This window comes from Dasypus novemcinctus, chromosome 20, assembly GCF_030445035.2.
Source record: "Dasypus novemcinctus isolate mDasNov1 chromosome 20, mDasNov1.1.hap2, whole genome shotgun sequence".
Taxonomy (NCBI): Eukaryota; Metazoa; Chordata; class Mammalia; order Cingulata; family Dasypodidae; genus Dasypus; species Dasypus novemcinctus.
In genome coordinates this window covers 48,949,018-49,183,502 of record NC_080692.1, presented here as the reverse complement: position 1 = coordinate 49,183,502, position 234,485 = coordinate 48,949,018, and the positions used below count along the sequence as shown (strand labels likewise).

Sequence of the window (234,485 nt, the reverse complement as noted above, 5' to 3'; positions counted from 1 at the left end):
AAGCAGATACTCTCTCTTCCTCAGCATCCTTGTGCTCTCAGAGGTGCAGCAACTCACCCAGAATAAAAATCCTTTCTCCTGTGCTCACGGTCAAGGGTCCGATGCCCGGCAACGTGGGCACGTGTCTGCACTTCCGAGTGCCTGGTGCGCGGCCGGACGCTGTGCTGTTGCTGCCCCCTTGAAACGCTCAACAGTTTTTGAACAAGGGGCCCCACGTTTTCATATTTCACTGGGCCGCACAAATTACATATAGAATGATTTCAAATATGAGTGGTTTTTGCAATGAGTTTTTGCTTTATATAAAACCTGGATTAACGGAAATGATCTTCTGTCAGCTACTTGTCATCAAGACCTAACTGCTTTATAAAAAGTGGATAGCGTGTGTCTATTCACAGGTATGGTGAGAGGACGCTAGGTCAGTATCCAGACACAAGGACGGCCCTTGCAGCCCAAACGTCCATCAAAACAGTCCGGATTATCAATTTTTTAAAGCGTGGGTTAAATATATTCTCGTCCCCACATACTTAATAGGTTTGAGGGTGTCAGTTTGGCTTGAACGTTGGAATCGTCTCAGAAACGAAAACAGCAACCAAAAAAAAAATATATATATATATATATATATGTTGTACAGGTGCCTCCCTCTGAGATGTGTCTGGGGCATTGGTTGTTGATTTATTGTTTGCTCTGTTTGAAGATCCCCAAGTGAATCTAATACGCAGGCAGGCTTGAGTACCATTGATATCAGCTTTAAAAAGAATGAGGTGAATACAAAACTATTAGCATGGAAAGAAATCCATAATATACAGTTGTGTTTTATGTAGGTTGCAGAGCATTTATGGATCATATGGCCTCATTTGTGTAAACTGTTTTAAAACACGGTGTGTGTTCTGTAAGGGTAGACTGGGTGAGGGAGTGCAGCAGCGGTGAACACTTTGGAGCTTGAAATTTTACACCAGTATGCAGGGCTTTTTGTGTGTGTTTTTTAAAAATAAGAATGCAGAATTTTTTAAATCAGCAAAAGCTTCATGTTTTAATTTTCATTAGGAAAAACGATGGTGACTTTTATTTTATTGTGATAATGTAGAGAGACATAAATTTTGCCCCTTTAATTAACCACATTTGCAATGCTGCATTATCACCACCACCATGGTAGCAAAACTTCATCACCCAGAACAGAAACTGTACCCATTAAGCAATAATCCCCTATTCTCCCCCACCACCACCATTCCCTGCAACCTCTCATCTCCTTTCTCTATGAATTTGTTTATTCTAGATATTTCTTGAGTGGATTTATATAATATTTCATCCTTTTGTGCCTGAGTTATTTCACTTAGCATAATGTCCTCAAGATTCATCTATGTTATCAAATGTATCAGCACGTCATTCCTTCTTGCGGCTGAATTAACACTGCACTGTAGGTGTTTTCTGCATTTTGTTTATGCATTCATCGGTTGATGGACACTTGAGTTGTCTCCATCTTTCAGCTATGGTGTATAATGCTGCCATGAACTCCGGTGAGCAAGTATCTGTTTGAGTCCATTTTCAGTCCTTTCGGGTATTGTAACTAGGAGCAGGATTGCCAGGTCTTAAAGCAATTTTACTTTTACTATTTTGAAGAACCACCAGACTGTTTTCCACAGTGGTTGCACCATTTCTCATTCCCACCAACAATGTGCAAAGGTCCTCATTTCTCCACATCCTCACCCACACGTGTTATTTTCCCCTTATTTTTTTATTTAATACCCATGCTAGTGGGTGTGATATAGTATTTTATTGTGGTTTTGATTTGCATTTCCCTAAGAGATAATGATATTGAGCCTCTTTTCATGTGCTTTTTGGCTATTTATCTTCTTTGGAGAAATGTCTATTCAAGTCCTTTAACATTTTTTAAATTGGATTCCTTTTATTGTTGAGTTCTAGATGTCCTTTATATATTCTGGGTATTAAATCCTTATCAGATAAATTATTTCCAAATATTTTATCCTTTTCTGTAGGTTGTCTTTTTGGTTTCTTGATAATGTCTTTCAATGCACAGTAAGTTTTTAATTTTGATAAAATTCAATATATTTTTTTCTTTCATTGCTCATGTGTTTAGTATCATTTCTAATGATCTATTGCCAAATCAAGATCATGTAGATTTTCCCTTATGTTATCATCTGAGAGTTTTATGGTTTTAGCTCCTATATTTAGATCTTTGATCGATCTTGAGGTAATTTTTTATATGATGTTGGGTAGGAGTGCAATTTCATTGTTTTACATGTGGATATCCAGTTTTTGCAGCACCATTTGTTGAGGAAACTATTCTTACCCCCTTCATGGGATGGCACCGTTATTGAAAATCACTTGGCCATAGATGTCTGAGTTTATTTTGGGACTCTCCACTCTATTCCACTAGTGTAGATGTTTAGCCCTAGACCACACTGCTTCGATTACTGTAGCTTTGTAGTAAGTTTGGAAATCAGGAAGTGTGAGTCCTCTCTAACTTTGTTTTTCTTTTTTAAGACAGTTTTGGCTATCCAGGGTTCCTTGCACTTCCATATAAATTTGATTAGGTTTTCCAGTTCTGCAAAAAAGGCTGCTGGGGGAAAAATTTTTCTTTTCAGGGAAAAAGGCCATACATGCTTATCTGCATTTGGTTTAAGGAAACGAATCACAAGCATACAAAATTGAGACAAATTAGAAAACTTGAAAACTCAAAGCACTGTATTTATTCCCCACTGCCCGGAACAAATGATCATATTAAAAATCACTTGCGCCAACTCCCCACCCCCATGTGAGGAGGATGGGGGGCTCCACTTGCAGCTGCCCCAAATGTGTTCTCCATCAACTCAGCACTTGGTGCCCCTGGCTGAGAACCACGTGTGGGCGTTTATAAGCGTTGCCTTGCCCAAAGCTCAGCTTTCAAAAACCCAAAGGCAGGAAGATGCTGTGGCTCAATCAGTTGGGCTCCCGTCTACCGTATGGGAGGCCCTGGGTTCGCGTCCCGGGGCCTCCTTGTGGAGGCAGGCTCACCCGCAGATGCCGCAGAGAGCCGCCTGGCCCGCAAGTGCCGCAGACAGCTGCCTCAAGGTGACACAACAACAACAAAAAAGGGAGACAAGCAAAAACACAGAAGAGCTCACAGTGAATGGACAGACAGCACACAAAAAGCCACAAGGGGGAGGGGAATATAAAAAAAAAAAATCTGGACAAGGCGTAAGGCCTGCCATCAGACTGCACGGAGAACGGGGACTGGCGAGGGAGGCCCACTCAGAGCCCACGGAAGCCGGCAGGCCAAGGCCAGCGTGTGAGGTGCTGGAACTTCGCTAGGGATCACCCTCTTCACAGGACGTCCTCCAGCCCATGAGCCACAGTGAGCCACAGTCCAGGTCTTCTCTCAGCCATCCTTTGTAGTTTTCAGCATACAAGTCACCTCCTTGGTTAAATTTCCTCCTAGATATGATTATTTTAATGCTATCACAAGAGGAGGTCTCTTAATTTCCTTTCCACCCTGTTCGCTGGTGGTCTATGGAAACACACCTGTTTTAGGTGTTGAGCCTGCCCCTTGCCATTTTGCTGAATTCTTTCTTAGCTCTACTTTTTTATGGATTCTTTGGGGTTTTCTGACTATAGGATGGTGTCTTTTCTGAGCGTGTAGGAAAGGGTTAAGTTTTCGGCTCTGTCCTTCCAACAGGGAGGGAAAGGGGTTCTAGGGGCTTTGGGGCGCCAGGAATTTGAAAAGTGGCGCCAAAACAAGGGCGGCCAATGGTGCGTGCTGGGGGCGGGGCCAAAGCGAGAAGGACCAATGGTGCGTGCTGGGGGCGGGGCCAAAGCGAGAAGGACCAATGGTGCGTGCTGGGGGCGGGGCCAAGAGTGAAAGCGGCGTGAAACTTGAAAAGCGCCGGGAGTGAAAGCCGCGCTGAGCCTGCCCGGGCCACCAGCGTGCAGAGGGCGCGGAGCTGCGCCTGAGGCCTGAGCCTCCGGACTCGGAGGATTGGGATAGGCTGTAGCCCCTGAAGCACCCAATCGATGGGGAGCAGGGGAGGGACCTGCACGCTAGGGTTAGGGTATAAACGTCAGGGTTTCTTGCCGTTTGGCATGCTGGCCATTTTATCCAGGTCGTGCGCCCATTCTTGTAAGATCCTTAATAAAATTCTTTGCTCCTCCACAGTCGGGTAAACTTTTATTCTCTTATAGGTGCAGCTTTCTTTTTAACAGATTGTTTGACTTCTTCCTTTCCAATCTGGGTGCCTTTACTTTCTCTTTAATTGCTCGGGTTAGAACTTTTGAGTTGAACGCTGAGCAGCAGTGGGGACAGCGGGCACCCTTGTGTGGGTCCTGCCTTAGGGGAAAGCGGCCACGTTTCGCCGTGAACTCTTACGTTAGCTGTGGGTTTCCACAAATGCGTGTGGTGAGCTTTGAGTTCTAGCTTCCAGTTTGTAACAGGAATTGTAGTAACTTGTACTAGAGTCTCAGAAATGTTGGTAAATTGCTTTAAAAACTTACATTTTATTATATAAAATGTTTACAAGCGTTGTCTCCTTCGAATTATTACATTTACGGATAAGAAAACAAAGTCAAATCACTTGACCCTGCTTCTATGAGCAGAATTGTGATTCAAATGCATATCTGATTCCAAGGTAGATTTTCCTTTTACTAGATTTTTTTTTGGTAGCTTACTGTACGAGTAGCTGACAGAGGTCACTTAATACCATTCGTTGATGAAAAAATCGGGAGGTATCAAGGTCCCACAAGAAACAAGAAGTCACACTCAGAAGGTTTATCTGAAGAAAAGGGACGTCTACTGGGTTAGGATGGCGAAGTACCCGGGAATGGGACAGAAAGGAAAGAGGGCCCTGGAGCCCAGAGGAGGGCCTTCCACACAGGGGTCCCCACTCGTGTGCCCCACGGGGCTCCCCGTGGAAGCAGAGGCAGAGGAGCTGGGGTCCAGCAGGGCCCAGCTGAGAGCAGGGCCAGGGCAGAAGAGAGAAGAGCCAGCACAAGTTTGCCCAGGTAAACAGGGATTTCAACGAGCTTCGACTTCAAAGTTCTCACTCCTTCCACGGTAAGGAAGTTTTTATAACTGTGGATGTGACCCGTTTATTGTCATGGTATCAATTCAGTGGTAGCATATTTTTAAAAAGAAGGTAGAAAATATCAGAGTGTACTGCAACATGTTTCAGTTAGATGTATCACAAGAAATGTATTTACTTTGGATAGCAGCCAAATAAATCTGAAACACACTGCATGGTCCCACAGTGCCCTCAGAGGTCTTAATTCACCCTCCGAGGAAACTGCCCAAAGTTCCAAAGTCCAGCAAGGGTGACGACCACGGGGCGGCTGTCAGGATAGAGTGTGCGAGTCGGCTTATGCTGGCAGGAAGGCAGTGTCACCAGGTCCTTCTCCGATGGGAGCGAATCAAGACCGGCAAGTGGAGAAAACGAGCAACGCCCTCGCTACCCCTGCCCTGCAGAGCCTGCCAACCACCCGCCTCCTCGCAGTGCAGGGGCTCTGGTCTCGGCAGTTATGCTTGCTCGAGAGTCAGAGAAATAATTTCCTCTCCGTGACCATGAGCGCATTCGGACTTTGTAACTGGACAGACCTTAGCTTTCGGTTGCTAGCTTTATGAAATGGAATAAACGCCTACCTTTCAGCGGCGTGGTGTGGATTAGTGTGAAGTGTCACAGCCAGCGTGGCGCTATGAGCTCAGTAGTCAGTGCCGGTCCCTCTTGGTAGTGTCGTATTGCCACCAGGCTTTGGGTAGTGGGTCAACCCAGGTGTCACGGTTATATGTGGCTATGTCCTCACTGTAAATGCTGAACAAATGTTCATTACACTTACACGGAATCGCTAGGCGGGCAGCTGCGTCTAGAATGACAGGTATGGCGAACTCTCCTGCAAATGCCAAGGCGAATGCCATCAAGGTCCTTTTGGTTCCGGGAAGCAGCTGGGGATGCGTGGGGAGCGAGGGCAGGCAGAGAGGAAAAGCGCGGCACCCTGTTGCATCGGGGCTGAGTTGAAGCCGTTATTGGTATTGTGAACAGGACTAACCCCGTTTTTCGTGGCCACCGCCACCTGGCCCTACCCGCTTCCCACCAGGAGGAGTCAGATCACAGTTCACTTTTGAGCGCTAGACTTACTACTTCAAACGAAAGGCACCTTTTTGTTCCCCCAAATCAAACTTTCAGGATGAATTTATGACTGTCCCCCTTTTATTACTGAATAAACGAGATTAAACTAAATTGTTTTTCCTTAAATATGGCAAGGGCTTTTTTTTCCCTCCATAACAGTGGCACTGATATTCTTTAATGCAGGTACCAAAGGGAAAAAGGAAAGGAAGAAAAGCAAAATTCCGTCCTGGCGCGCTGCTTGCTAGGATACGATCTCATTGTTTCTTGCCACTGTGCAGGCCGGCTACCGTAGACCCTGCCCACCCCTCAGCCCGGGTCTCTTCCTCAGTCCCCCCCGTAGCTCCCTGAGGGACACATGGCCTTCAGTTTCCAGGACAAAGCGCGCCATGGCCACTCCTCCAGGCCGGCGGCTCCTCGCTGATGCCCTGCTGCCCAGGACCCCTGCCCTGGAGTCTCTGGGCTTCCCCGGCACACGGAAGATGACAAACAGGCCCAGGCAATCCTCTCCAATGAGCTTCGCAACTCTTCCAACTTACCAGATCGATCTTTCGTGGAGGAGTCCTCTTCTCTTGATTCCAGACAGGAGATGCCACAAGGCTTAGATTCCACCCGAGGAAGAAAAGATGTGCAGGGCCTGTGCCGTCAGCTGAAGCCTTACCTGTTGGCTGGAGCCCCAAAAGGCGCAAACCCAGTCTGCCCTCACAGGAAGGCTTGGTGCTCTGCCCTCTGGGTGGTGGTGAGCACTCTTCAGCCCCTTCTCTCGGCAGAGCGATGGAGCGGATGAAGATCTCGTTCAGGGTGCCTGGAGCCGGGCACTTTGCTCCAAGAAGGCCCTGCGGTGTCTGAGCTGCATGGGCCACAGCTGCGGTGGACACCTCCCCGACACTGCCCTTCAGTCAGCTGGCGGGAAGTTTTCTGCCCCATCTTCTCTGCGCCCAGTCACTATTGCTCCCACATGTCACCCATGTGGAACTTGTTCAGAATCCTTTCTCTTCAGGGTTACAGTTTTGCAATGAAGCCTCACCTGTCGATATGTCAGCTTTCCAACCCCCAGGCTCACCTGGTACAGTGAAGCAGACAGGCACAGGGCTGGGCAAACACGCGAGTCCGCCGGCTGTCAGCTGGCTGTGTGCGCTCGCCTGGGCCCCTGAAGCCAGGGTCCTGCTGGCTTCAGTTAGGCTATTCCCTTTCACACAGAACATCTGCTCTTCCTTTTGTTATTTTCCCTCTCCTGTTGATACCTGGTAGTCTCTTATAAGGTAGGTTTCCTGTTTGCAAATTTTAGTTAAATTAAAAATAGTATATGATTCTTTAAAGATGCCGTTCTACAATGAACTTTTCCAAATCTGCAGGTACGTCATTTCCATTTCCTTTCCCGTATACCCTCTCTGCCCCGATCCCTCAGCCCACAGCCTGCCTATGTCTCCTCTTCTCACACACAAGTTTCCACGGCTGGCGCGCATGAGTAAAGCCCCCAAGTGTGACTGTTGATACGTGTTATATATTCCATTCCAACAAATTTAGGGGAGTTTGTGAATTGTAAAGAGTTGACGTTATTGTTTTCCGTATCAGAAAGGAAGCCTAGCAGTTATTTCGAACAAAGGAAAAGGAAGTCAATGAAAATGAAGGCAGTGAAAATGAGGCTGTTTTTCAATGGACTTTATTTTCTTTTGTATGGTGATACCAGCAGTGCATAGTATTCTGTAAATAAAATATACAATCGAAAAATTTCTAACCTTCTCACAAATCATGAGTAAGTTACATTGACCTGAATAAAGAATATTTGGCATCTATAACAGTCTCCTGATGTTTTAATCAGGTTCTAATAACAAACTGAGTTTTTCAAATGACTTGTATTCACATTAAAATAAAACACAAATATAGTAAGTTTCAGAAACAGTTATGAAATAATGAATAGTAGGGTGCAAAGAAAATTATTACTAGCATCAAATCATGTTAGTTATGAATAAATAGTAATCTAGTGTTAGGAGCTTTTTGAAGAAGCACTTGGTAACTTAAAATATCATAGCACTGATGTTCAAATACAGTTTATAACAATCAGGTCCAATGGCATTTATTGAACTGCCCATCCCACCTCAAATTGTGAAAACCTGTCTTTTCCGCAGTTGGCTCTCATGAGTAATGATGTAGTGCTGAATAAAAAATAGAATATTTTTCTAATACCCCTAAAAAATAATAAACACAGTAACATTTTTTGCTGCAGCTTTCTATTTTCTTTATAAAGAATACTTGGGCTACAGAAAAATATGAACCTCATTTTATCATCACAAAATAGCCATTACTGTATAAAACTAGTTTTGTAGTCTCAGCGTTACTAGAGACAAAATGTTCAGACAAATGTGCAGTTTTAAATGCCCCATTCATTGGCAGCCTGAGACGTTTGTAAGTAAAAGTGTGCTTAGGCAGACTGTTAGTATTTTGATGTAATGATGTATTTAACCAACAGGAAGATAAGCTTAAAATTGAAGATCTCTATTTGGTTTGGCTTCCATCAGAAATTACTTCTACAGATTGTTTTGGGGCTTCTGGGCCTGTTCTTGTTAACAGAATTTAAATAATCCCTCTTGTTCTTCCTTAGAAGGTAAAGGGATCCAAGTGAAAGGCTGATGTACTTAAAGCACCGTTTGTCCCTTGGCGAAATGTCATCAAAGACACTGAACACTGTTAGTGTAAAGTGTATAGTGACACTATACACTATACACTCATTTAGCCTGAATGCTCAGCGTGGCTAAATCCAGTTGTGGACAAAGAGGGATCCTCCTGACCTCTCCAGGAGCCAGCTGGTATATGAAAAATGTCATCACTCTATTTTTTTAAAATGTCATCTTTTCACCATCTTCCTTAGGTGACAAAATAAAATTTCTATTTTCTATGTACTGTATATATACATCCACTTAGAAAAATATATAAAAATAAGACAATAAGCGGCATGTGGAGGTGTGGCTGGCATGTTTAAAGAAATGCCAGGTGTTGACTTTGACAGCCTGTGACATTGTGCTCAGGCAGTGCCAGAGAACACTGATGTGACATTACTCCCATGCTGGCTACTGCCCTAGAAATCTGCCATGGTGCCAAGGCGATGGTAAAACACTCATGTTGAATGCAAGGCTTTAATTTATCACAGATTTTTACATTAAATAGAGGAAAATCGATTACTCTTTCATTCACCAGTGTCTCATTTTCATGGCAACTTTAGAATAGGCATGGTCGCCCTGCTTTCCATTTCTGCTCTAACAGAGCAGGAGTTGGAACGATAGATGACAGGCAAGCTGTTGCTTATTGTTTGTATGTGAGTATTGCAGGAAAAAAATGCAGAAAAAAAGGACTAGGGGCTCCGAAGCACGCGCAGGGCCTGCAGTCACACGTTGGAGTCTTCATCTGTAACGCTGGCGCTGGGGGAGCAGGCAGCAAAATCTCGAAACATGTCGTCCTCCTTGAGCATGTGCTGGAAAACAAGGGGCCGGGAGTCAGGCACACGTGAGCCGGACGCCCTCCACTCACTGAGATGACTGTGAAAGGTACTTTTAGAATCACGTTGTAACGTCTTTTCACGACTCACCGTTAGGTTGTTGATGCCTTCCGAGAACACGCCGATCTGTCGCACTGTCCCTTCTGAATCTTCCATCTGCAAAGAGCACACCATCATGTGAGATGCTCGTTCACGCAATTTCAGGGAAATGCAGCAAGATTAATAAAGGTCTAAGAAGAAACAATGCAAGGTGTACTGAAGGGGAGGGAGCAACACGACACTTCTGATGACAATCTCCTCTCACTCCTGCAACCGGAATTAAAAATGAGAAGGAACGCTTTACTGGCGCATCTAGCCTAAGGCTGTGACTTTGACGGTGGCATCAAAGGATGCTGGCTAGAGGACAGGGTGTGGACCTGTGACGTCAAGCTCAAAAGGCTGGGCACTATGGCCTGTCCACTCCTCACTGCTTTCCTTAAGCAGAGATGGTGACAGACACAGGCTCCAGAGCCAACCCGGCAGGCTGGATCGCCAGCTCTCCCACAGGCTCCATGACCTTGGAGAAGTTACTTGGCCTGCCCGCACTGTTTCTTCATCTCTAAAATGAGGGCTATTGCTAACAGTAATATATGTCATACCTGGGCATGGCAGACGACCTGTAAGTACTTACTATTATTTTGTTATGACCTTTATTTTTAGGTTTCAAAGACCCCTTTCTCGATTAGCAGGCAGCAGTGGACAGGGCCCCATGTCGCGTCTGAACGCTGAAAGAACTTTAAAGTAGCAGCGCGGCGGTGTGTGTACCTGCTCTAAGCGGTCCAAGTCATCCTCGTCGTACAGGCGCACGTCCAGCCCAGGCCTCAGCCCTTTCTTGGCCGCACTGCCGGAGGCTTGCCCCAGCTCCATCGGACAGACGTATTCCTCCCCATCTTCCTGCCTCTTCTTTCTCAGATTCCCAAAATTGCTGAAGGCAAGTTTCTTTGGCTTTAAAAGAAAAGCAAACAAAAATATCCAGGGGTTTGGTAAAATTCATATCACAAAGGACTGATAAAGTATAATTATTCACACGCTTATATAGACAAAAGCAATTGGATAATTACATTTGTATAAAAAAACAAAGGCATCGTGGAGATACAACTGATGCGTCCAAATATGAAATACGGTTACGTGCCTCAGAGGATGAGGCTTGTTCTCCTTATTTACATCGACAAGCTGAGTGGTCAAGGGAGAAGCAGCACATGCCACAAGTCTCAGTTTTTGTGACACAGGACTCAGTGCAGTGGGATTCTCAGGGCTGAATCCCATTTTGAGGGTCTCCCAATCTCTCTAATCAGCAGAAGAAAACGGTGCTTGTTCTGTTTCCCTTCTGGTGAGGCTGCGATGCACTCGGGTGCCTGTTATGCTTCCGCATCGCTCGGTGACTGCTATAAGGAGGTGGGTTCTTTTGGAAAGAATGCTCCAGCGCTGCGTAGAGGAAACGCTGTCTCGTCGCTGGGTGCTCCCAAGCCCATCCGTTGAGGGAACGGGGATCGGGGTCACGACTCAGAATTTAAACAGAACAGGATCTCGCAGAAGTTTTAAATTGGACACTCTTTTAAGGAGGGGGCCAAAAATAGGGGGTGAAGAAAGGTGCTTTGTGCGTATTTCTCTCCACATTAGGTTGGTAAGGAGAACTTAATGCAGAAGAGTTGGCATAGGGATGATTTAAAGGGAGAAAAGGAGTCTGAATTCGGTATGACCCCAGCAGCCAGGCAGAGGAGGAGAAAGCCCCTTTCACGAGGTCTGCCTGGCTTCATTGCTTAAGTGTCTTTTCCAAGCCTGTAAGGCTGGGCAAACACAAGCGAGGAGAGGGAGGCATGCTGGATCTGCGCGAGGAGAGATCCTCCTCCTCCTGCGCTTGGTTTGTCCACTGGGAAAACAGAACAACCGCAGTCAATGCCTGGCCCAAGCCATCGATGACAGACGCCAATATCTTGCTCTTCCTCACTGTCAACTCTAAGAACATAAATGACTTGAGCAAAGATTCCTCCAGATACAAACCCCCAAAATGAATATTCTTAACTATTGCTTTTTTTTTTTAATTGTAAATTTTTTTCTTTTGAGGTACCAGGGCCAGGGATTGAACCTGGGACCTCATATGTGGGAAGCTGGTGCTCAATCACGGCTCCTCTGAGTTGGTTTCCTTGATGGTTTTTTTTTTAGGAGGCAGTGGGAACTGAACCCGGGACCTCCCACGCAGGAAGCAGGCGCTCAACCGCTCGAGCCACATCCACTCCCATGAACTGTTCTTAAAGGTACATTATAGCTCTTCACCCCAGCCATAGAACTCCCAAGTCCCAGAAAGAGGAGCGGCAGGCGAGAGTCGGAGCAGAGACCTTGCTCCAGCAGGTGCCGAGCGGCCTGAGCGGAACCGACCTTGACTTTGGCCGTGGCTGTGAGCAGCACGTAGTCCGGCAGCTCCATGGCGTCCCGCTTCTGGTGCTGGGCCTCGGCGCCCACCAGGAGGTTGAAGTGGGTGGCCAGGTGTCTCCGCAGCAAGGTCTTACTGGGCGGGATGTTCAACAGCTGAGCCATGGTTTCCACGTTAAAACGGGGTTCTAGAACCTGTGAGAACAGTGACGACGGTCGCACGGCGCCGTGTGTCGCCCACGTTTGTCCTGGGCTTGGTCTGCACAGCCCAGGGGGGCGGCGGGGGCGCTGAGCTGGGCCTCAGGCGTCCTCTCTGTCTCACCCACGCTGACGGCGGCAGGGCTGCCCCTAACCCCAGGCCTCCACACTCAGCGCCGGGCCCTGCCCGCCGGCCTGCTGCCTCTGTGCCACCGTGCAGAAGTGCAATCTGCAGGGGTTTTAAAACGTGTTCACGTAAGACACGGTGGCCAGGTGCAACCCAACGTAATAAAAGGGAAAGGTGCTTAACTCATATCTATGGTCGTATAAGGTGAATTAAAAATAAGGTAAACTATTTTGAAGGTAGAGAGTCACTAGACTCACCAGATGCAATGGATGTGTCATGATGATGGGGGAGAGTGTTACTGTGGGGGGAGTGGTGGGGTGGGGGCGGTGGGGGTGAATGGGGACCTCATATTTTTTGAATGTAATATTTTTTTAAAAATGAATAAATTGAGTAGAATTTGGAAACAAAAAGAAAGATTAGAAATAGAATACATACTAATTTAGAAAAACTAAAAGTAAAAATAAATCGGGGTATTAAAATGAAAAAAAAAATAAAAGAGAAAAGAGAGTCACTAGGAATACTACAGGAGGGTTGGGTTCGGTGACTTCGGGAAGATGGCAGGCGAACTGGTAACATCCTCCTCATTGGACGGAAGGAAACCAAACAACGAAGACAAAGCTTTACCATAAGCCCGCCGTGGACCCCACTGCCTCTGAGGTTGGGGGCGTATTCCGCCAGGTCCACAGAGCGCAGCCACTCCATCACGCGGTGATTGGTCCACTGCTGCACCTCGGACGGGCTGATGCTGCTCTACGGGAACAGACAAGGCCAGCAGCTCAGCTGTCGACCACGGTCCACCCACACGACCCACCACGGAGCACAGCTACTGGACAGCCACTACACGTCCAGCGCACAGCTTAACAGGGCACAAAGCGTGCCTGGTAGCTTGAATTCGCTCTTAACGAGTTAGTATCACAGCGTTGCAAGCTTTTTTTACACAAAGATACAACATTCTTTACTAAAAGGCCAAGCCAGTTGGGGAAGTCTTTATTGTGATACTTAACTCCGTGGCTTAAGGAGGCAGGAAAAAATACACCCAAGCCAAGGAAGAAGCATAACTGAGAAGCAACCCTTGGCCGCAGTTACCAAGAAAAGAAGGGATACAGGAAAACGGGATGCGAGCAGGGAATGAGGCTGAGCTGGAGAACCTGAGGAAGCCGGCAGCTTCTCCTGGAGGAGCCAAGGGGAGGGGGTCTGAATCTGCTCCCAGCTCGGTCGTGTGCATGCTTCTAATCCCCAGCCTACAAGGCTACCTCGTCAGACGGCCGCCTCCGCAGACAGTTTGGCTCAAAGTTATTTATCCTCAGGACTTGGATGGCCCTTTTGATACTCAGGTGGTGCAGCACACTCACAACCTTCAAAGACAGCAAGTCATCCTGCAAACAAAGACGAAAGGAAGCGCTCTCGGTGTGGGGCCGTCGCAGGAGGGTCTTCCCAGGGAAACCTCAGAAACTTGGAAGCACAGTGAAGAGCCCCTCCATCAATGTCCCCAAGGGTGTGCCGGGTTCCCAAGGCTTTCGCTCAGGGACAGGACCCTTCTTTCTGCTCTGGACAAACCCTCCTAGCACCCAACAGCGAGAACTAAAATTAAAGGGGCTCCCACTGCCCCTCTGTCTTCCGGACACCCCAGGAACAGCGCTGCCTGCATCAGGACAAAAGGCCATCTGCTCTGGCTTGACCTGAAAAGCAGGTAGTTAAGCATAAGAAAGGGCCCAAGCCAAATGACCCTTTTTTCCATTCCTTTCAGCTGCCATCTGAGAGAGCGATGCTCACGGTGGCCAATCCTTGCTCTCCTGAGCTAAGGCCCATTGTCGTTGCAGGGAAAATCAGAAGAGCTGTCTACACTCTGCCCACTGCCGCCCCACGCCTCTGCTCTCCACAGTCCCCAGTTGTAAGTTATTCTGCCTTATCTATGAGACACTATGGCCAATTTCAGTAAAACGATGTCAAATGGTGCAAATGCTTTGGTGAGAGTTGAGAGAAGAAAAATGAAGGAGTCAGAAGTATCAACATATATAACCAACCAACCCCTCCACGGAAAAGCTTTCACCAGTCTGTGGCTACTGGGAACATTTTCAAACATCCCAAACCCACTAAAACAAGTTATTTTAGAAGAAGGTAATTTGGGGTGTGTGTCAAGATAAGCACCAAATACACCCAGCAACTAAATAAGGAAAATACCCATTTTAGGCACACCTTAGTGAGAAGGCATTTCTTATGGGGAAAAAAAAAAAGAAAGAAGAAAACATTAATCTACCATAAAACTATTTTTAAAGTAAAAATATTAGCCCATCAGTTTAAGTCCTTAAGGGTACTAGCCCAGCAAAAATTATTCTCTGCAATTTTTCTGAATTAATTTCTTGAAGGCAATATTTTGTCAGAAGTTAGAAAAAGGCATTTAACATAGTTTAATCTAAGTTTGAGCCACCCATTCAAGACATTTCAATGTAGGCTATTTTCACCTAACTAAAGTCTATCAACAATTTTTAAAAATACCTACAAGAGGGCAGCGGACTTGGCCCAGTGGTTAGGGCGTCCGCCTACCACATGGGAGGTTCGTGGTTTAAACCCCGGGCCTCCTGACCCATGTGGAGCTGGCCCATGCGCAGTGCTGATGCGCGCAAGGAGTGCCATGCCACGCAGGGGTGTCCCCCGCATAGGGGATCCCCATGTGCAAGGAGTGCGCCCCGTAAGGAGAGCCACCCAGCACAAAAGAAAGTGCAGCCTGCCCAGGAATGGCGCCACACACACGGAGACCTGACACAGCAAGATGACTCAACAAAAAGAAACAGATTCCTGTGCCGCTGACAACAACAGAAATGGACAAAGAACACGCTGCAAATAGACACAGAGAACAGACAACTGGGGTGGGGGTGTGGGAGAAATAAATAAATAAATAAATAAATCAAAAAAAAAAATAATACTGGTTTCTTTGAAAAAAAATATCTACAAGAATAATTTTTACAGTCGAATTAAAATGGTAACTATTTTTGAAAATCTTGATAATTTAAGGAATTTTACAAGAGGGGCTATGTTCTTTCCAATAAAAGCAGAGTTTTTGTGATTTCTTTTGGATTTTAAAAACTTTATTTTTAAGTAACTTTAGATTTACAGAAGAGTTGTGAGGATAGAACAGTGTTCGCTTCACCCAGCTTCCCCTAAAGTTAACATCTTATATAACCACGATACATTAACTCAAACTAAGAAATTAACGCAGGTAACAATACAATGAATTAAACTAGGCACTTTATTCAGATTTCACCAGGTTTTCCATTTAAGGTCCTTTCTCTCTTCGAGAATCCAATCCAGGACACCACACGGAGACAGACTTTTGCGACTTAGGACTTCCGGGGTCCAACTCTCCAAGGTATTATCATTTACTCCTCTACAGCCGCGGAAGTCACACACCTGGTTCTTGTGATTGTTAAGCCTGAACTTGCTCATATTCCTACCTGGATGGGCAACTGAAGAGTTAGTAGGACTGGCTCCCGGTGGACACAGGCAGCCTGGCTTCAAAGGCTCTACCACTGTCTACTGCTTCCTAACTATGGAAACTTGCTTAAGTTATCCAAGATCTCAATTCCCTAATTTCCTCATCTAAAAAATGGGGCTGGGGGGAACACATGTGGCTCAAGCAGTTGAGTTCCTGCCTACCACATGGGAGGTCTCAGGCTGAGTTCCCAGTGCCTCCTAAAGAAGACGAGCAAGACTGCAAGCTGATGTGATGAGCAAGTGTGGAAAGCTGACACAAGATGACACAACAAGAGACACAAAGTGGAAAACATAATGAGAGACTCAATGGAACAGGGAGCGGAGGTGGTTCAAACAATTAGGCGCCTCCCACCCACATTGAAGATCCTGGATTCGGGTCCCGGCGCCTCCTAGAAAACCAAGGAAGACGAACAGATATAGAAAGTGCAAACAACGAGGGGGTGCAGAGAGATAAATAAAACAAATTTTTTAAAAAATGCGGTTAATAATAGGACTAACTCAACGGGTTGCCGAGGATTGAGTTGAGTGCTTAGAAGAGTGCATGGCACAAAGTAAGTGAGCCACGAGGTACACGTAGCAGCTCTTGTTCTACGCAGGTTTACATGAAGTGTCTGCCCAGGAAGACTTTGACACAAAGACAGAGAGAAGAAAAAAATCTCATGAGCTAAATTTCAAATTTCTTTGATACTGAAAAATCCCTATTGAAGCTGGCTCTGAGGTTTCCATTTATTAAAGACGTGTGTGGTGGCTGGAACCGTAGCTGAGGCACCGAAGGCCGTCGGAACAAAGAGTGTCTTGAGCAGAACACTCACCAGTACCGTGGGTTTAGAACAAAGTTCCCCGGAACGCCCCCGTCCCACTCTGGTGAAAGGGAAGAGCCCCTCGCCCACTGGCTGGAGGCTGGGAGTGCCCAGGGATGAGGGGGCTGCCCGCTCCCAGCTGACCCCTGCCCTAGCAGGGCTGGGTCGAAGGGGGAGGCCGAGGGGCCTTCAGGGAACAGCGGACCACAGCAGAAGGGAAGGAGAGTAGAGGGGAGCAAATGTCCCTATGGGGGTCTGGTCACAAGGCAGCCTTTTCTGGGTGGTCTTACATAGACAAATACATAATTTAGAAACTGCCGGAACTTCTCAACTCTATATTCTTTTTTTAAAAAAACAAAACAAACGCCGTTATGAGATATTATTCACATACCATAAAATTCACCCATTTTAAGTGTATATATATTTTTTTGAGGTACCAGGGCTGGGGATTGAACCCCAGACCTCACATGTGGGAAGCTGTGCTTCACCACTGAGCCACACTGGCTTCCCACAAAGTGAATACTTCAATGTCTAAAGTCCCAAGTTTCTATACAGTCAGCCTCCTGGGGAGCTCTGTTTAATGAGGCTGTACTGAGCTTAACTGGGTTTTCCAGGTTCTCCACGGCTGCTGCCATCACCGAGCCCTGCAAGCCTCCGTCCAGCTCCACAGGCAATGCCTCGCCTCTCCTCAAGTCCTCAGACTCGGGAGGATCCCTGTGAAAACACTAGACTCTGCTTACTCTGCTCTTCCCGTGTTTTTCGGAAAGAAGGCCGCGGGGCGAGGCACTCACCACGGTCAGGTAATGCAGCATGCGGCCGTCCACCCGCCCTTCGTCAAACTGCGTCTTGTACTGCGGCAGGCCGATGTCGTCCAGCCACCCTGCAGCAGAGAGGCGAGTGTCGTCAGCACGCCCAGGAAACCCGAGCTTGCCGTTAAAAAAAGCAAAGAGGCACTGTTAGGACTGGCTTTTCAGGAATAAAAGCCTCTTACTCGTGACCCAGTTGAAATCCAGTTTTCCGTGATTGGTTTCTTCTTCGGATCCCAGGGCTTGCAGTGCCAGCTGGAGTTTCTTCCGATGAAGTGAATGCTTGATTCCAAGTTCCTGAGAGAAGAAACAGAAACACTGACTCTATAATTCTGTCAAGGAAGCTGGCATTAAAGACCAAAGAATTCCATGAAATCAGCATGCTAGCCCAGGCTGGTAAAAAGGTGCAGCATGAAGGGCCCCTAGAACGCTGCGACCCTGAGACCAGGCTGTCGGCAAGCTCGACATGCCCTGGCAGGCTGACTTCTTCTGCCAGCGTCACGGGGATTCTACTTTTCTTTTCTACAAAATGTTAAGCCATCAGAAGAAAATACTTTTCTTTTGTAAAGTGAAGCTGAGTTGCATTTTTACATTGAAAGGATGGACCAATGATCATGCCACAAAATGATTTTGAGAAGTATGAGCTAAAGGCTCACTGTTATGGCAAAACAAGTATTTTTCATTAAAAACGCCTAGTGGCTTCAGGGTTCCCTGAGGCATCTCCAAGACCAGGCCCTTCCTCTTAAGCCCGTGTGATAAGACGAACCCAGAGCAGGAGACCCAGACTTCTTCACCAAGACAGACTGGCTCCACCCCTGCCCCTTTCTGGATTATAAAACAGGCCTCGGTTCATGGGTTCTTTCCCTCTCTTGGTATCCATTTTGTGAAATGAACAAACAAACAAAGAGAGGAACAGTCACCTTCTCCAGATCTTGCTGAGATGCCTGCAGAAGTGTTTGGCCAGATACAATCCAGTGCCTGCCAGGGTTCAGGTAGGACCCCAGGCCCTGCTCTGCGAGCCAAGTGCAAACCTGCTCCTTGGTCCACTTGGCAAAGGGCATGTCCAGGTCACTACAGAGAATGAAAAACTGAATGAAAAGCAATTCAAAGTCAAGTCCATGCCCTCTCATCAGGACTTACAACTAACCACACAGTCAGCAGACACAGATATCCCCTGGTGATAGTCATTTGACCATGAAAAGCTTAATTTTCAGTATGTCCTTGGAGGAAGTGGTACTGGCCTAGAAAGTTACCTTTTAAGGCCAGAGCCTTCATTTCACACGAACCCACAAAAGAGTCAATGTGACTTAGCAAGGGTATGTTCTATAGAAGACGGGCTCAAGACAACACAAGTCATTATACTAGTTTCAACCAGTGCTGTTTGAAGATTGGATTCCCAAACAGGAAACATTCAGTCAGACTGAAAGAAGCTCTGGTCTAACTTGAATTAACTTTAGCAGAGTTATGGCTTTTCTCCAGATGGCAATCAATAAGAAGAGGGCACCATGCCATCACAGCGCAGGAAAGAGTAATCAAAGCAAATTTCTGTGTTCTTTCGCGTGGATACATAAATAGTGTTCCTGTTTGGGGGGAAAAAAAGAGAAATGTGGAGATGAACGGAGACTTTTAGGAAAATAGGAAAAGGAGGTCCTCTACTGTGCACAAAGAGGGCACAGGGCAAACGAGACAGTGGGGTATTTGAAGAAGGATGGGAGCCTCCTCTGGAAACCACGCCCGGGCCCACAGGCGGGAGGGCCGGAGGGCCGGGCTCCCGCCCGTGCTCACTGTAGAGATTCAGCCGTGCTCGTGCCACGCGTTTGCCAACCCTGCCCTTTGACCCTCAGGAGGGGGGGCCAGGCTGCTCCAAACCAGCCCTGCCCTCGGTAAGAGTGTACGAAGAGTTCTTAGAGGCGTAAAAGATGAAACAGTTCATGACTGGCACATTTTAGAATTCTGATAAAATTGATGTCTTTAAATGCTTTCACAGACTCCATTAATAGCTCATGTTTACTGAACACTTAGTTTTGGCAGACACTTGACACCTATTCGCTCATTTGATCTTTTCTTTTTTTTAGGGCCAAGCCATTTTACTGAGGGACTCTAGGGGGTCGAGGAAGGGGCGGGGATGAGGGCTGACGCCGGCAAACTGGCAGGGACCTCTGGACCTTGCAGCTGCGGAAACTCATTTAATCTTCATGATCCCCTTTTGGTGTAGCTACTAATTAGTGGAAAAAACCTAGTTACAGAGCATGGAAGTAACTGCTTAAGGCCACCCAGCTTGGAGAAAGCGGGAGGCCAGGGATCAAATCCCAGCAGCCCGACTTTCAGCCTACGGCCTAACTACCCCACCCTTCCTGGACTAAGCTTTAGGGTACATGTAATATTTTCCATGTAAGATTCAAGCACAAAGACCGTTCTACTGCAGATGCCCCTGGCCTCTGGCTGTGGCTCCTCAGCTAACTCACACAGCCCTCCTCATTCACCTCTGCCACCCCGCCCGGTTCTAAACATGAGCGACCCTCCACTGCTACCTAGTGGCTTTGTTTACCCCGGGACGGTGCTAACTGCCGAGGGAGAGTGAAGAAGCCTGACACCGGGCTGTTCTTACCTGTGAGACTGTCCCAGATCTCGAGACCAGCCCAGCCGGGGCCCTGCAGTCGCCCTTGTCCCTCCTCTCTTGAATTCAGGCTCAGCCATGTCATCGGGGTTGAACGTGGTGGACTGACTTCTCCTAAGTCTAAAGAGAAGACACAGAGCACACTGCCATGTGCGACCCTTCAAAGCTCATCAGCACGTTACCAACTGATGATCCTTCGAGCTACCACTGTCTGGGTGCGTTAACAGAGACATGTGGGTTTAAATTTTAACTGAGACCCGAGGGGTCAGTCTTCCTCCATAAGAGGAACACAAAAGCATTAAAATTTCATGCCCACTTCAACCAATGTACGATTTATCCCCACATTTGAGCAAGACATTAGACACCGGCAAGATCAGGAAGAATGACAGTACCTCATGTGCTATTCTACTTACCGTCCGAAGAGTTTCATGATGCCTCTGGACTTCTTTTTGGCATTTGGAGATGGTGGAGCTATCTGGAAAGGACTGCTGCCCTGTGGATCTTTTGGAGACATACCAGCCAGATCTAGGGGCTCTGCCACCTCCTTTTCCGTTTCAGCTATTCCAAGAATGAAATAAAGACTGGGTGAATTTTAAAATATGGAACGAATACCACTAGATGTTAATCTTCTTGGTTTAGCAACTTTTAAGAATTCTTCAGCTATAGGTCTATATAAATCAGTGATTTTCAGAGAGCACCCTGCAAATATTAAAGACGGAACAGAAACATACTTTTTGTTCTAGTCTATTCTACTGTGTGCAAAGCGAAATGACTTTCAAATTAAAACCGCTCTGGGATTATGACTCAGAGGTGTGATGGAACCGATATATTCTTTCCTTGAGTAACATGTATTTCCAACTTTGCTGTAGCACGTGGTACTAGTAGTCACTTCCCACCTCCTTCACAACTACCACGTCCCTTCGCTCCTCTCATCTGATAGCTTCTCCTTGGCTGTAGCCCCCTACTCTCTTCCTCCACTTGAAGTTCCTCCCAAGTGTCTCCCAAATTCCCTCTGCAGGATCTCCTAACACAGACTAGAAGCCCAGCGACTCCACGCTCAGCACTCAATGCGGCTTCACACATCTCTTAAGTGGTGGCAGCCGAGTCTCTGGGCCTCGCCCCTCTCCGCAGCCCCAGGCTCTGACGCCTGAGTAAATTCCCAGTCACTACGCCAGGGCACCTCGGAGTCAACAAACCCATCCAGCTACCTGGGAGTCTTCTCCTCGCAAAGTCTCTTATTTAATATTCCATTAGCTGTGACTCCACTCATTCCTTTTTCTCCCTTGGCATTGATATCAAATCAGTTACCAAGTTCTGGTAATTCTTTATTCAAGATATTTATTCCAACCTGTTATCTCCCAGGCACTAAGAGAAGAATGAACTGGATTGCAAACATTTTCCTTTTGCTATAAAATTAGTGCCTGACGAGTTTGCCTTAAAAGAACATCATCTACCTTTGCACTCCCAGATCTCCAAGCACTAGCTACTTTAGTTCTGTCAGCTGTCCATCAGTAGATGATTCCAACCTAGCAAACACAAGAGCTACTGCTTCCTCAGTGTGGCCATTCACAGTTTATAAAGGAAAATAAAAATTGTACAAATGGAATGAAAGAAACGGTGTTTCAGCCAAGATTTTAAAAATTGCAGAGGCTGCTTTTCTGTGAAGCAAAGCTGTGATTACAGGTACTAGTAAGCAGTGTTTGCCTCTCAGCATTGATGATGCAGTTCTTCAAAGAAAGAGGAAAAACAGTTGAGAAGTGTCAGAATTGATTAATTTAATTCGTCCAGTGTCCACTCTAGACATTTAAGACTATGAAGAGAGACAAGCCAGCTCTGCTGATCTGTTTGCATAAGATATGTGGGTAAGCTATGTGGCAGAACCTACGGAGAAAACCCAAAGGAGCCTTTCCTTTCAAACGGGTGAGATGCCACTGAGAAGTTTGCCAAAGCCACCCTCCTTTTCAAAGCAGCAAATCTTGGTTTTCTTTTGGCTGGGAAGGAGTTTTCCCCTCCAATACCCTCCTCTTTAAAGGGGGAACTGAACTTTCTCTCTCCTCCAACCCCTCTGGGGTTTCCCAGGGCCGTTCCTGCCTCGTTTGTCTCTTGAGAGAGCATGGACAGCTGTCTCTGACGTCAGCAAACGTCACCTCCGTCCTCAGGAGCAAACGCCCTCCAAGAGGTCACCTAGAGCTAGGTGGTCAGGGCCTCCCCGGACAACTGCCTTTCTTTTGGGGGCTGGGGAAAACGCACCCGTGGAGGAGGACTGCCAAGGGTCTGGGGTTAGTGCTTCGAGGGTGAAAGAGCTAGCATTCACAACGCCAGGGTGCTCCCGCCCTCTACCCCCGAGGCAAAGGTGCCTTTCTGCGCAGGTCCTCTCGTCCTGCTCACTGCGTCTCATCAGCATTGGTTACAGCAGGGTTTAGGCTTGGAAGCAGCAGCTCGACAAAGGGCAAGGAACGCTGTGGAGCTGCCAGCTCACTCTCGAGAGTGCACAGTCGCCAAGAGCAGGGGTTAGCTGGGCCTGGCGCACAGCGCTGGTGAGGCTGGCATGCGAGGGGCACGGTACCTAAGGTAGGTGCACTGGCACTTCGCTTGCGGTCTTCAGAAATCCCCCAACGCGCACAATCCCACGCAGCCCAACGGAGAGAACACAGGGGAACGACAAAGTGAAACTCTAGTCCAACTCCTGCTAGCACAACCCACACAGTGGAGGTGGGGCCTGCGCCGCTGGGGGTTCTCATGTCACCCGCAGGTTTTGTTGATTCCACCCCACCCCCCGCCTGAGTCATTTGTCTCCTCTCTGACAAAGAACTTTATGAGTAGATGAAAAAGGGACGGGTACAGATTGAGCGTTTCCTTACCCTCAGGAGAATTAGGGCAAGGGCGTTTTGGCTGTACATACCCAAGTTTGGAGCACTCGCTGTCCTCTTGTTACTTTTTATTTTAAAAAAGCCCCGGCCAAAGGAAGACCTGGCTTTCCGAGTGCCAAAGGGACTGTCGTCCACGGAAGCTTCGTGTCCTGGGGCTTTGGGAGGGAGGCTTTCTGCTGGCGCTTTATTCTAAGAGGGAGACAATAATGATGAGTGAGAGCGCTAGAGCTCCTAATCTCTAACTCGTGCCAGGCTCAACGCTGACCGTTACACAGGTGATTTCATGTAAAAGAATAACTAACACACTAGTGACCAACAGCAAATGCAGCAGAAGTTTCAAAAAGTAATTCTGAAAGCCACTGGAGAAACATCAAACAAAACCACGTCTATTGCTAATCTATGATCAACGTGTTGAGGGCTTTAAACATTTAGGATATGGACCAAATCATTCCTCGAAACAAAGAGACAAGATATGACACAACCATAGCAGAGACTTCTTACTTTTCTAAGAATTGTGGCACTGATCTGGCTATAAGACACTTGCGATTCCAACAATATTGCTACATCAGTAGAAGACCAGCAGAATATTCTACACAGCAGGTGTTAGTCCTGAGCTTCTATACTGGCAAGGTAAGGAGATTCAACTCCAGTTTTTGTGATTTTTTTTTAAAATTTATTTCTCTCCCCTCCCCCTGCCCCCCCAGTTGTCTGCTCTCTGTGTCTATTTGCTGTGTGTTCTTCTGTGACCGCTTCTATCCTTATCAGCGGCACGGGAATCTGTGTTTCTTTTTGTGGCGTCATCTTGCTGCGTCAGCTCTCCGTGTGTGCGGCGCCACTCCTGGGCAGGCTGCGCTTTCTTTCGCGCTGGGTGGCTCTCCTTACAGGGTGCACTCCTTGCACGTGGGGCTCCCCTACGCGGGGGACACCCTTGCGTGGCATGGCACTCCTTGCGCTTGGGGCTCCCCTACACGGGGGACACCCCTGTGTGGCATGGCACTCAGGCCAGCTCCACACGGGTCAAGGAGGCCCGGAGTTTGAACCGTGGACCTCCCATGTGGTAGGCGGACGCCCTATCCATTGGGCCAAGTCCGCTTCCCAGACTCCAAAGAACTTCTCAAAGAACTAATAATAAAACTAAGGTACAATCAGAAACTATTTAAAATTGTTTGTTTTTAAAACTTAGATTCTGGGATAGAGTCCTAGCTTGCCCACAAGGTAGCAAACATGGATTACCAATTATCAAGGACTGTGATAATTCAAATACTCTTAAGATGAAAGCAATTAAATCTTTCTTTTTAGATTCAGAAGCTCCTTTAGATCTCTGCAGCCTTCCGAGGCCTCTATCAAGAACTCATCTACGATTAAGTCACCTTTTCAACGCCTCCTACTTTGTTCTGTTTTTTGAGCTGGCAACCACAGGAACACGCCTGTGATATACTGCTCTGGCGCTTACAAAGATGCTCCTGTGTGCACATCCTCATTGCTCTAATACACCTTGCTCGTTTGTCTTCGGGAGGTGGAGAGAGGGGCCAGGAGGTACAGGCTTTTAAGGTGCTCGTTTCACTCAGTGAGCCGACTGCTCACAGGAACTAAAGCCTTACAAACCCCACAGCTCGGGGCACCAGCTGGCTACGTCTCAACCCTGATGTCAAAATCGCTTCAACAGTCATTGAATTGGCAGGACAGAAAAAAAGAGGATGCCTGCAGTCCCAGCTCTGCCATCTCCTTGCACACCTTGTTGGCACCCCAGCTTTGCTCCGGGCGCTGCACCCCCTCTGGAGGCGGCAGCAAGACTTGTGAGCACTTCAGGGGCCACCAAGCCGGCCACTTGTCGACGACGACTTTAAAAACACCCAGACCTTGCTCTGGATGCACAGGTTATAGAAAATAAACTGCTGGTCATCGAAGGGCCAGAACACACATTTTAAGAGGGTTTTTAAAGAACAGGAAAAAAAGAGCTTAAATAGCACAATTAGGGTTTTGGTTTTACTGCAGATACATACTAGAAATCTAAAACATCTTACATTGCAATCTGGACACAGAAATTACCTCTGGAGGCTTCTGAATCGACTCCTTGTCCTGTTCAAAACAACAACAACCACCATTAGGATTGCCATCAGAGTCCTAAATATATTTAGGATTTGCTATACACAGGTCTACAAATTTAAAAAACAATGACATCTATTTCTAAGCTACAAAATCCAGTTCCGTTTATTTCCTACTGTGTTTTACAGAAGTCTCTGTTTTTTGGTGTTAGATACTGCTTTCAGTTATCCACATTCCTACATCTTAATATGATTGTGAACTGTGGTATTTAATAACTCTCCCTTAGAGAAGTCACATGCTCTCCTTAAGGGTTTTATTTGCAAAATGGGAAAAGACAATGATCCCCAAATGTTTTCTTCTTCGAGTAACAGGCACAGAAAAAGCAAAGAACCAACCCCTTCTGCCGTCTCTGTCTTCAGGCTGTCCAGGCTGCTGGACTTGTGCAGGCTTGAGGATCTAAGAAGAACCACAGTAATCACCAGGATTAGTAACAGGCGGCTCTGGCACCACTTTTCCTAAATTGTGTGTGGGGTGAATACTGATAATAGAAGAAAATCTGGACTCAAGCAATCACTTTTGTGCTTAACTAGAAATTCTAACACTGAGTTCTTTTAAAAGCAGGGGTGGTTAACTGTCCTGCCAACAGCTCTAAACGCCCTGCACATGCTAGAATGGCTGGAAAAACACTGAGGATTGTGACTGTGATGTTGATATTTGAAAACAGACCAGTGTTTTCCCTGGACCAGTGGGGCACACTTAGCATAATTAATTTATACCAGGAACTTTTTAATTACTCAGGTACCATTTACAGCTCATCCTCTTTAATGAAAATAAAGAGCAAAAGTTTTACTTTTCAATTCACTGAGGAATCAATTGTATGGTTCTGGCAAAGCAATTAATTTTATAATTCTGATCAAAGCATACCATAAAAATTTATTTGCTGTCCTATGGAAGTCTAAGTGACATAGGACACATCGAGAGATTTTTCTCTTTCACATGGTTAGCATTCAATTATATGGAGCTGGTGTTACTCAGACACTGAAGGCAGCAATATGAGATGGATTTTAAAAGAGAGGGAAGAAAAAAGTAAGCTCTTTGCTCTAAGAAATAGGGTTAAAATACAAATATATGAACAAACTTTTTAAAGGCATTTTCACGTACTTTGCTCATATACGTTGCTAGATGTAGTGGGCTACCAAATAAAAGGAAAAAATAGTGGTGAGAAAAGAAAAGATCTTATCTTTGAGTATTGCTCTGAAAATTGATTTTCCTAATTTAATCCAGATTTTAACTTGGATAAACATAGATATTAGGTAAGTTTATTAAACTGAAAATGCAAAAAAATACTTCAGACTTTCCAGTCATCACATCATTCTCTGTAATTTCTTTTCTACTAGATTCAAAATGTAAGTCAGTACAAAAATGAAAAGCACTGGACCTACATACAGAATGATGAAGGAAAGCTAAAGCTCTGCAGACACCTGAGATGCAACTGCAGGAAAAGAGCCGGCGGGTCTCCATGAGCCACCCCGCCTGCAGGCGTCCCTGTCGTGTCAGCGCACTCAGCCCGCGGCGCAATCCACCTGTCAACCCGGGCAGCGCTGGCTGGTAGTGGGGACACAGCACCCTCCTCCCTCCCAACCCCCATCACATTTTTTCACATTCAACAAAATATAACTTACAAGAGACTATCACACAGTTGGGTTTCAACAGCTGCAAAGATTATTTTCCCATCACTAAAATATAAAAAAGGAATACAGGAATAAGTAATAGACCATATATATTCTTGGTGAACTGAATTGTCAAAAACAAAACACTGTTCAAGGCAAGTTTTTTTTTTTTTAATATTATTGTAAGATTAGGCCATTCGTTTGGGAATATACTGGCAAAAAAATCCTATTTGCCTAGGGAGGAAATACTCTACCTGTGTCCTGTCTCCTCCATAACCATCTTCTAAATGGCCTCATTTAGAGAATGTTATTCTCTTGCTTACAACCCTTCCAAGGCCACCTGTGACCTAGGGATAAAATCCAAGTTCCTTACAACCCCTCTCTGATATTCTAACACGAACATACTACTCCACCTCCACAGTCTCATCTCCAATTATTTTCCACTTCACACTTTTTTTCCTGCTTCACAGGAACTGAAGTATATGCTTTCCTTTCTTGCTTCTCTGCATAAAACTGAATCTTTGTATGTAAATGCAGATGTGCCCTTGTTTTGAGTTGATCTACTATTTTGAACATTTATATCCCAATGTTAGCTTGTAAGTGACATACTTCTCTTCAAATGAAGTCTCTAGTTTAGAAGGCAATGCTGCTTTCTCAGAAATTTCCAAGCCTGTAGATGCTGGCAATAATGAAGGGATTGAAACTTGCAAGATGCTGGAGTGGAACTGTAATATAATTATAAAAAGTCAAAGTTCAACGAGTAAACAAAGCCACAGAGTGACAAAAAATAAGACAGTCTAGCAACAAAACTTCCAATAGCTGTGTTTAGAACGCTATTCTTATATTTATAAAACGATTTCAGAATATAAGCATCTACAAACCAAGTATTAGGGAAAACATTTTGCAAGAAGGTAAGAGGTATTGGGGATCAAACCTGGGACCTTGTACATGGGAAGCAGGTGCTCAACCTAAGCTACATCTGCTTTCAAGAAGGCAATTTTTGAACTTAGTTCTGAATAAGACACTGAATATTTTGGATAAGACACGATAAAGGCCATTAAGTAATAGTTACCCTAACACACGCTGAGCCCTGGGATATCGGCACATACTAGGTGACCCTAGGAAGGTCACTTAACTAGAAATTAGTTTCTGTTAAATGAGAATGGCAATGCCTACCTGGCCGATATGCAACTACTGAAGGTAAGATTTGGGCCAAGTGCTTTGTAAACAAAAGCATTATATTCCTTTACTTTCTACCACGAGTCTAGTGTGGGGCCTTGGTCAAGCTGTAACTATTATTCCAACTAAGTTGGAACTAGTTGCCAACTTCTATTAACACAATTAATGAAATGGATAAATAAAACAAATTACAACCTACTTTGTGGTGACTACTCAAGACACTTTGTTTAATACCAACAACATTACACCTACAAACAAAATGTACATTTTCTTAAACGAATGCTTGGTGTATCCTAAGGGTGTCATCTGTGAAAGAATTTTTAGACTCTTGTTTTTAGCAATTTCAGCCACTGCAGAACAGTTAGGTTGTGGGCCACATTATGATCTAATAAATGGAACACTTTAAAATAGATGCATTTTTTAAGAAAGTGAATAAAACTCGCTTCCATGAACTCACTCCTGCAAGTCGCTCGGCCCGCGAGAGCTCCTCACGTGCAAGCCCAGCCCGTCAGGAAGGGGCTCTCCCCTGAACACCAGCCGATCCACAGCGGTCACCCCGCAGGAGCCCCACAGTCACAGCTGCTGAGACTCACCCCAGCCCCGGAGAGTCCCCCGAGCCCTGGGCTCCCGAGGTCCTAAAAGTCCGTGTGTGATCAGAGCACGCGCCTGACGGCACGCTGCTCCCTTAAGTGAGCAATCAACTCCGCTTTGTGGTTTGTCTCAGTCACTGAGTGGTGGCCTCATTCCTTGACACTGTAAGAGGTTATAAACTGTGAAGTCATGTTGTTATAAAATAGGTGATCATATCACTACAATGTTTGCAGTCTGAGTCTTTATGATTATTCCCAGGCAACTTACTGAGCCGTCATCCCTGCTTCCTGAAACTCATACATCTCAGGTTCCTAATTGTGGGAAAAAATAACTATCCATTTATTTATCTCTTTTCGAACTTCAAGGCTTTAACTCTAACCTCACATCTTACTCCTGCCTCTTCTACAGAAATGTGGTTGGGCTCCCTCAATCCTTACCAAACCATTCTTATTTCAAACTAAAAACCTATCGATAAACTACAATTCACAACATAAACACACTTTTTATTTTAAGGATCTGGGATGATCTGGTGTAGCCTCCATGGGCCAGCAGCCCTTCTCTACCAACATAGCCCACTCACGAGATGTCAGGTGTCAGTTTTCCGTCAGTGTGAATACAGATTTAACAGTTAGGGGGGGTTTCCCCTCTAAAATATTTCTTACTATTTGATAAATTCCATGTTTTAGCCTAACCCCCACCCCCAGATTTAAGGGAGAAATGTTGTTTTCTCCTTGAATTCATTTTCTCATTATATAATTACCAACAATATATACGAAAAGTAAAAGCTGACACTTGGTTTCTTCTGGCCACCAGGGTCAGATATGAAAGAAGAGATGACCAAAGAAAGGAACTTTTAGATATAAAGGAGCCTAGACAGGTTAGTTAAGAAACGACTTCTGGGGAAAGAAACCCAGGTGCTCAGGAAACATGGTCTTGGGAGTAAGCCAAGGGTAGGACTGCAAACCCTCTGTTACTACCTCGGGGGCATTGAGGTGGTTCTGTCTCTTGGAGCCTTTCAAAGACCCTAAAAATCTTAAGGGGGTGCTACTTAGCAGCCTTATAGGGAAACTAAGGTACGAAGAGACTTACTTGGAAGTTATTCATGGATATGCTTTTATCTAACAGAGTGGGTTTTAATTTGATAAAATATCCAAAGTGTCTTTAACAGAACTACACCAAATTAGACCATAAAGGCATAGAGATAGTATAAAATGAAGAGTCTTTGAACTCTCAGACTTTCATGAGCACAAAACAGGCTGAGAAAAGTCCTTGGCTGCAATAACAGGCTACTTTTTTTTCCGAAGAGGTACCGGAGAATGACCTCAGGACTTCGTACATAGGAAGCAGGTCCTCAACCACTGAGCTACATCTGCTTCCCCAACAGGCTACTTTTCAGGGAACAGGGAGGATGACTTGGAAGTCTGGGCCCTGACACAGGAACTGGCTGGATTTCAGAACTGCTGTGGACTGCTGTGGACTCGACAGGGGTGCGCCTTCCATTTTCCCTCTTTTTGAATGCAAGTATCTTCAAGTAGTGATCCTATGCCTATTCTACCGTTTCTAAGTTGTTTAGTAAAGAGAAGGAAAAAACACACATTTCAAATAAGGACCTGTAGGATACAGAAACTGCCAGAACAAGTCAGTAACTGAACTGAGGAAAGGGCTTCTGTCCTTGTTATCCGTCAGGTTGGCACGTCAGTCTCATCAGCATGAAGCGAACACTGAGCGTGTGTGAATACCTCTTCTGGAGCACTGGTGTCGAGGGGGGCGTGGCCGGGCGAACCTGCGCTCGGAGCAGGTGATGGACTTTTCTCCGGGTCGCCGACGCCCTGAACATCCAGTACGGTGGAGACGGCGCTGGAGCTGGGCAGGCCTTCACATTCACCATCCCCGCCTGGCAAAAGGCAAAGCCAGAGAGGACGTGAGCGGCTTTTCACTCACGGTTCATTTTCAGAAGGAGAGAAGATTCCCAACTGGACTGAGTGCAAAACTCTTTCTGATCCTCAAAAATCACAGTCACTTTTCCTGGCATCACTTGAAAAGTGTACAACACGGGACCTAGGAAGTAGCACCTTGAACTGGGAGCACCTGAGGCCCAGGGTTCCTTGGGCCACACCGAGGGCACGAGAGGGATTTTAACAGAGGAGGTCGTATCTGATAGAGCCATCGACTTGCATGATTGAAAGAACATGAACAGTTAACGTACAACAACGGCCCTCTTGTTATTTTGTTTCAAAATTTGAGGCTTTATAAATTTTAGTTTAAAACTAACCTAGCTGAAGAATACCTGTACTACCACAAACTAATTCTGCATCACAATAGTCACAATTTTTTAAATAACTCAATTTTCATCACTGCTGTGTTCTTTAAAAGACAGAGAAGATAGGGAGTGGATGTAGCTCAGTGGCTGAACGCCTCCTTCCCACATATGAGGCCCCAGGCTCAATCTCTGATACTTCCCAAAAAAAGAGGGAAGAAAAATGACACAGAAGAGAAAAACAGGGGAAAAAAGGGTAGACTATTTTTTGATCCCTCAAGGGGATCCCTTTATGCCATTTTAAAACAGAAACAAAGGAAAGAAGCCAAAAATCCAGAAGAGGGGCAACTTTGAGAATTCTTTCATATTCCTAGAAACTAAAAGGGTTATGTGTTAAACAAAGAGCTTTTTCCTTCAATTTTTAAAATTAGACAGCATTATGCTTGAAATGATCATCTCTGCATGAAACTAAATGATAAATCATGTAACTATTTATGGATCATAACTAGCAAAGCTTTTTAATTTAGCTTTTATTAGAACTTTATTAGAACTTGAGTTTTATTAGAATTTTACAAGGATAACTAAATATAAATCCAAGTGAGAAATCAGTGTTTAAATAACTTCATTGGAATAGTTAATGAAAATTTATGCAAATGTAAACAGTTAACAACTGCCTTTTAAAATTCTTATTTATTTCTCTCTGCCACCCCCCGCCTCCGTTGTCTGTTCTCTCTCTGTGTCCATTTGCTACGTCTTCTTCTTTGTCTGCTTCTGTTGTTGTCAGTGGCACAGGAATCTGTGTCTCTTTTTGTTGCATCATCTTGTTGTGTCAGCTCTTCATGTGGGTGGCATCATTCTTAGGCAGACTGCACTTTCTTTCGCGCTGGGCAGCTCTCCTTATGGGGCACACTCCTTGCGTGTAGGGCTCCGCTATGCGGGGGACACCCCTGTGTGGCAGGGCACTCCTTGTGCGTATCAGCACTGCGCATGGGCCAGCTCCACATGGGTCAAGGAGGCCCGGGGTTTGAACCGCGGACCTCCTATGTGGTAGACGGATGCCCTAACCACTGCACCAAGTCCACTTCCCATGTGTCTCTTTTTTATTGCATCATCTTGCTATGTCAGCTCTCCATGTGTATGGCGCCACTCATGGGTGGGCTGTGCTTCTTTCATGTAAGGCGGCTCCCCTTGCAGGGCACAATCCTTGTGCATGGGGGACCTCTATGAGGGGGCGCCCCTGCATGGCACGGCACTCCTTGTGCTCAGCAGCACTGCACATGGGCCAGCTTACCACATGGGTCAGGAGGCCCTGGGGATCAAACCCTGGACCCTCCAAATGGTAGGCAGACACTTATCAGTTGAGCCACGTCTGCTTCCCTCACTTTGCTTTCTTAACAGTAGCCATTCTAGTGGTATAAAATGTTATCTCGTGGTTTGGATCTGCATTTCCCTAATAGCTAGTGAAGTTGAACATCTTTTCACGTGCTTTTAAGACATTTGTATTCTCTTTGGAGAAACGTCTATTCAATCTTCTGCCCATCTTTTAATTGGGTTGCTTGTCATTTTATTGTTGAGTTGTAGGATTTCTTTTTATATTCTAGATATTAAACCCTTATCGGATATGTTGTTTTCAAATATTTTATCCAATTGAGTAGGTTTGCATTTTTACTTTTGCGACAAAGCACTTTGAGGCAAAGTTTTTAATTTTGAGGAAATCTCATCTATTTTTTCTTTCATTGGTTGTGTTTTAGACATAAAGTTTGATTGGGTTTTAGAAAATAAACCATTACCTAACACAAGATCCTGAAGATGCTTCCCTACATTTTCTTCTACGAGTTTTATAGTCCTGACTCCTATCTCTAGGTCTTTGATCCATTTTGACTTAATTTTTGTGGATGGTGTGAGAAGGGAGTCCTCTTTCATTCTTTTGCATATATGGATATCCAGTTCTTCCATCACGATTTGTTGAAGAGATGATTCTTTCCCAACTGAGTGGACTCAGCAGCCTTGTCAAAATTGGCCATACACGTGGAGCTCTATTTCTTAATTGTCAATTAGATTTCATTGGTCAATATATCTATCCTTGTGCCAGTACTATGCTGTTTTGACAACTGTAGCTTTGTAATATGCTTTATTTTTTAAAAAAGATTTTATTTTATTAACTTATCCCTCCCCACCCTCGATGTTTGTAGTCGCTGTCTGCTCTCTGTGTCTAGTCATCTTCTCTTAAGGAGGCACCAGGAACTGAATCCAGGACCTCCCATGTGGAAGAGAGGTGCTCAATCACCTGAGCCACCTCAGCTCCCTGGTTTTTTGTGTCTCTTGTTGCATCAGCTCATCGCACCTGCCTGTGCACCAGCTCACCTTCTCCAGGAGGCACTGGGAACCAAACCCAGGACCTCCCATGTGGAAGGTGGATGCCCAATTGCTTGAGCCATATCCGCTTCCCTGTAATATGCTTTAAAGTCAGAAAGTACGAGTCCTCCAACTTCATTCTTCTTTTTAAAGATGTTTTAGACTATTTGAGGTCCCTTAAACTTCCAAATAAGTTTGATGATTAGCTTTTCCATTTCTGCAAAGTAGAATGTTGGAATTTTGATTCGGCTTCCATTCAATTCTATAAATCATTTGGATACAATTGACATATTAGTGATATTTAGTCTTCCAATCCATGAACAGAGAGCATCTTTCCATCCCATCCATTCTTTGATTTCTTTTAGCAATGTTTTGTAGTTTTCTGTTTCTAAGTCTTATACACCCTTAAATTTATTCCTATATATTTGATTCTTTTAGTTGCTATTGTAAATGGAATTTTTTCCTTGATTTCCTCCTCAGCCTACTCATTACTAGTGTATAGAAACGCTACTGATTTCTGCATGTTGATCTTGTACCCCACCAATTTGCTGAATTTATTAGCAGCACTAGCTTTGTTAGAGATATTTCGGGACTTTTATATATAGGAACATGTCATCTGAAAATAGTGAAAATTTTACTTTTTCCTTTCCAATTTGGATGCCTTTTATTTCTTTTTCTTGCCTCACTACTCTGGCCAGAAATTCCAGTAAAATGTTGAACAGCAGTGACAGTGCATCCTTACCTTGTTCCAGATCTTAAGAGGAAAAGCTTTCAGGTCTTTCAACATTGAGTATATTGTTAGCTGTGGGGTTTTCAAATATGGTCCTTATCACATTGAGGAAGTTTCCTTCTATTCCTATTTTTCTAAGTGTCTTTTGTCAAGAAAGGGTGCTGAATTTTGTCAAATGCCTTTTCTGTGGCAATTGAGATGACCATGTGTTTTTTTCCCCTTCATTTTGTTGATGTGATGTTATTACATAAACTGATTTTCTTGTATTGAACCAACTGTGCATACCTGGGATAAATACCACTTGATTAGGATGTATAATTCTTGTGATGTACTGTTGGACTTGATTTGTAAGTATATTGCTGAGAAATTTTGCATCCTATTCCATAAAAGAAATTGGTTTGTAATTTTCTTTTCTTGTATGTTTATCTGGCTTTAGTATTCGGGTAATTTTGGCTACATAGAATGAGTTAGGTGGTGTTCCCTCTTCTTCAATTTTTTGGAAGAGTTTGAGCAGAATTGGCATTAATTCTTGCAATGATGGTAGAATTCACCTATGTAGTCATCTGGTCCTGGGTTTTTTTGGGGAGGAGGGTTTTGATGACTGATTCGAGCTCTTTGTAATTCATCTGTTGAGGTCTTCTATTTCTTAGAGTCAGTATAGGTTGTATGTTTCTAGGAATTTGCCTATTTCATCTAGGCTATCTAATTTTGGGGCATACATTTGTTCATATTCTTTTATGATCCTTTTTATTTCTGTGGGGCCGGTAGTACTGTTCCTTCTCTCATTTCCGATTTATTTATTTGCATCTTCTTTCTTTTATTCTTTGTCAATCTGGCTAAGGGAATGTCATTTTATTGATCTTTCCAAAGAACCAGCTTTTGGTTTGGTTAATTCCCTCTGTTATTTTATATTCTCAAATTCATTTATTTCTGCTCTAGTCTTTATTATTTCTTCTGCTTGTTTTGGGTTTTCAGTTCTTTCTCTATTTCCTCCAGGTATGTAGTTAGAGCTCTGATTTTTAGCCCTTTCTTCTTTTTCTTCTGACAGCATTTAGAGCTATAAATTTCCCTCTCAGCACTGCCTTCACTGCATCCTGTAAGTTTTGGTATGTTGTGTTCTCTCTTTTTTTCAAATTCTACTCAATTTATTCATTTTTTAAAAAGATATTACATTAAAAAAAATATGAGGTCCCTATTCACCCCCACTGCCCCCACCCCACCACTCCCCCCCAGTAACACTCTCCCCCATCATCATGTCACATCCATTGCGTCTGGTGAGTACATCTCAGGGCATCACTGCACCCCATGTCCCGTGTTCCACACCATAGCCCACACTTTCCCATGTTCCATCCAGTGGGCCATGGGAGGACATACAACATCCGGCAATTGTACCTGGGGCACCACCCCGGACAACTCCAAGTCCCGAGAATGCCTCCACATCTCTTCTCTTCCTCCCCTTCCCCGCACCCAGCAGCCACCATGGCCACTTTTTCCACATCAATGCCACATTTTCTCGATTATTAACCACAATAGTTCATGAATAGAATATCATTAAGTCCACTCTGATCCTTACTGTATTCCTCCTTCCTGTGGACCTTGGCTTGGTTGTGTTCATTTCACATCTATGTCAAGAGGGGGTTTAGATTCCACATGGACATTGGATGCAATCCTCCTGCTTTCAGTTGTAGGCACTCTAGGCTCCATGGTGTGGTGGTTGGCATTCTTCAACTCCATGTTAGCTGAGTGGAGTAAGTCCAATAAATCAGAGTGTAGGAGCTGAAGTCTGTTGAGGTCAGGGCCTGGCTATCATATTGTCAGTCCAGAGATTCAAATCCCCTAGATATATCTTAAGCCCCAGCACCAACTACAATTCCAGTAAAGTAGCATGAAAGGCTTGTGAAAAGAGATCCCATCTGAGTTCAGCTCCATCACGCAGAAACACCAGCTCCAAAGAAGGGCCAACTGACATGGCAGTGAACCCCATCTGCCATGACCATAGAACCTGTGGGTCTCTTTAGCCCTCAAAAGGACCAATACCTGGGGTTGTATCTACTTTATCTGTCTCTGAGACTCTGCTCAGGTGTGCATAAGGGCAATCCTTCTGACATCCTCCAGACTCTTTTTTAGAGACTCATAGCCATATAAACTCATTTGTCCTTTCCATTTCCCCCTTAATTTAGGTCAAACAGCATTTTTAACTCCTGTTATTATATGTAGACAGGGATATTCTGCTGGTCCGCGTTGAACCTTTAATTCAAAGTCATTTTCTAGTTGCATCATCAGCTGGTACTTGGCAGTGAACCCTCGGTGCCAGGGAGGCTCATCCCTGGGTGTCATGTCCCACACTGGAGGGAAGGCATTGCATTTACATGCTGAGTTTGACTTCGAGACTGGCCACATTTGAGTAACACGGAGGCTGTCTGGAGGGAACTCCTAGGCACAGTGCTGCTCTAGGCCTTGTTCTTATTTCAGGCGTATAGACTCACAAGCATAGTCATTAGTATCAGGGGTCACTGTTGGACCCTCATTCCTTCCTGATCCTTTACCGTTGCACCTGGGGAACTGCCACTGCTCCCCTAGGGACCATGACAGAGCCCCCCGGGCCAGTAACCCAGTACTCCCCCAGCTGTTGTCTTTAATTGTTTCCACTATGAGTATATCCAAACATTTCCATGCACCCTGGACTTATGCCCTGTATAACTCCCTGTCAACCATATATCGCCTGTCCATAACATCCCATACCAGTATTCCTCCACTGTCATTGTTGAACCACTCTGTGATCCAAAACTTCCTGAAAAGTGAAGCCCAGTATAATGTCAGGTTCCCTTACCAGTAAAATGGAATATAGGGATGAGTTTAAAGGTTAGATATAGAATACATATTGATTTGGAAAAATTCTACATCCTATCTTTTTCTTTTCCTAATTATTGAGCTTCTCTTCACAGGAGCCCTAGATCACAGTAATTCATATATACAATATACAGTACTCCCACACATCCACCATAAAACCTTTTCCCTTCCACAGTGATAATCTTTTAACTTATTCATATCATATTTACTGAAACTGATGTACAGACTCCGAGACAATAGCTTTCAAACAAGGACATCTGTGCTTACATTGTGGTCCATACTTTAGGCTATACAGTTTTCTAAATTTTTTAGTTATCCTATGTTTTACATTATGGTTTACATTATTAGTCTGTCGTCCCCTATATGTTTTTGGTGTAATATTACATGTTTTATATTCATCCTTGTGTACTCTCGTGAAACTCCTCTCTTGCCCCCACATTTACCTTGGTTCCATCCATTCAACATCCACTTTCCCCTCCCCTTGGGGCCCATCTCCATTTCCCGAGGAGCCACGTCCAGAGATACTTGCAACAGTGTTCCGGGCCTGACTTGCTCAACTGCCCTAATGCCCTGGGAGCCACCCTTTCTCTCGAGAGATACAGTTCCCTCTATTTGATGGCATTAGTCCTCCCCAGGATGTGGGTCCACCCCCACTCTCACTACTTGGGTCTCTACCCAATGGTACAACCCACCCTGGTAAAATGAGCATTCAGACATTCCCCAGGAGTCCGTCCCGTGTCAGACCATCCCCTCCGAGCATCCTAAACAGGTAACCCTCCTAATTATATTTTGATACGGTTTTCTCAGCATTTTACTCTCAACCAACACCTGACACTCTCACATGTTCGTATGTTGCCCCTCCCTCCCCCCAATTTTTTGGGCAATATTACCCATCCGCCCATCTCCAGCCGCCCTCAAACCCGCAAAGCCCCACCCAAAGGCAACCCCTTGCCCCCATTTTATCTCTTCTTTGTGCTCATATTTACCACTAGCTCATCACAGATTCCACCCCTGCAGACGTCAGCTCACATCCTTCCTCCACCCCCTGATTTCCTGTAAGCCTATCTTCCAGTCTATAGCTCTCTGAGGCAGCTTGCTTATTTCATATCATTAAGGTCATGTAGTATTTGTCCTTCAATGCCTGGGTTGCTTCACTTAATATAAGGTTCTCAAGATTCATCCATGTTATCACATGTGTTTGTAGTGTATTTGTTCTTAAAGCCGAGTAGTATTCCATTGTATGTATATGCCACATTTTATTGATCCACTCATCTGTTGATGGGCATTTGGGTTGATTCCAACTTTTGGCAATAGTGCACAATGCTGCTATGAACACTGGTGTACATATATCAGTTTGTGTCCTTGTTTTCAGATCTGCTGGGTATATACCCAGCAGAGGTATTGCTGGGTCATATGGTAAATCTATGGTTAGTTTTTTGAGAAACTGCCAAACTGTCCTCCAGAATGGTTGGATCCTTCTGCATTCCCACCAGCAGTGGATGAGTGTTCCCATTTCTTCACATCCTCTCCAGCATTTGTATTCTGTTTTTTCATAGCCGCCAATCTTATGGGAGTAAGATGGTATCTCATTGTAGTTTTGATTTGCATTTCCCTGATAGCTAGAGATTTGGAGAATTTTTCATGTGCTTTTTAGCCATTTGTATTTCTTCTTTGGAGAAGTGTCTGTTTAAATCTTTTTCCCATTTTTTAAATGGGCTGTTTATCTTTTTATTTTCAAGATATATGAGTTCTTTATATATGCAAGTTATAAGTCTCTTATCAGATACATGGTTGCCAAATATTTTCTCCCATTGTATGGGCTCCCTTTTTACTTTCTTGACAAACTCCTTTGAGGTGCAGAAGGCTTTAATTTTGAGGAAGTCCCATTTATCTATTTGTTCTTTTGCTGCTCGTGGTTTTGGTGTGATGTTCATGAAGCCATTTCCTATTACAAGGTCTTGTAGATGTTTCCCTACATTGCTTTCCAAGGTCTTTATGGTCTTGGCTCTTATATTTAGGTCTTCTGCTTGTTTTGGGTTTTCAGTTCTTTCTCTATTTCCTCCAGGTGTGCAGTTAGAGCTTTGATTTTTAGCCCTTTCTTCTTTTTCTTCTGACAGCATTTAGAGCTATACATTTCCCTCTCAGCACTGCCTTCACTGCGTCCTGTAAGTTTCGGTATGTTGTGTTCTTATTTTTGTTTTAAATTAATTACTGATTTCTCTTGCAAGTCCTTCTTTCATCCACTAATTTTTAAAGAAGTATTACTAGACTTCCATATATGTATGGATTTTCCAGTTCTCCACCTACTATTGATTTCCAGCTTCAATGCATTATGGTTAGAGAAGACCCTGTGTATGATTTCAGTCATTCTCAGTTTATTGTTACTTGTTTGTGACCCAACATGTGGTCTATTTTGGAGAATGATCCATGTGCACTTCAGAACAATATATATCCTGCTGATTTGGGGTGTAATGTTCTGTATGTATCTGTTAGATCCAGTTCATTTATTATATCATTCAAGTTCTGTTTCTTATTGATCTTTCACCTAGATATTCTATCTACTGATAAGAGTGGTGTATTGAAGTCTACAACTATTATTGTAAAGACAACTATTTCTCCCTTCAATTTGGCAGTATTTTGTCATACATTTCAGGGTACCATGGTTAGGTGCATAAATATTTATTGTTATTTCTTCTAAGTGGATAATGCCTTTTATTAATATAGAATGTCCTTCTTTGTCTCTTATAACGATTTTGACTTAAAGTCTATTTTAGTCTGGTATTAGTATAGCTACCCCAGCTATTTTTTTGTTACCATTTAGGTGGAATATATTTTCTCATCCTTTAACTTTCAATCTACTTGTGTATTTAGGTCTAAGGTAGGTCTCTTAGAAACAACATATATTTGTTTTCATCCATTCTGTCACCTGTGTCTTTTGACTGAGGAGTTTAATCCACTAACATTCAGTGCTATTACTGTAAAGGTAGTACTTATTGCAGCCATGTTGTCCTTTGGATTTTATGTCGTATCTTTGTCTCTCTTTTCCTTCACTGTAACTTTCTTTTCTGTATAAGTGATCATTTGTGATGTATCTGAATGATCCCTATATCATTTCTCTTTCTACATATTTTTTCAATATTTTCTTTGTGGTTATCCTGGAGTTCATATTATATAACCTACAACTATACCCTACTAATTTGAAAAGATACCAATTTAGCTTCAAGAGCACACACATTCTCTGCTCCCATATCCCCATTTCCCTTCTTTATGTTGTTTTCATTCCACTTTAATATTTTATATTTTGCACATCCATTATCAGGATATATGCCTTTTTCTTGTTCAATTGTATTCTCATTCTTATATGAATTAAAGTGTAGGGTTGTATATTGAGGATACAATACTATTTAGTTTTCAGTTACCCTTACAGATGATCTTCATTGCTTCATGCTACTCTAAGTCACTCTATCCTGTCTTTTCCTTTCAATCAGAAGAACTCCCTTTAGTATTTCTGTTAGGGCAGGTCTCTTGTTGATGAACTCTCTTGGTTTCTGTTTATCTGTGAATATTTTATCTGTGAATATCGTTTTTGAAGAATATTTTGCCTGATAAAGAACTTTTGGCTGGCAGTTTTTTATCTTTCAATACCTTAATTATATCACATTACTGCTTTCATGCCTCTATGTTTTTTGATGAGTAATCAGCACTTAGTCTTGTTCAGGATCTTTTGTATGTGATAAATCGCTTCTCTCTTGCTCCATTTAGAATTCTCTCTTTATCCTTTACATCTGACATTCTGATTAGTATGTGTCTTGGAGTAAGTAGGTCTATTAGGATTTATTCTGTTTGGAATACGTTGACCTTTTTGGACCTGTATATTTACGTCTTTCATAAGAGTTGGGCGGCTTTTGGCCACTATTTTCTCAAATATTCTGCCTCTTTTCCTTTCTCTGCTCCTTCTGGGATATTCACGATATGCATGTTTGTGCGCTTCATTTTGTCACTTAAATCCCTGAGACACTGCTTAATTTTTCTATTCTTTTCTCCATCCCTTCTTCTGACAGTATGATTTTGAGGTTCCTGTTTTCTGGTTCACTGATTCTTTCTTCTGCCTCCTGTTGTATGCCTCTAGTGTACATTTAACCTCTAACTATTATGCCTTCCATAATAGTTAGAGGTTTCTTAGTTAAGTTTCTTTTTATACTTCCAAATTCTTCTTATGCTCACACACCATTTTTTTTTTTGGTCTTAATTTTTTATTTTATAAAAGAAAACGAAGTGTAATTTTTTACTAAATGTGGACATGTTTGCCTTCTACATACTACGGATTAATTGGCGCCTAATCTGTGTTCAGTGAGACATCTTCCACTTTTTCATTTTTTTATTATCTTTTTTTAAAGGTACATAAATCACACAGAATGTTACATTAACACACTGTCTTCTTAATACTTTTTATCTCTTTATGCATATTTTCCTTTATCGCCTTGAATTCATTTAGATTTGCTTGGACTTATTTGATTAGTTGTTCTACCTTCTGAGTCTCCTCTGAAGTTTTAATTTGTTCCCTTGATTGAGCCATATCTTCCTGTTTCTCAGCATGGTTTTTTTTAAGTTTTTGCTGATGTCTAGGCATCTGCCTATCTTGATGTGTTAACTCTGATGATCCATTTTCCCCTCTTTTCTAGGGTTTTATTACTGATTGGCTTTGTGTTAAGGTTCTTCTTTTTCTCTTGGTCTAGTTTATTCTAGACCTTTAGAATAGCCTGTGTTTAACTGTTCAGATTTGCTCACCTCTTCTTCATCTGTTTCTTGCCCTGGATACGTGGTATAATTTTTAAGATTGCACTTTTTATGCAATTGTTTTACCTCCAGGAGAGAACTAGCTTCCTCTGTTCCTTGTCTGGGAATCTTGACTTGTTCTGTTTGTTTTTGTGCAGACTCTAGTCTCCAGCTCCTATGATTTGTTTAAATTCTCTCCTTCACTCAATGCCCTGCTTTCCTTATACTATTCAGTTCTGGGACCAGTCCAAAGCTGAACTCAATCTCCCTTAAGCACCCCAATGTTCATTCTCCAGTCTCTTTCTCATATTGGAAAACAGAACCATCATCAGCCCAGCTGCTTTAGCCAGAAATGTTTATCTTTCTTGATTCTTTCCTCTTCTTCACTTCTCCTCATTTAACTCATCACACCATCAAGTTCTATCACCAAAATATATTTCCAGAGAGTACCACCATATTTTTTCACTTGGAATACTGCAAAGAGTCTCCAGACTGCTTTCTGCTGCTTCCAATATTGCTTCCTCTCTTCTATGGTCCATTTGCTATACAGATCATGCTGCTGACCTGCTAGAACCCTTCAGGGGATCCCTCTACACTTAGAACAAGAGCCAAACTCCTCACCCTTAGATAAACCAGCTGCTGCTAACCTCTACTATCTCATCTCATTTTACTCTCCACCCTGCTCACCACCTTCTTGCCACACTGGTCTTCTTTTACTTTCTAAACATGCCAAGTCCTCCCCAAGCCTTTGCATGCGCTGTTTTTATCTGTCACTGAAATGCTATATACGCAACTTCTTAAAGACCAATCGAATTATAGTATACTATAATCATTGTGTACACTGTGTGGCAGATAACAACAGCACAATAAATAGCATATAGAGTCTGTAAGTAATATAATTAGAATACTATACTATTTATAATATATAAATACTACATAATAAATACTGTTGAGTTAGTGAACTATCTAATCTGAAACAATGGATACAGTCCGTGAAAGAAATTGAGGCTGAATGTACAAGTTCATAACCAGTTAAAATCAAGTAGAACTACGCTATACCTTTTTTACCTTGAGCCAGTATGACTGTGTCTTGCATTTTCTTATATCTGTTCAGGCACTGTCGGAGATCTTCTATTTTCCGATCCTATTAATAGAATAAATTGCCATTTTTAATAGTATGATTTTAAATGGTAAAAGTAATTGTGACATAGAGAATAAGCAGATGTAAATTATTTACATTTTTTAAAGAGTACATTCTAAACTTTAGTAAATATGGTAATATCTAGAATATTTTTCCTACATACATCAGAGAGATGGAAAAAGTACCTCTAAAATTAGAGCTCCTATCCTTCAGCTGCCATCTTTAAAAAACAAAAACAAAACAAAGTAATAAGATACAAAATGAAAACCAGTAACTTAAATTACTCACTTCTCTCACTTCACTTAGAAGACTCTTGAAAGAGTGATCCATTACCTATAGTCCTTACTTTGAACCCTGCCATTAATCAATATCTGGCTTCTCCATCTCAAAGCACGCCACTGAAGCTGCTTTGATTAGTCACTAGTGATCTCACGCTCGCTAAAAGCAATGAACTCTTTTCATTCATTTCCTCATTTGCTATCTAGATGGCACTAGACTGACCCCATTCTTCCTTCTTTCACTTCTCTTTCTATTCTGATGTCTTAATCCTTTGACCAGATATTCTACTTCCATAATCTCACTATCTTCCGACATAGGTTATTAAATGCTAGCGCTTCAAGGTTTTGTCCATGGTCCTCTTCTTTTCTCATGTCCTCAACTGCGACAGGTTATAAAAATGGCCTCCCTTGCTTCTCCCCCAGTTTCTGGGCTTGCCCAAGTGACTTGCTTTGGCCAATAAGATATCAATAAACATGATCCAAACAAAGATTTGAGAAGCATTTGCTTGTCCTTTCTTGCTGCTGTAGGGAACACTGACTCTGCGATGTGAGGAAGCATGTGGAGAAGAGATGAATCACCCCAGATGAGATCAACCTAGACCAGTCTGTCATCCCCGGATTTGTGGATGAGGCCGTCCTAGACCATCCAGCCCCAGGTGAGCTGCCAGCTGCCTGAGAAATCAGCCAACCAGCCGAGAGCAGAACCACCCAGTCAACCCACAGAAATATGAGAAAAAATAAATGTGGAGTACCACGAAAGACAAACTGATTCTTCAAATATAGCTTAGTCCCACCAATCCTTACTTCTGTATTTCTCCTAAAATTATTGAACTTTACTCCCCACCAATTTATAATTTTACATTAGCCCTGTAATTTAGATTCCATTTCCAACTTCCTATGATAAATCTTCTTTCAGATGTCCCTTCAGCACATGACAATAAATCTAAAACTAGGCTCATTATTTCACCCAGTACTCGAACGTCTGCTTGACACTCAACCCTTAACAGGCACCATCATTCAGCCAGTTGTCCAAACCAGAAAATTACTCTCATTCCAAAAATCAAAAGGATCATTAAATCTTTTCAACCCCTAAATTTCTCTAAAGCCTCTTTCCTCCTTGCTCCTTCACTGCCACTGCCTTACTTCAAACCTCTTCATTCCCCGCCCCCTCCCCACTATCTTAACAGCCTCTTAATTGTTCCACCTGTCCTCACTCATCCCTCTTCATTCTGCCAGCAGTGTCAGCTTAAATTAAAATGGCAATTTGACCAGGCCACTGCCCAAGGCCTAACACTCCAAGCTAACACCCCCGTTCATTTAGCCAGCTTACAAGACTTCCTGCCATCAGACTGCTGTTCTTTTGCCAGGCTCAAAGCCTCAGAAGCACTGGGCTGTTTTAAGTCGTGGTTATAAGACAGGTTTTGACTCATGCATTTTGCTTAGAAGCTTTGATTTTCCTAATAGACAACTCCTGCTCTTACTCAGAATTTGCTCCAATATCCCCTTTGAAGCCTTTTGCAAGCCCCGAGGAAGTCATGTCAGTTTCGGTACTTATTGAGGGAGTAAAATTCAAATAAAATGAATTTCAGTGATTTCTTTTTAATAAAAACTATGGTGGGCAGCTTCCAAATTGCTTTCCTTTCTATTCAAGGGCAGGAAAGACTGGCAAAAAGAAACCTATATACATATGGGGGTGGGTGAAGTGGGCAGGTGACAATGAGTTTATTTCCAAGGAGTAAAGAACAAAGACAGTGAAAGGGAAAAATAAATAAAAATAAAGATAGAAGAAAAACAAGGCAAGAATTGGAGAAACTTATGACAGGAAAAGATTAAGGCAAAGTTCTGTGGCATTTTGTTGTTTTATAGTTCCATTTGTTAAGGGAAACCAGGTGCAAGCAATTCTGACAATGGTCACTGAACCCTATTTTGCTGCCTACCACGTATACAGCTGGTCAGGTAAGCCGTGAGGAAGCACAGTTCCTCAGCAGGGATGGCGACTTGGAGTTACGTGTCCAGAAAAACAGGCTCTTTATCTAAATCTAGTCCTCTGGGTGTGACACCACTGTAAACAGGACCTTTTGGTGAGGTACTGCTATTAAGGTGCTGCCCCGCTGAAATCGGGATGGATCTTAATCCTCCTACTGGAGTCCCTTATAAATAGAGGGAAAGTCAGACGTAGAGAGAAGCCAAGAGCAGCCAGGAGCCGGAAGTCAGTGGAACCCAGAAGAGAAAGACGACGACACTGCCACGTGACAGAACAGCCGAGGAGCCCCACAGGCTGCTGGCCAGCCAGAAGACATGGACTCCAGGGGGAGGCAGGCCTCATGGCCTCTGAAACCCTGAGCCAATAAATTCCTGTTGTTAAGCCAACCCACTGATGGTATTTGTTTCAGTGGCTCAGAAACTAAGGGAGCAGGATAATGGCGTCCTTACTCTTAAGGATGTGGCTGAGGCAAACTAACCACCCCCAACCACTTCCCCGTCCAGGGGAAAAAGACCCCTGGAGACTCTGGAACTAGACCTGTGCAGCTAAACAGAGCCTGGGGCCATCTTGACTCCATGGTGCCCGTGCCTCTGCTTTCTGGCATCTCACCTCTTGGGAGAGCAGAGATAATCTGAGAAAGAAATAATAAGTGCATGGGAAAGAAAATCAACACGACCATGAAGCTAAAGTTGTCATGGGCTACCTCCTACGGAGTTCATACCTGAACCCAGAATTTCCAGAAACCACAGAAAGGAGGTGCTTGGAATATATCCTTTCTCTCTGTTGTCTCCTGAATATCCAGAACTGATCTGCTGGCTTGGCCATGTGCCAGATTCAGAGAGGAATCTGGTCCCCATCTCTGTTTGTAGCCACAATGGCAAATGCCACCACTGAGCACATGTGCACGTGGGCAGGGACAGAGAATGCTGCCCCTTCTCAAAAATAGTGGTTAGGGTGGATATCTCAAGAAAATAGCATGAATGACCAAAACAGTGTTCTAAAACATCCAAATAAACACTCAGATTTCATTTGGATACCTTCTCTTCATTGGCTGCCATCAAAGACTCCACTGCTTTTTTCATTTTTTGCACTTCAATATCTGGAAATAACAACATTAAGTTAGAATTCAGCTTAGTTATTAACACACGTGACAATGACGAGAAACTATTTAACTCTGCAGACTGAAATATTTTAAGGTAGAAATGTTAAGGATTTGTTTTGTTCATTTTTTTTAAAAGGTACATTTAACACATGCATTCTCTTCTAGGGAAAATCTGAAAAATGAACACCTTCCATCTCATGTAAACAGTCCTAATTCCAGAATGAAAAAGTATGTGAGTGTTAACTACCCTCCCTCAAAGCCACAACAACATCCTCATGAGAAAACCCTAAGGGTAAAATTTGAGAGCTGTAACAATATAAACATGGAATTTTAAAAAAAGAAACCTATCAAGCAGTGGCTGACAGCAGTGAACGGTGTATTTAATGACAAAAGCACAGGAGATGATATTTAGTTATAGCCAAGATGGAGGCACAAATGATAAAAGCCTGATGGAATGTGGTATTTGCATGAGCAGTCATGCTAAGAAGTTGGGTATAGCTTCCGTATAGAAGGATAAGTATTTTGCTTCATCTATAAACTTCATTTCCAGTAATGCTTTAAAACAGATTTTAAGACATGAAAGAGAACAAAAGCTGAATGTGATTTTCCTTAAAACTTGAAATTAAAATACAAAAACAAATATTTTAAGGATGAAAAGTCATCCCAAATGAAACCACAAATTTAAAAACTGAAAGAGAGAGAAAATTTCAGTCATGGCTGCTTGTGTCTGAGAAAAATTACTCCTTCAGTTGATGTTTTAAACAATGATGAATCTTTCAGCAAATAACATTTTCAATTAAAGTAAATTCTATAGTACCTACCCCTCCCCCCCTTTTGTGAAGGCAAATTGCCCTTGATTTGAGGATTCAATGTTTAGGGGAAGATCTCATATCAAGGATATATCTTTATGTTGCATTACAGTAACTCTTCCAGGTTCCATTAATTGGCTTGGCTACCATTTCTTTGGTAAGACCAAGTGAGTATGTTTAAGGTAGCAAGTTTCTCTCGTAGACACAGTAGAACAGTGAAATTCAAACCATTAAAAAGCAAAAGCAAAGCTCAAACTTATCTTGTAGGGTTGATACACCTTAAAAAGAGTGGGTTTTCACAGGAGTACAAACATTATTTTCTTTTCTGGCCCTGTACCGCCTGGGCCACAGGGAAAAAGATTTCTCGCCTCTACCACTCAGGGTGCTCTACTGTATCCTGTGGAGCAAAAGGACTGAAATCGGACAAAATCAGCAAAGCAACCTTTTTCCCCTTGTTTTTACTGTTTGCTTCTTTCTCCTCTGACTTATGTACTCTGAAGAAATGGAAAGCTTATTGATGAAGCAACTTTACATCTTTGGTGAGAGAAATGTCTTAAAACATGCAAAGAACAGTCCAAGTAGTGCTTTTGATGAATGTAAAGGCTGATGGAAATATACCAAAAACCTTACTTTTTTCTTTGAGCTTCTTTTTAAAATTTTCATCTGTGTGGGAAAACCCATCAAACTGGAAGTTAGCATACATCACAACAACTAGTACTTTAAGAGCACTATTATTCAGCCTCCATTTACATATAACACAGAGACTCTAACCTCATAAAAACCTAATATTATGCACTATTTTGTCACATTAGGACTGGTACTACAATAAATAGTGCTCTGTGTGAGAAGAGAAAGAGACTCACACGTAATTCATTAGAAGACCTAAAGCTCACTTGATTTCCTCATATTAAAATTAGGCCTGTGGAGTACACGTGGTTAAAAACAAAAAACAAAATGAAAAAACCTAATTGTAATGCTTTGGTGGTTTACTTTCACATTTCCATCACATTGTATTTGGTAAAACTCCAGGCATTGTTTGGGGTTTTTCACATTCCTGCCACACAACGTTCAGTAGAAATCCAGTTGCTGATTGTTTTTGCTCCATTTTGTGTACATTCCCGTCACAGTCTGGCACACATCCCCCTGAGCGTGCCTGGCACGGGAAGCATGCCCCGCGCACCGCACCACCCAGCAGCACCGAGCTAGACAGTCCGCCGCCTGCGCACGCAGCCAGCTGCTGTGGCGCCAGAGGACTGCCACGACTCCAAAGGCTTGCTAACTCCCCTGTTGACCTGGCCGTGCTTGGGCGGCCAACCGTTCAGACTCGTCCCCGTCCTCAACCAGACCTGGGCAGCACGTGCTCATGTCGCCTCTAGCACGCAAGTCCTGGGACGCCACTTTATCCTTAAAGCCCTAAGAACATGACCTGTTCCTACATGTCCTTTAAGATTTCTACATACACCCAAACATAGGCGGGGGGAAATCCATTTTCCTCAATGAACTGAGCCTTCTGATCAGTAGGGAGCTGTGACCCCTTTGGGCACACGATCGTATTCTAGAGCCAACGTTTTAGAGAAGATCTAACGCGAGTCCCTCAATGTGCAGACAGTAAGATTGCTCATTCTGACATGACAGATGAAAATTTATCAACATGACACTAAATGGGATTTGCCCATTCTGGATGAATCAGAAGTTGCTTTGGTAATTTATAGTGCTACAGTTATCATTTATAATCATAAAGAAAGGTAAAATTCTATGTAGTATTGTCAGATGGCATGTACTACATTTCTAATTTATAAAATACATTTCATTCAAGTTATTTTCTACTAACTTAAGCCTATGTTATTAAAATAATATCCACATAATATTCATAATCTAAGTCAGTTAGATTTAATTATATGGACATTAAAATAAAGTCCATATAATATTCAGAACAAACCTCCCAGAATAAGGAAAAAGTTTGGGATACATTTGTACATTTTTCCCAAGTCAAAATTAGCCTCTTTTTGTTTTCTTGGTTGAGAGCCAGCGCCACAGTAAGAAACTTTGATTGGTTTTCCTTACTTTTCTCAATAGAGCAAGATAGGTTTCTCTTATCTCTTATTTTGTGTTGTCTCAAGATCAGTTCAGAGGGAAGCAATCCCGGACACGGTAATGATTTCTTCTAGTTCTTTTTGATGCTTCCTTTACTGCAACTTGGAAGGTATGCCAAACAAGAAAAGTACAGTGTACTAATCTATAATGAACACACGCACAAAATTACACAACTGCTCTCCTCTTGCTGCTGACAACAGAATGATTCCCAAGCAGAACGCCAGTCTCAGGAGCCCCTGGCCCAGGCGGTTTCCCTTTCTATGTGTTAAAAATTTCATGTAGACTAACACTGGATTATTTGACAGACCACAGAGGATTCTGACAAAATAAGATAAACATTAAATATATAGTTTTACCTCTATCAAGAATCTCGATCTCTTCTCCTTTCATCTTGCACATTAATTTTTCTTGTAGCCTTTTTACTTCAGATTCCTTCTCTTCCAGTTTTTCTTTTAAAGAGGCCAGTTCATCCTATAAATTATATATTAGTTTGAGAATAGCAGATTTTGAATGCAAGGGAATATTATTTAAATCAATAATTAGTTTTGTGAATGAAACAATCTGCAAGACTTTATATGCACACATCAGAAGTCAAACAATGGCAATGATAAGCAGGAAGCAGGACAATAAAAGTCCAATTTATTCTAATTATGATATAATCCTTTCAAGGTTCCTTCTGACCAAATAAAAAATAAATTTTATTTTTATTTTTTTTTGGCAGTACTGGAGATTGAAACTAGGGTCTCGTATGTGGGAAGCAGGTGCTCAGTCACTGGGCTACATCTGCTCCCCAATGAAAGTTGGTTTGTTTGTTTTTTAGGAGGCACTGGGGACTGAACCTAAGACCTCATATATTGGAAGCAGGCACCTAACCATTTGCGCTACATCCACTCCTTAAAGAGAAATATTTTAAAGTGTAATTAGGGCTAAGTAGTAGCCCTAAGAATTGAATCTTACATCAAATTAAAAATTCTGATTAAATTAATAAAGAAAGATAATCAAATAAGAAGGTTGCCATCATAAAAAGCAAAACAAAATACAAATTCGAGAATAGATGTTAACATTTGTTTTATATTTATTCATCATTTCAAGATGGTACACATGCTCCTTAGACAAGCATAAAGTTTAATTAGTGGGTTAAATTAGCAGTTCAAGAATGACTTAAAAACCAAATTATGGGACTAAATAATCCACCGTTATAAATAAAAACAGTACTTCCTACAATGGAAGAGAATATATTTTAAAAAAACATTGTTTTACAACATCTAAGTGGCTTAAAGATCCTGAGTCCAATTATCTATTTATTTTTCAGCTTCATTTTGTTAAGAATTTCTAGGTAGCTTTAGCAAGTTTAAGTTTTACTGGCTCTATTTAAGACAGAAAACAGTTACTCAATGCTAACAAACAAAACTTTATATTTGACACCACATTTATTTTGAGCCGCTAAAGATATTTATTACTTTTAGTACTATGAGAAGCAGCAGCTCTCCAAATCCTAAGAAGCTGGCCTCATAGTTTTCTTTCTCTTTCTTCCTTTGATGTTTTAATGGTTGGAAAACACACCAAGTGCAAGAACTTTTCATTAGCACTGGCCAGAGGGGCAGCCCCATTCTCAGTGCGCCGCTCCTAAGCAGTGGCTTCTATTCCTTCTGTGAGGTGGGTAACTGCTGTAGAGCAATAAGTCCCCCTCTCCTGCTGGGAGGAAGCTGGGTTCTTTCACAGGTGAACCACTGCACTTACTGTAACATGCTCAGGTTTCAGACAGTCTAAGCCAGGTAGATTCCAGTCACAAACTAGTATTTTTATTTTGTCTGTTTATTATATTATTTTTCACTAATTATTTCATATGTTTCATACACTGAAAAGAGTATTAGGGATCAGAGTGTCCCTTTCATCAGCTTTAAATGCATTTTTATTAATAATAAATAATAATAAATGCACGCACAAAATGAATGCACACACCACAAGAAACACCATCACAGCAAAACGACACGAGCCAGAGCGCGACAGGCTGGGCGACCGCACCTTGAGGGACTCCCACTTTTGCTCCAGGCGCTGCTTTTCATACTGCATCTGACCCACCTTGATTTTCATGCTAGAGAGTTTGGCCATTAAAGACTGGTAGAGAGACAGAGGAGTGAAAGAAAAGTCCAGGTAGGAGAAGGCAAGGTAAACAACCAAGAATACAGCATCAGTTCACGAGAGAGGTTAGATAATTCAGAGGAATGACACATTTGGTTCCATCAGATTGGCTAAGCCCTGGTTTTGATCTGGAAACACAGCGTTTAAGTTCGAGGGTTCCTAGCTTGGGGAAATGCTTCATTCACTTGAAAAATATATTCCTTACCCTGTGCTAAGTAGAAAATATATTGTATTTATATTACCGATCATAGATAAATAGTAAAGTCATTTGTTTCAACATTTTTTCCAATGAGAAAACTTACTTTGGTTGATTTTAGCTTTTTCTCATACTGAAGTCTTTCACTGTCCATTTCACTGACTCTCAGTCTCAAATCTCTGATCTCTTGCATTAGCCCCTGTCCAAAAGGAAAACAAGGAAATAACTAGGAAAGCAGTAATACAGTTATTTATACCAAAATAGCAGCTTAAAAATCTTGAGAACTCAAAGCTTCTAGAATTAAAGTTGTATTAATTACATTACACAAATCTTATCTCCTTAAAAACAAAAGCATCTCTCCATTTAAAAATACTCCTTTAAATTCTTAATGCCTGTGCCCTAAAGTAATGGGATCATAAAAACACAAGGTGACTAATTTTGATTAAGAAAGTTAACTAAGCACTTGCTCTTATTTGCCATAAAAATGACTAAATGAACTGCCTTTTAAAAATAAACCACAGAAATATTCTTCAGTAAAGTCACTTCCTCTTAATGCTTTTTCAGAGACATACAGATATTTTAAAATATATATATTTTTATAATTTCTTCATTGTCTACAAAAACACAGATTGTTCAACCCAATTTGGATAAATAAAATGAAATTTAAATCCTTTAAACTAGGGATTCTCATCTTAAAAGCGGATGAGGGCTCTGTTATAAATAAATATTCAGGGAAGCAGATATGGCTCAACTGATAGAGCATCTGCCTACCACATGGGAAGTCCAGGGTTCAAACCCAGGGCCTCCTGGCCCATGTGGTGAGCTGGCCCACGCACAGTGATGCATGTAAGGAGTGCCGTGACATGCAGGGGTGGCCCCCGCGGAGGGGAGCCCCACATGCAAGGAGTGCACCCTGCAAGCAGAGCCACCCCACGCGAAAAAAGTGCAGACTGCCCAGGAGTGGCGCTGCACACACAGAGAGCTGACACAGTAACAACAAAAAAGAGACAGAGATTTCCGGTTCCCACAGACAAGCATGCAAGCGGACACAGAAGAACACACAGCGAATGGACAGAGAGCAGACAATGGGAGGTGGGGGGAAAGGGCAGAGAAATTAAAACAAAAATCTTAATAAAATAAATATTCAGTATCATATACAATTCTTCATGTAGAAAATGAGAACAATTTTCATAATTCAATACAATTGGGTAACTTTTCTACCAGCACTTTTAAAAATTAATTTGCTATTTAAATTTCAATAAGTATTTTAAGAACAAGTGGAATATTTTTGTCTAGAGCCCCAAGAGAAGAAAAAGAAAATTAGAATGCTAAACAGTACCAGCTCCTTCAAAAGAGAAGCTCAAGCACCCCGTGAAGGAGAGGATTTCTCTACTCCAAGCTGGGAAGGCCCCTCCGATGGTTAATATGTTCATGCTCTTCTCTTTTTCAACAAGACAACGTTGTGGACTACAAAAGAGAATTATACTGCAATGCCATAAAAAACAAAAAATTATGTTAAAAGAAAAATAGTTCCGTCTACTAGAGGGTATTCCAAATTTTGAAATTTTTGTGATGATTCTCGCTCACAAAGTCTAGGAAGAGGGCAATGTTTCAATTAGAGGACCTATTTTCTCCCATTTACAGATGAGGTAGAGGACAGTGGGACATAATTCAATAACATGTTTGTTGTGATTCCTTATCTTCAAACTCAGACTTCAAATTCAAGGGAAAAAATCAGTTTCTCCCATTTGTTGAAAATAATCTTTTTGCCTACTATGAGTCTTTCGTGATCTTCTCACCAACACTGTCTTTTTATGTATCTCTTCCCGCCTTCTCATTGTTAAGAAACAGCTTTGAGTTCCTATTTATTGTTGTATTTTACTTCCTTTAGAAACGGTGGCATTTCATAAAGAACAACTGAAGAAAATGGAAGTATAAAATGAGATAATTTTTCTATTTAAAACCAAACCAAACCAAACCACCCAATTGTCTTTTGTGGCAACATTTTCAATAGGAACCCAAATCTCCAACTTGAAGGAAGTCCTATCTTCCCACCGTAACTCAAGCTGGAAAATCTGGAAATAGATTCTTACTGTGAAACTTTTAAAAATGGGATGCAGGGTACTTCAGTTACTTTTTTATCAGAAGATCAGTCCTCTTTAAAAAGAAAATCCCTGTGATCCTTTCAGAACGCCGGTGTCCTCCCACGGCGACTCAAGCTGACATGTGTGCTCTTGGCCAGAAGGGGGCACTGTCGGACGCTGCTAACCACTTCCCGGCAGCAATTCCTGGAGCCAGGAAGTCCTGAATCTGCCAAGGATTGAAGACTTTTCACCCCAATCTTTTGGAAATGCCTATACTTCTTTCCCACTCCAATATATTCTAAAACAGTTAAAAGATTTTGGGTTCACGAAACAGCCAAGGACCCATTTTACTTTACGTAAGGCAGCAATAATTGGAAAATAAGCATATACACGAGGCTTTTATTTTGAAGGCTATTTTAATTATTTTCATATTTTACTAATAATCCTATAATCTCTGGGTATGCACATCCTACCTTTTATCAGTAATGGTGAATATTTATTAGAGAACCCTCAGGGGCTGAGTTTATGGGCGGTTTGATTACAAAATCATATGCATATGATTGAGAATCCAAGAGTGAAGGAAGGAAGCTCTGGCAAAAAAAAAAAAAAAATTTAAACAAAATAGAAACTAAGTCAAAAGATGTAATTATTGCTCTTAAATAAACAAAACATTTAGTGCAAGTTAGTCCTAATGTTTAGGTAGCATCTTGTATCCAAATTAAACTAGAATCATCTTGCTGCATCAGCTCGTCAAGATGATGCAATAAAAAGAAACGCAGATTCCCGTGCTGCTGACAGCAGCAGAAGCGGACAAAGACGACGACGAAGCAAATAGACACAGAGAACAGACAACTGGGATGGGGGGGTGAGGGGGGAAGGGGAGATAAATAAATAAATAAATCTTAAAAGAAAAAAAAATTAAACTAGCAGTACTCCTAAAAGGTTAAGGCTTCCCCTAAACTTAGTGTACAAATGCAGATCTTCTCCATCAGCAGTTAGCTCCTTCAACTTGTTCTCCATTCATTAACTGAGTTTTGCTATCATCCTTTGCATTGACTGTGGGGCCATAGAATGACACAAGGAAGAAAAAGAGGGAAAAATAAGAACTTTTTTTTTAAATGTTTTAAACCAATTTGACAACTTTCTAAGTACTGTTTTGGATGGTCAAATGGCTTCTAAAACCCTGGTCCTTGGCAAATGATCCAGACAGGTAACTGGCAAAGAGCTGGAAGACTAAAACACGAACCAAGTTAGGGATTTCCTCTCACTACTGAGGAAACAAGATATATACCAAGATTTGCACTGTAATTGGATCTTCCACAAAATTTAATTTTGAAAATAGGAATACAGTATACTTCATTATCTTCATCTATACTGGACTTTCAAACAATGGATAACATATGTAAAGTACCTGATATCATGACAGCATGCAGTTAGCACACAATAAATGTTTGAAATGAAAATAGAGGTGAAAAATAAGTAAATGATTTCTCCTGCTCTCTCCTCCTTGGTACCCATTTTCTGATACACTGTGATACCTCTCCATACAGCCCAACCAAGGAAAGAGAACAAAGAAAAAGAGGGAGATATTCCTTCAGAGAGAAAGAATTTCCGTAGCTCTTGACATTTCATTTCAAATGAATAGCTCTCCAGTGGACATGTTCTCTCCCTCTCCTAACAAAACAACAAACAAACAAAAACAAGACCTGGATTAACAATAAAATAGGGAGACGAAACAATAAAGCTCATTTAGCCACTAAAATGGGCACTTAAGTTGTAGAATCTGCCCTGAACTTCACAACAGTATAGTGAACCTTATTTATGTGGCATTATTTATTTGTGGAATAGTCCAGAAGTAGAAGGTCAAATTAAAAGACCTCTAAAAAGCTTTGTGGTTTAACGCTTTGATAATATAAGTGTATTCTCTACACATATTAAAAAAATCTGTCTATTATATAGTAAATGATCAGTGTACCCAAATAGTAACAGGAAAATAATTCACATAAACCCATTATTTACCAAATTAGGAAAACCAATGTGCAAGACTGGATAGAAAGACAGATGATAGGTGGATGGATAAGATAGATGGTAGAAGTTCCAAATAGCCTCAAATCTAAAGTATTTCTAAAATCATGGACTTGCTGAAGGAAGAGCAGAATGAAATGAAATCTAATATTAATGCTAAAAAAAGTATTTCTAATGGTTGAGAAAAGAATATTTCATATCAAGAGACTCAACATAAAAATTGCTATTAACATTTAGTGATCAAAAGGTAAATTTTGTTCTGGGAAGCGTGGGTGCAGGCATGCAGTAATTAACTGGTCCCCGCCACAGCACTGAGGATCCCCAGCTCTTCCCTAGCAGTGTGTGCACACGTGAGAGGGCGCCGCTCACCTCTGCGTCTCTGAACCTGTCTTCGTAACCCAGCCTGTCCTTCTCCACAGCAGTCAGTTTCAACTTCAGGTTAGAGATCTCGGCCATGAGGTCCAGTTTTTGAGTTTCTAAGGATGTTCTACTCAGAAGCTCCTATTGAGAATTTAAAAGATACAGTCAGAAGATGTTTAACTATCCACGGTCACATTTGTTTTTTCATTTATGACTGCAAAGCTGCGACGGCAAAGAAGAGGACTCAGTGGAGTAAAATTACTCACTATACATGCTTTTAAAAACAGTATCTGCTTAAGTTACTCTCCTTTGATCTAAACATGTTTGTTTACTGGAGCAGACATGTATTGTACAGACACACAGACACACATAGACACACACATACCCTCTAATCTCAAGTCTGGTGATAACCACAATGACACCCACACACACCCACACACACTCACACCCCACCTCCAATCTCAAGTCTGATGATAACCCTAATGATGGGGCCAGGCACGCTGACATTTATTAAGGGCTGAGTCCTCCCAACCACGTAAGGGCTAGAAATCCTCATTATCTTTGTTTAACAAACGAGGAAGCTGAGGAAGAGAGGCTCAAGAATGGAGTGAAAGGCAGGTCCGGAATTCACACAGGCGGTCTTGCTCCAGTCTGAACTCTATCCACGACAGGACAGGGCCTCTACACGAGCACCGTGTGTGTGTGTTGTGTGTGTGTGTGTGTGTGTGTGCGCGCGCGCACGCATGTGTTATGAGCAGCTTTTCCAATAACTAAGGTCGCATATGGGTTTATCTTTTTCCTTAATCACTAAATATATGCTCATGGTCTAAAGTTAGGAAACCACATGAAAGCACAAAGAAAATTCAAATGGCCTACAATCCTATTAATCTCTCATTCCAGGCTCTCATTAATAAACACTTTTATTGCATGTACATATTTTGCGACCCAACTACTCTAGATTTTTGCTTAAAATATGCTAGTCTAACTGCACCACAAAATTTCCTGTGGTATCAGAGCTAACGTACAAATGCAGTATCTCAAAAGTTCAACGGGGAAGTCCCCCACGGGGCCGGCTTCTGTGCACACCTGCTGCAGCATCTCTTCCGTGGCGTTCAGTTTCTCTCTGTGCTCTTCAAGACAAAACTCCAGGTCGCGAATCTTTTCTCCCTGCGCCTCCACCTGGTCTGTTAACACACTTACCTGTATTGAGACAAAAATGCTGCAGTGAGTTACAAAGAATTTTGGGTCTTGTTACATTATTTCTTGAAATAGAACAAAAACTGGAATAATCTTGCCACTGATTTCGTTAGAAAGAAAAAAATCGAGAATTTCTGAGAAGACAGCAGTTGTCCACGTTCCTATTTGTAGGTTGCTATTGTTTTAAGCTGAAGAATCCCTGTTCAATTCTGAGTGTCACTGCTGATTAGGGACGTGCAAACTTTATAGGTGAAAACTATTCCAACTCTTCGTGGGGCGGAAGGTGTACACAAATTACCATTGTTTGAGGGAGGAGAGCAGTATTGGAGGTTAAGACGTGTAGCAGTTTGATTAATTGTGAATTCCAAAAAGAGATAGTGGATTATGTTTGTAATCTGGTCTGTACTGGGCATGACTGAGTTATGATTAGGGATTTGACTGGGCCACATCATTAGGGCATTGAGTTCCCACCCCTTGGTGGGTGGGGACTCACAGATAAAAGGCATGGCAAAGGACAGAGTTGGAGCTTTTGATGCAAGGGTTTTTGATTTTGGAGTTTGATGCTGAAGCCTTAAGCTGGAGCCTGGAAAGTAAGTTCACAGGGAAAAGAGAAGCCAGCCCCAGGGAGAGAGGAACCCAGGAAGCCTGAACCCTCGCAGACGTCAGCAGCAATCTTGCTCCAACACATGAAAATAGACTTGGTGAGGGAAGTAACTTATGCTTTATGGCCTGGTATCTGTAAGCTCCTACCCTAAATAAATACTCTTTATAAAAACCAATTTCTAGTATTTTGCAGTAGCACCCCTTTGGCTGACTAATACAAGGGGAAATAAAGCTAGTGTGTGAAACAGAAATTATCAAGGACTGTTCAAACTTGATACTTCAAGAAGAATAAAGAAAGGAACTCAGGGTATTCAAATCCCATGAGCTGTTTACAAGCATCTGTCCAAACCCAAGCTGTAACTTATCACATTCTCAGTCCACGAGGAGCCCAGGCTTAGTTCCTGACCCTTGGCACTTACTGCAAATCACGGTTTTTCTCCAAAGATCACCAGTCTGCCAACTATAATTTAGTTCATTTAGCTCAAAACACTGACGTAAAATACTTGTCAAGCATTTGAAACTGACCTGAAAATTTAACACCTAGAGGCAGGACTCAACTCAGAGTTGTGTTTTGTGTGGTCCATCATTTTTAAAACTGAAAAATTAAATTAAGTGCATAAAATCTGAATTTCTGATAAATTCCATGAAGTCGGGTCAGGTGACATAAGAGCTTTATTTCAGATGGGCCCTTAGGGAGCTGAGGCAGGTCAGGGCTGCTCCTCCTAGATGGGTGTGAGACCTTGAGCTCTGTCCCTGTCCCCACCCCTCCCTACTGCATACAGACGGTTTGAGGCATTTATTTCTTAGCAGCCTGGCTCTGTAAGCATCTGAATTGGACATCCCCATTTAAAATAAGTCTTTAAATATGTCTGAGGAAAGATCAACATTGAAAAGTCACTCGCCTGAAGAACGAGGGATTCCTTATCATTTTCTAAACGTGCAAGCCTCTCCTGATACACATCGCCATTCCCAGGCAGGTGTCCATTTGTCTGGAAGAAAAAAAAGACATATAATGAAAAAGGCTGACCCCTTTTAAAACTGGTGAATTGTGGATAAATGATAACTGCAAATGACTTTCAACCGAGGAACCTGAATTGATTTCAGCACAGCTGTCCTTGCCATTAACAGAAAATAGGAGAATGCAATTTGATTCATTTGCCTCAAAACACGCATGTTAGGAATGTTTTCACCAAACTAAACAACATCTTATAAAACAGAAAATAGGGATGCCAAAGCAAGAGCGGCTTACCGTTACTCTTCATTAAAGACAGCAGGTATATGCTGGGGGTATGATCTCCCTCTTTTCCCCAATCACTTTGGGGTGCAGACCACCTCACCAGAGTCCCTCCCTAGGACTGCCAATGCCCACCTTCAAAAGGCTTCTTCCTGCCCACTCAGGCCTCAGACCGTGGGGAAAGCCTCTCCTTCCTCTCTGAAGCTCACCCAAAGCTTCGACCCCCAGCCCACAGCCCCGCCCCGGCTCTGCTCTACCACTGCCGCCTCGAGCTCTCCAGCTTCCTGCAGGCACTGTGCGGCGCTTGTGCGCAGAGCCTGGGCCCTGGTGTGGTTCTGCAGCCCCTACAGGAGCTGGTCAGGCTCTGCGCCCACTGGTGCCCGCTCCTTCCCCTCCTTTCATCAGATTTGGGTCTATTTATGCGTGACATCAATGCCAAAGGAAGCACAGACTGGGCAAGGGCGGAGACTTTCTTTTTTCTTAGCTGTCCTGGTATCCAAGTCCTTAAGGAGACATGTGAAAAGGCAAATCAAGGCGTCATTCTGAAACACAGTAGGAATGTGTGGTGCCTCGCTACCTCAATTAAATAGCTCACAACCAAGCGGCAGGCAATCTCAACAGAATTTCCCCGCCAGGAGAATCTCCTAATTCCTCATTCAAATGAAATAAAAGCCAGTTGGAATCCAAAATGGTTAGATGGAGCCTTTCAGAGTTCAAGTGAAAAAGGCAACACCTTTGGATTTAGCACCAGAGAACATATAAAATGAACGGGCTTACTCTCTAGCGCACATCTCACGTACCAGCTATCGTTTTTCCATAATTACCTGGAATTCTTTTTCTAGCTTTCTTTTTTTTTTTTTTTTTTTTAAGATTTATTTTCATTTATTTAATTCCCCTCCCCTCCCCCGGTTGTCTGTTTTCTGTGTCTTTTTGCTGCGTCTTGTTTCTTTGTCCGCTTCTGTTGTCGTCAGCGGCACGGGAAGTATGGGCGGCGCCATTCCTCGGCAGGCTGCTCCCTCCTTCGCGCTGGGCGGCTCTCCTTATGGGTGCACTCTTTGCGCGTGGGGCTCCCCTACGCGAGGGACACCCCTGCGTAGCACGGCACTCCTTGCGCGCATCAGCACTGCGCATGGGCCAGCTCCACACGGGTCAAGGAGGCCCGGGGTTTGAACCGCGGACCTCCCATGTGGTAGACCGACGCCCTAACCACTGGGCCAAAGTCGGTTTCCCTCTAGCTTTCTAGTAAGTGTGGTTTCTAGCACCAATTCTGTGAATGACCGACCATGTGCTGGAAGAACAAAAAGTATAAAAGGGGGGAGAGAGGATTAATGAAAAACTCAGGATGTTTCTCAGCTACAGATCCATTTTCCAAGAGGCCACAGGAGAATCAGAAGCTATTTAGAAGTGTGTGTTGTGTACTTAGGATGGGTACCATTCTTAACACAGGCTGCTTGAAACGCCTGCCCCATAAGCACGGCACAGCTCAGGCCTTTAGCTCAAGCGCCCGAGATCACTCACAAGCCTCGAGAGGAGTCTGGCAGAGCAGGCTGATGGTGAGCCTCTCTGGGGATGACCGAAAATGAAGTTTAAATGCCTTCCTGCTCGGCAAGAAGGCATCTGAGTCAGCTAACAAGGAGGTGAAGAAGGTCAACCACCACATCAGGGAATCAAGGGTGCCTACAACTGCAAGCAGAAGAATTGCATTCATCATCCATATGGAATCTAAGCCCCCTCTTGATCTAGAGGTGGAGGGGACATCACCATCCCTGGGTCCAAAGGATGGAGTGGACTTACTGATACTCTACTGTAAGACTACTGTGACCAGTAATAGAAGAAATGTAAGCACTAAGGTAGAGAAAGTTGCCACAGTAGTTGCTGAGGGCAGGCAGAGGGTAGAAGAGATGTGATATGGGGGCATTTTTGGGATTTTGTGTTGTTCTAAATGATATTGCAGGGTCAGATGCTGGGCTTTATATATCCTGCCATAACCCACTAAATGTACTGGGGGAGAGTATAAACTACAGGGTAAACTATTATCTATGTAGTGTAGCAGTGCTCCAAAACATGTTCACTGAGTGTGATGAGTGTGCCACAATGATGGGGGAGGTTGCTGGTGTGGAAGGAATGGGGTGGGGGGTGGGGGATATATGGGAACCTCATATTTTTTAATGTAACATTTTTTATGTGATGTATATATCTTAAAAAAAATACAATTTACAAAAATGATGTGGTGAGGGGTGGGGAGTGGGTTACATGGAAAAAATAAATAACTAAAGGGGAAAAAAAGAAAGAAAAAGAATGAAAACCTTATTCATGTCACATTATGGCATTTTGTGAAATAAGCCAGGCAAAAAAGAAAAATATATTAAGATTTCACTAATAGCAACTAATTATTAAAAGCTAACTCATAGGGTTATTATCTATAATATAGGTTACCCAGACATGGAAGGAATGTAAAAATGGGAACGTGATTATTAATTTGTGCAGAACTTTTCATTATGTTGATTAAAAATGTTTGGAAATGTGAAAAAAAAAATTTAAACACCTTCTGGAGGACAGCTCTTTGGAGAAGAGCCAGGGTGCCTAACACACGTTCTCCATCTCAGGCAGCGCTGAGTAACAACCACTGGCTTGCAAAACCCCACGAGCAGTGCTTCATACACAGATACGTTTCATTAGCTAGATCAAAGCTTTCTGTCCAGTGAGGGCAAGAGCTGAGCCTGCCTTCTTCTATCTGGCGAAAATGAGAGCGAGGTCAGCAGTGGTTCTCAAAGGAGATGTTCCAAAGCCAGTTCTCCAAAATTATTCTCAAATCAGCATCCTCACATATGAGTCTCATAAAGCTCAAGGTAAGTTTAAGATTATTTTTAAACACAAAAAGTCACTATCGGACCATAAAGTAAAAGTCAAGAGCCACAAATGGAATCGCTATACATTGGGAAAGCAGGGCGTTGCTTACACAAGCAGATGGAGGTATGTTCTATTCAAACAGGCTTGTTTTTATTTCTGCCACTTTGGCGATTGTCTCCTTAAAAACGTTAGAGGGAGACAGATTCCACTAGGCAAATGCCCTTCCACTCCTTTCCTTTCTTTATCTTCCGTGCTCCCCCCCATATCAGATCACTTAAAACTTCCTGGCATGCTCTCTCACACGCTGACTTTATCCCTGCTACGTGGACTGCCCCTCACCCCACCCATTCTTAAAGTCCAGCTCCATGTGGCTTGCACTGTGCCCCGTGCTTTGGATTAACTGTTTGCTCATGGACCAGCAACAGGATCCAGAGGCACCTGCATTCAGCAGGTATCGCACTGAGTGGACTAAGGCTGGCACTCGGCCACATACCTGTGCACACCGGGAAACAGAGCCTCTGCACTCGCCACACAGTGCTTCATGAAGGAAGGTGGTTCAATGAATATCGGGTGAATAAAAGATGAATGAATGAATGATTCTAACCTGGCCTTCTTGCTCACGAGACACATTGATTTTTCCTCCACTCCCTAGTACAATTCTGCAGTCAGCCTTTAGACTTGCTCCTCTTCCTTAAGCCCGTACTTGCTCTGGCCACCACGTTCAGGTGAGCCAAGGCTCTTAAAGGACAGTAGTTGAAGCTATGTTGCGTGAACTCCCGTTCCACTTCCTTCCTCGAGGCCCTGTCTTACATACTGCCTCTCACATCTTCCCTCTTCCCTCCCTCCCTCCTTGCGGGACTGGGTCTTCACACTTCCCTAAGAGCTCACCATTCCACCTCTGCTTTGGAAACTATCACCTTCTGTTTCCCTGAGAACACAATATCACCTCTGTCCTTACCATTTTCAATTTCCTCTTCTGCAAGAATGCTTCCACTCTCCTTTCCGGCACATCCTGCGGGCTCTGTGCCCACCCCTGTCCTCACCTCCCACTCCCCTCCACCCTTCCACATTTGTGGCACCATTCCTGGGCAGGCTGCACTTTTTTTGCGCAGGGGCAGCTCTCCTTACAGGGGGTGCACTCCTTGTGCATGGGGCTCCCATATGCAGGGGACACCCCTGCGTGGCACGGCACTCCTTGCCCACATCAGCACTGCGCGTGGGTCAGCTCACCACACAAGCCAGGAGGCCCTGGGTTTGAACTCTGGACCTCCCATATGGTAGGCAGACGCTCTATCAGTTGAGCCATGTCGGCTTCCCTAGTAACCTCTTTTGATCCATGGACCCCTTTGCTGGTCGGGTGGAAACCACAGACCCCTTCTCAGAATGCAGCGGCAGATTTATGATGCTCAACATCAGAGATCAGAGAAAAGAAAGATAATAACTTGTTTTTTTCTCAATTCAAGCTCACAGACCCCTGAAATCTTTCCGCTGGCCCCCTTGGGGGTCTGTGGACCCCTGGTCAAGAACCCCTGCTCTACATGGCCTCCTCCTAATCCTGAAGGCATGGGGTGGACGCAGCAGGGAGGCTCAGGGCAGGAGACCCTGCTCGACACCTGGATAGTTCAGGAACTTGCGGTGCCCCTAGATTTCCCCAGCATGATTGGAAAAAACCTTCTACAAAGCTTTATTCTTCATGGAAATATCGACTCTGAGGGCTACCCCACACCATCTCAGTGGGGTCTCTTCCTTTCACGGCCCTTCCCTTTCCATTACCAAGTGTCAAGAAAGCCTGGTACGCACCCATGCACCCACACCCGGGTGCCATCAGCATTAACGTGCTGCGCTCTGTGCTGCCAACTGCATTTTTGTTACAGAGTACTTCAAACAACCTTAAAGCAGACACCAGTAGGAAGCCCTGTGTGCCCATGACCCCGTTTCCATAGTCATTAGCCCGGGTAGGCGGGGCCTTTGACGTCCCTTTTTCTTCAAGCACACACTGTGTTTCTTTTGATGTTCCTGGGTCTAGTGGTCAGCATTAGTCTCCTGCCATCTTCCCTCTTCCCCACCTTCCGTTCTGCTTTGTTCTTCTTTATGGGGGTCTGCTGTCCTGTCCATATCCAAAACAGGCACACAGCAACGATTCGCCGCAACTATGTTTTAGAAACTCAGAAATGCATTTGGAATCAAACATTGCCAAATGAGAATGGTGAAGAGCTAAATTAAAATGGGGCAAGTACACAGAAACGTCCTCCCTGCAGAGGCATTCCACACAGCTGCTATATTTGACTTATTTCTAAAAGTAGTTTTAAACCCTGTGATGCAGTCTTGAGTTTATGATTCTTTTTTAAAATTCAGTGTCAAAAAAGGAAAAGGAAGGTGCAGGCCACTACAGCTGCTTTAATCACTATCATCCAGCGACCAAAAGAAACCGCTACTGCGAGGGTCTCCGACACCCTACTCAGCTCGGTGCCCAACACTGCCTACACACAGTCCCTGCCGCCTGCTCACCACTACACGCTGTACCAGGAGAAACCGAGGCAAGTCTTGGACCCTGCAGCCACGAACGCCGTGGTCAAGTTCCATCTGGGTCAAACAGCAGATAGGCGTCTCACGCAGCTCCTGTCCAGCACGAGAATCAAGGACAGCGTCGAGGACCCTGGAGGTCCGCCTCCAGGCAGAGGCACGCGCACTGCCCTGGGGATGGACACCCTCCCCAGGCTGGGGACGGACGTCTGAGGCACGCCAGCCAGCACCTGACCAGCCCCTCTGACCGGCCAGTGCTGTTGGCGTGCGGAAAACCACCGCTGAGTCCCCTTATTTTTCAGCCTAAATTTTCTATTGCTGCTTAAATGACACCAAGGACGGCCTCCTGAGCAAGCCCTCTATTTATTCCAAAATTCCATCATTATCTGCTCAAAAAGATAAACAAAAGGGAAGAACAATCTCACACGCACTTCATCAGGCCCAAGCAGCCCAGCTAAGACCCTCTTCCAGAAAAGACACAGGAGAGCCGGTGGGGAGAGGGTAGAATGGGAAGCGCCCGAATCAGTCCCTCCACAGAGCAACAACCGAAGGGGCAGGAGCTGCTGGAACCAACCGGCTGCAATTCCCGGGTCTAGTGGGACACTGCAGCCTCCAGGGAGGAGCTGAGAGGCGGGGGAATTGCGAGGACAGTGGAGAGCGGCACGGTCCTGCAGCAGCTACTACTCCGGTCCTCCAGGCCGCAGCAGGCAGCGGTGGGCACTGCAGCAAAGGGCACCGCAGCGCCAGCGCCTGTGCAGCCTGCTGGGCCAATGGGGTGCATGGTCTCATCGCGGATCTACGCCTCTGACCGGCTACTTCAGGCGGCGGGGGCCAGGTCCGAGGGCGGCCACTGTCCCAGCCACCTTGTGACAAACGCAGCCAAGGAATCCGAAAGGCAGCAGCCTTCCTCAAAACAGTTAAAGGGCCGCCTCACCTGGGCAGTGCTCCATCAAGGAAACACGGCCCTCCTGCCAGCCGCTCCTCACCTCCCCAGCAGGTGGCACCACTCTCATGCCCACTCCAGGGGAGCAGGGCTGCGCAGGCGAGCGCCCATAGCCTCAGAGACCAGTCCTCCTAGAGCGTGTCCTGAGGGCAGAGAAGCTGCTGGCAGGCTCCAGACCCTGTGAGGAACGGCCTGGGGCAAAGGGCCACCTGCCTCAAATCACTGGAGAGCACCCAGGAGGGGAGGCCTGTTTCAAAGCAGTAGCAGGGCTTTTACTGCAACTCTTGTAAACTTTAAATGGGGAAAGCCTGACGCTCCCAGCAAGCCCAAGCCCAGGAGGAGAAGCAGGCTCCAGGGCTCTGGCCCTACGCAGGCTCGGGTAGGTCAGAGAGGAGCCCGCCCCTCCCATGTGCCTCCAACTGCACATCCCGATGGGAGGGCTAAGCTCTGAAAGAGACCACCAGCCAAAGCAGGCCCATTTGCAAAGACAGTGAAAGATGCTTTTTGCTTTGGTTTGTTTTGATTAACTCCTGGCATCCAAGAAAGCATCCAACTAATTAGAAACAAAGTTAAGGAACAGACAGCTCAGGGACTAAATCCGAGAGCAGTTTGATGTGGTTATGAATTCCAAAAATAGATACTGGATTATGTTTGTAATCTGGTCTGTATCTGGGTGTGATTAAGTTATGATTAGGGCTTTGATTGGGCCACGTCATTAGGGCATTGATTCCCCGCCCCTTGGTGGGTGGGGACTCGCAGATAAAAGGAGGCAAAGGACAGAGTTGAGGGTTTCTGATGTTAGAGTTTTGATGTTGGAGTTTGATGCTGAAGCCTTAAGCTGGAGCCCTAGGGAGTAAGCTCATAGAGGAAAGAGAAGCCAGCCCCAGGAAGAAGCAAGCCCTGAAAAAAAGGAACCCTGAACCCACAGAGAAGCAAGACCCTGGAAGGGAGGAACCCCGGAAGCCTGAACCCTCGCAGACGTCGGCAGCCATCTTGCTCCAACGTGTCAAAATAGACTTTGATGAGGGAAGTAACTTATGCTTTACGGCCTGGTATCTGTAAGCTCCTACCCCAAATAAATATGCTTTATAAAAATCAACCAATTTCTGGTTTTTGCATCAGCACCCCTTTGGCTGACTAACACACAGAGTAACACTTTAAAATATTAAAATACACAGTGTCCAAGAAAAGATTGAAAGACAAAGAAAGGGGATAAAACTCCAGAAACCATCAAAAAGAGGACCAGACTGAGTTTGCGAAAGACTTGACAAATAATTTAAAAAAAGATCCTCAATATGCTTGAGGACATAAAGGAAAACACAGAGAAAGAACTAAAGGATATATGGAAATAAATGAATGAGTAATATGGGAATCACTCCAAAGAAATTCTGGAATTGAAGAACACAATAACTGAAATGAAATTTTCTCTGGATGGTTTCAACAGCATATTGGAGAAGGCAGAAGAATTAATAATCTAGCAAAAAAGGTAACTGAAATTATTTAGGCTGAGGGTGGACACAAAAAAAGGAATGAGGGAAACGGACTTTGGCCCAGTGGTTAGGGCGTCCATCTACCACATGGGAGGCCCGCGGTTCAAGTCCCGGGCCCCCTTGACCCGTGTGGAGCTGGCCCATGCGCAGCGCTGATGCGCGCAAGGAGTGCCGCGCCACGTAGGGTGTCCCCCGCGTAGGGGAGCCCCACGCGCAAGGAGTGCACCCATAAGGAGAGCCGCCCAGCGCGAAGGAGGGAGCAGCCTGCCCAGGAATGGCACCGCCCACACTTCCCGTGCCGCTGACGACAACAGAAGCGGACAAAGAAACAAGAAACAAGACGCAGCGAAGGGACACAGAAAACAGACAACCAGGGGAGGGGAGGGGAATTAAATAAATAAAAATAAATCTTAAAAAAAAAAAAAAAACAAAAAAAGGAATGAAATATCAACAACCTATAAGACCCATGGGACACCACCAAGAGTAGAAATATTCACATTCTGACAGTCCCAGAACAAGAAGAAAGGAACAGAAAGAATATTCAAAGAAACAATGGCAGAAAACATCCCAAATTTAATGAAAGATGTTAATATGTCCATTGAAGAATCCCAAAACAAACCAAAATAGGAGAAACTCAAAAGAAATCCATGCCCAGACACAGAGTGGTGAAATAGTCCAATACCAAGGAAAAGAGAATTATAAAAGCTGCAAGAGAAAAGCCACATAATTATGTCCAAGGGAATCCCAATAAGACTGAGTGCTGATTTCTCATCAGAAACCATGGAGGCAAGGAGGCAGTGGTATAAAATATCTAAAGGGCTGACAGAAAACAATTGCCAACAAAAATATGCCAGCAAGACATTCTTTCAAAATGAGGGCAAGATTAAGACAGTGCCAGGTAAACAAAAGCTGAGGGAGTTCATCACCACTAGACTTGCCCCACAAGCAAAGCAAAAGGGAGTTCTTCAGACTAAAAGGAAAGGACACTAGACAGTGGATCAAAGCAGCACAACAGAATAAAGACCTCCAGTACAGGTACCATATGGATAACTACAAACGCCAGTCCTAGTGTATTGTATTATTTGGTATGTGACTTCACTTATTACTTCTTAAAGGTGGTAAAATGCAAAAGTATATAAGTAATAATAAATCGATGCTTTTGGACATATAATGCACAAAGATATAATTTATAACAAGTATAAAAAAAGTGGAGGGATGAAGGGTATATTAATAGTGTATGTGTATACTATCAAAGATAACTTGTATCAAATCAAATATGATTGTTGTAGATTTAGGATGTTAAATTTTAACTCTATGGTAACCACAAAGAAAATAAACAAAGACCATATTCAGAAAGAAATGAGAAGGGACTCAAAATGGTACAATTCCAAAACAAACAAACAAATAAATATGGAAATAGACATTAACAGAAGAATTGATGGCCGAAAAGGTATAAGACAAGACAAAAGAGCAAAGTGACAAAAGAGAGAACTGCATCATCATTAATGACTTTTAATGTAAATGGATTAAACACTCCAGTCAAAAGGCAGAATGGCAGAATGGATAAAAAAGATGACCCGGGCGGCGGACTTGGCCCAGTGGTTAGGGCGTCCGTCTACCACATGGGAGGTCCGCGGTTCAAACGCCGGGCCTCCTTGACCCATGTGGAGCTGGCCCATGCACAGCGCTGATGGGCGCAAGAAGTGCCGTGCCAAGCAGTGGTGTCCCCCGCATAGGGGAGCCCCACGTGCAAGGAGTGCGCCCCATAAGGAGAGCCGCCCAGCGCAAAAGAAAGTGCAGCCTGCCCAGGAATGGCACTGCACACACAGAGAGCTGATACAACAAGATGAAGCAACAAAAAGAAACACAGATTCCTGTGCCGCTGACAACAGAAGCGGACAAAGACGACGCAGCAAACAGACACAGAACAGACAACCGAGGGGAGGGGGGGGGGGCGGGGAGGAGAGAAATAAATAAATAAATGAATCTTAAAAAAAAAAAAAGATGACCCAACAATATGCTATTTACAAGTGTACTCACTTTAAATTCAAAGACATAAGAAAGGTGAAAGTGAAAGCATGGAAAAATATATATACCATGCACGTAGTAATCAGAAGAGACCTGGGGTAGTTATACTAATATCAGATAAAACAGACTAAGTAAATCATTCTTACAATGGACAAACAAGGTCATTAAAGGCTGATAAAGGGATCAACTGGAAAAAAAAGGCATAATTACAAATAAATATGCACAAAACAGCAGAGCCCCAAAATACATGAAGCAAATATTGACAGATCTGAAGGGAGAAATTGATGGTTCTATACTGAGAGAAGATTTTAATATACTATTTTCAATAATGTATAGAATATCTAGACAGAAGATGAATAAGGAAATAGAAGACTTGAACGATACTCTAAACCAACTAGACCAAATAGATATATATCGAACACTTCACCCAACAGCAGCAGAATACATATCATTCTCTAGTACATATGACTCTTTCTCCAGGAAAGACTGTATCTCAGGTCACAAAAGCAGTTTCAAATTCAAATACATCAAAAACATACAATGTATATTCTCCAACCACAATGGAATGAAGCTAGAAAATCAGTAACAGCAGGAGAAATGGGAAATTCACAAATAAGTGGAAATTAAATAACATACTCTTAAATAACCAATGGGTCAAAGAAAAATCATAATGGAAATTGGGAAATACTTTGAGGCAAATGAAAATGAAAATACAACATACCAGAACTCATACGATGCAGCAAAGGCAGCACTGAAAGGAAAATTTATAGCACTGAATGTTTACATTGCAAAGAAAGATCTCAAATCAGAGACCTAACCTCAAAACTGGAGTATCAAGACACAGAACAAACTCAACTCAATGTGAGTAGAAACAAGGAAATAACAAAGACTAGAGCAGAGATGAAAGGAGTAGAGAATAAAAAACAATAGAGAGAATCAACACAACCCAGCAAGAGGGGAGAGACCCAACCTTAGTGGTTATGCCTCACTGATGTAGTCCAGTAAAGAGGGTCTCACACCCCCAGGAATGGATTAGTTCTCTTTTGGGGATTCATAAAAGAACTTCAAACTGTCACAGTGGAAATGTAAAATGGTGCAGCTGCTGTGGAAGACAATTTGGCAGTTCCTCAGAAAGTTAAGTAGAGAACAAAACATGACCTGGCAATCCCACTTCTAGGTATATACCCAAAAGAACTGACAGCAGGGATGTGAACAGATATTTGCACACCAATGTGTGACAAAGATGGAAGCAACCCAAGTGTCCATCAACTGGTGAATGCATAAATAAAATGTGGTATACACATACAATGGACTATTATTCAGCTGTAAAAGGGAATGCAGTTCTGACAGATGCGACAACATGGACGAACCCTGAAGACATGTTATGTAAAACAAGCCAGGAGTAAAAGGACACATAGTATATGACATCACAGATATGACATAAAAAGAACAAGCAAATTCATAAGTCATAAACCAGAATATAGGTTACCAGAGGCTGTGGTGGGTTAGGAAACGGATGGTTAATTCTCAAACTCTATAGTCTGGGTTGATGAAAATGTTTTGATGGTAATGGTTATACAACATTGTGAATATAATTAACAGCACTGAATTACACACTTGAATGGTGTTAAAAGGGGAGATTTTAGGTTCTGGTATATGTTATTATGGATAAAAATTAAAAATCAAAAAACATAGGACTGTAGAACCTTAAGTTAAATGATGAACTACAGTTACTAGTATAAGTTATAAAAATGTTCTTATCATGGAATGTTACAAATGTACCACCCTAATGCAAGGGGTTAAGGATAGGGTGGTATATGGGAATTCTGCATTTGATCCATGATTTTTCTGTAAATCTACAATTTTTCCCATTAAGAAATAATTAAACATTTTTAAAAGAAAAGACATCAATTTATTAAATTGTCAGAAAGTGCACCAAAGCCTAAAGATCAGAATGAGTCTGAATATGCTGTATACAATTAGAGTCAAGACCGATATTGTGCACAAAAAAGACTGATTTTCATTCCTCAGTTTTATTTTCTGAGTTATATTTCTCTGGGTGATTTTTTTTTCAGATAGTACATTTTTTTTAAAAAACTTTATTTTTTAATACTTTCAAGGATACAGGACAATTACACAGGCAATACAAATCCCACACAGAAACCCAACACCACCTACCCTCAAGACTACCACAGCCACCCATTTTAACATTTCATCACCTTTACAGTATCATTCTACCTATCTATCCTTCCATCCATCTTTGTCTTTCTAACTATTTTTAATCCATTTTTGAACACTTGAATGCAGGTTGTATATATCATGCTCCTTGGAAACTTAGTATTGCCATTGATGTTCCTAAGAGCGAGGATACTCACTTATATAACCACCTAAACAAAGTTGTCAAGCTCAAGAAATTTAATGTTAATATAAAGCTTACAGTCTTTATATTTCAATTTCCTGTGTGTCCCAAAAACGTCTCTTTGAGCCTATTCTCCTCCCTTGGTAGATCCCATCCAGTATCATGCATAGCATTTAATTGTCATTGTCTCTTCAGTTGCTCTTTCCTTTTTAATAGTGGAAGCATATGCAACATATACTCATCTCAACCACTCCAAGCATACCACCTTCCATTATAAAACTTGAAAGTTTCTTTGACTATTTCCTCTGCCCCTTTCTTTCTTCTCCTTTTGGGAGTCCCATGATGCATATATTGGCCCACTTGATGGTGTCCCACAGATCCCTCAGGCTCGTTCACTTTTCTTCGTTCTGCTCCTCGGACTGAATGATTTCAATTTCTTATCATCAAGTTCTCTGATTCTTTCTTCTGTCCACTCCAATCTGCTACTGAACCAATCTAGGGAATTTTTCATTTCTGTTACTGTGGTCTTCAGCTCTCTTTGGATCCTTATCATAATTTCCATCTCTCTATTGATATCTTCTCTGTTTATATCTATTGTTTTCCTGCTTTTCTTTGGGTTTTTTTTTTTCAGCTATTAATAAGTCCTTTATTGTAAAATTGTAAAATAAATAGAAAAAGAAATTTAAAGAAATTACAAATTTTAAGTGAGAGTGCAAGGCCAGGTTAGATTTTATATAATCAATTATAAAAAAAAAATAGCATACCAACAAACATTTATAAATGTAAATAATAATTCAAATATAATAAAAATTATAGTTCTAGTTTTTATATTACAGCTGTAACTATTGGACATAATAATCTCTAAAAATAAAATAAATTATTGGTTTAGTTAATTTCCATTTAGGCCATAATTCTTTCTAGATAATCAAATTCCTATTTGGGAATTCTTTGCATCTTACTGGAATGAATTACAGCAAATAACAATTTGTCAACTCATAATTTTATGAGGCAGAAAATCTCAAAATCTTGTTCAAGAGTAGTCATGCTAAATCATTATTGATCCAGATAGATTATTTTAAAGAGTATGAATAAGGGTTAAAGAAAAATAAAGTATCCAAAAATATATCTCATCTCCCACCTTCCTCAATTAAAAGCAAGTGTTTATTTTGTATGAAAAAAATTATAGAATGTTGATCACAGGAACAATTTGCCAGTTGCACTGAGTAATTAATTATTGTTCATATAATAATGTTGTTATTTTACATTTATCTGGTCTACTCCAGCTCTTTTTGGGTTACTATTTGCATGAAATACCTTTTTCCAACTTTTCACTTCTAACCTGGTTGTGCCCTTATATCTGAGGTGGGTCTCTCATCAACAACATATAGATGGCTCATCTTTTTTTAATCCATTCTATCAGCCTGTCTTTTGATTGGGGGGTTCAGTCCATTAACATTCAGTGTTATTACTGTAAAGGCTTTACTTACTTCATCCATTGTCCTTCAGTTCTCTGCTGTCACACTGTTCTACTCTCTGTCTTCTTATCCTTTAAGTTTACCCTCCCTAATATTCTTCACTTCTAAACTCTTCTCCAGATCTCTCACCCTTGTTTTTTCATTTTAGGCTGCAGTACCCCCTTTAGTATCTCCTGTAAGCTGGTCTTTTGGTAACATAGTCTATCAGGTTTTTTTTGTCTATGACTTTGAACTCACCCTCAATTTTTAAGGATCATTTTGCTGGATAGAGAATTCTTGATTGGCAGTTTTTCTCTTTCAATACCTTAAATACATCATACCACTCTCTTCTCTCCTTAATGGTTTCTGATGAGAGTTTCGCACTTAATATTATCGAATTTCCCTTGCTGCTTTCAGAATCCTCTCTTTACCGCTGATATTTGTCATTCTGCATAGTGGGTGTCTCAGGGTAGGTCTACTTGGATTTATTTTGTTTGGGGTATGTTGTCCTTCTTGGATGTTGATATTTACATCCTTCATAAGGATTGGCAAGTTTTTGGTCGTTATTTCCTCAAATATTTTCTCCGCCCCTTTTCCATTCTCTTCTCCTTCTGGGACACCAATACTGAGAATATTTTTGCATTTCACATTGTCATTCAATTCCCTGAGACTCTGTTCCATTTTTCCATTCTCTTGTCTCCTGTCTTTTCCAGTTCAGATGTTCTGTCTTTGAAATCACTAATTCTCTCTTCAAGCATTTCAAATCTGCTTTTATGTGCCTCTAATTTTTTAAAAAGATTATTTACGTATTTATTTCTCCCTCTCCCTCCACTGTCTGCTTTCTGTGTGCATTTACTGTGTATTCTTCTGTGTCTGCTTGTATTCTCATCAAGCAGCTCCAGGAATCAATCCTGGGGTCTTCTGGAGTGGGAGAGAGGCGATCATTCTCTTGGGCCATCTCAGCTCCTTTTCTAACGTATTTTAAATCTCAGCCATTGTGACTTTCATTCCCATAATGTCTGTTATTTTTCTTTTCAGGCTTTCAAATTTTCTTTATGCTCTCCCAGTGTCTTCTTAATATCCTTTATTTCATATTTTCTTTAAATTCTTTGAAGCGATTTAAAAGAGTTGTGTGATTATCACTGATTAATTGAATTAAATCCTATACCTTTTAAGGATATTTAGTTAGTTCTTTTGGCTGGGCCATCTCTTTCTGTTTCCCAGTATGACTTAATTTTTTGCTGATGTCTAGGCATCTGAATATGTTGGTGAATTTACTCTGATTGCTAATTTCTCTTTCTCTCTCTTGTCTATTATTATTTTTTTCCTTCTCACAGTTCTTCTTTGATATTTGGTTCAACTTATTCTCAGTCTTTAAAATTGCCCAGCCTAAGTTTTCAAAATGGGGCCAGGGTCTCACTAGTGGGGCACAAATTTTCTCCCAGGGGTTATATACAGAGAGTAGGAACCATTTTTGTCCATGCAATTTCCAAACCAGCCGGCAGATGATGCTTGTCAGTAAATCTTTGCACAGTGGTGTTTCAGTCTCAGCTTTCCTGTGCTCCTGTGTTGACTCTCCAGATGGGAGATTCAAAGCGGGCTCTGCTGGCTGAATTCACTGAAGAAAAGCATCCCGACCTCCCCTACATTTTCCCTTGAAACAGCTGACAGGGAGGAAGATGTCTGCTCCTCTCTCAGTCCGCTGCGGCACGCCAGGGCTTCTACCCCAGCTTAATATATTGGGGTGGGAGAGGGGAGCCCATCCCAGATGCCACGGGGGCTGGTAACTCATAACTTCTCATTTTGGCCTCTTTGTCTCTGTGCCTCGCCCTCCTGGGAGCTGTGCAACGCTGTCCTGGTCTGCTGATCCCCACAGCAGGTCCTTTGACAGCTTTTGGCTCTTTCTTCATTGTTTCTGTGAACGTAATCTTCCTGCAATTCCCTCTTTTACTTCTTTGTCCACATTTTCCTTAGCTCTTTGAGCATATTTAGGACCATTTTTAAATGTTGTTATCTGATATGCACCAAGTCTGGCTCTCTTCATTAATATTTTCTTTGTCTGGTCATCATTTCCTCATTACTTGTATGTCTTGTTACCTTTTGTTCAAACTTGGACATTTTGCTATTTTAATGTGTTATCAGTGGAATTTAGACTCTGCAGTGTCTGTTCCTCAAGCTGGTGTTATGATGGAGCGTCTTTAAATGCAAGGAGGGAAGCGGATTTGGCTCAACAGATAGAGCGTCCGCCTACCACATGGGAGGTTCAGGGTTCAAACCCCGGGCCTCCTGACCCATGTGGTGAGCTGGCCCACGCGCGGTGCTGATGCGAGCAAGGAGTGCCGTGCCATGCAGGGGTGTCCCCCGCATAGTGGGGCCCCATGCACAAGGAGTGTGCCCTGTAAGGACAGCTGCCCAGTGCAAAAAAAGTGCAGCCTGCCCAGGAGTGGCGCTGCACACACGGAGAGCTGACACAGCAAGATGACACAACAAGAGACGCAGATTTCCAGTGCCGCTGACAAGAATGCAAGCAGACACAGAATAAATCTTTAAAAAATAAATAAATAAATGCGAGGAGGAGGAGGAGGAAAAACACCTTTCCCAGGCTTTGCAGACTGACCAGTGGACAGCTCTCCTTCAGATCTTATCCACACAATGAGTTTAGACAACAGGTCAGGCTAAAGTGCACTCTGGTCCCTTCTGTGCATGTCCTTTGTCATGGGCATGTGCATGCCACCCTAGGAAGTCCCCCTTTTATGTGATTCCAAATGGTCCTCTCCTCCAGGAGCCAACTTCCTCACAGTCTCAGACACTGCGCTCAATCTACCTAGCCAGCAACCACTGCTCTGGGAAGATGACTTGACTGCGCTCCTCGGCGTCCGCCTTCTACAGGCAGGGTAAGTGCCGAGACCCTGAGTCCCGCAGGCCACCTTCAGACAGACTGGGCCAGACAGACACGCTCCGGCCTGCACCAGCGTCACTCTGCTCTCTCCAGGGGCCAGGTGTTGCAATGGAGCGTGAGCTGGCTCCACCCCGAGACACAGGGGGTGGGGGAAGCCAGCGTGACTCAAGACCCTACCCATGTTGAGTAGCCTTTTCCTCGATTCAGCACCCACCCTGTTACTGCAGGCCTTCAGCTGAAGCTTTGAGGAAGATGCTCCTGCCAGTTCTCGCTGGTTGTTCAAAGCTCTGCAGTGTCTAATCCGCCATCTTGATTGGGGCAGTATTTGTTTTCAGGAGCCAGAAAGCATCTTCCTCATCTAAACAGCCAACTGGAGAAAAGGGAGGTGTGCCGGGATAAGGAAGATTCCTACAGCAGGCCAGCCTGAAGGACAGACAACTTCCCAAGTCTAACCATGTGTGGAACACTGGCTAGAGAGAGCAGCAGCTGCCCAGGGCTTGTATCTGCCAGTCTCATTTAAAAATGTCTGGAGAGAGTCTCTTTTGGAGCACTGGGTATTCTGTTGCCAAATAAATTTGCCACAATACCATGTCTCCCAACAGGTTCTTCCAGCCACCTTACTTGAGTAGGGAGACGGGCTCTGGCCCCCCGGCCTTATTTTCACGCACAACGCGGTGCTCCCTAAAGCTTTTCAGGAGTGAGAGGGATACCTGCTTACCCTGTGACATTCTCCTTGTCACAGGTCTACTCCAAAATCTCCTGATTTGTGTGAGGTTACAGAACAGAAGGTCCCAGCACCTCTAGAAGCTAAGTCCCTGTAGCATTTATTTACCCACCATCTGCTCATTCATTCAAAAGCCAGTGATGACCGGCAGGTTCCTCAAGGACACAGATCTAGTAAGAATCTTTCTTCTACTTTGGGAGAGATAACGGGATCAGGAAGCAATGCTGTCCCTGTGGCCTGGCCACTTAGGCTTTCTTATTCGCTGTCGATGAGGAACAGAGAAATCCCGATCAACTCAATCCTAACGAGGTTGGAGTCCGGGTTCCGCCAGACGTACACCTCCCCTCCAGCACTTTGCATGGGCCTCTTTCAAGCGAGAATTCTGCTGACTTGGTCGATTTGTTTTCCTGTAGCTGTGGACGCTTTTCATGGATGCTCGCCAGAAGCCTAAGGGGAAAACTGCTTTAACTTCAGCCAGGACGTCTCAGTGTGCTGCATAGCTCAGATAATTGTGACCACATATGGGATTCAGTCTTAAGATGTGCCTTGCTTGTCGAGGCCTGAAAAACATCCCCCGGAGGCACACATGAAAAGAGCAGCTCGTCAGGGAGCAGCGGGAGCAGGGGCTGGTGGGGTGGGGTGGGCGGTGTGGCCGGAAGGCAGGACTCGGGAGCAGCCAGTGGCTCTGGAGAGAGCCTGCCCCATGCTTGAACTCTCTAAATTAGGAGTATTTCACATCTTTACAGAAACTGAATTAAATTATGAGTATTTCACAACTTTACAGAAATTTTTAAAAAAATTAAATGTATGTTTTGAATTACTATTACCTAATTTTTAGTGTAGAAATAAATACGGAAATAGGGTAGAACTGTATTATGGTGATTGAAGAGGTCAGAGGCCAGCCAGGAACACTTCATTTCCCCATTTATACTTTACTTATCTCAAAGGTTATGACACCTGATTTAGAGTAATTACCATGAGTATTTTCACTCACTTTGGTGAAAACTGTATTCTTCTATAATGTCCGGTGACTTTGGGACTGCTTCTTAATTAAAATTGTCAAATAATCAGACACTTGGGAGATTATGTGATCCTTCTTAGATTTGTATCAAGGTCATGAGCCTCAGCTTTACCTACTGGAAAAAGCATTAAAAGAATGTTCTAGGGCAACCCACCAAGTTAGACCTAAAGTAAACAAAAACTACTCGCTTGGCTCAAACATCTAGACATAGTTTTCTTTCTGCCGTCTTACCCTTGGAACTTGGTAAAGCACGTAATTCCCCGTCATTTATATTTGTGCTAAAACATGATAATATGTCACAATCAAAACAGAGAACTCTGCCTTAGTAACTGAACAAGCATGTCATAGTTTGTGTGTGTTTGCTTTTTATCACAGGAGGAAACTTCTGAGTCTTGAAAGAAATTTGTTCATGACTGGAGGTCTAAAGGCTACAGATTGCTACACTATTAAAACAAAGCCATTCTTAGAGATGGACTATCCTTCAGGGGAATAGGCTACTACTGTTACTACATTCTTTTTTTTTTTTTTTTTTAAGATTTATTATTTATTTATTTAATTCCCCTCCCCTCCCCCGGTTGTCTGTTCTCTGTGTCTTTTTGCTGCGTCTTGTTTCTTTTGTCCGCTTCTGTTGAGGTCAGCGGCACGGGAAGTGTGGGCGGCGCCATTCCTCGGCAGGCTGCTCCCTCCTTCGCGCTGGGTGGCTCTCCTTATGGGTGCACTCCTTGCGCGTGGGGCTCCCCTACGCAGGGGACACCCCTGTGTAGCAGGGCACTCCTTGTGCGCATCAGCACTGCGCATGGGCCAGCTCCACACGGGTCAAGGAGGCCCGGGGCTTGAACCGCGGACCTCCCATGTGGTAGACGGACGCCCTAACCACTGGGCCAAAGTCCGTTTCCCTGTTACTACATTCTTGTCTCTTACCTGCTTCTGACAAAATAAAACTACCAAACAGGCAGCGGAAATTAGCAGTGAGGGAACAACCCTCGTCCTCCAGGCACTGGTGGACTTTCTGGCCTGACCAAAACAATAATTAGATGCTCTGCCCAGCTGTACTAATGACCATCAGTGCCAGCCTTAAGTACATGGACTGTCAAACCTGCCATCATTAAACACGAAGGAAACCCTAATTACATAACCGCTATCACTAACAAGTTCTTCCAAAATACTGTGGAAGCTTCTCCACAGCCTGAGATGCTGCTGAACCCTTTCGTTGTCAGAGGTGACCCATGTGCGAGGAATTCAGAGTCTAACTCTTTGAACTGGACCAAGTCTCTTTTTCAGAAAGGAGACCTGCTCAACGTCCTCCCACAATCTACTCCTTGGTAGCCCCTTTTTGACTCGCTCTCTGCCGCGCTCTTTGGAAAGAACCTAACAGATAGGGAAACTGCAACAAAGCTTTAAGAGACACTCTCAAAATCTCAACAGCTTCTGTGAGCAGAGCCAACATTAAGCTCCAGGTTTGTGTCTCCAGAGTCTGTGTTGCGGCCTCCCAGACACAATGCTGCCTTCTTTACCATCCCACAGCTTTACTCCACCACACCTCCTTCATTCATTATTTTGGCAATTCCCCGTGTGCAATATAATGGGGTAATTTGCTAGAATTCTGTGATTCTTCAGTTCTAAGAAGTTCAAAAAAGAAAAATCCCAGCTTAAATGTGTACACATCCCACTTTTAAGATCATAACACATCCCAACTTCTGAAATATTAAAATGAAAGAAATCTGAATCATTAAGCTATAAAGCATAAGACCCTCTACTCATTTGATCCTCAATGCTGGCTCAGGTTTCCTTTTGGTTCTAAAAATGAAGTCCACCATGGCAGATGAGCTGTGACCATTCAATTCACACATAGACCTCTGTTATTCCAAACAGCCATGCCTACTCTACTCTTCTGGCTTTGGTTTTGGCCCTTTGCCATCTTTCTTCTTTCATTCTTTGTGTGCTTGGAAAACACAATTCATCAGTGTGGGAGTTGAGACGAGGGAATGGCTAGACCTAAAACAGGTTTAACGAAAATGTGGTGTCAAAGAATTCTCTCTCTGGATTGACATCCAGTTTTGTGGCTGTGCTTGTTATTCTTAGGAAGAAAACCAAATTTTCCTAAGTTGTGCAAAGCATCTGTCATTCTGTGGATACTTAATTTTTAAAAGTTAAATATTAAACCAGGAAGCAACCAAAAACAGAAACCCATAAGCCACCATCTATCTGAGAAATATTTCTTTTTTGAGAAATATATTTAATGCAACAAAAAACTTCACTTCATTGAATGTGCATTCCCTTTATCATTCATGGGACATCATTGATTAAGAATATAATTATCAGGCCCATAATTATATTTACAGTAGGCACCAGGGATACAGTGGGAATTTTTTATTTTTTTTCCCAATAAAGGCAAAATTCCTATTTCATGATGTTTACATTCCAGGTGGAGAGAAGAACACAAATGATATAAATAAGACAAACACATAGTATATAAGAAAGTTGTGAATGTTAAGGAAAAAAATAAAGCAGGGCTATGGGAATGTGAACGAGAAAAAACTTCAGGCTGCACAGAACACAACTTCTGAGCACCAGAGGCCTCACTCACCCGGTGGAAGGATGACTTCCCCACAGAGGTACCTGTGGAGAGCGTTCCAGGCAGAGGCAACGGCCAGGGCAAAGGCCCTGGGGCATGTCCGAGAATCAGTAAGGAAAACAGTGTGCCTGGAATGGAGTGCGACATGAGCTGTGTTAACGAGAGCTGAGGTCAGAAGGCAAAGTGGAGAAACCCTACAGGACATCCTTCCTTGAGGTGGGCGCACTGAAGGCCTCTGGGAAAGGAATGCCGTGATCTAACTTAGGTTCAGATATTGTCATCACCATCACTTTTTATCTTTCCCAGAAATATTTTAACAGGATAGGCTGAGCACATGTTAATGGGAATGTTTTGGACACAAGTCAAAAAAATTCAACCACAGTTACCTTGAAAAGCTACGGTGGGAGTGGGTGTAGCTCAGTGGCTGAGCGCCTGCTTCCCATGTATGAGGTCCTGGGTTCAATCCCCAGTATCTCCTAAAAAAAACAACAAGAAAACCAACTCTCATTGGGGAGTGGATGTGGCTCAGTGGTTGGGTGCCTGTCTTCCCATGTATGAGGTCCCAGGTTCAATTCCCAGTACCTCCTTCAAAAAATAAAAATTATGGCTGACACTGGGGCCTCTGGCTCTTTATGGTCAGAGAAAGAGCAGCTCTTTCTGCACATCATCAGTTTTTGAGGATACTTAGAAAGAGGCCTCCGTGGGCTGGGAACAGGTTCTTACACCAACAGGACATCTGCTGACCACTGCAAACTGAACAGTCGGAAAACTACAGAGTAAAGAAGTGGTAAGACAGGAAGCCGACTGGAGCAAGGGAAGAATGCTGGACACCTAGTTTCAAAGCAAGGAACAGTCCCCAAAGACATCGGCAAACACGAACCTTCAAATCTAGGGCGAAACTCAGAGCAAATACAAAGTATACAAAAGAGGAACCAGGTATTAAAAAGTAAAGTATCTTCTTCAATTATCAAGGTTGTGGAGCTGCACTGCCACTAAAAGGTGAATTGTACTGTTTGCACTCAGAATTCGATTGCCAAATTGGTGGGAATATAAAAACATTCAGCCTGGGGCTGGGTGGGAATGTCGATATTCAGGCAGCGGGAAAATGTTTCAGCTGCAGGATGTACCATTAAGGTTCCAAGGCAAACTGTTTCCTTTTCCGCCACAGACCCAAAAATAGACTGTGATTCTTTCACACAATTTTCATTAGCTTTTATATAACACAATTAGCTCATAAGCACATTAATGTGTCTTACTGAAAATCAAGTAACATTTAAATGCTTACGAAAGACCACCTTCTCTATCTTCTCCCTTGAAGACATTTTTGTGACAGTCTTCAGATTTTACAAGTTCAACACATTTTACACGGCATTTGCAACCGTTTGGAGAGAGGGCAGCTCTGGCATGTCACGGTTTTTGAGGAGCTGGGAAAGGGGCCTCGCTGCTCAGGGACTAAGAACTCCATTTAAAGACCACCTCCTGCCTTGACCAGCGTGCCAGAACCGGGGCGCTGGCTGCAAGCCATCAGGTGGTGCGTCACAGCAGTCACGGCTACAAACCTCCGCTGAAGTATCTATTCACTTCACTTCCACCGGGCCCTTCGGGTGAACTTGCCAGTGGTAGTGAGAAAGCAACTACTACATGCAAGGTTCTTTTCCTTACAGCACTACTTGTTTTACGCCACTTTAGGTCATTCGAGCACAACCTAAAAGCTATTCCATCTTTAGTCTAAATCAGGTGAACTGCTGACACTTGTAAAATGCACACTAGCAGAACTTTAAGAAAAAGTATGCTTAGAGCCAAAAGGAATTGGGATCTCTTGGGGGATAAGAATTAAAGCAAACGTGTTGTTTTTTTCTCGTTCTAATCAGCTATCCAGGCTTGACCCGTGGCACCGGTTTCGACCCGCAGACACGTACCATCTGAGTCTGCAGCCATTCGACCAGAGTCTCTGCCGTGGAATCCGGGATCTGGCACCTCAAGCCTTCTTTCTCGTCTGCTTCCATCATCTCTAACAACCCCCGCAGGTCTTCCACAAGGTGCAGGACTCGAAAGCTTCCCATGAAAGGGGAGGTGGGAGACTGGCAATCAAAAATCCCATTGGAGTATTCCAGGGCTTTGGAACCTAAGTTAAAACAGAAATCACAGAGACAGCAATGGGACTTACAGCACATGAAATATCAGAGCTGCAGGTGGTCATCAAATCCAGCCACAATCAGAATGGGGAAGAACGAAGAGTCAGAAAATAATCCAGTCATGGGAATTTCCTCAAGTGATAGTAACTCAGGGAAAAAATATAAACTATTTAACTGATGGTAAGGATCAGTGGCCTAACACCTAAGAAGGAAGTCAGCTGTGTGATGTAGTAAACATAAAAGAGTATGTGGTGGGCTGAGGTGGGCTGGCCCCTCCCTGGAGATGACCGATAAGGAGGAGGTAGGTTAGTTTGTGTGGAGACGTGCATTCTAGAAGATTCAAATTTTAGGAATCGTAAAGCCGTTCAATTCTCCAAAAAGGAGTTAGTTGCACATCAGATGGAAACTGCAGAGCATAATTACAAAGGTAAGAAGAAGGCCAGCTCCCAGTTCAATAACCAGAATTCAGTCTCTGAAGTTAATAAATCCCATGTGGACATTTGTACACATGTATGTGTGAGCATGTGTACACAAACACTGCCCCCCATGATTTTCTCTGCAGGCTAGCATTAAATGCTACTGCTGATGTCAGCTTTAAAAATCAGTTGTATGGTCATTTTTACTATTCCATGTAAGAGAGAGCCTTCTACTACTTAAATTCACACAACTGGCCCCATTCACAAAGCAATCAGACATACTTCTTCATCTTTTCTGTTTTTTTTTTTCTTGTCCATCAACCATTCATACTACTTTTATACTTAATTGTCAATACTTAGGATATTTAGGCTAACACCACTTAAGTCCAAGTCGAGAAAGGCATATGGTCTTGCAACTGGATGAGCCCTCCAAACGAGTTAAGACTTCTCTTTCCACTGGACATCTGGCTTCATCCATCCCAACCATGGGCAGAGGAATTTGTTTCCAGCTAGCTCATTCCACTCAACTTCCTAATATGAGCCAAAATGACTGGGACCCAAACCTGCTAAGTCATAACCATGGTAACAGTTGTCGCTGGGAACCCAGAACTACCAGACTGAGGAGAGCATGTGGGGTGTCCATGAGCCCCTTCCATTCTGTAAGTTCCCTTCCCAAAATAAGATGAGCAGAGGGAAGATGTGTGTACTCAGAAAAACTCCTCTAACACTGATAACCATTTCTCCTCCTGCCCTCCTAGTAGTTGGAGAAATATGGATGTTAATTTGAAATCATCCAAACCCAAGTCCCACCACATAGCTTCCAATTTACTTAGTTTGAGGTGGTACCTGACTTCCAATTTACTTAGTTTGAGGTGGTACCTGAGAGTCTTTATTTTTTTTTTTATAAAGACTTCTTTTATTTATTTCTCCCCACCTCTCCCCACCTCGTTCTCCCTGCCCCATTTCTGCTCTCTGTGTCCATTCGCTGTGTGTTCTTCTGTGTCTGCTTGCATTCTCATTAGGCGGCTCCGGGAACTGATTCCGGGACCCTCTAGAGTGGGCGAGAGGCACTTACTCTCTTGCACCACCTTAACTCCCTGTTCTGCTACGTCTCTTATTTTCTCTCCTGTGTCTCTTGTTGCATCATCTTGCTGCGCCAGCTCTCAGCGTCTGCCGGCAATCCTGGGTGGGGCGGCTTTCCCGTGCTGAGTGGCATTCTCACGCAGGGGGGCACTCCTGCGTGGGGGGGGGCATTCCAGCGTGGGCTGGCACTCCATGTGGGCCAGCTTGCCCTCACCAGGATGCCCTGGGCATCAAACCCTGGACCTCCTATATGGTAGACAGGAGCCCAATTGTTTGAGCCACATCAGCTTCCCTCTTTATTTTTAATAACTGTAAAGGTGGTTCTTAAGCTCAATCTAATCGAATGGAATTAATAAAATGCAAGTCCCTCAAATAATGTTTCAAAAACTAGAAACTCAACTAGAGTTGTGCTAAGAGTGCAAGGTTATAACCTCTGGCAAGAGCAGAGAATTGGTTCTTGTTATATTTTCTTTTTCCTTTTTTTAATATATTTTTAAATTTTTAATGTATTTCTCTCCACTTTCCCCTCTGTTGTCTGCTCTCTGTGCCCATTTGCTGTGTTATCTTCTGCGTATGCTTGCATTATCTGGTGGAACTGGGAAACTGAGTCTCTGCTTTTGTTGCGTCATCTTGCTGTGTCAGCTCTCTGTGTGTGTGGCACCACTCCTGGGCAGGCTGCACTTTTTTCATGTGGGGCATCTCTCCTTGTGGGGCGCACTCCTTGTGTGTGGGGCACCCCTACACTGGGGCACCCCTGCATGGCACGGCACCCTACGCACAGCAGCACTGCGTGCGGGCCAGCTCCACATGGGTCAGGAGGCCCTGGGGATTGAACCCTGGACCCTCCATATAGTAGAAAGATGCTCTATCAGTTGAGCCACGTCCGCTTCCCAAGTTATATTTCAGAGACCATGACGGAGTACGTTCTCTTTTCCATATGATAGTCCTTTAGCTACTTGAAAACATATATTGTGCCCCAAGCAAGAATATACTTTTCTAGATTAAACTCAACCAGTTCCTTCAAAGGCCCCTTATCACATATGGTTGTTGTTATACTGTTCACCAACTCCAGAGAAGTTTTAGTTTGCCGAAACTCTCTGAAAATGATATTCTAGGTGTGGTCGAATCTACAAAGGAGGCTGGGTCTCCAGGACATCTAACAGTGGAAGCCAAATAATGACATGCCATTTCCCTTAAGTGAAGCTTCTGGGTAGGCTAACACCTTCAGGGCCTCTGAACAACCACAGCTGAGCAGGGTCAACCTGGGGTTGTGTGAGTGTGTGTCTGGTTTCTTTCACTTAGCACAATGTGGTTTCTTTTTTTTTTATGTCTGATATTGACGTCTTGTAGTATTAACATCCATTTGTTCAGTTTCAAGGAAAAATAGTCTTCTATATGCAACATTGCCCATGTTCATATTTCACATGAGGTTTTACGATGCTATACAGTCCCTTGTTATATTTTTAGCTTCCCTTTTAGTAATAAGCATGACCTTAGACTTTCCTTTTCAACCACTGTCATACCCACATAATAGTACTGCTCGTTACAAACATTATGTTGGCCTCTACCGTTTCTATCCGTTTCCAAAGGTTAACACACATCCTTTTTACCAATTATGCAAGTTAAACCTCAGCTTTCCATTCTCTAACCTCATTCTATTTTCTGGTGGCCCACATTCAAGTTATTAACTCCATGATTTTACATGATATATTTAGTTCACAGTAGTGCAATCATACAGTATTTGTCCTTTTGTGTCTGGCTTGCTTCACTCAACATAATGTCCTCCAGGTTCATCCATGTTGTCACATGCTTCACGACTTCATTTCTTCTTATAGCTGCATAATATTCCATGATGTGTATATACCAGTTTATTTAGCCATTCATTGGTTGATGGACACCTGGATTATCTCCAAATTTTGGCAATCATGAATAACACTGCTATGAACATGGGTGTGCAGATGTCTGTTTGTGTCACTGCTTTCAGTCTTCTGGGTATATACCCAGTAGTGGTATTGCCGGGTCATGTAACAAATCTATATTCAGCTTCTTTAGGAACTGCCAAACAGTCCTCCACAATGGTTATAACATTCTACATTCCCATCAATAGCGATTAAGTGTTCCTATCTCTCCACATCTTCTCCAACACTTGTAGTTCTGTCATTTTAATAGTGGCTATTTTAATAAGTATGAAATGATATCTCATTGCAGCTTTGATTTGCATTACCCTAACCACTAGTGATGTGGAACATTTTTTCATATGGATTTTTTTTCTTTTTTTTTAACCATTTGTATTTCTTCTTGGGACAAATGTCAATTTAAGTCTTTTGCTCATTTTTAAATCAGGTCACCTGTCTTTGTATTGTTCAGTTGTAGCATCTCTTTATAATATCATGGATATTAAACTTTTATCAGATGTGATCTCCAAATAATTTCTCCCATTGAGTGGGCTGCCTTTTCACCCTTTGGACAAAGCCCTTTGAGGTCCAAAGCTCATGAAGCTTCGCCATAGATACTGCAGAACAGTCTAAGTATAGGATCATGTCATCTGTGAATAGTGAGTTGTACTTCCTCTTTTCCTATATGGATGCTTTTTATTTTTTATGTTTTCTTGTCTAATTGCTCTGGGTACAACTTTAGCACAAGGTTGAATAACAATGGTGAGAGTGGGCATCTTTGTCTTGTTCCCGATCCTAGAGGGAAAGCTTTCAACCTTTCCCTAGTAAGTACAATGTTGGCTGTGAGGCTTTTTGTGTTTTTTAAGATTTATTTACTCTGCCCACCCACCTGCATTAGTTTTGCTGTCTGTTCTCTGTGTCCATTCACTGCGTGTTTTTCTGTGTCTGCTTGTCTCCCTTTGTTGCGTCATCTTGCTGCGTCAGCTCTCCGCGGTGCATGGGCCATTGGCTCTCCGTGGCGTGCGGGCCAGCCTGCCTTCACAAGGAGGCCTGGGATGCGATTCCAGGGCCTCCCATATGGTAGACAGGAGCCCAGCTGACTGAGCCACAGCCACTTCCCTGTCAGTTTTTCATATATGCCCTTGCTCATATTGTGAAGGATGCTGGATTTTGTCTAATGCTTTTTATGCATCAATTGAGATGATCATGTGGTTTTTTCCTTCAATTTATTAATGTGGTGTATTATGCTAATTGATTTTCTTATGTTGAATCACCCCTGCATACCAAGAATAAATCCCAATTGTTCGTGGTATATAAGTCTTTTGATATCCTACTGGAATCTATTTACAAGCATTTGTTGAGAATATTTGTATCTATGCTCACTGGAGAGATTGGTCTGTAATTTTCTATTCTTGTAGTAACCTTAACTGGTTTTGGTATTAGGGTGATGTTGACTTCATAAAATGCGTTGGGTAATTTTCCCTCATCTTCAATTTTTTGAAAGAGTTCAAAGAGGATTGGTGTTAATTCTTCTCTAAATGCTTGGGAGAATCCACCTGTGAAGCCAACTGGTCCTGGACTTCTCTTTGTTGGGAGATTTTTGATGAGTGATTTAATCTCTTTAAATGTGATTGGTTTGTTAAGTTCTGCATTTTTGTAGAGTCAGTTTAGGTTACTTGTGCATTTCTAGGAATTTGTCCATTACATCTAGGTTGTCTAGTCTGTTGGCATACAGTTGCTCATAATATTCTCTTATGATCCTTTTTATTTTTGAGGTGTCAGTCATAACTTACTCCCTTTCATTTCTGATTTTATTTGCATCTTCTTTGTTTGTTCATCTAGCTAAGAATTTGTCAATCTTATTAATCTTCTCAAAGAACTAGATTTTGATTGTGTTAATTTTTTCTATTGCTCTTATGTTCCCAATTTCATTTTTTCACTACTCTAACATTTATTATTTCTTTCCTTCTGCTTGCTTTGGGACTGGTTTGCTGTTCTTTTTCTACTTTCTTTATAGTTGTTCAGTTAGATCTTTGATTTTTAGCTTCCTTCTTTTTTACTTTTTAAATATAGGTGTTTTGGGCTAAAATTTCCCTCTCAGTACCGCCTTTGCTGTATCCCATGTTTTGATAAGTTATGTTCTCGTTTTCATTTGCCTCCATATATTTTCTACTTTCACTTACAACTTCTACTTTGATCCAGTGATTATTTAAGGAGTGTATTGATTATTTAGGAGTGTGTGTTCATGAACACATTTGCAACTTTACCTCTTTCCCACCTATTATTGATTTCCAGTTTCATTCCATTATGATCTGAGAAGGTGTTTTCTATAACTTCAGTCTTTCTATATTTATTGAAAGCGGCATGGGAAACGGAATTGGCCCAGTGGTTAGGGCGTCCGTCTACCACATGGGAGGTCCGCGGTTCAAACCCCGGGCCTCCTTGACCCGTGTGCAGCTGGCCCACGCGCAGTGCTGATGCGCGCAAGGAGCGCCCTGCCACGCAAGGGTGTCCCCCATGTAGGGGAGCCCCACGCGCAAGGAGTGCGCCCCGTAAGGAGAGCCGCCCAGCGTGAAAAGAAAGTGCAGCCTGCCCAGGAATGGTGCCACCCACACTTCCCGTGCCACTGACGACAACAGAAGCGGACAAAGAAACAAGACGCAGCAAATAGACACAGAGAACTGACAACCGGGGGAGGGGGGGAAATTAAATAAATAAATAAATCTTTAAAAAAAAAAAAAAGAAAGCGGCATTGTAATCTAACATGTGGTCTATCCTGGAGAAAGATCCATGAGTATTGGAGAAGAATGCTTAACCCTCTGAGTTTGGGTGCAATGTTCTGTATATGTCTGTTTGGTCTAGCTCATTTATCATATTGTTCAAGTTCTCTGTTTCTTTGAGGATCTTCTGTCTAGTTGTTCTATCTAATGATGTAATGGTGTGTTAAAGTTTCCAACTTTTATTGTAGAGATGTCTATTTCTTCCTTCAGTTTTTGCTAGAGTTTGCCTCATGTATTTTGGGGCACCCTGGTTGGGTACACAGATATTTATGACTGTTACTTCTTCCTGGTGGATTGTCCCTTTTATTAATATAAAATGGCCTTCTGTATCCCTTCCAACTTTTTTTCATTTAAAGCCATTTTGTCCAATATTAGTATGGCTACCCCTGCTCTTTTTTGGTTATTATGTGCCTGGAGTATCTTTTTCCAACCTTTCACTTTCAGTTGATTTGTATCCCTGGGTCTAAGGTAAGTCTCTTGTAAGCAGCATGGTTTTTCTGTCCATTCTGTCAGCTTTTTTTTTTTTTTTTGCATCAGATAAAACTTAATAGAGTGGGGAGAAATGGGAAGACACTGAGCTAATATCTTTTGATTGGGGAGTTTAATCCACTCACTTTCAATCATATTACTGTAAATGCATTTTTCACTTCCACCATTTTATTCTTTGGTTTTCATATGTCAGATCAGATTTTCACCTGTCTTTTAATTCTTTTGATTATCCTTTCTGCCATTCTTGTCTCTATACTCTCCTCCAAGCCCCCTCTCTCTTGTCTTTTTCTTTCAGGCCATAAGGCTCCCTTTAATAGTCCTGCAAAGGTGGATTCTTTCATAGAACTCTCTTAGTTTCTGTTTATTTGTGAATATTTTAAACTCACCATCTTATCTGAAGGACAATTTTGCTGGATTAAGAATTCTTGGCTGGCAGCTTTTCTCTTTCAGTATCCTAATTATACCATATCACTGTCTTCTCGCCTCAGTGGTTTCTGATGAGAAATCTTCACTAAGTCTTACTGGGCGTCCTTTGAATGTGATGGTTTGCTTCTTCCTTCCTGCTCTCAGAATTTTCTCTTTATCTTTGACATCTGACATTTTGAGTCGTGTGTGTCTTGGAGTAGGTCTATTCATATTTATTCTGATTGGGGTACACTGTGCTTCTTGGACATGTAAGTTCACTTCTTTCATGAGAGTTGGGAAATTTTCAGTCATTATTTCCTCAAATACTCTTTCCACCCTGTTTCCCTTCTCTTCTCCTTCTGGATCTCCAACAATACATTTGTTGCTGTGCTTTATGTTATCATTGAACTTCCTGAGCCCCTGCTCATTTTTCCATTCTTTCCTCTATTGTTTTCTCTCTTCAATTTCAGTTCTTCTCTCTTCTGTATAACTTATTCTTTCTTCTATCTTTTCCAGTCTGCTGTTGTATGCCTCTGAGGTATTTCTAATCTCACCTGTTGATTTCATTCCCATGAGCTGTTACTTTTCTATTCAGGTTTTCACATTCTTCTTTGTGTTGCTCAGTGTCTTCTTGATGTTGTTTATCTCTTTAGCCATATTGTCTTTCAAATCATTAATTCAATTTTGGAAATTTGTGTGCATCTCATTAAATAGTTGTCTCAAATCCAGAGTCTCTTCTTGGGTTTTGATAGATTCCTTTGCTTGGGTCATGTGTTTTCCATTTTCTTAGTATGTCTTGTAATTTTTTGCTGAGGTCTAGGCATCTGATTATGATGGTATGTTTACTCAGCTGCTCAATTTTTCTCTTGTAGGGATTTGGTGGTGGGAGACTGTGTGGTACTACTGTTCTTTGATTCTTGGTTCAACCTAAATCAAAGGGAGGGTAATTGAAAGGGATGGCTCTCTTTAGCCCTTTGCAGGCTCCCACAGAAAATAATGGCATAGCCCCACCCAACCTGGACGGGCTCCTGGGACACAGCAGACCAAATTTGTGGATCAAAAGCTGAATCACCCTTAGGCTGTGTCCCTCTCTCTTCCCTTTCCTGGGGTGGTGGACCCCTGCAGCCCCCTCTGTCTGTAGTCATGGTCCCAAGGCCCAATTAGTGAAATGTGTCTATAGTGTGTGGGAGGGGGGCCAGCAGTGTAGCTCAAGCTTTTAACTCAGAGTTTTGCCATCGAGATTCTTTTCCTTTGCCCCTTTCTCTTCAGGGCCATGTCTAGCCTTCACCTTGTGTCCTAAAACCTAGATGATTTTTCTCTAGGCCATTTCTGTCTATCCTCTATTATTTTTCTAGGAGAGAAGAGAGTCGTGTGTCTTTCTAGTCCATCATCTTCTCAAAAGTCACCATGAATATACAATTTGAATAGGGACAAATTTATGACCAGAAAAGATAACTAGTTGGGGTCAAGAAATTAGAATCCAGGAGCTGAAGTGCTCAACTATACCCTGATCCTGATGATCAGGTGAGTGACAAGCCACCACTCCTGGGAGACAGCACAAGAGAATGCAAGAGGTCATCTACTAGTTTTTCTCCTTAGCCAGGATACCAAAGCAAGGATGTGATGGTCTACTGCTTCTACTCTGCTCTCATAATAGAGAATTGCTGGAGATTCTTAACAAGGGAATAATAGGATCAGATCTGTTTTAGTAAGGAAATTCTGGTGGTCTAAGAAAAGCTGGACTAGAGAGAGAAAAGAATGCTAGGGTGGCACTCAGTAGGGTGTCGTGGACAAACCAAGACAATGTTGGCACAGATAGGACAGATTCTAGAACGAATAAAAAGAGACAGAAAGGTAAAAGGCTTTGGGACTTGACTAATTAAATGGGGAACTTGAGGTGTCTAGAATCACTTAAATTTCTGGTTTAGGAAAGTGTGGATGGAGGAGTATGAAGTTAGCCAAGATGAAGACCACTAGAGGGGCTTTTGAGGATAGGTAATGGACTCAAAGTTTTACAGATGACACTGATGTGCTTCTAGCACATTATTTCAGGGGTGATATAATTAGAGATAGGGACATGAATTTTAACAAAGAATTGGGAAAGTCAAGGAGATAGATATGAGACTTCTTGGTAGAAAAATGAAAGTTGAATTCAAGGGAGCAGATAAGAACATTTGTGGCTACTGGACAGAGCAGTGTTTCTCAAAATGTGGTGCACAGACCACCTGTACCAGTATCACCTGAGACAGAGTCTTTACCCTTCATCAGAAGCTAGAATGTAATAGGAATTTTTGGCATTTTAAAGTAAAAGGTGAGAATAATTCTGGTAGGACATGGAGAAGAGGGACAAAGATGAAACCACAGGGAATCCAAAAGCAAGGGGAAAGTCAATAAATGAAAATAAGAAAAGAAGATAGAAAGGTAGTAAGAAAGTTGTAATCAAAAAGCCAAGCGAGCAGAGTTAACGAGATGGTTCCAGCTCTTGGACACTACCCATTACCTGCTATAATACCGTCCATCTGTTCCAGCGCTGCAGCCAGCATGTCGCTTGCATCACTCATCATTTTCTTATTTTTTCAATTGCAAATTCCAAGCTAGATCTGAAAAAATAATGGTGTGATCATTACATCCTTTATATGATATATGCATGCTAGCAGGCTTGCAAATTGACCTTCAAATTAGCAGTCATGTATGGAGGGAGAACTTCTCAAATTATTTAGCTGAATTAGCATCTACTATACTGCAAGTACTGCAAGACCACGTGCAAAGAATGTATCAGTTAATAAAGCAAGTAAGATTCTGTTCTTGCACTCAAGGTATTTAAAATCCAGAAGAATGGTTTGCGTGCTGTACTTTGTGGAAGCCTAGGACTCTGTGAATGGGGTGGGGTTTGGCTGGAAAGTTGCTGAGGGTCATGAAGGATGTGGGGTAGACAAGTCCTCCTCTCTGCGCCAAACCCACCTGATCTTGGCTTTCCTAACTTTGCTTTTCCTCCATCTGTATTAGGAGTTACCATAAGATCTGGCTGAGAAAAAGGTTTCACAAACATACCTACTAAGACACACACACATACACAATACCCAGGGGCATGTAGTAATGGAACAACTGCTACTGTGTTGAAGCCCAACAACCTCCCACACATTCACATCAATTATCCATAATCTTTAATCGTGACAGGAACCCTATAAAATGGGTATATGCATCTTCATTTTAAAAGTGAGGATCAAAGACTTCTGTTGGGTTTTACATGGACATACAGTGAGTAAATCCAGCAAAGTCCAATTTTTAACCTAGATCTGCCTGGTTTCCACTGTTATACTAAATTTCTGTTTATCTGATCCCATCTGGACAAGTCATTAGATACAGTTAAGTTTCCCCGTTTCAGTAGCTTCTGATTGTGTAAATAAAGTATCACAGGGCCAGGTTTATGTGGAAATTGTGTCAGAATCTATTCTTTTTAAATATATAACTTGTTTAAAAATATATTGAAATCACTTGCAAAACATTTGGTCATTGATAGAAAAAAGTCAAGATTATGAGACTTTCAACATTCATTCATTCATCCACTGTTTCCTTCATTCCTGGTAGCAGACTAAGCACCCACGTAAATTTTCCCAAAAAGCCTGAAGAAGCTCCTGCTACTTTCCAGATACTGACCTGGTAAAGAAAGAGTGGAGTAGAGTAGGTAGGCTGGTTAACAGAATCCTGTGCCCTCTGCACCCAAGCAGCCAGACCCTACCTGCGACTTTATTATCACAAACACTTTGACAGTTCTGGTAAACAGCTTCGTGGAGCAGTTCCCCGCCACACATCCACTCCAGTAAAATGTCAAGTGATCATTGTGAAATAGTACTTTGATCTAGGGATTTCCCAGAACTTTGCTTATGTCAGAAGATTTCAAATCTCACCACCTTTTCATGTGGGAAAATTACAGGATAAAAATACGCTAAGCACTAGTTTAGTCACCCAGAAACCAGGGGACTGGGGAGGAGGGGCAACCAGGCTGGATTCTCAACCTAGGGAGTTTTCAAAAATGCACACTTGCACGACCAGCTAGCGCTCAATCCACAGGCATGGAAAACCCAAAACATGGACACTGAGAACACAAAGGGTGTACAATCCCTGAATTTCAAATAATTAAGTAGTGTGCATTCTCTAGATACTCTGATATTTTTATCTATCTATATTATATACACATACACACACATAAAACAAAGGGGCAGATGTTACTGCTCAGCTGTTAATACTGGGAATGCCAAAAAAACAAACTAATCCCCATATTAGAAAACGCTCTCACTGTCTCACCAAATTAGAAACCCACTCATCTGTGCTAGCAAGTATGTTTTGTGTAGGTATGAACATTTTTTTCCAGTATGACAAGCAGTCACCTATTTTTACTCTGTATACAAAGAGGTTTTCAAATGCTATTATAGGGAAATACAAGATGACCTAGACTGTCCTTTTCAAAGTGGTGAAGGACCTTTTTTTCTAATTTCCAATGTTAGAGACTAATACTTTAACATAATAAAATCATGACATCACATTGCTAGAAAATTTTATAATTGCTTATTTTCAAGGTTTTGTGCTTATCATGCAGCAAAGTGGCATCAGTTGAGCTCAATTTGGAATACCACTAAATGAGACCATCTATGTTTAGCTCTTTTTAATTTATTAGAGAGAGTTTTGGCCTTTGAATAAGTCACTCTCCCTACAAATTCCTCCATTATCCTGCTCCATTTGACCCCTTAATACCTAACCCCCTTGCAGTATTACTACCTATTTGCTCATTGTATTCAGTCTGTCTTCCTGTTACTTGAATGTACACTCCACGAGGGCAGGAATGTTTGTTTGTTTGTTTGTTTTAAAGATTTATTTATTTATTTATTTAATTCCCACCCTTCCCAGGTTGTCTGTTCTCTGTGTCTATTTGCTGCATCTTGTTTCTTTGTCCACTTCTGTTGTTGTCAGTGGCAGGGGAAGGAATGTTTGTTTTTATTATCTGTTTTGTTCACTGATGCACCAGTGTTTGAAAGTGACTGACATAGGGAAGTGGATGTGGCTCAAGCAGTTGGGTGCCTGCCTACCACATGGGAGGTTCTGGGTTCAGTTCCTGGTGCCTCCTAGAAAAGACGAGCAAGACAGCAAGTTGGTGCAATGGGCTAGCGCAGCGAGCTGACACACCAAGATAGTGCAACAAGGAGACACAAAGAGGAAACACAATGAGAGACACAACAAAGCAGGGAACAGAGGTGGCTCCGGGGATTGAGCACCTCTCTCCCACATGGGAGGTCTTAAGTTTTGTTCCTGGTGCCTCCTAGAGAGAAGACGAGCAGACATGGAGAGCAGTCACCGCAAACAATGAGGCGGGGGGTGGGGGCAGTAAATAAATAAATCTTTAAAAAAGAGATTGGCATATAGTAAATGCTCACTATATCTCAGCTGAATGAAATCTGGGTTTGGAAAATGGAAAGATTTCACTGAGATCGGGAATACCAGAGGACTGCTGGGGATTCAGCTATCATCTGAATTTTGGGATATATCTGCAGCCCAGTCAGATGAGTACTTACATTCCTCTAGGATGGCAGGTTTGTGAGGCAGGGCATGCACATATAAAGAGTATTCGCTGTTCTGACCAGGCAGCAGGTCAGAACTCACTAAATGACACAATCTGTTAAATTTCATTACTCTGGGCTTCATGGTTAACCATGTTAACCATTCCGTTAGGGGCTACAGTGAGCTGCAAGATTTGGGGACAACATCAAGAAAAGAACATTCTCTAAAACTGGAACTAAAGAAACAAGTGTATAACGTTATCCGCCGTAAGAATAAAGTTATAACTATATTTGATTGTTCGCATTAGTAGGCACCCAATTTGACTCAAATTACAATTAAAACGACTACAGTATCACCTACAAAGTAGTCTTACAAGGTTAAAATGAATTATGCCTTTAGGTCTACCCTGAAAGATTCAGAAAACACGGGGTAAAATATCAAGTTCAACAATGAGGCAACAAACACACAAATCCTGAATGGCAGACACCTAAGATCTGAATAAATGAGAAAACACCATTTCCATCCACAGGAAAACAATATTGTAAACTTTCTCCCAAATTAATCTGTAGGTAAAGTGGATCCCAATCAAAACCCCAGCGGCATTTTTCATGAAACCTGGTAAGATGGTGCCAAATGTATAAAGAAGAAGAGTCCGAGAACAGCCAGGGCACTTCTGAGAGAGAAGAGCAGGGAGGGGGCACTTGCCCTCCTTATTTCAAAATTCTATTAATTAGGGCTGAGGGAAATTGGTGCGCCCCCCCCCCCCACCAATAGTTTGTGTCCTAATCTCTGGAACCTGCAAATGTCACCTTAAATGACAAAGGAACCATGCAGGTGTGATTAAGTGAAGGACCCTGAGATGGAGAGATTATCCTGGATGACGTGGGTGGACCCATAATCACAGTGGTTCCTCTAAGAGAGGGGCAAGAGGAATCGAGTCAGAGGCGGGGAGGCGGGGAGGTGAAGCAGCAGCTGGAGGGCTGGGTCTGTGAGCCAGGAAGGCAAGGGAGCTCTCGAAACTCAAAGAGGCAGGCCTGGCTCCAGCACCGCCAGGACCTTGATTTTAGAACCGTGAGGCTGAATTTAGATTTCTGACCTCCAGAACTGTAAAAACATATAAATTTGTATTGTTTTAAGCCAGTAAGTTTGTGGTAATTTGTTACAGCAGCTACAGGAAATTAATATACCATAGAAAGAGAAAAACTGACTATTCAAATAGAATAGAACCAGAAACATATCCATGCATGTGTGGAATTTAGATGTACAAGAGAAATGCCATGAGAGATCCGCAGAAAAAGGACTGCTCAATAAATGGAACTGGAACAAAACGATTATCCATGTAAAAACAAAATAAAATTAGATCTCATTCTCTCACATCACAAACAAAAATCAATGGATGGCTTAAGTATTTTAAACATTACAACTTGGTAGAAAAAATATACAGGTTAATATCTTTACTCCTGGCAGAGGGAAAGATTTTTTTAAAAATACAAGACTCAGAAGAGGAAAAAATATTCTCAATGTATAAAATTTTTTAAATATTTGCATAAAAATCATTAAGAGTTCCTATAAACCAATAAAAGGGTTGGGGGAGGACATGAACAGACACTGAACAGAAGATGAAACACTTCTGGCCAATAAAAATATAATGAGATGTTTAGTATCATTAATAATCAGAGAATTTAAGACAACAACGTGATGCCATATTATATCTAGCTAACAGACAAAAAATACAACACTACCAAATTTGTAGAGGCTGTGGATCCACAGAATCCCTTGCACAGTGGTGGTGGGAATGTAAAATGGTTTAAGCACTGTGAATAACATTTGGCATCATCATCTGAAATTGAACTATCACATTCATTTTCATTCCAGTGATTTTTACTCCAGGGTGTATGTATGAACAAAAGCAAACTTTTTAGAAAGACACCAAGAGATCTATACACAAATGTTCATAGAAGGACTCATCACTAGATAAAAAATGTGGAAACAACCCAAATGCCTTTTAGAATGAAAAGAAGATGAACTGGCCTATTTACACAATAGAATTACATATAGCAGCCAAAACAAACAAACCACAGGAACACATCAAAATACAGATGAATCTAAGTGTAAACATGCTCATAAAAATGTTTTTTAAAACATTTTTTCCTTTTCATTTCATTAAAACACTGACAATTTAAACAAATGGAAAATGTATTATAAGATTTATAGCATACGAAGTAGTAAAATATATGGCAATGATAATAGCAAGGAGAGACGGGGGTAAATGGAAGTATAGTGTTATAAAGTTCTTTGATTATATATGAAGTTATTTAAACTGATTCATGGTAGCCTATGATAAATTAAGAATATATAATGTAATCCACTAAACTACAAAACAAAGAGTTATAAGTAAAAAGTCAGCCAGAATCAATGAAATGAATACTAAAAAGACATTCAATTAATCCAAAAGGACATAGAAATGGAGGAATGATGAATAGAGATGGAAGAAACCAAAAACAAATCCAAGATGGTAGGTTTAAACTCAACCACATAAATAATTCCATTAACTATAAATGAAATAAACACTTTAATGAAAGGCAGAGGTTGTCAGACTTTTTTTCTTAAAGACTTAATTATATGCTGTTCATGAGAATTGTACTTCAAATATAAAGAAATATGAAAGTAAAATAATGGAGAATAAAATTACATGCATACAGCAAGTATAATAAAATAAGAGTGGCTATATTAATATAAGAGCTTTTAGACTTCAAATCTAGAAATATTACCAGAAACAAAGAGACAGTTTATGACAAACAACAATTTGTCAGGAAGACATAACAATTACAAATTTTTGTACCTAATAACTCAGATCAAAATACATGAGGCAAAAACTGATAGAATTAAGAGTCAGACAAATCTAGTCCATTTGTATTCAATATACAGTTGATATGATTGAGTTTAAGTCTACTGTCCTGTCTTTTATTTTATTTTTTTGTTTGTCCCCTCCATTGCTTTTCAAGTTCCCATGTTATATTCACAGGGATAAGCTATGTATGCAAGGCCACAAAATAAGTCTCAAATCTCAAAAGTCTCAAATCTCAAAAGACTACACAGAACAACAACAGCAACCTGAAGTGGTAAAATACTAGTGCTATGAAGAGAATTTCTGTATTTATTAAATTCTGACTTGCCCATGGCTTGAGTTATTTTATAGGCCAGCCTAATTTAGCAAGCGTCTGTGCTGATAAAGCTAAGTTATTTTTCATAGCTGAGTCAAAGTATTTTAAAAAAGGACGTGAGAGGTGGGAGAAAACCCCATGCTTTAAAAAAGATTTTCCAGTATCTTAAAAAACGTTTCTAAGAGGAGGATTCTTCTGGGCTTCCTCTCATACTTGTGCTATAAATAAATTCAAATCAAGCAAATTGTGGTATAGTAATTCTCCACAGTACCCCACTAAACTATTACTCCACAATTAAAAAAAGTTTGAACAACTAATACAAGCAACATTATGCTGGGATAAAGAAGCTAGACACAGAAGACTACATACTGTATGATTCCTTGATATGAAATTCAAGAACAAGCAAATCAATGGTGACAGGGAGTAGATCGAGTTACCTCTGGGAAGTGGCGAATGACTGGAAGGGGACCCTGGGGGACTTCCTGTTCAATACCTTCACTGGGTGTTGGCTATACAACCTTATACATTTGTCACACTCACCAAACCACACATTTAAGATCTGTGCATTTCACTGTATGTAAATCTTATCTCAAATTTTAAAACTGGGAATGAAAATGATTGTTAAAAATTAAACTAAATCATTTTTAAATGAACTAAATAAATAAATGGGTGAATATAAGTAGAACATGCTTGGACCTGTAACCATAATAGGTCATGACAAGGCTAATAAGTAATCCAATTACATGCGCCTGAGTTCCAAAATAAAAGGGTCAGAATATTTAGCTCCCTCTGTTCTCATTCCTTGCTCACCCAACAATGATTATTGTAATTTGGTCTTTTAGGTGGACAACACATTTAGAAAATTAAAACTTCAATATCTAATAATCCCTACAAAACAGAAAATTCATTTCTGGGTTCTAAATGGTTTATACTTCTTGGAATGATTTGCTGATGGAAAAGCATACCAAGAAATAGAACCACCACCACAACAAAGAAGTGGGGCTAGGATTCAAAGTCATGATTCAAACTGGAGAAGCCCCCTACTTGTTGTAAAGGGAAGTTCAGCTCTTTTTCCAAGAATTCTTGGTCTGGTGGTTTCCTATTCCAACAGCTTAACAAAAGTAAGTTTAGGAAAATCTTAGCCTCTTTGGGATAACATTCATGTATTACAGTAAGGGACCAAAATTAAAAAAAGGTAAGGAAAGAAAAGAAACACAAGAGAAGCAGAGTGCGATTCCTGGGGCAAGCTTCAGACCGGTCGAGACCCACTTAAAGCTGGTCTGAACGGGGCACAGCACGAGGAAGAGAGGCCTCCAGCAGCGGGGCGGCAGCTAAAGGCTGGCAGGCACCTCGATTTTTCGCAGAGCTGCTGACTAACTGGTGTTTTAGGTTGGGCTAGCTGCCTGCTCTCTGTGGAGAAGAAAAGAAACCCTATAAGAAAATTAGCAAGCTTGTTTTAAACTTTTCTAAACATCTGCACTAGCTTTCTCAGCTTTCCTTGCATAAAACATTAAGGTTTGAATGTAAACTTCAAACTTCTTGTCCAGAGACAAATATAATTCACTGAGGTTAAGACAGTTAATAAAGATGAAATCCCTTCAAAGAGAGAGAGAATATTTACATATATTTCCACTAGGCTGGTGGAATGACATATTATTATGGGGTCATTATGCAAGCAGAAGATATTTTCACAGAAATTACTCATGTATTTCTCATTTGTTTTCCCAAGATGCAGCCTAGGGATGTTAATCAGTCACACAAGATTCCCATTGTCATGGCAATACAATCTTAGCCAAGACGAAACATCTTAAGATGAAAAGACCAAAAGTAAGTAGGAGGGGCTTGGCAGTCAGTGGTTCTCAAAGTGAGGTCCCTGGAGGAACAGCAGCAGCAGCAGCCCCACCTAGGAGCTCATCAGAAATGCAAATCCCTGGCTTCTACTCCTGACCCAGAGAATCAAAACCTCGTAAGGGCAGTGACATGCAGTATGCATCTTTACAATCCCCCACAGGTGATTCTTTTTTTTTTTAAAGATTTATTTCTCTCCGCCACTCCCCCCTCCCCCCCCATCGTCTGCTCTCTGTCCATTCGCTGTGTGTTCTTCTGCATCCACTTTCATTATCCAGCAGCACTGGCAAACTGCATCTCTTTTGTTGTTGTGTCATCTTGCTGCATCAGCTCTCTGTGTGCAGCACCACTCCTGGGTGGGCTGCCCTTTTTTCACACGGGGCAGCTCCCCTTGCGGGCGCACTCCTTGCACATGGGGCTCCCCTACACAGGGGTGCCCCTGCATGGCCCAGGACTCCTTGCATGAGGCAGCACTGTGCATGAGCCAGCTCACCGAACAGGCCAGGAGGCCCGGGTTTGAACCTGGATCCTCCATAAGGCAGATGGATGCTCTATCAGTTGAGCCACATTCGCTTCTCACCCCCAGATGATTCTGATGCACACCCAGCCACTGTCCCGTCTCCTGCGCTTGGGACAAGCCTCACCTGGCCACAGTGGAAACGGGCTGCTGCAGCAAGCAAAAGCTCTCCACACCCTAGCTTCTTACTTTTTATGTAAAATATCATTTCTGAAGAAGGAATTCAAGTTTTAGCATGAAAAACCCCTTCTTTTAAACTTCAACTCTGAATCCTTAGGTCTGTAACATTTTAGGAATTCTTACATATGACCCTCAGTTTCTGGTTCTTGGCCATGTATCTGTCATGGCATATTTCCTCCTTCCCAATCACATTATCCCAAACCCTTTCTACCTCCAATCTGCTCTAGCACCCCAAGAAAATTCATTCAGAATCTCTTGAAAAGGGTACAAAATAACTGGCAAGAAGTGGGGTTTGGGAGGCAAGAAAAGTGTTGAAAACAGAAAAGGTTGGGGGTGTTGGAGGCAGGAGTGAGATCTAATGTTATGACATTTGGAAAACCTGTCACACTGTAAAGTAATCCTAATATTGACACAATAGTTGGAAACTTGAACACTGTATATTTAACGATATTTTTAAGGTATGATAATGTTATGATTTTCATTTTTTAAGTCCTTATTATTTAGAGCAAATTAAAAAAATTCATGGATGAAATGACAGGACATCTGGAATTCACTTCAAAATAACAAAGGGGAGGGGAATGAAGGTAAATACACAGGTGAAATAAGATGTGCCAGGAATTGGTAACTGCAGAAGGTGAGTAGTAAGTCATGGCAGTACACTGTACCATTCTACCTACATTTACATATATATATATATTTAAAGTTTTTCACAATAGAATACTTAAATTTATCATGTATATAGACTATAAAATTTCTCAAACATCTTTGACCATGGAGTACAGTCTTAAATATTTTATTTTTGTATTATAACCTCAAATTCTGACTCACCAAATATTTACAAACCAAGTAAGAAAATACTATTATTTAACCCTCTGCATCAACACACATGTGTGCACACACACATGCTCACATGCTTGGAAAGTGGAGCAGTCTCACAGAGAGACTCGAGGCAGAGTTCAAAGAGCACAGGTGTGCATGACTAGTAGTTACTTCTCATTCTCTAACATGCAGAGCCCCAAAAGATGAGATAAAGCTGGTAGGACAGGCCAAAGCGAAAGGAAATGGAGGGTGGAATTTGCCTTTTGGCTCTCTGCTATTAATATTTAGGGAAAATAACCAGAAAAATTATTAAAAAGATTAATGCACAAGACAAGATCTTCTACTTCTTGAACAAAAGGATGCTGCTGCTACTTCAAAAACTGATGTGTATTGGGAAACCGACTTTGGCCCAGTGGTTAGGGCGTCCGTCTACCACACGGGAGGTCCGCGGTTCAAGCCCCAGGCCTCCTTGACCCGTGTGGAGCTGGCCCATGCGCAGTGCTGATGCGTGCAAGGAGTGCCCTGCTACACAGGGGTGTCCCCCGCGTAGGGGAGCCCCATGCGCAAGGAGTGCACCCATAAGGAGAGCCGCCCAGCGCGAAGGAGGGAGCAGCCTGCCGAGGAATGGCGCCGCCCACACTTCCCGCTGCCGACAACAGAAGCGGACAAAGAAACAAGATGCAGCAAAAAGACACAGAAAACAGATAACCGGGGGAGGGGAGGGGAATTAAATAAATAAATAAATAAATAAATAAATAAATAAATAAAAGGTTTGGTTGTATTAAAAAAAAAAACTGATGTGTATTAATGTTGGTAAATCTAAAGGCTTCATGAGGTAAATTCAGAACACATCCCGTTTCTCCACAGCACTCTCACCAGCTATTATTAGTACCCCTCAGGGAAATTATGGAGTTCGCCCAAGGCCACTGGACAGAGATTTCAGGCCTAAGCCTGTGCTGTCCCCAAGTCTGTCTCTCACTGATCCAGTAACACACACGAAAGCCTTTCTATGCCCGACTCGGTCAGCGTCTCAACTCGTGAACTCCTGATGCCATCGGTGCCCACCACAGCACGCCCAGCCCTGCTGCCTCCTGCCTGTTCTCACCCCCGGCCTCCCAGGCACCGCTCCCTCCCGGCCCGGACCACCCTGCTATGTCCTGGGATGCACTTCACAGATTCTGTGCAGGGCTGCACATGTGCTAGAGAATAAAAAATTAAATTAAAAAACCCACAGGGCTGTGCAATACAGGGAGCCTCAGTGTAAACCATGGGCTACAGGCAACAGCACAACGGAAAAGTGCTCTTGCCTCCACTGGAACAAGTGTACCACCCTAGTGCAAAGGGCTAGTGAGAGGGGTGCATTAGCAGCCAAAGGGGCGCTGATGCAAAATACCAGACACTGGTTGGTTTTTAGACAGGGTATTTATTTGGGGCAGGAGCTTACAGATATGAGGCCATAAAGCATAAGTTACTTCCCTCACCAAAGTCTATTTCACGTGTTGGAGAAAGATGGCTGCTGACATCTGCGAGGGTTCAGGCTTCCTGGTTCCTCTGGGCTCAGCTCCTCTGCTTCCTCCACAAGGTCAGCTTTAGACTAGGAGGTTCTCTAGGCTTTGCCTCGCTCCACAAGGTCAGCTGTAGACTATCAGGCAAACAGCGCTTTCTCTCTCCCTGGGGCTCTAGCTTAAGACTTCAGCATCAAACTCCAACATCAAAACTCCAACATTAAGAACCCTCAACTACGTCCTTTGCCATGCCTTTTGCCACGCCCCTTGGTGGGTGGGGACTCAACACCCTAATGACGTGGCACAATCAAAGCCTTAATCATAACTTTATCATGCTCAGGTACAGACCAGTTTACAAACATAATCCAATACCTAATTTTGGAATTCATAACCATATCAAACTGCTACAAGGGGTATATGGCAACTCTGTGTTTTAGGCATAGATTTCCTGTAAACCTACAGCTTCTCTAATTAATAAAAGAGATCCGGCTCAGGCTTCCTTTCCTCTAAGATACTGCCGACCCAGGCTCTCTCACACCCCTGTGCATGCCTCTCATTTTCCAGAACTGGTCTGGAAGTGCCTTGAAAACAGAGACTGCTTCTCATCTCTGCAGCCCCACTATCTTACAAAAGGAATTTGCATGTTCTTCAGGGTGGTAGGGAAACCAAATTCATTGTGCTACTGTGGATGGACTTATTCCTTATTCCTAAGAGTTTGACCTTATTCCTAAGAGTTTGCAGGCTCAGTTGCCAAGTCCACAGAGAAAAATTACGAGGCCTGGGAAGGCTACACTTTAAATTCTACCCACTCACCCTAACCCCACCCGTCCCTTCTTTTCAGCCCTAAAAACCTAGCCTCCGCTGTCCCCTCTCGTCCTACCCAAGCTCATCAGCCTCAGCCAGCTGCTCCTCCTCTACCAGAGGGTGCGGATCAGGGCTAAGTGAGGCCCAGGTCTGCACCTCTAAGAGGCCCATGGGTGGGAAGAGCTACTCACAGCTCTCGGGGGAGGAGAGAACAGTCACCTAATTCCCAGGAGTGCTTGATGAACGCGGATCATAACCCATAAGATCAGAAGGTGGTGAAGTAAACTCAGCAGCCGCAGTCAGCACTTAGAAGGGAAAGCATCAGATCGTCTCCACAAGGAGTAAGGGTGAGGTGTTGTTTTGAGAGGCTTCTGATTCAGTTATACATATAAACGTACACATGCAACAAATATTAAGTGCCTGCCATGTGGCAGGTACCGGGGACAGAAGAGGGGGAAAGACCCAATAAGAGAAAAGTAAACCTCTGCCCCTGGGTAAGTGACATTCCAGTGCTTTTCACGTGTGTGTATGGGTGTGTGTTTTTGTATGTATACGCAGGCCCGTATGCATGTTTTGCATCATGATATAAGAAAGTATATATTACACTGGGTCAAAAATGTTTGTACTGCTCTAAAGTGGTGCTGCTTAAAATGTGGTCTCTGGACTGGTGCTGGTTCCCAAACTGTTTGTTTTGGTCTGCTACGAGGTAAGTACAGAAACTGAGGGTGTGTTTAGAAAATTGTTTGCCAATTTGACCTTGCTGGCGGCCAATGATGTGACAGTTTTGCTAATGATGCTTTTTTTTATGGACTTTTGCAAGAGAAAAGTGCACGATGGAATGGAAATGCAAGGTGGCTTGAGAAGCACAGCTCTGGCGCAGGGGCAGTGGAGGAGGCATTCAAAGCAGACAGCGCGTTGGGTTGGGATGCGGAAGCGGTGCCGCAGGGTGCCAGAGGAGCCAGCACCTGGGAAAGGAGGCTCGCTCTGCTCCCTTCCCATGTGCAAGAGGACGGAGATAATGAAATGGCAAGCAGGAAATGATCTGCGCTGGCAGCAAGGATACATGCCACACAGCTCAATTCACAGGAAGTGCAAGGGAAAACGTTTTTGGTTGTATTCACATTACATCAATTGTAGTCATATACTCAAGCTACTTATATGATTACTTACAATGCAGCACAGCAGCAAAATGATATGGTTTCTGATCCACTGTTTTATTAAATTGTAGGAATAAAATCTCTTTTTGTGCTAAAATGTCATAATTTGTCATTCATATAACATCATCTAAGACTCCTTGTATTAAAAAACTAGAAAAATCTGCCAGCATATCAAATGATTGGGGAGAGTGGTAGAAATTGTGGGCTGCAGAAGAGTTATGTGGTGGAATATGTTTTTAGAGATAATTTGAAAAGCTCAACTGTTTGTGTTGTAGGTAACTTCTGGTTTCTATTTCAACTGGGTGTCGAAAGCGGAATGCCAATATTTCTTTTTCTTTTATAGCACACATGTTTCTGGCCCTAGTCCATTAGTACAAATGTATTTTCAGCTGTGGAATTAAAAATATGAAAACCAGAGCCCTGAATTAAACACTTGCAAGTATAAAATATGTTCTTAACTTTGTTACTTACTATCAAAATATTAAAAGGTATATGGAACTTTTGTACAATTATTATGAGTACTGAACCAAATAAAATGGGTAGTATAACGCTTTTCAAGTTTTTTATATCTCAGTTCTGTGCCAACAGTGCTAATTGCTACAGTGGGTGGTGTGTTAAGGGAGGGGTAATGAGAATCAATAAAGTCAAAAACTATTCCCCGATCCAGGGGTTGGGAAACTAGAGCCACTGGCCAAATCTGGCCCACACCTTTTTTGTAATAAAGCTTCACTGGAACACGGCCACAGGAACTTGCTTATGTATCACCTATGGCTGCTTTCAAGCTACAACAGCAGAGTTGAGTAGTTTTAAGTCGCAAAACATAAAATATTTACTATCTGGCTCTCTTTTCAGGAAAAGTTTGGCAATTGTTTTTCTAACCCATGCCAAAACCTCCTGAAAGTACAAAGAACCCCTTCCCACTCACTCATTCAGTCAACAAGTGTTTACTGAGTATCTGTAATAGACCAGCTGCTACTCTGGGTGATCTGATGGACCATACACTCTAATGGCAAGAAAAGAGCACTTAAACGAACACATAATTTAACAGCATATCAGATGGTGAAAAATGCCATGGGGGAAAACAAAGCAAGAAACGGGGATAAAGGGAACCTTAGCTTCCTATGGACCAGGCACTGATCTAGGTGCTTTTTCTGTTCTAGCTTGCCAAGCCCTCACAAGCACCCTGCATACTGTTTTCACCCCATTTCCACAGTGATAAAACTGAAGCACGGCGCGGGCACCCAAGCCCCACCAGCCGCGGCCGGGAGCCAGCCTGCTCCGGAGGCCCTGCTCACAGTCCACACCGCGCTGGCTCTGCACAGAAAGGGGGTAGAGGGAGCTCTGATTTTCAGTAACATCAGCAGGGGAGCCCCCGCACCCCAGGACAGGGACAATGTGGGGAGGGCGCAGTGTAGAGGGAACACCAGAGCTGCCGGAGGCTGCTGTGGCTGGGGAAGGTGAACAGGAGGTGCAGGAGGAGCAGAGCATGGGGCGCTGAGGGGTCCCCACTGCGCCGGCCACAGGCAGGGTTTCCGCTGTACTGGCCAGGGTGACGGCACCGGCAAAGGAGTGTCCTGACTTGACGTCTAGGCATTGCTCAGCTGAAGAACGCGCTGTCAGGTGGCAGGGGGACACCAGGGTGGCCAGGAGACGTGCAGCAGCTCAGGGGAGGGCGGTGATGGCTCGGGCCAGGTGGGGGCAGTGGAAGTGGGGCGGGGCGGCCAGGTGTGGACCGGGACGTGTGTGAGACTGTGGATGTGTGTGCTTCTTTACTAAAGACGTAATTCACCATTTGATGAGTTCTGGCAAATGCATACACCTACGTGGCACGCTCCCTAAAGAGAGCTCAACATTACCATCACCTTCCATGTACTTTGATGCAAAAGCAAACAGAATTTGATACAGGGTTTGGGAGAAAGGACTGGAGGGCTGAATGGAGTTGCCATTTACTGAGCTCACTCCCAACCCCAAGCACCTCAATATTCCCCCCATCCACCCACCCACTAAAGGAAGGAAGCCAGGGGGCTATAGAGTATCACCCAGGAAGGGTCATCACCCGCTGTCCTTCACACGAAAGCCCGACGAGGTGCCTGAACCGTGCACACGACAGCTGTGCACCCAAGGGGCCCAGGCCACGCCCCAAGCACTCCAGAGCACTGGTCACCCTCGTCTACCAGGTACCACGCGGAACGGCTGAGTCTGCTGTCGCTACCAGATGGAGTCGTGCAGGGACTAAGAACCACTCTTTGTAATTTTATACCAGGCTTACATGGGACATGATGCACAAAAAAGGTCTGACGAATAAACGAATAATGTTTCCTGTCAACACAGAACATGCTACAGAGCACTGCATGTGAAGGAATGACACATTCATGGGCTTGTTTGGCTCTTTCATGGCTGACACCAACAACCTTGATTTTGGTTTCATTTTAAGAAAAGTCCCGGCAACTTATAGCTTTCAGGAGACAGGAAATAGGGGAAAAGGTGAAAAGTGGGAGAGAGTAAATATGTTCAATTGTCTTGACAGGCACTTCCCATCTTTACCATAGCGATGTATTATGTTGTATGTCTTGGGCATTCCATGTTTCACTACATCTGGTAGCACTAGTGCTGCCAAATGGCATGCATAAATTCATACATCATTCGTACATATATACATGTATTAGTTTGTTCTAAGAATATTTATCATTCACCCACCATGTGCCAGAACCTGCTTGAGAACTGAGGAGCTTGCATTCTGGTGACCTCCCCCACTTCTGCATTTATTTTCTGACAAAGCCAATTCCACGGGCCTGGTTAGTGAGCCACCTTCCCCCGAGCTAGTAGAGCGTCTGTCTTATTTTCAAGGGGCAACCCCAAACTTGGGTATTCTATGTGAGCAGGATACACGTTCCACTTAATGTGGCATTTGCTTGAGCTTAAAGAGCATGGCAAAGGAACATACCAGGTCTTCAAAGTTTCACTGTTAATGCCATCCGCATTCATTGTCTCTGAAATATCTTAACCTCAGGATGCCTTAATTCCCACCTTCTGTTAAATAGTAAAGTCGTGATTAAAATGTGTTTTTCCTTATGAAACACCTTGCTTTGTTTTAAGTTAGCTCTAGAGAAAGCTCAAGAGAAAGCTGGATTGGCTCCACTTCAAATGCCCACCATCTAATCTTGACTGAGCACATCATGTTACTCAACAATATTTTATTCATCATAAGTTCCCTCCCCATCACATTCCTCATAGAGGCTCTTTCTAAAAATTTCCACAGAACTCTCCCCAACCTATTCCTGCCCACGATTAATCTCAGCAGATTACTGTACATCCTGTCACTCTGAGAAGACTCTCAAAGTCAACGCCAGGATCCTCTAGGATCCTCTAGGATTTCTGTGTATATTTACCTGCCAACACCTGGCTCCTACACTTGTGTCGTGGGACAACCCTCCGCTTCTATTCTGAATTTCATTCCAACCTTTCAAAGATTTTTCCCTTTACCCTTTAATGTTTTCAATCTCTCCCATTCCTCTACTTCTTTCTGCTCAACAAAAAAACAAATTGAACATCTCCTCGGCCTGAAAAACCCACTCCTCTCTCCCCTAAAACACCCAAACCCTTCCCTTCTCCCTTCACAAGGTACAGACGTGACTGAGATTCCTCAGAAGTACCCTCCTGAAGTGAGGAGCCCACATCCTGCTTCACCCCAGCCAACCCACTAAATGTGGCCGCACCTAACAATCGCCAGAAAATCCATCGCAGCTCGCCACCATTCTCCTCACCTGACGAGGTCACATGGCACACATGACAGAAGGGATGAAACATACAAAAGTCACCAAACCCCAGAAACAACCTGGAAGGCCTCAATGAGATGCTCAACATGTACTTGTATTGAATTCAGAAAATCTTGGAAAGATCCTTTTAAATTCCTCTCCTGTCCTAGACATTGTGTGACAGGCAATAAGGCTTCAAAAAGGAAAGAACAAACAGGAAGGGGGAGAGAAAGAGGGAGGCAGGGAGAAGGGGTGCAAACGGAAACAGGTGGTAACTACGTAGACTAAGTGCTTAGTACCCAAGGGACTCATCGCAACTCTATTATCCCTTTTTATAGAAGAGGAAACTGAAGCCTGGAGAAGCCAACGTAGCCTCCCCACACCCCCCAGGAAGAAAAAACCCCAACCCCCTACCTCTTCTTGCAGACTCTGACCCTGTCAGTGGTCGAGTGATGCCTGAGTCATTCCTGACACACCACTGCCTGGGGGTCACCTGGGCTCGAGCTGGGGTGTGGCGGCCCCCTACCCACCCGCCCGTGAGGTCCTGAGGTCCTTAGCTTCTGCCCACCCCAGCTCCCTTCCCTACAGACCTGCGGGGGGGGGGGGGGGGGTGAGGTGCTAACTGCATCGCTCCACCCCAGCCTCAATGGCCTTGTTTGTCAACTGAGACTGCACAAAACAAGCCTAAAGCCCCTTTCACATTCACAACCCAGGATTATCACCTACTGTTGGAACTGGATAAACCATGACATTATAGAACATGCTTCTAAATGGGTGCATGCATATTTTACTCAGCTTTTAAATGATTGTTTTGTGCTAGTAAATGCCACAGAGACATGGGCATGTCCATTTATTTTCTTCTTATTCTGGAATCTAACACAAAACTGGTCCTAGATATATCGTATGGTATGTGACAATATCTCAATAAAGCTCTTAATAAATAAATAATTGCGCAAGAACAAGCAGAAATAGCAGCTATGTACAGCAGGGGAAGGATAAAGAGATTAAGAGGTGAAGAATTTTCTGATTTGTCTGGTTTTTTGGTTATTATTATTATCACTGAAAAAATGAAAATGCTCTAATAATTATTGAAATGAAAAATATACAACTATGTGAGTATACCAAATAACACTTTGTACACTTTGGATGAACTGTATGTTTTATTATTATGCATCAAGAAAATTTGTTTACAAAAATAAAAATGGCCCTAGAGTTCCACCCCACCCCTCTATTTGGTGTGGACATTCATTTTTTGCCTGCACAATTGTGGTCTTTTTCATGTTACCCTTTATTTTACTTTCTTCCTCCATTGTGCAACAAAACACAAAGTAGGAGTGTCTTTTTTGATTTCTCAAGATCTTTCTTCCAACATTCAAGGATAGGAATTTTTCAAATAACTTGTTTTAATTTTCTGGATTTGGGCGAACCAGTTATCATCACAAAATAGGATCTAAAGAGAGGTAGAGTTTGCTGAAGCCTTAGGGGTCTAAAGAGTGGAAATGAACATGTTGAACTGCTCAAGCTCAGGACACCAAGCCCAAACCTCAGTAAGATCTGCCTGCAAGAGCAACAGTTTGCTGTGGCTCGGTCTCTTGCCAAAGATTTGATCAATGTTTATTAAATCTTACCCTCAAATCAATATCAGCTTTCTCAGATACCTGACTTAGATAAAATGACTGTAAAACAGTCATTCCATTTATTAATGGAGGCTAACAAATACCATCAATTCCCCCTTTGAAGTAAGAATGGAATTTTTCCATTTATTTAAGTTTAATAGCTAGACATACAGATATATAAAAGAAAGAACCAACTGTCACTTTGGCGTTGTTGGAAAAAAATCTACAAAAATTTATTTAAAAATAAATCTATATTAGGGAAGTGGCTGTGGCACAATCAGTTGGGCTCCCGTCTACCATATGGGAGGCCCTGGGTTCACTTCCCAGGGCCTCCTTGTGATGGCAGGCTCGCCTGCATGCTGCAGAGAGCTGACGGCCCATGCCCACGGAGAGCTGGCACAGCAAGATGACGCAACAAGTGAAGGGACACACAGAGCAGACAGCAAACAAGCTGCAAGGGAGGGAATAAATAAATAAGAAATTTTTTTTAAAAAATCTAGATTCATAGTGCTGGTCTGTGAGGGTGGGGGGGTTGTTGGGTTGAACTATCCATGGAACTGGGGGGTGGGTCAGGGGAAGGAGCAGGTAAACTCTGGGGATTTGTAGGTCTGTGGTTAAAATGACAATGTTGGGAAAGTTCTTTTGGTAAATAAGGCAGGGGAGGGTTACTGGTGTAGGTTGTTGGATGTGGGGGGTGTAGCAGTTTGATAAGGTTATGAATTCCAAAAATAGATATTGGATTATGTTTGTAATCTGGTCTGTATCTGGGCATGATTAAGTTATGATAAGGGCTTTGATTGGGCCACATCATTAGGGCGCTGAGTCCCCATTCCTTGGTGGGTGGGGACTCACAGATAAAAGGCGTGGCAAAGGACAGAGTTGAGGGTTTTTTGATGTTGGAGTTTGATGCTGAAGCCTTAAGCTGGAAAGAAGTTCACAGAGGAAAGAGAAGCCAGGCCCAGGAAGAGAGGAACGCTGAGCCCAGGAAGAAGACCCAGAAGAGAGGAACCCAGGAAGCCTGAATGCTTGCAGACATCGGCAGACATCTTGCTCCAACATGTGAAAACAGACTTTGGTGTGGGGAGTAACTTATGCTTTATGGCCTGGTAATCTGTAAGCTCCTACCCTAAATAAATACCCTTTATAAAAAACAACCAATGTCTGGTATTTTGCATCAGCACTCCTCTGGCTGACAAATACAGGGGGTACATGGGACATTGCACACCTGGGGCAGGCTTCCATGGAATATGTAAGTGTTCATCTTGTCATAGTGTGTTATATCAGTGGGTGGAAACCCACACAATAAACAGGAAAATATCACACTCCCATCCTGGGGTGTCCTGGTATGTTCTCAATTAGAGGGGCAAGAATCCCTCGAGAACATCGGCAGTTCCAGATAAAAGACAACAGACCAATATGTCAAACCCTCAATATTACTGCATGTAACTATGAATCTCATTCTTCAAAAAATGAAACTTAGTGATAACCGTAGGTTCCAAGGGGACAGGGAAGGAAGAATAGAATAGATGGAATGTAGGGCATTTTTAGGGCATTAGAATTCTTCGGCATGAGTTTCCAATAACAAATACAGGCCACTTAGAATTTCATCAAAACCTATAAAAGTGTATGATCTAAAATGTAAACCATTATGTAAACCACTGACCATGGTTAGCAGCAATACTTCAATATCTGTACATCAATTGTAACAAATGCACCATCCATATGTAAAATGTCATTAATAGGGGAGAGGGGAGAAGGGGAAGGGCGTTCGGTATATAGGAATCCCCTATATTCTCTATGTGACTTTTTGTACTCCAATGCTTCTTCACAGATAAAACGAAAAAATAAGACACTGGGGGAATATATGGAAGAAAACATCACTGTACATACAAGATGACAGATCTCGCAGTGATAAAAGACATCTAAAATTATTTTTTGGGAAACGGACTTTGGCCCAGTGGTTAGGGCGTCTACCACATGGGAGGTCCGCGGTTCAAACCCCGGGCCTCCTTGACCCGTGTGGAGCTGGCCCGTGCGCAGTGCTGATGCGCGCAAGGAGTGCCCTGCTACACAGGGGTGTCCCCCGCGTAGGGGAGCCCCACGCGCAAGGAGTGCACCCATAAGGAGAGCCGCCCAGCGCGAAGGAGCAGCCTGCCGAGGAATGGCGCCGCCCACACTTCGCGAGCCGCTAACGACAACAGAAGCAGACAAAGAAACAAGACAACAAGACGCAGCAAATAGACACAGAGAACAGACAACCGGGGGAGGGGGGGAATTAAATAAATAAAATAAATCTTTTAAAAAAAAATGATTTTTTATCATTTCAAAAGATTTTAAATATCTGTTGTATTTGATTATTTCTAAAGTTATTATATCATTTTCTTATTAATTTCACTGGTTATTTTGTCAGCTTCACTTTGGAGAGGTTTAAGATCACAGAAGGGTCCCAACAGTGGTGGGGGAGGACCCCAGGTACAGGGTGTCAGTGACGGGGGGGATGCATGGGAAGAGGTTCACCTGGGGCATGCCTCTAGGGCCTATGAATATATCCAAGTGTTCAGTGGGCATTGTCTCTGGGGGTGGATATCCACACAATAACCAAAAGAATATTGAATTCCCATCCTGGGGAGTTCTGCTACATTCTTTAATAGGACAGCAAGAATCCCTCGAGTGCAAGGGCAGTGCCTAACGAAGGAAAACAGATCATTACACCAGGCCCTTGATACTGATGATTGTACTTATGAACCTTGTCTTGTGAAACTGAAACTTAGCCTAGTATTACAGACTGCCTAAGAGTTATCTCCTGAAAGCCTTTGTTGCTCAAATGTGGCATCTCTCTAAGCCAAATTCAGCATATAAATGCACTACCATCCACCTCCCCGCCCCGTGTGGAATATGATTCCCAGGGATAAGCCACCCTGGCACCGAGGGATTATTACCAAGTACCAACGAGCAATGCATCTGGAAAAAGACCTTGACCAAAAAGGGGAAATGGCAAATACAAATGAGTTTTTATAGCTAAGAGATTTCAAAGCGAGTCAGGAGGCCATTCCAGAGGTTACACAAGTATCAGTAGGATCTTATTGACTGCCACAGTAAACAGTGCCTCAAACAGAGGAGATCTGGAGGGTTCTAGAGACATCCAGAAACTATAAGCAGGGCAGACAGGTCAGGGATTCAGTACCCTGCCAGTGGGCCTGACTTTGGAATTTATGCTCCCCAGTGTAACAGTTAGACTCATTTATAGGTTCTCTACACATGGCTCTTCTGCCCCCTCTTATTTGAACCTATAATTAGCACTATACTTGATTAATATAAGTCCCAGAGACTTAAATCTTTGATCCGTCCACATGGCAAGTGAGTCCTGAATTTCAGCAGAGTTGCAACACCTATTCTCCAGTTCACTGGACTCACCAAGGACAACTAACAAGGAGATGATGATGGACAATGATCAGCCCAAGGAACAGACAGAGTCTGCAACTGCAAGCAAGATAGTTCCATCCATCTGCCCCATGGGATCTATGCCCCCTCTCAATTAGAAGCAGAGTGGGCATCACCATTCCCAAATCCTCAAGATTGGGAAATGAAGAGTGGACAAAAGTATACTTATTATTTCTACTATAGACTTACTATTATTCTAGCAATGGAAGAACTTTTATCATTGATATAAAGGCAGTGGCCACCAGAGGTTCTGAGGGATGGGAGAGGGAAGAATATGTGTAATATGGTGACCTTTTTTTGGACATTGCAGTTGTCCTGCATGACAATGCAGTGACATACAGGCCATTGTATATTTTGTCATAAGTTACAAAACTGTGTGAGACAGAGTGTAAACTATGATGTAAACTGTAGTCCATGATTAGCAGCAATGCTTCAATGTGTGTTCATCAATCGTAACAAATGTACCACACTAATGAGGGCTGTTGTTGATGGGGAAAAATGTGGAGGGGGAGGGAGTGGGGCATATGGGAATCACTTGTAGTTTTTATGTAACATTTATGTAATCTAAAGCTCCTTTAAAATAAAATTTAAAAATTAAATAAAGCTAGGAATCTTTGTGATCTAGTTACATAACCACTCTTTGTTAAAGAAAAAACGTCACTGTTTATTATTACAATCAATTACAGGCTAATGGCAGCCTATAGAGGGTTTTTGGCACATGGCACTAGAATTTTCCACTTCTAGGAGAGCCTCTCAAAGCTCCCGGTTGCTTCTGGAGAAATGGGGGTCCCAGCCCTTCCTCTGCTCAGATACAATCAATAGCTGAAGGCTCCAAAAGTAAAAGAAATCACTTAAGAGGCAGAGCACCTGGGGAGAAGACTACTTAAGGGCTAGCTGAGATGCCTGATACCCTTACTGCTATTAGTTGTTAAAAATGTGGCTACAGCTTTGAGGCTGGTTAGCAAGTGGTAGAAAAACCCAATTTAACCAAACAATCCATGCCTTGTGAGGGTGTCAGAAAAAGAGTTCACAGAAAATTACTCTCATTTATTAAGTCCTTTTTTAACACCAATATGCCAGGAAGTGGGAGGATGGGTGTGCTGGTTCTAAATCCATGTGTGAATTCCCAGGGCTTCCTTGGAGGCAGTGGCAGAAGCAGAGGCAGATCCCTAAGGTAACAAGGGCCTGTACCCGAAAGTCCTGTATTCAGAGGCAGGGAGTGAGTGGGGAGGTGTCTGTATGATGAAGGAATAGAGCAGTGACTCTTCGTTCTTACATTTCTTGTTTAGTGGGAAATTTGTAACATTCAAATTCTCCTAATTGTTAGTAAAGGTTACTAGGGCATTTGACACTGGGTCACTTTCTGGGCCTTGGCCCTGCTCTCCTTCCAAGCTGCTACAGACTCACAGAGGTGTGGGTGGTGTATCGTCGTACATGAGCTAACCCACCCTGCATCCCCATTTCTCGCAGGGATGGGTAGATTTACCTACATATTGCTATTTTAAAATACACTTGTGCAGAGACAAAACCTGTAACATTTCATGGTCTCGGGTTAGGAGGAAGGAAGTAAGGGTGTGTCTCATGTTCAGAAGCCTGGGAGTACACACCAGTCCCTTTAAAGCGTGGCACACCCGGGGCCAGAGCAGGTAGAGTTTAAAATAAAGACAGGAACCAGGGGTGCAGGGGCCCCAAACGTCTAGAAAGTGGGAGAGGCCTAGAGAGAAGAGGAAGTCATCCTTCAGCTCAAGAAGCTCCAGCTCCAAAGAAGGCACTGGACAGCATCTGAGTTACCTGCCAATATATCCAGCTGTAAGATCTTGTCACAAACAGTTGGTCCAACGCACTGGAGAGCCGTGAACGCCAAAACCGCTCAGCTAAACCAGGCTTTGGCAGAAAATGAGGGATGTGCCAGAGCAGCATAACCAAAACAGGGTGTCAGCTGAAAGCACACTACAGAGCCACACGTTCTATTTTAAATCCTCCAAACCTGGAGTGTGTTGGCCCAGAGGATCTCCCCGGCCATGGACTTGGGGCAGGGGGCAGTGGATAGAAGCCCCCGCGCTCAGGGTTCTGCTCTGTTATCTGCTTCATTTTACCTAAGGCTTTGCCAGATGACGCGTGGAACGAAGGAGAGAGGGCAGTGCTGCAGAGCCAGGCGCTACGGCATGTCCGGAGAGGGGTGAAGTCAGCTAATTTAGGTTCCTTTCAGTGATTTACAGAAGATTCCAAAACAAGCCTAGCTGGATTCTGGGGGTGAATCTGTTGTGAAGAGCCCCTCCAGCGGGGCCTGGCATGCAGTGCGGGTCCCCAGGACGAGAGCACCTTCAAGGGCCAAGGCACAGGCAGCTGGTGGGTGGAGCTGAAAGGGGCGATCTGAAGCTCAGCTCCACGGGCAGGTTTTATAAGCAGAGCTATTCCGTGCAGTGCCCACATTCGACCTTTAACGCCCCTGATGACTGACACACGCTCATTCCTTCAGGCCACGGGCTTGGCCGCTTCAGCACGTGATGAACACTTGCAGGGAGTCTGCTTGCTCCACAGCTGATCCTCGTCCTCCCAGGAGAACAATGCCCCCCAGAATCTGCCTGTCAGCCTTGAAGACTGCAGCGCACCGTCGGGAAGCGGCTGTGGCTCAAGCAAGTGGGGGCTCCTGTCTACCATACAGGAGGTCAAGGGTTCGACGCCCAGGGCCTCCTGGTGAGGGCGAGCTGGCCCATGTGGCGAGCTGGCCCACGCGGAGTGCCAGCCCACGCGGGAATGCCACCCTGCGCGGGAGTGCTGCCTGGCACAGGAAAGCTGCCCCGTGCAGGAGTGCCAGCCCACACTGCGAGCTGGTGCAGCAAGGATGACACAACAAGAGATACAGAGGAAAGAAAATAAGAAGATGGAGCAGGACAGGGAGCTGAGGTGGCGCAAGGGAGTAATCGCCTCTCTTCTACTCCGGAAGGTCCCGGGATTGGTTCCCGGAGCCGCCTAATGAGAATACAAGCAAACATAGAAGAACACATAGCGAATGGACACAGAGAGCAGACAAAGGGGGTGGGGGAGAGAAATAAGTAAATAAATCTTTAAAAAAAAGAATACAGCACATGGTGGGTAGACCTGCTCCTGGGACGCTGATGGCACCACAAACAAGGTCTCTGAAGGTGGTGGTCCACGAGGTAGGACTGAGTCCGAGGCCTAAACCAGGGCGCCTCGTCCAAACAGGAAGGGGCACCTGCACCGACACACACGTGGAGAGCGGCCAGCGCCGAGGCAGAGTGCGAAGACCCAGGCCTGCCGACAGCGCCAGGGGCTGGGGGGAGGTGGCTGCCCGCAGCCCTGGGCTCTGGCCCCAGCCTGGCTGCGCTGCCACTCCGCCCTGTGGAAGCAAAGCCCCAGAGGGACTGCCTGTGCCGGTCATTTTTCACTCTTTTTTGTAAATAAAATTCCCCCGTAAATAAAATTCAGGCATTCTCATAATCTGGAATAAAAAAAAGCAGAACTGAACTAATATTCAACAAGAAGCTTAAAAAAAGGAAAAAGGACCCCTTTGTGGAAGCCCGTGAATCAAAGGTAAAATTACAAGTAATGAGGAAAATCAGGTGGTTATTTACTCTGTACTTGTGTGGGCAGAGGTTTAAGCTAGGATCCTGGAAGTGTAAGGTCTACATCAAAGTGATCTAAGGACCGAGAGGCCTTTTCATGCTAACAGAGAGACTGCTTCATAAAGCACTCAACTTAACTTTTCAAGGCATGACTCACCGTGGCAAGAATGAGGTCTCCTCCCATCTCTCCTCCTGCCAGGCCCTCAAGCCACCGCTGTGAGACCCGCCGTGTCCTGCCGAGCACGCCCTGCCTCCCTGGCACACTGGAGGCCACTGGCATATGGCAAGGCCACCGCGCCTGGCTCTCACCAGGGGCCACCCCGGCAGCCACGCTCCTGGTCCGCCACTACGAGACGCAGCACAGGGTCAAACGCACGGGCTCAGAGGGCCTTGGGACACGGAGCTGCCCAGTCGCGCAGAGGACCGCCTCCACAGCGTCATGGCGAACGCCTTTCTGCGTTTACCACCGTCACGAAATCACAGGACGTCCCTGGATTTCCAGAGATTGCCCAGGTTCTTCTGCCTCTAAACAGGACAAGCAGAGCAACACCCCCGGGCCGGGCTGGTGGGGGCCGAAACACAGCCTGTTCCAGGCTCGGGGGCTTCCCCACTTGGGGGGCCCCACTTTCTAATTTGCACAAAGGCTCTTCAAGGACTAGCGGTTGGCTTTCTCAAACTGCCTCTGGGAGTACCCATTTGTCAGAAAGCAACAGAAAGGGTCATCTGTCAGCTTTAGTCTTGATAAAAATGTCCCTGGCTTGCACCCCGTCCACCTCCCGCCTCCACGGATGCCCTGGGAAGTAGTCTAGTCCAGACTGACTTTGGTGAAGGGCGGTGGTTGAAGCAGTTTTAGCTCCAGAAGTGAAAGGGCAGTGGGACTGGAGTGTAAACAGGAGGCGGCGGGGCTCAACACGGGGCCGGAGGTGCGGCGGGCGCCCTGTCCTGCGGGCCCAAGGGGGCCCTGTGAGACTTTAAACATCGTCCTACAGAGAGGAATGTCACTGAAAGGGAACCGGACAGGATGTGCCTCTAGGGCAGCCTCGCTGGTGCTACCACGGCACAGGGAACCCTGGGGGAGGTCAGGTGGGGGTGAAGCCCGAGGGTCAGTTTTGGGGTGGAGGCTGCCATAAAACGGGCTCGCGATGCCATCTGACAAATGTGGGTATTGAAAAATGAGGCTGGACCATAAAAGTCACTTTAGAAGACCTGAGGAAAAGAATCTGAGCGCTTAGAACCGCTGTGACTGCACCCCGGACCCCAGCTTTGTGGCTGCACGGCCGCCCCGACCCCCAGAGTGTTTGGGGATTAAGGAAACATCAGGAGAAAAGCGGGGAAAAGCGAGCCACAGTGTGTCCCCATCTTCATCTACGGACCGCTGGTGAATTAAGACCCCAAGTTCACTCACAGCAGGGGTCTCCCTGGGGGTCCATACCTGCGGCAGAACTTGGGAACCTGTCAGACACCCGGTGTTCACCCATCTTGCCCTGGCAAGTCTCCCAGGGGTGCAGGTGCAGACTCAAGGTCAAGAACCCCGAGGACGAGCACGCGACTCCCTGCCCACCTGCTTCCTAGTTGCTCTTCCCCCTTCTTGTTAAAATTTCTCTGCGTTGCACAGCTGCGGTCCCCATCTGATACGGGTGAACCGTGCCCCCAAAAAAGCTACCGAAGTCCTAGTCCCCGGTGCCTGCGGTTGCAGCCTTATTTGGAAACAGGTCTTTGCGGGTGTATTCGAGGTCACGCTGGATTCGGAGGGGCCCAACCCAATACGACTAGTGTCCTCGTAGGAGGAGGGGGCTCCCCGGGAGGCAGCGGCAGAGGCCGGCGTGCTGCGTCCGCAGGCCCGGGGCGCCCAGGGTGGGGGCGGGCGCCGGGGCTGGGCGAGGCAGGAAGGGGTCCTCCTGCAGGTCTCAGGGGAGCCTGCCGGTCTCCATGAGGCTAAGACGAGGCGCCGCAGCTGCTCCCGGTGCGCAGCTTGTGGCACTTGGCCGGCGCGGCCCCAGGAGCTCAGGTGTCTAAGTCAGGGCCCTTCCGGGCGCACCGCCTGCCTCTGGGTCCACGCTCCCCGGGCTGCGCGGTACTGTGTCCTCCCCACTGCTCGCCGTCAGCTGTTGGTGCTGCCCCTTGCCCAGAGCCCCCAGGGCCACGCCTGGGGTCCAGGCCAGCCGCGGCCTGTGCAGTCCGTCCGCATGCTCGCGGGGACAGCCTGTCCTTCACTGGACCACTCACTGCACCCACTACCCAGAAGAGGCCCAGCGTTTGCTCCAGGTCGGTGTCTCTCTAGAAAACTAGAAAGGCAGGGTCTACCGGCGTGAGCGCCCCCCGGGCTGGGGCGGAGCGGCCCTCAGGCCTCGCTCCTGCCCCCCTGACCCAGAACTACCAGGGGCCCCGGCTTCAGGACCTGCACTTTCCAGGGACCTGAATTCGAGAGCTGCTGCTGAAGCTGCAAAGTCCTCCTGACGACAACCAACGGACCTGCCGGCCACGTCACTGTGTCCCCCGGGTTGCTACGTTTAAAGCCACCACCTCACAGCTCTTGCCTACGACCATGGTGGGATCATTTCCACCTCGCTTGGGATAAACGTACAGAACTGATTTTTAAACCCTGATTAACGCGATCCTTTTTCTTTTCCCCCACACTTCTAGGCTTTAAGGTATGCAGAAGACATCCCTTTGGCTATTTCTGCTGTGTGTATTCACTTGTAAATTGTCAGTGTTTACTTTGGCTTCAAAAATACTTCAGCGCAGACTTTCAGGTGTAAAAAGAAAACACCAAAATAGCTGTCAAATGTTTAACTACATTATTTATAACCGGTGACTCTCCTCCGTCAGGACTAAAATATGTCCTGGCTTTAGCTATGGAAGCTCAACTTACTCCCCCAGGAAAGACTGTCCCAGAGCCCCGTTCCACTCAGCCACGCGCCCCAAAAAGCCCACAGACAGATACACCCACTGTCAAAATAGTTCCTTCAGAGCACATGATTTAGTAGAAGCAGAAGGAAGTCAAAAGAAAAGCAATTTTTCTTACTGCTACAAGAGAAGCATCTATTAAGCAACAAATAAATGGCAAGTTTTCCTAAAATTTGCTAGCATTGACTCTTTTCTCAAAACAATTTGTGTTCATCTTTATTTTGCTTCACACATACAAATCTTTTTTATTTTTTAAACTCTAAAATGGGGCTGGCTAATTAAATTTTAAAGCTTAAAATTTAAGCTTAATTCTAAATTAAGCTGTGTAATGGAAAACCAGACCACACACACATGCTGAAAACTATGAAGATTACTAGCCTTGGGTGGTTCGGCTGTGTAACACTCTTAACCTTTTATCTTAAAAAGATATTACCCAATTCCATTTCAGAGATTCATCTTAAGAAAATAATTTTGGTACATGTTCATAGAAGGGATATACATTGTCTCATTCTAGCTGGCAGAAAAAATGCTTTATTTTAATTTGAAAGGTCCTACTTAATATTAGTAAACTTTGCCCTCTTTTGGTGTAGTTTGATGAGTTCTAATAAGTGTATAGTTGTCTAACCACCACCAAAACAGCGCTGAGCTGTGCTGCCCTTGAGTTGCCACGTGGCTACTGAGCAGATGAAACATGGCTAGCTCAGCTGCAGGCGTGCTATTTAAGTGCAAAACACACCAGCCTTCAAAGACTTTAAAAACAAATGTAAAAGACCTTATTAGTAATTTTTATAAAACTACATGGTAAACTTCTACTTCACATATATTGGGCTAAATATAGAGTAATTAATTTCACCTGTTTATCCTTTTTCAATGTGCCTACTGGAAAATAAATTACAAATGTGGCTCACATTATATTTTATTGGGCAGCTGTGATACAGAAAAAACAAAGAGCTTCCTACCGCCCCTTCCCAGAAGCTACCAACTCCCCAACTCTAGACTCTGGCAACTACTGAAATGATTTCTGTCCCCAAAGTTTGGCTCTGGGTGGATTTTTTAAAACATTTTTTTGTTTTGCATTTTCTAACTTTCCACAATTATCTTGTACGGTTTTTAGTAAAAACAAAACACATTTTAACTTATTTGTAAAATCTTCTGTCACCCGATGTCATTTCCATGAACCAGCTCCAGAGCTGGTTGTGCATAAACGCGTTGTGGTAACTGAGCGTCTCCCCCAGCAGTGCACGAGCGGATCAGAACTGCAGCGAGCGGCCATGCAGCCACACAGCACCTGCTACAGACCTGCTGGGGGCCCTGCCGGCGGGGAAGTTAGAGGGAGCTGTCGCTGTGCCAAGAAAAGGCTGCCTAGAGGCGTCAGCTCTGCAGGGAGAGCCACTTAGAGGCGGGAGGGGGGCAGGGGCCGAGCTGTGTCTTCTAGAACGCCACGCAGGCGCCTGCTCCCCAGCCAGGCTCCCCTCTAATCAAACTGGCGTTAATTACTGTTTCACTCTGCGCTCGGGCTTCCTGCTCCTGATTTCACAGCCGTTCCTCCGGTACCGTAGACCGTTCTCCTACTTTTCCAGAATGGAGGGAACAAAGGGGCGACTCCTGCCTCGAGTTCCTCCCTCTGGGTGAGCCTGGGAGCCCACGCCAGGCTCCCTGCCCCTCAGCCGCACACAGGGCTCCTGAGAGCTCCCGCCCTAACTCCGTCTTGCGCTCCCACCCCCTACCCTCTGCGGCCCCTAGAGAACTGCAACCCAGGTCTTGCACGTCAAACATGTTATTACCGACCGATTCGCCGAGAGGCAGGAAAATGCCAACTCTGCTCTCAGCCCGTTTTCTGGGTTCCTCTGCATTTAGAAGCACCCAGCGGCCTACATCCGCCCCATTCTAAGTCCCTAACATTTCTGATAGAAAACTTCCCATCAAGAGGGTCTGTCTACGCAACTTTCAGGGGTGTCTGCTACAGTCGGCTGAAAAGCTGCTGAAAGCAGTGGACCAGATCGGCTTGGCTTTCAGTGGGGTCTACTGGCTGGAGAAAGGGCTCCAGATGCAGGCATCGCCAGGCAAGGCTTTCTCCCCGAGGACCAGTCCCGGTGACCCTGGACTCTGCTGCCTAGCAAGGCCCGTGGCAGCGTCTGCCGCTTCGGTGGCGGCATCACCCTCAGCTCCAGTGGTCTCTCTCCCTGTTCATCCCGTCTGTAAAGGACTCTAGTAAGAGGATTAAGACCCACCCTGGGCCACGCCTTACCGAAGTGATCTAACCAAAAGGGCCAGTCTAATTTAATCAAAAGGTGTAGCTGGGTGGCTGAGCAAGCACTTGCTTCACAGGTACGAGAACCCAGGTTCAACCCCTGGCACCTCAGAAAAGGGAGGTCCCCCAGACAACAGGTTCACACCCACAGGCACTGGATTAGCTCCCAGGACATTATCTTCCCTGCGTTCCTCCAAGCCTCAAACTACCACAGGGTCCGAGGGCACCATCTGTACCTGTGGCGCCTAAGTGTCCAGACTGGATGACACCCATTCCATCAGACCCCTGCCTAGTCGCAATGCATCGTTCCTGGCCATGTCCACCTCCAACTGGGGAAGGCACTAGAAATGGGAACACCTCCAGTGCAGATCCCATGCGTGTGATTCATGAGAAAGAATGCCGGTGTGGGTGGTCTTCAGGGCTGCTGGGACCCCAGAGGGGTCTGAGGGCTGGGAAGCATTGGGGTGGACTGGAGGCCAGGCAGCGTTAGGGTGGACTGAGGCTGGGCAGTTAGGGTGGACTGAGGCCGGGCAGTGTTAGGGCGGACTGAGGCCTCGACAACATTATGGACTGAACTGGTGGCCAGGCGGCGTTATGGATTGACTTGTGTGCCCGCCAACATGTGCATGTTGCCCCCAGTCCCAAGAAGGTGACCCTATGTGCAACCAGGACCTAGTTGAGATCATACAGGAACAAGGGAGCCCTAAGCTAATCTAACTGGTGCCCTTACAAGAAGAGGGCATTTGGACAGACAGAAGGACAGAGGGATAACACCAGGAGTGCCAGCAAGTCACCAAACACTGAAAGAGACAGGAGACAGCTCTTCCCGCGGACCTCGGTGGAAGCATGGCCCTCCTGACACCTTGGCTTGGGACTTCCAGCTCGAGACCTGTGAGATGAGAAGCCCCTGCGGCTCTTTAAGCCACTCCGTCACAGCAACCCAAGGAACAAGCAGGTGCCTGCTGGTCAAAGAAGACGCCACCAGGGAAAGCGAGGACGGAGGCTCCAGGAGAGTGGGGTGGGCTGTCAGGTAACACACAAATGCATGGATGGTCATTAAATGCACACAAGATTTAAATACACAGGCAGGGTTGGAAACCAGTCCATGTCTAAAATATTAAAGTAATACAAAGGGGCAAGGGTTTCAGTTTCCTCAAGTATGGGATGAAAATAAGCCATTTATCAACATCCCCCATGCACCATTTCTTTTTTTAAAAATTTTTAGGAGGTAGTGGGGATTGAACCTGGGACCTTGTACATGGGAAGCAGGCACTCAACCACTGACCTACACCTCTTCTTCTATCATTTTTTTTTTGAGGTACTGGGGATTAAACCACGGACCTCTTATGTGGGAAGCCAGCACACAACCACTGAGCCACATCGGCTTCCCTGAGTTGGTTTTATCGTTGTTGTTGTTGTTTTTTAAAGATTTATTTATTTCTCTCCCCTTCCCCACCCCCACCCCGGTTGTCTGTTTTCTGTGTCTATTTGCTGCGTCGTCTTCTTTGTCTGCTTCTGTTGCTGTCAGGGGCATGGGAATCTGTGTTTCTTTTTGTTGCGTCATCTTGTTATGTCGGCTCTCCATGTGTGCGGCACCATTCCTGGGTAGACTGCACTTTCTTTCGTGTTGGGCGGCACTTCTTACGGGGAACACTTACTTTCGTGTTGGGCGGCACTCCTTACGGGGACACGCCTGCGTGGCAGGGCACTCCTTGCGCGCATCAGCACTGCGCATGGGCCAGCTCCACACGGGTCAAGGAGGCCCAGGGTTTGAACCCTGGACCTCCCATGTGGTAGACGGATGCCCTACCCACTGGGCCAAGTCCACCGCCGGTTTTATCGTTTATTTGTTTTTGTTTTTGTTTTATCAGAAGGCACCAGAATCGAACCAGGACCTCCCATGTGGGAGGTGGGCATTCAACCGTTTAAGCCACATCTGCTCCCCTCTTAATAATTTCTAATCTTTATTAATTACAAAAAAGATCCTATTGTATAGATGTAGCAAAAAGGATTTCCCCTGCTAGCAGTAGCAGGCTGCAGGGCCTAGAAATCCATAGGCCCTCAATACACAATTGTTGAATTAAAAAACTGAGAACTACAGAAATGATCTAACCAAGAGAGAGGAGAGGGCTATAGGTTCCCCATATTTGATGGGGTATAAGGCACTATCAGACCTGGCCTAAAGTGTGTACAAGTCTTTTTTTTTTTTTTTAAAGATTTATTTATTTCTCTCCCCTTCCCCCCCTCCCCCGCCCCAATTGTCTGTTCTCTGTGTCCATTTGCTGCGTGTTCTTCTTTTTGTCCGCGGCACAGGAATCTGTGTTTCTTTTTGTTGTGTCATCTTGCTGCATCAGCTCTCTGTGGTACGGCACCATTCCTGGGCAGGCTGCACTTTCTTTTGCGCTGGGTGGCTCTCCTTACAGGGCACTCTCCTTGCGCGGGGGACACCCCTGCGTGGCACGGCACTCCTTGCGCGCATCAGCACTGCGCATGGGCCAGCTCCACACGGGTCAAGGAGGTCCGGGGCTTGAACCGCGAACCTCCCATGTGGTAGACGGACGCCCTAACCACTGGGCCAAGTCCACTTCGCTGTATGAGTCTTGACAGTAGGAAGTTAAATAGGAAAATCTATATGGGTCTGTGAGTGACAACTGAAAAAATGATTTGCGTAGAGTTTTCCCTTAAGAGATGGAGAAGCGCCTGACTCCCTTATGCAAAACCTGACCCAGGGGATTCAATCAAGCCTAAAATGACGTTTACTTAATGTCTACTGGAAAGGGTGTTGTAAAGATCGAATCTGCAGCTTAAAATAAGAGGCAGTTGTGGCAAAAGGGTGATCATGATTTTTAACCCATACCCTGGGGTAATTACTTAGCATTTGAAAGACTAGCCAAAAGGTCACACAAACAAAAACCCAGGCACTAACTTTCTGTCTGATCAACACCAGAGGGTTGCTCTTTAACTTAACAGCATCGGGAAATGAACTTTCATTGATAAAATGGTGTTCAAGAAGGACAGAGACTGCCCCTCACCACTCTTGAATGAACTCAAGGTAAGAATCTGTCTGTCCAGTTTCTCCATCTTTCAGAATGGTGCCCTCCGCTGAAGATTCCTACCAGTCCTGTTTCGGATACTTTGGAGGAAACTTTTGTCACCCGGCTCTGACAGAACGTAGGCTGACTCTAGGATGCTAGGTTACTGTCACGTCTGCCCCCGGTGAACCTTTCTTTCCTTCACTGTGCTACCCAAATGCTCAAGAGGACGGAGCACAGGGCCTCCTAGGGCAGCTCTGCACAACCCAACTCTGCCTCGGCAGAAAAGCTTTGTGCCTGCCCCGTCCTACCGGACGGCCACTAGCTGAATGTGGTCACCGAGCCCAGGAAATGTGGGTGATGTGACTGAGAACCAAACTTTTATTTAATTTCAATGTAAAACTGAATAGTCACACATGGCTCGTGGCAATCTGATTGGACAGCACAGTTCTGGAGCTTACAGGAGAAGCCTGTGTGATGTTTGTGCCAGCTCACCCTTCCAGCTTGCAGGGGTGGCGGGATCTGGCTGCTTTCAGGGCAAGGCCTGGCAGGAAGCTGTGCGGGAGGAGACCTTCAGCTCTCCTCCAGGATCCCCGTAGAGGACGTTATCAACCCGCCTTTCGTAAACAAACCAGCTGATACCAGTGCTCAGCAGCAGCAGCAAGGCTACAGATCAGGATGAGACACACGACTCAACACGGGAGTCCTCGTGAAGATAAACGGCCACGCGTGCTAGAGAACACCTGGCGTCGGTCTGGTAGACGCTGAACACATTGAACTCTGCTTACAGCCAAGTACGCTTTTACCCCATCTTAAGTATGAGAGCTTAAATAGGTCTTGTCTGCTTGGGAATGTCCCAATAGAGCATAGAAAAGGAGCATAGCACCCTCTCCCACCCTCCTACCCCCAAAATAAACGCTATCCGTGCCAGCTGAGAACCTGGCTTGGAAAAGGTTGTTCTTGTCACAATAATTCTTATAAAACAAAACAAGCTCTGGCAGTAATGGGACTTCCTCTTTTTTTGTTGTTGTTTAAAGGGCATCACTTGTAATATGTTACAATTCTATTTATGGCAGTCTTTGCCCCCAAGGCAAAAAATACATGATATGTAAAGCAGCCTTAAAACATGTAGGGGAGAAATAAACATGAAATTCATGATCGTGATCATGGCATGAGAGGAGAAAGAAAGAGGTCAGGGAAAGAATAAAAGGGGTCTTGAGTTTGTCCGTGTTTTATCTCCTTAAAAAGAAATGACTGGGAAGCGAACTTGGCCCAGTGGTTAGGGTGACCGTCTACCACATGGGAGGTCCGCGGTTCAAACCCCGGGCCTCCTTGACCCGTGTGGAGCTGGACCATGCGCAGTGCTGACGCGCACAAGGAGTGCTGTGCCACACAGGGGTGTCCCCTGTGTAGGTGAGCCCCACACGCAAGGAGTGCGCCTCGTAAGGAGAGCTGCCCAGTGCAAAAGAAAGTGCAGCCTGCCCAGGAAAGGCACCGCACACACGGAGAGCTGACGCACAAGATGACGCAACAAAAAGAGACACAGATTCCTGGTGCCGCTGATAAGGATAGAAGTGGTCACAGAAGAACACACAATGACTGAACACAGAGCGGCTGGGCGGGGGGGGGGGGGGAAGGGAAAAAAAAAAGAAATGATGAATCAATATGGCAAAATGTTAAGATTTGACCAAAATGAGTTGTACAGTATATAGGTTTGCTACATCATTTTCTCCAATTTTATGTGTTCTTATTTTAACACTTTATTTTTGAACTCTAGCCTTACAGAGAAGTTGCAAATTCAGTACAGGGCATCCAGGACCCTCGCCCACCCACCCCAGCAGCGAGCACCTCACGTGAGCCTGGGGCGGGGGTCAGCTGGGACAGCCCTACCAGCTAGCATGAAGACCCTCCCAGATTCCCCAGGTGAGGGTCCCCTGTTGCTGTTGTGGTGACTTTCCCCTGCTCTCCTGGCGGCTGGGGCAGATCTGCAGTCTTGCCTTCTTTCATGACCTTGACACTTTTGAAGGATACTGGTCAGTCGTCATGTCAGGTGTCCCTCAGTTGAAGACCGCCTGGTATTTTCTCATGAGTAAGCCGACATCATGCGTTTTGGCAAGAATACCAAAGAATGAAGCTCAGTGCCTATCACAGGGGTCATCAGGTCTTTTTTTTTCCATTCTTAAAATATCTCATAACTTTCAGAAAAATTTTTTTAAAATTTCTAAATAAAACTTCTAAATAAAAACTTCCCATTTACAGATTTAGGTTTCAAATCCCACCAAGTTAATAAATTGTAGGACCAATTTTTAAAGTAACCATTATTACTGACTTCAGGCCTGAAACACTGTAAATTCACAAAATATCATTTTTTTAAACATTGAGGCATTATTATAAGTGAACTGCCTCAAGAAAAAGGTAATGCTGAGCCAATTTATACTATTAAGATAAAATAACTTACCCAAGAGAAGCTAGACCAGTCAAACTAAGGCTCTAAGCAAGAAATTAACACCAGTACTATTATTAATGAGGACCACTAATTAAAAAGAAGAAGAAACACCCGATTCGCTACATTATCTCTTAGAAGCCACACAGCATCCTAAGGACAATGAATCATTGCTGTTTCTATGACGCCTTAGGGGGGAAAAATCCAAATGTTTTCAATGATTATTTTTCTGGAGTGGGAGAAGAAGGTGAAATTCAGGGATTTTCACAGAGTTGTATATATTTAAAATGAAAAAAAAAAAGTATATAGAGAAAGAAAGATACAAATATGGAAAAATGGTAAAAATAAATAAAATTTCAAGTTTTCTTGGAGTTTGCTCCCCTTTTATCTTCGGTACCACTCCAAACTTTAGTAGTTCAGTCTGAAAAATCATTTTTTCCTTCTTAAGTGTTTCTATTTAGTTCAAAGCATTCCATTTCCATGGATAATAGTAAAACCTAGTTTTCCTCTCCCTCCCCTCCAGCGGCATGGAAAGAACATTACTGGGAATTTTCTTCCCGGTATCCTGAAGGCAGCCATGGTGTTCTGAGGGGCAAAAACAGAAACTGGATTCCGAGAAGCAGAGAGAGGGGAGACGGTCTCTGGATGGACAGAGCGAGGAGAAGGGGCTGTCAGGAAGGTACTGCAAGTAGGGAAGAGGCTGTCAAGACAGACATTTAGGGACAAGGAGCTCCAGTGAACAGAACTGATGTCAACATGTGGGCCTAATCTCAGACACAAAACAGAGGAAAACGGAGGGCGTCAGCAATGTGCACCGCCAATGTTCTCACGTCCCTCCCTAACCTCAGGGATGACCTACTCCCCTTTACTATTAGGACAACCGACCCCTCTGCCAGTGCCACAGACCCCACCCATCTTCCCTTACACTCTTAGCTCGTTTTCACGGGGAGGGGGGGGGGGGTGGAAACCAACTCTTGGAGTCTTCCCTCCCCTTTCCCGCTCAGGCATGTCTCAAGCACAGCCGACACCATTTCCACATCTTCCCCTCCCGTTCGCTCCTCACCCCAGGACAGTCTGGCTCCTAGCCCACTAAGGCACTGATGCTGTTTTCCTTAAAGACGACCAATGATGCTCACACCGCCAAGTCAACCAAAGTCCCCAGTTTGTTTTTAAGCCTCACCAACTCTCCCAGTCTACTCTGAATCGCCTGAAGAATGCCTGATAAATGCGCACCACCATCCAAGTACACAGGGCCTCAAGCACTTCAGCTGGTTCACGGGATAAAACCCAAGCTCCCCGATCCCGGTGAACCCCTCCAGCCTCACCATGCCCAGCTGAGGCCGCCCACTCCCCTGCCCTTCACTGGGCAAACGTCCACTCCTTCATAAGTACTCGCATCAGAAGTTACTTCAAGAGACCCTTAACTGGGCTGAACAGTGCCCCCCACGATCACGTCCTCCCAAAACCTCAGCCTGTGGCCCCACTTAGAAGCAGGGTGTCTGCAGGTATAAGCAGGTAAGGTCAGACGTGGTCAGAGTGGACCAGGGGAGGCCCTGAATTCAAGTCTGTTGTGTTTGTAAGGGACAGGAGAGGGAGAGTCAGACAGGCGCAGGAGGACTACGGGATAAGCCCCCGGAGAGACTGGAGTGAAGCGGCCCGCGCTCCGGGCACCCAGGCGGCGTCAGCCCCCAGGAGTGGGGAGGAGAGGAAAGGAGCGGGCTTCCCGCGGGGCCAGGCCAGTCCTGCTGACACCTTGCCTTGGACTCCCCGCCTCCGGAATAGGGAGAGAACACACCCCTGAGGTTCTGAGCCACCCCGTCTGTGGCCACGGTACGGCAGCCGCAGGAATCAAACGCGAGGCCTTTCCTGCGCCGCCCAGTCCCGACTGTGGCCACGGGAGGCACCCCTTTTGTGTGCCCACTGCATTATTTCCTAAGTTCTGCTGCTGCACTCACCACCCTGCCCTAGGGCACACGTCTGTGTCCAGCTCTGCTGTCAGGCCCAACTCCTCAGGACTGGAACCATCTTGGAAGCCCACAGGAGGAGCGGGAAGTAACGGCCATCACATCGTCCTTCTGTCCTCGCATGGGAACCTTCCCCGTGGGATGGTAAGAGGCAAGGAGACTAAGCCTGTGGCTTGCTGACCCTTTCCTCCCTCCCCGTCCAAGCTTCTGGTTAAGGGGGTGGGGGTTTGCCATGGTAACCAACTGCCACAGAACGCGGGCTTCCGACAGTTGGGCTTCCCATCCCGGAGACTCTGAGGCTTTCTAATACCCCCGTCTGCGCCTTGGGAGTGCGCAGCCACCAGAGCAGGGCCCGGCAGAGACGCCAACTTGTGCGTGTGTCCCTTCTGCCCCCACAGAGCACCACAGGAAGAGCTGGATGTGAGCAGCGGCAGCAGGTCTGGGAGGGTGGGCAGCTCAGGGGCTAGGGCCTCGCTGGAAAGCAGCGTGGCATCAGCTAGCAGGAGCCTTTGATCCCTCAGTCCCTCTTACAGGAATGGAACGAGAGGCACTGTAACTCAGGACTGAGGGGCCAGGAGTTTACCAGCCATTTATCGAAACTGTCACCACCAAACGGTCACTGACAAGGAAGTAGTTAAAAATCACAGAATAGCCAGATATGGGTTTACTGTCTGGTTATGCCGCACAATGTAACAATCTCAATTTTAGCAATGATTTTGATACACATGTACGCATTTTTGTGTATGTGGGTACATCTGCGTATGTTTACGTGTATGTATACATATGTATTACATAAAGAAAATAGGTGCTGGGAGCCTTTTATGGTAGTTAACGTTACCTCTGGTCACAGTGGTCTTTATTTTCGCTTTTATACCTTTCAGTATTTTTCTAATTTTATGCAATCATCTTGATTCTTGAATGGTTGCAGGTGGACATGCTTAGTAGACAGTTTTATTATAAAATGAAGTGGGTTTTTAAAGGGAGATGGCTGCCTGGTCTGGCCTGGTCTGTCTTTCCTTGAAGATTACAAAAATAGAATGAACTATCCCATTAGGGACAGAAAAAGGAGCAGACGATGCTATAGCTAACGTGCCATGGGCCTCTCCTCTCTCCCCACCCACCGTTTTCTTCCTTCTGAAGCTTCCTGAAGCAAAGGAGACGCGGCTGCGGGAGGCAGGCCGCGGCCTCATGGCGTCCTCCGACAGCGGCTCCGCCGACCAGGACAGCAGCAGCTCCGCATCCACCCTGAGCCTCTCGGTAGCCTACTTCCCGTGCGAGGACGCCTTCCTGGAGGAGGAGCCGGCCCCCCAAGATGACAAGCCCCCTGAGGGGCTTTCGCCTTCCTTCCTCCCGCCCATCCAAGGGACCTGGTGGACCAAAACCACAGGGAGACCCGTGGGGAGACGAGACCAAGATCGGGACGAACCAGAGCAGGTCTGCCAACTCCGCATCACCCTGGCCTGGGACGTGGACATGGACTCGTCGGCAGATCAGGGCCTGGACGGAGACCACCCGTGGGCGGACAGGTCCCCAGAGGCGGAGACGCACCTGACCCTCAGCAAACTGGACAGCCTCGTGCAGACGCTCGAGGAGTTCCTAGAAGGTCAGAACGACGACGACGACGACACATCCGTGTCCTGCAGGTCCGCTGCGGAGGAGGAGCTGCCGCCGCCCAGCGGCCCCCCGCCAGATGCGGCTCAGGCCGGCTGTCAGGAGCCGGAGTCCTGTCAGGACGTACCCAGCGTCAGGCCGCCAGGAAGCGCAGGCGCCATCCAGGCTCCCCGCCTTCCTCCAGGGCCTCGGGAGCTGGAGCTGGCTGAGGTGAGCCCCAGCCCGAGGAGGCACTGCAGGGCAGGGCAGGGGTGGGCCCCGGGGCTGTGGAGCACGGGGCATGCGCCCTGCTCAAGGCCAAGACCCCGCACCTGCAGGGCGGGAAGCGGGAGAGGCCGCCAGGGAAGGAGCTCTCCAGGGCAGAGCCGAGGGAAAGCAGACGGTGGGAAAGCAAAGAAACGACCTAAACCTCAGGACCAATTTTCCCCGATATTTAAACTTTGCACTTACAACGGGGCTATTTTTGGTCAAAGGGTTTGGGCTCCATACACGGGTATGCGCGGTCACCGCTGCTGTCCAGGTGATGTGTCTAACGCACCACTCGTTTCCTTGGCAGGTGGTAAGTCAGAGGACAAGCACAACGGAGATCTCCTCAGACGCCTCCAGTCAGTCTGAAAACGGGGACCCTCCCGCCAGCCCGCGGGCCCTCTCCTGCCTGAACTTGGGGTGGGTCTTCCGCTGGCTCAGGCAGCAGGTCTTCTCCTCTCTCCCGGGAAGGCAGGACCCCGAGCAGGCCACCGAGAGCCCTCGCCGGCTGGCACAGACGAAAAGGTTCTCTCACAGAAGCAAGAGAGTCCAACCCCAAGAACCCCTCGGTTTAGGACACCCGATGTCACCAGACTTTTTAACGTTTTGATAGCCCCTGCTGCACAATCCCCGTGGGTTTATTTTTTCCAATAAACAAAACAAAACAATGCTTGTGATCCATGTCTTCCTCTTCCAGCTCACCATCTGAACTCAAGACGGAAATTTATTCTCAGAGAATTTTAAGGAGCAGTAGTCTTCACAACCTGAAGATATTGTTTTCTCTCTTCTCCCTCCTTCCTGTTGTGTTTTACTGTACTTTCACCTATTTTGTTCTTTGTATTTTAATCTAGTTTATCATTGAAGCCCCCATTTTGGAAGGCAGCGGTATAACCCGTCAGACTCCTAATGTGGCAGTATGGTTTTGATTGAACTTCCAGGACCGTGCAAGTGGCAGCTGGTGCTGAGTGTGTCCTGGGAGCTCAAGCCACAGCTCTGGTCCTAAGGGACCAGATGCTTCTAGTGTGTGTTGCCTTGGCTCCAGCAAGTGGCCCACTCTGGAGTAATGTGAGAACTGGGGATGGTTCTTAACTACTCTAATCCTAACTTTCCCCGTCCCTACCATGGCGAAGAGAACACATACCTGCTGGGTTACTGTGCAAATGAATGATATAACGCAAGCAACTGATAATCCTATTATGGTTTCACTGCTAGTATTCATTTTCCCCAGAAGCCATGATCCAAAGGATACCCAAGAGGAGATTTCAAGACTCACTTCTCATCACACACTTCCCAAATGGAATTTTTTATCAAAAGGCAAGTTTTCTGCAGATCTTGATTTAACCAAGCTTTCTCCTAACCCATGACCTGTGCCCCATGAAAGTCCCTCATACGTATTAAACTTTACTCTGTCGCCTTCACGGATGCCTCTGCCACCTTCTGGCCCTGACTTCTGGTTATTATGAGCCCACCTCCCCGTTCTCACTACCTTTCTCCTCACTCACCCACAGGCTGACTCAATAGCTTTCTTCAGTTTCTGCTACAATCCTATGTGACCGGCAGTGTTCACGTGGAAAAACATGATTCTTTACTCTCAAATTCCTGCCTTTCCTCAATTCCAGTCCCCTACCTTCCTTCCTTCCTCCCACAGATATTCAGCATACAGGATGCCAGATATTAAGGAAAGGGAGGGAGGAAGGAAGGAGGAAGTAGAGGAAAGGAAGGGAGGGGAGAAAAATAGGACTCAATCTTTGGGCTCAAGTGGCTTATTATTTAATAGGCAAAGCCATGTAAACACATGACTATACAGGGTAATAGGTGGTAATATTCTGACAGGGTACCCTTAAGTACTAAAGAAAGAATATTCATTTCCCTCCCGGGGAGACTGGCTTTAAAAGATTTTATATACGAAGTGAGTTAGAGAAGTGGCTAAAGGTGGAAGACTGCGCTGATCAGCTGGTGTGGAGCTGAGCTGTGAAAGCGTGACTCTTGCTGTCACCTCACAGTGCGTGAGGGCAAGTGTGGCGGATACTGCCCAGGAGAGAGCACAGTGGGAGCGAGGAGGAGAGAGGAGCACCAGGACTAAGATATGCTCAAGGCCACTCCCGGAGCCTCTTCACCACCAGTTCCTCATTTCATCCACCTCTCTGAGAACACCCCTCCACCTTCACTTGCTCTTTGACTTCATCGAGGTTCCAAGACTTTGAGCTCCATCACCCAACCTGCTCCTGACCTCTGTGTCCCTCTCGGACTCACTGCCCTCCTGCTCTAACCTCCACACTCCCCACGTTCACCACGTCCAGCAGCAGGCTCAAGGCCTTGCCCTCCTCTCCTTCCACATCTTCCTTAATCTCTCCTCATCCAAGTCCCCACCAGAGCACTCCTGCTTCTCCTAATGCCTGACACACACCATCCGAGGGATTCTCGCCTACTGAGCACTCGTCCTGAAGACCCTCTCCTAGGCCCGAGGCTGACACTGACCCCTCCAGGTAAAGCTGCCGGGGCCTTCCTTAGTTTGTCCCCGTCCCTGCCCTGGCCACCGACACACCGGGACCCACACTTTACAGCTATCCTTCTACATCTGTTTTATCTTATAGACTGTGCGCTCTCGAAGGCAAGCACGGGTCTTAGTTATTACTGTTTTAGATCTTTCAATAAAAAGGAATTGATACACAGTGGTCTCTCTAACTTTTTCAATGCTTTTTATATATCCTGTTTTTAGTATCTTTGTTCTCTGAAATTTTTTCTAAATAATTTTTAAGTGCAATATAATGGCTTATTAAAGACTTTATATTCTTTAGGCCAAAAGGAACTGGCCAGCAGGGGTGGGAGTGGGGAAGAAGGGAGGCACAACAGTATAAGCCAGGTGACGTGATAACTACAGCTTGAGAAAGGTAAGGCAATAGCAGTCTAGCAACTAAGAAGAAAATGTGATTTAACAAATACAGAGCTGCATTAGACAAGAAGCTATGGCACGCCTGAAAGACACTGCCCACCTCCAGGCCCCCGGAACCAGAGTCTAGTCGTTACCATAATAATTTATGCTTTAGGAAATGTGATTAGTCAGGCAAAGGAGTGCTGATGCCAAGTGCCAGAACTCTCTTGGCTTTGAAAGGGTATTTATTTGGGGCAGAAGCTCACAGTCACAAGGCCCTAAAGAGTCCCACTCAAGGCAAAGTCTGCTGCCCCGTGCTGAAGCAAGGTGGTTACCGACGTCTGGAGGGCCCAGCCTTCCTCCCTCTCAGCTCCAGGCTGGCACGGGGCTTGCTTCTTTCCGGGCTTCCTCAGCTCAGCCATTCTGTTCTCTTCAGCTGCAAACTATCAGGCAAACGGCTCTGCTCTCCTCCCAGGACACGGGACCAAAGTTCTCTCCTCTGCTGTGTCTGTGGAGCTCTCTTTCTTTAACGTGTATCTTCTTCTGTGTCTTCTTGAGTGAATGTCCATTTACATCGGCCCACCAAGGGGGCGGGCACTCAACCTGAGTCATGCCCAACTGGCCAGGTCAAAGCAAAGCAATAATCATCATTTAATCAAAGTCATCTCAGCTCAATCTAATACAATCAAAGGGAGTCACAGTCCAGAGGAGACCAGTTTACAAACAATTTCTTCTTTTTGGAATTCATAATCTCAAACTGCCACAGGAATTAAACCAAACACTAAGAAAAACTCAACCAAAATGAACTACTTGAAAAGACTACACACAGCGAATGAGGCCCTGTTATGTAGCAACATTTTTGACATATTTGTGCTTATTTTTCAGTTGTACAAACAGGCATGAACCTGTCTCTAAGATACAAGCAATGTACTTTATAAGCCTTTACAATAGGTTGTTTTAATTATTCTTTTGGGGGTAAATGTCTTGCTGCACCTCAGAAAGCATCTAAAAACAGGAATACTGCAGTGCTCCCTCCTTCCTTTTTTTTATTTAAAAAATTTTTTTTCTCTCCCTTCTCTGCACCCCCCCCCCCCCCGAGCTGTCTGCTCTCTGTGTCTATTCGCTGTATGTTTTTCTGTGTCTGCTTATATTCTTGTCAGTGGCTGGGAATCTGTGTCTCCTTTTTGTTGCGCCATCTTGCTGCGTCAGCTCTCCATGTGTGCAGCACCACTCCTGAGCAGTCTGCACTTTTTTCGCATGGGGCGGCTCTCCTTGTGGGGCGCACTCCTCGCACAGGGGGCACCCCTGTATGGCACAGCACTCCTTGTGTGCATCAGCACTGCACGTGGGCCAGCTCACCACACAGGTCAGGAGGCTCGGGGTTTGATCCCTGGACCTCCCATGTGATAGGCGGACGCTCTATCAGTTCAGCCAATTCTGCTTCCCTCCTTCCTTTTAATGACAAACATACTATGAAGATAGTAGCTGTGTCTTCTGCTCTGTGCCACACATTCGTGGTTGTCACGGCAGGAGCCTGGGTCCCACTGGGCCCACTCCTCATTAGAAGGGCGGAGAGTGCACTGGGAGAGGATATGTCAAGATACAGCTTTGCTGTAACCACAAGCCTCTTAAGAACTGCTGTAATTACCAGACACCATCCACACACTAATCCAATTAGGCAATACTCTGGGGAATTATTATCTCATGACTGAAAGCTACAATCATCCCTTCAAGAGAGCTGCTCAACCTTGAACCCATCAAGCTCAGCTGCTTGCGCTAGCCAGGTACGGATGTAAGGTTCCTGTTCTAGAATCTGTACGACCACAACATAAGACAGAAAGGCAGTGTTCAAGCAAATACATAGGAGGTGCTCAGCTCTCTCCAAACACAGGAATGAAACAGGCTGGTGTAAACCGATTAGAGACCACCCCCGTGCCACACAGCTTCTCACTCAGCAGGATCCCAACAAGAGAGAAAAGAGTGTGACCATATGGATTATACCAGCAAAAGAGGGGCAAAATGATTTTTTTCCAGTTTAAAGACTACTATGTGAAGACTGATGGTTCAAAAGGGTGCAAGGGTCCATGGCCACCTGCCTATAAAAGGAGTTTTCTAAAACCCTCTTACAAAATACCGAAAGGAGAGAGGGAGCACGCTTTAAATGAACTGGCGGAGGGGCCTGCCTGCTGAGGCCCTTGCTCCAGTACTAAAGGCGCGCCAGTCGGAACCAAGCCCACCACAAAGATGCCGACGCCCTCCCTCCAGAGGCTGGGGTGCGAACCTGTGTGTAAACAGGCTCTCCGAAGATGCTACTGGTCAAGGCGAGGTCCTACTGAGTCAGGCGGCTGGAGCCCTGAAAGGCAGAGTAAACCTGGACGCAGGAGAAGAAAATGAACGGCCACGTGGCAGAGGAAGAGGACGAGTTATGGACGGCCAGCAAGCAGCACCAGAAGGCGACCGACTGAGGAGAACGCATGGTTTTGCCGACACCTTGGTTTTGGACTAGCAGCCTCCAAAACCGAGACAATCAATTCCTGTCACTTAAGCCGAGCCTGGGCTCTCTGTTTCAGCAGCCCTGGCAAACCAAGACAGCAGGCAGTTAACTGCTTCAAAAACATGAGTCTTTTCATTATGAATGGCAAGTGGCAGAATTTCTATAGCATGCAAGGAAATCTCTAATTGCAAGATGGATTGGTGGGTTTTATATCACAGCGCCTAAAGTCAGTCTTTTCCTGTTATCCCCTACTATTCCAACGAATAGAACAGGGCTCTGCTTTCAAAAGAAGGGAAATAAGATCCTCATCAGATAACACTTACTGAGTAAGCCAGTCATGAGCAGGGCTGGTACAAAGCCTTAGGATAAATTCCCCAAAAAGATTATTAGCCTAGATCAAGAGGCCCCCTGCTAAACAATTTCCATTTAAATACCTCCTTTCAAAGGAATTCCATGGTTTTGATGGCCATTCAATTTCAATAAAATATGCATTTTTCATACAGGACTATTTCCAAGGCATTTTCAAATAGGAGGGCAAACAAAGAATATCTTTTCAGATTGTGGGAATTGAATGAAAATTCATCTTATTATTACTGAATTCTCCTACTCTGGAAGGAAATCAGAAAGGCAACTTATTTTCTTTTTCCTCATCTGCAGCAATAAAGATTTTTTTAAGTGCAAATCTCTAAAGAACTCTCCCTCTAGGGTAGAAATTTCCTATAAACGCACTCACAAAGAAAACATCTCAGACATCTGAAGGGTCACTCTACGTATGGACAGTTGTTTTCGAGTTTCACTTTCATCAAGCCCTCCTGCCATCTGTTCTTGAAGTCTAGATTTCCCCCAAGCAGGAGGGAAAGGAAAGGAGAAGATTTCTTCAGTAAAGTGACTTCACCCACATAAAACATCAATTCACACGAGGATCACAAATGGATGTTAAAACCACCTGGTGAACAAGCTCTGCCTGTGGTCTCTGAGAACTACCCCACAAAAGACTACTTCTTTATTATCCAGGGGATCAGGGACCTTTACAACGGTCTGCCGAACACCACTTAACCAAGTGATTAAATCCAGCATAACCAGTACTGGAACAACTACCATGCGCCTTGTGAAAAGGAACGTATTCTTGCTAGCAAAATTTAACCTGACTCTGACCAGGAGGAAATGGTCAGATGATGTGGGACCTTCTACCAGATAACCAACCCAGGCTTTTCAAATACCTTCATGTTATGAAATGAAGAGAAGAGAAGAGAAGAGAAGAGAAGAGGAGGGGAGGGGAGGGGAGGGGAGGGGAGGGGAGGGAAGGGGAGAAAAAGAAAGGGAGAGAGGGAGGGAAAATAGGAAGGTATGAAAGGGCAGGGAGACAAGACGGTTCATAAAGAAGACTAATGAGTCATAACCACCAAATGCAATTGGGGAACTCTGACTATGGACTGTGTGTTACATACATTGTTGCCCATCTATTGACTATAATAACAATTAGGGTTATGTAAGAGAACATCCTTGTTCTTAGGAATATAAGGCTGAAGGATTGAAGGGGTGAAGTGTCATTAATTTCTGTAATTAACTATCAAATAGTCTAGTACAAAAAAAAAGAAAAGATGGGGAAAATATTAAGAATTCCAGTAAGTAGGGAGCCCAGATCTCTGCTATAAAATAGAGCACTAGGGAAGCGGATGTGGCTCAACTGAGTGTCTGCCTACCATATAGGAGGTCCAGGGTTCAAACCCAGGACCTCCTGGCCTATGTGGTGAGCTGGCCCACACGCAGTGCTGCGGTGTGCAAGGAGTGCCGTGCCACGCAGGGCTGTCCCCTCCATAGGAGAGCCTCACACACAAAGAAAGCCGCCCCACTCGAAGAAAGCGCAGGCAGGAGAGGCGCCGCACACACAGAGAGGTGATGCAACAAAACCAGACACAGATTCCAAGTGCCGCCGAGAATGCAAGCGGACACAGAAGAACACAGAGAGCAGACAACCGGGGGGAGGAGGGAGGGAGGAAGGGGAGAGAAATAAAATAAATCTTTAAAATAAAATAGAGCACTGTATCTGCTATACTTGTGCAGTAATATTATCTTAGAGATGCACATACTTCAAGATTAACATTTTTACTCTAAAAATTTTAGGTACTCATTTGATTTCTCAACTTCTATAAACCGGGCAATTTTTTAATCTGGAATCCTTCCTTCATCCTGGCACCTGCCTTTCGAGTCACCACTGGTCACAGGTACTTTTCAGCCAAATAGATCAGAAAATACTCAGCCTGCAAATCTCTACAACTGTAAAAAGGCAAGTGGGTCCACTTGAAAGCAGACTGACATCTAGGCATTTTTTAAAAGCATGGAAGACTTCAGAAGTATATATATTTTTAATTAAACAGAATTAATTCTTACCCAATAAGGAGCTAGGCCTTCTGCTTTTTTAAATTACCACAGCAAGTTTCAAGGCCTGGATAACTCTGTTTAAGATCCAATGATTTCGTGTATATTTTCTCTGTTTATCACAAGTCAGGGACGGCCTGACATTTGGAATCCTAACAATTGCTGCTTTTATTTTTAGCGGTTTGAGATTGTTCTGTTCCCCCAACGTAACAAGAACAAGGGCCTAAGGTGACCTGATACAATGCACTGTCCAGACTGGCAGACGTCTGACGTGACAGAGGCGCTGCTCACCACCGAGCCCTCACTCCGGCCAGCGGGACGAACCCAGGGCTGCGCTGGGCAAACCAGGCCCGCTGCCACTACACGGCACGGAGGAGGCAGGGCTCCGCGGAGACGGAGCACCCCCACCTCTCTTTTCACCAATGGTAGTCTCTATTAACATATTTTGGCTTGTACCTTATATAATTAAAGCTATAGATCCTCTCTTAAAAACAAATTCACTCATATTACGTATACTGAAGCCTTTACAAATAATTCTGGAAGTTCAGACATTCTCTGAAGCCTCTCTTAAAACGCTGGTTAAAAACCCAAGTTCTTGAACAAGACTCCCTGGCTTCGAATCCCAGGTCCCCCGCATATTTGTTCTGGATCCTGGGGAAGTTAATTAAATCCTCCGGTTTTCTGTTTCCTCACCTAAAAATTTTGATGGTAAAAGTTGCGAGGATTCAGCAAAATACATCTCCATAGAAAGTTCCTAGAAAAGTGCCTGGATCAGAGTAATTAGCTGCTGCCAACTGCTGTCGTGCAATTCCCAGGCTTAAAACTCTGCCGTGGCGCCCAGCAACGGCAGAATAAACCACAAGCCGACTATCATTCAAGCGTCTCTGATAGAACCTGAGGGGCTCTTCCCTGTGTTTCCTCACAGAGCTCCCTTCGCCCTCTTGTTCCTCGCAGTGCTTATTTCCCTGCACCTGCCTGCCTCAGTGCCCCCGCTTACACTGGTCCCTTTCCTTGGCACTCTTCTAACCATACTACTTTCTTCAATCGACCCACCTACCCCCAACTCTACTTTCTAAGGCAGATTAAATTCCAACTCCTGTATAGAACTGGGCAGGCTGGAAATAATCTTGCCCTCCTTTGTGCCACCACAGCACTTCCCTTTCACCTCTAGTAAATGCACATTTTATCTTGTACAGAAATGTGCATCCATCCACATCTTTGCCTCCCACTTGACAAAGACCCCTGTCTGTTCTGCTTATCTTTGCAGGACCCAAACCCCCAAGCTCAGGAGTTTCTTGGGCCAGATATTTATCATGCATAGTAACTCCGTGATAAATATTTGGTGAAATGAGTGGTTAATCTTACAGGAAATAATCCTGAAATTGAATGCCATGTCCTCTCTTATAAAATTTAGCTTCTACTTGAACTAAGTCAGGTCCCTGGATGTTTACGCCAGGGGGTGGGGGTACGTGGTATAGTGCAGGTGCTTCGTGGGTGGAAAATTTCAGTTTTGTACAATAACAAAGAGAGCTGGCAAAAGGATATTCATATCTTTCTACTTGTCTACATAGAAACTGACATTCTTTCATCACTTTTTAACTTAAAAGGATTTGTTCAAGCCTTTGCATTTCCAAATCCTCCAGACAATGTTTAGATTCATTCATTCCTTCAAATACCTTTCCTGACATTAACTTGCTAAAGACTGAGCACAAAGATGAGGAGGACAGAGCCTCTTCCTTGAAAAGCCCTGCTTGCAGAAGAGATAAGCATATCACCAGGGCACAGAGTCTATAATTTTGTGCTAGGTCTGAAAGGAACTGCTGAGACTCGCCAAGTAGAGAAGAATCAGAAACTACTAGAAGAGGAAGCAGCACACGGTAAGGCTCGAGGTCCTAACAGGCACGTTTGAGAAACAGTGAAAAGCCAAGTTAGCGGGAGCACAGCGCAGCTGTACAGGTTGGGGTGTGACGTGGAGGGTGAAAGGAGATGGCTAAGGAGCCCTGAACTTCAACCTGGGGGGAGAATGGGGCTGGTGGAGCCTGCCCCAAAGAGGACCAAGTCTGGGTTCTAAGGAGAAGTTTCCAGCAACAGCAATGTTGGATAGGAACCGAGACAGAGGGAAGTCAGCAGCAGGAATGTCAAGAGGGAAACCTCGCCGGCCGCGCTGGTGGTGAGATGGAAGGAGGAGTCAGACACAGGCAGCTCCGGCACCTGGGAGTGTCAGGGCTGAGCTGGGTCCTCCAGAAGTTATGCTGCAGGCGTAACCCCGACACCGGGACTGTGACCTTATGTGGAAACGGGGTCTTTGCAGACGTGAGCCCTAATCCAGCAGCTGGTGTCCTCCTCAGAAGAGAAGATTCACGGGCAGCACAAGTCCTCGTGAAGACAGTGGAGCCACGTGACAGCGGCCACACGCCAGGGGCCGCCTGGGCCAGGAGCTGGAGGACACAAGGAAGGCTCCTCCCTGGAACAGTCAGGCAGAGCGCCGTCCTGCCAACAGCTCGACAGCGGAGCCTGTGCCTCCAGTATAATGAGGATTCCTATTGTTCTCAGCCACCTGCGCACTTACCGCAGCCCTGGGAAAGGAACACGCCTCAGGCATTTGCTCCAAAGGCCTGGAGGTGCTCCTGTCCCACTAAGGCCACCTGCCACACCCTGCGTGCTCCACACCCGGGACCAGCCATTTGCGGAATTAGTGCAATTCACATGAACAGAGCTGAAGATGGGACAGGAAAGGATGCTGAAAGCACGCAGCAAATTCCCAATCTGCCTGAAGCGGCCTCTCCAGCACCACTGGCAGGTTTCTCTTGGCTCTTTCGTTTATCGTTTAGCTTGTCCACTCCCTCACTGAGATCCTTCTATGAGTTGGCCATTGTCACACCACATACAGGACGTGAGGACCTCAAGGTGCTGCTCCTGCCCTCTAGACGGTCCAAGCCTGGCAGAGGCGCTACGTACCACTTCTTCAACAGCAGAACCTGCCTCAATGGTCTTAGCCTACATGAAGTTGTTTAAAGGGGTGCTCTGGGCATTGGTCTGGCTAGACCAGCTTGAGGCTCATCTACACCTCACATGACTGGCGATCTACATGGGCTGTAGCAGTGGACAGCAAAGAGCTCCTGCTGCTGTAACTGAGATTACTTTGCTTATTTCACGCCATGCCACACAGAGAGCCAAGGACCAGTCCTACACCCCAGCCTTTCAGGTCCCCCTTCTCACCACAAAGAGAGAAAAACAAAGCCACCCTGTGGACCCTGCAACTCTTGGGAAGAATCAGTCATATTTTCTGTCCCTCAAGCATCACTCGGGGATATTTTTGCAAAGAAGTGCTTGATGCTCTGCTGGCTTATGAGGGGAGGGAAGATGGGAGATCTGCAGGCACGGGGGGCTGAGGGTCGACAGAAAAGGGGTTTGCTCCAGAGCTGTTTTCTCTGGTAAGAAGTTTCATGCTGAAGGCCTGCTGCCCTCGAGAGCCACCTACCTCTCCCTTTTCAACCATCCCAATGTCATAGGAGGTCCAGCCAGGAAGGGTGCCCTGTGCCAGCCCTGACATACAACCCATCTAGACACCCTGCATGGGACATGACTCCCAGGGATGAGCCTCCCTGGCACTGAGGGATTACTACCAAGCAACAGCTGGTGATGCAACTAGAAAAAGACCTTGAATAAAAAGGGGAAATGGTAAAGACAAATGAGTTTATATGGCTAAGAGAATTCAAAATGAGTCGGGAGGTCATCAGAGGGGTCATGCTTACGCACATCTCAGGAGGATCCCAAACATAGCCAAAGTAGATGTATCTACCTCAGGTGGTGGTGCTCCTGAGGGCAATGGAAACACCTAGGTCCTACAGTCATGGCAGAAGGCTCGGAGTTCAATGTCTTGTCAGTGGGCCCTACTTTGGAATTTGTGCTCCTGAGTGTGATAGAGTCGGACTCAGATGTGACCTTTCTACACATGCCTCTTCTGTCACTTTTACTGAACCTGTGGTTGGCACTGGGGTTGGTGTATACTCAGGAGACTCGAATTTCTGGACTGGTCATGTGCCAGCTGGGCCCTGAGCCTCAGCAAAGTTGCATCACCTACTCTCCAGTTTGTTGGACTTACCAAGGTCAGCTAACAGGGCGGTGAGGATGATCAACCACCACACCAGGGAACCGAGAGAGTTTACAATTGCAAGCAGGACAGTCTCATCCATCAGCCATGTGGGATCTAAGCCCCACCTCGATTTAGAGGTGGAGTGGACACTGCCATCCCAAAGTCCACAGGATGGAGGAATAAAATATGGATTAGAGTAGACTTACTGGTATTCTATTATATAATTATTATAACTTTAGCATTGGAAGATATTGTACATTGGTTTGGAGACAGTGGCCATGGGAGTTGCTGAGAGCAGGGAGAGGGAAGAAGAGGTGTGATAATGGGGGCATTTTCGGGACTTGGAGTTGTCCTGAATGATATTGCAGGGACAGATGCAGGACATTATATATCCTGCCACAACCCACTGAATGGACTGGGGGAGAGTATAAACTGCAATGTAAACTATAATCCATACATTGAATCAGTGCTCCAAAATGTATTCAACAAGTGCAATGAATGTGGCATGATGAAAGAGGTTGTTGATGTGGGAAGAGCAGGGGTGTTGGGGGTGGGGTATATGGGAACCTCTTATATTTTTTAATGTAACGTTTTGTGTGGTCTATGTATCTTTAAATTTAAAAAAGACATATTTTCTTACTTAAAAAAAAGACCCATCTAGAAGTCAAAGAACCCAAAAGCCCACTTCTCCAGGAAAATAACAGTCTTTTTTTTCCTAAAACTGCATGTGCAATAAGAAGACATGAATCCCTCCAAAGCATCTAAAACTCTTGAGAAGGCCTCAGAATCCATGGCCTTTGGTACAAGAATCTCCTGGAGCAGAACAACTTCTGGAGGTCAAGTACTAAATGCCTGCCTCCCTGCTCCAGAAGCTCCAGGCATTCGCTCCAATGTGAGCATCAACAGAGAGTGCCAGCCTGTGTCTTCTTAACAATATGGACCTGTTGAACGAAACAGTGATCCAAGTGCAGCCCTGTCAAAAAGAGAGATGTCCAAGAGAGATGAGAGGCCAAGGCCAGGCAGAATAGCTAATGAGAAATCAAGGGCAAGAAAAGCTAGATTCAAACTAAAGATAGTACAAAATGCCCAGAACTGCCCAGAAAGACAGCTGGTGATCTTTTCTTCTAAAAATCTCTTAATATGACAGCATCAAATGGCTTCAGCACCTAAAGCCAAGCACACAATTACCACTATGAAGGTAAAGGCATAAAGGAAAAAACTAACCGACACACACAAGAAGAGCTGATGGTACAATCACAAATTATGTTTTGAAACACAAACTAAAATTCAGAAGAGAGAGACAGTTACTGTACTGTGCTAGACGTAAGGCATTGGCAAAGGATTGTGCCTTGTACAAGCCCTTGCCAGAGGAAGCTGTCTAAGCTATTTCAAGCTCTGAAAGGGATCATGATTTCTGTAGAGCTTACACAAGTTACCTTCTGCCTAAAGACTAAATGCATCCTGCCGTACACTGTCACTCCCCTAATTTAAGTCTCCCAGGGCTGAAAGAAAAAAGCACTGCGGCTCATTACAGAGCCAGCACTTGCATGCTCTCCACTTCCCTCCCCGACCCCCACATTGCTTATTTTTGCTTGCTGATTTGATGAATGCGCAAAGTTCCTGACTGCCAATTTCCCAAAAGGACAGAAGAAAAAGAATAACCAAGAATAGAGAGACTGCTATACCTCTGCCAGGTGACCTTCTGGCATCACCCTGACTCCATTCGTACTCAGAGGCACAAAAGCAGCATCTGCTTGGAGGAATCATTCCCAAAGACTGCCCATTTGACTGTAAAGGTGAGCCTAGATGTCTGGTAGGAGAGGAAGAGATCAGAAGAGAAAAAAAAAGAATGAAGGAAAATCTTTTGAGGGTTTCATGAAAAGAATTTCACTTACTTATTGTCTCAAATTAAAAATGAACCCATTAAGCATATGACAAACCATATCTGGGACATGATGATTCCAAACAGGATTGCCAACTTCAAGCAGCATTTTCAGAGTTTTTAGTATAAATTGCCTAAAATAATGAATGTTGGGTACACAAAGATAGTCAAGAGATAGAAAACTTTGTTCCCTGTGTAATAATTAAAGAAGAGGATGTGAAGAAAGAACTGCAAAGGGATGGGGCTAGCATAGATGCTTGTCTTGGGGGATAACTATCAATCACAGGAGCTACAGACCACCAAGCCACAAAGGTAGAGGGCCTGTACAGGCAGGACAGAGGAGCCACCTGCAAATGCCAGGGTCCGCCCTGGCCTAATGAAAAGGAGGCAGAGACAAAAGCAGAGAGGAGACCCACTTTGTTCTTGTGCCTGGGTCCACGGCACCACTTTCATCACAAACTCAAGGACCGTTTGCATAGAAGAGACTGGAGTGTTGCCTGCACTCTGAGAAGAATATTCACCAAGTTGCCAGAATACCTAAATGGCTGAAAGTACAAATATTCCAAAGTTTGTAAGCTTACTTTAATTCTTTCCTATGTATTCTTCTGCTATTAGATTCATGCAGATAACTCTGGATATAAGAAGATGGAGTAAGAATTTAAAAGTAATTATTAACTGGAACAAGACAAGAATGCCCACTGTCACCAGTGTTAATCAACATTGTACTGGAAGTTCTAGCCAGAGGAACTAGACAAGAAAAATAAAAGGCATCCAAATTGAAAAGGAAGACATACAACTTTCACTATTTGCTGACAACATGATCCTATATATACAAAGTCCTGAAAAATCTAGAACAAAGCTACTAGAGCTAATACACAAATTCAGCAAAGTTGCAGCATGCAAGATGAACATCCCAAAATTAGTAGTGTGTCTATACACTAGTAATGAACAATCTGAGCAGAAAATCAAGAAAAAAATTTCATTTACCATAGCAACTAAACGAATGAAATATTTAGAAATGAATCTTGTATATGGACAACTCTAAAACATTACTAAAAGAAAAAAAAGAAGACCTATATAAATGGAAGGACGTCCCATTCTCATAGATTGGAAGACTACTGGCAAAATGTCAATTTTACCCAAAATGATTTCACAGGTTTAAGGCAATCCCAATCAAAATTCCAAGCAGTCTTCTTTGCAGAAATGGAAAAGCCATTCATCAAATTTATTTGCAAGGGTAAATGGTCCCAAATAACTGAAACCATCCCAAAAAAGAGCAAAGTTTGAGGACTTAAACTTCCTGACTTTAAAACTTATTATAAAGCTACAATGGTCAAAATAACATGGTACTAGCACAAGTTTAGATACATATCAACCAATGGATTTGAATTAAGCGTTCAGAAATATATCCTCCCGTCAATGGCCAAATGATTTTTGATACCACTGTCAAGTCCACTCGACTGGGAAAGAAAAGTCTCTTCAACAAATTGTGCTGGGAGAACTGGATAGCCATAGGCAAAAAAAATGAAGGGGGGTGGGGAAAAAAGACTAACTCACATAATACAAATATTAACTCAAAGTAGATCAAAGATACCTAATATGAACCAGGACTATAAAACTCCTAGAAGAAAGCATAGAGAAGCATCTCCAAGATCTTGTGTTAGGCAATGGTTTCTTAGACTTTAAACATGAAAGACAATCAACCAAAGAAAAAACAGATAAATGGAACCTCATCCCTCATGAAAATCAAACAATTTTGTGCATCAAAGGACTTTACCATGTAAACAAAAAAACAAACTATTCCATGGGAGAAAATATTTGGAAACAACATATCCAATAAGGGTTTAATATCCAGAATATATAAAGAAACCCTACAACTCAACAGTAGAAAGACAAACAATCCAATGAACAGACGGGCAAAAGATTTGAATACGTTTCTCCAAAGAGGATATACAGATGGCAAAAAAAGCACATAAAAAGATGCTCAATATCATTAACTATGAGGGAAATGCAAAACAAAACCACAGTGAGATACCATTTCACACCACTAGATTGGCAACTATTAAGAAAGGAGAAAATTACAAGTGTTGGAGAGTATGTGCAGAAATAACCACTCATTTATTGTTGGTAGAAAGGTAAAATGGTGTAGAATACAGTATGGTGGTTCCTTGCAAACTTAAGTATAAAACTATCATACTATATGGCAATCCCACTTCTAGGTGTATACCCACAAGATTTGAAAAAAGGGACTTGAAGAGATATTTGTACACCAATGTTCAGGGCAGCATTAACCACAATTGCCAAAAGGTGAAAGAAATCCAAGTACAAATCAACAAATGAATGAATAAAATACAATGGAGTATTACTCAGCCATAAAAGGGAATGAAGTTCTGATACATGCAACATGACTGAACCTTGACGATATCTTGTTGCGTGAATTAAGCCAGACACAAAAGGACAAATATTGTATGATCTCCCTGTTATGAGATAATTAGAATAAGCAAAGTCACAGAGTCAGAAATCTAGAATACAGGTTACCAGGGACTGGGGCAGAGTAAGGAATGGTGAGTTAATGCTTAACTTGTACAAAGTTTCTATTTGGGTTGACTGTAAAGTTTTGGTATTCACATTGTGAATGGAATTAACAGCACTGAATTACATATGTGAATGTGGTTGAAAGGAAAAAATTTGGGTTGAATATATAGTACTAGAATAAAACTTTTTAAAAAGTAGAAATGTACAAAACCAACAGTGAACCCAATTGTAAATGATGGACTATTAGTTAATTATACACGTACAATTATAACAAGGTTCTTTAAAAAAAAACTAATTGATAACACTGTTTAGCATTTTATTTTTATATTATTAATTCAATTTAACCCAATATTTTATTATAACACTAATTTTTAAACACTGCATTTTTTTTTTAAGGATATTAGGGGTTGAACCCAGGACCTCGTACATGGGAAGCAGGTGTTCAACCACTTAGCTACACTGCTCCCCAATAAGAGTTGGTTTTTTTCATTAGTTTGTTTTCTACGAGGTATTGGGGATCAAACCTGGGACCTCATACATGGGAAGCAGGCGTTCAACCACTTGTACTACATCCACTTCCCTGGACTTTTTTTTTTTTAGTTGGTACCAGGGATTAAACCTTGTACTTGAGAAGCGTGCACTCAACCACTGAGCTACACCTACTCTGCAAAATACTGCTTTTTAATTAATATTTTCTTCAACATCTAGCATGACAAAACTAACCCAATTTTACCAGGGACACCTCCCACCTGTGTGACTGCCACATGGGGACTGAGAATTTAAACGGCGACACGAGATAAGGCCAAACGAAGCCTCCATAATTCAGTCATGCCCGTGTTTATATGCAATATCTTGCTCTAGCTAGTTATGTAGTTCATAGATAAATATGCACACCCACTAATAAACAGAACACGTGCAATAGAACTAGTTCAAGTATCAGTGGGAAAATGAATTTACAGATACTTGCATGGCTTAAGTCGGCCCCAGCACTCTGGCTCTGTAGATATTAACTGTTTTTTGGAATATAAGATATATCTCATAATCACTTCTTTGCTCACTATCATAAGTACCAAAATCTACTGTCCTAGAAGTTTTGATCTGGGCGGACCTGTGATAGATTCCAGCACCTAGAAAAACGCAAATACACTCAAAACTACGAGTAATGTTTAGAGGATTTGTAGAATCCTTTACCGCCTCAAGGCCCCAGCCTCAACTAACTTCCTGACTCTGTAGGTGAGGAAACCAAGACCGGGAAGTGAAGTGACCTACCCTGATTTCCACATCTATTTAACCAGGAAGTCAGGACTAAGCTTTAGACACCAGCGTCAAATGCTCTCTTTGACTTAACAGCTCACTCTAAAAGTTTCCTTTTTAGAACACCAGATAAGTCATCTGCTAAACTGAAACCTCACCGAGGGCAAGACCCAGCTTTCCTGTGTGCCCCAGGAGCTACGTGGAGCTCCCGAGCAGAGCTGGACCACGCTGGTGACCATGGCAGGTGAGTCACCAGGCGGCCGCTCACCAAAGCAAGCTGGATGCGTGTCTGAAAGATGCAGGAGCTGCAAGTATAAATGCCTAATATTAAGATCTCCCTGTGCAAAAGGATCCGTTTTCCCAACAATCTCAGCCCTGCTGGCCTCTTTAAGAGCTAACAGAGGAAACCCATTCAGATAACCAACCACGCCCTCACCGACCCACCCTGGGGTGGGACATGATGGGGACACTTTGGCAAATGCGTCCCTCTCCTTCATCTGAGTGGCAGTTTAAAGTGAGACAAGCAGGAAAATATTTTTGTTAGTGTTTGCCATTACTTTGAGGAAAAAAAGAGCTGAAAACGCTTGCACAGCATCAGACACGAAGTCAAACAGGTAACATTAGTAGTGGTAAGAATCAGTCGAATAAGAAGACATAGAATAATGGCTTTTATTTTCAGTGCTAGTGCTATCTGCCCACAGGCACCCAAAACCATCAAGTGGGCATAATGACACCTCGTTTTATGGAGGAGGAAGCTGCAATCCAGATGGGTGGGCTGAGTGGAGAATGGTCTTGCAGCAAAGCTCCAGGCTCATATTTGACTGGATTTGAGAAAACATAGTTTCAGAATTTTATTAGACTCATTCTTGGCTCCAGAGTCCACTTCAGGGACTGGTTTTTCAAAATTTCCTTAAAACTCAAGTTACCTTTAAATAAATTTGTTAGAAATGATGTGAGAGCCCCTTCTGAGCTCTAACCTGCCTACTCAGTTGAACTTTTCTTTCTGTCTCCCTAGCTTCTTGAGATCTAGGCGAACCGTCCCTTGGGTTGTCAATGTTCCAGGCTCTCGATCTGGCCGGGGAGGTGCTCTGCCTGTTTCTAGAGATGCCTGGCACATCTTCTGGATCTATCTCCTCTGCCCTCTGTACCCCTTCTTGTGCCAGGCAACCACAAGCCTTCTCCTCCAAAGGAGCACCCGCTGGGAGTGGGCTTCCCGCCGGCCACAACCGCAGGAGCAATGCCAACAGCTCTTGGCTTGCTCCTGAAGAGCATGCTCAGAGGGGCACACCGAAGCCGTCACACCACTCAGCCATCTAAAGCCAACTTCTCCGCCTCCAGCGAAGCCTCTGCAACACAGGTGCTATATCTGAACTACTGAGTGGTCGCTCAACAGGCAAAAGGCCATCATCACTAAAAAAATGCACAAAGGTATTCACAGAAGTACTATTTGTAATACTCCCAAACTGGAACTACTAAATTCCCAGCAACTGTATAGCAGACAAGACAACAGGATACCATCGGAGCAAGGAGAACGAATCCAGGAAACTATACGAAGTCACTGAAACTTCTCACAGAAACATTAAGCAAAATACACGAGATGCAAAAGAGTACATGCTGTACAGTTCTGGTCACACAAATGTCAAAAAGGGGGCCACCTTTTTGACCATTCAAAGGTATTAGAAGCCAGGATCTTGGCTGCCCTTGGGAGTCTAGGGGGAGGATGGCTCTCAGCTAGTGCTGTTTCTTAGGCCAAGTGCTCATCACACAGGGGTGATCGCCTTGAGCCATTTTTCACCTTCCTCCATGTGTAAGACACTTGAATCAAAAGCTAACTGACAAGAATATAAGCAGACAGGGAAGAATACACATGAATGGACACAGAGAACAGACAACTGGGGGGGGGGGCGGGGAAGGGAAAGGGGAAGGGGAGAGAAATAAATAAGAAATAAATAAATCTTAAAAAAAAAAAAACTAACTGAAAGAAACCCCAGGGAGCATCTGCTTGGCTCCAGCTTGTAACAATGTCCTGTGGAGCTTAAAAAAGAACACACAGGAAATCCGGGGAAGGGCTGGGCTGGATGGGAGCTTTCCATCCAGGTACCAGAGCTCCCACTCCAGTGTGGGGATGTTTCCCTAACTTCCTTCCTTTTTGCGACTACAGCCAAGATTTAGAAGGATTAGGATTCCGTTCCTACTATGAGCACACCTGAGAAGGCTCAGGACAGTGGTGCCCCAAAGAGTCTTTAAGCACTATGTAGGGGAGTGGGGTAACTCAGGTGGCTGAGCACCTGCTTCCCATGTACCAGGTCCCAGGTTCGATCCCTGGTACCTCCTTTTAAAAAAATGATTTAAACACTACGTTGCAGACAATAAGGGAAAACCAGAAAAAGGCAGTGCTGAGTCCAAATCCCAGGTTCTGCTCTTTCTAGCTGTGTGGCCATCCACACGCTCCTTGACGTCTCTGAACCTCTGTATCCTCATCTAGATCAGTGGAATATTAATTCTGACTTTGCAAGGTCACCATGAGGATAACATAAGGCAACAGTGTTGGAGCAGTGCCTGACATGTGGCAAGCATTCAGAAAAGTATTTGGGGTATGAATACTGAATTCAATTAGTCAAGTACTCGTCACTTAGTAGCGGTGCCAAATAGCACAGCCACCTATGTGTCATAGTACTCTCAGAATCAAAAACCTTTCAAGCAGAGGGTGGGTAACAAATTCTCATAGACGTAATGGGTAGACTGACTATGGTCAGAATCCTTTACACACTGAGAATACAGAATAACGATTACAGGCTTTAAAGATGTCAGAAATGAACAATCATGAGGAGTGGGTTTACTTACATTTTAAAAACCGGTTTAATGCTGAGTTTTTCAGCTCTTTAGATCTTGCATGTACTTAGCAAAGTGATCCATTCAAGTTCCTTTGTGCTGAAAAAAAAAAACAAATGTAAATGAAAAATGACAAGTGATCTCAAAAAACCCAAAAAAATGGTCATTTATTGTTCCAGCAAAGGACAAACTGGGTACACCACAGGGGTAATTAAAATTGAGAACAGGGAAGTGGACTTGGCCCAGTGGTCAGGGCGTCCGCCTACCACATGGGAGGTCTGCGGTTCAAACCCTGGGCCTCCTTGACCCGTGTGGAGCTGGCCCATGCGCAGTGCTGATGCGCGCAAGGAGTGCCGTGCCACGCAGGGGTGTCCCCCGCGTAGGGGAGACCCACATACAAGGGAGCCCCACATGCAAGGAGTGCACCCCATGAGGAGAGCCGCCCAGCATGAAAGGAAGTGCAGCCTGCCCAGGAATGAAGCTGCACACACAGAGAGCTGACACAACAAGATGATGCAACAAAAAGAAACAAAGATTCCTGTGTCACTGACAACAGAAGCCAACAAAGAACATGCAGCAAACAGACACAGAAAACAGACAACTGGGGCGGGGGCGGAGGGGGGGGTAAGGGGGGAGAAATAAATAAAAAATAAATAAATCTTTAAAAAAAAAAAATTGAGAACATGTGTATCAAAGGCCCACAGCTCCAATGACTCCCATCCTGCCATCCTTCTGTGCCCCTGCCTCCTTTATCCCCATCCCTGCCTCCTTCCCTTCCTTCCTTCCTTCCTCAATTATTGGACAAGCTCACATACTCCTGAAGCCTGATTTTCTGCAACCTCCACCACAAATTTTTAAAGCACACAGCACCTGGCACATTTTAGTCTATAAATGCTCACTGAATAAATGAATGAACTAGTTGTGCAATATTAAGTTGTTAAGGGAGAAAAACAAGGAAATGCCTATAGCTAATTTATTTTCTTGTCCAACAAGAAAATACATAGACAATATGCAGAGACACATACACTGTTTTTTAATTTGCATTTCAGATGCTCTCATCTCTTCTAAATAACTCACACTTAGAGGAAAATAATAACTCCCATCAGTGTATTGGAATGGAGGACCCACCATGATAACATCTGGGTAGTAAAGGAATATTTAGGAGCAGGTGCTCCCTCTTCCGAGCCCTCCTAACTACCTCGATCCAAATGAGAAAGCGACTAAACTGCAGGGGCACTGCCACACGTGTCCTCACGGTAGGCACCCAGAAGGCTCCAGAGGGACGAGAGAGAGTGGAAATTTAGATACTTCACCAATACCAGGGTCTCTCTGATAGGAATAAGAGAGGAGGAAATCAGTGGAATAGTTTAAAGAGAAGAGAAAGTACAACTATCCTCTATAAGACCTACTTCTAAATAACACGTAAAATGCAAAAAAGAGCATGATGCGGAAATCAGCACGGCCCCAACCTGCTCGGGTAGCCAGGTGCACGGAGGCGCTGGTGTGCGCAGTCCTGCCCCGCACAGACGGTTACGTGTCCGCTGGGACCGAACCCACGAAAGGTTAGGAACAGGCACCGCTGTGTTCGCAAAGGCTCCCCATGGCCTGCTTAAGTCAGTCAAAGGTGTTCTTTGTGACGGCAAGGGACTGTAGTCATTTCCTCAGAAACAGACGTAGCTATAAATACCAACCACTCACAGAAAGGCCACTGACAACTTAAAACAAGAACATTATTAAACTAAAAATCCAAACAACATTCCCAGCAGAAAAACCATAGCGTCATAAGAAGCATAATTACAAATAGCTTTTTATTTGACTCACAAAACCTTTCTTATACAGAGATTACAAAAAAAAAGTCTGTATCTGTGCCCGTCTAATAAAACAAACCCTTAACATCCTGCCCACAACCTTAGGTTTCAAAGTCCAAGAAAATCCTCCAAACCAAACGAGTGGCTTCTGGATATCACATTTTTTATTCTTGTGTATTTTCTAAATCCCTTTCATATCTTAAAGCATGGCCATCATAACTGATGCTTAGAGATAAGCATCAGGAAGCACAGTCACTATTTATTATAACAGAGCCGGATTTCATGCTTCAAAACTAAGTGGAATCTAAAGTCTCCACGTAGATACAACTTAAGCATCTAAGGCAGGGTGCACAGCCCACAACCCAATTTTGTGAACCGAGATTCCTGCGCCACTTGTGCGTTCACATACTGACTGTGGCCATTCTGCAGGACACAAGGGCAGCGCCTGACAACCAGGGCGCTGTGGTCTGCAAAGTGCACATTTTTTATTATCTGGCCCTTTCAGGAAAAATGTGCTGATGCCTGCTATTTAAAAAAGCAGCTACTTCAATGAACTAAGTCTTGAAATAAGAAACTCTAATCCTGATTCGTCATCTTTCTAGATAACTACCTACGTCACTTAACCTCTCTCTGCTTTAATTTTCTCTTACAGTGTATTAAAAGTTAACATTTACTGGGAACATACATACCAGGTACTATGTTAGGGGCTTTACGTGGATCAGTGTACTAATTCTGACAAAGGCCCTAGGAGGTGGATAACTTATCATCCCCGTCTTCGGGTGAAGAAACCAAGGCAGAGAGGGTAGGTAGCTTCCCATGGTCATGCTGCCTGTGACAAAACCAGGATCAGCACCCAGCAGCCAGGCTCCAGGGCTGGCGCTCTGTGCTGGATGCTGGACTGATGATAATTGTAATTTCACAGGTCGTCCAAAACAAAAGCACAAATCTCATCAGGTCACCCTGTGCTCAAGACTCTTCAACCACTTCCCTCGGCCTGTAAGATAATGTTAAATTCTCAAAATAACCCCTACAAGTCATATTGCATGGCCCTGCAGGCAGCTCCAGCCTCATGGTAAGTCATCCCCTTTTCTTTCTTTTTTAAATAAGATAAAATATACATTACTTAAAATTTACCATTTTAACCATTTCTGAGTGTAAAACTCAGTGGTATTCAATACACTCCAGGAGAGCTGAATCACTCAGTCACTAAATTTGTATAGGATTGAGTGCCAGCTTCCCAAATACAAGGTCCTGGGCTCAATTTCAGGTCCCAGTACCACATATATATATATAACATATATATATATATGTAACATATATATTCAAAATGGTGTGTTCCCATCACTATTTCTGTAACTTTTTCACTACCCCAAACAGAAACTCTGTACCCACTGAGCAATAACCCCCCAACCCTCCCTCCCCTCAGCCCCTGACAATCTCACCTGTTTTCTATGTCTATGAATTTGCTTTTTCTAAATATTTCACATAAGTAGATCATACAGTTTTTGTCCTGAAATGTTTGGCTTATTTCACCTAGCAGAATGTTTCCAAGACCCGTCAGGTTTAGCATTCCACTGCCTTTTAAGACCCTTTTGGTTCTAAGATTAGAACTAAGTTTAGGGTATTGAGAATATACAAATCTGACCTATTCTTTACTTTTACTGAAAATGATGAAAGCCAAACTAACATCTGCGTCTTCCCTGGTAAGTGCGGCCGCTCCAGGGAGCGTGGTCCCCTCAGAAACCTCCAGGGTGGGGGTTAACCGGAGGTACGCGACATCCCCGACTTGGCTCCCATGGGCTCTGATCCTCCACCTAGCTTCCACCTGGGAAAAGGCCTAGCGAACATCACAGAAATTACCCAGACTGTTCCGTGTGGCCTGGCAAGAAGAGCTCTACCCAGAAACCAGCCGTCGTGCGTTCACAAAGATCTCCCCTTGTGGACAGCGTACTCCTGCCTCAAGTGCTCCAGGTATCTTATACTTCTGTGTGACCCACCGCCCTTCTGTACTAAAAGACAAGTTTATACGATTACAAGTAAGATGGAGGGAAATATACTGCTAAATGACTCATCACCAACATCATATTTAGATAAAAACGGTCTTAACCCTCTAATAAGGCTAGTATTTGATTGGTGTTCAATGCCTGCAGAGTAAAATCCAAATCCTTGTTTGACAAAACCCTGCCCCCGTCTTGTCCCCTAACTCCCTTTCCAACCTTTATCACCTTCTAATTTTGGACTTTCAGGCAACCAGGATGGTCTGCTCATTTCCCTGAGCATATCGTATCTACTCCTGTTCCTGAGGTTATATTCGGTTTGTGATCTTTGTCGATCTCTGTGCTAGATATTGTGGGATATAATTTGTATTTCCTGACTACACAATGATCACAATCAAGGATGGAAACTGGTACGCAAAAAACTGAACTAAAGCTGTACATTAAAGGTTCAAAGTGCTACAGTACTCAGACTAGGAGAGCTAGAAAGACTTCAGTGGGAGTTCTTATCTGAATCAAGGAAGGCAGAACCTGACCAAGTAGATGAACTTACAGAGTTGAAGGGTAACTATATAAAATAGGGCTTACATCACAGACTTCTGAGCCAGACCCAGGCCCAAAATCCTGGCTCCCCTCGGCTGGAAAGAGAGATTGTAGGGGATAAGATCAAATAAATCAGGTTGGTGCCTGATCACACTCAAAACCCTATTTGTAGCCAGTTCTCACTTCTTGCCTAAATCAGGAAGGTTTCATAGTACATCTCCACTGCAGTTTTCCCTTTCTCTCTGCCAACAACATTTACAATTTCCATGACTCATTTATTCATTTGGGCATTTAATCACTATTGATATTCACTGTTTTAAATAATTCAAAGATAGGTTTTTCCTCCTCATTAAAACTTTGTTATCAAAGAACAGATTCTTTCAAATAAACCCTTGGCATTTTCAAATTTTAGGCTCAGTGTCCCTGACAAGTAGTACTAGTTTGATTGAAAAGCAAATTTAAATCACAAACTTGGACTAGGTGGCTTGCTGCCTGGGCCCAGCCTTCCAACACAGTTTTGTTTTCCATCTATCCAGGGGCTCTGATGAAAAGACTTAAAATGACTTCTTCGTGGAATGCTCAGGAAAAAAAGATCAAGTTAAGAAAGCCATGGTTCTTAGCAAAAATAAACAGATATTAAAGAGTTGCAGAAATTACATAGTATGAGGTATCTGCAAATCTGAGGAGAGATGATGGGCTTGGGATTCTTTCCTTATGTTCTGAAGGGCTATACAGTTTTGTGTGTTTCCACAGCACAAATCACTGTGCTATAAATACTAGCTGAATGAGTAATCTGAGAGACATCTGTGATGTCTCCAAAGTCCTCTGTGGATCCACTTTCAATGTCCCAAGCAAATTCGATAGTTAACTTCCCTCAAGTTTCCAAAATTTTAGTATTTGCGTGTCAGTTGACTTTTTCTTTAATGGTACCGGGGCCGGGGAATGAGCCTGGGACCTCGCATGTGGGAAGCCAGCGCTCAACCACCGAGCCACATCGGCTGCCCTGCCAAGTAACATTTTATATCAAAAAAGGTCCAGGTGTTTTTTAATCAACATATTATTTCACAATCATATTTGTAGTATTTAGTAATGGCATGGCTTTTTTAATTCTAAAGTTTTCGTGCATAGGTTTCCTTGACAACACTGAAAATAATTTCCCACAAGACAAGATTCTAATTCAAGGATTTTGAGCAATTCAGGAATTCGAAAGTTTTGACTGAATTGACTGACATGATTAAAGCTGGCCACAAAGTTTTATATAAAAATAAACATTTCTACAGTTGTGTGTGGTGTAGGGCTGTATGATGGCAATGGGGAAGAGGAAGGAACGTAGCTCAGCTTCCTAGTGTGTCAATTTTTTTTAAGGCAAATCCAATACAACTGTATTTTATATGAAAAGCAGTATGGACTAGAATGCAAAGTTTATACACAATGCACTTAAAACTTACTTTTAAATGAAAAAGTTTGGAAAGCAGATGTGGCTCAAGTGATAGGGCTTCCGCCTATCATATAGGAGGACCTGGCTTCAATCCCTGGGACCTCCTGGTGAAAAAGAAGAAGAGCTTGCCTGCGCAGCGAGTCAGTGCCCGTGTGGCAAGCCAGTGCCCACGTGGTGAGCCAAGTGCCCACACAGTGAGCCAGTACCCATGCAAATGAGTCACGCAGCAAGATGACGACACAACAAAAGACAGACGAAGGGGAGAGTCAAGGTGAAGCGCAGCAGAGACCAGGAACTGATGTGGCACAGGTGACAGGGAACCTCTCTCCCCATCAGAGGTCCCCAGGATCAAATTCCAGTGAATCCTAGAGGAGAAAAAACAAGAGGAGACAAAAAGAGAAATAGATACAGAAGATCACACAGAGAAAGGACACAGCAAAAACAGCACAGTGGGGTAAAGGGGGGAATAAATAAATCCTTAAAAATAACTATATGAAAAATTTTATGGACTATAGCAAAATTTATATAACAATATATTTAAACAGTGGATTTCAATTAAACTTTGGGCAAACAACTTTTAATTCATATCACCATTATTTTACATACTCCTTCAAACATAGGAATAGTTTAGTAGAAATCAGAGGTTGCTGACTGCAGTCAATCCTTATTGACCTCGAGGAGAAAAATATTCTACAAATGTTCTGAAACATCCCTAAAGAAAATGTTGGATATGGGAGGTCCGCGGTTCAAACCCCGGGCCTCCTTGACCCGTGTGGAGCTGGCCATGCGCAGTGCTGATGCGCGCAAGGAGTGCCCTGCCACGCAAGGGTGTCCCCCGCGTGGGGGAGCCCCACGCGCAAGAGTGCGCCCGTGAGGAAAGCCGCCCAGCGTGAAAAGAAAGTGCAGCCTGCCCAGGAATGGCGCCGCCCACACTTCCCGTGCCGCTGACGACAACAGAAGCGGACAAAGAAACAACACGCAGCAAATAGACACCAAGAACAGACAACCAGGGGAGGGGGCGGAATTAAATAAATAAATAAATCTTTAAAAAAAGAAAGAAAATGTTGGAAAAACAATTGCTGCTGTCCCCAAAATTCTGGCCTTCATACCCAAGAAATTCTGTAGAGTAAAGTCCTTTCACCTCATTAACTAATGTGCTATTGCAAATATCACTCACATTAATAAGCAGTTACACGACTCTGATCCCACACTCACTTTGAAAGGGCATTCTGAACTCATGTGCAATTTGTATAGTGATTTTGGAAAAAAAAAAAAAAAGACAATGACCTGAGCCTGCTGGTATATGACCCTTTATCAAGCCAGTAGAACCTCGTGGGCCAGCCCACCCCCGTGCAGTCCAGGGAGCCTGGGGAGTGGGCTCCGTTGCCAGCGCGATCACTGCTGACCCAGCAGGGCAGTAGCCTCTTCCCTTAAACTGCCGGATGCAAAAAACATGAAGCAGGACTTCTGCATCATGTATGCTGAACTAAGAAAGAAATGGATGGGTGGGTATTTGACAAACGTAAAAATAATAAATAATAACAAAAAACAATTTACTGACTTACAAGCAATTAGATGAGTAAAAAAGCTTCTAGCAGGACATTAAACCAGCAAGGGACGATTTTACAATGTAGAAGTGCCCTGTGTTGTGTCCAAAGTTGGGGTTTTCTGCCTAAAAGAATTAGGCCCTACCCAGCTGCTTTCTGTTAAAACACTATCGACCAACGTTTAAGTCTCTAGACTTTTATAGACTTACAGAAACCAGAACAGGATAATATTCCTTTAAGGAGACAGCATTAACAAAACGCTGATTTTCAGTTTCCATGTTCAGATGATGGAGGAGATTGTTGTTATGGGAGAAGTGGGGTGAGGGGGATGGGGGGTATATGGGGACCTCATATTTTTTTAATGTAACATTAAAAATAAATAAATAAAGACAAAAAAGAAAGAAAGAGACAATGACCTGCAAATTTTCTAACTCTCAGGAGAGAATCCACCACTTTCAGCTTCACTGCTCATGTACCCCTTAACCATTAACAAGTACGCCAGGGTAAATAGCGTACCCCAAAACTCCCATCCAGCCAGAACCTAGGAGTATGACCTTATTTGGAAATGGGGTCTTTACAGACATGACAAACTGCGACAAGGCCCTGCTGGGTTAGGCTGGGCCCAAGCTCAGCATGAATGGTGTCTTTATGGGGAGGGGCAAATGGGGACACGTGGGATGAGGTGGCCTCCAGCCAAGGCTGGGGGCACAGTCCTGCCGACACCTGGATTTCAGCCTGCAGCCTCTTGCCTGGGAGACAGTGAAAATCTGCTGTGTTAAGCCACTCGCTCTGTGGCACTTTGTTACAGCAACACCAAGAAACTAATACAACAAGAAAAAGTTACAAGGGAAAAGAAAAGGGTGGCTCACCACATCAGGAGAGGTTTTGCCCAGTAAAAGGCAATCCCACTTTTTTCCCAGACCATACCAATCAAGGCAAACACCCGAGCTTTTCTCACCTTTTCCCCTAATCAAGAAACTGTTCTCTCTCCCTCCCTCCCCTTCCCCTCTCCTGTATATGAGCATGTGCCAAATTGGCAGGCGTTTCCAGGAAGGTAAATCGCGATGATTTTCAAAAGCCCTAAAGATTTAACAGCCATTGACCAAGCACCCACATTCCGTAGCTTGGCCTAAGTGAACAATTGGACATATCAGCCAGGACACATGCATATAATTTCCTCAAGGTCATTATTTCTAATAGGAAAAAAGTGGAAACAAGTTGATGTCTAACAACAGCTACACCAAGTTCATCCATAGACAGAATGCTCCTCAGGTCAGGTCAGAGGTGGTAACCAATGAGCAGTGCCGTGGAGGGACAGCCACCGCAGCAATGAATCCTGTTGCTAATACACACGCACAGTACAGAGCCAGGACAGAGCCAGGCGTGACCAGCTGTGGTTTCAACACTGCCGTCGGCCTCTTCATCGCCGACCCAGGGAATCCTACTACGAGTGACCTCTTGACTGGCAGGGAGGGGGGTCGGGAAGGCCACGTCCAACCTCTCCACCCTCAGGCTCTGCTAGGTCTCCCGCCCCTGGCATATGCTGTTCTACTCCAACATGTTAAAAGTGGAACTTCAGATGACGGCGATTTTACATTCCCTTTTGCTTATCTGTACTTCATAATTTTAATATAAAGATAAGGTGTTCTTTCTGTCCAAGAGAGCAGATAATGACAAATGAAGAGTAAATATTTGAAATAAATCAACCGGGGTTTTAATATCCCAAGTCCATATTTGTTAGCAAGATAACTTGGTCAAGTTCCTTAGCTTCATATGACCAGAATGAATTGCAGTTATCTTTTTTTATTATAGAAGATAATAAAAACTCCATTTTGGATAAAGGAAATGATTAATGTGTAGTATATACTATGTAAAATGCCACTTAAGTGTATATAATTCTAAGAGAAAAACATCTAAACCGCAATCTCATCAGAGAAAAAATATAAATAAAAACACATGGGGGGAAATTCATTTGCAATAGTAACCAAAAATGCAAATTAAGCAGCCCTGATTACCATTTTACATACAACTCCCCCCACCCCCAAAACAGGGGCAAGGCTGTCATGAAACTGCTGGCCATCCACCGCTCGTGGCACGTGTTTAATAGGAGACCTTCAGGGAGGCGTGCCTGCGCCAGGCAGTAGCGTTAGAAACTCCACTCCAGTGCACTTATCTTCACAAACTCATTTGCCAAAAGCAAAAACAACGTGCACAAAGGTGTTTATTTCTGAAATCAAAATAGTAAGTAATAAGAAATATCTGAATATCCATTACTAGAGGAATAGTGAATGGTTTAAGTTGGCGTGTCAGAGCAATAAAATTAGGAAACCACCAAAGTCCTAATACTGAAGACCATGGAGAAGCAAAGTAGTTTGATGCAATTTTTAAATGAAAAGCAACAGGACCCAAACCACCTACTCTGTTTGTGGCTAAAGAAAACATAAAGGGGGAAGCAGACTTGGTCCAGTGGTTAGGGCATCCGCCTACCACATGGGAGGTCCATGGTTCAAACCCCGGGCCTCCTTGACCCGTGTGGAGCTGGCCCATGTGCAGTGCTGATGTGCGCAAGGAGTGCCCTGCCACGCAGGAGTGTCCCCACATAGGGGAGCCCCACGCGCAAGGAGTGCGCCCCGTAAGGAGAGCCGCCCAGCACGAAAGAAAGTGCAGCCTGCCCAGGAATGATGCCGCAAACACAGAGAGCTGACACAGCAAGATGATGCACCAAAAAGAAACACAGATTCCCGGTGTCACTGATAAGGATAGAAGCAGTCACAGAGGAACACACAGTGAATGGACACAGAGAGCAGACAACTGGGGTGGGGGGAGAGAAGTAAATTTTTTTAAAAAATCTTTAATAAAAAAGATAAAAAGAAAGAAAACATAAAGGTGCGTGCAATGGAAGAACTGAGGGGAGGGGAGGGGGGCAGGCTTCTAGGCAGAGGGGCCATGTGTACAGTAGAAGAGGGGGGTCACCGGCCCCCTCCAGAGACCGACCGAAGTCACGGTCAGCCGTGCCAACTACTCCTGGGGTAGGAAGCTAACAGCAGGCTGCCATTTCTAGAGGAAAGAAAGAAGAATCAAGCTTTACTGCAATTTCATGAATGGACCGGTCCAAACACCAGGCAGGCACGCAAGACCAAGGTGGCCTGGGAAGGAAGGCGAGGGGTCCCGAGGTGAAGAGGCCAGGGAGGGGGCAGCCGCTCGGCCCTGCTTGCTTCGTGAGACTGCGAGGATGATGAAGGAAACAGGCAGGAGGACAGAGGGGTTATGGCATCCTCCGAATTGAACTAGATGACCCCACGAAGCAGACAAGGAGCCTAAAGGAACCAGGGACGGGCGATAACTTCAACAACATGAGCACAAGTGGACACAAGAGGTGGGCACGCTGACACATCTCCTTGTTCCCACTCAATCACACTCGGCCCCGGCCCTACCAAGTAAACACGACACTGCATCGGCGAGAAGGCTTTCTGAAAGAAAACGTGGGAGGCTCAAAGAGAGTTCCATCCTGGGTCATTTCTTTTGCCCTAAATAATGTCGCATCCATAAAACTTCTCCTCTAACCTTCTAAAAATGCAAGTACAGGATTTCTTAATGTTTTAGAATTTACAAAAGTAAGAATTGTAGATTTTTAAAGTCAGGCTAAAAGGATGAAAGTGTGGCATGGCCCCATTCTTTATATCAGAACTGACTGACATTAGAGAAGAAGATGCTTGCTCCCGTCTACTGAAGGCCTGTTCCCAGGGTTCCACATTTCAATCATTCAATCCTCAGGCTTCACTATTGCCTCGTTTCACTGATACACAACAGAGTGATGAAGCAAATTCCCCAATCTGCTAAGTAGTCAAGACAGGAGTTTAACCTAGGTGATTCAACCCCAGGAGCTCTGCTCTAAACCGATCAGTACATGAGATTAGAGAGCAACTACTAGCTAATTACACCAAACTTTGTGCAGCTGCTGGATAAAGATGAACAAGTAGTGGAGAGCGCATGTTGCAGAGCAGGGGTAGCTCAGTCTCCCATTTGCCCCTCTGGCTCTGCTTGTACTTATAAATTAACTTTTTTGATGATGGCACAACTTCAATAAATTAAACACGGAAACAGAACTTAAGATGAACAAATGAAAAAGTGGCAATCAAATTTTTAAAGAAGCATATGCAATCACATTGCTCTTACTAAAATTATTAACTCACAAAAAAAAGTAAAAAAAAAAACTGGAGAGAACATTTACCAATTTTTGTACCATTATAAATATTAAATTATTTTTAAACTTTTTTTTTTTTTTTTTGGCAGATACCAGGGCAAGAGATTGAATCTGGGACCTTGTTCGTGGGAAGCCGGCCTCAGCTGCTGAGCTACACTCACTCCCAACATTATTTATCCTGCCATTTTAATTTATACTTTTATGTTCCTAATAGCTAATGTATTAGTACTATAATGTATATTTTATAAGTAAATTAATATACCTATCTGAAGGAGATGATCACAAATTCAATGACAGCAGCAGTTTGATCAAAATTTTAGAGACCACTGTCCGAAGGCTTTAAACAAGAGAAAAACATAATCAAATGTGCATTCCCAAAAGATCATTCTGGAGACAACATCGGAGCATGCATTTTAGAGGCAGAGGATGCAATTACATTGTTGAAGGCCTGAACTAGCAGTGAGAATGGAGGGAAGAGGAAGGTTGAGGAAAGCACTAGTAGATTTATTCAGGGAGTGAAAGGGCAGAAGTCAATGATGATTCCATAGCAACGCATTCTGACCTGGGGCAGATAACAACATTTGTTTGTTTCTTTGTTTAAAGCCGTTTTATCTGCACACCATACAGTCCATCCAAAGTGTAACATTGATGGCCTTCAGTGTAATCAGAGGTGTGCTTTCATCACCACAATTTTAGGACATTTTCAATGCTCCAAAAAGAAAAAACCCACCCCTTATCCCCTGCTAAACTACACTTAGCATGGGTACCTTTGCTACAACTGATGGAAGAGTAAATTATTACCGTTCACTGTAGGCCCATATGCCACCCTATTACTAACTCTGTGTAATAGTGACGTACATTTGTTCTACTTCACAGAAGAACATTCTTATATTTGTACTACTGACCACATTCATCGTCCACAACAGGGTCCAATGTGCTAACAGGCCCAAGTTCTGTCCTCCAGCGTTTTCTTCTAGTGACATACACGACTCTAAACTTTCCCTGTCAACCACAATTACATCCGCATATCAGTGCTGTTAATTACCCTCACAATAACATACTACTATCACCACTATCCATTCCAAACATTTACAGTAGCCTTATCACAAATTCTGCACAAATTAAGCTTTGGCTCCCCATTCTCTCCCCTCACTCTAGCTTCTGGTGACCCGTATTCTAGACGTCATCTCCATGAGTTTGCTCATTATATTTGTTTCATACTAGTGCGATCGCACAATATTTGCCCTTCAGCGTCTGGCTTTTTCACTCAGCGTAACGTCCTCAAGGTTCACCATGTTGTCCTGTGCATCAGGACTTCATGTCTTCTGACAGCTGAACAATACTCCATAGCATGGGTATACCACCTTTTGCTAGATAATAAAATTTTGATAGTTAAATTCTGGCCACACCGAGGCTGAAATGCCCGTGGAAGCAGAGTGTGTGCACATAGTGCAGATGGGAAAAAGAGGGCTGGGGGTCCAGAAGAGGCCTGGGTCTGTGAACCGCTGAGCTTCATCAGTCACAAGTGTCCCTGAAAACATGGCCCTGACAAACGCACTGGAGAGCACCTACGCAGAAGAGCAGCCCATCAGGAAGAAGGCCACGACTCGCTGCAGGCCGCAGAGAGGTCACCACGGTGCAAGCCACCCCGGGGACAGCCTCAAGTCTGTCTGCTTCCAAAGCATGAGGGCCATCCACCACCACCCCTCACCCGCGCACAGCTTGCAAGCTGCAGGGGACGACCTGACAAAGAAGGGTGCCGTGTTGGCAGCCTCCTGTTTTACAGAAACCGGTGGTTAAGCGAGCTGTCAAACAAGTCCATCATGGCAGAACTAGAAGAACAATTTTCCCATGTGAACCTGGATTTTAAACGATCAACAAAAAGATTATAGAGACATGCTTTCTGAAATTAAAAACAAAACCTCCTGCGACTAAACACATGAAAAATTAACTTTTGCTGCTACTGCTGCTTGGGTTGCTTAGCTGCCTGGCAGCATTAACTGATGATCCCTCTTTCCCATCAGAACCCAAGGACCGTCCTTCATAAATAAAGATAGGCTTTGGCTTTTTGAGGCCACTGAGAATTTATTCAGTGCCCCAAGAAGAAATAAAAGCTAGATTAGAGGGAAATTTTACAATTTTCCCAATGCCTTAAAAAATGTACGTATCCGGAGTTTCTCCAAAATGATAAGGGGATATAAATCTTATCTTGGCTTTGAATCAGCATCCTAAGCACATTTACTTCCACTGGTCTTAAAAATATACTGTAAGTTGAATTTACCAGCTCATTTTTTCCAAAAATGTTTATTATGGAAAACTTCAAGCATGAACAGACACAGATTAGTACAATGCAGTACCACACACCCAACAGCCAGATTCAATAATCAGCAATTGCTCTTGGCCAAGAGCTCTTCAGGCATCCTCACCCACCCCCACTCTTTAGCACCGTGAAGCAAAGCCCGGGAATCACAGCATTTCCTCCATAAATATTTTAGAATATAATTTTAACTATAAGACCATGGAGGGAAGCGGACTTGGCCCAGTGGTTAGTGCGTCCGTCTACCACATGGGAGGTCCGTGGTTCAAACCCCGGGCCTCCTTGACCCGTGTGGAGCTGGCCCCTGTGCAGTGCTGATGCACGCAAGGAGTGCCGTGCCACGCAGGGTGTCCCCCGCGTAGGGGAGCCCCACGCGCAAGGAGAGCGCCCCGTAAGGAGAGCTGCCCAGCGCGAAAGAAAGTGCAGCCTGCCCAGGAATGGCACCACACACATGGAGAGCTGACGCAGCAAGATGACGCAACAAAAAGAGACACGGATTCCCGTGCCGCTGACAACAACAGAAGCAGACAAAAGAACACGCAGCAAATAGACACAGAGAACTGGGGCGGTGGGGGGAGGGGAGAGAAATAAAATAAATAAAATCTAAAAAAAACTAAGCCATGGGGATAATGAGAGTATCAAGCCCACACACCTACTATGTGAGAATTAAATCAGGTAATTCAGTAAGCATTTAATGGCATACAGTGAGCTCTTTAGAAAGTTGTCATCCTTGTTCATTTTTAGTCCTTAAGATCCTTGATAAAAGAAAATATCCTTTTCCAAACTCATGCTGAACTTTGAGGTACTATCTCTTTCCTCCCTGCCCCCTCCAAATGACTATTCTAAATTCAGTTGTACCCTGAAGGCTTTTGCCTCACTTGAATTTTTGCCAATTTTCTTTATAATGGCACTCTGAACAAAAGCTGCTCCTGCTGTGTGATAATACATCTTCCATACTTTGTAAATGGCAGGCAGAATCAACTCTCCTTGAAAACAGTCCAGAAACTAACCCTCTTGGCTGTTTATGAAGCATTCAAATGAGAGGCAAAGAATTTTTTTTTTAACTTCCCACCATGTGCCAAACATGAAACTTCACAAATTCTAATCTGCTCGTTTAAAAAAATTTCTGGAAGTTTCCATTTAAAATATTTATTCAGCACCTACAGCTGTGCTATGTGCTACAGAGGGTAAACAATAAAAGAAAAAGTCACTTTCTGGAAAAAAAAGTTTATACTTCATAAGGAAAGAGGAGAGGCATACTAATAATTTCTAATGTGATAAAACATAATGCTATACATGTCACAAGAGAGGGACAGAGAACAGGCTATGAAAAATCACATAGGAAAAATAACTTACAGTGAAGAGTAGTTATGCAGGGTTATTTAAGAGCAAAACCACAGGTAAGATGAAAGTCTGAAAAACACGTAGATTTCAACAGGCCGAACAAAGGGATGCAAGAAGCAAGAAGAACGAGAATTCCACACACAGGGGGAGTGGATGTGGCTCAAGCAGCTGAGCGCCTGCTTCCCACATCCCAGGTCCAGTTCCGGTGCCTCCTAAACAACAACAAAAACAAACAACAAGCAAAACAAACAAACAAAAAACAATTCAGGGGAGCCAATGTGGCTCAGTGGTTGAGTGACAGCTTCTCACGCATGAGGTCTCAGGGTCAATCTTCGGATCCTGGTATCTCAAAAAAAAAAAAAAAAATTCCAGACAGAAGAACTAGGAGTGCTGGGACTAAAGTACAGCGAGTGTTGATGGAAAAGGGATAGAGGCATCTGGCCTGCTGCAGGATGCACGGCGGGCAACGGAGTCGGACGGAGAGCTTCAATGGACTGGCCCCTGAGGACACTTGACATCAAGTAGGGGGCGGGACTAGATTCCTCAGGTGAACGAGAGCCCTGAGGTCTGGAGCGTGGTCAGAGGTGTGTTTTACATGGACTAAGATGGATGCGTGGGAAAGGGGGACAAGGAAACCACCGGGACGTACTTCAGAAGTCAAAGGCCTTGAAAGGAAGCTATGGATACCAACCATACTTTGGAAGTAGAAATATGGCTCACTGGTTGGAAAAGGTGGAAAATAACTCAAAGATGATGCCAAACTTTTGGACCTGAATGATTGAGAAAGTAATGGTGCCATTCGAAACTATAAATGTAATTAATGCACTGAACTGCACCCTTAAAAACGGTTAAAGTTTCATTAACACAAGTTATGGCCCCGCCCCATTCAAGACCCAACCCCCAGAAGCTTTGACAACCAAGAAGGGACAGAAGCTCCAGAAAACAGGTGAAGGACTGAAGTTACAGGACAGGTGCTGAATCAAGGAAAAGGCCACTTAAAAGCCATGGGACCTCGTGGTGTCCTGGGTGGCGCCTTTCCCTGTTAGCTCCGCACAGAGCCAGCCCGGCTCCCTGTGCGGGTTCCCTGCCCCGTTTCTGGAGCAAGCAGAGCAACCCTTGTGCACGTACCAAAGTCTCGTGGTGGCCTGAGAGGTTTGCTGACCAAACCCTGCCCCACACGCTGAAGGCAACTCACAGGGCTCTGGTACAGAACTGTGGGAGAAGTCAAGTCATGCTGCCAGGAGCATGCAGTGCGCTGCTCAGGACCCTGAGGAAACTATTTCCGAGGGAAAAGGGGGCATCTGGAAATGTGCAAAACGGGGGATTCCCAGGACCATATGAACTTACCCAGGACAGAACAACTACGCAGAAAGGATCGGGGAGGGCCCTATGCTTTGGCCTGGAGCTGTTCTCTAAACTCCCAGTATAGACCAGCCTGAAGGACAGCCCTGCCAGGTCAGTCTGCAAGGACTGGGAAAGCTGTTGTTAGCCTCTAGCAATCAAGGAATGCTCTGTCATAATATTAGATATACACAAACATATGGAATAGATGTCTCAGAGTCTAAATTTCAATAACAACACATTAAAATATCAAAATGTCCAGGTTTCCACACAAGGTCACAAAACTCACAAAGAAATAGGAGGTGACAGCCCAGGCAAAGGAGAAGATTAAAACATTATAGACCACCAGTGAGGAGGATCCGCCCAGGGGCAAAAGAAACAAAGACTTTTTAAAAATTGGCCCTAAATACGCTCAAATGGCTAAGGGAAAACATGGACAAAGAACTAAAGAAAATCAGGAAAACAGTAGATGAACACAGAGAGAGCATCAACAGAGAGATGGAAATTATAGAAAGGAACCAAACAACTGAAAACCATAGTAAAAGAAATAAAAAATTCCCTAGATTGGTTCATGAGAAGATGTCAGCTGGCAGAAGAAAAAACCAGAAAACTTGACGATAAGACAATTAAAATCATTCAGTCTGAGGAGCAGAAGGAAGAGAGAAGGAAAGTGAAGAGAGCTGAGGAACCTGTGGGACACCATCAAGCGGAACAGTATAAGCACTGTGAGAGTTCCAGGAGGAGAGGGAGAGGGGCAGAGAGAATGGAAGAGAACTAATGGCTGAAAAGTCTCCAAATTTAAAGAAGGACATGAATATACATATCCAAGATGCTCAACAAACCCCAGAACAAGATAAATCCAATAGGCCCTTGCCACAATACATTATAATCAAACTGGCAAATGCCAAAGATAGGGAATTCTGAAAGCCACAAAAGAGAAGCAACCTGTCATGTACAAGGGAGCCGCGATAAAATTAAATGCCAATTTCTTAGCAAAAACCATGGTAGCAAGACGGCAGTGGAATGACACATTTAAAGTGATGAAAGCAAAAAAAAACTGCCAACCAAGAATTCCATATATTTGGCAAAACTGTTTTTCAAAAATGAGGGAAATATTAAGACATTCCCATAAACAAAACAAAAGCTGAGAGAGTTCAAAACCACTAGAGCAGCCCTACAAGAGACAATAAAGAGAGTTCTGCAGGTGGAAAGGAAAGGACAGTAGGCAAGAGACTGAAGCTGAATAAAGGACTAAATATTCCCAGTGAGGGTAGCAACCTGGGTAAATATAAATGCCAGTGTTATTGTATTTTTGGTTTGTAACTTCCCTTTGTACTTCTTACAGGATCTAAAAAGCCAATGCATAAAATGTAATGATAAATCAGTGGTTTTGAACTCATAATATATAAACATGTCATTTGCAACAAGAACTCTATAAAGGTGGGGGTTATAGGAACAAAGATTGTGCATATAACTGAAGTTAAGTTGTGTCAAAGCAGATGAGATTGTTATGGATTAGGATGTTAAATTTAAGCACCATCATAACTATAAAGAAAATATCAGAGAATATGCATGCTCACAGAGAGAGAGCATAAAGTATGGGTTGCTAGGGGTATAATGGGTGAGGGTTCCTGTGTGAGGAGATTGGAAAGTTTAATTAATGGACAGTGGTGAGGGTACCACAATACTGTGACTGTGCTTAATCCTATTCAATTATATGCTTGGAAGTGTTTCAAGTGGGAAAGTTTGTTATATATATGTTCCCACAATTAAAAAAAACAAAAAAGAATCAGAAAGAGCAACTACAGAGACAATTGACAATTAAATGCAAAAAATGATCCTGGATGGGATCTAACAAGAGAAGAGAAGAGGCTCAAAGGGATATTATTCTGACACATGGAAAAATGGGACTATAGCTTAGTAAACTTTATATACAAGCTTTATATCAATGCTAAAGTGCTTAAACTTGATAACTGAACTTAAGATGGTTACATAACTGAATATTCGTTTTCTTAGGAAAGGTACATGGTAGTGCTAAGTGTTCAAGAAGCATGATGTATATAAACTACACTCAGATGTTCAAAGAATGAAGGGAGGGAGGGAGGGAAAGAAATACGGCAATTGTGGCAAAAAGTAAAAATCAGTCAATCTGGGTATTTGGGGGGTAGGGCTAGGCTGGAGTTCTCTTTATGAGTTTTTTTTTAACTGTACTGTAAATCTGAAAGTACTTCAAAATAAAAAGCTTTTTTTAAAAAAAGTAAGCTATGTATGTTTGTGGCAGTTTGAAATTGTTTTATGAATCCCCAAAAGATTATGCTTTTGAACTTATCTATACCTGTGGGTGTGATACCTTTGATTGCATTAAATTTAGTTGAGGGTCCTTGGATTAGATTACTTGATAAAATCGATTTAGGGCTTTTGATTGGACTGTGTCAGTGAGGTGTGACTCACTGGTTCTGATATAAATGGAGACACAGAAACACACAGAGGAAAAGGAAGCCACCATTTTTGATCCTGCCATGTGAGAGGACTAGAAGACTGCTTAAGCATGAAGTTCCCAAGAGCTGCGCCCAAGGACCAGCTCAAGGCCTACTACATACCTGACAGCTTACAGCTGAACTTGGGAAGAAAGCAGCGCAGCTGAGAGTGATGGAGAAGGCCCTGGAAGAAAAGCCCCAAGCCTGGTTGCTTACAGGTGAGCACCAGAAGCTGGGCTCCGAGGGGTGAGCCCAGAGGGGAAGGCTGAGCCCTCGGCAGAGGTGGGCGGCCACCCTGCTTTGCCACGTGCCCGGACAACAGGACAACAGTAGCTGACTTTGGTGAGAAAGCACCTCTTATGCTGCCTTGATTTGGACTTTTCAAGGCCTTGGAATTGTAAGCTTTTACCAATAATAAATTCCTTTTATGAATGCCAACCCATTTCTGGTTCTTTGCAATGTTACTACAGTTTAAAAATAGTGGTTTTAGAGTAATGAAAACATCCTAAAATTGACTGAGGTGATGACACCCCAGCTCTGTGATGAAAATGAGAGCCACTGCATGTGCATTTTGAATGGACTGTACAAAGCATGGGGCTGCATATCACAGGCAAGCCAGTGGTGGAGGATGGTTAACAGGAAAACAGGAGAAGGTTCCCTCAGACTCCGCTGAGGGAAACCAGGTACAGGGCTTGTCTCTTACCTGGTCTCTTCTCTCAGTCTTGGCTGCCCTGCTTTCTCCCCGATTTCAGCTACAAGCTATTAATATAAGGCAAATGGCTCATCTCTCCCCAGGGCCTCAGCCACTTGAATCTCTCCTTTCTGTCACATGGCATTATCAAAAATGGCAGAGTTCCTTTTTTTGGTGTGTCTTCATTTATCCGACACAGAAAGAGGACAGAGACTCAACCTGAGTCACGCCACACTGACATAGTCCATTTGAAAAAAGGTCTCACACCCACAGGAGTGGACCAGCCCACACCAACGTCTTTCTCTTTTTGAGATTCATAAAATAATTTCAAACTGCCACAGGTGGGATGGGGGAAAAATATACCAAATGTAAATATATGGGCTATAGTTAGTAGTATTTTTCTGATGATGCTCTTCCATAGTTTTAACAAATGTTTCACAACGATGCAATGTTAGTGGTGAGGTGACGTATGGGAGCCCTGTATGAGGTGATGCATATTTGTTTTGTAAATTCACAACTTTTACTACACACTTATTACTTACATATGTTCATATAATAATAATATACTTCAAAAAATTTTATTTTCCAAAAATAGTGGTACTATTAAAGGAAAAACCAGTCAGAAGAACTGGGGTTGGGAAAGAGGTGATACAATGAATCCCATTTCAACATGATGAGTTTGTTGTACCAGCGGAATATACCCGGCAGGTCATCAGACCCAACAGGCAAAGTGTAGAAAGGCCAATGAGAAAATCTTGATGAAATAATGTTTAGGTGTAGCAAGAGCAGCTAGTGAAAATAAATGGAAATTAGTACAATCACAGGACCCAAAGAATGAGAGAGCTGCAGAGAAGTCATGAAGACAAAAGACAGATTTGAGAGGTTGAGGCAATGAACGCAGACCACCTTGTTCAACCAATCTAATACAAAAGAACAAAAAGAAGATGGGACGTTGGAGATATGGGCAACACCACTGAAGCAAGAGTTTTCCATTGCTTGTTTAGGAAAGGGGACAACTGTTTTTATGCAGCCAAAAGGCAGTGAAGAGGAAACAACTGAACAACCAAGAGGAAGGAAAACTAATGACAAGGAAATGATGATAAATGAAAACAGAGAAAAAGTATGTGGGGAAAAATGTAAGTGAAGCTCTAGAATCAGACAACTAGTTGCCAGGCATGTTCCCTTGGTGTTTCAAAAGAGGCGTCAGGTTCCAACATTTGGAAATGGAAGAGACTTCACCTAGAAAACCAGAGATTTCGTCTTTCTAGAGAAAACAAAAGATCCGGCTACCCTTGACCCAGCTTCCTCAAGACAACAATCGCTGCTCAGCCGCTCAGACAAGGCCCGAGCTCTGAGGTAGGTTCCGATCCCACCCACTGGCTCGCCAGACACTTCCACGGCCCCCAGAGCCTTGCAGTGGCTCCTCACCTAGACCTTCTCAATAAAAGAAAATGACATCACCCTCAGGGAGGAAGTGCAGATTGTAGGAGAGGGCTTGAAAACCATATGAAAAATAAAATTGTAGTTACATCATTAAAGGAAATGGGTTAGGAAGTCAACAGGAGATGAATAATCAGAGGAATGCAGTGTTTGTCATTTGCCTAGCAAGTGACCTAAAGCCCAGAGGCAGAGGTCCCAGGCAGTCGTGGCACAAGATGAGACAGAGAGACTGTCCCAGGGTGCTCATGGGACCGCGTGAGCAGATGGGCCAGTGCCTGGCCTTGACAGGGCGTCAGCAGGGGCCGGAGGCCCTGGAGAATGAGGAGGAGGCATCAGAACCAAGAGCAGATTCAGGAAGACGGAGTGAAGGAGACAGGAGAGAGCTGGAGGGCAAGATAAAAAGGTGTTCCATGGACATTTTCTGGCTGGAACTTGATAATGTCATCCATATAAAAACATAAAATGCACACAAGAAGGCTAAGTGGGAGAAGAACTGGGAGACTTTAGGAGGAAAGTGAAAACAGTATAATTGGTACAAAAGGGAAAGTTAGTCGTGCAAAAGTTTACCTTTAGTGTATCTCCAACTCCCTGTTACTCAATTCCTAGAAATCAACTAGAATAGATCCTCTTTTTTTAATAACAGTGAAAACAAGACCAGACCTGATAAAAATTTAAGTTCAGAGAATTATACTTTTGTGCCATGAGCCATGTGATTGCTAAATAAGCCTATTTTTAAACTGCACACTTGACTTCCCTTGGAATATCCTTAAATACGTTTTGGAGATAAAAGGTACACTCATTCTTTGTTCTTATATGTAGAGGACTAAACACATGATCTCTAGTTTGGAAGAAGAAAGGAGACCAGTTTCAAAGTTCAGTAAGTTCCCAGCATCTCACACACCAATCACATGTAAAATGACAATGAAGTATTTATGACCAGCTCGCCCAGGCATGATGCTCTGGGGCTGCGTATTAAGTTCATGTATGTTTAAAAACACATACATAAAACGACATAGTTAATGCTGAGAAAAATTCTATCAGATCACTCCCCAAATGAAAGCATGGCAGCTCTGAGAATAGTAATGGTAGACACTACCTTTATCTTGAGGTGTTTTTACATTGAGAAAGTATTTGTATAATATTTTTAATTAAGCTTTAATGAAACGAAGCCTAAAGCAACCTTCCTGATAATCAAAGAAAGAAATGTAAATGATGGAGTTTGGCTTTGGGGTCCTCAGGCCACCTTACTTGCGCATCTTTGGAAGCTGCAACTTTTTTATCCTTCAGAAGCCTGAAGGTTCCAGGGTTGATTTATGGGGTATTGTTTTTGTCCCAGCATAACTCAGGTGCTGTATCTCTTGCCTATTTCCTAGTTTAAAGTCATCAAACTGGATGTGATCTAGCAAAAAGAGCCATGAAAAGGGAAGCAGATATGGCTCAAGTCATAAGGCCTCTGCCTACCATATGGGAGGACCCAGGTTCTATCCCCGGGGCCTCCTAGTGCAAAAAAAATAAGAGAAAGCATACCAGCATTGTGAGCCAGTGCCCACAGAGTGAGGCGAGTGCCCGTACGGTGAGCCAAATGCCCACGTGAGTGCCCACATAGTGAGCCAGTGCCCGCACAAGTGAGTCACACAGCAAGATGATGACGCAACAAAAGAGAGACGAAGGGGAGTCAAGGTAAAGCACAGCAGAGACCAGGAACTGAGGTGGCACAATTGGCAGGGAACCTCTCTCCACATCAGAGGTTCCCAGGATGAAATCCCTCTGAATCCTAGAGGAGAAAGATGAGAAGATAGGACAAAAAAGAGAGATACAGAAGATCATACAGAGAATGAACAAGAGACAGCAAAAACAGCAGGGTGGGGGTGGGGGAGGGGGAAAATAAATCTTTAGGGCAAAAAAAAAGAGCCATGAATGATGGAATAAATACAAAGGAGATATTATCGAGAAGAAACATAGGATATTAAGAAGCCGGAGGGAAATGGATGTGGCTCAAGCAATTGGGTTCCCGTCTACCAGATAGGAGGTCCAGGGTTCAATACCCAGGGCCTTCTGCTGAAGGCAAGCTAGCCCATGTGATGAGCTGGCCCAAGTGGAGTGCTGCCCACGCAGGAGTGCTGGCCCATGCAGAAAGCTGATGCAGCAAGATGACGCAACAAAAAGAGACACAGAGGAGAAATAATAAGAGATGCAGCAGACCAGGGAACTGAGGTGCAAGAGAATGATCACCTCTCTCCCACTCCAGAAGGTCCCAGGATTGGTTTCCAGAGCCCCCTAATGAGAATACAAGCAGACACAAAAGAAAGAACACATAGCTAATGGACACAGAGAGCAGAAAATGGAGGGAGGGGGGAGAAATAAATAAACAAATTTAAAAAAAAAAAAAAGGCAGAAGAAATGGCACAACAAAGGGCTTGTGCGTAAAGTTACATCTGCAACAGCACAGACTTAAGATGAGGGTAGAAAATGTAAGAAAGTTAGTAAAATATTTTCCCTGACCTCAGAGATACTATTTCCTCAAAATAACACTTCTACCAATGTAAATTCACTTTGAAGGAATTTGCATCATGCTTACTGCAGCAATTTGATATTGTTTATGAATTACAAAAAAAAATATTGGATTGTGTTTGTAAACTGATCTGTTCCTCTGGGCGTATTAGATTGTGCTAGATTCAGAGGTGTCACTTTTACTTTATTAAATCAAGATTAAGGGTTTTTATGTGACGTCATTAGGGCATGCAGGGTCGAGTCCCCTCTGCCTTGGTGGGGATAAAACAGACCCGTACATGGAAGTAAATACACAAAGGAGAACATAAAGAATTAGGTTTGGACACTGGAGTCCTGGGGAGAGAGTTGAGCCTTTCTCCTGATGGTTTGGAGCTAAAGAGCCAGAGCCCTAATAGCTGAGAATCAAAGGAGCTGGAGACCCAGAGCCTTGGAAGGAAGAGGAAGGCTGAATCCTCAGAGACCGGCAGCCATTCTGCTTCAACATGTAGCAAAAGACTTTAGTGAGGGAAGTAAGTTAACGCTTAATGGCCTTGTGACTGTAAGCTTCTACCCCAAATAAATACCCTTTATAAATGCCAACAATTTCTGTTACTTTGCATCAGCACCCCTTCAGCTAACTAATACAGAATTTGGTAACAGGAGTGGGGAAGTCCATTTGCCATTAACAAAATGCTGGAATGGTTTTATCAATGGGTAAGGGGCATTTTTTAGAGGAATTGGGAGATGCTTGATGGGAAAGGCCTAGATTGCTTTGAAGAGACTGTTAATAGGAACACGGATGCTAAAGAGACCTTTCATGAAGCCTTAGAAGTAAATGATGAAACTATTATTGGAAACTGAAGGAAAGGCGATCTGTGTTTTAAAGTTGCAGAGAACTTAGCAAAATTGACTCCTGATGTTTTATGGAAGACAGAATTTGAAAACGGCAAGCCTCGGCATTCAGCTGAAGAACTTTCCAATGTAAACTCAGAGACTGCAGCTTGGCTTCTCCTTGCAGCTTATAGTGAAATGCTAAATGAGAGAGAGAAGCTGAGGACTGATGTTGGGCACAATGAAACCAGAAACTGATTCCAGAAATTCTAAGCCTCTGGAAATCAAGTCCCCAGATGATAGTGCCCCATTTGAGGGCTTACCTAAACTTGGAACTTGTAAATCAGGATTGAAAATGCAGTTATCTAGGAAAGACTTGTGGAAAGTCTTACTATCTAATGACTTAGATCCCTGCTTCTTGCATGCTAAACCAACAAGCTTTTTGAGAGCTGTATGAACAAAACCAGTCAGCTTGGACTAAAAGGGACATGTAGGGGAAATATGGAAGGGAAAACAGCTTTAAGAGGAAAATCATGGAAACTGAGATCTCTAATTAAGATATCTCCTTGGACTGAGAAGAACCCCATCCACGTGTACAGAAGGTGAGCTTGCCCTGGCAGTTGAAGAGGGTGGAAGATATTCTCCAAAGGTTAGGGAGGGCAAGGTCAACACCCCATAGGTCTGTTCCACATGAATTAGGGCAGTCCAGGCTGCCAACTTGTTGCTCTGCAAGGGTGAGAGCTCTAGGTCAGAGATTAGGGAGAATGTTGCCTACCCCTCCCGGTACTAAGGGGGTTGAGAAGTTATACAGCTGAGAAGCCTCAGGGTTGTGATGACTGTGGAAAAGCCTTTACTCAGATCTCAACTCTTGCTTTACATGCGAGAATCCATATAGGTGAAAAGTGCCATCAGTGTAGTTAATGTGGAAAAGCTTCTAGCCAAAAGTCACACCACATTAGACATCAGAAAATTCACATGCATTAAAAATGCTATGAATTCCTAGAATAAAGAAGGCTTTCAGCAGACTCGTAATACAGTAGAAAAATTCATTCTAAAAATACTAAGAATGTGGGAAAGCCTTAAAAAGAAGCCCAGAAATTATACCAAGAATTTTCATGAGGAAAAAGAATAATAAAATGGAAACATGTCCTATGCAAATTCATAGCATATATTATTATTGTTGAATTTTTAGAAGCCTTCTTTTATTTAAAGGCAGGAAAAATACAGATTCCACTATACCTCTGCTACTAATCATGGTTCTTAATGGAGGTTCAAACTCATGCAGTAAAACGAAAGAAAAAGTGGTATGAGAATTAGGAAAGGATAAAATTACCATGTTTAGTTAATATGATACCCTCATAAAGCTATGATTATTAAATTATTTGGTATTGCTGCATTAGTTATGTGAAATAGAATATATTGTCAAGAAACATGCCCATGAATTTGTGGGAACTTGGTATACGGTAGAAATGACATCGCAAGTCAGGAAGGAAGTGATATCCTATTCAAAAATGAATTCAGGGTAATTGGCTCTCCATATGAGGAAATATAATTAGAATCCTGCCATACCTTATACTTAAAAACAAATTCCAAGGGGCTCAAAGACTAAAATGCAGAAAACAAAACTCTAAAACTATTAAAAGGAAATATTATATAAGAGAATGCTTTTATTATGTAAGGGGTGAGGAAGTATTTCTTAAAATTTCACTCTGAGAATATACTGTAGAATAAGTGACATATGTAAAAGGAACTACAAATACATAGGCAAGAAATTAGCACTACATTTTTATAAGTTTGAATAAAACACTAACAAAGACCAATACTATGTACTAATTATGGATTCATATGTGTACGTAATAAAGAACAAAATAGTTTGGAATAATAAAAAAAGTAAAATTAAAATGAGATACTTTATTTCAGGTACTAAAAAGACTGATGATATACAGTATTTGGGAAGGTATAGGAAAACAGTAAGCTTAACAGAAAAGAATAGAAAGGTTCTTCTCTTCTCTGAATAGATAATGCATGCCATGGCACAAAATTTTAAAATTATAAAGGACCTGATATAAAAAGTAAGTCTCCTTCCCTCCCCTATCTATCCCCGAGATACCAGATTCTTCTACCTGGAATCAACTACTATTAAAAAGTTTCTTGGATATCCTTCCAAAACATCTATTAAATCATGGGTAGGAGTGTAAATTGATACACTTTTTTGAATGACAGTTTAGCAGTATTATCATTCTAAATATACATATCTTGTTGCCTAGCAACTCCACTCCTAAGACTACCCTACGAGAACAGTACATGTACTTCAATGCTCACTGCAACATTTTAGGAATTATGAATAATTGGAAACCACGTAAATGTAAATAAAAACAGTATACCCATCCAATGCAACACTGTATAGTCTTATAAAACATGAGAGCTATATAGACAGAGAAATATGTTTTCATGTCTAGTTTGCTAAAGGCTGCCAAACAAAATAACAGAAATAGGATGGCTTTTATAATGGGTATTTCTCATGGTAAAAGTTTACAGTTTGGGAAGCGGATGTGGTTCGAGCAATTGGTCTACCTTACAGGAGGTGCAGGGCTCGACGCCCAGGGCCTCCTGGTGAAGGCAAGCTGGCCTGAGCGGTGAGCTGCCCACATGAGCTGCTGCCCACATGAGCTGCGGCCCATGCCGGGTGCCGGCCCATGCGGGGTGCTGCCCTGCGCAGGAGCACTGGCCAACGCGGAGGGCTGATGCAGCAAGATGATGCAACAAAAAGAGACACAGAGGAGGGATAATAAGAGACGCAGCAGACCAGGGAGCTGAGGTGGCGCAAGAGAATGATAGCCTCGCTCCCACTCCAGAAGGCCCCAGGATCAGTACCTTGAGCAGCCTAATGAGAAGACACAGAACACACAGCGAATGGCTACAAAGAGCAGACAATGGAGGGAATGGGGGGAAATTTATTTAAATAAATCTTAAAAAAAAAAAAAAGCTTATAGTTCCATGGCTGTAAGAAAGTCTAAATCAAGGCATCATCAGAGACGCCCTCTGGAGCTCAGCTGAGGAGGTCACGTGCTTGGCGGCGGCGTCTCAAGACGCTTCCTCTCGCGCTCAGCTGAGGCGGTGGCGCACGGGCACCGTCGTCTGAGGACGCTTCCTCTCCTCCTCAGCTGAGGTGGTCCCACGCGTGGCGGCGGCGTCTGAACACGCTTCCTCCGCAGCTCAGCTGAGGCGGTGGCGCACGGGCAGCGTCGTCTGAGACGCTTCCTCTCCTCCTCAGCTGAGGCGGTCGCGCGCATGGCGGCGGCGTCTGAACACGCTTCCTCTGGAGCTCAGCTGAGGCGGTGGCGCACGGGCAGCGTCGTGTGAGACGCCTCCTCTCCTCCTCAGCTGAGGCGGTCCCGCGCGCGGCGGCGTCTGAAGACGCGCCCTCTCGAGCCCAGCTGAGGCGGTGGCCCGTGGCAGGGCGCGTGGCGGCGGGCTCGTCTCTCCCAGCAGCCTCTTCAGTTATGAGCCGCCCCGCGGGCCCGCCTCCCGGGGGCCTCCTCTGTGCCTCTGAGCTCCCCGATGCCCGCCCTGGCCGAGCCTCTCCTCCCGTCTCTAGAGGCTCTTTTCTGTCTATCAGCAGCCGCTGGCGATCCGGGGCTCTTCTCCCAGGGGGGGGGTAACATGGCGGCCCCCTTCCCTGCCTCCTCCGTTTACACAGGACTCCAGCAAAAGGGCTAAGGTCCACCCGGGTCCCACAACCCAGCCAAAAGGTCCCGTCTACAAAGGGGGTACAGGCACAGGAACGGCCTCACCTCACGAACAGGATTTTCTGGGGTCCACAAATGACTCAATCCAGCACAATGAGACGTTAAGGGGGAAAAAGGAAGCTGCTAAGCAAAATGACAGTATGAGAGCAGTTTTGTGAAACTTGTGGATATGCGTGTGTGTGTGTCTGCTGGGAGGCTATTCCAACAATTTTTTATTTGTGCTAATCACGGGTAAGAATTGGGAAAGGTGTGAGGGCTAAAGGAGGGGAAATATTTACATCTTTTTGATACATTTGATATTACTGAATGTTACAATGAGCACGCATGGCCCCGGTAATTTATGAGTTTTAACAGAAATCACTGCCTGGACGAAAAGAGCCATTTGTGGAAATATTTTACATGCATGTTACTAAAAATACTAAGGTAATTACGCTGGAGGTGTGACGGCGGCAGACCTCACATGCCGGAGCCGTCCCAAAGGCGCGGGCGCGGCACACAGGCGGCGCAGAAGCCCCCCGCGCATGCGCGGCCCGGGAGCGGCCCTGCCAGCCACCAACCGCAAGTTTCTCATTCTCTTAAGACCCAAATGCAGCAACTTTAATTGACGGAAACCGTTCAGGGTGAACAAAGAAAGGGATCTAAGGAAATAGTTACTCGAAAATCCAGGGCTTCCAGAAGGTGTCTGGGGACATTCTTCAGGTCCAGAGTTCACGCTGCTCTGAAGTTCTGCCAGAAGCCAAAACTCACGTCCTGGAAAGGTGGACATCCACGGCCAAGGAGGATCCAAGCCCAGGGTACACAGCACGTTCGTCACGGGGGCGCTGGGCTGGAAACGCTGCTGACGGGCAGGGCGGGGCTGTCAGAGGCCCTGGCGTCCCTCTGTCTCCCGCGCTGATGGCAGGAGGGCCCTGGTCACCGTTTCCAGGGAAGTTTGCAGTCTTTGAGCAGATAAGCCCCCAGGGCGGAAGACACTCGAAGAGGCAGGGCTGATTCGGAAGCACCGCGGCTCCCAAGGATCAGAGGCCACGGCCGCCGTGCCAACGCCTCTCTTACTCCCCGTGCTCACGCCTCGGTTCTCTCTTGCCACCCAGGCAGCGCTGCAAACCCCACCGTACCCCACGGGCTGCAGGCGGAGGCCGGGCCGGGCAGCCTGGGGCGGCTGTGCGAGGAGGCAGCTCGGCCCCTCTCCGGGCCGCCCCTCCGCTGCTGGCCGGCTCCCGGTGGGGGGCTGTTCCCAAGGGCCGCCTGTCATCCTTGGCTGCCGCCGCCGCCTCCACCGCCAGCCGCGGGAGCCAGCGGGCCAGGCCCGCGCTGCGCGGAGACGCTGACCTCCTGCCTCACCCCCCATCGCGTCCCCCCACTGCTGAACGCGATGACTCACAGGATGACACTGGGCCCAGCCGGGGAATTTCAGAATAATCTCCCCATTTTAAAGGCAGCTGATTGGTAAAGTTCCTTCAAGCAGTGCATGGATTAGTGACTGATTAAATAACCAGGGGCGGGAACCTCAGGGGGCGTCTTTGGAATTCTGCCTACCACGTTCCTTTATACCCTGAGGTGAAAAAAAACTGACCCAAGTCTCCCAGTCCACCCGGAAGTTATTTTTCAAAGGTAAGAATGAACTGGTACTGCTTTGACATGGGTTATTTCAATTAAAGCCCCAAATAACTCTGCTAGGTGGATATTGCTATAACCATCTTTATAACCAACGAAGCTGGGGCTCAGAAGTTACCTTACCCCCAAGCATACAAGAGCTGGAAGAATCGGAATTAAATCAGCTTCAGCAGGCTAAAAAGTCCACTTACTGTACTATTTCTGAAAACATGGAACGATTATGACTCTTAAAAAGACTGGCCTAGTTAGTAGTAATAGGAATCAGGAATACTGATGGAGAAAATGGAGGGAGGACAATACAACAGCATTTAGCAAATAACTGGCTCTGTAATTTAAAGGCAACAGGAAAAAAAACTAAAGCCAACTCCCATACGAAGGACAAAGAGGTTAATAAATCATACAGGTCCATGAGGCCTCAACAATTTCTACCAAGGGGGGGAAGAAAACAATTTACATTATCAAAAGTCTTAATAATTTTTTAAAATTACAAAGCATCCATACATTGGAATACAATTCCTGATACACTGCTAAGAAGGCTACAAGATACCATGCATTTTCAAACACACATCCCCATTTATTTCTCCTATTCAACACATTTATGAAGCATCTCCTAAATGCCAGACGTTCTTCCAGTTGCTAGGGATATAGCCATAAACAAAACAAAGTCCCAGCCTAGAAACAGCAAAAAATAAACAAGTGAAAATAACAGATAGTGGCAACATTATGGAGAGAAGACGGCAGGGTAAGGCGAGGGGGCACGAAGGGGAAGGGCAGGTGTCTTTCAGAGCTGCTTAGGGAAGGTCGCTCTGACATGTACCATCAGACACAGTCCTGGGAGAAACGTGCGAGCCACGCACCCTCTGGAGGAGGGCGGCACGTGCAAATGCCCGCCGGGTGGAGAGCCACAGGACAGCACGGAGGCCACTGCGTCCGGAGCAGAGTTGAGGAGGTGCGGTCACAGAGGCTGCGGGCAGGGGACGGTGCACTGGACCTCGGTGTCATTTTAAAGACTCTGGATTTGATTTCATTCTGAGGAGGTGAGAAGCCATCAGAGGGTTCACAGGACAAGGAGGCTGGCAGAGTTTACCCATAAACGAAGAACTGAAGTTCAAATCACCAAATCTACCAAGAGTTGGCTCTTGGTGAGCTTCTGTTCTCCAACTTTACTTATTCTCATTCATAAGAAAAGTCAGGTACATAGCCTGTTAAGTTAGTTTTCCAGGGTACGCAGGTCTAACGTGCAAGTTCCCAGCTCACAGCCTCAGTTTACGCAGCCAAAATAAAATAGGGTTCACGATGCCCGCCCCCTGCAGTTATTCTGACCTAAGTCAAGCCCTGGCACAGCAGGGGACAGACAGAGAGAGCTCGGATGCCGCCAGGCCTGCTCCAAGGAACAGCTAAAAATGTCTCAGCATTTGCTCATTATTGGACGAAAATCATTTTGTTAGCCTGAGCCATTCCCCACCCTCTGCCCTCGGCAGGTCTCTCTCAAAGGTAATAATCGAGCTGAAATACCAAAATCCAAATGGACAGAATTCACAAGGTTTTACTGCAAAGGACACCAAATCCAAGCCACCAAAAGAGACAGACTTATTTTGTATTAATTCATTCTTGAGGCTTTGTGAACTGATCTCTCCTTAGACAAATCCACCATTTGTTATATTCCTCTTGAGTTTTTCAGTCAAGACCTAAACCAACCAATTATTTGAATTTAAAATGCAGGATTATGACTTCTACTTGAGAATAAAAGAAAAACCTTGGAGTTTCAATCATGAAAGAGCAACAGTATATTTTATGTAAGGACAAACTTCTGGGTGTAAATTTTGAAAACATTCAAATGCATAAAGTTTTCCATGTATAATACCTACCCACCAACACAAATTCTCTCTGCAGATGAAACATTGCATAGACTTTATCATTAAGGAGAGCCTCAGCCACTCCCATTCTATATTCTAGCTTAAATGACAATTATAGTGTTTTGTTTTCTGAGGGGGAAGAATAAATAATGTTACCATCTCTTTGACTGTGTCCTCTAGAGAATGTCAACCTAGCACAATTACATTTATTTTTCATGTAGGGAAATAGCAGGGTTTGTTCCACACTGGTGCTGTGTATATGCACAGAAATGTCACCATTTCATTTTCGTGTCTGGAAGGAGAGGAACTTATAATTATGCCATGAGGTATAACTATAATTAGGTTTTCAAATACCATAGGTATCTCCATGATCCAATTGCAAAATAACAGAGAGTCCTGGTAGTGTGTTATTGCGACTGACTTTTTCCCTTGAACCATAGCATTTCTCAAACCTCAGTAAGTATGAGAAAATCCTACAGTTGAAAAGTTTTGTTGTTTTAAATAAAGAAGCTAAGGTAATAAAGACAGTTATTAGTATTTAGCACTAATGAGAATTTCACACATACTTGATGCTTAAAAATCAGTTATGGATATGAATTATTTCCAGGAAATATAGGTTAATGGCTAAGAAAATTTAGCCTTGCTCCAGTGATGCTGGCAAGACTTTGCAATAGCACAACTTCCCAACAGAGGCTGTGCACTACACTCGAACATGCTCCTCCTTGCTTTTCTTTGGAAGAAGATGAACCTATGGTCAAGCTGAGCAGCATGTCTGTGTGGGTTGGGAGCAGGAGGAGGGGGGAATGGGGGGCAGAGCAGGGGATGCAAGAATACTGAAATTCTTTTTCCCAACCAAAATAAATGAGTAAGACATTTCTTGACTCATATAGGCTATTGTGTGTATAACATCCTATATAATTACATATATTCTCTTTTCTGTACTCCCATTCTGGAAAGAGAGGAGGGGAGAAGAAAAAATGAAAATGAGCATTCTCAATGCTTGGTTATATGCCTTAATACTGGAAGTAGGCCTGTTTGTTTAAAATTATGGTTATAGGTTCTAAACAAACAATCTTTGAAAGAACCAGAAGATCTTTAGGAAAAAGAAAAGGGTATGAAAAACAGAGTATATGAGAATGCTAAGGGAGCATATGTAAACTATAAAATACCTAATAATTTTACTCCAAAATATTTCAAGAGCCCATTTCCACTCACACACACTCACTGCATTGCTAAACGTCTAGAGCCATGTGTACTTTATACATTCAAAGTCCCTAAACTCATATGGACTACTGAAAGGCTATGTGGAAGAAAAGCTCACTGTAGGAAAGAAAGGAATAGAGCTTCAAATAAGATGGGATCCCTAAAATGACAGCGATTCTCAGCTTCCAGGATTATCAGAGAGTAAAAATACAGGGAATCTATTGAAAAATCTGTAGGGAAGAGAGAAATTTCCTAGATGTCTGGAAATATAAGAAGGCAGTTCACATTCCAGTAGTTCCAGGTTTGTCTCCAAAAACTCTGTATCACTTATTTCTCATATAAAACCCATAGCGGGGCACAAAGACAGACAGACAGAGGTACTATGTCTACAGCACTGGAAACTTTATGATCTGACTGAAGGCAAAAGAACGCAAGGCACAGAGGCTCATTTCCATGAGAGCTCATTTAAGTAACAACTGTCACCATGTAAACATCTATATTAAATATCATTCCGTCCACCTTTTACGCTCCTGGTGAACACCTTCTCATTTTTTTTTTTCAGATTATTACCTTTACTTGTACAAAAGCAAGTACTGTTACCATAACGGATGTCACTCCTGAAAACGAGTTTTGCAGAAAAACAGTGAGCTGGAGGAAAGAATTTTTTTTCCCCTTCATTAATTATTTAAAAATGACTCAAGTTATGAAGAGATTTCTAAGGGAGACATCCTCTTCTTTTTCCTAAATTGCATAATGAAGCCAGTCATGGAGGATTATCAAATACAAGGACTCTTAATGCAATTTCAGATTTTGAAATTAAAATCCAAGCCACTTAATCATGGCAGTAAGTCCTATTTCAAGTTGTTTTTGGGAGAAAGATGGTGATCTCTGTTGAGACTTTAAGATTCATAATTCCTCTCACTCCCTCTTGCTCTAAATATGCATACCACAGGAATATAAGATAATCTTCTGCATTGGTGTGCTGGCCCACATGTATTAATTTATGAGCCCTCAGTAAGTCTAAGAATTTGAAATAGAAAGCTTAGAAGATTTTGCTAGGAATTCCAAAAGTTTTTAGAGTTGTGTTTACCTAAATGTGGCCTCCAAGGAGCCACCAGTCTACAAAGCGACAAATCTAGACTGCCACCAGCAAGGCACAAAGAAAGCCTTCCGTTCCCTCAGTAGCTGATACCAATCCTAAGGCAGACAAAAGTCAGCTCCTGGGAGAAAGAGGCCGTAAGCACGAGATGCCACGCTGACTACACATGAGACACCATTTTGAATCCCTAGCTCTTGCAAACCTAAGCTCATCAAATCGCTCGCAAAATCTTTGAAACTTCTAATGCAAGCTAAGACTACAAGAGCTGGTCATGTATCAATTTTCTGGTTATTTCCATGACAGTTCCTGTTTGGTGAAACCCCAAAACTGGTTTTCACACTGCAAAAAACGATATCATTTGGCAAAGAAGAGAAATACTGATAAAGCTTCAGGTCTCATACAATATGTGTTTTATTCAACATTTATGTGTTTCATTAGAGTCATATGGACTACTACCATAAGGCTACGTAAAAGAAAAAAGTTGACTGTAGGGAAAAAAGGAATAGAGCTTCGAATAGATGGGATCCCTTAACTGACAGCGACTCTCAGCTTCCAGGATTATCAGAAAGCAAACGAAACAGGGAATCTATTGAGAAATCTGTAGGGAAGAGAGAAATCATCAACACGCAGAAATGAACATTACTGCTATTTGCTACCTTCAGGATGCCATGGGAAATAGGATTAGCCATCTATAGTTAAGGCATATAAGAAATCCTACACTGGACCTCTGATTTCTCCAGCAGATTTTGGAACAAGCATATCAACCACAAAATGACTCAAAACCAGCATGTTATTATTCCCAGAAAAGACTTTACTCCAAAGCAACAGATGTATGCAGGAAGCAGCTTTGTTCAACGGGCTAAAGCTAATTCCAAAATATTCTACACTTATTACTTATAATTCAACTTAAACTTCATGATTTAAGCTCTAAAAATCACATCTAAGTTTAACATTGATGAGTAAATAATCGTTTTTTTTCCCTATGCACAGTCTCTTTGGACCATAAGGCTATGTTTAAGATATTCACAGTTTTATGTAAAATGGTACCCAACTTGCTTAAGAGAATAATTACTTGCAAAGAGGATCAGGATTAAATAACAAAAATAGGGTTTTTCCCCCACCAAAAAATAGCCTTTGTTAAAAGGATCTGAGTCCATGAAAATACAAGATCACTAACAGATAATAAAAGGCTTGAATCCCGACCATTCATCTCAGCAGTGTTGTTTCATAGCCAAGTGACTCCTCAGAGAAAAGGAGAAGAGTTGGGTCAAAATATCTTTTGCCTTCAATACTGATTTATGATTTCCTCCCAAGAAAAGCCCAGTTTCTGCCAAGAAGAGAAAAACAAGGCTTAGCTTTCACATCAGGAAAACGCTGCTGCAACCTTTTTTGCATATAATAATCACTGTTATTTAGCCCACTCAAGTCAACGAGGGAACCAAATAAAGGAACACGGAATCCACAGTCCTGGCAGGGTCTCCAGAAAATGAAGGAAAAGAAAAGCCACAGTTACAGAAATGTCCAGAGCTCTTCCAGCCCGCATCAGAAACAAGCAGTTACTGTACTTTTCTGACCTGTGCCACAGGCAGGGGCTGCCTCATTCTGCCACTCTCCCTCTCTGAATGAGATGATTTTTAGAGGGAGCTGCCACTTTACAGGACCTGGGCATCTTCCCGTGGAAGGCGACCTGGGACAATACCTCCGCAGGAACGCTGGTGCAGAGCCAAGCATGCTCTGCAGCATCTCCTTACGTCCTGCCACCGACGACCACCACCCTGTCCTGGGAAGGGCCTTCCTCGCCGAGTCACGCCCGCCCGCCCCGGCCTCGCCCCCTTCTCGCCCCCCCCTCATCCCCATCTCGCCCCCGCCTCCAGTGGCTCCAGAACCATCCCCGGGGTCAAAACCACAAGCCTGTTCCGTTTCCGGTAAAGAGTTCCCAGCAGCAGCCCCCGTCTCCCTCAGCTTCCGGGACATCCAAGCCCCAGGCCCTCACCCTGTCCCAACAGGACCTCTGGTAACCCCATCTCCACACCCCAGCCCTGGGGGGCTCCCCTTTGGCAGCACCCCTCCTAAAATGGCGAGAGTGGCGTTCACAGTGTGGCGGATGGGCGTCCCCCTCTCGGACAAAGGGCCCTTATCTCCAGGGAGCTGGAGCCTGGCGGGAATTCTGCTGCCGGCTTCAGGTGAACTTGGCTTTGGTGGCAGCAGCACTAAGGTGGCCGGGGCTCAATTGCGTGGAACCAAGTCGTGTCCACCTGCAGGCGACTTTTAAAATGCAGCTTCACGTCGCGCACAGCCTCGTGAGTTTCAGCCTCCGCGGTGTCAGCCTGAAGGAATCACCCTCACGGTCTTGACTGTCATCGGCTGCCTCTCCCGCTTCCAACCACAAGAGCGTGAAACTGTCTTCTGCGCAGAAATCTCAGTCACTGGCAGAAATGCTGAATCGGAGCCCCGTGGCGAGTACTCCTACGATCTAGATCATTTCCTCCTAATGGACATCTTTTTGCCAAAGAAAACGCAGATTTTCATATAGCGATTGTTTTAAACGAAATAAACAGCTTCACGGGGCTGAGCGATCTGGTGACTGGAACAGCAAGGAGGGAAGAACTGGTTAATAATAGCTTTATTGCACGGCGCGTGACTGCTCCCCCGGCCAGCGCGCCTGCCCTGCGTGCCCCGGGTTCCTCCAGCTGTGCCTTGTCTCCGGGACGCAGAGGCCTGCGGCTGACGTCCACAAGCCGCCAGCCTCCAGCCTTGTGCCCTCATACACGCAGCACACTCGGTGCTAACGAGATGGGTACTGGGACGTGACTACTGGCGCCCAGTTAAATTCTGGGGAGACAAAGGCTTTCCCACAAAACGCCTTTTCTGCCCTGCTCCACTATATGAAACAGGTTTACCCAAGGCACGTAGCTAGGGTTGCTCATAAAATGCCCTCGGACTGGTGTTTAAAACACACATACGATTTGGGGAGCGCTCACGTTACTCTGTTGGGAGGGCCTGGAGGAGGGAAAGGCACAACCCAGGGAGCCCCTGGACCCGCGACCAGCCGAGGACCAGCCTCTGCTCAACGAAGATTCCCCAGAAAGGTCCTAAAGCGAATGGAGAGCTCCCAAGAGAATCCCGTCAGGGCTCTCGATCAGCGTGAACGGCACCCCCTGGGGCTGTGCAGGCTGAGCCTGAGCCCCAGAGCACAGTGACAACGTAGACAAGAGCTGCTTTCCCACCAGTTCAGAGGTCCCCAGCTCACAGGAGCCCAGAGCTTCCAGCGGGCTAACCGGCCTAACGGGAAGCCCATGGAGCTCCGTGGATTCTTCAACAGACCACACAGCATGTCAGTCCCGTCCCCAGGGAGCACTTTCCCAGGAGCACTTGGCTTCTGCAGGACAAGCCTCGAGGTGGGTTCACATGCGGCAGACAGGCCACCCGGCAGGGCCTTCAGCCTGCGCACAGTCAGGCAGCAGCAGGCCAGGCAGGCTGCAGAGCGCGGCTCCACACCCCAGCCCAGCTGAGTGGAGGGACGGCGCGGCATTCTCTTGCTTAGGAAGCTGCACTGTCTTCCCGGCACACAGAGCCCGAGGTCATGTCTTCCCACTCGCCCCCCACCCCGACCCCGGCAACTGAGCGTTGGGCTGCGATGCGTGATGCTCAGAGCGGGCAAGAGGCTTGAAACGGAGGAAAGAAGGCTCTTTCTTCACTCCGAGCAGCGCAGGCTTGAGACCACGACAACAACCCCGCCGCTGATAGAGAGGGCCAAGCATAAGTCCGTTCTCCCTCAGCCTCAGCCCTGCCTGCCCCTTAGGCCCACCCTCTGGCAGCCGGGCCTCTCTCAAAGCAACCCAAACAGTTGTCCTTAGCTCCAGGCCTCCCTCCAAAAGCCCACGCACAGTGAGAAAGCTCTGGACCGCAGGGTAGGGCATCTCGGCTGGACGGGGCGGTGCAGCTGACCGTCAGAGATTACTGCAGCAAAAAGGCACCCTGATCCCCCAAACCTAACACAGCTCAGTTCTCTTCACTAATAATAAACTTAGTGTTGCTCAAAAGATGTGGAAGAGGGAGCGGACGTGGCTCAAGCAATTGGGCACCTGCCTCCCACATTGGGAGATCCTGGGTTCGGTTCCTGGTGCCTCCTAAAGACAAGCAGACACCACAACAAGAAGATGCTGCAACCAGGGAGACGCAGCAACCGGCAGACACCACCACGCACAGACACTGCAACAAGCAGGTGATACAAGCAGCAGGGAGCATAAGTGGCTCAAGCAGGTTGGCATTCGCCTCCTGTATGGGAGGTACAGGGTTCAGTTCCCAGTGCCTCCTAAAGAAGACAAGCAGACAACAAGCAGGCAGATGAGGGAGCCATTGGGGGAGGGGGTGACAGGATTACAAAAATATAACTGAGTGTGGGGACTTTAGGGGAAAAAAGATGTGGAAGAGAAATATCTAGAAGACTTGCCCTCGGAAATGCAGTCTGCTGACAACTGGAATTTAAAATAGTGCACAAGTTCCAATTCATTGATAACAGACCCCAGAGACCTACAAATTCAAAGTCCGGCATTTAGGCCCGTGCCCTGGTGAAATATCTTAGAACAATGGCCACCTTAGAATTGATTAGAAATGTTTGATTCAAAAGAATTTCAGAGACCGAGAAGAAATTTAGGATTATCCAGCTAGGCCCCAAACCCCGTTTTGAAAATGAGGAGAAGGGGTCAGTGGTTCCTGAGAGGCCCACACACCTGGAACTGGTCTGCCATTGGTAACTATGACTCCAGGTCCTACAGGTTTTTTCAGTGTTTTCTAATATCTCCGTTTACTCATGGACCACAATCTGTCCATTAAAATGACAGAAAATGTCCCCATTTGAAGATCTTCTGCTTTATTTCAAGATGGCAGATTGCAACTCACAATCTTTGCATCCTTTACAGCCACATCAAATACTTTATATTTATTTTTTCAGATTATTTTATTTCTCCCCAACCCCTCATGTTTGCACTTGCTGTGTCTGTTCACCTTCTTGTTTCTTTAGGAGGCACCAGGAACTGAACCCAGGACCTCTAATATGGGAGGGGGGCACCTAATTACTTGAGCCACCTCATTTCCCTGCTTTGCTGTGGCTCTCGTTATGTTTTTCTTCTTGTGTCTCTTGTTGCACCAGCTTGCAGCACCTGCTCATCGCGCCAGCTCACTGTGTTCTTTAGGAGGCACCGGGGACTGAACCAGGGACCTCCCGTGTGGTAGGCGGAGCTCAATCGCTTGAGCCACTCCGCTTCCCAGACAATCAACTTTAGATAGAAACCACTAATTCCTCAAGAGGAATCAGGAAAACAGGAAAGGCAAGCGACTGAGGTGCTTCAGAGGCTCTGGTCAGCCAGTGGGTGAGCACATCGGGGCGCAGCACAGAGCTGCAGGAGGAACACCTGGCCTTCCCCCTGCAAGTGCCTGGAATCACCTGGAGAATCACGTGGTCATTTTTTCCTACTTTTTGGATTTCCAAGACCTTTCATAAAGCCATCCTCCTAGTTCACAAGCAACCGGGCGTCTAATTCACAATGCTCCTTTTAGCCCACCTCAACTGCTCCTTGGAAGTGGAAAGGACGTAAATTATAAATGCAGCCGGCTCCTTCAAGCTAATGCCAGGGTCAGCGCGACGGCAGCGGCCGAGCGGCCGAGGTCTGTAACCTGGGCAACCACGGCTATTTTTAGCAGCACAGTGGCCAGGCACGGGGAGGCGGCGGCGTCGCTTCTGAGCTCCGGTATCACCCCCTGGGAATCCTTCCTGACCCCCGCGGGCTGGGTTAGGTACTCCAAGGGACACTGAGCACCCCACAGGGACCCCCTCTTCAGCACACAGACCAGGTCTGCCACAGTGAGGAAACCTCCACTCTCAACTACCAGGTTACCAAATCTACTTCTGGTACTAGGTGACCTCGCATGTCAGTTTTCTTACTTGAAAATGGGATTACGAGCCCCTCTCTCAGCTCCCTACTTTGTAAAAAAGAAAACATCACAGTATCCACCTAAGACAAGCTGAAAAATGCTCTTATGAATTAAAAGCATATAAAAGCATTAGAACATGGTTAGTTGATAAACATTGGCTATTACGATTACTACCACTCTCAAGTCTTACATGTTAGTTGTCCTCTCTTCTGTGCTTGCTTTATCTTTACAAGCTGCATAGATAGCAAGCCTGTGTGTGATGGGAAAAGAAAGTGCAAGCTTTGAAATCAGGCAAGAATGGGGGTAGACTCCAGGCTCTGCTATTTACCGTATTTCTTTAAAAAGATAAATGTTTTTTCATATTTTAACATCCCTGAAATTGAGATGTTTTAAAATTAATGTTGTCTTAAACCGTAATTTTATCTATGTTCAGTCTTGGGAAAATTATTTAATCTCCATAGAGCTGGTGATATTACCTTCCTCTCTTAAGAGTCGTCATGAGGGTGCGGCGGACATGGCCCAGTGGTTAGGGCATCCATGTACCACATGGGAGGTCCACGGTTCACACCCCGGGCCTCCTTGACCCGTGTGGAGCTGGCCCATGTGCAGTGCTGATGCACGCAAGGAGTGCCCTGACACACAGGGGTGTCCCCCGCGTAGGGGAGCCCCACGTGCAAGGAGTGCGCCCCGTAAGGAGAGCCGCCCAGCGCGAAAGAAAGTGCAGCCTGCCCAGGAATGGCACCACACACATGGAGAGCTGACACAACAAGATGACGCAGCAAAAAGAAACACAGATTCCCGTGCCGCTGACAACAACAGAAGCGGACAAAGAACACGCAGCAAATGGACACAGAGAACAGACAACCAGGGTGGGGGGGGAGGGGAGAGAAATAAATAAATAAATAAATCTTAGAAAAAAGAGTCATCATGAGGCACAAAGAACCACAGAAACCCACACACACGACAGGAAGCCCCCACGTGGCGCTGCGTTTGGCACCCTCGTGGTCCAGGGTCCTGTGTAGAGGAGATGCTTCGGAGCTGAGTTTCATTCATTCACTCACTCACTCATATTTAACAGGCAACCCCCTCTCCATGGAAATTAAAAACAGAGCCCAGACCCACTCATTCCAGGCCCACATGAGCGTGTGGTGTGTGCACGTCCCAGCTCGAGCGGCTTGTGGAGGGGATCAGAGCCTCACGTAGGAATTTGCAGATAGGGAACGTATCTCCCAGAGCCCTTTGCAAGGACCCACGTCTGCCTTAAGCCCCCCCACTGCCCACCTCCGATGGGGCCATTCAGAGCCCAGCTCCACACAGAGCCAGATGCAGATTCAAAGTGTGTACAGGAAGGAGCTTTTCACAAAGGCAGTTACGACTCTGGCCGTGGACGAGTAGCAGTTACCTCGTTTGGGGCACCTCCTTCATTCTGCTCTGCTAAACCCTTCCCAACAGCCCCGTGAGCCTGGATGAGTCTCATGGGCGTCCCGTTCCTCGGAAGCCTGGTGCCCTCACCCCCTAGCAGGTGGCAGGAGGCTGCCTGCTTCCCCAGCCGGGGCTCTCACTGTGTCCTGTCTCCAGGGTGCCTGTGCAGCATCAGCGGGAAGGAGGCAAAGCTCTCCTACACCCCCTGGTCTCCAAACAGCCAGGCGCTTCTCCCCGGGAGGGGAGCACGCAGCCCCTCCAGCTCCAGGCTCCGGGGACGGCGGACGGGGTGGGCAGTGCTGCGAGGCAGGAGCCAGCATTCCCACGTTTCCAGGCCAGGAGGTAGGCCTCCTTCCCGGAGCCCTGCCAGCCCAAGGAGCAATGTCAGTATTGGGCCTTTTCCATTTCTCTTATTCCTGATTGACTCCCCAGAGCGCCAGGAAACCTCCTGCCGCTCTCTTCTGGTCCTTCATCTTCTTGATAGGCTTCCCTCAGCCGTCCTGTGGTAGACTAAATTCCAGAAGTTTCTCTCTGGTCACAGTTACTGCTCTCTCCAGAGTACCAACTGCCTGGCCCCAAGAACCTTTTCTATTGATCCTTGACAAGTGGGAGGCACCAGGAAAAGTCACTGCTGGGGACTCCTCGTCCGAACTGTACGGGAAGGTAACCCTCCAGGATGCCGCAAACCAATGCGCATCGCGGGCACGCGGGACAGGCGGGGACGTGAGAGGAGGGGGCACGTGCAGGGGACACTGCCCTCGCCTGTCAGAGGCCAGAGCCTGCGGGCGTCCCCATTCTCTGCTCAAAGAAGAAACCGTGCTCCCACGGGAGGGTCTCACCCTCCGTCGAGTCACTACGCTCGAGAAAAGTCCTTCCCGTCTGAAAAAGCCCCGAGAGCGTCTTGCTTTTGGCTGACTCCCACTTTCAGCCAAGTCAATAAGCCAGCTGACAGAGCGTCACTTCCCATTCAGCTAACTTCCAAGTGGTCACATCCCTCCAAGACGGTGGGAGATGGTGCTTTCGGGTGGCCCCTGTCGCCGTGGCAGCTGGGGGCAGCTCGGCGGCTGAGGAAGGAACGCTGACCCAGCTGGAGCTCTCCCCTAGCCCACGATGCGCAGGTGAGTAACAGCTTCCATGCCGCGGCCTGACAGGGCTGCTGGGTGTACCAGGGCGACACCAGTTGGGGGGAGAGGAGTTCAAAGGTCAGAACACAAACCTGCCACCTCCACTCGGCGGCCAGGGCCAAAACACTGGGTTCCCCCAGCTCTGGTCCCACAACACACTCAAACCACTTAGACACGCCTGCTCCACTGGACAGGAGACGGTGGGAGACCAGTGCTGACTTCTGCAGATCGGACTTAATCTGCAGCTGGGAGAGATTTTGTGTGGCTCTGGCTTTGTTTACTCATCCCATCTATGCCACAGGCCATGCCAGGTGGTTTCAGACATTTGTTGAGTACAACCGGCTCTGGGAAATGCCAGAAAAACTGGTTCACTTTTTTCAAAGCCTATTAACTTACCTTTCGGTGATGTGACTCCTAAATCATTATCCCCTACCATGACCAAAATGCCACATCGAGTGATTGGATTCGACTGAAGCCATAATCTCGCAGGTCTGCCCTCCAACCTCAGGGGCCCTGGAAAGTTCTAGGTTTGACAGTCTGTGTGCCTTACCTGCCTGCTTGCCTTTTGTGGTGCTGACCCACCAATTTACAAATTCAACATGAGTCAAATGTCTCAGAAACCAGTACATTTGGGAATACACAGGATCAATATTCTAAACATGCAATAATTGATGCTCAGGGAAAAATTACTAATGGATCAGCCATTTCACAGCTAAGGCAGCTGGCCCCTGCTGCACCACAGTCCGACACCTCAGAGAGGCTGGAAATCTGTTTTATAATTAACAAAGGGGCTATGAGTTCGTCGTCTAGTTTTCCTAAGGGACCCAAACTTTCTAACTCTGCAGAGAAAGGGTCGTACCACCTGCTGGGCTGTCTCCCTTTCTAATTGTTTGCTTGTTTGTGAAGAGGTCAAATTCTCCAGGGCAGAGCAGAGGGTGCTCCACCGAGATCCTCTTTGAGGCCTCACGCCCATCCTCCCCGCCAGCCGCCTGCTGAAGGGCTTCTGCCAGCCACAGAAGCTTCCACCGCCGCCCCGGATCTCGACAACGGTGGAGGGTGTGGAGGGCGTCCCGGAGGAGAGCTCCCCGAGGGCCGCGGCTGGAGCACACTCACGGGCAGCTCCCGTTCCCAGCGCCCGCTTTTCACTTCCTTCCAGAAGCACCTCCTGAGAGTTTGCCCCCAGGACCCTCACTCACTACTCCTGGTCGTGGGGTCCCTGGCCTCCTGGAGCCCCAATCTAAGACGGGAGCGGTTCTCTCAGAGCCGAGATTTATTGTGTACGTTGTTTGGAGGAGTTACAGGCCCCAGAGGAGCATGTTCCATCACAGGTGAAAACGCTTGCGGGAGAGCCATTCGGGGTAAAAGTTACCATTTAGAAGAGAATAATCAGCTCAGGTCACTTCCGGAACACCAACCCGACCCAGTCAACAGGGGTAAAAGCTAAATGACGCACAGGAACCCTGCCGGTTCACCGTAAGGGACAGGAGACACGGAGGGGTGATGGAGCTGCGCCTGCAGCTTCCCGGGGCCTTGCAACTGAGCCCGGAGCAGGAATTACAGCTCTGCGGTTCTCAGTCTTGGCCAAAGGACAGCCACCACCCCCAACAAGACGCACATATTGTTTCTTTCTCTTCTTTTTAAAAATTCTGTCCAGGCACATTTAATTTATTTAATTTTTTTTAGGAGGCACCAGCGACTGAACCCAGGACCTCGAATATGGGAAGCAGGCGCTAACCACTGAGCACCACCTGCTCCCGACACACACGCTTTTAACTCAAATCCCAGCACCTCTTCATCCCTAAGCGACCTGAAGAGAACAGGCCTCCACATAAGTGTGAACGCTTTCGCGGCCAGCACGGCCAACTCTGAAGGGCGGGGCCAGCTCCGGGGCTGGCAGATTAAGGTGCCCTTGGTCGCCCGCTGGGGCGGCCAGAAGCAGGACACAAGAGGCGGCTCCACCTCCCAGAAGGCCCTGCGGCGGCCAGTGTTCACGTCCGCTGAGAGCACGGGCATGGCGGCGGGGACGTCACAGGAGAGCCGCGAGGGACAGCAGCCCCAGCTGCAGCGCCACCTCGTCCCCACAAGGCGCGGGGTCAGCAAGGTTGGAAATGCAAATGCGGCACTGCAGGGACACCCACCGCCAAGCCCTGCTTCGGGCTCCCAGCTGCCCAGCCGCCTCCCGCGATTTTGTAACCAGCACACAGCTCCGCAGGCCAGGGTCAGATTCCCGGCTCCAGAGTCTTTCCTGTAAAACTCGGCCAACTTGCTGTCTGTCTCTGTGTTTCTCCAGGCTGTAGACAAACCCCCGAAAGCACGGCTCCCTCCTTCTCCCTGTCCCCAACCTCAAACGCCACACCCATTAACAGAGGTCACAGGAAAACGGACTGTCGACGTCCCATCGTCCCCATGGGCCCGAATCACATCGAGCCCCTCGGGATCCCCTAACAAGCAGGCCCTCTGCTGAGACAGGCCACAGCTCCGCCCGGGCAGCCGACCGGCGCCAAGGGACCGGGTCCTAGGACCACCCCTGCTAGGGTGCTCTGGCTAAACCGGCCCAGACACAAGAGGGGAAGAGGAGGAAGATGCTTTCCACGGTCCCACAACGCCACAGGCACAACAACTGTTCTCAGGAAAGCCTCCAGCCCTGGCCCACAGCTCTTTTCCTGTTATCTGAGGCGCCTGGTGGATTCTACTCTTGCCAAATTGGCATCCAATTTTCATAATGCAAAAATGCTTGCACCATTACTAAGGGAACCTCCTTGTTCTTGGACAATATACGGGGAAAGATCATGTGTTCAGGGAGCACGTGTATACAACCGACTCTCAAATGTTTAGAGAACTGATAGAGGGATTGACAGATCTACAGATAGATAGATGACTGACAGATGATGGATGATAAATAGAATGACAGTAAATGTCACAAAATGTTAAAATTGGTGGATCTTTGCAGCTGGGATGAGAATCAGGGTATGCTGGAGTTCACTGTGTGGGTTTATATTATTTTTGCAACAGCCCTGTAAGTTTGAAATTATTTCAAAATTAAAATTTTAAGGAGGAAAAAAAACAACTGGAAAGGAACAAATAAAACCATATAAAAATTAAATTCAGGAAAAAAAGCTTGAATCGAAGCTATCAAATGGGGACGTGCATACTTTCAGCGAGAGGCAAGCTTTCAGCCCCTCAGCTCGTGGGAGAGCTAATGAGAGTTAATTACTCCATTTACTCCACAAGCCAACCCACCAGCAACAAGAAAGGCCTGGCAAACCTGCTCGGCTTTCGGACATCACACAGGCTTCGTTTCAAAGGGCTGGTGCCAAGACGACTTGGCTGAAGGAGCCAGCAGGGCTGCCCGGCCCGGCCCTTATCGCGGGATCCAAGGCAGTCTTCAGCCCTTCCCAGCCTGGCCTCCAGGAAATCCTTCAGTCTCCTCCGCCTCATCTACTGTCCTCACCCCGTCCCCAGCACCACCTCCGCCCCCAGGGGTCCCTGCCACTGCAAATTAAGAAATCAAACAACAGGCCTGGAATTTCAGGAAAAGAATTTCCTACAGAGGATGAAAATCGGGTGTGGCATTTTACCATGTCCTGCACTCAAGTCTGCCATAGTCACAAGATTTGTCCAACAGTTCACTTACTTAAATCCCTAAACTCTAGACATAAAAGGGATCTTAGAAATCATGTAAATTTCACTTACTCACTGGTATTTAACCATATCGATACTTTATATAAAGCACGTACACATGGCATGAGTTACATAAAAACCCAACTCTGATTTTTAAAATTAATATGAGTGATATAAAAATAGTTTTCCCATCCTTGTCTCTCCTTTCCTACCGAAGTGGGGGGGTGTTTGTGTGTGAAAAACAACAGAGGACAGCAGGTCTAAAGTTCCCAGATGGAGAGCAAACCTGTTACTCATTAACCCAAAAAAACCCCATCCAAATTCACTTAACCTTTCCCACATTCCAAAACTTGGTTGATTGATTGTTGAAAATGGAACCACGGCCTCTGGCACAAAAAACAAACAAACAAACAAAGTCCCAGGCATATTTTAAAGACAGTTTCAGAAGATTTAATTTTTGGTTTTTGGTTTGCATTGAATTAGAATATAACTCTAAACTAAGCATTTTTACCATTACTTGGCTCGACTTACTAAAAGGGAAAGCTGGAATACAAACAGTATAAGTTAAATGGCAAGAAAACCCTCATGTTGAAACTGTTCAGGCTGAAATTATCTAATCTGCAAATAATATCGGTGGAGTCCTTACTAACAAGGTTAAAAACCAGTCAAAATGACAATTTATTATTATTAAAAAAAAAAAAAACCCAGTCACACGTAACCCACGCATGTAAAATGAAGATTTACTTAGCAACCCCACCCCCACCCCACCCTGGGTTAGCAACTTTGCCTATTCTTATAATTCCTCACAATCTTTTTTATTTTTGTAAGGTTATTCTCTTATCTGAATGTTTCTGAAAGGTGGACAATTAACAGCTCCATGAAGGGGCCCAAAAACCTCACTGTGAGTCAAGGCACGGCTGGGTGACTGCCCTTCTGGAGAGCTGTCTAGGCCTTTTACAGGAACCTGTCGAAAAAACACGTTTCGTGTTGGCTGTGAGTACAGCCTAAGCTGCGGACACATCACAAAATTCCCTAAGCAAAAGATTTCCGAGAAGCAGGAGCAGCCTCAGCAGAGAAAATCTACTGAACAGGAAAATTAGTGGGGCTGGGTAGAGAAGGGTTTCTTCTTTGGTAAAATGGAAACAACGTTTATCGACATTTCTCAAGTCCAAACAGGTACAGCAGTTTTAGCAAAATTTTTAAAACAAGAACATCAGCAGCGTTTTAGGTTTTGACGTTGGGAAATAATTTACTAAGCGCCCACACTGTGCCAAGGACCATGTGCATTTATTATCTGAATGTAATCTTTCTACTACCCCTGCTAGGGAGACAGTGTTGTTCTCGTTTGACCAGTGCGGGCGCGGGGCTCAGGCTGGATGAGGGACAAAACCTCGATGTAAATCACGGCTATGGTGGGATTCCACCCAGCACACGGCCGGCTCCAAAACTCAGGCAGGTGCTGCTCCCTTCTGCCCAATAGCACTGCCAGGAAATTCACCCAGAAATGACGTGGTGGGATTGAGTCCTAAGCAGAGAGGCTCAGCCCTGGAGTCAGAAGCTCTGGATTCGAATTAGACTTCTATAGAGTGGTGGTTTCCTCCAATTTAATGGAGGTAAAAATAGTGCTTGACCCTTATGTGGAGGGGGCCAGAAGCAAGCTTAAAATCCAGGTGGAAGAGTGTTATAAAACCACCAAGTGCTAGGAAAGTGTTAGTTGTGCTTGTTAGCTCACTGTCCCCTCCATGTCCAGGCTTGGGCTGATGCAGCCAGTGAGCTGGGACAGGGCTGAGGGCCTCTCTGAACCCATGCTCCTCCTTGGGGATGAGACACATAAAGCCTGCAGCCTAAGAGAAAAACAAAGCACGGTGGGCCAAGACCCGGCCATGGTCGGCTCGGTGTGTGAAAGTGTATGATTTGCCCTGAACTAATAAAAGTTAATTGTGCTGTGTATTTTATGCATGATTTTTCTGTAAGCCTACAGCTTCTCTGATTTAAATTTTTAAAAATTAATCATGGACCAACTCTGTGCTGTGCACAGCTACAGTTTGCCAAGCAAGTTGCTGGTCCCGATGAGTCAGCCCTGGGTTCTCTGCGCCAGCCCCTGCCCTTAGTAAGCTCATTCCACCCCGAGGGAAAGAAAATCAAGGGCAAAGCTCGCCTTGCTGCCCAACAAGAGGCTCATCCTTCCTGAGGATGAGTCAGCTTTCCCTATATTCACACAGACATACTCACACATACCAATAAAAATATGTGGGGTTTTCCACGGTGCAGAGCGGGTGCCCACATTATACCATTAGGGAACTCTGCAGTGGCGACTTGGGGATACATTTTAAACACTGATTCCTCAGTGTAGTGACTGCCAGAACAGAAAGGGTTAATTCCATGTAGCCGGAGGAAGGTTGAAGACGCCAGGTGGCAGGAAAAGTCAGAAGATCTGACTGCATTAAAAGTTTAAACTTCTATATTACTAAAACAAAATTAAAAGTAAAGAAAAAGTTAGGAAAAAAAAAAAACTCTGAAAATATTTGCAATAACGATGATGAGGGTTAAGAGTGAAACACATGGACTATTCTTTATGACAAATGCAAAAAATACTACTTCAAAACGGGGAAAGGATATGAGGAGTTTGTTAAATAACACAGTCAGTGGTCATACAAATATGACTGACCTACAATAAATAAAAAGACAAACTAGACATCTTTTCCCTTAAAAAATTTCAAATATTATTAAACCAAGAACATCAAGTTGCTAAGAGGAGCAAAATTTAATAGGCACTTGTGGCAACCGATAGCCACTAACTACCAGGATGCCCGCACAGGTCCACAGCCCTTGGTCCTGCTTCCGGTCATCTATTGTAGGGATGTGGGGAGCAGAGTGGCTCAAGCCACGGGGTGCCTCCCTCCCTCATGGGGGTCCCAGGTTCAGTTCCCAGTGCCACCTAAAATGCAGACAAGCCACACAACAAATGGACACAGCACAAACAACAGGATGGGGGGGAAGATAAATAAATAAAATAAATCTGTTTAAAAAATAAAATTTTAAATTTAAAAATAAAAGCTATGATATGAAATGCAGAAAATGCTGACTGCCCAAAGATGTCCATCAAAGTCTGCGACCAGGCTATATTTACACAATCTTAAATAAATTACGAAACATCTATAGAGAAAAGATTATGCCCAAAGAACTAATGTTTACAGATATTTTAATAGTTTGGGGAAATGCAAAAACAAAGCTAAACTAAAGAAAAAAAAAAAGTGCAGAGGCCACAAAATTATATTTGCAAACTATTCCAACCTGAAAAGCATACACAGATGTGGAAAAGATGAGAGGAAACACAACAATGGTTGTGCCTCAAAGTAGTGGAATTTCGGGTAATTTCTCTTTTTATTGTGTCTTCTATTTTTTTTATACTTCTCATGTCTATAAAGTGCAAATGTTACTTATAAATGACAAATTAACCCAAATGCAAATCCACAAAAAAAGAGAAGATGGAAATCGTCATGGCACCCAAGGCTCTCCACCCCATACACAGAGACTAAAATATATGCAGCAGGCAGGGAAGGCTGAGAATGTGGGGGAAAGGCAGTTTTGCTTTAAATCTGGGTCTAGAGAAACTGTAGGATTCTTGATGTGAAAACAAAAACTTCTTTGAGCCATTTATCAAAACATATTTCGGAAATTCACTAGCCAAAGGATTTTTTAATCAGAAGATTTAAATGCACAAAATTATCTCTGCAGAACAATCAACTTAAGCCACTGGGAAGTTTACCAGGAACACCCTAAAATGTAGTAACTGTTTACAGCTAGCTCTTTAAACAGCAGCTCATGGCGGAGGACTTGGCCCAGTGGTTAGCGCTTCCGTCTACCACATGGGAGGTCCACGGTTCAAACCCCGGGCCTCCTTGACCCGTGTGGAGCTGGCCCACGCTCAGTGCTAATGCGTGCAAGGAGTGCCCTGCCACGCAGGGGTGTCCCCCACACAGGGGAGCCCCACGCGCACGCCCCGTAAGGAGAGCCACCCAGCATGAAAGAAAGTGCAGCCTGCCCAGGAATGGCGCCGCATACACGGAGAGCTGATGCAGCAAGATGACGCAACAAAAAGAAACACAGAGTCCCGTGCCACTGACACCAACAGAAGCGGACAAAGAACACTCAGCAAAATGGACACAGAGAGCAGACAACCGGGGTGGGGGGAAGGGGAGATAAATAAATAAATCATAAAAAATAAAATAAAATAAACAGCAGCTCATGGAAGCACAGAGCACAGCACAATTGCCATCCCCAAGAGGAGCCTGAAATCCTTAGCCAGGCTTTTCACAAAATCAAGAGTAGTTTTGCAATCTTTGATATGGTTTACTCAAAGTCAGAGTCCATGACACCAAACTCTTTGCATTCACTATCTCCTTTAATCTCCCCAACCCTAACCCTACCTAACCCTAACCCTACCTAACCCTAACCCTACCTAACCCTAACCCTAGCCTCTAACTCTAAACCTAACCCTACCTAACCCCAACCCTACGCAACCCTATCCCTAACCCTATCTAACCCCAACCCTGGCCTCTAACCCCTAAATGCTAGTAGCACCCCTACCCCACCCCACCTGAGCTGACAACAATTGTCCACAGACATTGCCAAATGACTCCTGGGAGTGGGGGGTAAACACTGCCCCACTGAAAACCCTGCTACAAATACGGACCCATTTTACCAACCCTGAGACCAAGTTACAAAGTGCCACACTGCAGCTGCGTGCAGGTGGAAGGGCTACCTTAGACACCCCTCTTCCACTCGCGGGGTCTTCGCATCGGCCTCCACACGATGCTGAGTGAACCACCGCCCTCATCACACGAATGTTACTGAATGCAGAGTGGGGGGCGAGTCCTGGCAACAGCCACAGCCAAGGCCTTCAACAAGGGGATAATCCATGTGAAGGAACAGGACACACCCGGAGATAAGCCATCTGGAATGCCAGCATCAGAGGAAACGCTCCACATCTGTAAAACCGAGATAATGCTACTGCCTGCTGCCCCTATACGAAACTAACAGATAGTGCAAGTAAAGTTCCCATCACGGAGGACAATTTCAAAGCACAACTAGATCCCAAACATACGGCAACAAATGGGCGCAGGCACTGGAAGGACCCCAGCATCTCAAATCACTGGGCTGGGAGGATTCTTCAAGACACTAGACTCGCCCCCCCACCGACTGGGTACTTGAGCATTTAAATCCAAAACTCCAGTTCCCGGCTTGCTGGGCTTCAGTTGCTGGGCTGGGCACTACAAAGGCTTCCTGGGGACTGCTCAGAGCGGGCCCAGAGGAAAGAGGAGGGCTTACGCAAAGAGAAGAGCAAGAGCAAAAAATGGAAATTTTTAGGGAACTTGAAGAACTGGCGGAGCCGGGGTCTGCTGCCCAGGGGAGCCTCGGAAGGCAAGCGTGGACAACGAGGTGACTTCAGTGAGGCCACCAGGCAACACCCAGAGCTGACACAGGCCGGGGGGCACAGGAAATTGTTCTCCTAAAAAAGCATCCGAGGCCTGTTAGGAAGCAAATGCTCAATTTACATAAAGAAAGGAAAGCTTAATTTCTCAGACTAAACCATTAGCCTTCAGATTGCTTCCAAGCATTCCCTAAAAACAAGAGGCAGATACTTGCTTCAGATTTACATAAGTGAAAACCAAGATGCCAGCACAGAGAGCCAGCCTGCCCTAAACATACACCCAAACCTCTTCCCTCCCACGAGTAACTCCTACTGGTGTATGGGGCACCGGCACGGGGCAAGACACGGCTGTGGGCAAGGCTTCTCTTTTTTATTTTTATTTTAAGATTTATTTATTTAATCCCTCCCCCCCCCCGCCGTTGTCTGTTCTCTGTGTCTGTTTGCTGCGTCTTGTTTCTTTGTCCGCTTCTGTTGTCGTCAGCGGCACGGGAAGTGTGGGCGGCGCCATTCCTGGGCAGGCTGCTCCTTAGCGCTGGGCGGCTCTCCTTACGGGGCGCACTCCTTGTGCGTGGGGCTCCCCTATGCGGGGGACACCCCTGCATGGCAGAGCACTCCTTGCGCGCATCAGCACTGCACATGGGCCAGCTCCACACGGGTCAAGGAGGCCCTGGGTTTGAACCACGGACCTCCCATGTGGCAGACGGACGCCCTAACCACCGGGCCAAGTCCGTTTCCCAGGGCTTCTCTTTTTTTTTAGACCTGAATTTCAATAGGCGGAATCTCCCAAACCCTGAGTGTTGGCTCAAATTTCCTAAAAACACTCAGTAGGCCAAACCCAGCCTAGCCCCACCCAGTCTTCTTCCCAGGGTCACGGGCAGGAGAACTGGGTGGGAGGCTCCTGGGAAGTCAAAGAAAGCTTGGGAGCATGGGGGGGGGGCCTCTTACCAGAGATTTATTTGGAAAATTTGCCTGCCAGTGAGGGGCAAAGCAGAGGGATCCGTGTAAAAGGCAACTGCAGGGTCTAAATCAGACAATGTGGATGTGAACCAGGCAATGGTAGAGGGAATGGAGAGGGAATCAAAAACTTAACAGGAAAAAAAGGCAATTCTGGGTGGCCAGGAGAGGTTCCCCAGGATACAGGTAAACCTAACCCATTGCAAACTGTGATAAAGAAATGGAGACTTTAAGATCAAAGGGAAGCCCGGGCATAAGAGGGAGCACTTCATCAAATTTTAAAACTTTTGTGCATCAAAGGACACTAAAAAATACAACCGATAGAATGGGAGAAAATAGTTGCAAAGCATATATCTAATAAGGATTCAAAATATCCAGAATATATAAAGAACTACTACAACTCAACAAGACAAACAACCAAACCAAAAAATGGACAAGGAACTTGAGTCGACATTTCTCCAAAGATTTACAAATGGCCAAAACGCACAAGAAAAGATGCTCAACATAAACAGCCCTTAGGCAAATGCAAATCAAAACCAGGAGATACCACTTCACACCCACTGGGATGGCTCTTAGTTTTAAAACCGGAAAATTTTTAAAGTTGGCAAGGACGTGGAAAAATTGAAATCCTTGGGCATTGCTGCTGGGAATGTAAAATGGTGCCGCCACCGTGGAAAGCAGTTGGCAGTTTCTCAAAAAGTAAAATACAGAATGACCGTATGACCCAGCAATTTTACAATTAGGTACGTACCCAAAAGAAATGAAAGCAGGGACTCAAAGATACCTGCACACCAAGGAGCATAGCAGTATTGTTCACAATAAAAAAAAAAGTGCCAACAGCCAAGGATAAACAAAATGAGCTATGTACATACAATGAAAGAGTAGTTAGTCATAAAAAGGAATGAAGTTCTGACATGTTACAACACGGATGAACCTTGAAAAAATTAAGCTAAGTGAAAGAAGGCAGTCACAAAGGATGTATAATTACATTTAGATGGACTGAAAGTAGGTTAGTGGTTGCCTAGTAATACAGGAATAGGAGGACTGAGTACCGTGATGGCTAGGGGAACAGGGCTTCTTTCTGGAATAATGAAAAGGTCCTAATTTATGATTGTGGGGATGGATGCACAACTCTATGAATATACAAAAAATTCAAAAGCCATTTAGCTGAATACTTTTTTTAAAAAGATTTATTTAATTATTCCCCACCCCCATTGTTGTCTGCTCTCTGTCTCCATTCACCGTATGTTATTCTGTGTCTACTTGTCTTCTCTCTAGGCAGCACTGGGAGCTGATACTGGGACCTTCTGGAGTGGGAGAGAGAGAATCTCTTGCGCCAACTCAGCTCTCTGGTCTACTGCATCTCTTATTGTCTCTCCTCTATTCTCTTTTGGTTGCATCATCTTGCTGCACTGGCACCCGCCCAGGCCAGCACTCCATATGGGCCAGCTTCCCTTCGCCAGGAGGCCCCGGGAATTGAACCCTGGACCTCCTATATGGTAGACGGCAACCCAATTGCTTGAGCCACATCTACTTCCCATAGCAGAACGCTTTAAGTGGATGAACCATACGGCATGTGAATTACGTCTCAATAAGGCTGTTTAAAAAAAGAACAGCATCTAGAATATGCAAATTTATAGACAGAAAGATTTGAGGCCACCAAGAGATAAAGGGAGGGAGAGCGGGGAGTTACTGCTTCACAGGTGCAGAGTTTCTATTTTGGGTGATGAAAGTTTCCATAATGCACGGTGGGGATGGCAGCAGAATACTTAAATATCATTAACGCCACAGAATTTTACACTTAAAGATGGTTAAATGGCAAAGTTTACCATGTTGCCACAATAAAAAAATTAATTTAGGGAGTTGCAGGAAGATGGCGTCAGAGTAGGCAGGCAGGGCTCAACTCACACAAAAACAACAGAGAAAAGGCCCAAAGCTGTCTGAGGGACGGGCCTCGGGGGTCAGCAGGCCAGGATACTGCTGCGCAACTCCCAGAGGGTGAGAGACCGAGAGACCAAGAACCCAAAACAACACACATGAGGGACCAAACCCCCGTGGCGCCAGGAAGGGCTCACCCCCACTCAAGACACTAAGCCTCGGGGCGGCCACCTGAGGGGCGGACGAACGTCTCCCTCCCTGTCCACTATTACAAGAGGAAGAGGAGGGGCACTCAGGGGCTTCTTTCCAGTCAATTTGGCCAGCAGAGTTCGCACTGAATCTCAGTTCTGACCAGACCAGAAACATGGGAAAGCAGAGGTTGAAAGAAATACCCCCATGCACGGGTGTGCTGACAAGCACCATGTGATGGCCAGCCAAGAAACTGCAAGGAGAATAACTTTCTAGGTCTCTCCTTAGCTCCACCCTTGGGGGAAAATCTGTGCCGATTAGTGAATCCCTGACCCAGTATTGACACTTAAGCAGTGTAATTTTTAAGACAGAATAAGCTGAACCAAAAATCAAAGAGGATCTGTGGGGAAAAAAAACAAAAACATGCTACCAAGACAGCAAAATTAACCATCAGATTAAATTCACCAATATACTCAGATACCTAGACGTCAGCAAAAAATTAAAGCCATACTAGGAAACAGGAAGAGATGGTCCAGCCAAAGGAACAAACCAAATACCCTGACAAGATACAGGATTTAACCCAATTAATCAGTGATAATGATACAAATCTCCTAAATCAATTCAAAGAATCAAAGGAAAACATGCCTAAAGAGATGCATGATATTAAGAAGACACTGGGGGAAATGGATGTGGGTCAAGCAACTGGGCTCCTGTGTACCATACAGGAGGTCCAGGGTTCGATGCCCAGGGCCTCCTAGGGGAGGCGAGCTGGCCCATGCGGAGTGCTGGCCCACACGGGAATGCCACCTGGCATGGGCATGCCAGACAATGCAGAGAGCTGGCACAGCAAGATGACACAAGAGACACAGAGGAGAGACAATAAGAAGACAGAAAAGATCAGGGAGCTGAGGTGGTGCAAGAGGGTAATCGCCTCTCTCCCACTCTGGAAGGTTCCAGGATCAGTTCCCAGAGTCGCCTAATGAGAATACAACAGACACACAGCGAATGGACACAGAAAGCAGACAACGTGGGGGTGAGGGGGAGAAATAAATAAATAAATCTTAAAAAAAAAGAAAGAAGACACTATGTGAGCAGAAAAAAAAAATGAAAGCCTACAAAGAAAAGTAACAGAACTTATGAGAATCAAAGACACAATGTGTGAGATTAAAAATACCTTAAAGGCACATAACAGAAGACAGAAATAGTGATTTCGAGGACAAAATAGCAGAAAAACAGAAAGAGAAAAGAATTGAAAAATGGAACAGGGCCTCAGGAAATTGAATCACAATGCAAAATGCACATACATACACATTATCAGTGTCCCAGCAGGAGATGAGAACAGAATAATACCATTCTTGCTCAAGCTCTTTCAAAAAATAGAACAGGAAAGAATGCTACCAAACTCAGTCTATGAACCGACATCATCCTAACACTAAAACCTGATAAAGTTATTATGAAATAGAAAATTACAGACCAATATCTCTCATGAATATAGATGCAAAATTCCTCAACAAAATGATTGCAAATAGAATCCAAAAGTACATTAAAAGAATTATACACCATAATCAAGTAAATGGGTTTTATCCCAGGTATGCAAGGGTGTTTCAACACAAGAAAATCAATTAGTGTAATAAACTACATTTAACAAATTGAAGATGAAAAACCACATGATCTTTTCAATTGATGCAGAAAAGGTGTTTGACAAAATACAGCAGTCTTTCTTGATTAAAATAAAATTCCATTTATAATAGTGACTAAAAGAATCAAGTATTTAGGAATAAACTTAACCCAGGACATGAAAGACCTGTACTCAAAATACTATAAAACATTGCTTCAAGAACTAAAGAAGACTTAAATAAATGGAAGGGCATTCCATGTTCATGGATTGGAAGACTAAATATCATTAAAATGTCAATTCTACCCAAACTGATTTACAATTTAAAGCAATCCCAATAAAAATCCTAATAGCCTTTTTTGCAGAAATCAAAAAGCCAATAATCAAATTTATTTGAAACGATAAGGGGCCCAAAAGAGCCAGAAAAAAGTCTTAAAAAATAAGAACAACATTGGAGAACTCTCACTTCCTAACTTTAAAGCATATTACTTAGCTACAGTGGTAAAAACAGCATGGTACTGGCATAAGGACAGATTGACCAATAGAACCAAACCAAGAACTCAGAAATTGACCCTCACATCTACAGTCAAGGGATTTTTGACAAGGCTGTTAAGCCCTCCCAGCTGGGCCAGAACAGTCTCTTCAACACATGGTGCTGGGAGAACTGGAGAGCCATATTCAAAAGAAAGAAAGAGGACCCCTACCTCACAACTTATACAAAAATTAACTAAAAATGGATCAAGGACTTAAATATAAAAACAGCAACCATAAAACTCCCAGAAGAAAACATAGGAAACCATCTTCAAGATCTTGTGGTAGGAGAAGCAGATGTGGCTGAAGTGATAAGGCCTCCGACTACCATATGGGAGGACCCAAGTTTGATCCCTGGGACCTCCTGGTGAAAAAGAAGAGAAAGCGTGCCTGCGTGGTAAGCCAGTGCCCATGCAAACGCGGCACGCAGCAAGATGATGACGCAACAGAAGAGAGATGAAGGGAAGAGTCAAGAAAAAGCGCAGCAGAGACCAGGAACTGAGGTGGCACCATTGACAGGGAACTTCTCTCCACATCAGAAGTCCCCAGGATCGAATCCCACTGAATCCTAAAGGAGAAAAAATGAGAAGACCAAAAGAGAAATAGATACAGAAGATCATAGAGCAAATGGACACAGAAAGCAAGAACAGCAGGGAGGGGTAGGGGAAGGAGAAGGGGGAAAGGAAGGGGGGGAAATAAATAGATCTTTAAAAAAAAAAAAAGATCCTGGGGTGTGGTAGGCAGTAGTTTCTTAAACCTTATGCCCAAAGTGCAAGCAACAAGTAAAAATAGATAAATAGAACCTCCTCAAAATTCAACACTTTTGCACCTCAAAGAACTTTGTCAAAAGGGTGAAAAGGCAGCCAACTCAATGGGAGAAAATATGTGGCAATCACATATCTGCTAAGGGTTTAATATCTATGATATATAAGGAGATCATACAACTCAATAAAAAGACAAAGTATCCAATTAAAAATTGGGAAAAGACTTGAAAAGACAATTGTCCAAAGAAGAAATACAAATGGTTAGACAAACACATGAAAAAATACTCAACATTGCTAGCCATTAGGGAAATGCAAATCAAAACTACATTGAGATATCATTTCACACCTATTAGATTGGCTGCTATAAAAAAGTCAGGAAACTAAAAATGTGGGAAAACATCTTCAAGATCTGTGGTAAGTGGTAATTTCTTTAAACCTTACACCCAAGCAGGAGCAAAAAACAATAACAGATAAATAGGATGTCCTCAAAATTAAACATTTTTGTACCTTAAAGGACTTTGTCAAAAGGGTGAAAAGGCAGCCAACTCAATGGGAGAAAATATTTGGCGATCACATATCCGATAAGGTTTTAATATCCATGATACGTAAAGAGATACTATAACTCAGCAATAAAAAGACAAACTGCTTGATTAAAAAATGGGCAAAAGGGAGGGAGCAGATGTGTCTCAAGCAGTTGAGCGCCCACCTCCCACAAGGGAGGTCCAAGTTCAGTTCCCAGTGCCTCCTAAAAGAAAAAACAGACAATGAGCAGTGAGCAGATGTGGCTCAAGTGGCTGGGAGCCCACCTCCCACATGGGAGGTCCCGGGTTCAGTTCCTGGTGCCTCCTAATGAAGACAAACAATGAACAGACAACAAGCAAAAACAATGAGCAAGACAACAAGCAGACAATGAAAAAACAAAAAAGGTGCAAAAGACTTAATAGACATCTGTCCAAAGAAGAAATACAAATGGCAAAAAAAACACATGAAAAATATTCAACATCACTAGCAATTAGAGAAATGCAAATTAAAACTACAATGAGATACCATTTCACACCTATCAGAGTGGTCACCATTAAAGTTAGAAAACTACTAGTGTTGGAGAGATAGGAATGCTTATTCACTGTTAGTGGGAATGTAGAATGGTACAGCTGCTGTGGAGAACTGTTTGGCAGTTCCTAAGGAAGTTGAATATAGACTTGCCATGTGACCTGGCAATACCACTACTGGGTATATATCCAGAAGAACTGAGAGCAGTGACATGAACAGCCATCTGCACACCAATGTTCACAGCGGTGTTATTCATGATTGCCAACAGAAGGAAGCAAGCCAGGTATCCATTAACCAATGAATGGATAAACAAATTATGCTGTATACACATGATGGAATATTATGCAACTGGAAAAAGAACTTAAGTCGTGAGGCATATGGTAACATGGATGAACCTGAGGACATTATGTTGAGTGAAAAGCAAGCCAGACACAAAAGGACAAATACTGTATGACTGCGCTATTATGAACTAAATATATTGTGTAAACTATGTTGCTAATAATTAGAATACAGTTCCCCAGAAAATAGAATAAATGTAGAGAATGGAAAGGTGAGGGTTAATCTGTGCTGAATTGGTAAAAAGATTGTTCTTATTTCTTTGGAAATGAATACAAATGGTGAAAGCGGCAGTGCTATTATATGGGTATGACAGTGGTTAAAAAAGAAAGTCTAAGGACATATATACTACTAGCAGGAGAGCTAAAAAATGTAACACTGGACTGTATAACAAGTGAAACCTCATGTGAAATACAAATATGGGTAAAATTGCATATATGACTTTTTTACAAAATATAAATAAAATAGAGAGATAGAAACAATAGCAGCTATAAACGCAGGGGAAGTATAAAGAGACTGAGAGGTGATGAGTTTTCTTTTTTTTTTTTTTCATTTATTATTGGAATAATGAAAATGCTCTAATGATGACTGAAGTGATGAATTTACAACCATGTGATTATACCAAAGACCACCGATTGTTCACTTTTGATGGATTTATGCTTTATTAATATGTATGAACAAAGATGATTTGTTAAAAGAAATACATTTTTAAAAATCTTTGACTTCTGAAGCTAGAGCCGTCTTCAGGGTGAGTGGCCGGGACAGCCACACAGGACCCGGGGTCAGAAAGGCCCCACCCGGCTAGGTGCCCTGCCATCACCGTCCTGAAATCCTCAACCTCTGAACTTGCGTTCTGTAAGTGCCGTCGGATGGGACGACGCAGCAGAGGAGACACCCCTGGTAAGTGTGCCCCCCCTGCCCTGGCCCCCATTCGCAGACAGCCCTGAGCTGGTGGACCCAAGATGCTGGGGAGTTTGGCAAAACCAAGAGAGTTCAAGGGAAGCAAGTTACAGATGGACTGAGGGCGGCCAGGGGCCGGGGTCTCCGGGCCACCACGCCTCCCCTTAGCACGGAGCCGGGACACAGAGCACAGGGACGGCATCCTACGACGCGCCAGGGACCGAGGACCCCTGTCCTGCCTTCCCTTATGCCTGTCACCTCCCCGTATTAACCAACCACGTCCCCTGAAAACCACGACACGGGAGGGGGAAGGCAGGGCAAGCCCGTGGTCCTTTCCCTGCTCGCCCAAGCCAGCAGCAGCGAACGCTGGTAGAGCGTGGGCCGGTCAAGACGGGACGTGGAAGTGGCCGAGCGCCTTGAGCGTGGACAAACTGCAAAATACGGATGGTGGGAGTTTAGTACTTCTGCAGATGAGTGTGACGCTCTTACATTTGCATTTAAAACTGGTGTTACACAATATAAATAGTAAAATTCATGCTAATAATTTAAATGTTTGATTTTCTTCACTGAGAAGGGCATTCAGTAGTAAGTTAAAAATAGCATGACAAGTCGAGAGAGAGATTGTGGATAAAGGAAAAAACTTTATATTTAGGTACCTTTAGCAGCACTCTTTTCCTGCCTTCTGAACAAGGGGTCCCGCATTTTCATTTGCTTTGGGGCCCCCAAATACGGCCAGGCCTGCTGAGGATTAGTGGACACAAAGCTACCTGGCCTATCCAAAAAGTTCTTAGCGTGGCTAAGGCTGCACTGACACCCTTTCAGAGCCACCCCAAAAGAGCCACGTGGGGATGGGCTGCGGGGAGGGGCGGGCAGTTTGGGGCACTGCACTCTTAAATCACTGCTTCAGGATTTTTTCCCATCACCTTCACCTCATTCCAGCGATAAACCTGCTGAAATACCACAACCCAACGTCTTTCTGACCAAAGATGTCTCAAGACACTGAACACTGAAGAGGGCCCTCCCGAGAGCCTCTCCACCGGGCAAGTCCCTTCCACAGGGCATTCACTGCCCCTCAGTGGTTCCACTTCAACCCAAGCAAGGCCGCGCTCCAGAAGCAGGCCACGCTCCAGAAGCAGGGCACGCTCCAGAAGCAGGGCACACTCCAGAAGCAGGGCACACTCCAGAAGCAGGCCGCTGCTCCAGAAGCAGGCAGCTGCTCCAGAAGCAGGGCACACTCCAGAGGCAGGGCACACTCCAGAAGCAGGCCGCTGCTCCAGAAGCAGGCCACACTCCAGAGGCAGGGCACACTCCAGAAGCAGGCCGCTGCTCCAGAAGCAGGCCACACTCCAGAAGCAGGTCGCCGCTCCAGAAGCAGGTCGCCGCTCCAGAAGCAGGTTGCCGCTCCAGAAGCAGGGCACACTCCAGAAGCAGGTCGCCGCTCCAGAAGCAGGGCACACTCCAGAAGCAGGCCTCACTCCAGAAGCAGGCAGCTGCTCCAGAAGTAGGGCACACTCCAGAGGCAGGGCACACTCCAGAAGCAGGCCGCCGCTCCAGAAGCAGGCCGTTCCTCGCATCTTGGGAAGCTCCTTTTCCCAGGGAAGCTGTTCTGCAAACCACTAAGTCCAGTCATCTAGAAATCCCTCCTTCGAACACAGCCCGGCTATCCTTTGTCTGATTTCATTCTCCTCTTCCTTTCTGTTCCACTACTTTCCACTTCGATAAATTCATCTCCTGCCTGGAGAAGCCTCTTGGCAAATGCGTCAGGCTGTCTGGTTCAGATGAGAAGCTTGTCACTCTTTAGTTTTCTCCTGACCAATAATGCCAAGAGCCGGCTCTCGGGGGCCCGAGTGGCTTTATGGACGTCCCCTCACTGCCTCTAGGTGGCCTGTCACAGGCCGTTCTCCCCACCCCACCCTTCCGCCCCGTGAGGAAGGGTTGCTGCAGACCCCCGTGCTCCCCGCAGCCTCGCACCCAGCCCTCCCGCGGCTGCTTCTTCAGCCTCACCCCCCCTGGGCCGGCTCAACCCCCGCTGGCGGTGCCTCTCCCTGCTCAGGCCCTGGCGTGGACGGCCCGTCCCATGGGTGCCGTCTCCCCGCCCCCACGACCCCGCTCCATCTCCTTCCGCAGAACTCTTCCTTCCACCCGACCATTTCCAGGCACCGGGGTTCCCCGAGGGCTGTGTGCACCCGCTCCCCTTCTCTCTACACACGCCTCTTTGAGGAGTTTCTCTCCCCTCCCTCTTGCCCTGGAGTGGACCCAGAAATGTATGATTTTGTCTGAACTCTCATCTTCTAAAGTCTTAGCATCTTCACACAGACAATACCAAGAGCTCGTAATGCCCTTTAACGTGCCACGTACAGGACCAAGCCAGAGGCCACGCTGAGGCGGTCAGGGCTCCTGACACGGAGGCTGAGGCAGTCACAGCTCCTGACACGGAGACTGAGGCGCTGGGGTCTCGACATGGAGGCTGAGGTGGTCCTAACGTGGAGGCTGAAGCAATCAGGAGTCCTAACACGGAGGCTGAGGCGGTCAGGGCTCTGGACATGGACGCTGAGGTGGTCAGGGCTCTGGACATGGAGGCTGAGGTGGTCAGGGCTCCTGACACGGAGGCTGAGGCGGTTAGGGCTCCTGACACGGAGGCTGAGGCAGTCAGGGCTCTGGACATGGACGCTGAGGTGGTCAGGGCTCTGGACATGGAGGCTGAGGCGGTCAGGGCTCCTGACACGGAGGCTGAGGCAGTCAGGGCTCTGGACATGGACGCTGAGGTGGTCAGGGCTCTGGACATGGAGGCTGAGGCGGTCAGGGCTCCTGACACGGAGGCTGAGGCAGTCAGGGCTCTGGACATGGACGCTGAGGTGGTCAGGGCTCTGGACATGGAGGCTGAGGCGGTCAGGGCTCCTGACATGGAGGCTGAGGCGGTCAGGGCTCCTGACACGGAGGCTGAAGCGGTCAGGGGTCCTGACATGGAGACTGACTAAGTTTAAATCCTGTCACTGTGTGACACTGGGCAAGTTGCTTAACTTCTCTGTACCTTATATTCGTCTTCCGTAATATGAGAAGAAGAGCGGTACCTTTTTCTTAGGGGTGATGTAGCGTTTAAATCTAAGTTAAAATATGTACAGTGCTTAGAACAGTGCTTAGTATACAGGCACATGACGCTGTCAGTTCTCCCAACAGCCCAGCGCGACAAGTACCCTTATTTTACCCATTCACACACGAGAACACTGCGGAGCATCATCGTGAAATCTCAAACTCCTGGAGTTCAAATCCTAACTGAAAACTCAGCCTCCACTTGGTACCCTTCACAAAGGGTGCTCTTGTCCTCTGCTCCACCCCACAGAGACCCCCAGGAACACCCGGCACACTCGTACTCACCCTCGCTCCCCCTTAAAAGAGGCCGGCCCCTAAGTATCTTACTCTCCTGACAAACCTGTTCTCTGTTTCACTTCTCTCTAAATCTAATCCCACTCACCCTGCATCTAGCTCACCCTGCATCTAGCTCACCCTGCGGCGGGGGCCCAGCGTCTCCCCCCCCCCCATTCTCGGAGGCCCCACGCAAACCCCGCGCCCGTGCTGGATCCCACTAACCAACACCCCCTCTGCTCTAGCGACCAGCCCAACTCAGAGTGTGACCTTCCCCCCCTCCGGCCCTCAGGGCCCCGCCGACGGATGTTTTATAAACTTAGTACCTTTTTTTAATATTTCAAGAGTAATGGACGCTCATTGTAAAAAAGGCAAAACCTGCTGTGAAAACAGCAAAGCCCCCTTCCCCTCCCCTGCGATCCTAGTCCCACTTCCCAAAAGCCACTCCACTTCGCACTTTTCAACACGTGGACACACGTAAGTCGCACTGGTGCTTGAGTGTGTGTGGTCTGAAATGTAGCCTATTATTTCCTTAAATATATAAAATAGACATCTATTTAAGTCAGCTTATTTTCTTCAATTCTTTGAAAAAGCTAGTCTTTTAAATCTGGTTTTTAACATGGTTACGTGTACGGGGAACCATCCCTCTCTGCCCTTACATCCTGCAGGTGAATACTCTCAAGGGCAAAGACCATATTGTACTTGTCCTGACATCTCCAAGAGGACCTATCACCGTGGGAGGGTACTGCCTAAATGTTCAATGAAACACTAACAATCATCTGTCATAAACCCACTTGCCTATTGTGTGCCAGGAAAACAGTGGTTAGAGCGTCACATGCATCCCCACGATTTAAACCTCACAACCACCTATTTCTCAGGTGACTTACCTAAAATCACACAGCTAGGAAGGGGCAGACCAGGGATTCCAATCGATATTTTCCTGACTCCAGTGCCTCCACCCTTCATCCTATGACAGAGTTAATAAAGTTTTCCTAAGGACATCCTTTGTCTCCTCAAGTTAAGAGGACAGAAAAGTTCCAAGTATTCTGGTTTGAACAAGTGGGAGTGAAGATAAGGGAGGAGGGTCAAAATGAGTGGTGAGTAGCTGGAGGCAAGCTACTTCAGCCGTCCAGCTAATCTACCGTTGAGTCAATCCCTCTGCGTTTAGCACTTACTACGGGAAAGAGTTCAATTACTCACCTTCTTCTTCAGGCTCCGCACTGCACTCTTCTTCGGGAATAACTGCCACGATCTTTTGAAAATCTATGGTGTGCTGGGCGTGCCCTTATTAGTTCTATTAATTTCTAATTATTTGTGATCCTTACAGAAGTTCTATGGGACAAATATTAGTACCACCATTTTACAGATGGGAAAACTAAGACCCAGAGACGTAAAACTACTTACCAATATCAGACTGTAATAAAAAGCTAAGGCAGGATTTAAGTAAGGTCTGTGTGGTTCCAAAGCCCTCCCCCCTTTCCTCTCATATAGAATAATGCCATTTAATTTTTAAAGAAAGATGAACTATGATTTTTTTTTTCACTTTAGTCTCAGTTAAAATCATAGTTGGCAGCAAGTAACAGACCCAACTCCTGTGCTTAACCAAATGGAGATTTCACTCTTCTCACAAAGTCAGGAGAGGGGCAGGGAGGGCCGGTATCCCAGCCTCCTCCGTCCATCCTCATGCTCGTCTGTGTCCCCAGAGGGCTTCTCGGGTACCACTTTCCAGGGGTGCACAGACGACGTCCCTGTCTAACAGCTCATCAGCCAGGATGCTGTCCCATGGACCCCACCTGGCTGCAAGGAATGCTGGGAAACACGTTTTGGGTTTTGTTTTGGTTTTTAAACTGGCTACAGTGGTGTACACAACAAAATCAGGGCTCTGTTGTAGAAAAGAAGAGGAAGGAAGGAATATTGGTTGCACATCTATGTCCACCCCACAGGGTGATGTGGAACGCAAGCCATCCTAGAGGAGCAAGGTACCAAGTGGAGAAAACATAAAAAACCATGTTCAGAAGCCTTCTCGGTGATGCGAAGTCACGCTGACAGGGGTGGAACGGAAGGATGCTTCCAGGCTGCTGACGCAGGGGGAAAACACCGAGACCCAGGCGACTTTGCGCCAAAGCTCCTGCCAACTCGCAGGTTCAGCCAGCGTGTCTCCTCTGCGCTTCACTGCTTCCTTCCTCCCTCTACCCACTTCCCAGAGGAACCTAGAGGGAAACCACAGGCCCATTTGACTCTTCCGACATTCACAATAAAGGAACAGCGCAAGTTCAACTTCTGAGTCAAAGTAATAATCTCTGCTGCGTGTGGTTATAAGTGGCATCTTAAAAAAAAAAAAAACGATGGATCAACTGCAGCCGCACCATAAAGATGATGAAAGTAGGCCATAAAGCTTTGACCTTGCTTTCACTTTATTCCAAATAAAGTAAGGTCGGTAAACTTTCCTCATGAAACCCCATACAATCCTGCAGCAGTGAGACATTTGCTCAAAGTACTATAGAGAAAAGGCTGACAAAGAGAGGCGGAAGAACTTCAACGAGCGAGATCCCAGGCCCAGAAACGCGAGCGCGGTGGCACAGCTGGTGACGAGTTACCTCTCCCAGGTCTCGGGTGCAATGCAGCCTGCACCGCCTGACACGTCCCCCGGCTGAACACACCCAGGTGGCCTCGTTTGCCTAAAGAATCGGGCCGCTTATTTGTGAACGCACCATCGTGAAATCAAGTTTACCCTGTTCCCAAAGACACACATGCTGAGAAGGACCAAACCTGCTCTCCCGAATCCGGCTCTGTTTTTATGTCAAATGCCTGATTTCCCCAAATTAAAAGACGGTGAAAACACCCAGACCTTCTCTGACGCTCAGAGGATGTCTGTAAATCTACCGCTGGGCCCAAGTGTGCTTGGCTTTCTCCCTTCAGGACCCACACAAGACACACGTGTTTGGGCCAGAACACGTACCCTCGAGACAACCCGAGGTTAGGCAGTGCCTCAGGCACGGACATTGTAGGTGCACGTCGAAGAGAAACCACTAAATGATTTTCTATTCGGAACTCATTATATTTGCCAAAAAAACAAGGTTGTGAGTGTAAGCCAGTCAAAATGTGAGTCACACAAGTAAACACAACCAAAGTGACAACACACACACCTGGACCACTTACTCCAAACCCACATTCAGAAACAGAAGTTCTCGGATGGGTACAGACTGGGATGTGTTTAACTCAGCTCTTTCTCTCCCCACCACCCCTACAGCACATCAGCAAGAGCTGCCTAACGAAGGTGGCAACTTCAAACTCCTGAAAAGGTCGGTTTTTTAGCCTAAATCCAGTTGTTTTAGTTCCTTCAACGTGAAAAATATGACAAAAGGAACTCTAACCACATGGTTTTCTAAATTATCATTATCAAGTAATGCCAAAGGTACATCAATAATTATCATATTTAAAATAAAGATTGTAGAAAAAAATAGAAGAGTCTTTGTATTTTAAAGGGTGAGATAGTTCAGTTTTCTTAAGACTTTAGCTCCATTTAATAAGCATCAATCTCTGTGGTGGTGATATAGATGACAAAAGCTGTAGGCTTTTTTCTTAGGAAAAAGTTTCTGACCTGCACTGCAATTAATTTGAGAAACAAATGACATCATACACTACAGATGCATGGAGCTGTACAAGCCAAGAGGAGTTCTTGGACAATGTCCGTTGTGGACAGTAGGGTGACTGTTTAATTGTGAAATATCATCCTTTCGTTAAACAGAAATGCTGGCCAGAAGACAGACACTTGTTCCCTTTATTCCCAAACAACACCCAGCATCCCTAACCTTAACAACAGCTTTGGACTTCATACCTAAACCCATCTGTTCCACTCTGGCTGGAGGAAAAAAAATCACGGTGCCCTAAATGCATTCACTATTGACTGCTGAAGGTGAATTGTTTTGTTTTGTTTTTTTCTTAATTTCAGAACCAATAAAACTTTCTAAGGAAATCACTGAAAATTAAAAAAAAAACCATCATTACACAATAACTCTTGCCTATGTTTTCACCTTACAGCAACACTTTTTTAATAAAGCAGGATACAGACCCAAACACAAATGGGGTATTCATTCATTCATTCATTGTTTGAAAAGGTAACTCAAGCCAGGCCAGAGACAAGAAGAATATTTTTTAAGAAGACAAAATGCTCAAAAAGGTCTTTTCTCTTTTAACAGTTGGAAAATCATGCTGATTAGAATATAGATATTTCTTAAAACCGGAGAGGAAAACCCCAGTTATTTTTAATATAACAGATTACCAACATAACCTAAATTAACTAGAAAAATACAAATAGTTTGTGAAAATTAAAGACAGGTTTTAAAAGAAGTCATCTATAGAAAAACTGAGGGCAAAAAAAATGACCTTGTTCTGATTTATCTCACGCTGGTACAGCAAGTGAGGAAAGACTACATAAACAAACTCTCCCTCGCTGAATTTGTTTCCAAAAACTGCCTGCGATGCCCTTGACATTAGGCACTACCGATCCGCCACTATAGTCTGACCTGGCATTTCCAGCCAATATTTGTCCGTAAAGGCCAGGTTATCCTAATTTTTAAAGGAGCTGCGGGGACTATGATAGTCTCTGGTCAAAGAATTTAATCAAAGCCTGCCCACGCCTTTCTCGTGGCGTGTTCTCGCCCATCTCTCAAGTTTTGTTCTTCGAAATAACCACGTTTTATGATACCCCATCTGCCTCATAAACGCAGACCGAGAAGGTACAAGATTGGTTCAAATGAATTACACCAAATTACTGTTATTACTCGAGCTGAAGGAAACTTAAAGCTCTGGGGTGTTCAGTTCCCTGGGCCGGAGCTGGGTTCTGGGAAGGACGGTGCAAGTGTGAGCCGGCACCTCAGGGCAGCCTCCTCAGCTTTCTCCCGGGGACGTCCCGCAGGATTAGCGTTTACACGGCATCAGCCCAGGTTTCAGGGCGCTCACATGAGCCCTCAGGAATTCCACACCACCTCACTCTCTTTCCTCCTGAAAAAAGGGCCCTGGAAAATACAGACTGTTGCACGTACTTCCTGCAGGACGCAAGGACCAGGCTTGCTCCGCGTTATTCCAGAGTCATTAGCAATTTCTCTTTCTCAGCCCAAAAACACAACCCAAAATGGAAAGGTTCTGCCCTTTCCACCAGGCTCACCTCCCCTTTTCAAAAAGCCTACTCTTCATCCACCTTGGGCGGTTTAATTTTTTCAGCAACAAACAGCAGCAAAACTCAATCCCTTTTTCTAGTTCTGGAATGTAATTGCCACTTGCCCGGGAAGATGGCGAGCCCCTCTCCGCACCCTTCCCCACGCGGTGGAGCAGTCGTGCGTGGAGCAGTCGCGTCGGGGGCTTCTCTTCTCCCACCTCCGGGAGGGACCTTTCCTTCGGACGCCTGGGGCGCAGCTTTGGACTCCCACAGAGGTCCACGCCCGGCTCCTCCAGACCCGGCACCGGGGACCGCGGCTGTCTGAGCAAACTCCGTGGGAGGAAAGGGGAAACCGGACCCGGGAGTCTCAAGCCCACATCTTTTTTTTCTACAAAAGAAAGGGCCTTGAGCACTGAGGGAGGGTTCCCAATCCGTGCATGGGTTTGGTTTTTGGGTTTTTTTTCCCCAGAAAGGCCATCACATCCATTTAGTGCCTCGGGCACAGAGAACCTCCGAAGAGAAAAATGCAAGAAAAGGTCTGACACAGGAAAGAAGCAAACAATCAGAACTATGTTCTTCCACTTCTCAAAATAGTCTTTCTCCTCCCAGCAAGCCACTGCTTTCCCTCAACACCCCACTCGGGCTTTTGGGTCGAGCTCTTTCCCTCCCGCTGTTGGCAGACCCTGATGAAAGGAAGGGCTGGTTTCGGTCCCACGCGTTGGAAAGTTCTCGTTCCTATAATTAAGAGTTTGCACGCCACGCCCTCCACCCCTTCCCAGTGCAGACCCCCTCCTCTAATCCCGCTCCCTGAAAACCCAAAACGGCGCCTCGTCCTCACAGGAAACAGATCTGAGGGGACCCGGCCGCCTCCCCACCCGGCCGCGGAGAGGGGCTCCTGGGAAGACCCAGGAGGGAGGAGCGGCCGGCGCCGCAGCAGCGCCCCCCGGGCCGGGGCTCCCACAAACCCAGGCAGGGCACACCCCAGGGACCGCCGTCCCGCAGGGCACGGACGAAGACGGGGCTCGCTCCCAGTCACAGCCCTTCATTCACCTCCGCGTGGGAAGCCCGCGGGGCGCTGAGGCGCGCACACGAGGTGCCTCGCTCGCAGGGGGCACCGTTCAGGAGTCGCGGGTCCCCCACCCCTGCTGGGGGTTCTCCGCGCTCCTGGGCGCCCAGGGCGTGGGGCACACGGAGACCTCCGCGTCCGGCCCTTGGCGTTCCCGCCTCGGCCTGCTCGGGGCCACCGCCCCGGCCCCACCGAGCCCGCCCCCGCGGGAGCCGGCCAGGGGCTTCTCCCCGGGCGGGGGCGGCGGCGGGTGGCCGAGCCCCGCACGCTTACCTGGAGCGCGCACAGCGCCGGCCGCCGTCCCCGGAGCCGCTGCCCTGCCCGCAGCCGGGCCCTCCCCGCCGCCGGCCCCCTCGCGGAGCTCGGCCCGCCCCGGGCGCGCCCCGCACCGCCGGAGCCGCGCGGGCCGAGCGCCGACCTCGGCGCCCAGGTGCCTCCCCGCCGCTCCCCCGCCGGAGCGCGCGGCGCGGGCGCGGGCGGCGCGGCGCGGCGATTGGGCGCGGCCCGCGTCAGTCAGCGGCGCCCGCCCCGGCGCTCGCGGAGCCGGCCGGGCCGCCGGGGGCGTGGGTGGAGGGGCGCGGCCCCGCGGGCGCGGCGGCCAGAAGCCCGGCTGCGGGCCCGGAAGGCCGGGGCGGCGGCCGGGGGCGCCGGGGGGCGGCTGGAGGCGGGGGCCTGCGGGCGGGCGGCCGGGGAGACCCGCCGGGGGTGGAGGGCAGTGCTTGCCCCGCGGCCAGCCCCAGGGACCGGGACCTCCGGGCTAAGAGGCGGCGCGTCGCCCTGAGGCGCTCGGCGGCGGCGGCTCCCGGGGCGCCGCTGGGGCCCGCGCCCCGCCCAGCTCGGCGGGACCCCTGGAGGAGGGGACTCTCGGGAGGGACCGCCTGGACCGCGGACGCCGCCTGACCCCCTGGGCTGGGACTCTGGGGGGACGGGTCTTTCGGTTTACTAACAGCAGGTTCCAGGCGGAGAGAGTGGGGGCCCGGGGCTCGAACGTGTGAGGTGCGGGGACCTCGTTCCCTGTCACCGTGGGGAAGGACTGTGCGTTACTTTTTGTTGCTCTTGATTTTTTGATTGACAACATGCCGTGAATTTCACCACAGACTTGGCGGCGTGTAGGGTGGGCATTTCCACCGTACCAGCGCCGGGGATCAAGGGCTGTGCCAGGTGACCCCCGGCCAGGGCCCCAGGTGGCCCAGACCTGGAATCCAAGCCAATGTCTGTCTCCAGAGCCGTCCTTTCTTTCTGTATCTTAAGTATTGGTTGCCTACAGTCTACACTCGTTCAGACACTATCTGCTTTAAAAAATCTACAGACCCAGGCCTTGCTCTCAGACTTTATTACCACCGTGGGGCAAGGGCCTCCACTCTCTCCAGCTCCTAACTTGTACCTCTGACTCCATTTTCCCCCAGCACCGCTACCAGGTGAGTTTTCCAAAGCAGGTTTGGTTTTGTCGTCCACGTTGTCCCCTGTAAATCTGGTCCCCCTTTCCCTGCAGTCATTGCCAACGCCCCCTAACCTGGCTTCTCCTTACCGCTCCGTCTTCTCTCCATTTCACCCCCAGGATGCCCTCTGCTGCAGTGCAGGGGTCTGCTCACAGCTGCCTGCTTGGTTCCCACCTTTGGGCCTTGCTGGAAAGCCCACTCTTCCACCCTTTTCTCACAGCCTAGCTCAAGGCCTTGTCCACCGCCATGCCCCAGCTGGACGGCATAAGGCTTTGGGTCCATCTCCCAGCTCAGCCTCTTAGTTGCCATGTGGCCTTGGACAAGTCACTGAACCATCCGGAATCTCTCTGACACAGCCTGGTAACACCCAGCGGTTACTGTGTGGATAATTGAGAGGGCACAGATATGTGAGACTGGTGAAATACGGCTCCAGTTAATACCTCTGTGTATTCCTTACAGCAAATTCAAGGAAAAGGCTTCCTATTAAAATGGGCTACTGATAAGGAATCATTAGATCCCTGCTAACTTCCCTGGATTCCTTAAAGCCTCCCTGTCCTTAAATAATCTCTCAGCCTGAAACTTCAACTAGCTTCTGTTTTTCTTTCCTTTTGTGCTTCCACCAGAACGCTTCCCTTCCCCCACTGCCCCACTGTTGATTCAAGGTAACGCCCTCGGTTACCTCTGGACCAGTCAATCACTCAGCCTGTCCCCTAGAGACAGTCGCCCTGCCCCTCCCTCACCCCCGACACCCTCTCGGCTGTCGGTGGCCCTTGCCAGCCTGCTCCTCTGGCCACATGGCTCAAGTTCTTCAGAAACTACAGCCAGCAGGGGATGGGGGAGGGAACGCCCCACCCCTTAGGGATGGAGGGATAGAATAACAGGAAGTCGCCTCCCATCCCCTCTGCAGCTGGAGTGATAACAGCTGCCACCAGAGTCCAGAAAAAAAAAGCAGCAGCAGCAAAAGGAAACTTCAACAGAGGCCAGGGCTGAGCAGCGGTGGGCAAATCAGGGCCTGCCCGGCAGGGGTGAGAAAGGACCATCCAGGAGATTTCAGGTTCCTCCCTTCTCCGTCTAATCAGACTTACAGGAGCTCTGCTCTTATCTGCTTGTCATCTAGGCATCCCTGGAATGTTTCATTTTTAAGAGGTTCTAGCACTTCCATTGGAGCCACTGGCCTCTGGGCCTCCCGGGGACCCTGCAGCTGGACAGGATGCCTGCTGGGCAGCTGAGCGGTGACCCAGAGGTCACCACGAGAGCAGGAGAAAACCTGCAGAGAATAACGGGAGAAGGGGAATGGGCCCTAAAGGTCCCGGCGACCTTCAGGGCGGTGAGCGCCCCAGCTCCAGCCTTCCTGAGAGGAGACCTCGTGCCCGCTTGAATTCACCTGGCAGCAAGGAGCGTGCAGGCCCTTCTCCTGGCCAGCTGCAGCCTGCTCTTCTGACTTTCCCCCCAAAGCCCCTGGTTCTGCCCTCTGGAAGGAGAGAGAACACGTCGGCTCCTTTTGTGATTCGGTCCCCAAACCTGCGTGGGCCTAGCTGGGAGATGCCCCCCACCTCTTCAAGTTCAGGCCATTTTAGCCTGGTCCTTGTGGCTGGCAGGTGCAGGCTGCGAAGCCCAGCCCCGGGCTTTTTGGCTCCTTTTGAATGACGTGCTTTTCCCAGAGCACAAAGCCCAGACTCTGGACTGGCATCCGACGCCTTCGCCCTGACCCCCAACTTGCATTTCTGAACCGTCCCCCACTGGGCCTCCCGCTCCCCACTGCACAAGCCGAATCCCCAGGTGCCCACGTTCTCTGCTCTCGTGCTTCCCAGGTGGGAATGTCTTTTGCCTTTTGCTTAACGGGTTCTGACTTTCTGTTCAAGGTGATGAAAAAGTTTGAATAATGAATATTGGTGACGTTAGCACAATATTATGAAAGTAATTACTACTACTGGGTTGTAAATCCAAAAGTGGATAAAATGGGAACTTTTGAGTTGTATATATGTTCCTACAATAAAAAGGTTTATTTTTATTTAAAATGTATGACTTTTGCCTGTCTCTTCACATCTTTATGTCCTAGCTATCCTTCAAGCCCAAGTTCAAAGACACCTTTGCCACAGAGCTTTCCCGGAGCCGTGAGCTGGAAGCTATCAGTCCCTCTCCTAAAACATAAACAATGTATAGTACAATCCGAGGCAGCACTGGGGAGAGAGAAGTGTGGCTTAGAGAAGGTCAGGCCTGGGTGAGACCACAGACTGCGAGCTCTGAAGCCACCTTTTGAGTCTATGTGCTGGTGTGAAGGTGAAGATGGATACTGAAAACCTCAGGAGGTTGTTCAAGACTGGATTACAGAGCACATGGACACAATAGGTCACCAGTAGGCACCTTTTCCTCTTTTTTACAATACAAAACGATGGCACTCTTAATATATGGGTTTTGTCCCCCACTGTCTTTTCCTTACAGTCCTTGATGGCAGGGTACCAATTTGTTTCATTTTTACGTCCTTTATAGAGACATTCAATAAAAATTCGCTGAGTGAATGAATGGATGGCAAATGCTATCTCTTGCTTGCTATGAACTAGGTCTTTAGAAGTCCAAGGTGAGTAGGCCAGAGAGATGGCAAAGGATTTGGACACCTGAGGTTGTTCTCATCCCAGTCACCAAGCATAGAATGGGTTGGACGTATTGTGTGTAAATCCCAGTGAAACGAGTTTAGTTCTAGAAGTCTCCCTAAGGGAAATGGCTGCTCGTTCAGTCTGATCCTGAGCACGGCCTTGGCGATAACTGGACACCAGGTAACCTGCCGCCAGCTGGGGGTCGGCCTCTGCTCAGCTCCCCGCTGACACGGCGCCCTCCTGCCTGGGGCCAGGCTAGAGGCAGGCACATACCTCCCTGCAGGAAGTCCCACTAGTCACTCTTTTCCCACAAGGCAGATTGTGCTGGTTGTTTTCCAGTTGCCTCCCAGATAAACTTAAAAGCCTAGTTTTTCTTAAGACTTTACACTCAACTTACGCATCTCATCGTTCTATTTATAAATGGGAACATTTTTAATTAAAATGGGAATTGCTGCTTTTCATGGTCTTTGACTAATGTTCAACTGATGGCTAAATTAAACAAATCCCTTAAACAATTAACCTCATGTACAAGCTTAGTTAATTGAACTTCCTAAAGGCTTGAACCTAGTTTGTCTGGTTCTTCTGGTTCAAGAGAGGCGGACAAGATGGAGAGGTATCCTTTAAACCCTCAGGAGCGCTTCTCGGTCACCCCATGCAGGTGAGCCGCACAGCCTTCCCTAGCAGACCTTATCCCAGGCCCGCCCTTTCCCTGGATGTGCCAGAGGAGCCGGAGCACTGCCCTTCTTCCTGCACATTGAACCCTGACCTCTCTAGGGGTCTCGGGGACATGCTCGGTTGACGACAGAGCCCTACTCAAAACCAGGACCCCCACTTGGCTTACAGCTGCCACAGTGTCAGGTAAGCCTCTCTTTCTTCAAAGAATATATGACGACGTTACTAATCAGAATTCACCCAGTTGGCCTTTGTGGTACGCCCCATTCCCTGGACTGGTGCCACACACAATTCCTCGGCCTCAGATCCATTGATTTCTTCTCTGCTCACCTTTTCACCTGGGCAATTAATTTGCTCTTGCTTTATTCAGTCTCTCCTAATCATTAACTGGAATGCTTCTTAACAAGAATTTACACGTTAAAATACCTTCAATCTAGGGAAGCGGCTGCGGCTCAAGCGATTAAGCTCCCACCTACTACGTGGGAGGTCCCTGGTTCGATTCCCAATGCCTCCTGGAGGAGAAGAGCAAGACGGCGAGCTGGTGCAGCGAACTGACCCAAAAAGATAACGCAACAAGATGCCACAAAGAGGAAACACAATGAGACACAGAACAAAGCAGGGAGTGGAGGTGGCTCAAATGATTGAGCGCCTCTTTCCTACATGGGAGGTTCCAGGTCCAGTTCCCCGTGCTCCCTAAACAGAAGATGAGCAGACACAGAGAACACACAGCAAATGGACACAGAGAGCTGAGAGCAAGCGCAAATGGGGGGGGGGGGGGCGTAAATTTTTAAATCTTTAAAAAAAATACTTCAATCCAGAAACTTCTGTATATGAGGACTAAGAGGAATGCATTTTAGCTAAAAACAGATATAAGATGAGGATGGGACAATGATTTAAGTAAGTGCTTTCATTCAAGAAACACTCAGCAAGTTGAAACAAGTCACTGATAAGCAATCTGCAGGCTGGAGACTCTCATCTCCCAAGTCCTATAAAAATTAAGTTCTCTGCTGCTCTCCCTTGCTCCTCCCAGTTCTATCTTCAGAAGAGCCTTTCTACTAAAGAACGTGGACTATGCAGTGTCTGAAACACTCATAATGAGTACTGTGGTTCGTTAACCTAGCCGGGGTATTAAGGAAGCAAAAAGAAAATGTCATAACTATCACGGTGTATTTAAATACTTTAAAGCTCTTTACTCTTATTTCACCTTAGGTAATTTCCATTTGACCCTCTATCACTTGAATTCTGAACTAATTACAATAAAATAGCCATAGAACTATTTTTTATGTTGGAAGATGGCATTGCTGAGAAAAGATCATCACCCGTTCCTGAACAAAAGAAAGTGTAAAATATAGCACCTCTTCCTTGGTAAAATTAAATAAAGCACTGCATGTCCTCTGGATTTTAAGACATAAGATCGCCTGATGCTTCTGCGCCTCAGCTTCTTCTATAAATGGAGCCCAGTATGGATGAAAGAGTGTCGGCAGTGACCCCCGGACCCCCTGCGGCTGCTGCGCCCACAGGCTCCTCGGACCGAGCGGAAGTGGTTCTCCACACACAGGAGTCCTCCAGGTCCTGAGACCCCTGCCGCCTTGGCCACCACGACTCCGGCCTTGGTCAAAGACGGCCGTGGAGAGACTCATCAACAGTGGCGCCCAGCACCACGGCGCGGAAGCCTGGCCGGTGGCCGAGCTCAGGCTGGGTGGTCTCTAAGGGCCCTGAACAAGAGGCCCTGGGAATAAAAGCAACGAACAGGGCGTGAGTGAGAAGCCACGAGGGATGGACAATGGGACCAGAGGCAGTCAGTAAAGAAAATGGAAAGAGGCAGACGCAGAGCCACGCAACACGGAGGCAGCGTTGGAAGCCACGAGGCGTGGACACCACAGCGCGGTGGGGAAGTCGTGGAAAATAGAACGACAACAATAAAAACGTGAAGATAATGGCAGATCGACCTAGATCGACCTCAACCTGGTGAGGTGAGGACACAGCCCCAGGGAGCTGAAGTAACTTGCCCAGAGCCACGAGCCAGGAAGTGGCTTGATTCGACCCAGGGTTGAATCTAGCACTGCAGTCTGTGCTGAGAGAAGCTGACTTACAGGAGTCCTGGGTGGGTAGGGCCACTGTCCATCCTGGGCCTGCCTGCGTTCTCACGAAGCTCGTGGCTCAGTGGTTTCCTGCATTGCCCTCCCTTCCTGAGGTGGTTTGGACACGCCTTCCTACCTTACCACTGGAAAGAGCGTAACTAGCACCGGTGGGAAATGAGGGTTCTACCTTCCCCGAAAGAGATGGGGTGGGCCAAGTCGGGCCTTGACTCTGAAGTGAGGTGACGGTGTGGTCTGGCGATCAAGACTGGGGAGTGTGTTTCTAAATCGCATTTCCTTGTGACCTGACTTTGGGTCAGCCGCAGTCTGCCTTGGTGGTGTATTTTGCCACACACTGCAGGAGTTCTAGAGTGTATCCGTTTTGAATGTGTAATTATCGTGGCGTGTTAATTAAATATGATTATATTAATTACATGGCCCTGTGCTACCTCATTCCTTCCCCAAGCAGCTAGAACGAAGAGGCTGTGATTACAAGTGCAAAGAACAAAGTCAAAAGAAAGGGCGCTTGCGTGTTACCCTTCCACGGCTCTGCCACCGTCGTGTTACCCTTCCACGGCTCTGCCACCGTCCCCTGCCGTCCAGGGCTGCGCCTGGGAATAAAGGGCCCCGGAGGCAGTGAGGGGCGGGGGGCAGCTGCAGCAGGGCTTTGCTTCCAAGGCCGGAGGAGACTGAGGACAGCGCCTTGGGCCCACCCTAATCGCACAATGGCGGGACATGCCCAGTCCCACTGCTCTTTGCTGTGCCATTCTCAGCGGCCGCCTGGCGGGCCAGAGACCTGCAGCTGCGGGAACGCGACAGGGCGGCCCTCCCGCCCCCACCCATATGCTCTCTGAAGTTACTGAAACAGGAAGGGAGTGCACAGCTGACCTCACAAGCCTGGACGCTTCAGCCTCAGTTTCCCCCTCTGTGCTAGAAGGATGATGCCACCTGCCTCGATGGTTTGGTGAAATAAATGCGGTGCAGCAAGAGCTCCATAAAGTCCACCTCTTGTCTTCCTTACACACATTCTGCAAGAAAGAGTAGGCCACAGACGTTTGCCCAGTGGGCTGAGAGAGCCTGCACTTTTGAAGTTCTGGCGGGAGAACGGGCAGGTTGGACTGGCCAGGAGCCGGGCACCATGGGCGTTTGTGCAGTCGACTTGTTCATGGTAACCTGGCTCACAGGCCCCTGCGCTCATGGAAGGCCTACAGCCATTGCCATCACCCTGCCCTGATTGCCAAGGCCACGTGCCAGCTCTGCTCTAGACCCTGAGATGGCGCCCGGGCAAGAAAGGCCAGTCCCAGCCTTCAGGGGGCCCACCCGCATTCTAGTTTGGAATGGGGATGGCATAAAGTAAAAAAAAAAACCCAGAAGAGAGGCGGTGGCGGAGCTGGGCACAGACAGGACCCTTCCAGTGGGGTGGGCAGTGGTGGTCTCGTATGTTAGTTACGGAGGCTGAGCAGCAGGGAGTTCAGGCAGACGGGGGTGGGCGTCGCTCTGATGAATGAGACAGACACATTTCAGAGACCTGGCAAGGCCGAGGCTCAGCGCACCACGAGCGAGGGAGCAAGTGGTACAAAGAGGGGCTCCCTCTTTTTTATTTTTTAAATTTATTCCCCCTCCCCCAGTTGTCTGCTCTCTGTCTGCATTTGCTGTTTGTTCTTCTGTGACTGCTTCTCTCCTTATCAGCAGCACCGGGAAGCAGGACCAGGAATCTGAGTTTCTTTTTATTCGTCATCTTGCTGTGTCAGCTCTCCATGTGTGCAGCGCCATTCCTGGGCAGGCAGCACTTTCTTTCGTGCTGGGCAGCTCTCCTTACGGGGCGCATTCCTTGTGCGTGGGACACCCCTGCGTGGCAGGGCACTCCTTGCGCGCATCAGCACTGCGCATGGGCCAGCTCCACACGGGTCAAGGAGGCCTGGGGTTTGAACCATGGACCTCCCGTGTGGTAGGCGGATGCCCTAACCACTGGGCCAAGTCTGCTTCCCTCCCTTGGGGTCTTGAAGGAGCTCAGGTTGTTCCTGCTATTAGGAGGACAAAGTCATGACACACCTTCCTACACACTTCTTTTCTCCCTAAAATAACTTGCTTGACCAATCCCGTTTTTCTTCTATGGGACACATTTGGAAGAGTGTGTCTGGTACAGGAAAAGCGCTGCTTTCTGATGAGACTTCTGTTTACAATTCTGCGCTTTCCTGTCAAGAGGGCAATCGAGGGACACGAGCCAACGATCCCATCAGCACAGGAGAAGAGGCAGACCCTCCCGTGCACCCTGCCTTGGCAGAGAATGAACTGAGAGGAGTTGAAATCTGTTGAAACACCGGCCAAAGGTGCAGGATGTTTATGTCTTGCACTTAAAAATTGTTTCTATGTGGTATTATTGTCTGGAAAAATTATTAGGGTTAGAGATTGTATTCTAATCCGTTCAGTCTACTGGCTTTTAGCTCTTTTAGAAGGTACTAAATGTGGCAAAGAAAATGACCACCCCTTCCGAAATGCCGCTCAGAGCCGGCTGACATGATTTCGTGAGGAGAAGTGACCTTGTACAGATCCGCCTTTTTGTCCTGTCCTAGTTTAGACAGTCGGGCTGGGTTCAGTTGCCTTCTAAAGCTTTATTTATTTATAGACTAAAAGAGTCATATGTGTGGAAATAATAACACTTTTGTAACAAAGTCAAGCAGCGACTCGGAAGTGCCAGGGTCCGAGTGCCACTTTGGTGGCGCGTACGCCCCGGGCAGCGGGCGAGGGGAGGAGGAGGTGAGAAACTGCTTGTCTGCAGCAGAGCCCCTGAGATACGAAAGCAAAATGCCAAGCACGCACGTTGTGTGCCCGGCGGCGTCGCAGCCCAGGCCCCAGAGCTCTCCCTGCTCTCATGGCTCCCTGACTTTAAACAGAGGAAAAGAAAACAAACTCTTCTTTCTTGTGACCCTGGGACTCAACCTGGCAAGCCATTTAAAGTCCTACTTTGGACACGTGCCGTGGTCTGTCATGTTCTGGGTTCCAGTGTAACCTCCCCGGAAACCCTGAAGGTAAGTGCAGTTACGAGGGCCACTGGCCAGGTGGGAAGCGGGCCTCGCAGCTGCCCGGCCTCACGCAGAGGGGAGGCGCGGGGTCGCCAGGGCCGGGCGTGGAAGGGCTCCGCGTTGGTCTAGGGCGCCCATGCTGCCATCTTGAAATTCCCGAGTTCGGCCCCACCGGTGATGTCACTTACCTGGCCCGCAGGGCTTACGTGACTTTCCTGAGGTCTCACAGCCGGTGAGCGGAGGGGCCACGGGGATTTGCTCCCCTCCCTGGGCTCTCAAGGACTGTGTCCATCTTCCCGAGCCGCCTGTGAAGTGCGTGAGAGCAGCTCTTACCCCCAGCAGGAGACGTGAGGCCGAGGAGAGCCATGACCTGGCCATCGTGAAACAGAACAACGAGGGACATACCGGCCTTCCGACAGCGCCGGTCTCAACACGCCCACAGCCCGTGCTGCCTTTTACAAGCGCACTGGCTGCTGCCGCCAGGGGAGATGGCCGGTCCCTACGGTGTCAGGCTGTGGGCTGTCTGTTCTTTGGAGCTGTCGAAATAGCATAGCTGAGTGTGTCTGGGCAGGAGGAAACCATTGTTACTGCTCACTCCCAAGTCTCACAAAGCGCCCTGTGGAGTGGCTGCGGCCTACCCTACAAGGCCCCGTGGAGTGGCTGCGGCCTACCACCATCTGGCCGCTTCATCATGCTCTGTGGCTGGCTCCAGGTGCAGCACGGGGTGAGATAACCGGGAGTAAGGTAGTTCATGTAAATGATGAAACAGAAAGCCAGTTCCAGTTTGGCCATGGACAGTGTTTGGCCATGGACAGGTCTGGAGTCTGGACTGAAGAGCTGGAAAAGTTCTAAGAGTCCCGTTGCAGGGAGGGAGGCCCCGGGTCTGTTCTTTCGAAGAAAGAGTTCTTTGGGGATAACTGGCCCTTTTGTGCTTTGGCTCCCAGGGGCAGGGGAATGGGACAGCGGGCAGTCTGCACCCAGGCCGGCTCGTTTACTAACTTTGCGCAAGTCACTTTACAGCTCCAGGCCCTCGCTTCCTCCCAGCAAGATGCTGCTCAGAGCTCCTCCTGTCTCTCCAGCCATATCGTTATCAGGGTGCGCTGTTATTTACACAAATGAGCATGGCTTACAAGTTTTCATTTAAATTCAGTTCCCAGTTACTGTGTTGCTATATATATATACACACATATATATTTATCCCCCCCCTTGCCGCTTGCTTGCTGTCTGCTCTCTGTGTCCATTTGCTGCACGTTCTTCTGTGTCTGCTTGTCTCCCTTTGTTGCGTCATCTTGCTGTGCCAGCTCTCTGTGGGCGCAGGCTGGCAGCTCTCCGTGGGTGTGGGTGAGCCTGCCTCCACAAGGAGGCCCTGGGAAACGAACCCAGGGCCTCCCACATGGTAGACGGGAGCCCAATCAGTTGAGCCACAGCCGCTTCTCTGTACTGCTTTATTTTATAATTTATTAAAAAACTTTTTTATGATGAAAAAAAATCATACATCACACCCACCAGACTGTTCACTTTAAGAAGCTGAATTTTATGTATGTGAATTATGTCTCTGTAAAAAAGTGACATCTTTCTGCTATTAAAAACAAACAAACTCAGGAAGCAGATGTGGCTCAACTGATGGAGCTTCCACCTACTATATGGAGGACCTGGGTTAGATCTCTGGGGCCTCCTGTCGAAGAAAGAAGAAGAGAAAGCGTGCCTGCGTGATGAGCCAGTGCCCATGCCAGTGCCCGCATGAGTGCCCACACGGTGAGCCAGTGCCCACGCAGTGAGTCACGCAGCAAGATGGTGACGCATCAAAAGAGAGACGAGGGGAGAGTCAAGGTGAAGCGCAGCAGAGACCAGGAACTGAGGTGGCGCAATTGGCAGGGAACCTCTCTCCATGTCCCCAGAATTGAATCCTGGTGAATCCTAGAGGAGAGAAAATGAGAAGAGAAGACAACAGAGAGAGCAAAAACAGCAGGGCAGGAGGAGGGGAAGGGGGGAAATTAAAAAAAAACAAACCTCAGGGGAGCAGATGTAGCTCAGTGGTTAAGCACCAGCTTCCCATGTATGAGGTCCTGGGTTCGGCCCCCCGTGCCTCCTAAAAACATATGCAGGAAACCCTCAGACATCAGCGAGAACCCAGACAACGCCTCCATCAGCTAATCAAAATTAACATCCCCGGGCCTCCAGGCTGGATAGCTTGAGAAGGACACAGCATCACGTATATTCTGGCCAAAAATGCATAATCTGAAACTAATCCTGAGGAAATACAAATACAAGTCCAAGGACATGCTATAACATAGCTGGCCTACTCTTAAAATAGGTCGGTGGCATGAGAGACAAAGAAAGGTGGAGGAAGTCTTCCAGATGAGTGCAGAGTTTTAAAATATGGTAACTGACTCCAGTACGTGATTCTGGACTAGACCTGTATGGGAAAAATTATATCAGGACTATTATTGGGACAATTGATGAAATGGAATATGGATAGTAGCTTATTATAGCAATATTATTGTATTTCCTAAATTTAATAGCCATACTGTTGAGCTGTAAGAGCATATTCTTGCTCTTGGGACATAAACATTTGAATATTATGGAGTAAAGAAAATCATGGTGCTGCAGACTTTCAAATGGTTCAAGAAAAAATACATGTGTATATATAGAGTAGGGACAGGGAGAGAGAAAAATAAAGCAATTGTATCAAAATGTTAAAAATTGGTGGATCTGGATAAAGGGTATATGGGAATTCCTCAAATCTATTCTTGCAAATTTCCTGTAAGTATGAAATAATTTTAAATTAAAAAGTAAAAAAAAAAAAAAAAAAAAAAAAAGACATGTATTTCCCTGCCTAGTATCTTAAAATCCCACTACTTACCAGAGGTAGTTGTTAACATTTTTGTGTGTACCTGAGTTCTTCTTCAAAGGAAAGAGTTTTGGTGACAGCTGAGCACAGAAAACATGAGTTGAGCTTTTCCTCCCAAGTACAGGGGAGTGGGAAGGACAGGAGATCAGGGTCAGTACTTGGTTTGTTGGGAGACTATAATCTAGTCTCGTCTGTGATTCCTAAAGGAAGTCTACTGGGAGCAACGGGAAAGATTTTCCCTTACTTGTTCCTTCTTCTGGATGTTACGTCATGTGAAGATGTTTGGAGCAACAGCAACCATCTTGGGACCCTGAGGGAAAAGCCAAGAGAGTAGAGGATAAGACAATTCAGAACACTAATAGCATTGAGCTGCTCAATTAACCACCCGATCCACCCTAGCTGCATATAGTTTGCCTCATGCGATAATAATGTCCTTACTCTTTTAGTCAATATTATTTAGGTATTCTGTTACAGACAAAAGCAACCCAACTGTTAAACCCCTACTTCTCTTAAACAAGATAATTAAACCTCTTACTTTGCCCATTTATCAATCACAAAAGGAAAAAGTCCTGGGGACCAAATCTGAGTTTTGAGCAAATTCACCAGCCAGAAGCTAAAGGGAACACAAGTTTCCAGAGTGAGACAAGCAGCGTGGGCCCCATGCCCAGGATGGGAAGAGAGCGCCAGCCTCACTCTCCGGTGCAGAAAGACCTGAGGCTAAAAAAAAAAATTAAGTAGACCTCAGACTTTCAGAATTTTAAATTTTGATGAAGTCCCTTTTTGGTTGTTGCCTGTGCTTTTGGGAGTAAAGTCTAAGAAGCTGTTGCCTGACACACAGAAGATGCGGCCCTCTGTTTCCTCCAGTGGCTTTAGAGTTTTAGTTTTAGACTGAGAGCCACTGCGTGAAGGTCTGTATCCCGCTGCTTCTTTTTAGCTAAGGGACTCCCTCCCTCAGGAGGTGCACCTTCAGCCTCATTGGGTGTAACCGAACCCCACGTCTCGTCTAAACCAATCGCTGGCAGGGACTTCAGGGCTTAGGCCAGTGGAGACCTGACCCGGGATCACACA

General features: G+C 45.3%; 3 protein-coding genes and 1 long non-coding RNA gene across 30 annotated transcripts; 2 read left to right on the top strand and 2 right to left on the bottom strand.

The window, feature by feature from the left end:
• Nucleotides 1–6,375: 6,375 nt before the first annotated feature.
• On the bottom strand, nucleotides 6,376–7,312 carry REP15 (RAB15 effector protein). Its single transcript, XM_023583938.3, is given in 6 exon segments — nucleotides 6,376–6,632; nucleotides 6,635–6,726; nucleotides 6,728–6,812; nucleotides 6,815–6,853; nucleotides 6,856–6,957; nucleotides 7,171–7,312. Coding segments are annotated over 6 exon segments (699 nt in total). The 3' UTR covers nucleotides 6,376–6,393.
• A 442-nt stretch (nucleotides 7,313–7,754) lies between these two features.
• Nucleotides 7,755–221,172, bottom strand: PPFIBP1 (PPFIA binding protein 1). Of its 27 annotated transcripts, none has more exons than XM_071210223.1 (31): nucleotides 221,034–221,172; nucleotides 151,448–151,534; nucleotides 91,192–91,291; nucleotides 81,408–81,613; nucleotides 58,291–58,377; nucleotides 56,675–56,788; nucleotides 55,598–55,729; nucleotides 51,226–51,318; nucleotides 50,807–50,899; nucleotides 49,138–49,252; nucleotides 47,318–47,350; nucleotides 45,814–45,875; nucleotides 42,433–42,517; nucleotides 30,145–30,299; nucleotides 27,245–27,360; nucleotides 26,648–26,701; nucleotides 25,361–25,421; nucleotides 24,969–24,998; nucleotides 22,952–23,108; nucleotides 22,616–22,648; nucleotides 20,463–20,607; nucleotides 20,041–20,169; nucleotides 18,353–18,503; nucleotides 17,618–17,729; nucleotides 17,418–17,506; nucleotides 13,588–13,710; nucleotides 12,959–13,084; nucleotides 12,016–12,204; nucleotides 10,405–10,584; nucleotides 9,691–9,756; nucleotides 7,755–9,576 (listed from the first exon to the last, which is right to left on the bottom strand). In XM_071210223.1, the coding sequence occupies exons 3-31, from the start codon at nucleotides 91,253–91,255 to the stop codon at nucleotides 9,490–9,492; spliced, it is 3,087 nt and encodes a 1,028-aa protein (XP_071066324.1). In that variant the 5' UTR covers nucleotides 91,256–91,291; nucleotides 151,448–151,534; nucleotides 221,034–221,172; the 3' UTR covers nucleotides 7,755–9,489. The 27 variants fall into 27 exon arrangements, with proteins under 27 accessions (XP_071066324.1, XP_071066326.1, XP_058138935.1 ...); XM_071210225.1 differs by having other exon boundaries at nucleotides 42,442–42,517; XM_058282952.2 differs by lacking the exon at nucleotides 221,034–221,172 and adding an exon at nucleotides 180,304–181,041.
• Nucleotides 130,263–131,759, top strand: C20H12orf71 (chromosome 20 C12orf71 homolog). Its single transcript, XM_004449314.3, has 2 exons — nucleotides 130,263–131,055; nucleotides 131,402–131,759. The coding sequence occupies exons 1-2, from the start codon at nucleotides 130,423–130,425 to the stop codon at nucleotides 131,699–131,701; spliced, it is 933 nt and encodes a 310-aa protein (XP_004449371.2). The 5' UTR covers nucleotides 130,263–130,422; the 3' UTR covers nucleotides 131,702–131,759.
• Nucleotides 221,173–221,612: 440 nt separating the features above from the next.
• Nucleotides 221,613–224,217, top strand: LOC139437113 (uncharacterized). Its single transcript, XR_011646704.1, has 2 exons — nucleotides 221,613–222,178; nucleotides 223,317–224,217. It is a non-coding gene; the product is annotated as an uncharacterized lncRNA (long non-coding RNA).
• Nucleotides 224,218–234,485: the final 10,268 nt, after the last annotated feature.

Excerpts from the sequence above, each read along its gene's own strand:
- C20H12orf71 (XM_004449314.3), top strand. The coding sequence starts at position 130,423 with ATGGCGTCCTCCGACAGCGGCTCCGCCGACCAGGACAGCAGCAGCTCC. Across the intron at positions 131,056-131,401 it reads GGGAGCTGGAGCTGGCTGAG|GTGGTAAGTCAGAGGACAAG; the intron begins GTGAGCCCCAGC and ends TTTCCTTGGCAG.
- PPFIBP1 (XM_071210223.1), bottom strand. The coding sequence starts at position 91,255 with ATGATGAGTGATGCAAGCGACATGCTGGCTGCAGCGCTGGAACAGATG. Across the intron at positions 42,518-45,813 it reads TGGCAGCCAATGAAGAGAAG|GATCGGAAAATAGAAGATCT; the intron begins GTATCCAAATGA and ends TTCTATTAATAG. Across the intron at positions 22,649-22,951 it reads AGCGAGTGCTCCAAACTTGG|ACCGCAAGCGAAGTGCCAGT; the intron begins GTATGTACAGCC and ends GGATTTCTGAAG.